Source organism: Aythya marila, assembly GCF_965140915.1.
Source record: "Aythya marila genome assembly, chromosome: 11".
Classification (NCBI taxonomy): domain Eukaryota; kingdom Metazoa; phylum Chordata; class Aves; order Anseriformes; family Anatidae; genus Aythya; species Aythya marila.
Genome location: NC_139052.1, coordinates 17815163 through 18066604, shown reverse-complemented (window position 1 = coordinate 18066604; position 251442 = coordinate 17815163). Strand labels below are relative to the sequence as shown.

The following is a 251442-nucleotide window of genomic DNA, read 5'->3' as shown; positions in this document are numbered from 1 at the left end:
CCTGTTATAGTGGAGTCAGATATAGAAATCTTCTGTTCCTGAGCCCAGTGGGAGATTTGCTTGCAGAGAGCTTGCAGGGTTTCTCCTTTTTGTGTACGCCATCCCTCTGGTTACAGCTGGTGTCTGACCTTTCTTTTTATTGAACACACTAGGAATAGTTAAATATTTGCCTGGGTCTTCCATGCATTGGGGAAGCACTCAGTAGACTGTGATCTGCTAAATGCAAAATTTTTGGTTTTCAGGAGCAAACCAGAAGAGTCAAAGAGAATGTATATTTGTTTTCATGTAGTGCCCTTTGTATCCTCTCAGAAATATTTGATGTAAATTCCTGAGTACGTTGTTAGTGAGACGTCTGACAGTCAAAATTTGAGCTAAAACAGGTAGCAGAAGTCAAGATAATGTCTATTTGGCTTGAGAAGGCTCTGAGATCATGGTCAGTAACAGTTTTACAGTAGTGACTGCTAAGCACATGAATATTGGTAAAAATCCTGACAGAATACTAGCTACCAGCTCCCATTTTCCCCAGTGTAAGAGGTGTTTGGGAGAGTAGGGTATTTTGTCTGGGACCATCTCTGCTTCCAGGAAACTCTTCTAAATCATGTCTGTAACAGGTTAAAATGTTCTGAATGACAAAAAAAAAAGCTAGCTCATCTCCACTCCAAATCAGAAGTGAAGACTCAGAGTACCTTTACCTGACTGTCATGAGACCCTCACATTGAAACTCATTCTCATTTTTTTATTTTTATTTTTTACCAGTGGCATAGGAAAAAGAGTCATGTGCCTTTTATTTTCTTGCAGGGATTAATAACCCATAATCCTGCAACACTTTAGTTCTGTTAAAGCCTTTTAGTGACCTAGTGCTTTTAGAATTGAAGTCAGGCTCAGTTAGTTCAAGTTTCTTGAAAACACAATGATATGCTTATCCTTGAACTTCACCCAGTTATCTTTAGTGAGTGATCACACCTTTAAACAATAATCCATAGATATGTAGAGCTATGAATTAGATCCAGCCATACCAACAGAGCTTACAAAAGAAGTCCAGTGGCAACTGTATTATAATCCTTGAATTAATATCTGCTTCTTTATAAAATGGAAGCCAGCCAACAACCACACACAAAACATTTACAAAATTTGGCTGCTGGAGAGTACACGCCTGTCACTGCTGCAGTCCTTTTGTGCAACTGAAAAGGAATTTTCATAGCTGGGCTTTTGTTTCTGTTGCATTTTATTCTGCTTTGAATTGGTGGCTTGGTAAACAAGTGTCTCCCCTGTGAAATGCTGAGGGTCTCTTGGAACAACAGAAAAGAAAATTAATTAGAAATATGCTTTGTCATTCCTATTTTTTTGTTTGTTTGTTTTCTTCAAGAATATAATGCGAATTTAATCAGGACTACAAATTGTAAAGTTAAAAGCGTTTTTCCTTTTATTGCATCAGAGGAAAAAAACAAAAAAAAAAAAAAGAAACTAAATAAGGATCTGAGTATTTACAACCACAATACATTTGTGGTTGTAAATATTTTAGAGCATATACTGTTCCTGTGCATGTTTCTGTCATCGTCATCAAACATGTGCTGAAAATCTCTAAAAGATTTTTAGTCCTTGCATTAAGCAGATAACCTTTTTTGTACTCAGTACCACAAACACACAGGTATTCAATATTCTGTTTGTACATGAGCACGACTGTGCCCTACTTTAAAGGCTAATCACACTAGTAAATATTTTTTTAAGAATTGAGATGTAAATAGAGGCACAGTTTGGACTGAAATCTAACTTGAGGAATTTGTTGGGTGGACAAAATAAAGGCTGCACATAGACACTGCCTAAACAGTCATAGTATACCCCATAACATACCCTTCAACAAGTGGGGAAAGACAGGAAACTGATAAGGTGTTGTGATATTATGAAATGGAGAGGCACACTTCCACGGAAGATTTATGTGGTTTAGTATGCCAGCATTTAGCTGCATACGTCAAATTTGTATGGGTTGATGACAGCGTAGGTTTTATTTTCCTGAAGAAGAGGTCAGGTCTCAATGATGTGGCCATCCCACTTACAGAGAAAACCGTGCCAGTGAAGCAAATATTTTTTTCTTCCATTTGCAGGTGTTCCCTCCCTGACCTCTTTACCACATGAGTCGTTTTCAAAGTGGTAGAGGGTGAATGGCAAACCCTTTATGTTTGAAAAATCTCCAAACCTTTTCCTTCAGTTCCTTGGGGGAAGGACTTCACTGAAAGAACATGAAATAACTTCTAAAGATATTTCTCCTTGCAGAGAGACAGAGTTAAGGATCAATGCACAACAGCAATATTGAAAGATAAGAGTAAAAAGGGAAAGGAGCAAAGTTTAGTAGATAAAAATAACACAGGGTAAGTGCTTAGATGAGTCTCAGTGTTCTGATTTCAGTGTTTGAGTTTGTTCTGCACCTGATGGAAGAGTTCAAAAACCACAAAAGGTGTAGCAAATAAAGGAAATTTTCCTCTTCCAGTAAGAACAGGTGTTATGCCCTGAGAGACAGGGCTTTTTAGCCAAAAGCTCCATCTTTCAGAGAACTAGCAACAAACATTTGCTGTAAGGCTTTCTGTTAGATTTAGTTTTGTTGCTCTACATGTTAAGATGCGTAAGTACATTCCTTCCCCATCATCAAGGAGATATTTTTTATTTTCCAGTCTTTGTCGTGAATTCTAACACAGTAATCTTGAGCCCTGCTGAACTGCTTGGTTTCCATAAAGGAACAAGAGTACTTTTGCATAGTTTGTATACTAATTTAAAAGTAATTTTGAATCTGGCAGATTTAGAAGATCTGTAACAAGTTATCACTGCTATTCATCTTGCTGATTTAAGGTTTTCAAACTACTGCCAAGTTTTGTTGTTGTTGTTGCAATATATACACTTTCTCTTCAATGGCTCAGTAAGTAAGAAGGAATTGGCTGGTTTTAGTTCAATAACCTTGTTTAAGGGGCAGCACCATCGTATTTCACCATCTTAACTAATATCTGTTTAGGATTCTTCCATAATGAGCATATTGTCTTACTCTGTTTTTTATTATTTTCTTGAGATTTTTCAGTTTTATCTTCCAATGTTGAATTCTCTCTGTGGTACTCAGTAATCAGCAGTATGCAAATATTGCAAGCCAAAGGTTGCAATATTACTCCAAGGCTAGTAGTATTTCTCTATGCTTTTACTCATGCAAAGCTAGAAAAGGGTAGGATTTTTTTTTATTTTATTTTTTTCCAAAAAGACATTACTCAGTAAAACTGAAATTCAGCTCAATGAAGAGATCTATTCCACTCCAAATTATAGCTCTAAGTGCAATAATATGAAATGACCAGGGGGTTGTACAGACTTTCATCTCTGAAAGTTCAATGAGAGGAAATTCCAGCGAATGTTAGTGCAAGGAAGAAACTATGCTTATTTACTAGCAGTAGGAATCAAGGAGGAACCAAGATAAAATAAGGATTTTGCAGGGCTGAGTCAATTATTTAAAAATATTTCTAAAAACTTTTGTTGCAGACAGAGGGTCACTCAACAATACAGATAGACCCACGTCCTTAACTTTGCTACACGGACTAGCTATTTGGTTTAAGCAGATCAATTAGATGCAATGTGTGGGAAGGAGATAATATTTCCACAGAATAATTTATGCTCAGTATTTCATTGTTTTATAAAAATGCTGCTAGCAAAGTATTTTCATGCATATTTTAAAAGGGTATTTCTAGTGACCAGAGACAGGAAGGCAATGAAAGATTTGTGGACAGCAAGTTTATAAAAGGAAAGGAAAATAAAACCCCCTTTTCAGCAGTATTTGACTTGCCCAACCCACCATGTGACAGGCATTAGCAGACTTAGAGCATTTTGCTCATAACGATTAGGTGTTCAGGTTTCAGATCCCTTGGAGTCTTCTTCTTTCCCACCCCTTAATGAAGAAGTAAGTTACCTTCAAAAGGCTTAGGTATTAAGCCCAATGAAATTACAAAAGTAGAAATACACACTAATCAGAAAAGCAAACTTGCTGTTAATCTAAGTTTACATGAGTCCTATCAGTGTTTTTGCCAAGGAAACATATTCCTTGTGCTTTTCTCTGTGCTTGCTCTCTTGTTTTCACCTAACAGTTGGAATATTTGTTTTGCTTTCTTGCTTCAATAACTTGGGAAGGAACCACGGCAATATCTTCTTCCTAAGCAAAAAATGTTTCAAATTTTGCTCAGGATTGCATCAGAGAAAAGAGCTTTGATTATGTCAGGATGCTACAGCCTTGATTTAGCCCCAAGTCCACTGTGAATGGAAAGCAATATCTGTCTCTGGTTTGTCACACCTGACCTGCTGATGCAGACTAGAGTTTTCCTGTATTTTTTGTTTGTTTGTTTGTTTGTTTTCCAGCTGGGGCTGTCCCTTCATCAGGTAGCACCTTTCAACTCCTTCAACTCCTGTTCCATTCCAGCAAACCTGCAGCTTTGGGGAGATCTACCATGGGCTCTGTCTGGATTATTCTGAGAAGAGAGCTCATGCTGACTGCTCTGTACAGCTCTAGCTATTGGCATCTACACAACCCTTGTGTACAGAGCTTGGGTACAAGTCCTCCTCTGTGTCTAACCCTCCCAGGAGGGGCAGAATATACACATATATAGCCATTGTGCTGCTCTGAGTGTGGGCTTCAGGCAAATACATCAATATAGATAAGCCTTGGGTTAGGACTGTAACATTACTGGGACTCCACAGCTACACTGAGTCTCCAGTGAAAGAAGAATGATAAACATTTGAAAATGATGCACAATCCCAAGCCAAATTCACCAGTGCAACCGATAAGGTTAGCAATATTTGATGACTGCACTGCCATATAAATTCAAGCGACAGATTTCTAGTCAGCTCCTTTCCCAGTAAACTGCAAGTGATCATTTGATTTATCCACTTGAGATTTTTAAGTGCTTTAATTTCCTGGAGCTATTTACAAATCTTAAAGAACACAGAGAGAACTTCCTTAAAAGGGGAAGAAAAGCCACTGCTCTTGTTGCAGCCAGAAAAGCTTCTGCAGTCAGACTGTCCTATTGTTAGGTTGACTGAAGAAAGAGGGTGAAAATAATAATAATAAAAAAAGCTTGGGAACACATCCTACAGCACAGAAGTCCCATGAACAATCATTCCCAGAGGTGGGAACTTTCTGCAAAGACTTTTATTTTCAATTGCAAAAGACAGTCAGATGTAGATGACATTGAAAGGACCGTCCTGGCTTTCACAATAAACACTGCTGTTGGGAAGGGATCACACAGGTAAGCCAGCTCTCACACCATTCAGGGCTTATACCATTTTGATTGAACTGCACCAAGAGCAAATTGATAGTGCACATTAGGTAGGATATGCTGGCAAGTTTACCCCTCCTAAGTTTCTGTTCATTTCAAAGCAAGCTGTAATGCTTATATATGCGTGTAGTGACAGGTCAGCACGCAGGGCATAGATGCCCATTCTGGGGTCACTTATCAAGGTTCTCGTGTTTTCCTGTGACTATTTGTAGTACACTTGTTAATACCCCAAGGACATACAGATCCCAAATAATCATCTTCCCTAAGCATCTCAAACCTGAGTACATTTCTTCACAATTCCAAGTTTTACAGGCTGCTTTGGGTAACTGCTCCATACAGGTATGGATTGCTGAAACATCTATATCAGACAAATTTAGATCTTTTTTTCCAGTACAGCTCTTTTGGATGCAGTCAGTTTGAAGAGAGGCAATCAAAGGAGAACAATCTTGTAGTTCTCATATGCTGGCCTGAAAAATGGTGATAACCTGAGCCAGACTGGTCTTACCAGGGTGGCCAGCATCAGCTGGTGTCAGACTTTTATAATAACACTTCTCCCCAGCACTGAGAAGCATTCAAGACATGTGCTTTTTGTTTATAGCTATTCCCATAAATGATATTCATCTGAATTAGCTTGTGAGACAAAGAGTACTTCAGTGTAAACCTTCAAAGGGTGATACCAGAAACAGAGCTGCACACAGGCAGCCTTGTTTGGAATTGTTTCCTTCTTTGCTTTTCAATGCTTGAGCCCCTTCCAGACAGTGCTCTTTAAAGAGCATTTGAATACAGTCTGCACAACACAGCAGGCACCAGAGAAAAGGACATGTCTTCAACTCTGCTGTTCTTCCCCAGGTTGCAGTTGTCACAGTTCAGTACAAGGATAACTGTACTGAATTTCAGCAGTTCACAGTTATTTTGGAATCAGTGCTATTTGCTGTAAACTTTCTGAATTTATATTTCATGCTTATATATTGTCCCTTATGCTATGTAAGACACACTAGCATTTTCCCTATTAATTATATAAATCATAATGTTACAATTTAATGGCACCTTTGATAGGACAATCTCAAAACACATCAGAACCTGTTTAACCTCATTAACCTATTATTGTGTGTTTAAACTCATTTGAGAGATGATTAAACTGGAATTCAAAATGCTCATGTCATTTTGCTCAAAATGCTTATACAAAATAAGCCAGGATTTGGTAATAGAACCCAAGTTCTTGCTCACAGCCTACTTTTTCACACCTCTGTCCAGAAATATCACTGTGCAATACCAGTCTGAGGCAACGATCAGAGTTTTAACAAGAATCATGTTTAATGCCATCAGTTTTCAACATCTAATCTCTACCATCAGAAGTCAAGCATGAAAAATACAAGTTCTCTTTCACAAGAGAACCAACTGTAATGAATTTCTTATTTGTCACTCAATAAAGTACATGAGTATTTAGATCAACAAGACTTTAGTGTTTTCATAGTGCTTATATCATCTTCAAATTAAAACAGCTCAAGGCAATGCTATAGCTGTTTCACTGCATTTATCTACCATGTTAATTTAATAAAATGTTACCCAGTCTTCAAGTTCTGTATCTGCATTAATAATTAAATTATATGGCCATCTTAATTTAAAAGGAAAAAAAATGTAGATGTACACATTGTGCATTGCTGAAGAGCTAAATAATGTCATTTGAGCACAGACCCACTGTCTATTGCTAGGATTTTAGTTCTGAGACGTTCAATGTCCAAATCAGTCAAACTGAATTTAATTTAGACATCTAACTCCCTCAGGCCTGGTTTGAAAATGTCAGCCTAAAATAGCATGTGCTTGAGTACAACGAAGCAGGAAGGCACTCCTGATACATGTATTTGTACATACAAACAAATATCACAGAGTATTTTGGAACAGCAGCTACGCCCTTCTTCGCTGAGCTGAGTTCCCAGAAGTCAGGTAAGAGTAAGCAGCTGCAGCAGTGCTGCTGCCTTCCCCTCGCATAGCACCTGAGTGAAATGAGAGTTCCTTGAATTAACCAGGTAGTGAATAACTGATCATAGGAAAGATTAAAATAGCTGCCACTGAGGTACCAGTTACAGACCGGCCCAAATGCCAAGGGTTTAGAAAGTGAGCTAATGCTCTAAACAGGACTATATATATTAGGAAGCTCTCATGAGTCAAGAAGAGAATTTAGTGCTACTCAGTAACAGGAACACAGAAAGCAGCAACACTTCGATTGCTTACTTTTGGACAGGACCAAGTTAAAATTTTTTGCTTCATTTTCAGTTAGAAAAAAGGGGATATCAGCTGTAGATGCACAAATAATTTAGTTATGTTTGTAATTCAGTTGTAGTATCAAAGTAGATTTTTTTGTTATAGTCTCTCCCTAGAAATACTATAATTTTCCACTCAGTTTACCATGACTAGTGATAAAGAAAGAAAACAACAAAGGGGAATATATGTCATAATTTGGTCTTCTTTCTTCAGCATAGTTAATTGTGTAGCTTTTACTAACACCACTTACTAGTTTGCTCATAAATTGATGCTGTGAGTAACTTGCAAGTCGAAGGCAGTTGGCTACCTCAGGCACACCGTGCTATTGCCATGGGCAAGAGCAGGGTATTGAATACATTGTGCAGATTTTCAATGTGCTAGGAGAGCATTTCCTCAGTGGAAAATTTTCAGAGTGATATGTTTGCTTTGTTAGCCACAATTTCCCTCGTTTATCGTTACAAATAGATGCTTTGATTACATTTTTCCAAACGTTGGAGGTTGCAGATATTAACACAGTGAATCAAAAGGCATTACAGGCAAAAACTCAGATGAATACATTTGGATTATATTTAAGGATAATAATTGCAATACCAAGTTGAAGCTCGTGGAAGACAATGGCAGGCTCTGCACTGTATTCAGAAGGCTTTGGATGAGACAGTTTGCAAAAACAACTTGTCAGAAACACAGGAAACTCTTACCTACCTTGGTAAATTCCAGAAAGTAATTTTTTTGTGGTGGTGGTGTTTGTTTGTTTTAATGGCTCCCTAGTGATAAAAAATAAAGAAATTCAGGTGGGAACACCTGATGTTACTTTGCACTTATAATTAAGACAGGTTTTAATTGAGGGCATTTTGGCATTAGCCTACATACAGAGAAGACTTTTTATTATTATTTAGTAAGTAGGATTTAATTTCATCTTATTTCGTAACAAAAATTGAGGTTACTTAGCTCATGTAGGGCTTGATAGTTTTTCCTCCTCTTCCCTGACCACAAGTTTTTAAATGTTTTTACCATTATTTCTCTAACAAAAATCAACTCTGTTGCCCAAAGGAGGGCCAGGAATGAAAACAGCTACGCACAGGGATCTCAACCCAGAGAGGTGCCTTGAAGTGACAGAATGGGTAAAAGGACACAGAAATACAACACAAATGAAACCAAAGCAGGTAAAACCATTAACTTAAGGGTTGGCAATGCTATAAAGATGCTTTTCAGATAGGTAAGTTATGCCCTGGCAGATCTTACTCTGGCTGGCTTTTTCTTCATCTGAGTAACAGAAATTTGGCTCATCCGAACCATCTGCAGAACTAGGGCAGCACGAAAGCAAGCAGAGAAGCTAAATCCCATATTAGTAGTTGCTGCTGACTGATCCTCTTGGAGGATCTGACGCTGGCATCTGCATTCCAACTCTCATGGAAAAAGTTACGCTTTTCAGTTCTGCCAACTAATATCAACCTGTGTTATTAACCATCTTATTCTGTCAGCATTTCCAGAACTTGGCTGGGGTTGGAGCCAGGTATTCTTCTCCATCAGGGCACTGGGCTTTGTTATGAACTCTAACTTGCGTGCTCTCTATATAGTTTAAAGAGATGGTTTATGGTTTATATCCAGCTATATGGTTTAAAAAGAAATTCAACCATTACCTATTTCAGTCTGCACTGAAACTCGGGTCTGTGAACTGGAGAAGCTGAAGAACTTGGACATATCCCCTTCTGTTGTCCTTGATAAAGTGTCACTTAATTGCTGGCAGATAACTGGGGGCAAAAACCTCCTCAAATGACAGAGTCCAATTGCCAGAGCCCTCCTACAATCTTGGGAATTTGGCTGGTGGTTCACAAGCACTGATAATAGGAGATTCCTCCCCTCTGCTTGTGCCGGCAGGAAGTGTTTTATTTATGATATCATAAAATATTTGCTCTGCTTCAAGACAAAAGAGGAGGGTTTGTTGCTGCTTGCCTTCCAAAAATAATAATTTAAATCTTATTCCTTTGAAAACAAGTCCTAAAAGGGAGTCACCAGATTACATTGCTGAGGGTTTGATCATCTCTTGCATTAAATTAATATTCAGCTCACCATTTACTTTAATGATGTAGAATCGGGGACCAACTATTAGCCAGTCTTTGCAAATGGTAATATATTCAAATAATTGATAACAAACATGCTTTTACTTTCTTATTCTATTTTTATTTTCCTTCTTCCTTAAGCTGGAAAATATATGTGTCAGTATAAAGAGAGGGATCAGTAAGTCATCAATATATTGAACAGCCCACCAGCAACTGATGAAGCAATTTTACTTTAATATAACTCAGTAGGGTGATTTTAATAATGAGCATGTTCTTTGTAAGTTTCCAGAAAAAAAATAAAATTATTACATTTATTACAGAACACTCTGTTTTACCTTTTGTTCTGACATAAAATTATATTCACTTAGGAATGCTAGCAAAACAAGTTTTCCTTATCTTTCTGTTTTTCCCTAGTACAGTGAATTCCCATGCTTCAAATGAAGTTTAATCTATTTTCAACTGCAAGCAAGCAAAACCGTATATGGTGTCATATAAAATAAATATCTCCAAATTAGATTTCATAGCACCAGTTTAACCCATTGTTATGCTGTTCACTCTTATCTGAACCATGGTACAAAATAAGATGTAAAGCTAGTTCCTAAAGAAAAAATGGGCAGTGTTACCTATCCCTTAACAGAATTAGTATAATAATTTGTATATGTGTATATATCTAATTCTTCTTTAAAAGAAAGCAAGAAAGTAGCCTGCTAGTTACTCCCTTCCCCTCCTCCTCCCTTTGATAAATTTAGTATTTCAAGTTCCAATCACTTGTTACAAACATTTCCTAGCAAAAATGAAAGTAGCTTTTTGATTTTATAAAAGCACAGCTATTGACTTTAAGAGTCTCTACAGCAGTCTAAGAAATATTATGGCTTGCTTCATTTTAAAAAGCAAATACAGAACACTAGAATTTATTTTTTCATGCTACATTGCTCAGAAGCTGATCTCCTGCAGGCAAATTCAAGTAATGTGCTGTTATTGGTCTAATTGGATGAAATTTGTTAACTTTTACCAATTCGCAGAGAAAAATTTTTCAGCAAGAATTGTGCAAACTGTTCTTTTGTAACAACTGATCTGAAGCTGAGTCGCAACATCGAACAGAAAGATGAAACCTGTAGAGCTGAATACACGCCACAAAAGTTGCCTGATTCAGAATTCAAAAAATGAGACCAGAAGTCTCTTAGCAAAGGCTGGTTTTGTAGGCTGTTTTAATTTCCATTCTGCATTACAGCAGCAGCTGCAGGGGTCATTTCCAGCATAGCTGTATGGAATCCCTTTGAATAGAAGTTTTTCCAGATGTGGCTTTGAGTCTATGAAATGGTCTGCCTCTTCAATATAAAAGGCAAATTGGAAGTCGAGACTGCATTTGAACAATTGATCTCTGAAAACTCAGAAGTATATATCTTACTGGTAACAGTGAAATTAAAGGTTAATAATTTATAGTATTGCATTGAAAGTCAACCATAAAACTAGTTATTAAAAATCAATATGCTGTACTATTTTCTTAACATGTTTATGAAGCAGGCTCTGGAAATACAGTTCCATATTATCTACTGATACAGCACCCAGCACATGGTACATGCAACAGGAAAGTATTGTTTAAGTGAGAATGAATAACCTCATCAGTAAACCAAGAATAGGTCATTTGAAACAGGGGAAAAACAGGCACCTGAAAACATTTGTTTTATTTCTAACTTCATCAGTTGATCTGGAAAGGTATATTTTCCTACCATCTTTACTTTAACATTTAGTAAATTCAGTCTTTGCTCAAGAACATTGAAACTTGAAACACTTTGTCCCCTCTAATATTGTGACCCCAGACTAATATTGTGACCCCAGGTTATTCAGCCCATCTAAGCACTCCTTGGCTTGCATAAAATCACCACGATAAAGGAGGGAAAAGAAAAATATTAACTCAGAGGTTCATAGCAAAAATAAAAACATGGTACTAAGTAATATATTTACTCATTTTCAGGGTATTCTGTTGTTACTTTGGTTGGTAACCTAAGGATTTTAGAGTAATCCTAATGCAAATTTCTAACATTGTGCTGTAAGAGCAATTCCCTTTGCCTAAAACAAAATACCATAGAAGAGTTCTGTTAAGCTCTCATTAAAAACCCTTGCTAAAGAGAACCCGATCTACCTTATCAATGTTTACTCCAGTGATAGTCTGAGAAACATTATTGTTGAATTATATGGTGCGGTACCTTCAGTTATAAATCTCATTTTGCATCCACAATGAAAAAAAGATGGAGAGCAATTCAAGGAACTGCTGACTTATATTCAGAGTGAGTTTTTAATTAGATCTCTTCTCAGCTGAGCATCTTTTTGCATCTTATTAGAATCTATTCCTTTGCACTTCTCAGAGATATTTAGGCACAAGAGTCACAAAATGCCTGCAGGAAAAGACAGATGAGTCAAACTGTTGGAAGGTTCCCAGGGCAGCAGTTCAGATAGCAAACTCTTCAGACTTTTTCCTCAGCTAAATGTCAGACATGTCACTGGTCTAACAGTCGTTGTCTGAAAAGATTTGATCATGTGCCACCATCACCGCTTCCTGATTAATCAAAGCAGCAAGTGCAAAATCAGAAGCAAATATCTTCACCTTCAGCTTTATTCCTAACTCATATGAAGAAAGTCAGTAACTCTTTTGGCTAACTCCTCTGCTTTAGTGATAATAGCAAATAGTGACAGAGTTGGTCATGCAGCAGCTCATTGTTTTGACAGGATGAAGCAACACCCTTAAGTAAAAATAAAGGCAAAATTATGGCTTTTTTTTTAAAAAAAAAAAAAAAAAAAGGCAAAAGCAGAAGTTTCCAGTTACACAGAGAATGTGCTTTTTTTTTTTTTTTCCGAGTTGTGTGAAATGTATGAGTATCTTGCAAGCATACCCTCTGTGCAGCATTTGTAAATATTACAAAATTAAAATAGCAACAACGTGAGCCTGATAATTAACTATAATCTACCTCATTTTCAGAGTCACAAAAATACTGACAAAACAGAGGTTGAATCAGACAGACCAACCCACACTGACAGCACCAACCCACCATGAATCTCCTTCCGACTATTGTCCCTAGGCACAACATTAATACTCGGAAACAAGGCCAGTACAAGATAGGCTTTTCTTTCTTAACAAAGATGACTGTATTTGTTCCAATTCTCTTATCCATCACAAAGACCCAATGTCCTTTCTTTGTGTGAAATACTGAATAAAAATAAATTTCTTTGAGGAAAGATTGCTTGCATAGGTAAGTAAAGGAAAAATTAACGCAGATAAGCATATGTCTTACACTCTTCGTCTTTTCAACATATTAGTTACTGTCTTTCTATCTCCTTTTGTAAAAAAACAAACAAACAAAAAACCAAAACCACTGAAGTTCAGTACAGAAGAAGTAAAATCAAAGTAAAATTCAGGGGCAGGCATAGCTGGAGTATGAATAAATACCTATTTTTTTTTTTCCTTGTTTAATTTGAAGTACTCCTTTCTAGAATTTAACACCCGATCTTCATTGCATCTTTGAAGTGTCATCACAACTGACAAGTGTGTCAAAAACAGGAAACTGAAAAGAAATCTTAACTAGTGTATCAACACCAACCCACCATGAGAGCCGTTCCTTGCTATTCAGAGCCACGCTTCAAGTTTCAGGGAAATCAGATCTTCCTAACTGACTGTTTAAGCAGCAAAACCTCTTAACTTTGTAGATGAAGGCTGAAAACATGTATTTCTGATGGTGGCCAGTTTCAGTGGAAATTATGCTGTTGATCATTTAACCATCCTCAGAAAATGCTGTGTTTTGTCACTAACTTCAGATACTTTTTTAATGTTTTGGGATAAATGGAGAACCATGGAAATTTTCTCAATGTGATAAAACTAGCTGATCTCGTAAGAATATCTCACTTTCAGACACACACAAAATTCATTACGACCCATTTCTTCTATCAACATAAAACTGGGTTAAAGGCCTGATAATTCTACTTCATTACAAATAAAGTATGTGGTTGAAGAGAAAAATAAGCTTTAGAGCATACAGAGTGGTACTGTAAAACAAACACACACACTTCTCCATTACAAGTCTAAGCATTCATAAAAAGATTTTATTTTGCTGAAAAAGAGTAAAAGTTAGTACTTGGTCAAGTTATAATACTGGAAACTACCTTCTGTTCCACCTTCTGTGTTGTTTTAGCCTCTTCCTCTCCTGCTACCTGTTGTTGAATTCAAGAACTGCTGCTTGTCCTGCCATGTTAAATGTAGTTGCTATAAAGAAGATGCTATCTTTTGCTATCATTTCTATTAGCGATGTGAAAGAGGAATGCCTTTGCTGGAAATAAAAATTATGTTCATTCTTTGGACTGAAATGAACTCATCAGTCTGAGAGGCCTTAGAACAAGATATTTATAAATGCAAATTCCCCCTCCCCCCCCCTTTTTTTTTTCGCATCACAGCCTTAAAAATATCAGACAGGAAGAAAGAGAAACATCTGCATTGATTTTGATGGTTTAATACTCAAGAGTGAAAAAGTGTAAAATCACAAAGCTTATACCACCACAAAAATGCAGTTTCATTGCAAATAACCAAAACACAAGCTGCCTGCAGTCTCATACAGCTGACATCAACAACCCAGTTTCAACATTCTTACCGTCTTTTTAAACACCTGCTATTCACAAACAGTCAATACAGAGTTCTGGATCTCTCACACATCTTTCTAGATTTGATTCCTAGACCAGTGGTTTACACATTTAGAAAGGAGTGCCCCACTTCTGATCTATTTCAGCATATAAATACATAGTTTTTACCCCCCAAATTAGTAATTATTATTTTAAAAGCTTTTTTTTTCCTAATCCAAACAGCATAAAAATTATTTTTATTTTGTATTTAATGAAAAGCACAGCTTATATAAGCAAGCTTCAGAAGCGCATGCTGACTGAGGTGATATCACCAATCCTTTCAGCCACGTTCTAATACTTATGCAGAAAGTGACTATATAGGGTGAGTTAGTACATTACACAGTAAGTAAGGTATATTTGCACTTACTAGTAACATATGTACTTATGGCCCTCATTCTGCAAATGTGACTATTAGGCTTGCAGGATGTGATTGTCCACCTAACTACGTTTTGTTGCCTGGAGGTAGTGTTATCCAAAAGCTGTCATTATGCCAAAATGTCTCAGGTTAATGAGAGCTAAATGGAAAATTGGCTGCTTATATAAAAGTTTTTAAAACTTATACCATCCATACACATTTATTCATAGGTATAAGATTTCTTTGTTTTCACGGCCTGAAAGTATTCTTCCAAAGGAACTGTGCATATATTTAAATGTTATGCTAATGCACATTGACAATTCCCTAGACTAAACTAACTTTCCAACAGCTCACTAAAATCCTGATCTTAAATGGAACTACAGAAAGTACACTAAAGAAATTTGTCTCTCCAGGCAATCAAACCAGTACTGTATTTTGGTATAATCTACTATACCTGTCAGTGATGTTAACAGGAATTTTTAAAGAGGTGTTCTTGCCTCAGTGGAAACAATACTGTTTATTTTATTTTATTTTTTTCTCCTGCAATTCTAAGGACACCTGTGTTTTGTGATTCACATGCTCCTTAGTGGTTTATTCCTTCAGTTGACATAATCTGCTGAGCACGTGAAGATAAACACAACGGAGTGTTGGTAGAGTTTTTCCTAAGGAGAATGTCTGTCAAAGCTTCCACAAATTATCAATAAATAGGATTGACCTTGTAAGTTGCTTTTTGTTGACTACAAAATACATTCTCTGCAGTATTCTTAGATTTATTTTACAGAAAATGTTTAAGTTATAGGTTAGAATCAAACTTTGAGAATAATAACACTTTTTTTATTATTATTATTTTTTTATTTTTTAACTCTGTTGCTTATTATAGACCCAACTCCTTTCTTTATTTAGTTATTTACTACCTGAAGTACAGAATTTGCTTGCTTACAGTTAGGCATCTATCTGGAAAATTCTGGTTTATATGCAGTTATTAAAATAAACGTTACCATTTTTAAAAAGTAGATGGTCGGCTAATGAAACAAAACTATAGGATGATATTAGAAGTATGACAATTAATAACATCCTATTTATAAATGGAAGCATGGGATCTTTCATAAGCATGTATGAATAATTAAAAAAAATATTATTATTATTACACAGTGAACGGTATAAATAAGCTCAGCATACATGCCTTTAGTGCTTCTACACACCTCAGTTTCCTATTCATTTTCCAGCTGCATGTTACACAGCCAATTTCAACAAATGAATTCATAGTATATAACTGAAAAAATATCCAATCCTGATCAACACTGGCACTTGTGCAGTTGCATTTATATAAAGTCAGGAAAATATACAGAAAATTTTGTAATGCAGACAAACCTCCTAAGTTTGTCTTTGGAACACTGATAATAGCTTAAATATACTTTATACAGCTTTAAATTTAGTTACTAAGGCACACAATGATTAATCTGTCCCATATCTGAAACAGAATGATATGTCAGTCAGCATGTAGCTTCTCCTTAGCTTTGCATTTACATTCATATTATAAAGTCGCAGTCAGTTTTGAAAAATCTAGCTTCTGTTAATATTAAATAATCTGAAAAGTGAATATCCACGCCAGACTACGATAGTTTCACTAGATTCTGATCTGGGTTAGCACACACAGAACTATGCTTACAGAACCACAGGAAAATAATTCTGAGACTACCAGACTGGCACACCAGAGCCATCCGGATACAGCTGTGTGTGCTCTGCAGAGAAAGTGTGAGAGGGTGAGTGAGTGAATGTGCGTGTGTGCATGTGAATATAGCAAATATAGCAGCTTTTCATTTCTCTATGATTCATCATTCTTGTATTTGTCCAGTATCGTATCTTCTTACCCCAGTGACAAAAATATTTTTGCTGCTATTTTTGTTTCTGCTATCACTGCACAGTTCAGTGCAGCTACTGGTTCTGGCTTCCGATCTGGACTTTGAAGTCACTGAATGGCAATTGTAAAACTGAATTACATCCTTCACTTAACCCATGTGCAATCCAAGTGAATTAGCCTATTTTCAAATGGTTTAAGTAGAAACCAACTTTGGCCTGAGAAAAATGTTATAACCATAAAAAGGAAAAAAAAAAAAGTGTGTGTGGGGTTAAAATCTCAGGGTGGATTTGCAGGGCTAGGGAAAAAAGGACATCTCATTTGTAAACAAAGAAAGGATTATCTGGAAGTTACCTGACACGTGATGATCACAGACATGATCAGTATCATTTTTACATTTTTTCTTCAGAACGGAGAACGTATCAGCTAATTCCACTGTTACGAAATTATGCACTATGTAATGTTTAACACTTCACTCTTATCCTTAGCAATACCTTGTGTCAAGGTAATCAATATACTGCAAAATAACTTGTTGTTAATGTGTGTAGACACTGAAGCTGTAAAGAGTTCTCCTCCTTACATCAGCAGTAATACTATCTAGCTTATTTTTTAAATTGGATTTTTCAAAAATATAAAGTGTACTCTGCAACCATAAAATTAATATTTCTCACTAGGAATATCATGAGAAATTCTTGCTTCAGTGTTACCTCTTCTTTTTTTTTTTTTCATTACATTGTAGCTATACAAATACTACCATTTTTGTCATTGCTTGCTATGCGTATTTCCATCCTAAGGATTTTTTTAGTTGTTACGGATGTAATAATCTTATCTTAAAATTTCATTAGGTATCGCATACAAGTACACAGAAATGGAACTGAAAACCAGCTACCTACCACTTTCATGAGTCTTATGACCTCTTATATTTGTGGTTAGTAGCTTAAAAGAGAATTGTTGAGTATTTTAGTAACCAAGAAGAATACAGTATTCAGAAACTGAAAAACCCTATTCAAATACACACTTGTTAATTAACCTGCTATAAAACAAACAAAATTACAATCCTTTGAATTCCTCACTAGTAAATTTCTGTCTCTATGGGTGGAAAAATCTTAGGTCACTGGAAACACATCTGAGGAAAAACGCAATAGCATGATTTCTCCCAAAAATAAAATTTCCAGTAAAGTAAAAAGTGTGCTGAATAGGCAGAGGCTTAGATTTAATACTTCTCAGTCCACTATTAGTATCTGAACAGATTGAATGTCTCCCCATCCTTTTTTTTTTCCTGCTTAAAAAAAAAAAAAAAAAGGATAGTCAAAACCTGTATAAGCAAATTACCAAGTAGACTTCATTAAAGTGTCCTTTCAGAACCACTGTCCATCGTTCTCATCATCTTCCTCCTCTTCATGGTCCAGATAGAGAAGAGCAACTTTCTTTTCATCTGAAATAACTGACCTTTGGTCTACCATTCTTTGCAATTGTACAGTTTTATCAAAAACAGACTCCTCCACTACCTTTTCACCATGACCTTGGGAGAAACTGGAGAGAACATAACCACTTCTTTTACTTTCATTTCCTACAGTGTGGTCACTTTCAACTGTAATCTGTGACTGATTAAAAGAAGGGTCTTGCTTATTCGATATGAGCATCGTTGCTTGCTGTTCTCCACTTGCCACTGTAGATACTCCACCCATATTGGAAACATCCATTTGAAAAGTGTAAGATGTTTCTTTGGATCCTACTTTAAAATGCTTTATGGACCTACTGCTCTCAGATGACTCTCCTATTTGTGAAAGATCTTCCAGTGTTTCAGAAATGGGTCTTGTAAAAACTATTTGCTCAGTGTGAGTTTCCCCAGGACTTATTTTAACATGCCTGAAAGATGTATTGAAATCTGAGCTTCCTTCAGTCTCTGAAAGATGTCCTCCTTTATTAATAAGCTCTGGGATTTCAGAAAGGGAGCCCTGATATATGATACGCTCAGTGGTTGTAACTCCTGTCTGACCTAGTCTAAAATGCTTTACCGAGCCTTCTGAATGAGTTCCGTCTCCCACTTCACTGATTTCTATGTGCTCAGTGACGGGACCCTGGTAGACGATTTTTTCAGCTGTCATAAACTCTTTGGGACCTAATTGAATGTGTCTCACTGAACTTTCTGTCTGTGAGAAGTCTCTGTTGTCACTGACCTCCACTTTACCAGAGATTGGTCCTTCAAAGATAACTTGTTCTGTATGAATCTCTTTTGGACCTAATCTGAAGTGCCTTGCTGATCTGACATCCACAGACCCTTCTGTCTGAGAAAGATTCTCCGAGCTATTGAGCTCCAGGGAGCCTGAAACAGGCTCTCCAAAAGACATTTCTTCAGTTACTTGCCTTGATCCTACTGTAACCTGTCTTGTGGACCTACTGAAATCTGATGAAAATTTCTGCTGGGAAAGATTTCCAGAATCAATTTCTTCTATGGTTGTAGTACTGGGGCTTCTAAAAATTACTTCTTCTGTAGTTTGGATTTCTTTAGGACCCAGCTTAAAATGCCTCACAGACCGGCTCACCTCTGATGAGCCTTCTGTCTGAACAACATCTTCCGTAGCACTGAGCCCGAATGTTTCAGAACCAGGCTGTTCATATATGATCTGCTCAAATCTCTGGACTTCTGTTGGACCAACTCTAATGCGCCTGATGGATTTGCTCTCATCAGTTGATTCTGGTGAGTAGGAGACTTCTCCAAAATCTGCAGTTTCCGAAACTGAACCATCATAAGTAACTTTTTCAGTGGTATGATAGCCTGTGCCACCACTCCTCCTCACTGTGGATGAACTGTAGACTTCTTGAGCCAAAGGAGTGTAATTATCACTGCGTGAAGAAACATCTATTTCTATATCGCTTTTACCATCAACAACTCTCTCTGAGCTCTCTTTTTTCACAGAGTGCAATGTTGTCTTCTCCTTCTCACCTGCAATTACTTCACCAAGCTGAGCTACATCAAACTCATCAGCATTAAGGGTCTGAGATAGATTGACTTCAGCAACAATTGTCACCGAGCCTCCCTCATCTGTTTGGTCAACTTTTTTTATATCAAATTCTAAGCTACTAGATTCAGCTTGATTTTCTTTTGTTAATGCAGACAGCTCCTCTTTCACGCTTTCTGGGAGACTGCCTTCCAGCTGCTCCAAAGCTTCCTTCAAGTGATGTTTAGGGTCCTTAGTTTCCTTTGATAAAAGACCCTTTATTGAAGTCTGAAATTCTTGGGGTATTTTTATTTCTTTTTCAATAACAACTGATTCAACATGGGATGTTCCAGCTTTGGGATGCTCTGCTTTTAAAATATGGGCACTTGCTTCCTCTCCTACCACGCGATACGTTTCCTCTGCAGAGCTTACACCTTCATCCCTCTTACTTTGTGTGCCTTGCAAGAACTCATCTTGCCAAGAATACTTAATAGATGATTCTTCTTCTATATGAATTTGTCCGTATACTGAGTCATCATCTTTTTCATTAACGATAGGATGATCATCGGGAACAGATACAAAATATTTTTGTTCAATAGGTGAGTCATCTTCCTCAGTGACTTCCTCCACATGAGTGAAGCTCTCGTGGCGTTGTTTCCTCTTTTTAATATCTTCATGTGTAAATGTTACGGTTTGTTCCTCATCGCCATAGCGCTTCTCTCTCTCAGGGAATGTATCTTCCACTTCTTCGACTTCAAAGGGTGTTGAAAAATCAGTCCTTTCATCAGTGGCGTAATCTAGTGGTTCCTCTACAATCTCGACGTTAACAGACAAATTCTTTTTGCCCTCACTTCCTTTCAGGCCCTGATGTACTATATCTTCTATCTTCTGTTTGGAGGGAGTTCCCTCAACGCCCTCTCGAACCACTTTTCTAACATCTTGGTTAGAAAGACTTCCTAGGTCAGTATCAGAAATATCTACCTTTTCCTGAACTCGAGATTGCACTGTGGTCTTAGTCTTTATTTTCCCATCGTCCGGTTGTTCTTCCTTATTAAAATAGGTGACTTTTGTGTCTGTTGATATTTGTGAACTAGAAGACTGTGTAAAACTTTTAAGAATGTCAGCAACAATATTTTCTGCAATGTTTTCTGTTGACAGAGTTCCCGTTTTATGACTTCTGTCACTAATTCTCTCTTCATCTTTCAGACTAGATTCTGTGACACGAACTTTGTGAATTTCATCAGACTTGGTTACATGGTCATCTGTGGAAGTTTTAAAAGCTTGAAACCTGATGTCTTCTTTATTCTTCTGAGATACTTTGTCAGGAGCTGTCGTTTCAAGAGTGATGGGTATCTCAATGACATCTTTGCTTCTGGATACGTCTGTATCTTTTTTGGTTGATTCGCTTTTCATAGTTCTTGCATTAGAAATATCAGCCCCTGTTACCTTCTGATTAATGACTTCCTCACGGACATATTTTCTCTGTTCTACCCCTGTTTTTGTCTCAGTCTTCCTTCCAAAATCAGCACTTCTTTCTTGTACAAAAGTCTTCTCATCTGTCTTCTTTTTCTCCTCCTTTGTTTGTTTCTCCAGCTTATCTTTTTCTTTCAGCAGAGATGTTCTTTCCTCAGTTGGTTTGCTACCTTCTCTTTTTTCTTTTACCGTGGTCCGAGTTTCAGTTATGGTTTCTTCATATGTAGATGGTTTAAAACTGGTATTCAGCTCATAAATTGGAAATTTAGTGAAGCTTGGCTTTGTTCTTATATTTTCAGTAATCTCTTGCTTTTTGTCTGCTTTGCTGTCCTTGTCTGATCTTTCAGTGTGTGCTGATTGTTTTGAAAAAGATACTGTGGATGAAGCTGTAACTTCTGTCTTCTTTCTTTCTGGAATTGTCTTTTGGTGCATCTCAGTGTTTCTCCAGCTGCTGTAGGATGGAGTAAATGCTCTTAATTCTTTGTGGTCTGTCACAATCCTTTCGTCCGTTCTAACAGTTGTCGAAGGGCGATACGTTGAACCAAGTACATCTCTTCCAAAACCTTTTCCACTCGCTGATGTCTGTGATCCAGCCTGTGTTGATTGAGCGGAATAGTGTGCAGAGCTGCTTATACTTGCTGCAGGTATTCTGTATCTTGTATCAGTGATCCTGATAGCTGGCGAAGCTTGATTTTTATTTCTTTCTTGATAAGCAGAGTAAATATCAGTGTAGTTATATGAAGTGTTTATAATATCTGCAAAAAGAGTATAGGTGACCAAACATTAAAATAATGGCTTGTATCTAAAAAGAATATAAAATAAAGAGAAGTAGGAAATGTAATATTAGAATTTTGAAAGAAACAATGCCTCTTCATTTTCAGTGAAACTTTGGCAAGGCATTCCAGTAGGTTTTGCATGATAATTAAGTCTATGCATAAAATATATTAAAGCTGAAAGCAAAGCTTTTTACTAAGTTGCAAGTGCTTGCTAATTTTATGTTTTATGATCTACTGGTTATTATATTTACTTAAGAATTACACACTTCAAATTTATATTAAGGTTCATTTACATTTAAAACTTCTTCTTAAACAATGTTTGCTAATATCCTTTTATTTTTTTTTGCTTTGTTAGCCAAAGTGGCCTGAAGCTGTTCAGTTTCTATGAAGAATGAATGCCGTATCTGCCACCGTATAATGTAAATAGTCAACACAAATACAACTCTCTGTTGCCACAAGACACAACAAACTACAACAAAAAGAGAGTAATAAAGAACCTCTTAGGCCATATTTGCACAAGCTAATAAAATGGACCAGGAAGCACTGACTGGCTCTAAGACTGACTCAAATTTCCTATTCCTAAAAAGCTAGCCACATCTGCTCTGACTTCTGTAGTGCTTCCTGGCCCACGGTAACCACTGAGCACACCTGAGCATTGTCTGCAAAAGGACCAGATAGTCCAGATCAAAACCGTGCCAGGGCAGTGCTAACAATTTAACACCACACACAAATGTATGCAAGTGTTTCGGCCTAGGCCCGACTGTTTAATTTGCTGCTACAGATACAGCCTTCAAGTCTCTTCGGGGACTACTGCCTATGATAGGTTGATGATTTTAAGACAAAACTTAAGATAAAACTCAGGCGTATTATCTAGACTAATTCATGAGAGCGGAGAGTGGCCATCACAGTCAGATGAAAGGTCCATCTCATCTAGTGTCCTGTTTTCAGTGACCAACAGTAGATACATAGGGAAGAGTATAAGAACAGGGCAAGTAAATAGTGATACTTCCCTGGTATACTCTCACAGCCTCCAGAGATTTGCAGCTCCTAAGATAGAAATGGTATCTTTATGTTTAGTAAGTATTGGATTTTTCTTTCGTTACTCTGTTTAAATCTGTCTTTAAACCCATGTAAACTTATTAACACTCACAACATCTTGTGATAATGAATGCTAAGGTTTTAACTAAGTTTTGTTAAATATCTCTTGCTCCATACTTCAAAACTCCCTTCAGAGCTATGGGCATCCAAAAGCTTTGCTTTTAGAGCTGTTTTTGCTATTAGAGCTACAAAACATCACTTCCTGCTTACCTTCTCCACCTGATTCATGATTTTATGAATTATAAATTATCTCATATAGCACAGCACTATGTTGATTTAAAATACTGAAACTCAAAATTGACTCAATATTCACTTTGCAGTACACTCGTAAAATTCAGAAACACCGTAAGGCGATAGTTTCCAGTTATATTTAACTTCATTCAATTTTCATTTTTAATAGTAATTTTTTACCTTGAGGCAATTGCCCTGCAAGCTGTTCTCTCCATGTAATAATCCACTGGTTGCTCTCCCCTTCCAACAAAGCTCTGCAAAACACATAGAAAGCATTCCATCAAGTATTGGGAAGAATAATCATAATATTTAAAATGTATAAGTCTTAGAAACTGAAATAATTATTCTGCAGGTAGGTCAGATCCTGAGAGTTTTTCACATCCTGTATTTTTATCAGTGGGAATAAGAAATCTTTAGCTCCTTCCAGATTCTTAGTTTACTGAGTCCAATTCTTCAGAACAATACAATAATCTTACAGTAGGTTATAGCAAAGAAACCATACAGTTTTATGTTAAAATTTCCAAATTAGTCAATATACTGTTTCCTGACATGGACAAGATCCACCAATTTCCACTATGGAATCACAGAAGCTAGCAAAATTTTCCAGAACGATGGTCTTATAAGAGAGTTAGGAAAAAATGAATCCAAACGAAACTTAGCAAATATTCAGTAAAGCTTTTTCTGAGAAACACATGGAAATGTTTTATAAAGAAAATGCAAAGATGAGAAAATATTAGAAAGTGAATAATCAGCAGCTTTCCTGCTGGTAATATAGTACTAACAGTGGTGCAGATGATGTATGAGGGACTGATATACCCAGGACTTCTAATTTCTATTCTTTCCAAAAGAAAGGGGAAGAAAGGTATTACTTCTGCTGTCAAATGCTGGCTAGTGCTGGAGGAAACACAGTGTTAAAGTGCATTAAATAACTATTTTTAGATCTTACTCTGTCTGAAATTAACACAACATATTTTACAGCAAAGAACTTAGGAAAAAAAAGCATTGCAATAGAAACTGCTTGGTTTCTTTTAGTGCCACCTCTCTTTGTCTCTTCCATCCTTTTTTATTCTGCAGCACCTCTCTAACAGTTCCAGAAGCTGCCACTTCCACAAGCCTTGTGATCAAGGCTTCCTCATGTTGACCAACTAAGACATCATATTAGCTCAGCAGCACTTTTTCAGAAATGGACAAGACAAACTAAGTTGTTCACCTTTACGGAAATTATATCATTACAAGCAAAAGAGCCTGGATAAAAGATCCAGCAGGGAACAACTGCTGATAATCTGCTCTGTAGGTTTGCCTATTACCTACTTTCAGTGTGCTAACTCACAGAACGGGGACTGCTAGGTTGGCTCTTCTGCAATCTATTGCTATCCTACCTTTATGCCAAACATAGTTCCCTACACAGCATGCAGGAGCAAGGACAACACCTCCCCTCAAGAACAACCTGACAGCAGCAACAGCCTCGCTCAATTCCTAAATAACTTCCTACCCTCCATTTTCTTCTTTCTACAGCAGTGGAAAATACTCCAGAGGTACCTTTCACAGAGATATTAGCAAAGCTGAGGGGCAGAACATTTTCAGAAATAACTGTTCTACATTAAGAAAATTCATACAGGCACACAACATACTTATGTACCCTTGGGGGAAAAAGGACTAAGTCCATTCTCTGTAATTATCAAACTGTTCTATAAAAATAAAATTGTTGGCTTCTTCCATTTACCAAGTACAAAAAATAGATGCCAGGGTGACATCTTATTCAGTCCTGGAATTGTTAGATATGGTGGTCCAATAAGACTGGGTGTCAGAATTCCTAGTAAATTCTCTGGAAATTTGTGTGTGCTTTCTTCTCTCTTTCTACCTGTATGCTTGTACTGTCTGACATGAAGTATGTCCAGCTGCTCTTCAAGAAAAGAAGAAAAAAAAAAGTGTCCCTTTTTCCACTTTTGCTGAGGCATGAGCTATGCAATACCCTGAAATAATGCTAAACTGCAGTGTTGCAGTGCAGCAGCCTAAAAATCCTATGGCAGGTTCTTTACTTATGCAACTAAATGCAATAATCAGCATGGTACTTTGGTGTTTTTATAGTCACTTCTACTGCTGAGGTAACTGTTTCATCATTTCCAGTTTTGGAAATGCCAGATGTTTTGTACTGATAACACAGAGCTGCAACATGAAAGTTGTCAAGAGGGAGGCTGGAGGATTGTGATAGCTGAGGCTTCAGACTCCCTGGGAGGAGCTGAAAGTGCATGAAGATTTTGGGATAAACACATTTGCTGGGCATTTCTAGAAAAATGAATAATACAGACATTTTAAGTATCACCTGTAGATCTTACATGACATGACTGATCTCTTGGACATTGCATGCTTCTTTTGGTTTCTGACTGCTCCTAGATCCAGTAGGGCAATGCAACACCAGCAAAGATCATTGGCAATTTTGTTCTTTGAAACCATGGATTTGCCTAGAGCCAGAAGAAAAGCCAGACTACAATTACCTAACATTATTTACAGGCTAGTTTCCCCCTTGAGCAGGCTCAGATGAACAGTTTTACTTGTAGTTTTTTGGTCAAATTCAATGCTAGGACATCCTTTATTAGGTAAAACCGAAGTAAAAGCAACTCATCTTTGTGCACGTTGAGAGAGGCTTGGTAGGAATTAAATCACTTCAACACTTCTAGAGAGTGTTCCCAGAGCAAACATCTTATCTGATGAAGTTAGTGGGTGCCAACAATTTTGTTCTGAAATACATGCCAGAAAAGTTGGTAGCATTACATAAGCATATCAAGGAGCTGGCAATGAAAGCGTTAAGCATGATGAAGGAAACTAGGAATGTGGGTAGTTTGACTAAGGATTTCTGGCTGCTGTTAAAACAACAGTTGTTCAGTTGCTGCAGCAACGTATGAAGTCACTAAAAATAAGTTCCAAGAGGTAACTGTATATGGCAAAGGGCAACAGCACACAGAAAAGCCGGGGCTGAAATATTACTACTGAAAATATGTTGTAATTGAAAATGAAAGGCAAAGCTTCATGAAACCTCTCTAAAACTGGACAGTGTTTTACTGTACACAGTTCATAATGCATTTCATCAAGCTTGTCAGATAAACAAGAAAATACTAAACTGACTTTAGTTTAATAAGCTAGCATAAGAAACTGTAGTGCAATGTACTGAGCACTCGTTGGGAAGCCAGCAAAGTCAGGTTCTGTTCAACACCTTCACCATCGTTTTAGTTTATGCAGGGCATTTTGCTTCTCTGTTCCTTTGCATATCTTCTTAACACCAATTATTTAAGTCATAAGCTCTTTGTGGTAAGGGCTGCTTTAAATCTTGTCTTAAACCTGAATAATAGATTAATCTTAACTGTATGAACTTCTAAGTATTTACAGTAATAACAAAAAAAAAATTCCTCCAAGCAGCACTCTACTAAAAAATAACTGCCAGCCACTTCCTCGAGGTCAGACCCCACACGAGATATATCCACACTGTGCTAAGACTTAGTTTAAATGCTGCCAGAAAATAATACAACTGCACCTTTAACTTGTCTCATTATTAATACCGTTTATCTAAGGTAAGCAGCTATATGGTGGCCAACCTGAAGCCCTACTGTGTGCTGGATGATAAAAATTAGTCCAGGAGAGCAGGAGGATGAGATAAACTGGTTGGGGTGGGAAGAAATAAGTTACCAAAAGTAAAATGATGCCACGCGAATGTTATCGTGGTCATTCACAACAGCAATAGCTTGCTCTGTCTCAGTTACAGAAACGGTTACAGAAATCTGAGATAGGGGTAGTTAGCCAGCAGGCCATAAAAATTCATCCTCTCCATCCCAGGTATTTGAGAAGGAGTTAAAACAAACAAACAAACAAACAAACAAAAGGCTTCTCTAGGAAATGGAACAGGGGAAGCATTTTTAAGGGGTAAAGGCCAATCCCACACATCTCATTTGTATCTCAGGACAAGGACTGTGTGAAGAACAGCAGGTGACTGAATGCACATGAAAATCCTTGGGCATGAAAGACTCAGAATATTCTCCAGGAAAGCAAAAGACAAATATGTGGTATTGGATGGCACAAGGTGTAAGCAGGCTGTAATGCAAGTGACTGTAGAAGCTATGGTGAAGAGCTGAGGAGGCCTTAATGTTGGTGATGATTTCGTGAGAGGTTGGATAGGAAAGGTGTTGATGGAGGAAATCACCCTAAGAAAGATTGGAAAGTAGGCCTGACAAGGAGGTCTTGACAATGACCATGACCAAAAAAACATGCTTTGTAGGCTCCACTGCTCCAAAATGCGGGGTGATAGCCGAGGATAGAACACTTGTGTGACACTAAGATTTCAAAATAAACTATTTTACCCTTCAACGACAATAAAGTTTAGGGAGATTTAGGGAGAAACCTTAAGCAGGTTTTCTATCTGCTTTTAATTTTAGAGTCTTAAACAGTGAATAGTTCACCACTTCTTTCTGGAAATAAAACTCAGGATAGTTTAAGTAGTTGTGGTTTTGCAGGTTTCCAAGAACACAGACCAAAATCAAAAGGAACTTGATAAACATTTACTAAGCACTGGAGAAAAAGGATTGGGAATGAATATTTCCATGAGGTCTAACTTTATAAAACCATACAAGACTTCACTTCCTGAGTGGGCCTCAGCGCCCAGAGCAGAAAGGCTGAGCAGAATCCTAGAGGAAGTATACTTGGTCCCTGGGGAAGGGTGTTCCTTGCAACAGGGAACCTTCTTGCCAGTTCAGAAGCAGTACTGACTAATGGAAAGAACTAGCTTTAAAAATGGACCTGTAGGAGTTGTAAAACAAAGGGAAAATATAGGTGGGAGGTACAAGGACAGCTCCAAGAAGTAGACCAGACACCACACCCTTAACCTATAATGCCAAGAAGCAAGGAACTGCCAAAGCCTTCATGGAAACTTCTCAGTGGAAAGTTCAGGATGTTGAACTGAGCCTGAATAGGTGCCTTTTGTTTCCAATATGCATAAGCAAGGGTATATGTGAAAATGAATGGAAGCTGGGTTCATGTGCCATGGGTATCACAGATTGAAAGGCCTGGCAGAAAGACTGGATTTCAAAGTATAGATGAGCAGTCCAGAATTGTCTTACTAAGCAGCTTACTAACTGGATCCATGCTTTTACCCTCTGTCAGCAGAGCGGATAGAGGCCATCCAGTAGGGAAGGCATTATTTTCTTCAGTGAGGGGAGGGGGAAAGACAAAAAAAAACAAAAAAAAGAGGTAAAACTGCATACATGTAAAACAAATAAAAAATGCTTTCCAGCTTCTGAGATTTTAGAAGAATTTTTTTTTTTTTTTGCAAGCATTAGGTTTTTTTTTTTGGTGTGTTTTTTGTTTGTTTTCTGATCTGAACTGCCCATTTCTCTGGATTCATCTCCAGATCTTTTCCAGTGGATAGATACTCATTTGTCCACTGAAGTCTGCCTTGCCAAGAGCAGTGATACCGGTTGCATTCACTACAAATGAATGAAGAAACCCTACATGTTGAGAAAGCATCTCAACTGGGCAACAACCACAGGCTGCAGATGGATTGTTCTCTGTTATCAAGGGCTGGGAATCCTTAGACAAACCAATAGTGTTCAGATAATCAGTGATAAAACTTCTGGAGAAGTTTCAGAATTTCCTAGGCTTACAAGGCAGAGCAGGAACACTGACGGTTCACTTATTAAGTAAGAATGTGTCAAAACATCTAAACATCTGGGCATTATCATTCCCAGTTCTGGCTGAATACTAATCATTGAATCAATTCTGAAACTTCTGTTAGTGTGAAAGTGCTAATCCCATTTTGCAGATGAATAAATCAGAAGGGGAAAGTTTAAGTGAAACCAGAAAAAGTCAATGTCACAGGTGGGATTAAGTTTAGAAAAATCATATTTTTGGCAAAAGTAACAGAATGCACACAGATAAGGATCACTATTGGCTAACTTTTCCAGAGTCTGCCTCTTCCACTAATGATGCCCCAGACACTACTGGCTTTCCAAGGATCACTGGGATCCCACTCCACCAACAAACATCCAGGTACCATTTCTCACCAATTTATAGCAAAGAACTTGTCCCACAGGCTGCTTGTGACTGCATCAATTCCAGGAGCCAGCCTGGGGCTGTTCATCACAGCATACAATACTCAAAGCACCTTGCATGGACTCTTTTTACTTTTTGATGGACTACAGACATCTTTTGCTCTCTAGTTTGTTACCAAGCCATTCAGAAGTTACTCTTATAAGCTTCTCAAATTTTCTGTATGTATATATATAGAGACTGTGTATATTATATATAATATATATAGTACTTATAATAATATATATATATATAGTACTTAGTATTTATTAGCTGAAAAGTTGGTTGTTGATATCTGAAATATGTCAAGAATAAAACATATTTCCCTAAGAAACCAAGGATATAGAAAGCCAGGATTTAGCAAATGCACTTTTCTGTGACCTTCCCACTATTTTGCAACTGAAACAAAACAAGAATGGGAAACTCATTACTGACATTGGTATTGCAAGTGGCCGGTAGACAACATATTTAAGTGATGAAGGTTGCTGTGTAAGTTAACAGATGGCAGCTACACTGCCTCACGTTTTACTGATTGAGATAGTGGCTTCTCAGCTCGTAATCAAATACAGCATCAACAATTCACATCAACCTGATGTCAACTTGACCAGGACTAAGGTGGTTTCTTACATACCAATATATTTGCACAAAGGTAATAGGAGGATTCCTGTGGTTTATATTGGCTTCTCTAACATGTTCTACAGACAGCAGAATAGAATGGGTTACTACTAGAGTTAGTTTTGCCCAAGGGATCAAATTCCATTCACCTCTGCCCACTGCTAATGCCTATCAGTGTTACTTATGAATAATGATATTTTACTATTCTTACAGTTTTTCCAGTGATCTCAAACAACATCACATATTAAAAGCCTCCTGAAAGGGTGTCATCTTGCTTGCACAGTCAAGCACAAAATGGCATGATAACCATGTCACAGAACAAGTCAATGGCAAACTAAAAATTGACATTAGGGGTCCACTCGCTCTGATCTAACAAAATTACAACACATACAAGGAGTCTAGATCTGAGGCTCTGAAGTTAACTACTGATATTTTAAATGGTGGAAAGATGAATGGGATTCCCACATCTGGGATTTAAATTACCCTCCGATTAGACAATTGAGTGTGACCGCAACTCTTACCTGTAAGTTTCAATCTCAAGGATGAGGCCGGCTTTCACTTGCAGTAATTCTTGATAGTCCTTCAGGTAGTCTGTGATCGACATGCTCAGGATCTGCTTTTCTTCTTCTAGGGCGTCGATTATCCGCTAAACAGAAATATTGATTCTCAGTTTTGAATGAACTTCAACATCTGTCACACTTGTATGCCTAATAACTTAAAAGCTTTAATTAAACAAAAAAATAAATAAATGAAACTCTGAGAGAGCAATAAAGTAACATATTCTATCACTTCAAAAAACAGAACAAATCAGCTCTGTGACCTCCCCATATGCATTATTATTGAAGCAAAATTTTATGCTAAGATTTCACTTTATGCCTTATGAAGCTAGTTAAATACTTAAGCAACACCCATTCAAATGCCCTGTACAAGTTATCAAGCATACTTAGCAGGGAAAATACACTGCTTTATAAATGTGACTTGAATGTGATTCATTTTATCATTTTAAGAGCTTAGGTGTAAGTGTTTGAATCATACTTCAGATTGGGAATTCTGGCAATTTCTCTTTGTTAGTATTTTGAGGTCCATAGACATGTGTGCCCAAGCCAGTCTCTGGATTCAAGTATCTGGAGATATTCATAGTGTCTAGAAGGTAAAGGATAAACCTTCAGAGGTTCCTTCCAGTCTGTTTTTCTACAGTACTTGGATGCCTGCTTCGTAAACCACCCAGTATTCTCCTAACAGCTACTCAGAAGACATAAAAGGGATTGCTTATTTTCATCTTGGTAACTCAAAATAACATTGCACCTTTATATGATGACTATAAATGATGAGAGAGTAGGACTGATGAGAAACCTGTCCACCTTTCTTTAACAAGTTTGAAAATGGAGGAAGAAGCTGATAAGCAGAGAAAGGATCCAAATTGATCTAAATTTGAACACACTCTAAAATACTAAATGGAACTTTAAATACTGGGTAACTGCACCCAACAGAAAAAGCAAAGACTTATTCGACAGAACATTAAGATTTGATTTAGACCAATGTAAGTGACTCCTCTTGAAAATACACTGCAGGACATGAGTACTCTAATCACTGGTGTTACATCTCACATGAAGGACAAATTCCCACCTCCAGAAAATAAACCCTCCTCTGATAATTGAAAGGAGCTTGTTCAGTGCAGACTCAGAACTAAAAGTATTGATGTTAGCTGCTCAGTGTGATTCTTAATGGTTTCCTTGCTACGGATATAATCTACTAACTCAAATCTGTCCTCCTCAGCCAGCAGACTGATGCTAACAGAAATGCTATAGATTACACCTAGTTCTGGGAGCTAGGAAGACAGAAAGGATATCTCAGCAAAAGCCTGGCTGCATTTGGTTCACATCACATTGCACTAGGCAGGAACACCAAAATGCTACTTACTGAACAAAATCTCATACACACGTACAGCACTGAACAGGATTTCATGACAGCATATATTAGGCACATCGTAACAAATCCTTTGCAACACAAAATGCAAAATCAAGACACGGGTAGTCTAGTTTTCAAAAATTCAAAATACTTCACTTTTATGCTTCGAGTGTTCAATTATCACAGTGTGAGCAGCAGCACAAAAACAAAGATAGAGCAGGGGACTCCCCACTCTGTTTAATGCCATGATGATAACACTCTTGGCAGAAGTGAGGTTTAAAAATTAAGAATATGAGGTGCTGGCATTGCCAACATTAATGGCCTTTTTTAAAAGTAAAAGCAAAAAGAAAGCTTTATGAAGGAAGCTGCCTGTATCTTCATAGACATGTAGGTGTATCTCTATAACACATTCAAGTACATTTGCAGGTGTTGATACACAATTACACTGATGCTTGGGTATTAAACTTAGGTGATATGACAAACCTTGCCTACAGTCCTCAGTGTATGTTAAACTCTTCTTCTTCTTTTTTTTTTTTTTTTTTTAATGTCAGAAGACAAATAATATCTGAAGCTAATAATAGCAAATAATATCTGAAACAACACCATCAACCATCCCCTGCCTCATCCAGCCTGCAGCGGAGGTAACACCCTGTGTGGTCGTGCATGATGGCAAGCAGAACCACTGACCTTCAGCAGCTCCGAGGCAGCAGGCCTATTCAAGAACTGACACAATGGAAAATCTCAAGATGAGAAGGGAAGAAAAGTGCCAGGCCCTGCTTTTAGAAGGAAAAGGCTATCAAAAAGGAATGGAGGAGATGCTGCCAGAACCAGAAGGGTCAGTGAAAGGAAGAAAAGACAAGAAAGACTGCGTCTCTATGGGACCAACTACCAAAGGTGGTAAGAGCTCTGATACAAGACGAGAAGTGATTCAGGCATTTGTTGCCTCCCCATTAAACAGAGGCTGAAGTGTACATATGCATGCATATGTTAAAAAGAGCTTCACAATGCACAGGTGTTGCCAAAGCCCCAGGAGAACCTATACAGAGAGTCTGTATGCTGGACTAAGGGTGCAATTCCAAAAGACTGGGGGTAGGCATGCCTGTGCTCAAGACATAGGAACTTCGGTTCCTCACCCCAAAGGTCTGCAGCCTGACTTTGAAAAGCCACCGAGATTCTACCCACTGGATTCAGAGAGCACATGGGATCCAAAAGTTTGTGTTAAATACAGTGTCCTAATGATTACCATAAGGGGCTACATACCTCGGCCAACTGTGCAATAGCTCCGAAGGAATTCATTCCAGCAGGAGCAGACATTGTATAGACTTGGGTGGCAGACAGCCACCGCCTGGCCTGCCCTGATGTTTAAACACAATGCAGAGGACAACTGGCCTTACGTACTGCTTCCAAGCATGCTTAAAGGTGTATGAAGTTTGGGAGGTTGCAAGCTGACCAACTTCCATTTTGCCAAAGGTAATCTGCATTGTTGCAGCCACGTTTGCTTCACGATGGAGTTTCCTCAAAGGGATTAACTTGTAAAAATTTGTTTCTCATCTACATCAACTGTCCTCCAAGTTGTGGTGAGGTCCTACTAGAACCGAACAACTGAATGTAAGTGATAGACTCATCCTTCAGATGTCCCTTTCCAGTCAGCAGTGGGAAATTTTAGAAGGGCAGTGGCAGGAAAAGAATGTACTTGGGTTGTCCAAACTGTACCTACTGAGGGAATAAAACCAGGGTTTCAGACTCCAACCCTTTCCATCTGGTACAGTTCACCAAACCCACAGCTCACTCAGTGGCTCAGTAAGGGGAAGAACTGACACCTCTCTGCTTAGCTGGCTAGAAACTGGTACACAAAAAATGCACATAAAATATTGATATGTTAATTTTACAAAATGTTTTCTTCTCTGGAACACCCAACAACAACGACACAGGAACTAATCCTAAACCCACAGAATTAGTGAAGAATTTCTGCCTCTTTCCAAAGCAGCAGGATGAGCTGTGGCCTTTTATACATCTGAAAAATACGGGGCTTCCTTCTGCTGTCACTCCATATGCGAACTGGCATGGAGATCACTGGGAGCTTTTGCATGAGTATTGTCAGAGCACACAGCTAAAATTATGGAGGTAAGACATAAGAGATACACTGACTTCATCCCTCGGCATCCAGGACGAGTGAAAACGTTCCAAACAATGCGTGATTTACTGCCTACAGGGTTCAGCTGAATTATAACTCCAAGCACATATTTCTATTTAACATTGCTGAAAGCTTTAGTGAGGATAGGGATGGGGCAGGAGACAAAGATGGACATATAAGGCGACTGGATGATATATGGAAAGTATGAATAAATCTACTTGCTATTGCAGCTGCAATGGACAGTAACCACTTGACTAAAATCTGTACATACATATCATTTCTATGTGACACTTCCCAATAAATAACCATGGGATAGATGCTCTTTAAAGAGTAATTTGAAATCCATGCTAAATATACTTCCACCAATAAAAGCAGCAATGACAGGAAAAAAAGAAAAAAAGAAAAAAAAAGAAAAAAGAAAAAAGCTTTGATCACAAGAATAAAACCTGAAAAAGCTATTTCTACACATTCTATCTTCACCAGATGTGAATGAAAGACTTTCTTTCTCATGTACAACAGACTGGCCATTGGAAGACCTTTTCCATTTGAAACCCGGCAGTTTAAATATGGAACTGTTCAGAAGATTTAAACCTTATGGTGTCATTTTCACCACAATTCAGATATTTTTTATCTATCTATATATATACAAAGATGAGACAGCTCACATGTTTTCAAGTTGGATATCAAAGCACTGTTGTTTTTTTCTTTTATTACTATTTATTACTAGCTATTGTTCCCGTAAAAACACAAAGCATGCCAGATGCTCTTGGGAGTAACACAGAAGTTTATCATCTCAGTAGCAAAATTACAATCCAGTTTTGGGTATTGAAACAGAACAACTGCAGGGCATGCATTGATTTTGATTATCTGACTTCTAAAACGTGTTGGACTGTCTCCACTTGCTCTTCTGTATAAAATTCTTTAAAATAGCAAGCAGATACAGAAACAACACACTGGTATAAAAACACCTAGCTGAGTTGAAAGAAAGAGCTAGGCATCTGAGCACACCCAAGCCCACTGGTTCTAGAAGAAAAATTTGTAGTGTCGATAATGAGCGATGCCAAACACTTTTTTTAAAGTAAGATTGTATTTAAAGGTTTTCAGTTCAAGCAATGATGATTAGAGGTCAGTGATGTTTTCATTTTAAATCCCTAATAACAAAAATAGATAGTGAAAAGGACATATTTTGAAAATCAGAATAACTGAATATTAGTAGATATATGTAAATTGATATAAACTTATGCTCCTAAAAAAGGTAAAAAAATGTTTTTTTGGTTTTTTGTTTGTTTGTTTGTTTTTTCTCATTACATTTTCATCTGGCTTTGACCAATAGACATATTTAATTGCTGAGAGATTTACATACAACTTCCACAGCTTGGGAAGAGTTTATATACATAACTGGAAGAATAAACTATCCTGTCAAAAATGAAAAAAAAAAAGTTAAAAGCCTTTCTGATTACTTCTTAGATGCCTAATTTGCCTCAGTTCACAGCAATCTGCAAGCTACACAAGTTGCAAACAAGCTAGTAGTGTACAAAAACCAGACCCACAGCAGCAGGTCCCTGTCCCTGCCCGCTGGCCAGCACCTCCATGACCTGCCATGGCTGTTCGACCCAACATGACCATGAAAACACGGGGTTCGGACAAACAAGGAGCTCCAGCAGAGTGTTAGTAAAAGGTCTAGCAATGAACAAAAGAAATGTTGCCCTCAGGAAATGGATCGATGATCTGGATGAGCTAATATGCGCTCTGTGCCCTAAATCTGATGAACTGATATTTTGTTGTCCTGGCATCTGCTGATCAGTTCACGCACACAGGGTGATTATACATGCTGCCAAGCATTTTTCTGCCAGCAAACAAATCCTCAGCTACAGATGCTACGGTAACTCTGTTTAAAACAACCAAATATCCACCTGAAACAGCTACAAGCCACTTACAATGTTGAAGTCTTATCTCCAAACAATTCCCACTCAGCTTTACGTTGTTGCACTGTAAGAAAACTCCCTGCCTTCAGAAGACTAACTTTTCTCAACTGCAGCATGGACTGTGAGCATTTCTCTACGTCCAGAAGTGAAAAAAAAATTTTTTTTGGATCTTTTCTCTGATCCCAAGAGGTCAACCTCAAGTCCCCGGGGCAGAAGGGAAGCTCCATGTCCCACCACCCAGGGACATGGCTCATCCATCCCAGCGTCAGCCTGAGCAGGGCCCTGGCAAGGCTGCAGCTCTGGGGAACTTGGCGAGGGCACATTGAGAGGGGAGCACCTGTCACCAGCGGCTGTCACAGGGTCACTGTCACCCTGCGGCCCCCCACCCTTTGCAGCAGGATCTCCCTAAAGCAGGGCAGGGGGCTCCTTGCAGCCCCCAGGGATGGGCTGGGCAGCAGCCAGCACCTGCTGGGCCACCTCCTCCTGCAGCCCGGGGGAATCCTGCTGCAGGGCTTAGGGGGCTCCAGGGCTCACATCCCACCGGGGGCCGGGACCTCGAGCAAAAAGCCAGCGGGAGAGCAGGAGGAGACCCCGGGGGAGCAGCGAAGCGGCCGGGTCCCACCACGGTACCTCGTACTCCTCCACCTCGGCGTTGTGGCGCTCCTGCCCGGCCAGCAGTTCTTCCTCCAGCCTCTCCTGCAGCCCGACCAGCTCCTGGCCCTGCCGCCGGAGCTCCTCCAGCTGCTGGCGGCACTGCCTGCCCTCCTCCCGCAGCAGCTCCAAGTTCTCCCGGCTCCTCTGCGCCTCCTGCTCCTGCAGCGCCCGGATCTGCTCCTGGTAGCGCAGCAGGGTCTCCCGGCAGCTCTGGCCGAGCACCATCTCGTAGGTCGCCTCCAGCTCCTCCAGGCTCAGCACGGACAAGGGGGGCGGCAGGGCGGCCAGGTCGAGCCGCAGCTCCCGCATCTCCACCACCTCCCGTCGCTGCCTCTCGGCCAGCTGCCCGTGCTCGACCTGCAGCTGCAGCAGCAGCTCCTCCAGGGCCACGCAGTCTCCCCGCAGCCTCTGCAGCAGCTCCCACTGCCCGGCCAGCTCCGGCTCCAGGCGACGCCTCGCCTCCAGCACCTCAGCGCCCAGCAGCCGCAGCTCGGCCAGCTCCCGCCGCAGCCCGTCCCGCTCCAGCTCCGCTTCCAACTTGGCCCGGCTCAGCTCCTCCAGCTGCACCCGCAGCCAGCCCAGCTCCTGCTCGGGCACCCGCAGCCCCACCAGCTCCTGCTGCCTCAGCTCCGCCAGCTCCCGAGCCAGGAAGCGGTTCTCCTCCTCCAGCTCCCGCACCCGGCCCACGAAGAGCCGCAGCCGGGAGTTGAGCTCCTGCAGCTCCCTCTTCTCATCCCAGCCCGCTTCCCAGCGCCGCCACATCTTGCCCGGCCTGCGGGCTCGGGGCCGCGGCGGGTCCCCGGGCTGTCCGGCGCCGTTCCCCTCCTGGCCGCCTCCCCGCGGGGCTCTGCCCGGCCCCGCCGCTCTGCCCGCTGCTCTGCCCTGCCCCGGCCCGGCTCGGCTCGGCCCTGCCCGGCCCCGCACCGCCCCCCAGGAGCCGCCCGCCCCCGCCCCCGGCCCCGCTCCGCCGCCCCGCGGCGTCCCCTGGCGGACCCGGCCCGCTCCTGCTGGGCAGCTCGGGGTGACATCGGGGGGTGACATCGGGGGGTGACACCGGTGGTAGCGGGGTGGTTGCACCAGGTATCTTGGAGGTCTCCTCCAGCCCTAACGGTTCTGTGGTTCCAGGACTCCGCGAGCTGCTCAGCAAGGAGGCAGGGAGGCATCGCTCCCTGTATGATCTACCAAATTAGAGGAAAAGTTGAGGATGACTCATTTGAACCTTTTTCATCTCCCTAGGCACTCTTTCTCTCGCTCCCTCTCGTGCACACAGTTCAATTCTCGAGCAGAGCTTTGCTGCTTCACACAAGGCAGCCAGCACCTGCACCTCTGCCACCTCTGCATTTACTCCCCAGGACAGTTCCCAGCACAAGTCACATTGGGAAGCAGCTGGAATTTGGCGCAAGCCCTGTGAAGCTGGGGACTGGGGCACAGCCATACGGCATCCACCCTCTGGGGGCACAGCATCCCCTGTTCTGCTCTGTCCCCCCCTTCCTGAAGCCCCTCACCTCTGCAGCCCACCTCTCTTTCTCTCAGAAAGGCCAAATTTTGGCTGCTGCTTGGCTCTCCACAGAGTGAGTTCCCTTTTAATCTCAATAAAGCCTCCAGGATTTGAGCCCAACCACCACAGATAAATCATTGGCTTTGGCCTAAAAGTGAGCCAATTCAGCCTTGGCAGATTTGCTCTGTCAGAGGTCACCGGGAAGCTGAGATTTACTAAAGACACTTGCTTTTTCTTGGCCTTGTGGTCAAAATCAAGTCCCTCGGTGACGCTTTAACACCTGCTGTTCTTTTATGAGGGAAACCACTGTGCTTCTGGGAGGAGGTAGGTTCCTGTGGTTTACAGGCTTTTTCTACCTCTGATGTCACTGTTAGCCTAAAAACCCCAAATAAAGAGCAGGCTGGCAAGCAGCGTGCTGCCCACAGCAATGCTGCTGCACTGACAGGAGCAGGGCGGCTGGTTGAAATGAGCTTTCTGGGGCTTGCTGTAAATGTCCTGCAAATGTCAAGCTAGCGGTCGCTTGTTCTTTCTTGCTGACAGCTTGACTGATTTCTTGCTGCAGCTGCATTCATAAATTTTTATGATTACATTGTGGAAAACCCAGGAGGTACTGAACCTCTGCCTTTATCTCTCTTGAGAAAACACCACAACTTCTCTCTAGATGCTGAACAGCTTTCCAGGCTGGGGAATCAACTTGTTGTGAAACTTGTGCCTGTTGATGTCTGCTAAATGGCCTGTAGCTTGGTCCTGGGCCTTGATGTCAGCAGCTGGGCAAGAAATTTGTGGTCTAGGATAGGGAACAACTGTCATGAGCAAAGTTTAGGCCCTTGCTGGAGCAGAATTGACACTGTCTGACCTGGATTCCAGCCCTCCATAGCCCCCAGGTGTGCAGATACCTGAAATGCAAACACATCTTTGGCATCCTTTTTCCTGAAGACTTAGTTTGTGCCTGCAAAAGAAGGAAAGGGAAAAGCAACCTGACACAATCTACCAACGATGGGCAAATGGAAAACACCCAGAGGCTTCTGCTTCCTTTATTATTTGTCTTGCCCCTGGGGAAGAGGGTGGAGGAGCCGCAGCTTCGCTATCACAGACCCTGAAGATGGCTGCAGAAGAGCCCAACAGAAGAGATCACTTTCTCAGCAGCAGATCTTTGGCACAATTGAGACAAGCAATGGCCTGGAGCCTCCCTCCTCCCCAGGTAAATCCCTGGTGCTAAGGGCCCCATCCTGCCCCTAGGAAATGAACAAACACAGTTTGTAGTAGCAAAGATCTGGGAGGGAAAGGGCAGACAAACTTCATTGCTGCTTCATTGACAGCAGATGCGAATTGGGTCTCTGTGGTCTCTTGAGCTCCAGCAAAGGTCTTGTGCTTTTCCGAGGTTCATTGTCAGCATCCTACAAATTACAAAGTGTCACCCTGGTAACTCCTAATCCTGCTTCAGCACAGATTGCTCCGCATGCTGTCTCATCTGCGAAGTTTAAAGGATGAAGCTGTCACTGGGGAAACGTTCTGGTTCTGACATTCCTGAGATAGATAGACACAAAGAAAACATATCGTTTATTAAAAAGGTTCAAGACGTTGTGATTCCAGTTTACAAGGGAGCTTCAAAACACCTGTTTGTTTACAGATAATTCCTTCTGTTAGATCCTCAGAGGAATATTCCTCTGTACTAGGTGGGAAGGAGGGTGACGTTCTCCATCTCCACCTTTTGGCTGCCATGGCCACCCTGCATTTGTAACAGTGATAATAATGCAAACACCAGTGTTTGCTACTGTAATAATACCAGGTAATTCCACAATACGGGGGAAAGATGGACTTTGGCTCTCTGCATCCCGTTTGGTGGGCTCCACCAAGCTTGTAAATCCTCAAAAACTCACTAAAATACAGAAGATAATATTTTTCCACAGGATCCCCTCTCTCCTTCCAGACCAGGGGCATCCTTTTGCACTCCCATGCTCCCTGCAGTGTCTCCACCATCTCTGCTGGATTCACGGTTTATGGATTTCTTCTGGGAGAGATACCAAAGAAAAGCGATTTCAGATATGTCACCCTGCCATATTTGGACCCCTTTGGGTAAAACTTTGCAGAGCCTTAAACTGAAAACAAGAGTTATCTGCAGGGCAATTTTGCTCTCCATATGTGCTGCAGCTCCAGAGAGCAAGCACCTTTTTTCTGTGACCTCTGGATCTTACTATTATGAGCAGTGACCTGTTTTTCTTTTCAAAGGGTCTGTGAGAACTGAAGCCTTATTTGACTTGGTACAGAAGTGCCTCTTTCAGAAAATAAATAAATAAATAAAAATTCTATAATTCTATCTATATATTTATTGCAAAGACTGAAAGCCTTAGGCTCTTTCTTTTCTTTCTTTCTTTCTTTCTTTCTTTCTTTCTTTCTTTCTTTCTTTCTTTCTTTCTTTCTTTCTTTCTTTCTTTCTTTCTTTCTTTCTTCCTTCCTTCCTTCCTTCCTTCCTTCCTTCCTTCCTTCCTTCCTTCCTTCCTTCCTTCCTTCCTTCCTTCCTTCCTTCCTTCCTTTCCTTCCTTTCTTCCTTCCTTTCTTCCTTCCTTTCTTCCTTCCTTTCTTCCTTCCTTTCTTCCTTCCTTTCTTCCTTCCTTTCTTCCTTCCTTTCTTCCTTCCTTTCTTCCTTCCTTTCTTCCTTCCTTTCTTCCTTCCTTTCTTCCTTCCTTTCTTCCTTCCTTTCTTCCTTCCTTTCTTCCTTCCTTTCTTCCTTCCTTTCCTTCCTTCCTTTCTTCCTTCCTTCCTTCTTTCTTTCTTTCTTTCTTTCTTTCTTTCTTTCTTTCTTTCTTTCTTTCTTTCTTTCTTTCTTTCTTTCTTTCTTTCTTTCTTTCTTTCTTTCTTTCTTTCTTTCTTTCTTTCTTTCTTTTAATTATTATTTTTTATTTTATTTTTTTTTTGTCTCCACAGAGGGGAGTTTTCTTTCTGTGAGCAGTTCAATCACTTCAGCCCGTGCGTTTTTTCTGAGCACTTGCAGAAGTGGTGTCCGCCTCTAGATGGTGTGTTTTACCCAGAAGAACTTCACTCCTGGGTCTTTACATAACTTTTGCTCACTTGTCTGAGACAGGTTGCTCTCTCCAGCCAAACAAACCAGATTTTAGTATTTCCTTGTTTCCTTATGGTGAGAATATGACTTCAGTATAGTGCAAAAATGATAAAAATATAGGGCTTAGATGCTTAAAAAAAGTTTTTTATACAGCACATGTAGTTGGACATGTGATGTATCTACTGCAGAATTGATAGGATTGCATGTCTTCCTGGTTCCTGCCTGTGCTATCTAAAATAAAACAAAATCTACATATTTTTTTCTAGTACAATGCCTTTGCTTTTGTACTTAAATGCAAGGAGAGAGGGAAGGGACAAAGACTGGTAATACCACAAGGCTAAGATTTTTTTTGTAATAATTAACTGCATATACAGTATTTATACCTTTTTTTTCTTTCCCCTTTAGACAACACAGGATGGAACTATGATGTTTTTGGGGAAAACATGTATTTTAGGAAGTGTGTAGCATTCCCCAAACTTCTGAAGCTCATTGAGAGCTGTAAGCTGCTGGGCAGGAGATTTCTGATTGCTGTGGCATGGTTTCTGCGGGGCATGCTGCCCCAAATGCTAAAGAACTCTCTGGATAATAATTAATTAAGACCCAGAACCTTCCTGTGAGGCAAATTAAATGATCCCAACATGATCTTCATGACCCAGGTCTTTTTCAGGACATCACAGCTGCCCTAAATGTGTAGTACAACAGTTCAGAGTTCAGGGCAGAAAATGAGGAAGAAGAACATCAGAACTATGTCATGGAGGATGATCATAACTCCCTGCAGCCTGAATCTGGATCTCAGCAGGCACAGCTCTTATGGGGATGGTGAGAGGACGGCAGGCAGGGATGTGCCTTGCAGGACATGCAATAACCAGGCAGTTCATGTTACACTTACGCAGGGTTGAAATGGGCTGTACTACATACCTGGTAGAATTCCTCTATGGAAATCTCTTAGAAGAATAAAAATCCAGTCTATCATAGGACATGTGATTCTATTTTCGTACCTCAATTTGATAGTCTGGAGAAAAAATTGTATAGAAGCGTGTGTGAGATGAGCAAGCATCACAGCTTCTGTTATCCTTCTGTTTTAGTTCTCTAACGCCTCTCAGTACCCGGGAATGCAAATAGAAGATAGACCCCGGTTAACCAAATATCCAGTATATAGTTTGTGACTTGCTTAAAATACCGAGTGGTTTCCTTCTGAATGTCAGCATTTCACTGCACTGAAGGAACACCAGGAGATAATTTAACCCCCAAGTTTTGGTCACTCCAGAAAAGAAGCAGGGAGGAGTTAGAGAAGAAAGAGCAGTTTGGTGTTAGGAAAAAAGCTGCTCAGTTGTGTGTGGAGTTTGCTGGTTTTTTTTTTTTTTTTTTTTTTTTTTTTTTTTTTTTAGAAATTGTAAGAAAGTGTGGTTGTCTTGGACATAGGAATGGTATGGTTAAATTAACTGAGAGCAGAAAAGAAACCAATCTGCTTGCACTGTCCAACTGAAAAGCACAGAAAGTAATCAAATAGAAAGAATGATGAAAAATAAATTAGATCAAAATTCTGTGAGCTTTCATAAGCTAAATGTTCTTTATAACACAGGAAGGAAATAACTCGTGTTGACTTCAATGGGTCCAGGATTTTCCCCATGATTCTTAACCTGAAATTGTTGCTTTTAGAAGTTAACAAAAAAGGCTTTGCACGCACGCAACTTCTCTAGTGCATTATGAATAATATCCACTGCTTTTATTTTACACCTCAGCTTAGCTTGTAAATAACAGCTATTTCCACTAAAAGGCTATTATGAAGTTATCTTTGATGCTGAGGCTCCAGTCGCAGTTCCCAAGCATGAAGGAACACTTGAGTGCATAAACACCCACTTAAATACCCTGCTTTCTTCCCTGGCAGCCTCGAGCGGGGCGAGGGCTGGCCCTGCACGGCTCCATGGCAGCACACGACATTTTGTGACACAGTCGCAGGGCCCTGACAAAGGCCCCTGCACAGGAATTGGGCTTTCATGTGGTTATCATGGGGTGTTACTAGATTTTTTATTTTTATTTTTTCCTAAGAGTTTGCTCCTCCTGCTTATGGAGAGCAATGCTGAGAGGCCTAGAAAGGCCTTTGTGCCAAGCCTCCCTGTGTTTGCTTGCTGGGACCGGGGCTTGTTTATTGCTGGGTCCTGAATTCATGTGATCCCACATTCTCTCCTTCCCCAGACCCCTGTCTCAGCCTCCATCTCCCTCTCTGATATCGACTACCCTGTTATCTCCAGCTCACAGTTGGCCTCCTGCACTTTTTCGACCCCCAACTTCCTCTTTTGGCCTTCACCCTCGCCCCAGCCTCTCACTCTTTTTCCACCTGCAGCTTGCTCCTTGACGTCCCTCTGAGTATTTTCTCTTTTTAGGACTAGCTTATGTGTTTTTTTTAACCTCCCGTATCTCCCCAATCACCCCTTCTTTTACAACTACCCACCAATATTCTTCCCTTCCCTCTCTGTTTTGGCCTCCCACACTTTTTTGGCCTCCCACCACTTCCTGGGTATTCAGTCCCCGAGACGTTTGGGACTACAGCAGTAAATGGGCCTTGAAACCTTGCCCCTGTTTGGACCCCTGAAGGGCAGCAATGCTGCTCTAATATTTAGATCCTAGGAAACATACCCAGGCAGACATTAATCGTGTTTTTTAACAGAAGCAGACCTGGTTGTTTGCAAGAGCTCCTGAAGGAAACTGCTGAGAGCATTTGCTTTTGGAGTTCGATCAGGCCTGAAATATTCAGAGAAACCTCAGCAACGGTACTCCTCTTCTTGTCTGTCAGCCAGGCATCTGTGCAGGCTGATGTGGGGAGAAAGCATAAATATGCTCACAGATATATCACCTCTGACAATACTTAAGCACAAGCTTTAAAAGCCTTCAAAGGGGTTGTTTCTGTAAATTCAGCATCCTTTATCAGAGCCATTTGTCCTGCTTGAAGCCTTGAGAGTTAACAACAGAAACATCTTTGAGACAGGCGTTGCAGCAATCAATTCCGAAACACAAATAACTCAATAATCTATAATAGAGCCCCACAATTAAATTACGCTGTGCTATTTTTATTGATTTTGGTGCTTATTATATGTGTTACACTAATTTCTCGTAATCTATCTGGCCTTTTCACTTACTGGTGCTTGTCAGATTCAGCTCTGGTTTGGTACCAGAAAGCCAAGCTTGCCCCTGAGGCTTGGCCTACCATCTTCGATATTATTCCAGTTCAGTGCGTGAAACAAATCTGAATTAGGAACTAACATTTAGCCTCGCCAGTGTGATGTTTTCTCCCTGTTCAGAGGAATTAACACGCACAATTATTTTGGGTTTGAGGTGTCAGAGTCCCAGTCCAACTCTTGTTTTTTGCCCTGGAACCATTTTCTCCCATGTTGAGACCACCACAGTGAGAAAGTCCCCTGGTCCCTACCTCACCTTTGTCAGTGCCTCTGAAGCAATGCTGGGGCTCACCTACATCAAGAAAAGAAATCACAACCACCAGATTTCTGCTTTGGGATCTTTTATAGTATCACAGCTTCCAAAATACTCCTTCCCTGGAGGCCAGTCTGAGCACTGTAGATGAAGGTTGCAGCTCTGAGGATGAAGGGTGCAGAACTGGAAACCCAGACCCCAGCCCTGCCTACAGCTGAGGTGAGCGAACACAGAGCAGTTGGCTCTGGACAGAGCTCTGGCAAGGGAAGAGCCACAAGGACATCATGATTTCAGGGTGTAGATGCAGTTGCTCCTACAGCCTGAGGACATCTGCATCCTTAGTCATGCAGCAAAGGTGACCTGTGCAGGGAATTCAGCTCCTCTATTTCACTGTGCTGGGACTCCCGACAGGTTTTCCTTGCTAAACAGTGTCAAAACAAGGCAGGCGTGGGGTGAAAGTCCTCAAAGAAGCGTCTGAGGTAGTGCCAGAGGTTTCACATGTGACGGAGTTGTTGTTTCTGCGCGAGAGTGGAGGTGGTGTGGGGAAGGGCGTGATGCTGCGCTGGCTCAGATGAGCTGAGAAAACCAGGTCATTAGGGATCCCGGGCTGCCTTGTGCTCGAGCAGGGCTGTGCATCTGGTGGTACAAGGAAGGTTTTAAAGCTAAGCTGCGTGCATAGCTCCACAGCATTGTCTGCACTTGTTCTCATAAATCCAGAAGCTTCATGCGAACCATCATTTCTCAGAGGAGTCTGATCAGGTGCTTGCTCAGGAGGATCCAGTGATTTGATTTTGGGGCATCTCTGAGCAGAAAGACAGAGCTGTACAAACACGTTCCTCAGCATAAAGGCCTTTTCCCAGCCAGGCTTGCTCACTCCCTCCCTGGTTCCCATCTCCCCCCAAGCGCTGTGTTCCTGCAGCATTTTGGAGGGGTGGGCTGGTTCCCACAGCTGTTAGCAGAGAGGGCTGCGCTTCAGTCCCCATGGAAACAATTTGGAGAGTTTTAAAGCTTGTGTAGCATTGCTATGCTGTGTTTCGCCTCCCTTTTCACTTCCATTAGGAGGTCTGCAAAGCTTTAATTCATTAATGTTTGAAAAGCACTTTGAGGCCCTTGAAGAAGGTGCTATAGAGGAGCAAAGTGTTATTACTCAGATTAACTGTTTCTGTTTTGCCCTGGAGTCACTGCCATACTTGTTCACTGTGCTTGGAGGAAGGCAGAATGAGGGCGCGAGGGCATCTTGTCAGCAGCGGCCTCCTGGAGAGCTTTTCTGTGCCCCAGAAAGTCACCTCAACACCAGGCAGGCTGATCGCAGCTTCTGCAAGGGCAGCCAGATGGGGTGCACATTTTGGAAAGCTCAGTGCCCTGATCCACGTGGGCAAAATGGAGGGAGCTTGCAAGAAAAGATGGCACCACAGCTGTGTGGTGCTCTGGTGCGTACCATCCCCAGTCATCGCAGCCTTTGGGACAGAGAGGGTGAGAGCCATTTCCATCTGGATCGGATCCTCGACAGCAAGGCTGCCCAAGCCAGGCAGAGCTGATGGTACACAAGCTGTCACAGAAGTCTTAGGTAAGCCTGAGCCACCCATAGGTGACCCCAAAGCATCCTCCACTGCCTGGCAATGCAAGGCCCTCACCAGCTGTGCCATGCCCTCTGCCACCTGCTGCAGGCTTCCCTTCCCTCTCCCCATGTCCTCCCCCTGCTGCGACTCATTAATGGTTTGGAGGTACCAGCCTGAATGGAAAAAACCCTCACTAACATCATGCTGTGCTGCTCTGTGCATTCTCTAGTGACTCACGAGGCTGAGCAGATAACTCAGCCGCCCTGCCAGACGGGCTTGCCCGACTCCCCACCTCACTGCTGGGTGAGCACCGCTCTTTTTTCCTTTCCCATTCCCTGCATGGCAGAGCTCAGGACCCTCACAGCCTGGTGCTGAGCTCTCCCTCGCTGACCCACCACACACAAGAGGAGCCGAGGAGCCCTGGCTGCAGCAGCCCTGCCTCTGGAGAAACCACCCAGCAGAACTGCAATTTCTTCCCCCCCCCCCCACTTCTCCGCTTCGGCTCCGCACAAATTACTTTGTCATTGTGGCGAAACAAATAAGGCTTCATTATCATTACCATCCTGATGGGAGTAAACAAGTTTATTTACACTTGAGCACTGCCGAAGAATAAAGTCATAGAGGAAAGTTCATGGTAGGTGGCCTGGCTTTGTCGTTAGGGACGGCTTTTACAAAATCACTGCCCGCTCGGCCGGACAGGCTGCTATTCAGGCAGGCCCGGGTTAATGAAAGTACGGTGTGTGCTTGTTAAAAGGAGGACTACAACACTTGTAATCATGGGTGGTCACATTTTTATTTAATGATATGTGTCTTCCCTTTCTCTGGCCTTCGCTCTTAACCCTTTGCCTCCCACTCGCCAGTCCCTTATGCAATGACTAATTAAGGCCTGCACGGTAAAACCCAGTACCAGGCCCACCACCAGCTAAAGCCACTTAACAACAGATTTCAGTTTCTAAATAATTCTTCCGTTAGCAGCCCTGAGATACCGACAAAGCAAAAAGACCTCAAAGCAGAAAGGGCCCCACGTGTGTAGTCACTGGAGCTAAAATAATAATAAAAGGACAACTGCAAACACACTTGTGGAGGAAAGGGCTGCAAAACAGAACGGCTTCCTTTCTTTCAAGGCCCTGCTTAGGCCCCAGTGATAAATCTGTTGGGACAAGGATACTTCAAAGCCAGAGGCCTAACCCTGCCCTCACTCGTGCGGGCCCTACAGCTCGTGTCAACGGAGTTATCCCCGGGCGGGAGGCTCAGCCCCACTGCTCTTATCTCACAGACACAAAGAAAGCCAAAGCAAGCCATGGAGGGGAAGAAAGGAATCTATTTATCTTTGACACGACCTTGCTGAGGTTCTGGGTGCAATCATACCATGAGGAAAAACCTCCCACCACCTCCAAGCTCCCCTGCAAATTCTTATGACTAACCAGGCCGGAGTGCTCACACCAGGATCCTTAGGAAGTTCAAGCTTGGAGGCACTTTTTGTGTCTCTCGGGATATTAAAAAGCCTCACAGGAGGATGCACACACGTGTACACTGGCACACGAAGGCACACAAACCCCCCATTGCCCACCCGGTATGTTACCCTGCCTGCCGCAGGCTGTGACCCCGTTCTGTGGTCACACACAGAAGTCTGCCTGCTCACCCATCACCTCTCCTCCTTCCCCACATCACCTCTCCTCCTTCCCCACAGCACTTTTTGAACTTCACTGCTACGTCTGAGAGCAGCAGAGACGTGACGACACTGCATCTCTGCAAGTGTTAGAAAACCCACAGCTGGGCGAAAAGCTGTGGTGTGTGAATTACCGCCTGTCACTTGGGGCTCTTAGTCACCAGCATTTTCCAGCGGTATTTAAGAATGTAAAAACCCCAATTACAAGCAGTTTGGGGATGGGGAAGATCCCCTGCTCAGCTGGACCTAGCACCAGCTGCTCACCCCTGTCCACTTGGGACAGGGAGAACAAAATGCTTACGGCAAAGCTTTGTGCAACGATGCGATGTAGCTGCAATCCCTCTCTTTGGTTTTCTTATGGGTCAGAGGAGACTTTCTGTCCACGGCTCCTGCCCACACACTCTCCCTGCCCAGGAGGGGCCAAAAACGCCCACTCCCACACCCCCACCCGAGACCTGGGGCAGCAGAGCAGGAAGAGCCCCGCTGGTACAGGGAGAGGAGCAGGAGCACCGCTAATGTCGACACGAGCACGTCCCTGCCTGCCCGGTGCTCCCAGCGCTCCCTGGCCTTTCTTTAACCTCTGTTTGAAAGCATATTTATTATTCCAGAGGAAGCAGCCTGCTGGCTGCACGAGTTATGATAAGGGGTGTAAGATGGACTTTGGGGGCAGGCAGAGCCTCCGTGCATGGCAGGGTGGGCGAGCAGAACCCAGTTAGCTAAAGGTGTAACTCAGCCAAGCACCACTGTCACACCAGCTGTGGGAATCAGCAAAGTGACAGATGGAAATGGGTTTTATGCTTTTTCTTCAAAGCTAAATCCATTCCAAAAAGCACAGAAGCATCGCAATTAGCAGCACCAAGAGGTTTGGTGGAGGGCGAGATGTTACTGTCGTGTTCCTGCTGCTCCCCGCACACCTTGTCCCCAATTTGCTTGTACAAACTGGGGCTGTGAAGGCACAGACATCAGGGGGAAAGGCGGCACGAATGGGAGCAGGTGAAGTGCCGCAGGGCACTCAGCCTCTGCTGAGGCTGTGGGCGGCAAACGGGGTAGTGTTGCCTCCGAAGCTGAGGGTACAGATGGAGTTATTAAATAACTGTGCTAAGATAATAGGCGATGCTGAGCCAATGAGCATAACTAATACTTGTTGCTTGAAAATTGTTAACCCCGCTGAGCGCTTTAAAACACCAGCAAGCAAACTGGGAGCCCCGCTGGCCTCCCCTGCAGGAGGCAAACTGAGACCAGAGAGAGCAGAGGCTCCCATTCCCAGCAGATGTCCCTCAGTTTGGGAGCCCAGACTGAGCACTTCTGAGCTAAAGGGAATACTTTGGGAAAAGGAGTTGAAAATGAGGGTTTTTTTAAATGTTAAGTGATGGAAACTCTGTCTCTGCATATACAGCAGGGAGGAACTCAGGAGGAGAAAATTCAGAGTGAGACCTGAACCTCTCACCTTGCTGCCTCCTGCTCAGAGGCAGAAACAAACCCAGGCAGGGACTCAGGAACAGGCAAGCTCTCCCCGAGTCCTGCTGTTCCTGAAGGCAGCTACTGAAGGGTTTCCCTTCCCCTTTGTCACTTTCCTTTCCATCGTTTTTCCCATCAGTTACAGAAGGCGACAGAAGGAGTCATCGGTGGGGTGAGGGTTAATGAGCGAAAGCTCGCAGCGAGGCAGCAACCTGTGAGTCTTCATGTTGTCACAAAGGTGTTGCTGAGCTTACGCTGCATGAAATATCCCAGAACTCCTGCAAACTGTGGGATTTACATTCGCAGGCTATAATTACAGAGTCTCCGGCACCCTCCCACACTGCGCAATGCTTCCACAGGCGAGAGCAGCAAAACACCTGTCCTGGGCTCCCGTGGGCTTGCAGGTCCCTGCCCGCGCCGGGCTCAGCACCTCCCTGGCAGGCATCCGGGCCTGATCCTGCAGCCCTGCTGCGTGGTGGGGTCATGGGAGGCAGCAGGATGAGGATTTCGGTACGGGATACCGAGTCCTCCCAGCCTGGGGTCACTTGGGTGCACTTAGGAAATGGTGCCAGAGCAGGGTCAGAGCGGTCACGTTTACAAACAGGTGCTCGCAGCCGGGTAAATTCGATGCCATTTGACGTGGTGACTGGCTTGGACACGAGTCCCATGGGCTCTGGGCATGGGAGTTTTGGGGCTTTTGCTGGTCTCCCCCCAGCGCCTTGTTGTGAAGCCGGTTGTGAGCTGATGTCATGGGAGGCTCTGCCCGGGCTGGCGCGGGCAGGTTTCTCCACGGAGGTGGTTCTCTGCCTCCCAGGCACTTCTGGAGAGCCCTTCCACAGCATCCTCCCCTCCCTGCCCCCACAGCCGGGGCGCTTCCTTCCTCCTCGTGTTCTTCAAGTCACGGCAATGCTAACGCCGAAGCCTGAAGAGCCAGCTGGCGGCACGGAGCCTCCCCAGCACCTCGCTGGGCAGCAGCCGGCTCGCCGCAGGGAAGGGAGAGCCCACGGCCCACACCCAGGGCCACCTTGGGAACGCGGCTTCAGCGCTTACCCAACAAAAGCCGTGTGCCAAGTGGGGCAAACGTAGAGGCTGTGGCTGTCAAGGATGTCCGCAGCCACCAGCCCCAGTGCTGCAGCACCAGGAGGTGGTGGTGCCTTAGGATGTGCAGGCAATAACACCTTGGGTATGTCACCAAGAAAGCCCTTCAGTCCCTTATGTCCTTATCCATGTGTGCTCCGTCTTTTGAATGCCCCAGGATTGATGCAAGCATCCTCCAGATGCTGGAGGAGCAGGGGTAACCTGGAGGCTCCTCGGCGTCCTCTGCCCTGGGCTCTCCCGATGGGTCACACGCTGGTTCCTGATGGCAGCCCCGCTTCATCTGTCCCCTGTGACCTGAGCTTTCCAGCCCGTGTTTGTCGTGCTGTGCTCTGCCTGGGTTTGGGCTGACGTCAAGCAGCCCAGACACGACTCTCGGCTGCTGCTACTCGTTATCGTCGTAGCTGTCACTTTATTAGCCCTCAACAGTTGGTCCTCTGGTGTTACGCTGCGAGGTGACTAACGCTGGATCCGATAAAGAGCACCTGACGTTGCTGTGAACAGCCAGTGTGGGCTTAGCAGACAGCCCTGTGACGCATCCTGCGGGCAAATTAATAACCCCCCAACAAATCCAGCTCCTGTCCTGCCATGGCTCCAGGAGATGAGATGTGTATGCAGCTTGTACTGGGAGCTCTGTGCTCACCACTGCCCGAAGAGCTCAGACTGCTCCTTGCTCGCCTCTCGTGCTCTCTTTCTTGCTTTAACTCTCTTTCTTTATGGTGCCAAAATTGAAACTGAGTTTTGGGGTCCCCACCAGGCAGTTGTGGGTCCCTGGAGCATTACTGGCCCTATAGCACCTCAGGGTCCCTGCTTGGCCCCTGTACCCCTGCAAGATCCCCCTCTCCTGCTTGCTCTTGGGTTCCTCCTTCTGCAATCACACAGCCCTCATGATCCTGCGGTGTGCACTCCATTGCTCCCCTGCATTGTTCCCCCAGCGGATATTTATTTGAAGGGTTTCATTAACTTATCGCACCGGCATCACCTGGTACACAACTACGAATTAATTCAGCCGGTTTGCATTTCGGCTGACCTAATATTCATTATATTCCAGTCAAGTGCGTGTGTTTTCTGTTTGACAGTTGGTTCCATGATAAGATATGTGGTCCAAAGTACTATACTTAGAAATAGGGGTAATATTTACAGACACTCCATGCAAATACTGCAATTGCCTGATTAATTACGCCCTTACATTTGGTGGAGATTGCGCTCTTATCCCTCCTTTCTCCCCCTGCTTTCCCTGTTGCTGTATCTGTATGTAGCAGACAGGACCAGCCTCCAGCTCCACATAAATGAGGTGAAACTGTCTCTGTGTAAGACCTAAACCTGCGTGGTTGCCAACCACTTTTTTCCTGTTTTTATTTATTTTTTGTGTGTGTGTGTGTTTTCAAGTAGAATTTGTGAGAAGGGTTCAGGCATTAACACTGGCTTTATTCTCGGTGCTGCCTTAGGCCCCTCAGCTGACAGCAGTGAGGTTATCCCTGATTTACACCCATGAAAGAGGCCTCTGGGTGCTCTCTGTTGCATCCCAAGGATGGCTGAGGTGGGACATAGCTCAGTACTATGCAGAGCATCCTCATCCTCCCCTTGTCATTCCGACCTCCCTGCCCAGGCTGTGCTGCCTGCAGCCTGCCGTGGGTGCAGCTTTTCCCCGCCACTCCTTCCCACAAGCTTCCTGCCAAGCCATGCTTCCTGCCCCCTGCCAGGAGCTTTCCTTGGGGCTTCCCTTTGTGCTTAAGCACCTTGCAGGCAGGAACCCTGCAGCAATGCAGTTTCATTGTCTGCATGCCAAATCCATCAATGAGCTGATCTCCAAGGTGAAATAAAAACATGCATTACAAATGAAATGCTCTATTGCTCTCCTTTGCCTCCTGCGATCACCGGAGATCTTTGTGGTTGGTGTGCAAGGCAGCTCTTCCCTATTAATTAACATCTCAAAGTGTTCCTCTCTCGCCTGCCACCATGATGCAGGGGCTGCTACAGCCCAGGCTGCTTCTTGAAATAATTTGTCACTTGCAAAACATCAGAGGCCTCCCTGTAGTCCCCCAGGTTTGTCCTAAAACTAGCTCCGTCCTCCTGCAGCTGATGCATCGGGCTCTGCAAAGCCTTGTTCAGGACTTCAACTAGATTTAATTCCCAGAAAACACCTTCCCAAACAGAGCATGTCTGATTTCACAGGAAGGATTTTGGTTTTCACATCAGTAAGTAGTCTGGCCAAAGAAAACACTGTGCTGTGTGCATCACCTGTGAAAAATCACTGAACATCCCTGTGTTTCCAGTCTCCTGTCAAAATCCCACCCTTTGCTTAGCTCCTAAGCAGCAGGAGACAGACATTGTCCTTCGCTGTGGGTATTTGCAGTGCTTGGTACGAGAGCCTAATTCCTCATAGTTTTTTGGTGTGTGTCCTGCAAAAGCCATAAAGCACAGTCCACATCTCAGTTCCCTGCAGAGGCTCAGGGTGACCCGGGGCACAAGGTGACCTGCACAGCTCCCTGTTGCACTGGTTCGTGCTGCAGCCGCTGGCTCATGGCATGCGTCGCGCAAGTGGCCGTGTGTCCCCGCATGCATTGACACCCTGGGCACCTTCACGTGTCCCCATCCTGGTGCCAAGCCTGCAAAATCGGGGAAATCCCACTCCCTCCAAGCCACCTTCCTTACCCTTGGGGTTTCAAACAGGACGGATGGCTCAGGGGAGCCCTGACCCACCTGTGGCTGCGGGTTGGGACCTGGAAGTGAGCACAATCATCAGGATGGAGCTGCCCGGCCCCGGGACACAGGGCAGCACCGTGCCTGGGGTGCAAAGCAGACCTCCTCCCACAGGGAAGTCCATGGGGTGCTACAAAGCTCAGCTCTGCCTGGAAGCTGCTGTGTGCATGTTTGGAAAGGGAGGACGGGGAAGAACAGTACCCTGCTTTCTGTAAAGTGAGTGAAGGCCTGGCTCTGGCTCCCTTATCCACAGTGAACACCGGTGGTTCTTTGCCTGTTTGTTTCTTGGGTGTCCATCACTTCCACATCTGCACAAGAGCAAAAATCTGGCATCTCCCATCAGGAGCTGCCTCGGTGCACTGGGGACGCAGGTTTAGCCCCTTCTAGCCACGTCTGTAAAGATCCTGCTCATGAACCAAGACGTGAGGAGCCAGGCCTTGATCATTACTTGTATCTCCGGGAGCGTGAGCCTTGGAGAAATAATCACAGTTTGGGGAGCGGATGATGACAGAGCGGTAAATTACATAATCTCCTGTAAATGGAGCCCGTTCGTAGCCCAATTACCCGTCCCAGCAGCCCCATGCAGTTGATTGCAGGATTATACAAAGGGCTTTTCATTAGTCAGCGAGCCACACAGGGAGCTCTTTCTAAGTCCTCCTTGGGGTTACTTAACCATCACTCCGGACAGGACCAGCAGAGCATCACTCGGATGGGTCAGAACAATATCCACCGGCCATTCCTCGAGCACGTCTACTCACCCCAGCCTCCGTGCGAGGAGAAGGAGGCTGCAGCTCCTGCATGAGCCCCAGCACTGAAACCTGGGATGGGACAGGTCCATCCTGCTCTGCTGGGGCCATAAACCACCATGCCAGAGTGTGCCTGCTCCAGGAATAAAAAATAAAATGACCCACGAGCACTAGTGTGCTGGTGGAAAGCCTGCAGTGCGCACAGCAGAGCAGCTGCAGCACACAGCAGCTCTCCTTCTCTCCCTCCTGCACACCAGGGATGTCCAGGCTTCTCCACTCCCCCTGACACGCTGCATATAGTGCAGACACCGAGAACTTGTGGTGGCACCACCTCAACTAACACCACCCCTGTCACAGCTGGCGGTGCGACCTCAGCCACACTCCTGCTGGTGCACTCCCTTGCGCATCACCACAGCACAGCTAATCACAGGTTATCAAACAGCCTTCAGAAAGAAGACCCTCAAAGAACAAGTTCCTATTCACTCGTCAGCTAGAAACAGCAACCTGTTTTAGGTGGCATAAGAAAAAAAAAAGCCCTGCGAGTGGCTGTTCCTTGGATTTCGCTGCCGCTCGTTTCCAACTCTCCCCCGGCCTCCTCCCCGCGGCCGCCTGGATGCAATGCTGGCCATTTCGCTGCGCACCAAATTGGTGTCTTCCCTCCCCTGGCAGGAATGACAATGCAAACAAAAATAGATAATGCATTTAAAAAATCTACAGCGGATCGTCATGGCGATAAATAATTGTAGCATGTTGCCATAGTAACTCTAGCTGTAATAAAGAGAGGCCTATCTGCAGCTCAGCTAAATTTAGTTGTTCCAAACTATTAAAAATATTTTCAAGCACTCTGGTAACTCTTTTAAAATTTTTCTAGGGTTGGAAAAAGAGAACTGAAGTCTAATCTTCATTCATGCTTTTGTGTGGTCTCCCTGTTGCAAACACGCTTCCTCACGACAGCCGTCGGTGCCATGCGGCTGAGAAGCCGTTCTGCCGGGGAAGCTGCCGAGGAGTTCCCCGTTTCCCACCTTGGATCCATCACTGTGATGCTGCCATCACACTGGCTGCAGGGGCTGGAAATCCCAAATTTCCCCTCTCCAGCCTGTGTCCTGTGTGCACTTCTGACCGACCCCAGCATCAGGAGCCTGGTTGGAGCCTGTGGAGCCAAGGCTCAGCACCACGAACTGAAAACCTCCGAGCGCCTGTCTCTTCTTCAGATTTCTGAGCTTATCTCATGCTACAACAAGAACCAGAAGCAAAGCTGCTGTGGCCTGGCTCCATCCCACATGTGGGGTGGCAGCAGCGGACCCCCTTGTCACGGTGGGACCAGGGCATCCCCCCGACCATCCCAGGGACAGAGGGGTCAGCCCCCGTTGTCTCTGCTGCTTTTGGCAGGCTGAAGGATGCGCTTTTAATAAGTTGCCACATAGTTTCCTGAAGGTTTTCTCCTAGCTAGTAACTCCGCTATCAGCCGGTGGCATGGTGCTAGTGGCTCAACGAATTGCAGCTGCTGGAGGACAGGGTGGCGCGGCAACAGCCCTCGTCCCCAAGCCAAGCCGTGTTTCCAAATGGCTCTTCTCAGCTTGTGTAACATTCTGCATCTCTCAAGAAACAACAGCAAGTCGCTTTCTTGTTTTCTCATTGAAAAGAGGCTCTCACACAGCATGGGACAGAACCAGAGCGCACCGCTCTGTTGGCAAATAGCTGCATGATCTAGGGAAAAGAACACTCTCAGAATCACAGAATCACAGAATCACAGAATTTTCTAGGTTGGAAGAGACCTCAAGGTCATCGAGTCCAACCTCCAACCTAACGCTAACAGCCCTCCACTAAACCATATCCCTAAGCTCTACGTCTAAACGTCTTTTGAAGACTTCCAGGGATGGTGACTCCACCACTTCCCTGGGCAGCCTGTTCCAGTGCCTCACAACCCTTTCAGTGAAGAAGTTCTTCCTAACATCTAGCCTAAAACTCCCCTGGCTCAACTTAAACCCATTCCCCCTCGTCCTGTCACCAGGCACGTGGGAGAACAGGCCAACCCCCACCTCGCTACAGCCTCCCTTCTGAAGAAGCCTCCTCTGCCTTCTTGCTCCAATGCAAAACCAGAGCAAAGCATTTCGAGTGCTTTTTAACACATCGGTGCCTGTAATTATGGACATTTTACTCTTTGTGCACCCTGAATATCTACTGAAGTCACCAAGAGGCCAGGAAACGCAGCCGCAAGCACCAGGTAGGAAGGGCGGCCATGCGGTTACAGCACCGAGCACAGCCCCGAGGTCTGCTCAGCCCCTGCCTGGGACTTTTAGCAGGGCCCTGGGGAAAGCCTTCTGCAGATGTTCTGCTGCTGCAGCTTCCAGACTGCCAGGTAAGGTGAGCAATCCACCTCTTGCCCTCTGATCTGGCCAGGTAGTCCTGAACAGCACAGCGCGGTCTATTGCTGCTGCATTGGAGCAGCACCTGGCTCGCCACAGTCCAGCCCTCATCTGAGACACAAACACCCTGATGAGGCACCATTAATGATACCTCCCTGATCCTTTCTGAGAAATTTGGCACTGGTAGCACTGGGTGTTGAGCCCTCTCTCCACAGCAGATGCCTCCTGTGTCCAGGTGCTCTCCCTGGCAGCAGGTGCTGTATCCTCAGCCACATCCTTTGCTGCATCCCTCCCAGCCTGGGCTCTCTGTTATCGCCCCCCGGCCATGCCTGTGTGATGCTGCCATCCCAGCCCACCACCAAACCCATGGCACCCCCAGGAGCTCACCCCAAGGGGACTGCGGGGAGCAGGGGGCAGTGGAGCCTTCTGCATGGGGCAATTTCCAATTTTAGGAAGCAGAACACATGGCAAGGAAGGAAAGAAAGGAAATTTGTTACCCTGGGAGTCATTGGGCAATGCAAAGCCCAGCATTTCGCTCCTCCAGCCTCTGCCCAGTGGGATTCCCGGTACCTTGGTTCACATTTAAAATTCTGAAGGGAGCAGGACCCTGTATCGCTCATGGTCTGTTGCAGGCTTTGGATGTAGTGACTAAATTAGGTTTTAAAAATAGACCACTGGTCTTTTTTTTTTTTTTTTTTTTCTTGTTATAAACAGAAGTTATTATCTCATGGAAACATTTAACCTCAAATGGAACCTCATCTAATTTTTGCTGTGTTTATTATAGCCTGTGAAATATGAATGAGTGCCACTGATATAACTCTATATGATTATTGAGCTGCGATGGGCCAGCTGGAAAAGATTCGGCTGTTTGGATAATGAACCAAAACTTCTGACGTTGTGCTGATCTCCACTGGCACGGTCCTAACCTCTGGGGCAGGCAGCATTGGCTCAGCAAGCTCATCCCTTCTCCGTGAGTTGGATTGGGTCTGCCCCGGTCACGGCTGCAACCAGCAAACAGGAGAGCCAATGGGAAAAACGTGTAGCAGGCTGAAATGTTACTGATTTTCTTGAAAAATAAAAAATAAATAAAAAAAAAAGTGAGCTAAAAAAAATATTAATTTCACACTTTTATTTTTATTTTGTCATGTTCTTAAAAAGGTCTGTAACACCTAATGTTAGTATTCTTATTTCCTATTTTGATGCAAATCTAAATAATATATGTGATTATCTACATGAAACTGCGATGGGAAATTTTTGCCTGATTCTAAAGAAAAGTACAATTTAATTTTCATTGCCTTTGAGCTAGTAGTTTTGCTATCACAAATTGGAAATCAAAATAATAGTTTAGGCGAATCTTACCAATCCTCCAAACAGCTCCCGAAAAGAAGTGTGTGTGTGTTATTTAGGGTAGGCAATTCCATAGGATCAGCTCCTCTGGGGGCAGCGCCAGACCCCTGCTGCCATAAGAGCCACGACAGGGCTTTAGCAACTGGCATCTTTGTTAGTCCTTGTAGCACATCTTCATAATGAGTCAGTTTTTTTTCATAACCCTGGTTACCAGTTATCCTTGTGATGGACAGTGAGGGCCAGAATTTGTGTCTTTTAAAACCCGTTCACTGTCACCGAGTTGGCTGGCAGCTTTAAAAGCAAGCAACCTGCCCATTTTTTCTTGCAAATTAAAAGTAGGGTGCAGAATATGAATTAGAAGTCCAACACCAGGAGAACATTTTACACGTACTGAAATGTGAACAAGTTCCCCAAAACAAGGTTTAGGCTGTGTTTAGCCCTCAGCCACCAGCCACCCACCTCCAGCAGGCAGCAGAATACCAGGAGAAGCACCAGCATCAGCCCAAACACCGGTGTGGGGGCAAATGGTGCATCAGGGGGCTGATGGCTGGAAATTTGGAGGTTGTACATAGTGGGAAGCTCTGGGCTTTTGAAAAAAAAAATAAATAAAATTAAAAAGTACAAGTTCAAGGCAATTAAAGATTATCAAAGAAAGTCAGTTGTACAAGTTGGATTTCAGTTAAGGAAATAGGTACCATTCCCACCGTCTACCTTTCCCCCCAGTGTATGCGTACAGACCTAACCCCATGGTGCCCAGCAGAGTTACTCCTGGTTTACTCTTGCAGCACTGAGACGGAACCAAACCCATCACAACGCAAAACCTAATGGTGCCCACTCTCAGATAAAGTCCTCTTATGCTCAATGGAAAACGCACTTTGTGAGAAGTCCAGGTGCAGGATTGTTTGCTATGAAGACTGCAGAAGTCCATTGGAAAATGTAATATGTTTAATTCTACTTGCTGGCTATTCCTTTAAAAATCCTAAATTGGAAAACCACGTTCTTTTTCAAGCGGAAACAAAGAAAACACCAAAATGTTCTTTCAGTCTGAAAAAAGAATGATCTGCACAGCTGTCTGGACAATTGACTGGTATATCATTTGTAAACTGGGGTAACTATAACAATTGATGTGTGGTCTAGATAATTTTTACATTACATCTGTGCTTAAAAACAATTTGAGCTTAAAAAGAAGAAATAGTTGCTAAGGAACCGGTTACAAACTCTGGAATGGTTCTTCGTGAAATGGACAGACAAATATTTCTATTGAACGTGGTAGAACTGTTCCAAAGAATAAATCAAACACTGCAAATAGAAGAAGAGTTGTACTGGGCTCTCTGTGTTAGAGTTTTCATACTTTCACATGAGATACTTCTGGGGCAAAAATAAGCCTTGCTTAATTTCAGCAATGCAATAAAAAAGTTTAATTTAATATGTGGGCAAGGTTTTTAAACATGAAAATAACTAAATTCTGCCTTTTTTTCAAACAATAAAATAAAATACATGGATAATCAGAAGTGCATCCAAGAGCCACACATGATGAAAACAGATAATTGTCTGTGAGACATCCTCGTTATTAGTTATTTAATAATTTTATTACTTTTTAGGACTCCCGCATTTAATTTTTGAGTGGTAGATTCTCTGCTTAGCTAGACAGAGGTTAATTTATATTCTGCAATAAAATGTTATCTAATATCTTGGGGTTTTTTATTGTCAATTCAAAAACACCCAGAAATGAGAAATGGTCTGGTGCCTTGCACTCATTTATTTACCAAAGCATGTAATTTAAAAGATATGCAGGGGCTGCATTCTCTTTGTGGGCTCCCAAATATCCAGTGCTCGCGATTACTTGAAAATAATAATAATAAAAAGTTGGCAAACAGGCCCCTTTGATGCCAGCATCTCCCTGTGAGTGAAGCGACCACAGATGCCTGTGGGATGGGGGCACCCTGGGTTCCTGGGACAGGCTCCCTGTCATTCTCCGAAGTCTGCAACTTAAGGGGCACATTTGTATGTGAAGCTTTGGTAAAATTCCATAAAAATGTACAACAAAAGTGTACAACAGCCCCTTCTGAAGTGTTTCTGCTGCCAGCTTCAGCCTCCTGTCTCCCCCCATGTCTCACAGGGCATCCCCATGTCATCCCTTTACATTTCTGAGCATCCTGAGCTGCAGTGGTGAGTGAGGGAATGCAAGGCAGAGTTATAGCAGTATCAGTGCTCAAGAAAATCTCTTTCCACCCCAAATAAATTCCATTCACACCGAAAGACAGACAGAGCAACTCTCAGCATGCACTGTGCTTCCCAGCCTCCTGGGAAGTTGCCAGCATTTGTCTTGATGTCAAAAAGTGTGAGTGCTTCGTCATAAAAATAACGTGGGAAGTGATTCAGCTGAAGCGAAATACAAAAAGAGAGAATGATTCTGAAATTCCTGCTCTCTTTCCATCAGCAGAGAACTGCAAGAAATGACCAAACTTTGCATCATCCTGAGAAATGGCTCCAGATGAAAGAAAAATCTGCTCTGTAGCAGCGTGCGGCCTCCAGCTGATGATATCTGCATGGAAGAGGTGAGAAGGAGTGAAGGGAGGCAGCTGCTGCTCTGCAGCAAGCAGAAAGTGGTTCACTGCTGATCCAGAAAAATGAATTTGGGAGGCTCCTTTGCAGGCTCAGCGTTGGTCTCAGAGGCAAAAGGAAGTGCTTGAGAGTCGTGGCTGTACTACAGTTCATAACACCCCGCTGGTCATCCACATCAATGGATGGTTTAAACTTTTAATCGATGCTCTTCTGAGCAACCAACGTGAGGAGGTTGGGGCTGCCCAGGCTCCAAGTCTCAGGCTCACCCCTCGATTTGCAAAGCACCAAAGCATTTGCTGACTCGGGGTTAAGGAAGGTGGAGGCACTGAGGGAGCCTTCTTGACTCATGATATTTTCTAGCCCGGCTTGTTTGTTTTCATTGTGAACATGAGTCCTGTTTACCCTGATCAAAGATGGCAAAATCAACAACACCACCACGCAGACAGGGACTTGCAAAATTCCTAGCGAAGGCACGACTGTGCCCAGACCTGCAGCTCCTGCTCTTCCCCCCGATCTTCTTTCTTTGTGCCATTGCACACAATCCCTCCCTCTCCCAGAGCTGTGCTGCGCCCTGGCTGCCAGGGAGCACCCCAGCCTCTGGTCACTTTTCACCAGAGCAGCAAAATGAAATCCAGATTTCCCCACGTTCACTCTTTAAGGGTCTGCCCAGCTTGTGAGGGTCAGGGAGAAGCAAAAAAAACACTGACGGTGGGCCCTGGGAGGGTTTCTGCCCGGCCCCAGAGCACAACCCCTTCTGGTCTGACGGGAACAGCACCGCCGAGATTAAGATCTTCGGTCTGCTCCAGGCTCTGGAAAGCTTCTGAGCACACACTCCTCGCAGGAGCCATTGCAGACACCCAGAGCATGCCGTAACAGCAGAATTAAAGCTGGAGAGTTATGCAAAAGCCATCTGCAGTTTACGGGCGTGATGCAATGCTCCAGCCTCGAGCAGCTCTTGCACAGGCTGCTGGAGCGGCTGCAACAGCGAGGGCCCGACCTCAGGAAGCGCGAGGGGGCCTCAAGCAGCCCTGCCAGCTCCCAGAAACAAGACAAGATGTGCTAGAAAGGCTGTTTTCTACTAGAATTTCTTAGATCCGTAGGTCCAATTTTAATTGCTTAAATGTAAAAGGCCCACTAGTCATCATGACCAGCTGATGCCCGTGGCAGGTCCTCCACCTGATCACAAGGGCAATTCTGTACATGGAAGGCACAGAGCAAAACGGTGCTCACGCCAAGAACAATTTGCCAAGGGGATGCTCACCTGCACTCTTACCCTGGTACTGCCAGCACAAAATGCCAGAGAAGCTGCCCATCCTGAGTGATCTCCATGGATATGGCCTCAGTACCAGTGCCCACCTTCCAGTTCCTCCTCCCTCTGCCCCCAGCAGCCAGGGGTGCCCAGGACCTACGGGGTTCTGCTGCTTGCAAGGGAGCAGCATTTCCCAGCCCACCCGCGCTCGCCGCTCTCGACCTGGAGGAAGAAATTGATTTCTTCCGAAGGAAACGTCCCTGAAATGACAAAAGGCTTTTTCATTTCGCCGCCCCCACAACCGCAAACCCGGCGGAATGAGCGAGGTGTCGCCGAGCACTCAGCTGCGCACACAGACGCAGATCCACATCTCTGAGTCAGATCTCTGCAGCTCCCTGCATATGGCCCGCACGCTCTGCAGCTCCTGCCTACTGACTCACTCAGCACCCAGCAAAAGGAAACGCTCCAGCCCCAGCAAGCAAACACCACGAATTTTGCCGTTGCCAGCTCCCGGGGACGAGGGAGACGTGCGCCAGGCTGACCCACTCCCACAGGGTGGATCTGCAGTGATACCACTCAAGTCCTCGTAACGCTTCCGGAAAGTGCCTTAAAATCACCTTTGGGGCTGTTTTTTTGCTGTGTTACAAAAATAATGTCTGAGATTATCAAAACTGAAAGAGATAAGGAGAACACTTCTCTCTCTTTCCAGGCTGTACACTGGGTTCATTCAATATCACTTTGCGGATGGGGTGTTCAGTTTCACTGTTTCCACTCTGCGGTCACTTCAGTAGTTTCCTTTTGTTCTTCATGTGGTGTTTTTTTTTTTTGTTTTGTTTTTTTGTTTTTTTTTCCATAATGATGCAAAGACAGCAAGAAAAAAAAAAAAAAAAAACAAAAAAAAAAACACTTTTAAAATATGATGGGTAAAGCCACAAGAATTGGCAGGTGGACTCACCCATGTCAAGTCATAGAAACCAAATTTAGCCAGCTATGCAATAACAAAAGGAGAATTTCTTTTGGAATCGATTAAATTGTCAATGGACATTATGTTAGATGAGCTCTGTCAGGTCTGTGGTGTCAAGTTTGCATGGCATTTAGTTTGTATTTTGATTTTTGAAATTTACAAATTACGAATTTGCTTAAAATGCATGCAGCAAAAATTCAGCTCTCCTTGTAGAGGAAAACAAAAAAAAAAAAAAACAAAAAAGAAAAAAACAGCTCACTGGAGGGATTCAGTTCTCCTTGCAAAGAAAAAAAAAAACAAACAACTACTCATGGTAAGGAAAGCCTCCACATTGCCCTAATTGCATCATCCAGAATTTTTCACAAAGATGGTTATCCGCAACCCCATAGATACACCACTCTGGGTTTTGTTGGCTGAGTTGGATTCCCAGCACTTTTCTTCCTGTCCATTCAGAATTCAAAGCCTGGAAATGCTTCTCCTCCGTAACTGAGCAAACAGACTCAAAAAAATAAGAAATCTCAGGAACGTCAGAATATATTCAAATAGCTCTCTTTAACCCCTGTTCTTTTTATTTAAAAAGTAATATGAAATTCAAAGCCATTTAATTAATTAGAAATTGTAACACTTAAGCATGCACAGCAGAATTATCAAAAGGGATGCTACAGCCATTAAATAATCAAATAGCAATACCATTAAGTAAGTAATTAGCATGTGCAATAAATGGCTAGACAGTGTTAATGAGATCTCTCATATATCCTAAGTAGGGTCTGATCCTCTACCGCTGACTGCACAGGAAAAATCATCTAGTGCTCTTGATTCTCTGCTGAGGAGAGAGAAAGCTTCCTTTCCTCTCTGCATGTGCTGGCTCCCAAACAGGCAGATACACCTCCAGAGCCCCAGGACCAGGAAAATAAAGTGTGAGGAATGTGAATGAGGGAAGAAATGCCTTGGCCAAGGCTGCAGTCACGAGCAAGATTCAACCCAGGTCTTGCAACTCCTTCTCTGGAGATGCTTCCTTTGACCACATGAACAACTCCACAGAGAGAGGATAAATGCCTTTTTATTTTTATTTTTTTTAATTTTAATTGAAGAACCTGACCCCTCACTCACACAGGCACAGCTGCCCTAGCATCAGGCTGAAAAACTTTTCTGCTCACCAGGATGAAACCTGCAGGAAGAGGCTCAGCAGCAGCCTGGCTCCTTTCACAAGTGATTTCCTGATCCCGACTGCACAGTCTACCACACTGGCTCTGGAGAAGTTAATCCAGGCTGTGCACATTCCTGGGAGTGGATCCCACCAGACAATGTAACACTCTAATTAGGTAGTACCAAGGCAACTGTTTACAAGTCTCTTCCAAATGCCTCCCTTGCGTTTGCACCCTCCTACTACAACGGCAATATTTAGTAGAAGTGTCTTAGGTATAATTCTCCTGGGACTTATTTAAATGTCAGTCAGCTCAACCGAAGTACACTGTGAAAAGCGATGAAAACAAAAGAGAATGAGTTTGTCTTCCTTGGGAAGCAGCACTTTTGTTGGGAGAAAGTTTTGGATGCATTGATGATTCTTCTCCAGTAGGGGCTGGCAGAAAAGGAACACGAGCCCCCCGCTCCTGAAGCCCACGGCTAGTAGGACACAGGGCTCCCCGTGCCCCTGAACATGGTGACAGAGCCACAAGCATCCTGCTATGGGATGCTTGAAGCATGATGGATGAGGTCCTGCTGGGGCTGGCTGTAATTGGGCCTTTTTTTTTTTTTTATCTGCCTCACACCACCTGCTCTTGGCAAAACAGCTTTCATATAAAGGCCTCGCCCCACTTCCACTGAAATGCAGCTGCGTGAGACTACTCAGCTGTAATCAATGAAAGGAAAATATTTGGTGCTTCTCAAGCTGGAAGGCGAGCTTTCACAGGTGTAATGAAGTTATTTAGTTTGAGTTCAGCTGGGCTACAAGCATGGAAAAAATCTTCCCCATCAAAGCAGGGAGCAGAACTTTGACCAGAAGTTTCTTTGGTTTTGGTTGTTGTTACCAGAAAACAAATGACATGAAAAAGGTTATTGGTATTTCTCGGCTGATACGGCTGGGTCTGAGTCAGGCCAGGGGAAACTACAGGATATTGTCTTGGAGTGCTCTTGAAAGTTAATAAAAAGTTTCCTGGAATGATTTACAAATCTGGATTACACAAAGGAATACAATGGTGGGAAATGGGAAAACTCAGGTTACAGAAAGCACTGTAGAGCATTTGTGAAAGTAATTTTCTAACAGTCCTGAGTAAAGGATCCAGGTCTGTGTTTCTGGGATTTTGTACCCTGCTAAGTGCTTATTTGCCCTAATATCCAGCATTTCAGTTACTGAAACAATTATTTCCTCCTTTTGATTTTTTTGAGGAAAAGCTCTGTTAATTATTCTTTCTACTGAACCAGTTTGTGCTTCGTAGTCTGTGGCTGTTTCTGCCTTTTAAAAGAGAAGAGGGCTGGCTGAAACCATGTTCCTGCCTCAAAAGTAAGTTGAGCCTTCAAACAATTATTTGGGTAAGTCAAGGAAGAGCTGAGGAGATCGTAGAGGACTGCAAACAAAAAATATTTGGTGCAGTCCTCAAGGAACAACAGAATAATGATCCCAACATCTGGCCTGTAACACTAAAGCAAATAGCATAAGGATGAAAGGTGGGGTTATGTTTGTACAGTGGGATACCAGCAAGATCATCAAACAGGTAGCTTTGGTGGACAGTGATATTTATGCCAGCTGGCCATCTCCTCTTATTTGCACCACATGGGGTCGTTATGGAAATAAGATGGGGCTGTGGATGCCAAGGGATCCACAGGTGAGCTTTAGGGTGACAAATTTTGGGCTCACAGTAAAGGTGAGGGGCCGCAGGGGCCTGAAGGAGATGCTGGCTGATGTGGAGGGGCTGAGACAGGCAGCACATGATGCAGAGCGGTGATGTCCCACAACTTGTGTCTGCCATCGGTTTGTTCTTCTCCCATGGGGCCCAACACACAGCTTGGGACCTGGCCCTTAGGAATTTGCTGCTATGCTTCGGCTGATGCCAAGGAACTTCCACCAGGGCTGAACTGGGCTCTCTGAGTTCCCTGTGCCTGTGAAGTTCTCAGAAACCCCACTACAGATCCCTATCTTTGGGAAACATGTACCAACCCCTTGCCACTTCTTGACAGAAGACCTGTTTGTATTTTCTTCTCTTTTCCTAATCACTGAAATCCAAATAATATTCAGATAATAGCTGTAAGACGTTAACCTGTTGTACAACATGTCTATAAAAGTGAGTCCTGCTATGAAGGTAATTTCTCAATGTTACATACTTGTGAGAAACACCAGGCTAAAAAAGGAGAAAAAAACAGCAAAAGAATGGAGTGATATAGCTGGATATTCTCCTTTTTATTCAGAAGCAGGCAAACTATCATTGGACTGTTCAGGATTCTGGCACTACTATAGAAAAGCCCTAATCAATATGCATGGAAGTTTTTTTCATGGGTTTGTGGTGACAAATTTATATAAGTTTATCTGGAAGATTTCTAAAACTAATAGCATTTGTCGTATGAATATTATACAATTAATGTCTAGCTGAAATACCAGCAGTCTACTATTAATTTTTACATAAGAATGGGAACATTAACATTATCTGAATTCTAATTACTGTGGGAAAGAGCAAAATACCACTGTTGAGGAAAAAAACTGTTCTTTTCTATTCCGTTTTGTCCTGTGCCTGTCGCCCAGGTGCTGGAACATGTTTGCTGCAGGAGACTTGTTTCAGGGCATTGGAAATCCAAAATGAAGGAGATTTTTTTTTTGAGCAAGATGTTCTCAATTTTAAAATGTGATGACATTTGGTGTATCACAGACTTAATTCGTGTTAGCCTTGCATATGTGACAGTTTATTACCAGGAAACCAAATTTTCTGAAGTGGCAATGCATTGTACAAACACTGCTACTGTTGTTTTCCTCTGCCATTCACACACCTCTTGCTGATGGCAAATAAGGAACGAATTGCAGTCACAAGGCTGCTTCTTGCTCAGTCATCCTTCAAAAAAAAGAAAAGAAAAAAGTCATATAAGACCCAATCTTCAGTTGTGCCTTATAAAAGTGTTTGAGTAATTCAAACTGAATTTGGTCCTGCCCTCTGTTAATGAGCTGTTTTTTGTTTGTTTGTTTGTTTAATTGATTTCAGTGAGTTCTTTTACAAGCACCTGCATGTGGTGTCTCAGAAGAGATTTCAGGATGCACAAAACCATGGTGAGCTGCGAAGGCTTGTGTAGAGCAGCAGGCTGCACTTGGTATGATGCTCCTGCAACTCCTGCAGAGAGGCGGAGGAAAGCAAAGCCCAAAGGGAAGGCAGCTTTTAATCTTCATTTCAAGCTGTTCTTAGGGAGCAGATGGGAAGATGGAGACTTGTTCTGCTCTCTGGACCCTCACTTCCAAAACTCCAGAGGCTGTAGAAGTGCAAAATGACCTAGCAGACAGGAGCATCACGCATGTCTACGTTCAGTGGGGAAAGGGCTGTTGGCTACACTGCAGCAAAGCTCCCACCATTTCTATGTGAGCCTGCACAAGCTGACTTCCAGGAGCTCTGTCCTTGGAGCAGACAGAAAAGAAGTTGTCAGAACCACTGATTATTTCTAGAGGGCCAGGTACAAAGCCCTAAGCCTCACTTGGTATGTGGGGATGTGCCAGGTCACACTAATGCTAGAGATGCTCTGTGGCCTGACTTGGGGCGAAAGAGGGGAGGAGGTCTGGTTCTCAGAGGAAAATTCCTAGGGAGGTTCCGAGTACAAAGAACCTTTATTCTGCAGTTTAAATTTTCTCTTCTACTGCAATTGAGCTAATTCCTGGGCAGCAAAAAGCCAAGTTCCCATCTCTGGTTACACCAGCAGCAGTGTTGAAAACTCCCCCTCAATCACAGAGGCACCACTGCAGTCCTGAGCTGTGCTGCCCAGGATAAGCCAAGCACACATACAGTGGAGAGGATAACATTTTTACTGGGGACTAAAAGTGCTAGAAATTACCCTCTGGTGTGCCAGAATCCAAGAGTAGCAGCAGTGCTCATTATAGGATATTAATAGCGTGATTTGGAGAGGCCACTGCTGCATTTGGGCTCTGAAGTTATATAGTGCCATAAGCTGCTAAACACATAAAAGCATATTACCCTTTAAGATCTTGATTGTCTTCAGTTTACTATGCCTACTCGAGAGCATTAGGTTTTACAAGGGACAATATTACAGTACATGTGATAAAATGACTGTATGGTGGCTGCAGCCACAGAGGCTTGTGCTGTGCTCTGTGGGGACGCAGCAGGCAGGGGAGCCGGGCTTTAGTGTTTGGATGCTGGGATTAACGTGTGGGATCCAGGAAAAAAAGGTGACTGTGCAGCTTCTTTGAGAGCGAAGATGCTCTCCTGACAGCTGATGTTTTTCCAAGCCTTTTCTTGATGTACTTCAGACCTGGTCAGATCAGAAGATGGCTCTCACCGTGATTTTTAAGATGCTCCTCTCCTCATGCCAGGCTCTGCACAGGTATTTCAAGTGAGAAAAATTTTTGCCTTGAACTGATGCAGTACGGTGTGTTGGACAATCAGTGTAAAATGACTGAAGAGAAACAGGCTCCTTTGTGGACCACATCTCCTAGCAGTGACTGCTCCTTCTTTTGACTCAGAAAATGTAAGACTTTTTTTTTTTTTCTTTTTTTTTTCTGGGCATCATGTTCATGGTTCTTCTTGTCTTTGTGTGAGAAGTTGTGAGTTTGGTGGTTTTTTTTATCAGTCAGGTGGTATTTGGAAGGTGCACAATGAAGTGAGAGGCGCTGCTGAACGACACAGCCCTGCTGGCCGGCTCCTTGTAGGAAGGCACACTGCAGAAATCTTCACACCTGCTCTAACCAACCCATCCCATGCAGTGGTTCCTCTTGGCACACCGGGCAGGGATGCAGCACCGAGGCACTTCTGTGCACGTCTTGATCCTTGACACTGCAAAGCCACTGTTACGCCAGAAACCTGCTCTGAGGAGTCCACCTACAAAAGAGCTGTTTAAGAGATCCCACAATTATGGCATGACGATGTTTGATTTGTGAGTAATAGCTGCTGCTGTGAGTGGAGCAAAGGGAAGGCCACCACCTAGAAGGAAGGGAAGGGAGGAGATGGCTTGAACGTCCCTGTGCTCTGGCTGGGCTGCTGTCCTTCCCACCAGCATGGCCTGTGCTGCCTCCTCAGGGGGAAGGCCTGCAATTTGGTGTGTTGGAAAGTGAAAACAGCACTCCAAAACCACGCACAGGTGGGCTTACACCAACCAAAAGCCCAGAAGAGGATTTGCAAAGGCAAGTTTGATGATGAGTATGGTGTGACTGAATGGTCAGAGGGGCATTTTGACAGCTCGACTTGAGCAGGTGACAGCGTGGCCCCATCTTGGTTTGGGCCTAGAACATGGGGGAAGTCGCCAGGCATCCTCATGTCTCACTCAACAGTTTTCTCAAATTTACGTGAACTAATCTACACCAAAGTCTTGTGAGAGCAGCCTTCCCCGATAAGACCCTGGCCTACGATGACGGACATTGCTCTGAGCAATCTGGTCTCACCAGATTTCAGTGACAAATTGGGATCCCATGCCTTAATGCACACATGACTTTGCCTGGAGATTATAATACTATTTAAATTCAGCTGCACTTTCTGTAGCAAATACTACAAAATGCAAATCCTCTGGTATGAAGATACAGTTATGTAAGACCTTGTTCAAAAGTGTCTGATTTAAGAATGCACTTAACATATGCTCAGCTTCAGTGACACACCCTAAAGAGTGAGGGTCGTAAAAACGTACCTAAGGGTTTTCCCTTCCGTCTGAGGGATTTCAGTATAATATTATCTAATGCAACTGTGCAAGATGACTTAGCAGAAAGAGCAGACAAAATCAGTTTCCTTTTCAGGAAGATTCTTTCTCACATTATTTGCATTAGAAGTTTTTTTCAGTGATGTTTAAAAATCATTGCATAACAAATAACCCTACCATAAAAAAAAAAAAAAAGGCGATCTCAGACAGACAATCTTGAAACAAGGGCAATTGCGAGTCCATGAGAACATTTCGGATGCTCACACTGGGGCTCAACTGCAAAGGCAGCTGTGCAAGACCAGCAGGTATTTTTTCTTTCCCTGCAATCTCTTGAAAAGACAGACGGATTCCTTTTGGAGGGACAGCGGATAAGCGTATTAAGCTTTGGTTCATTCCCCGCATTCAGTGAAGAGAGTTTTTGGGAAAGATGCCCAGATACTATGGACCAAGTTCAGCTCCAGCGTAAGCAGACAGAATTCCCACTGAAATCAATGGGAGTTGCACCTGCTGACTTTGGAGTTGAATATGGCCCAATATGTGGATACTATAAAGGTTCTGTTTCCAAAGTTTCTTCTGGCTTGTTTTATGGGAATGCAGACCTGGCGCCAGGAACGTCAGAAGACCAATAAATTCACTATGGGAACTTCCAGGCAAATGACAACTCTCTCTCACAGAACAAATCCAGAAGCTCACACGATGCTGAAGGACAAATTCTCAGTGTTCCCCCAGTTCATTGGCACAAATACTGGTTTTGGGTTAGAAACGCTCTGAGAGAAGAAAATGGGGGGAGATATTAGGGGAAATGCTTTGATTAGTTTGTCCAAAATGTTTGAGTGAATATTTTAATTGCCCAGGATACTTGTTAACTGGTAGCAATAAATGCTCTGTAGTCACTAGGGAAGGTATACTGTTTGCATACCTGCTATTTGATGCCTGGTCCCAACAGCTGCTATGCTACATTTTCCCTGTTTGGACTGAATTTTGGCTGTGGCAGTCTCCAGGGGCGGAATGGAAGCACAGACAGGGCTGGAGGAGTCCATCCAGAAAAAAGCAGTAGCTTGAATGTATCCACGTGGCGTTGAATACAGAGAAGTTAACAAAAGCATTATGTGAAGGAGACAGTTTGTCTCTGTTGGGGTCATAATCTGCTGGAAACCGGGATTTAAACAACTGAGATTCAAAGTCCTTTCTTTGAGTAATTTCTCTGTTACGGAGCCATTCTGGTCACATAACACATGTATTATTAGCGAGTTGTTTGTAGGTAGTGGAAGTACAAAAAGAGAAAACTAAGACTGCAATAAAAGAAATAATCTTGGACCTCCCACATTAAAAAACAAACAAACAAAAAACCCAAACATTTTAATTCTTTCTAAATTCTAAACAAAAAAAAAAACAGCATTAGATCTGTATCTGGTATTATGATTTGACCTAAAGTCTGAAAACATTTGAAGTTGGTATTTCTGGTTCAAGTCCACTTTGTCGGTACACAAGCCAAGGCCTTCTGTACCATTGACTCGAAGTACAGTAGTTTTCTAAACACAGTATTAAGTAGGACGTCCTCACTTTGCAATGTGGGCATCGCGCCCACTCTGACTGCTGATATGTGGTGCAAAGAATAAGGATGGAGGAATGGGACAAAGGAGGAGAGCAGCCAGGCGCCGGTGGAAAGCCGGCTCCTAAAGGAATAGTGGAGTTTCTTGTGTTTGGCATGGCCTGGAAAAGACGGGTTAGAAATTGCTTTCCCAAGCTGCTTGTGATTAACAACCTTCTTTCCTTGTCCTCCACCTTCAGACCAATATTCCTGCTGCTGCCATTGAACCTGTACGATGCACACATTTTAAAATATGTGGTGGTCGCATGGGAACTAACGCAGGGTGAGTTAGGGGAGAACTGTCAAGACCTACTGAATTTAAAGGGCCTTTTAAAACCAGCCTTCAGAATGTGCTAATATTTACACATTCCCAATCCACCTGGAAATATGTTCTGATGGCTTTAAAGCATTTTGATATTATTAAATGTATGTTGGAATGTATGTAAAATGTATGTAAAAGCACAGTTGTGCTTTATTTTACCCCAAAAGCTAATGATAATTTAATCTCTTTAGAAACAAACAAACTAAAAGAAACAAAGCAGGCACATCCTGTGTTTTACAGAAGGGCAAAATTCCTGTTCCAACCAAAAGGGCATCAGGTTTTTCTTCAGCAACTTCTGGAGACTTTTTTTACTCTTTATGCTGGAGATCCAATTTATTACTTCTAAGGCTGTGTTTTTCCCTAATCTTCTTGAATAAAAGACACAACAGAACAAAACAATTTTTCTTTCTTCTTGGAAGAGCAGGATAGTTTGGATTTCATTATGCTTGAAGGAGTTTTGATGCTTGCATGTCATTAAATTACCGGAAACCTGATTAAAAATATACATTGTTAAATGCAACATCTGCAGGTAATGTTTAGATCATTTTATTCTGCATAGGGCTCTATCAAAGATTTGGTATCAATGAATAGTGCCAGTCCACAATTTAAGCCACCATTGATTTTATTTTGGGTTCCATAACATGTTGTGTTAAACTAGATCAAATAATCTTAATTTTCTTATATCCATCTCCATCAATTGTAAACAGACAGAGAAACAAGAAGTTTATTTTGAAGCCTATTTTAAATAAATTATTGTATACCTGAGGTTAAAAACAACCTCAGGAGGATGCTCTGTTGGGGTCCTGTGCATCCAGCATGTGCAATGCGGAAACCCATTGTGCTCAGAGCTGCGAGTGTGGGATGGGACGGGGTGATCCTTTCTGCCCATTGCATCGGGGGGAGCTCTGATCCCACTCCCGATTCAGCTGGTGGCATTCTCGCCTGTAAGAAATTATTAAAATATATCTCTTAGAAAGAGTTAACCACACAAAATTAATGGCTGTTATAAGCACTTTGGGAGTTTGTGTTATGAAATGCAATAAGCACATCAACAGATGGTTGGTAGATGCTCACGAGCCACGGTTATGGGCAGGCAATTGACCCGTTGGCTCTGCAGCTACCTCCAACTCAGAGCGGCCGCCTGCTCCAACACCCCTCAGCCTCTCGTTACCTCTCTGTAAGCTTGTCATGCACACGCCATTAATGCCCACATTGCCACTGCCCGCGACGGGAGCAGGAGAGCGCCCTAATTACTCCCAACAGTTTATGAAGTCAATGCATTAACGCTTGGAGCAGGCGGCACCTACCGCTCGCTGCTGCGCTTGCTGCCGTGGTGGCTCCTTGGGCTCGTTCGTCACATTCGGAGATGCAAAAGGGGAGGCGAACGTGAGTCTGCGGACGTTTTGGTACGAAAGCGAGATTCCCATTGCGAAGGCTCGGCGTGGTTTTGTGGCCGCCTTTTGAACGCTGGCAGAAAGGCACAAACATCAGCATAATTTATCGGCGGCTATTTTAGGCAGGTGCACGGGAACTCTAAATATACGGCATCCAGCACTTGCTGCAGTTGCTATGGATATGATATCCCAGGCCTGTAACTAGGGTTATAAATGCTGTTGTGTGCTTATTGCTGTTGTTGTTATTAAAACATGAATTTTAGAGTTATTCCTGCTTGGCTGCTGCCCCTAAATCGTCTATGTAACTGCATACTTCTTTGTCTGAAGGAGGGAGGTGTATGGGAAATCAGTGATAACAGTGCCCTTCCTTCCCTTCTGCTTTTCATTTGTTCCGGGAGGGACCAATTTTGAGCTGCTGTTTACAGCTGTATCAGGGCCAGGAGAATTAAAAATCACGCAGAGCCAGAGAAGTGTGCTTCATGTGGGTCTCTCAGATCAGTGCCCTGGTATTTAAGTCTTGCACACTTCACAGATACCCAGGTTTTTCCCCCATGTGTTGAAGATGTTACTTCCTGCAGCTGCAGGGACTGCACAGCCCCCTTGCTGCTGCCATGGCATGGTGGCATCTTCCCAAATCCTGCCCCGTGTTGCAGATGTGGAAAAGAAAAGACGTCTGGTGATGAAGGGGCTCTACAGACGCCCTGGGCACTGCAGCATCCATCCCTGTGTGCGCTATGCCCCATCCTCGTGCTCAGAGGCTGGGCGTTTTCCTACAGATGGGAGCCCATGGAGGTTATTGGTGCTTGATGCAACTCCAAAGTGGAAATTAAGGAAAAAATGGGAGCTGCACGCAACACGCCTGCCCATGACAGCATCGTTCAGCCTAAAATGTAGCCCAAAGATGGTCAGTTGGCAAAACAGGGAGCCCCTGGAAAAGAGGACGTGGTGCATGTACAGACATGGGTGCAGGGGCAGTGCTCGGTGGCTGCCAAAATTTGTCCTGCAGAGACAATGCAGATGGAGAGGGTGGGAGGAGAAACATCGATGGCTCCCTTGTGCCTGTAAAACAGGACGTTGGATGCTTACAGGTTACGACAAGCTAGCGTCTGGTAAAGAGGTCAGCCTGCCCCGAAAGTGGTGCAGAAGCCAAAATAAAGTCTAGCCAGGCCTATGAGGAGTACGAGCACTGAGGCAGGGAAAATAGTGAGGCCTCTTTCTTCCCAGTGGTGGCCCCAGAAAGCAGCGGTGAGGCTGCTGTTAAAATTAAAATATGGCTGAGTATTAGGATATTTGCCTTGGGCAGATATATGTTTTGAGAGACCGGGGTCAGCGGCTGTTTTAACCGCGCTGTTTCATCCCCACTGCCACACTTCCTGAAGTTTCCACTTAAGCGGCGTTTTAAACAGCACGCAGGTATGCTGGTGGCATTCTGCATCGCTCTCCAGAGGGTAAAACATGTGTGTGCGTGTGCTCCGCTCTGTCCATCTGTCTGTCTCAAGAACCATAAACCAGCAGTGGAAAAAGGGGAGGCACGAAGCCTGGAGCAAACGGAGAGGAGGAACGAGCGCGGAGGCGATGGGACACAGGGGAAAGTCGTTTCCTACCGTCAGGGAAGGGCACGTCAGGAGAAAATAGTTTCTTCTGCTGTTGAAAATTAGAGTTTAGACTTCACACGTGAAACAAAAGGAAGAGAAGACTTTGCATGAATGTAGACGCACAATGTATGTTGAACAACATGCACCGTATTTATTTATTTATTTATTTATCATTAGTGGCCTCACGGAGGAGACACTACCAAGGATCAGGACCCCAGTGAACTGCCGAACATCTTCTTTTTGAGCCAGGTATGTTTATACCCAGGCAGATTTACTTTCTTGTGATGAAGTTCCAACAAAACATTATTAATCACCTCTTGGTCCAAAGAAAGACTCAAGCTGTTCAAACGGCATTTATGACCTCTGTGTTGCTCATTTCTGGATTCCCAGTAAATAAAAACTTCGCACCATTCCTATCAACCTCATTTGAGCAGGTCTATAGATAAAAGCGGGGGCACACAGCATTTACAAGGAAATTGATTTCATCATCAAGTACCTTTGCACATTACCATAGAAATTATCTTTATTTTGCCCAAGTTATAGCTCTTTAATTTTGCACTTTGCATGTGTAGTGCAGTTTGCTGGAGGTTTTCATCTCAAAGACATGCCCATGCTGCAGCTGGATGTGCTGAAAAATCCCGATTTTATTTCTGTTGAAAACAGCAGGACCACTTGTGGAGGAGGAGGATGGCATAGGGGAGCAGAACCTGATTCAAAGCGTGTGCCAGAGCCGAGTGTGCGTGCATGGCTGGTACCATGAGTGTGATGCTGTGGGCATCACAGATACAGGGTTTCCTCCTGTGCACCCCAAAGCACATTGGGCACAGGTGAGTTATGAATTATGAATTTTGGATGGGCAGCCTGGGAGGCTGGAGAGCACTGCGGTGCCTCCCACTCAACACTGGGCTGTTGCTGTTGCCTTTATGTTTTAAAATAATCTGTCAAATTCCAGAACCAAACTGTGTCACACCTGTAGGGCTGTGTTTGTGAGACCGTAAGCTCTTTGGGGAACAGCTCATCTTTTGTTCTGTGCTTGTACTCTGCTAGTACAACGTGCATGTCCACGACTTGCCCTATTCACCAAAATAACGAAAAAATGGCTATTTCACAGCCATAAAGGTTCTGTATGACAGCAGGATGATGGATGACAGACACCCGATTCCCACTTCAGCTCTGCCTTTATACATTTCCTTACAAACAACACAATTTACACTATGCTGATGCCCTCACAAGCACAGAAAGGGCGCTCAGCATCCAGCCCCACAGTGCTGGCGAAGATGCCCTGATGGTGAAAATACCCCAGGGATGGCAAAAACGCCCCCCAGGGGTGGCGAAGATGCCCCAGGGATGACAAAAAAGCCCCCAGGGTCGGTGACAACGCCTCAGTCAGGGTGAGGCTGCCGGGCACCCAGGCCTTGAAGCACCCGGGCGCTGCCCATGGAGGCGATGGCACATGGCCGCCTCCGAGCGGAGCCGAACGGAGCCGAATGGACCCGAACGGATCCGAGCGGACCCGAACCGCGCCGAGCGCCAGCTTCGGGGCGCACCCGCCCCGCCCCGCCCCGCCCCGCGCGCCGCCGCCGCCTGGGCGAGTGGCGCGGGCGCGCGCCCGGGGAACGGCGGGAGCGCGCTCGCCGTCCCCGCGCGGCCGCAGAGGGGAGAAGCGGCGGCGGCGGCGGAGCGGCGCCGAGGCTGTTGTTTACCAGCGCTGACTGCGGCGGGCGGAGGCGGCCAGCGAGGAGGAGGAGGAGGAGGAGGAGGAGGAGGAGGCAGAAGAGGAGGGGGGGGGCAGCCAGACAGCCAGACGCGGCGGCACAGCGCTGCGAGCGCATTAATTGGGAGGAGCAGCGGAGCCTCACCCCGGCATCCCGTTCTGTCTCCCCCTTTCCCCTCTCCTCCGTATCCCCCTCCCCAGGGCATCGCAGCCCCTCCGCACCCAGCTCCTGCGCCCTGACCTTCAGCGCAGCGCGCCGCCTCGCCCCCGTGCGCGCCCCCGCGCCTGCCTCCCCCGGCCCCCTGCCCGCGGCTGGGCAGCGTTGGGGAGGGAGGGAGGGAAGGAGGGAGGGAAGGGGGAGGTTTGCGGCGTGCGCACACCCAGAGGAGGAGGGAAAACGGGAGGGAGGAGTGGGGGGGGAGGAAAAAAAAAAAAAAAAAGGAAAAATAGAAAGGGAAAAAAAAAAGAAAAAAGGGAAAAAAAGGAAAAAATAAAGGAAAAAATAAAAGAAAAAAACAAAGAAGGGAAAAAAAAGGAAAGGGGGGAGAGAGGGGAGGAAAAAAAAGGAAATAAGGGGAAAAAAAGGGGAAAAAAAAAGGAAAAAAATCGCAGGGAGTACGCCCGGGCCGGGTGCTGTGTGTTGTTGTTGTTGTTGTCGTCGTCGCCGTCGCCGCCCGGCCCCCCCCGCCCGCCCCCCGCCCGCCCCCGGCGCGATGGCAGGGCGGCCCGCGGGGCGGCGAGCCGGAGAGCGGCGGGGGCAGGAGGCGGGGTGCTGAGCCGCTCCGCTCCGCTCGCCGCCGCTTTGTGTGCGAGGGCGGCCGGGGGCTGCCTTGCCTTAATTATTATTATATATATATATATATAATTTTTTTTTTACCTTGTGTTTTTTTTTTATTTTTTTAATTTTTTTTTCCGGGGGGAGAGCGAAGGAGCCCTGCGGCAGCGGCGCCGAGGAGAGGAAGAGGAGGAGTAGGGGGAAGCCTTTTTAATTCATTTTCCTCCCCGATTCCGCATTTCTGCAGCCAGCCGGACTTGTGTGGCGGTGCTGTTGTGTGTGTGCGCGTGTGTGCGTGTGCGGGGGGGGGGGGAGGGTGGGGGGTGGCTGCGTGTTGCTTTTTTTTTTTTTTTTTTTTAATTTTTTAATTTTTTTTCCCACCCCTCCGCCGGGCCGCGGGGATCCCACCACCAGGGCACCCCCCCCCTCACCACCACCCTTTGCGTTTCGTCGCGGAGCCCCCGGGGCCGCCGCTGTTGTTTTGTAACCGGCTTGTCTGGGGCACCCCCCCCCGCCTGTTTTCGGTGTGTGTGTGTGTGTGTGTGTGAGTGTGTGGCTGCTGCTGCTGCTGCTGCTGCTGCCTCCGTGTGCGGTGTCGGAAAATGGAGGTTGAAGATGCAGAGCGCCGGCCCCGCCGCGCCTCCCGCCCGCCGCTCCCCTGCACGACGAGCGGCCGCGGCCAGCGCTGAGGGGAACCGGCCCCGGAGCCCCCCTCACCCCCGGCCCCGGAGCCTTCAGCCTCGGAGTCCCCCTCCCCGGAGCCCCCAGCCCGGCCAGCGGCGCCCCGGGGCTCCCCCCGTGCTGCTGCCCCCTCCTCGTCGCCCTCAGCGCCCCGCGGAGCCTCCGGAAGATCAACACCACCCCGGGACCTCGCCGCCCTCCGCTCCGAGAGGGGCTCCTCGCTTCTCATTTTTTTTATTATTATTATTTTTTTTTGCCTCGTTTGTTTTCCATTTCTCGAGGCAACGTGGATTTATTTATCCTGCCCCGCTGCTCGCCCCCCTTTTGGCTCCTTCGTTATTTTTAGAGAACGAGGAGGGGGGGGGCTGAGGGTGGCGGGGTGGGGGGGTGGGGGGAAGCGAACAATTTGGGACTTTTATTTTTTATTTCTTTAAAAAAAAAAAAAAGAATTTTCGGAAAGGGGGATTTTGTCCAATTAAAAAAAGAGGAATGAAGTCTGGCGCTGGAGGAGGGTCCCTCGCCGTCTTCTGGGGGTTTCTGCTCGCCTTCGCCGCGCTTGGTCTGGGGCCGACAAATGGGGAAAGTGAGTATGGGGCTGGGGGGGGGGGGGCGTGTGGGGACCGGGGTGTGTGTGTTTGGGGTGATATAGGGGGCTATAGGGGCCGTGTGAGGGGCTATGGGGGGCGTGTGAGGGGCTGTGGGGGGGTGAAGGCGTCGCAGAGGGGCCGGGGGCTGCGTGCGAGGGGCCGCGCCGTTGTGTGAGGGGCTCTGGCTGGGGGGGGGGGGGGGGGGGCTCGGCTGCGGGGGGCTCCCGCTGCCTTCCCTCAGCCTTTTCGCCCCTACCCCTCGGGCACCGCCACCCACCCGGGGCTCGGCTTCTCCCTCCGGTCCCTGCCGCAGCAGCCCCCGGCCCGGGGGAGCCCCGGTGCCATCTCCCCCCCCTCCCCATTCTCCCCCCAAACCCGGCCCCGGCGGCGCGGTGCTGGGCCCGGCGGGGCTGCGAGCTGCGTAGTAAACACAGGCGGGCGGGGAAGGGCTGCGCCTGCCTTCCCCACATGGAAGGAGCTTGAGCTTTGTCAAGAGCCAGAGTAACCTGCCGCGGCGGGTGAGGAATTCCTGGAAGAATTCCTGGCCGTGCCTCTGCTGAGGAGGGCTCTGGCCCCTCGCTGCGGGGTTACGGCGGTCTGGAAAGTCGCAGCCCGGCTGCTTTTTGGCTCCTCGCTATTATACAGCTCCGTGCATCGCGGCTCTGGTTCCCTGTAGCCCCCTCGCTTCGTTTCCCTGCTCCCCCAAGCCGCTAAGGTTGCAGGGCGTGAAGGGACAGGGGTGCTGTGGGCCCTGAGGCTGTGAGCACCGCCGTGCGGGGCTCGTGGTGGCTTTGGGGGCTCCCCACGCACGGACTTGGCCTCCCCAAGGTTTGCTGGCCCGGCTCTCTGCAGGCAGGGAGATGGGAAGCGCGCCCTGGAGCCCAACCATTTTAAGAGCTGCTCCATCTCCTTCAGCGCCTCTCTCCGTCTGCAGAGGCAGGGTTGGTTCTTTTCCTGCGTCTGGATGCTTTAATTTCTTCCGCTGGGTGTTTTTCGGCGTGTTCCTCGAGCTGTGCTCGTGTGCCCGGCTCGCACAAAAGATAGGCGTTGATGGAAGGGAGAGATCAATTTTCTCCATTTTAAGTGTAAGGGGAAGGAATGTGGGAGCTGCAGAGGCTTTGCTAAAAGTGGTAGTTTCAGGATGAAAAGAGAAGCAAGTTCTTTGGATGCACTGACAAGGAGGCTAAAAAAACCCCAGCGTTTGAGCAAGAAGCGCATAGATGGAGCCTGTAACGTGTGTTGAGTAATATTGTGTTTCATTAGGCAGCGAATGCCAATTAACTCGTTGCAAATTAAGGCCCGGCTTAGGCTTTTGCATTGTGGTGGCAGGGCCAGCTTGGGCTGGGGAGCTGCAGTCCTGCTTCCACGCGTTGAACTTGTTGGCCAGGGCTGTTTTCAAGAGGGAAGATTAATGTTTGGGTTTGAAAACAAAACCCTAGTGCCGTTCTTCAGGGAAGGGCTTGAAAAGGATCGGGTAGCACGGAGAAGACAGGAGAGGAGGAGGAGGAGGTCTGGTGTGCCCGTAAACTGCTGGGATGTGTGCTTAGAAGGGTTTTCTTACCTGGCCCAGAACACCTTCAAATAAACCACGTTTGCCCAACTCTTGCAATAAAGTCAGGCAGGAACGGTGGGTTGGGATATCAGCTTCCAGTCCTCTCAAGTGTTTGCAGTTACCGTTTAGCTAAAACGACCCAATTAAGAGCCTCCCAAATGAAATATCTCCTTCTTCTGATCTAGGCATTTAAATACGGGGAGATATGCTGAAAAACTTGTCTTAGCTGAATACTGCCTCTAATCGATCGTCTTTGTAGTTTACAGTTTAATAGCCTTTGTTTTCACGAGTTATTGCTGAAAGAATTTTGCTGTTAGGGGGAAAAATGATCTCCAGAGCAGATGTTTTGCATCTCTTCATATTCTTCTCTCTCCCCACAATAGTGGAAGGAAGATTAATCTTAATTTTTATTTGTTTTTCATATATACTGTGTCATAGCTAAAAGGCACTTCCATTTTCGGTCAAACAAGCAAGGCATTCCTAAATAGGAATACAAAGGAGTTACAACAGGAGGGGGGAAGCCCATCTCTTTAATGCGAAATCCTATAAAATCTGCTCATGGTTCAATGACAGAAAACTCTTGAAAAGGCAGGTAGCCTCGGTGGTAAGCTACTGGTTCAAAACCGGTTGTTAAAAAGCGCTAAGAATTTGCTGAGGTTTTTGTTAGAACAGCACAAAAATAAAAACAAAAAGGCCCTTCAGCGCGGTGCAGCGTGTGCCGGTGGAGCAGGGCATTTGGTGTGCTGCTGGAGACCGCCTCTTCAGCCCACCCCTGGGATGAAGCAGCTTGGAGTTTGCTGCCTTTTGTACCTGAAGCACGATGGGGTTTGTGTCTTTTTGTCCCATGTAGCATATGTGTGTAAAGGGAATGCCTGGAAGGGCGTGGGTTAAGCGTGTAAAGTGAGCTGTTTTGGGTAATACCATGCTTCAGACCAGTAGGTTCCCTGATGGATCTGCTCATCTTAGCCATGAGCTTTTGCTTGCATATCCAGGCTGTATTTCACGCTCCTGATGTTAACAAGCAGTAGCTCGTGTTGTATGTTCAATCCCTCTCCCGGGTTGCTTAGCAAAAGCCCTCCTGACCTCCCGAGTGCCAGCATTGCACACACCTCGCTTTCCCATCAGCGTTTTCACAGACGCCTAGTGGTTAGTGAATGCTGGTAAATAGGAGTTGGTTAAGCCCTTCTGCAATTGAGGTTGCAAATTGAAATGCCAGAGCACCAAAGGAACTGGTGTCACCGGCGGGAGGAGAGCCGTCGGTGCCGTGGACAGGACGGCGGCGCTTGGCTTGTGCTGCTCGAGGCGGTGCTCTGCAGGCGTTTCGGTACCAGAACTGGAGCAAAGGCTCGTGTGACTCAGAAACCGGCGGGTTAGGAAACGGCAGGGACTTAGCCCGTGTCGGGCAAAAGGGCTGGAGAACGTGAGGAAGCGGAGGGCTGGGTGTCCAACCCCCTCGGAGGGGGAATCCAACGCGCGTTGCATCGCCAAGCCAGCCCCAGGAGAGTGATGCTCCTCGCGATGCTCCTCGCGTGTTAGAAGTGAGGGATGGAAAGGGACGTGGAGAGCAGGACGGCTCTGTTAGTTTTACTTCAGCACAACAGCAGGCATGATTTGTTGGCTTTCCTAAGGAAATTGCCCAGATTTGATAAATTGCTGTGTTAATTTCGGTTAGCATTTCCCCGGTCAGTTCTTCAAACTAAGTTCCTCATATATGAGAAGCACAACTCCAGTGACAACTCCTCTTGTCTTCATCTGGAGATGCGTGCACGAATCTAGTGGTGAGGAATTTCCGTGTAACGATTTCTGAATCTGTCTTAATTGGTAAATAATTAATCTGTGCCAGTATACGTTACCTTGGGAAAAGTTGTTTCAAATCATGTCGAGTTTTCTGCTAATCTGGCACTTGCTAGGGAAATGCTGGAGGAGATTTTCACGTGGGTGTGAATTGTGAGCTGCCGCTGACTGTGTTGTGGAGAAGTTTGGTGACGGTCCTGAACCTCCAGAGAGGAATAATGTGCACAGCAAACCTGGTGTTGGCTTTGTGATCCTGCGTAGAAAACAACTTGCCTACCACATCATCATCTGTGATGCTCGTAAAGTTCATAACTTAGAAAATGTACTGGATTAAATTACTTTAAAAAAAAAAAAAAAAAAAGTTTCCCTGGAATGGTTATAGTGAAATTAATGAATTCTATCAGCATTGTTTTTCTTTTTTTTTTTTTTTTTTTTTTTTTTTCCTGAAAAGGTGGTAACTGAAAAGCAATGGTAGCTCTCGAAAAGTGTTCTTTGAACTTTGGTTTATGAAAATGGAAAAAAAAAAACAAAAACAAACCTCTAATATTCAAATAGGGGTTTATTTACAGCTTTCACGTTTGGAAATGTGTGATGTCCTGAAGCAGCAGCTGTTTTCAAGTCTTTATGCGTGCCTGTACATAGAAATGGGTAACTTGCAGTTCTCAGGTATCACGCATGTTGCTTAAGTTCACTCAAACTGCAGTGTTTTTTAATTATCTTGAGGTTCTCGTAATTAGAGTTGTTGCAGATAGGTAGCTTCGCTTCATTTCATGTCTTTCTGGCAAAGTTGAGCTTTGAAGCTTTCTGGGCTTAGGAGGTGATGGAGCTCCTCAGAGCTCTGCCTCTGAAAAGGCTCCGAAAGGCTTTGGGAGCGCAGTGATGTGTTTGAAAGGTAGAACTACTGTTCTGGTATTTTGATATATTTGACGTATAATTTTTCTATCACTGTAAATTGTATAGACAGCTCCTTTGTGTAGGTTAGTTGGATTAGTGTTTATGATTTATGAAAACCACTTTAAAAATAATAGTTTGAAAATTGTTGTATTGTACAAAACCAGAGCTCACCAAGCAGTAGTTGATGAAGACACATTTGTGGTTGTTAGCCAGCCTGTCTTTTTTTTTTTTTCCCTCTTAGCCAAGTCATGACAGGTACAATCTGGACTGATTTCTGTAGTACTATATTTGTCTTTTTTGTGTCCAGAACTGTCTGAGGACAGGCAAGTGATTAGCAACATACAATGTTCATTCACATATTTCTGTGCTCTGCAAACTGAGCCGTACCGATCCCTCCAAGTAAAAAATAGCCTCTGCTGCCTTTGTGCAGGGCTTGCAGCTTTTGCTAACGGAGTTTGTGGCAGTTCGGCTTATCCATTAATTAAGGAGATGCATTCCTGCAAAACGGGCGTCAGCGTGGTGGTGGATTGTAAAGGTTTAACTTGCGTTTATCATTAAAAGTTTTCCATTTTAACTTTTGCAAATGCCAAGTATGCGCAGCTCCTTCAGGATTTCTTTCAAGGCAACGATTAACTTATTAAATGAGGGTACGCTGAAGAAGTGGCTGTTGTGTTTTTGAAGACAAGATGATTAAAAATTTGCTGAAAAGCAAAATTGACATAAAACATTATTACTGTATTTAACAGTTTAATTTGCATCTGACCCGTGAATTTTCACATAATACCATTTAATTTGTTTTGAAGTATCCAGACTTGCATGTTATCTACAACTTTTTTTTCCTTTCTTTGTGAACTTGGTGTGAGCAGAAGTAGGCTTCTCTCTTTCAGTGACTTCACAGATGGTTTTTCAAGGTGACTGTGCTCCTTGACCTACCCAGCTAGACAAGATCTCACCCCCAGTGAGGGAGGAAGATTGTTCTTCCAAATCCACTTTGAAATATTTTGGTAGAACAGCAAGCGTGTGCTTTTGTAGCAACACCAGGTCATTTTAATAATAATTTGGAGGGAAAAAAAAAAAAAAAAAGGATCACATTTAAAATTGACACTGAAGAGAAGCGCTAACCAGGTGGAGCTTTAAGAACTTAATCTGTGCCGTGGGCTGGGGGAAAAAAATGCGTACATCATACAAACAATAATTCTTAAGCAGGAAATTGGTGCTCTGTATGCAGTGGTATACAAACTAGGTGTGCGTCGTGCTTTTGTGGCAGATCTTGGTGATAAGTAGTTAGTCAGCGAGGGTGGTTTTTTGGGCAAGTCCAGTGATGCAAGGAGTTCATTTCCTACGCGCTGCCAGCAAAGCGCGAGTTACTGAACTAGCTCCGTGACCAGTCAGGGAGAGCGTTATCTGCAGAGCTGTTATTGGTGCCATTACACGCTGTAAAGATAGCGCTGTTTGCTTGGAAGCGTGAGCATCAGCTCTGGTCAAAACACTTTCTCCTAGCAGGTGGGCTTTTTGGGGAGCTCCTGGCTGCGCATCCCTCCTCCCCGTGGAGGGGAGCGGTGTCAAAATGGGGCAGGGAAATGCAGCAAATGTCGGAGCCCCTAATGATAGAGGCAAACTCTACATGCTGTGTGGTTTGTATGTTTCTTTTTTTTTTTTTTTTCCTGCTGCTGCAGATCGGGCGGCGGATCGCTTTCGCTGATTGTTTCTGGGAGCTTTGTCGTTTTTCCTTCGATATGAACGATTCTCGGATTAGTGCTCTGCTCACTTACGCTGGCGACTTGCACAACAGTTTTCAGATAGCAGAGGCTTTGATTGGAGGAAGGAAGGATGAATTTTGTGACGTTTGTGAAATGAATACACGCCGAAGCAGTCGGAGATGCCTTGTACTCCATCAGAGTGCAGCCTGTCTGAATGAAAGGCACTGCACCTACTGCTAAGTTTATAAACTGGGTTTATACAGATTACTCTTTAAATTATTCATGATGCTACATTACAAGTATATCTGACAGGTTTAAAATAAACGACGTGATGCTAAGAGGGAGCATGCATAAATTAGAGCTGGGATAATATGCTTTTTGAAGCATCTCCTCCATTTGTTCCTGCTGGAACAGAGCAGGTAACTGCAGCTGAGTGTGAGTCTCAAGTAAAGTGATCATCATCCTCAGCTGGCGTTGCAGTGGCTGTTCTTAAAGACAGATGAGATGAAGTGGCAGGGAGTGCCCAGGCACTCAGGGTGTGTTTAGTTGTTTACACTTTTCTCCTGAAACGTGGAGAGTATTTACGGGAGGAAGCTTTTGTAAGCACAGCTGCTCAAAGGGTCTGCTGGTGGCTGTGCAAGGTAAGGTGGAGGTAGGGTAGGGTCACATCCTGTTTTTTACCTGCTCCTTCTTGGTAGAGCTGCTGTGGTTAGCACAGGGTGCTCTGGCAGGGTGCTAGGAGGCTTTCCCTGACACCTGGTGGGATGTTGCCTCTGGTTTGCTTTGAGTCGTGGCACACGGCTTCAGGTCTCCCTAACGCTTAAGCAGAGGGGAACTTTGCAAGACCTGAAGTGATGAATTTGGAGAGGGTTGTTGGTGAGTGAAGAGGATCCCTGATCTCTTCAGATGTGAGAACAGCTTCTCCAAATGCACCTTGAAATAATGCTGGTTCTGAGTTAGCGGGCAGGCAGCTTGTTATTTTCGAGATGTGAGCTCCTGATGTTTATGGCAGTAAAATGATGGGTGATAGAGCAGCCCTCCGAAAATCATCGGAGGTATTTATGGACGTGGAGGGTATTACGGGGACTGATAGTTCACATCTTCAGCCTTGAACAGGTACAGCATTTTGGAGCAAAGCCTGGTGACAGCTGCTCCTGGAAACAAACTTGTAGGAGAATTGGCTTGGACCTGGATAGGGCGTTATTCCTGGATCTCACCGGCGTGCTTTCCTCGTTACTTGCATGGGCTCCAGCTTAGCATTTTCTCCACATTTTCAGTCGGTCCTTGTACAAATAGTACGTGTTGCTTCCCTGCCGCCCTTGTCACCTCCCCTTGGGTCCTTTTTACAAGAGGATGTGCGGGGAGAGGCGTACCAGGAGCTGCTGAGCCCGCGGTGGGGTAACGTGGGGTGGGCTGTGGTGTCGGGGCTGGCATCGTGCTGCCACCACCTTGGAGTCCACAGAGCGGCTGGGCTGGAGGGGGAGCCCGCTGGAATCGTGACGGTGCCTGGCTGCCACGACAGGGGATTTTTAGCTGCTTCTCTCCAGTTGTTCTGTGTCCCCAGCAGGTGGAAGCAGCTTGTGGCTGCGTTGGCTGTCGTTACCGGCGTCGTTCAGTTTGTTGTGGCTGCGGCGGTGGTGGGTTCGTGTGTGTGTGTTTTGGAGATGGGTGTACGTTTTATTGGTCCCCTGCAAATGCCACGTCTCCAGGGAGCAAGGAGGGGATGAACGCCCGGCTGTGCTAGGAGATGCACGTGAGGTGCTGTAAATGTGCTTGTGCTCCCTTTCCTCGCACCTGAGAGGTGCTGCGACTGGGGGAAATCAGCTTGCAAACCCAGAGACCACTCGTGTGGGGGAAGATGCCAAAGGGTCTGTCAGTCCTGTTCACATGCCTTGGACCCAGAGATTGTTTTAGCAGGTTTTGTTGGTATTCCCTTCATGCTTTCAGTGGCTGCACCCATGATGGAGCTCGTCTGTGCAGTTATCACTGTACGAAGCAGCAAAACTGGGTTTTAAGGAGAGCACTTTTTTGAGGTTTGAGCCTACCTGGGTCTGAAATCTGTGAGTGACTGAGGGATTTGCTTTTTGTTCTATTTCACGTGCTAATAAAATGTATGACTTTTTGTTAGGTTAGGGTAGGCTGCCTCTGCAGCTGAGTACTGCCATTGAAATTGTGCCTTACCAAATGGCGTGTTCTGTGTATTCAATCCTCGAAGTGGGCTGTGGGAGTCCCTTCTCAAACTTGAACTTCTACATGCCCGGATGGGTTGTGGTTCCGAAATGTGGCCGGCATTACCAGCGACCGAACAAAAATCCTTTCAAGTTGGTTCAGTTGTTATCCTACAGAAATAAGGCACAGAGACAAATGCTCTCGAGTGCGTGTGTGCGCTCAGGCAGCGATTCTGGCCTTCAGCAGAAACACATGTGAAACGGACATCTGTTTTTACGTGGTTTGTGTTTTGTGCATCTCTTTTGGTAGTTCATTGTTTAAATAAACATGTTGCATTAGCCATAAGGCTTCGGTGCCAAATGCCCACTGATGAGATGTATTAGGGTTTTGTTGTTCCCAGGCCATACTGAGAAACAACAGCTTTACAATTCAACACATTTGAAGAAGATTACAAAAAGAATTTGGGGTGGATTGCAATCAGCACTTCAAAAGCAATTGCTTTGGAGTAACTCCCCTTTAACACAGCGCAGCGCCCATGGAAAAACACTGTCATCTTAACAGATGCAGTGTTATTTTGGAGATTCCACTGTATAAATACATGGACTGTGGTTAAATTGTGATGGCAACAGATGCAATCTCTGTTCTCAATTCTTTCATCTCCTTAATATTTAAAAATACCCCACAAAGCAAAAAAACATCAAGGCTGAAAATACACTTCGTGTAAAATTGTCGGGGCTGGGCCTTTAGGGCCTTGCTTGGTTTCAGATAGGTCATTGCAAATCAGGCTCAGGCCGAGTAATGCTCACCTCTGTGAGGAGTCCTGCAAGTGCTGCTGCCGAGGGCTCGCGTAGGCTTCGTGTGGTTGGAATTCCTCAGCAGTGCTCAAGAAACGTCAGCAAGATTGAAGTCGGAGTGGGTTGACCTGGCAAAAGCGTATTCCCGATCTTTTTCCTCAAAGAAAGTGATGGGATGAGGACAGCAATCACATATTCCGTTGGCTAAGCCAAGAGCGTCTGAGGATTTTTGCGGTATTCGTGCCGTCGATATCAGTGACTTTATTTTTAAGTTTGTCCGCAGTACATCGCGCTGTCAGAGGGCGAGAGGGTTGGAATGTGGGCATCAGATGTTGTATCGTAATGCTGCACAGTTGTGTTCGCATTTGTTTTTCTTTCCGGATTTGGTTTTGTTTAAATACTGATTTGACAAGGATAAATCGGGAGTGAGGGTGTTGGTTTCTCATCCTCTGTGAGCAGCAAATAGCATAACAAGATGTTGTTATTGGTGCAGTCGCCTCTGTCCATCCACTAGTTGGGTGGAAAAGCCTTGAGCTAAATACTGTAACTGCCTTTTAGGAAGGGATTGGATGGGTTTGCGAGCAACAACCTTGGTAGTCGTTCATGTGTGCTAAAATAGGGAGCGACCACATCTCATGCCTCAGAAGCTGACGGTGTGCAAGGGAGAGGAAGAAATTGTGTTCTTCCTCCTCTAGGTGCTTGTGTTTCCCTCCCCATTTGTAAAATGTGGAGCAGTGCCGGCCCTGAGGGTGGCCAAAGGGCCATGTTGAAGAGTTTTGATGTGCCTCGGGGTGCTTGGTGCACCTCAGTAAACCCCAGGTCTTCCCAGGAGGCTGTGCAGATGACCTTGAGTCAAGCCAAGTTGTGTCAAGGGCGTGAGGCACGTGTCCATCTCCTAGCCAGGTACCGTGTGGGACTGGAGCGGCCGTGTTCCTTCCGAGGGGGCCCTTGGTATGTGGGTGGAAGTCTCTGCCTTGGTTTGGGGGTCTGGCACCACAGGACATCCTCTTGCAGGAACAGATGTGGCTGTGGGCAAAGGCAGGGGCTTTTTACCAAGGTGGGAACGTGCCCAAACGCGGGGACGGCGGTGGTGCCATCCTGCTGCGCTCAACATAGCGGAGCTACTACAGCTTTACAGAGCTGAAAGCAACTCTAATGCTTCCACCGGGCACTACAGCTCTGTAACTTCTGAACCTGGTGGGAATGTTGGCAATTTCGGTCCAATTTGTCGTTCGAAGTTTATTACTTCCTTAGTGCGAAGGCCTCAGAGCACTGCTAGTGTTATCGTGTTTGCTTTATTGAGGTGGTGTGGGTGATTTCCTAGCGACTTGAAACAGCAGGCAGGAAGAGCTTGCTTTAAATACACTGTTTTAATCTCATTTTGCGTATTTTCTAGTTGGAATTTTTCTTGACTGACAGCCGTTAGAACACCTCAATTTGCAAATATGACCTTTACGGAGAAAAAAAAGAGATTTTTTGCCAGTAAATAACATTTGTTGTTTCTGTGTGTTCATGTAAACAAGCAATTTCGATACCTTTCCTCAGATCCTTAATTTTCGCACCTTTAAATGACAGAATGGTGGATGGTGCGCTTGCTGCTAGATTACTTCTCATTTGTGTTACTTCCCTATTTGGACGGAAAATGGAATTGTAATTAAAATGGGGAAGAATTTTGAGACTTAATTAAAACTCAGTGTGGTGGACGGGCATGATTTAAAAATAAAATCAATAGAATAGTTTCTCGCTGTCCTTTGGAAGTTAAGAGCTAATAGATTTTGCCCACTGACTGCTTGACAGGTTTCTACACAGGGGTCAGCTATTTTTAAAATTTGGAATGAATTCCTTCCTTCCTTATTGAACGGAACCGTTTGAGTGAATTGAAATGAGGCACTTGCACAAATAGTTGCTGAACTTGAAAGCTCTCGTACCATTCAACGAGGGGTGGCTCCGAGAGAGCCCTGAGCAGTGAATCCACCAGTCCAAACGTTTTTGTGTAAATTACATGCTTACTATTTTTGTTTTATTTAAATTACAGTAGGCATTTGCCCTAATATATGCTGTTATAATTTCATGTTAGATTTGTAATTAAGTTTATTTTTAGAAGAATGCATTTAAGTGGTTTATATGAAATGATTTTCTATTTTTGTAAATGAAATAATTGGGTTTTATTGACTTTTAATTTCATGCAAATGGCTTTTTTGGCTTGGCGGTTATGTAAGCAGAAAGAAATCTAATGATTTGAGAGTATTCTCGTAACGGGAAGAACAGAGGACAGGGACAGGCTGTCGCAGCTAGGGCACTGGTGGGCAGAGTTAACTCCTGTTCGGGCGGGTTTAACTCGAGGGCGCAGTACAGTGGGTTCGTGCAGTAAATCTTCTTGATTGATTATTTTTTTTTTGTGGTTAGGCTCAGCAAACCAAATTGTCACTGCATTTGGGAACTGGCTGGGGGATAAGAGACACGGTCATAGCAGGGCGGTTTCTCGGGAAGCCTGGAGATGTAGCTGTGATGAGTCTGATGGACCAGGGAGTGTTAATTGTGTGCTCGCCAGCTCCGCTGTTTTAAATTTGGCCTCGCTATCACATCTCTGCACAGATGAATCTGGAGGCTAAGGGGAGTTGGATGATGAGTCACGATTGAGTTAGCAAAATCCCAATTGATCTCCGTTTCCTGTTGATTCCAAAATTACTGAAGTGTGAAAGCTGAGAGTGACTGATGACTTCTTGGAGGGGAGTTTGAGGGTGGAATGTGGAAGTGACTCTCGGCAAAGTAATTCAATGCTGCCCTGGGTGTTGGTACAAAAATGTCGGTAGCGAGAGCAGGTGTGTGTGAGATGGGAGGCTTTGAATGCAGCGGGGTGCTGCGGCCAGCCCCCTGACCTAGCAGTGGGTCAGCGAGGTGCGTGGCGGGATGGGGAGAGGTTTTGGAAGTGACTGCTGGAAGAAGCTTACAGATGAACCTTGTCGTTAGCCTTCTCCATCCTGGAGGTGCTTCTGATTGCCCCGTGTTTGCCCTGAGCTCAGGAGCTGTTGCTGTGAAATAGCTTTGCTCGCAGGTACAGGGGTTGGGCAGGTCTCCTGCTCCTTCGCAGTGTGACTGCAAAATGCACATGAGAGCACACAGCCTCAGCCAGCGGGCTCTACGGATGGCAATTTTTGGATGGAGAAAACTTTACATATCCCCGTTATCTTTTTGTGATCATCTCTTGATGAATCCTTGACCTTGTCGTTCCGCAGCATTGTTCTTTTCTTGCGGTGAAATGGGATTAATGCTATTTTGGGAGATACTAATTAGAAACGTTGTCATAGCACGTGTAGGTAAGGATTTTTATTTGTTTTATTCTCAAACTTCGTGTTAGCAAAACATTTGTTTGTTATTAACATAACTTAATAGTTCCTGGACTCTGCCTGCATTGCAAATGGGAAAGTAAATTCTGCTGAAGGGGGAAGAAATTAAAGGGAGGATTTATACAGCTCTGAGTTAGGTTTGGAAACGAGCTGCAAGGCAGCCTTGAAGTGATTCACGAGGAGGAAGCAGGTTAGTTACCTGGAGGAATAAGAGGAGACGTGAGGTAGGGCTGTCCCTTTTCTGTTTATTCCCTCACAAAATTGCAGTTTTGCAGACTTTTTCTAAACTGGTAATTTGGAAGGCAAAGGAGACGTCTGCGTTGTGTTTTGTGGCTATTCAGATGACTTCTGAGCCACTGAAGCTTGCCATTGACGTGCACTTTGATACGCTGCCTTAAAACAGGAGGAAAAACATACTTTTTCTTGGAAAGCCTGTACAAGCTTTTTCCTATGTTGTCATATCTAGGGTTGCAGAAAGCTGAGAAGGGGGGGAAGAGCGGTGGTTGCTCTGCTGTCTGAGAGCAGCTTGCTTTGCAAATGCATAAACAAAGCAGGAAAAAAAATCTCCCAGATTTTGGACCTGCGAGGTGTGTGCTTCCCACATTCAGAGCAGCTGGTTCAGGTGGTCTGGCTCCTGCCAGGGAACAGCCAGAGAACCAAATCACTCCCAGAGGGTGTCAAGAGATTCCCTCTAGAAAAAGTTGAAACACCGAGTTGGGTGCTTGAAATGCGGTGAAGCACGGAAAGGGCACTAGTTTTCAGAGCACTCTGACTCTTCAGGGTGTAGTGAATTTACAAGTAACAGCCACGCTTAGAAGGCACGTCCCGGTCTTAATGAGAGGTTTTAATGAGAGTTGTGGAGCTGCGAGGGGACTTTTATTAGCAGTGAGCACTGCAGTTCCCCAACCCGTTGCTTGCGGAGAATCTGCAAATACTTCCAGCTATACCACGTCACCTCATACCTTGTCACGTACCATCTGTGTTGCAATGTGCTGTAATAAAAGCACTTTGTTAAACCAATTAAATGCATGATATTGTCATAATACTTGTGTTTTGGGGAATTGATATGGCCATTTTTCCTTTGAAATGGCAAGAAGGCTGTTGTGCTGAGACAGCAGAGCGCTTTAGGAGGTGGTGCTTTGTATCCTCTCAAGTAATGTCTTTTTTTTTAAATCAGCAGGATGTTCCCCAGTAAGTCAGATGACTTAGTTGTTTTTGTGATCTGTACCCGAGAAGGGAGAGGATGTCAGAGGAGCAGATCGGTTTAAGTGCTTTGTAGTAGCAGAAAACCTGCAGCCCTGTCCTCCCCTGCTTTCGTGGAAGTGCTGGTAAGGGCCACCTTAGCACTGGCCATGCTGTGTTTGTTTGGTTTAGACAAACTAAATAACCAAAAGAACGCCTTGTCCCTTCGGGAGAAGGTAGAAGGTAACGCATAGCCTGCTGAAATACTCTAGAGAATCAGGGATGTAATTAACCTGTTTCTCGTTAGCTCGGCTAGGTTTCAGAAGGTAGCACAGGGTGTTTAAAACATCTGAAATTGCTTATTTACCAGTTCACTGAAGTAAGGATTTTTCAAGTGGGTTGTATGAAGATCAAACCTCTTCCTTTTTCCATTGCTTTTCTCTTCTTCCCCGTTTCCTGGTCTGCATCTTCCAGACTGGTAATAGGCCTAATGCTGATTGACGTTATGATTATTATTATTTTTAAAGCTTGAAAGCAGCCATTGAGGAGAGCAGTGTCCATTTCCTGTCACACTTGCTCAAGGCTATAGAGAGCAGATCGTGGAAGTTCAGGCACTTGTTCAGGCCTTTCAGAGGAATTATGAAAGATGCTTTGCTTTTAATGCAGTGAAGGAAGGGCAGCGACTGGAAAGGACTGATAGCACAGGCAGGACTTGGCCCATCGCACAAACAAAACCTCTTGCTGCGATCCTGAAGCATTTTGCTTCATACATGATACTTTACGTTGACTTTAGATTGCCTCTATTTCTTTTTTCATTTCTCCTTTTCCTGCACAAGTTGTTTCAGTTGGGATTTTTGGATTAATTTGGCCAGGAATGTCTAAACATGACTTGGGTTGGAAAGGAGATGGTTCAGGCTTTGGCAGCGTAACTGCAGCAGCTCCCCTCCAGCGTGTGGAAGTTCCGTTCTGATTCATCTCTGCTGCTTTTCATTTTCCTCTTTGGTTTGACTTAACTTTAGGTATCCGAACTGAGGTTAAAGCAGGACTCCTCAGTGGTGTTTACCCAATATTACCCTTTTGTGCTGTCTGTACCGAATGAAAAGTCCGTTTGCAGCTGTGCCTCGGCTGAGGTGCCTGAAAGCTGTGGGCTTTTGCAAAGATGCTGGGCGGGACTGGAGCAGCTGGGACAAAACGTGCCTGGCTTCAGTGCCATCAGCCCTCAGGCAAGGGTGCACAAGAGTGTTGTGGCCGTTTGGAGGTGAGTCCCTGTTTTGGGGGAGAAGGAGGGGAAGAAAAGGAGGAGGAAAGGGGCAAGGATGGAGACGAGCCCTCTCTTGGTACCCACAGAGGCACCAGATGCGATTCTTGCTGTGGTGCTGCCTGGCACGTCTGTCACTGCAGGACTCCCGTTTTTTGGGTGGTTGCCTTATCCAGAGCGGTCTAGAAAATTTGGCATTAGTGCCTGCATGTGACCTTTCCCAGATCTGGGGGTGGTGTGTAAATTCACGCCTGTCTGTTCCCTAAATTGCTGGTTAACTGCAGAGGAAAGAAGGGGACTAATTCCTGGTTTCTGAAGCTGAATGAAGCTGGCATATGGTAAAGCAAAGCACAGTCTGCTCAGATATGTTTTCTTAACATGGAACCAACTAGCCTTGCACAAATAGAGTGGTTTTCTTTCACAACACGAGAGGCCAGTAGAGCTGTCAGACAAGTGAGGCGAGGCCAAGGACCGTCCGTCAGCTGTGCTCTCCGAGTGATTTTGCCTTCAAGCGAGCTGTCATGGGCAGTTGGAAAAGAGTTGTTCTCTTTTCTTCCTGTGCAGATCCTTTTTACCTACACCGTGTTTTTTTTTCTTGATAGGTAGAAAACTTTTGGGGATTGCTGCAGTGATGCATCCTTGGCAGTGGGGATGAGATTCTTCCTTTACCTTGTAGGACCAGCGGCTGGTTTTGCTGTGGCATTCCTCTGTAGAATTGGTTAAAGATGTTTAGTTCTAAGTAAATACATTACTCATCGTTTGGTTTAGCAAAAGTACAAAGTGAATGTAAAAATGTAGTGACAAATCAGCATTTAGTAGTTAGCCAATCCCAGTGAGCTTACAAGCAAGAAACCCACACTGACGTGTAAGTGCAAAATGAAATAGTGAACTTCTATTTCGTGTTTGTGTGTGTACTCAGTGGTAATCATGTAGGTAAGAGCTAGTGCTCTGTTCTGTTTTTCCAGTTGTTCTTTTGTCTCCTCGACTTTATGCATCTTTTCCTTCTGGCTCACGTTTCTTTTGCTTTCTTATGTCACCTTCTTCATGACCAGAACAAATAGAGGAACGAGCAGGGAGCGAGCACAACTTGGTGTAAGGATACGTTCTCCAGCTGTATCTTTGGCCATGAGTGTGTTTTGTATGCAAGGTACAGGGTGAAAAAAATAACCATGAAGACAATCTTTGAGCCTCCAGATCTCCATCTCAAGCAAGTTTGGCCTTGATTTGCCTTCTGGAACGAGCGTGTGCAGCTGCAGATCCCGGTGGAGAGAGGCGCCTGAAGTTGGCGTGTCCAAGCCTCCAGCAGGCTTGCTGATGCTGTTCGGTTCAGCTCTAAGTCCTGTCTCCCGTGACTTCTTGCAGCCCTTTCTTCCAACACTTTCTCCTCTCACCAAGTTTTGGCTCAGAAAGGGAGCAGAATAGGGGATCGCTGGTGATGGTTTTCTGAGTGAAGCATGCCAGGGCTGTATTTCTCTAACTCACTTTGACCCTGTCTTTTCTCATGGGTGGGTTGGTCAGAAATGCATTAGGGCAAGCTTTTACTTCCTGGCTTCTGTAGCTGGGAAATCCCAGGCTCCTCCTGCCGGAGGAAGAACTATAATTCTTTTACTTCTGCCTCTATCCTCTTCTGACAATGTTTTAACATCTTTGTGATAATAAGTGCGGTTGCCAAGCAAAAGAGCTGTACAATTAGACTGATTAAATGCCTAAATCATTCTGTTAGCCAGAATTATAATGCCGTGCATTATCCACTGTGCCCATGGGCAGTGTCTAAAGCTGTGTGTAGGGCTGGAAATCCACTGTCTTGGGCTGTATAAAAATGCAAAACTGAAATATCACCTGGAATTGAAATCTGTGTGCGAACAAGTGATGGAGTACACCTCAATTGGCACTTGTTTAACAATCCCCCCAGTGTTTTACAGAGAAGATCAGCTCATTGTTGAGCAGAAGATCTGTACAGATATTGTGACAATTCTGTACGTGGGGTGGGAACTGGTTCTTTATCTTCAGAGGAATGAAAACTCGAGCTTCAGGTAGCTGACTGTCTCAGAGGGCACTGCTTTTCTGTGCTAAACCGTGTTTACTGGGTTACTTCTCACCTATGTGCATTGAGAGAGCTTTGTTTGTGGCCAGAGGCACTTCGGTATCACAGTGTTCCTGCTCTTGGGATGCCTCTGGGACAATAAATACCCTGTGTGAATGCTGCTGTTCAGTGCCCGGAGCACTTCCTGGACAGGCTCTTTGTGACGCTGAAAGCGAGTCAAAAGCACCCAGCTGTCCAGAGGAGTGAGTTCACGTGGGGACTCCTACTGGTACAGCTCCTCTGGTTTGTATTTGTCTTAAATTTTGTTCTGCTGCAGTTCCCAGTCGATAAGCCCTGAACCCGTCACCTCGCCTCTGGTGCCAACTCGCGTGTTTCACCTTGTGTTTGGAGAGGAAGGTTCTTTTTCCAACCTAGTTAGCTCATGGCTGGAAAGCCCCACAGCACTTGCATATGTGTAATTTAATACTTTTAAAGCCCTTTTTTTGGGGGTGTGAGTTGGTCATATTTTAACTGCCTGGAGAAAACAGGTTGCAGCACGACCGATGTGATCTTCAGCTGCCATGTGCAGGGAGGGGTGGGAGGGCTCCCTGTTCGGTAAATGATGTTTGGTAGCACTGTTTTTTGTTTGTTTGTTTGTTTGTTTGTTTTCTATGCAATTAGGTGCTTCTTTAAATTGTCGTAAATCTCCATTCGAGTGGAAATTTGGGATTAGCGGAAGTCTCGGTTCAGTTTGTTTTAACAAACAACTACTGTGGAAGGTCAGAAAACGCAGGATTTCTTCGTTTCATCCAGGAAAGAGAGATTGTTAGCATAGGATAGTAGTCACATCTTACATATTGTTAAGAGTAATTACATCAGCTTTCTATTTTTTTCTGTGGATTTCTGTGTAGCTATGTAAAACTTGCTGATGTTTCTTTATTAATCCTTTTGCTGACCGTTGGCAGATGAATGCAGTTACGTACCATGGTATAGTAGCATTTTGGCAATTTGCTTCTAACAAAGTCTGAATGATCCAGCCTTGCTGGCCACTCAGTTTTTAGAAAACAAAAAAACATAAGTCCCAGTAAACTTGACGGAGAAGCCACTTTCCTAGATGAGCACGGGATGGCAGCTCAGCAGGCAGCGAACAGTGGAGCAGAGTCCCTGACTGTGAGTTACTGAGCCCAGCCACATGATGATTTTTCATTCTGGGAGAATTGGCTGCTTATCCCTGCATCCTAAGCGTACATCCCATAGGTTTCTGTCAGCCAGTTGCTGAGTCACTTGGACGCGTAGACAACTGTTCCAAAAATAAATAAATAAATTCATGCACACAATTATTTTTTAAAGGTGGAGAAGAACAGTCCCCAGGAGAGACAATTTTTGTTAAGCTCTATTGTCATCACAGATTGTGAAACATAAATTCAGTGTTATAAACAGCTTGTAATTCTAGTCTTCCATTTCTGCTTTAGCAGGCATTAGGCTGAAGCTACTGGCATAGAGTTTAAACATTATTACCCCAGTAAAAAAATAAAAAAGGAAGTTTTATGCTCATAGTTATTGATCATAACGTGCCACCTACTCAGTTCTGTGTTACATTTCTTCTGTGGAATGGCATGCTTTTATTTCGTGGCACTGTCAGAAAAGCGATTCTGCAGGGCAAGAGGAGCGCAGAGGTTTGATGCCAGTCTTTCTCATGAGGATCAAGCTTGTCTTTTGTAATCTAGGCTTCACCTGCTTTCTTTTGCAGAGTTTTTCTTTGTTTGACTTGGACAATTTTCTTTCAAGCTGGCCAGCGTGACCATATTGTGAGCCTGAAGTGCCGCAGTGTAGTTCTTGGAATTACTCCGCAATTGCATTGAGCTGGTGCTTCTAACCTCCTTCACTCACCTGTAGTACACAAACACCTCACCAGGGACTGGGGTGTTAGCGCTGACCACAGTGCTCCAGCAGTGACTGTTGGTGTCTGACACATACTGGATGCTCATGAGTGAGGGACTTGCTGCAGATTTGATCTTTGTTAGCTTTTTTTTTTTTTTTTTCCTTTATTGAAAAGCAGAGTCTTGCACACTTTTGTAACCTGGGACGTACAGATTACCGAGTTCAAGATGTGATGCTTCTTGGACTTGGTTTGATGGTTGGGGATTCAAGTGCTACCCTGCAAGCTCAAGCCACTTAAATGTTTTTAGCCCTGCAATACCTTCTTCCCTTTTTGCCCTGTGAACCCGCGAGGACAAACAAAAACCCATGCCAAGTGAGCCACTTGTGGTCTGCTATTGCAGGCGCAGGAGCTAACAGATGTGGCTTCAGAGGAGCCCCTGAGGGATGTGCTGGGTCAGTGCAGTCTTGGTGAGAGAGGATTAATTTGGGGATGACTTTGTCATGAAGATGCTTTCATGTGAGCTAGGCTAAATCTAGAGCTACTTGCTCTGGTGAGCCGTGTAGAGAAGACATCAATCAATATTATTATAGGGATTCAGTTCATTCTGTTGGCTCTGTTTTTGTGGTGCTGCTGTTCCTGTTGACATTCAAAGTAAAATGTTGGCAGGGAGAAAGTCAGTGAGATGAGGGACAGAAATGTGATTTATTCTGAATTTTTTTTGTATACACTTATGGGGAAGTTGGAGGAAGTTCATGGAAAGCAGCAATGCCAGAGATATCTTTAGCCAATGACAGCTGAAATTGCAAGAGCAAAAAGGCAGAGCCAGTCTCAGTTTGTGATGTGGGTTGTAGTCCTTCTGTGTGTTGTTTTTGTCAATGTTTTGTTCTGGTCAGCTCGGTAACACAATGGCCCTTGGGTTGGGAATATATAGTTAGAGCGGTAAAAGAGAAAATTAAAATAGAACGGGTGTTCTCCAAGAGGCTATGGGAGACGACCAGAACGTGTGTGGAGAAGGGGAATCCAGTCTGTCTTGGTTACGTGGACCAAATCTGATTTGCCCCTTAAAAGACCACTTTTTCCTTCCAAACCTAGGAGAGAGGACTCTTGTAAAATAGCGTTGGGAGTGTCGAGGGACACAGGGTAAGCTAATGATCACAGACCATATTTCCCAGAAATGACAGGTTACATTGCAGTATAATCGCCAGTCCCTTGAGAGTTGAGAAGATTGTTGTGGTCTAGCTTTGTCCTCCAAAGCTTGACTTTTAATTAAATGAACAAAAAGCCGGGCCTTAGATGTGTAAACAAGAACACTCTCAAGACTTGCATTCAAATGGAAACAGTTGTTTTTTGTTTGGGTTTGAGCATTCCCTTTCATGTTTCGCAAGCCAAAGATGGCAGCGCTGCACGAGTGCTAGAAACACAGAATTTGAATTTCAGCTGTGGACTTGTTTAGCAGAAGCTAAACTGGTGGATGTTTTATGGCATGTGGAGTGCCTTTTATCTTTTTTTGTTCCACAATGCAGAGAGGAAATCAGAAAACGTTGGTAAACCTTGAGTGGTTGATGCAGTGTATTCAGCGAAGAAGTGCAGAAGTTCAGTGGCTTGGGAGATGGCTCAAATCACGGGGTAGAGGTTTAGTTCCTTCCTTGTTACCAGTTCTGACATCCCAAGAGGTAACACAGCAGCTGGCTTCCCTGGGAAGAGAGCAAGTGATTGATGTGACTCATACAGGATAGGTGAGCTTAGAGAGTACAGAAATTTTGTGGGAGGTTGTGTAAGTACATTAAAGACACTAAAATATATATTTCATTCATAGTGTCACTACGAAGGCAAAAACCAAGAGCGTAGTGGGTGGTGGAAGCCTGTGTTAATATAAAGTGTCATAAGAAATCGCTCCAACCACTGATTTCTGTGAGCTCCACGTTTAATTTCTTCTTTGCGTAGTATGCAATTAAAGAGTTCGTATGTTTCTGGAGTAATTTTTTTTCCTGCGTCTGCATATAGTACAGCTGTGCCAAAGCCTTTCAGAGGCTTGAAGGCAAATTGTGGTCGCCAACGAGATCCTTCTCAGCCTTACCTGGCCTTACAAATCCTGGAGTGAAACTACAGGGCTGAACTCCGCTTAGGACCAGACTGTGGGCTGCAGTGCTAGCCTGCTCAGAGATGGCCAAATCATATATAAACTTTTTTTGTTCTTCAGGGCTGTATGACAGTTCTGATGGCTTTCTTAAAGCAAGCATAATAGGTAGCAGTAAGAACAAAGAGAGGGGTTAAGATCAAGTTTTGTTTCGCCCTGTTTATAATCTGTATGGGCGTAATGTTTTCAGACTCTTTACTCTCCGTTTCCACTGATGTGTCCTTTTGCTTCCTTTCTGAACAATTACAGTTGTTTAGGAAAGAGGCTCCTTTTAAATCTGCTGAAGGGCCTTATTGTATGGTTAGTACCTTTTTTGTAACCTGATTCGAGTCAGTTTTTCAAGTAACCTGGAGGCCGGGATGCTGCCACCAGCTGAAGTTGTTCTTTAACCCTCAAGTGCCTGCAAGATCTTTTTTTGTCACTGCTGTTTGTTTTTTTATTTTTTCTTTTTTTCTTTTTTTCTAGTGTGCCAGACAGCCCCTCTATTGAGTTAATCCAATATATAGTAAACATGTCAATATGCAGACCATTATGCATTATGCAGATCTGAATCCATCCGGTACAATAAGCGCCTTCTTTGTTGTTATGAAAGAGACTGTAACGGGGGAGATGCGTGCCTTGAAAAGGACACTGTATGCTGTGGATCTGGGATGAGCGCTGCTGGACCACAGCCACATTCAGTAGCTGCTTTGGACACTTTTTTAATATATATTTTTTATAAAGATCTGATTAAAAAAAACACAGGGTGAAAAGGAAGTGGCTCTGTGGGGAGTAAACAACTCAGTTCGGAAGAGGTGCTGATCTCCCCGCGAGGCCCGCGGCTCTGTGCTGACATTACTGAAGGATGACGTGGTCGAGCCTGAGGAGAGGAGCTGTGGAGAGCGGCGTCGCTGCCTTCAGCCACCGCGACTCGAGCAGGAGCAGGCCGGGAAGGAGCAGGAGCAGGCCGGGAGAGCCGGCCTCGCTGCAGTGCTCCTGGGGAGCTACTGCCAGAGGAAGGCTTTCCTTTGGTGGCTGTGGTGGCAGCGAGCTGCTCTGCCCAACATCACTGACTGTTTGTTTTTTTTTCTGTTGGGCCCTGTAGGTCTCGCTTTGTGTAAGAATCGTCCAGCGGTGATGGTCATGTACTGTACCTGCTAGCGCTGTGCCGTATTTCAGGGCTGTGAGGAGCTGAGCAACTAAGTGCCCTCCATTGATAATAAATAACAATGTAAACAGACGAACAAAATAATCAAGATAAACAAAAACCACTTTTGAACCTTATGGATCACAGATAACCCTCAGGGTGGGTGTTAACACCCCTCGGGCAGGAAGAAGATAGGAAATGGGGACAATTTCTATATCTTCAGTACTTTCTTCCAGCGACCAGCATTATGAGATATGTGGTTGTTTTTCATGTTTTCCTGTTTAAGGGAAAAGCTGAAGGTATCCTTACTTAAATAAAGCTTTGCACCCCCACACTGAAATAAAGGAGGGAGTATTCACAAAGAGGCAAAACAACAGTTCGCAGCTTGCTTTGGTAGCACACCACGGGCACACAGAACAGGAGAAAGGTGAGCAGGAGCTCATCTCGGGGCCAGAAGGCAGATGTTAAGGGCAGGTGTCCCGATTCCCCTGTCAGAAGCGAGTGTGGCCATACAGGTGGGCACTGTCAGGGCCCGTCGGCTCGCTACGGGGTTGTGGTGCTGCCTCGGCTGGCCCTGGTCTGGTGATGAGCTGTGTGGGGATGGTTGTTTGTTGGGTAGTACAGGCTTCCAGCTTTGCCCTAAGAAACAGGCCCAAGGCAAGGCCTACAATGTGAAGTAAAGTGGGTTTTGTTTTTTTCTTTTTCACAAAGAAAAAGCTTTAAAAAACTTGCTTATTTAGAACTCTTAAATGGAGTAACCCGGAGCAATATCAAATCTGGAAGCAAGAGCTCGTCTTTGATTCAAAGAACTACACCATGATGAAATGTTTGTAGGTTTTTTCTAGGAAACAGACCCTTACAGCGAATGCCTGTGAGCTGGGGATCCTGCCTCTGACACGTCTGTGTCAGTAACAGATCAGTTGCTGTCAGTATATGTAGGGCTGTGACAGAAGATGCTGTAGGAGGCAGGAGTTGCAGCAGGCTTTGTGTTGATTTGTCTTTCGTAGCGTGCTGTTTTGGAAAAAAAGTGGTTCCTCCAAGCTGCTGCGGGGCAGCAGGCGAGTGCTTCCCAGAGTGGTTGATGCACAATAAGGAGCGGAGGTGTAAGAAGAGCAAAGCCATGGATGGAGCACATGGTTCTTTGGTGGTGGGTGAGGATTAAATACCACGTGTTCCTCAAGGTGATGAGGCTGTTGTCCAGGTCAAAATGTAGGTCTGATCAAAATGAATGTTAGCAAGCCGCAGCAGAGGTTGAAAAGAAACTGATAGGTTGAGCTCTTTATAGTTTATTGGCCCTCTTTGGTTTCATCATCAGGTGTAGATTTGTCCTGTGACTAGGAATGGGCTGCAGCTCCTCAGAAGGACTGTGGCTCGAAGCAGGTTTTTGTGCTACCTTTGGAAATTTCCATGCAGTTTGTCCCTGGGATGCCCTGAGAAAAAAAGGAACCCAAGTTGTATGGTAGGTGCAGGTGGGTACTTCTGGGCTAAAGCCTTATTCCAGAGAGGTATTTTTGTTCGTCTGGTAAAGGATGTATTGCTTCTCTTCATTGTTCTATTGTATTTTGGAGGTTATCTTTTAAACAAATACATAAATACTTCTTTAAAAAAGTAATCTCCCACTTAGAATTAGGTTTGGTTTAGAATAAATCTGAGACAAGGTAGGTAGTTCACGGAAAGGCTGGGAAGTCTGTAAGCAGCTGAATGAGAACAGCATAAATCTGACGCGGTCATTATCCCGGAGCTGATAACCTACCTGAGACTCACAGCAGGGTAAAAACAGATACTGCGTTTTTATTTTGCTGTTAGTGAGCAAAATAAATACATAATAGTGAATTTCCAGTTGGGAACAGAACACAAAGCAAAGACGAGTTACACTGGTCATATTTAAAAAAAACAATATAAGCAGGAATATTGAAAACTCTTAGATGGAAAATAAATACTCTAAAGAGCATTTTATGTGCTTTTCAGTCTGACAGGTCAGTTTATATTGTAAGTCTGCATACTCTTTCTCTAAAATGGGATCCAAAGAAAACACAGCACTGCCAAATGGAAATTGTAGTAGACTTTGAGCTCTGATTAATTTGTTTTTCATATAATCCCTTTCAGGGCAGGGAGAAAAACGTGAGAAAAAGATGATGCATTGTGGTATAATTAACTTTTGTGAACAGTGTAAACTTTGAAAGAATTAAAAAAAAACAAAAAACTCAACGCTGCTTTAGTTGGAACTGTTTTTTCCAAATGTCAGTATGGGCCAAGGTGCTTGTCCTACTTCACGTTTAGGTCTCTGCAGTTCTCATTATATGCATCAAGTTCTGCAAAACACAATTTGCTAGATAGACTAATAAGTTCTTAAATCACAAATGTCAGCAGCATGCTCATCTGTAAGCCATTGCTAACATTTGAGCCCCCTGGACTTCATCCTTTCAGTATTAAGGGGATGATGTTTCATAATTGAGGCAAGTGAGTGCATACTTTTTCCATAAAGTTCTAGGAATCTCATTGATTTATAAAAGCATTAAATATCTAAAATTAAGTAACTTTCAAGCTGAAACAAACATAAAGCTAAAACCAATATGCCTTAGAAAACCCAGCCTCGGAATAGATGCATGGACAGATATATAATGCTTTAGTTAACGGTTGCTGCCATTTCTCTTACAAATTGTTCTTTAGGGTATTGTAACTCAGCTGTTTTTAAACCCATCACTCTGGAACCTTGCCTGCAAAATGTCAGCGCAAGTGCAAATTTCATTTCTTTAACAAAATAAAGGGCTTGGAGCAGCTAAGCTTTCTAAAATTTTATGGCAGTAAAATAAACTTTGCTACTTTTGCTTTGGCATAACAGGAACCATTCTGTTCACCTTGTCCTGCCAACAGGTAGAGTCAGAAACCAAAACAGTTTAATTGGAGAAACGCTCTATTTTAACTTTTTTTTTTCTTTTTTCTTTTTCCCTCCTAAAGGAAGGAGAAGCCTGATGTCCAAACGTAAACTTGCTGATACTATTGTTGAGCTGTGCTTCGGCCAGAGGGCACGGTCTCTTGAGGATGGGTGGGAGGATGGGTCTTTCTGAAGAAAGTTTCAGAAGCTGAAAGCAAGGCTTGGATCCCAGCTTGCAAAAGCAATTTCATCCAGGTCATGGTTGTCTTCACTGCAGATCTGGGAGGTGGGAAGCCCACGTTGTTGCCTCATGTGACCATCTATTACCAGAGCTACTGTCTTGGGTATCTTTCACATTCCCCTCCCATCTGGCTTTTTAGAGCTGGGTATGGCCAACCCATTCACCTTGTCTTTTTTTTTAATTTGTTTCGGTGTTGTTTTCTTGAGATTAAAGCTTTGACACATCTACTCCAGGCAGTAGTATGCAATTCTGTACTCACTATATGCTAAAATGGGAACTTCTTATCTCGCTGCGCCTGAAGGCCAAGTGTTTTGCGTGGTACATTAGGATTTTTTTGTTTGTTTTTAAGGTTTAGGCAATGAATGTTCTTGGTTGTGGCTACTTCTAGTGCAGCAGTTCCCATTAAAATACATAATAGAAGGAAGACTAGGTAATAGTTGCCTAGAAAACATCTGTTTCTCAGCAAAGATCCTGTCCTATTGTGGTTAGGTTTGTTTTTTTTCATTGTCCCTCTAGCGCGGAAGTGTGGTTCTTATTTTGCCCTTAATGTGTATTATCTGCCAGTAATCATTCGGTGTCCTACCTGTTTTTTAAGTCCTTGTCGGATATTATTAAGTCCTTGTTGGATGTTAGAGTTGCTATGGTTTTAGCATGTTCACATCCTGGATCCTCTGTTAGCTTAAGTTATTAGCTTTAGATAAGAATTGTGGGACAGAAGGACTGCTTTTGATTGTCAGAGTGGTTTCTGAATCTCTAGAGAGTTTGTCAGGGTTAGAATTAATATTTTTGGCTCCAGAGTTTATGTTTGGACTTATTTCTTGTCTGAGGAAAAAAAATGTTGTTAAAATAATTAAGCCTAGCATGTGTAAGAAGAGAACCTTTCCACAAAATTTAATTGCTTGGAGTTTATTTAAGTTTTGGGTTTCTCAAATAAATTGGTATTTTACTTTGTTTGCTTACAAGCAGCTTTATTATCTACTCTGGGGAGTCTTTATTCCTTGTTTTCCACGGAAGACCAAGTCTGAGGGAGTCCAAGAACAACAGCTCTCTCCACACCATAGTTCTTTGTTTTACATCAAAGTGTGTTTTGTGTCTAATTATTGTATTATTAGTACTTTTCTTCCAGCCCCTTTAAAATTATTATTGTGGTACTTGTCTAATATGGAAAGACCTAATAAACAGATTTATTAGGGACCATTCCTCTTGGGCCATTGTTTTCTCGAGTGCATTGAGTTCAGCCTGTTGTTTCCAAGGGAAATTCCTCGCTGTGATGCAGTGTGTTCTTGTAAATAAATTGATCCCGTGTTTCTTAGAACTTGAGAAACTTTTTTTTTTGTGCCTTGGTGCCAAAATGAGTGCAGCTTGGTTCGCTGGAACATGCAAAGCGGAATTCCATGCATTAGTTACAGGTCCGAGCACTTTCTTTTCCTCCCAGTTGCAGTGCAGGAGGTGCTGAGGAGCTTTCTGTGGGCTTTGTGGGGTTGCTGATCAAGTCATCGCAAGGCAAGAGTGATTCAAAAAGTCATAAGTTGGAATCTTTTGGATAGCGTTCACCTTTATGTCCATGTATCAAGGTGGTGTAGAGGGGATGTAAATCAGTAATGTAACGACCAGGGGATTATTGTCTATGCTGATCGACTTCTTGGGAGTCGTGTGGCTGAGCCCCTGGCCTGCTTGCACGTGTGTCATGATGTAATTTGAAGCAGGGTGTGCAGATGAACGGAGTTTATGTCTCTCAAGCTAATGCAGCTCTCTTTTCAACAGCAGTAATCACACAACGTTCCTCTGTCGTCTGAAGGACGTGGCTTGCGGCCCTGTGCTGCTGCTGGTAGCGTTAATAGTGATGGGTTAAATGAAATAGATACTCAGTGTGTATGTAAAGCAGTTACTTGGTTCCTATTTTAACAGGGTAGCCTAATAAAGTTGGGAAAAAAATTATGGCTACTGGAAGAGTGAATGTGCATTACGGTTCTGCAAACCTTAAAAATGTTTTGTTTACTGACTTTCCTGTTTTCTTCTACACTTTCAGTTTGTGGGCCAAATGTTGACATTCGCAATGATATCCATGAGCTGAAACGTCTGGAGAACTGTACGGTAATTGAGGGTTTCCTTCAAATTCTGCTCATCTCTAAAGCAGAGGATTACCGCAACTTCCGCTTCCCAAAGCTCACTGTCATAACTGACTATTTGCTGCTGTTCCGTGTGGCAGGCTTGGAAAGCCTCAGCGATCTCTTCCCCAACCTCACAGTTATTCGTGGGAGGAACCTTTTCTACAACTATGCCTTGGTTATCTTTGAAATGACAAATCTTAAAGAGATTGGGCTTCACAATTTGAGGAACATAACCCGCGGGGCCATACGGATTGAGAAGAACTCTGACCTGTGTTACCTCTCCACGGTGGACTGGTCTCTCATCCTAGATGCGGTGTCCAATAACTACATTGTTGGGAATAAACCTCCAAAGGAATGTGGGGACTTGTGTCCAGGAACAATGGAAGAGAAGCCATTGTGCGAGAAGACCTCTATTAACAACGAGTACAACTACCGCTGCTGGACCACAAACCACTGCCAGAAAAGTAAGAATTGAATAGCTTGTGTTTCTGTTACCTCTTTGTGGAGCAGAGGTTTAATTTTGTGGTTTTATTTTAAGCTCATTGGTAACTTAAACTTTTCTTCTGGTATGTAGTCCACATGACGAGTTATCCAGTAACTAGACAGATAAATTCCTCCCCAGCTAGAAGAGGATCATCTCACTTGATCGAAAAAACAACAACCCAAAAGTATCAAAAACCCTCAAGCTTCCTGCATTACTTCCCCATGAAAAAGTTTCCAGGTGTTTAAGTGTAGAATTAATGCACAGCTGGGTTGAGGACTTCAGCAGGAGGTGGCTTTTGAGCTCCATGTCCTCCTGCTCGCTGAAGTGATGTTACGTATGCCCCGGTCGCTGCCGCGCTGAAGCTGTTTACTGAACTCACTTTGACTTTGTTCTTTGCCTCCCTTGGCATGTACCTTCAGAAGTTTCTGTGATGACAAATTCTGTACCTAAGATTTTTTTTTTTTTTTTTTTTACTTAAAGCATTTTTGTTACAGTACAGTGTGCAGTGTTAAAGAGTCAGTGGCTATCTTGACTCTCGGCGAAGTTATCCTTGCCTGTTTTTGTTCTTACCTGGTATGACAGTTTGTGTTTTTCTGATAGCAATCATTAGCAAAAACAAAACCTGATCTCTTCTCACTTTTTAAAAATAGAGTAAACAAATACATAGTTTACTCAGATAACATGATTACATGGCAGGCTTTTTGAGTTCATCCTGTAACTTTATGAAAGCTGAGCCCTGCAGTATCAGTGGGGCTTAATTACAAGCAGTCGTCACTGGGAGGAACAGTTCCTAAATTCCATGGGCAGTCTTGACTACCATACTAGATGGTAGGAAACACCCCTGTGTGAGAGAAAACAGAAACAGGGCTGTTCAGGTTACTGTCCTCTGGGAGAGCTGATTGTGTGTTTATGTCTTAAGTAGGTCATCAGGTGCTTGTGAAGCCCTCACGTTCAATTAGAAGTGAAATTAAAGCACCTTGTAGGGCAGTTTCAGTGAACACATGCCAAAAATGTCTCTGTGAAAAGGCATTTGTGGGGCTATGATTTTATCAATAATTCTTCCAGGAAATAAAGTCAGTATTTAAATAAAGAGAAGAAAGCCCCTCGGCCTCTTACTGGAAGACTGCGTGACTTGTCGGAGGTGAGGGAAGTGAGCTGCTCTGCTTTCTTCTTTGTGTTGCCGTGAGTCATTAGGCTTCAGCAAGCCAAATTTATGTCCTCATTAAGAGTGCAGCTTGGTTGTCTGCAGAGGGTGACCGAGGTGATTCCTGTGCCAACCTCGTTGCCTTCAGTGATTTGAATGGGTATAAGTAGTGTTTTTAATGGGATACAACAACTCGCTTTCTGCTCTGTGCTCCGGCTGTTTGGAGTAGACAAAAGTAATGTGCAAGAAAAGCCTGTTGACTTCTAGGGGAATGTTAACATAATTTGGATCCCAAATGCACATGAGAAGAGATGTGTTTAGATAAGATGAGGTCATAGTTATACTGTGATGGCAGCGCTTTTAAAGCAGAGATGTAAGTAATGTTTTTCTTTTCCTATATGCTTTCATCTTCCTTTTGTGGGAGATCATGAAGAAGAAAGAAAGTATTGAAAAAGAGCCTTAAAAGGCTTGTTAAGAGTATTACACTGTGGAAAACAATGTGGGTTTAGAGTATCTTAGGTTGCATAGCATAACAAGAATCGCCAAGTTCTATTAAATAAAGAGCGAGAAGGTTGGGCCTATTTAATCTGCTAGTCCCGATAAGCCACTGACTTCATGAGGAAGGCTTTTAATTTGCCAGCCATTTGTTTTGAAGGAAAACAAACAACAAAAAAAGACACAACACCAAAGTGTTCCCTTTCTGAAGAAAAACAAGGGAGGTGTAAATGTCCAGTGGTTGAAAAGGAAGCTTTCTGTCTGTTGTGCTAGATTGCTTGAACGCACTGGCAATGAACTCCTGGCCTGGAGAGGATACGCTGTACAAAACTACACAAGGACATGAAAAAGAATAGAAGCAAGGACTTCAAGTGACTGGGTGTTTTTAATCTGCGTTTTCCTACCAGTAAAGACAGGAGACCCATGTTATTTTCCAGGGAATATTTTTCTAGTGTAGTATCTAATTTAACCCTGACATTCTCCTTGTGCGTCACAGTAATGTTGAACTGAAAATGCTGTCACTCAGGGTTCATTTATGCCTTTTTATTTTTCTTTGTTCTGGATCTGTGGAGGAGGGTATATTAAATCTCTTTTGTCCTTGGGTAGGTTTTACGCTGAAAGATCTCAAGTTGGTGGGTAAAACGCTGTGTGGGAACACTTAGTACTTTCAAGTAGCCTGGCTTCTGTTTAGTCTTGCCATTGAATGGAAGTTGTTTTTTTCCTTCTCTTTCTTGCTCACAAACAAAGGAAAAACCTTGTGCTTCCTTCAATATAACTCGTGCAGGAACAATGTTGAGGGTGGAGGGGAGGAGAGAGGGAAGGATATGCTGTGTTTGACTTAGAATAATCCATTGACGTTTCTATAGTTGAATAAGCTACAAAGAAGCTGTAACTTTAAAATTTTTTTTTGTAAAGGTTCAGCATAAAGTGTCGGCAGTGTCTCTGCCAGTTTTGTTGCCCTGGTTTCTGTGTAGTATACATTCCTTTACCTTTGAGTGCCCCAAGGCAGCAGCCTTACTAGTTCGCTCACTTTGGAGCCACGGCATGCTCTGTTGGGCTTGGCATGCTATCATCTCTCTGACTTGCACCTACTTCTCTTCTGGCATATCGAATGTCAGCCGTGCTTCATTCAGTTTGGTTGCAGGTCCACATAAAAACCTCTTTCAAGATAAAAGGAGATTTCTGAAGTTGTTTCCATGAATGGTTGGACTTCGGGGCACAGGTAGAGATGGAAAAGGTAAAAACTTAGTGTTCAGACACACAAATAAGATGATAGCCTCTCTCTTTTTTTTTTTTTTTTTTTTTTTTTTGCCTCCTTCTGGCAGTTGTGACTGCTGGAAACACTTCTGGAAGCTGCCTGCATCTTACTCAGCGATTGATGTGAGAACCAGAAAAACCCTTCCTGCTGTGCCCCTTGAAAGAGCAGTCACTGGTGACACGCTTGCTTCGCCTGTCCATTGACCTACTGTAAAGCAGACTTCCATTGTTTTCCATATTCTTCTGTTGATGACTAAATTTGGAGGTTTGCTGCTTTGGTCGCTAGGTCTTTGCATAAACCAAGTGTAAATTACAGTTGTGAAAGCCTGCCTGGAAGTTTAGGATCCCTTGTCTACTGTAATCTTTGTGTTCGGTTTTCTGAATGAGTCCAGCTAACACCTCCTAAGGAGCTTTTTGCACTTGCAGAGGCGATGAGAAATGAAGTTGGCAAACTGTCTGTAAGAGAGCAATGGCAAAACTAGCAGAGATCCACATACACGATCTGTGGAGTACATGTGTTTGTTTTTTCTTTTTGCGCTGCATCTTAATTATTCACCCACTTTACATCCACCCCCCAATTAACTTGGAGAAACTCTCCATCAAGTATTAGCTGAAAATCATCCTTTGCTACCCTGGTAAAAGAAGAACAAGGGCTCTGGTGAGGCAGGGGAGGACAGACTGCTACCCCCTGCCGCGAAGGCGTAACGGCTTCGGCTGAAACTTCTGGGGACAGAATAAGCACGTTTTCCATAAAAACAATGAAAGTGAGTATCTGAAGCACATGAGGGATCTTTAGAATTAATTTGGCACTGGCATAAAGAAAAAAAAAAACACGTTTAAATCGATGTTGTCAAGAGAATTAGGGCCATAAGCATAAGCGCATGTTTTAAGAGGTGAATTTGACATGAAAAACAATAGCTCACGTAGGCTGCGCTGCAAAACACAATGGCCAAAAACGCGAGGCTTCCAAATGTGTGAAACCAAAGACCACAGAAAAGGCATGTGAGGATTTGGAGGCTGATAAAGAAGCAGATGGCAACTGAGCACAAAATGTTTTCAATGAAAATGTATCCTTATTCCTTTCTGAATCGGTTTGACGGTGGCCTGAAAAGCTGCAGTGTATGTGGGGAATGGGGAACAGGAGGGAGAGAATGACAGTGAGTGGGAAGAGCGGTCCATATGTACCTTCCACTAAAATGTTTAAACATATGGAGACAGTAACATGATGTATTCTCACAAATATTCGGAATCTGCTCCTGTTTGTTTACACGGAGCTCACCAGATAATGCAGTCGAGTGGTATCGTTTGACATAGCTCCATTGACTTGTGCGGTACTTACCAGTGTACGCCATCTGGGAATCTGCTCCCTGGTGATTCAGCAGAGTAGTGGCGAAACCATGTGCTGGGATTTTTTTTTCCCCTTCTCTCCTCCCTGCTCTTCCCTCTCAGGGAATCTACCCTCAGTACTCCTCCGTCTTTGAGAAACACGGATCTTACAGGAACGATATGAAGATGCGAAGGGAGGGGGCAGAGAGAGGAGAGACGAGTAGGGAGCCAGCGGTGCTCCATCAGATTGCCCTTATTTTGTTTTAAATTACATCTGCATGCTTTTTTTTTGTTTGTTTGCTGCTTCATTTAAGGGTGTGTGGTTTTGCTTTGTTTGTTTGTTTCTTTAACCCTGAGAGGTAATAGAAATTGCCTGTACCAGCAGGAGACAATAAATACGCTTTTCAAGTTTTTGTAGTAAGCAGTTTTGATGTGCTATGATGGTAAGTGAAGCTAGCGTATATAATGCTCATAGTATTCTGGTTGGGTTTGAAAAACAACAACATACAAACCTGAACAGAGTTTGAAATGGACAGGTTGTTTGTCTGGTTGGTTGGTATGCAAACTTTCCAGCAAGCAAACATCTTCTGAAAAGAATAAATAAAAGGGTAGACAAAAAAAAAAAAAATCGTAAAAGGCACAGTTGGTGTCACTGAGTTAGAAAAATCTGGAGCACGTTAAAAATTTTTTTTTAGTGTTTTCGTTCTGAATGAAGTTTTTTCCTGACTTTCGCTCCCCTCCTGAGAAGCTTGCTCCTCAGCCAAAGGTTTCCCAGAATTTTTATTATGGCTGTGAGAGCATATTTAATTAGTAAGCTGGAATGGCCGCAGAGCAGTTGAGGCCAATCTGCAGTTAATTACTGTAGCAGTGGTTTATATTCTGAGAAAAGGGCTAAAATTAAACAAACGTATGCTTGCCATTTCTCTTTGTTCCGTAGCAAAGTTCTGTTGCAAGATGCCATAACCTGGGAGGGAACATCTCGAGTCCTGCAGCCTCTGTACCAGTCACCAGAAACTAAGTGCGAGTGTTTAATATTTGTCTTGGCTCCCTATCTGCTTTCTGGCGTAAATGTGCAGTGTTTTTGGGAGGGCTTCACATTTCGAAGTTCTGTTTTCCAGTATTAAAGGCTTGACAAAATTAATTGTGTGCATCAGTGACTCTTTGCCACAGTTTTTATTTTTAATTGTTCCAAAAATTTCGAACTTTTGCACACTTTTTGGAGTAAAGAGTAAAAACTTGAAATTGTAGGGGAAGAAGTTCAGTATGTTGTCAGAGGGTTTGATTCTTGTATATTTTTTATTCACGTGTATGCATTTTTTTTTTTCTGCTGACCAAACATGCTATTTTACATCTGCTTTGACATGCTTCATCTTTCAGTCCAAAGGTGGACGCTCACCAGATGATGCGCAGTCATTTTCCAGTGAGCATCCTTCATTTCTTCTGGTGCTGTTCTTCCTAAAGGAATAGGGAAAGGAAATTCATATGTAGCGGAATGAGATCAGTGCATGCTTCCATGACTTCAGTGGAGGTACAGTACCTTACAGATAATAGTAGGATGCTTAAACGTATCTGCCTGTTCCCCAGTAACACAGACTGTTTGGCACAGGCCTTGGGCTGACCATACTGAGTGCCAAGAGATGGGGGTTACCAGTTTTGAAGTTGATACACCCCACAAAAACCTTGCTTGAGGTAGGAAGTGCAGCCAGTTTTCTGTGCATTCTGTCAAAGCCTGTTACACGTGCTGAGACTGATAGCTGGCTGGGCAGAAGACCCTTTGAGGTCTGCCCCACGCCTCTCTTTAATGGCTTGGGATCTGTCTCACAAAATTTAGAAATTTTGATTGCTATTACGGTATGGATTTACGTGAAGTATCGTAGCCAAACAACGGCTCCATTGTCAGAAAAAGAACTATATAAGTATAATTTGAGATGATTTGTGGCAAACAGTCATCCCCTGGTTTTATGGGTTGCATGTACGTTAACTCCTTGGTTGAGTTTCTCCTGATACTGTGTGGTAATGGGTGGGGAGATAAAACAATGCCAGTTCTTATGAGACGATATAAAAGCATCCTTGTGTTGTCATGGCACTAAATATGAACCTTATCTTTAGTTAACCTGCTTAGAGGGGACTTCCTGGCACCATTGGTGCTCAGTAGGCAAATGTTTGGTAACAGAGCAGACAGTTGTATTGTTAATTACATGCAGTGTAAGCCTTAAATTTTATGATAAATTAGCAAAACAACTGGGAACTGGGAATAGCTAGCAAAATGTCAGGGAAATGTCAATTGTAAAACCAGAGGAAAGCTGCTTTTTTTTGCAAATGTCGCAGGGACAAGGCAAACTGAAGCTGGCTTAGGGTTTGCTGCAGTTCTCGACGTCGGTGGCTCTTGCCATGAATGAGTCCAGCTAGCAGTGACCGAGCGGTGGCTGCCTGTCCTGGGATCTCTGTGCCGACAGGGATTGCTTGTGCAGACATCTAACGAAGTGTGAGCTTGAGCTGCAGTCTTCTGATCTTGGTGGGGGCCCTAAAAAGATCTGTGCGCCGCCCAGCTGTCCGTGTGCGTGGAATGTGTAGAGCCGGATCTTTGGCAGTGACTGATCCGGAGTTGAATTTGGCTGGAGGAGGCTTGGAGGTGGGCACGTGAGCACATTCACTGAACTCGCCAGCTGACTTCTCATAAGAAATAAAGGTGAAACTCACCTAAATTCAATCCCAGAGAGGAATCGTGCCCCATAAGTTTTGAATAGTGGGTGCCATTTTTCTTTTTTCCTTTCCCAAACACACATGAACATAAAGAATTAATTGTCCTTAAGCATTTTCATAAGCTGTTTTCATGTGGCAACCAAGTTTTCAGTCTTCAGCAGTGATGAAACAGTTGTTGTTTAGCCTTCCTTCCCGCTAATAGCGTGATTTCCTTCTCAAGTCTGTTTACGGCTCTGAGAATTAACTCGTAATAAAAGATGCTCGGATAATAGTATGTTAATACAGATTGTACAATTACCTGCTTTTTTTTTTCTCCCCCCTTTGAGGTGAACTGAGCCTGGTTCAGCTCTGGGCGCTCTCTTCCTCCCCCTCCCCGGCGACGTTTCCAGTGTTGAGAATGGAATGTGCATGTGCTATCAGCTCAGCGCTAAAAATGATTTAGCAAGTAGTTTGCCCACCATAACATCTCGGGGCTGAGGTGCCCATAATTTGAGTTTTTAAAGCTAAGAGCCTGTAAGTTCACAAACCCCATGCTGTTCCCTCTTTTTTTCTCGTTTACTGTATCTTGTGGGGCAAAATGAACTTGTAGTTACCTGCCCACAGCATAGTTCTGTATGCCCCGACTAATTATTAAGTGCATTTGTATGGCCCTTGATGATGAGGGCGAGCGTGAATTCAGCACGTGACTTGAGGATCCCTCCTAGAATGTTTGGGGGGAGTTTGGTTGCTGATTTCTGCATCCAGAGGGATTTCAGTGGCTGGTGTTTTGGGGAATCTGGTTGCTGATTTGCACATTCAGAGGGATTTCGAGGCAACTCCAAGTTCTCTTTGTTGCTCAAGTTCAGCTGACGCTCTTAGGTGGCTCCGACTTGTAGCCTGTACATCAGTGTGACCTTCGTGATGGGTTTTTTCCTTGTTGCAACACATTTGGTTTATAGGCGCTTGGCTGTCCCCTCCTACCAAACCGTGCTCTCTGGCTCTGGAGGCTCCTCGTCCCCGTTAGCCGTCCCATCGACTTTGTGCTACTGAAACCCATTTGGAGGGTCTGCTTCTCCTGTGGGGGCTGTTTCGGTGATGAGAGGGAGATGCAGGCTTGTGGATGGGGTAGAGCTTGCAGTTTTGTGAAATGATGCCATTTGGGAAGCACGTTGGAAGCGTCGAGCGTGCAGCGAAAGTCTTTTCTATCAGCGCAGGCCTCGGGAGGAGGAGATGTTTTTCTATGTATAGAAACTTCCCGTATAGGATGGCAAGGCAAGGTTGCAGGGGGGTTGCCTGTCTCTTTAAGTGGGTTTATAATTGGCTAGGAATTTTTGTCAGCTTAGTCACTGCAGCATTCAGCGGATGAGGGAAAAAAACCACAGGCCCCAACCGTTACAGCCGTGGATAGGCTCTGTCATCCCAAAGGAATGCATGTGAACAAAACACTTTGTGCGGTGCAACCGTTGGCCTAAACAGTATTGCATTCTTAAAGCAGGCTCTGAGTCACATGGAGCAGATGGATTGTTTCACTAAAATGGAAGTTATGTATCACGGAGCTGGGATGGAGCTTTTCAGCCTGGTTCAAATAGGTCACCCTACGGGTGTGGCGAAGGGGTGTAAAGGTAAAAGAGGGGAAAAAAAAAAAAAAGAAAAGAAAATCTCCTTGTTCTTTGGTTGAAGTAGTTTCCGTGGTGTTAAAAAGGCAGGGAGATCTTTTGGATTAATTGCGGTGCTGGCGTGCTGCTCTCAAGGTTTGTCCCTAGGTATCAGACAAGCACGGTGCTAATTCCCAGGCGCTCCGTGCTGCTCCGACGTGTGACACCCAGGAAGCTTCGCGCTGCACAAACGGATCCAAGCAACTGCTGTTCTGTAGGAGAGGGGAGAAAAAACACACAAACCCAACCAAACAACAAACCAGAAGTACAAAGGAGCCCCCACCAAGCCAGAACCCAAAGCTGCTGCCCCTGATCACAGTAACGCTGGCTGCTCTGCACCTCCGGCCGCCCAGCCCAGCGTCTGTCTCTTCGCCCTGCTCCTCGCTGGTGCTCACGATAATTGATCAGGGAGAGATAAGGCTCTGTCTCCAGGGCTGGTGTTACCCTTTAGTGGGTTTTATCTTTTCCTTTGGGGGATTTGAAGTAATCTAATAGGAGTGTTGCCTGCCTCCAGCCCTTAGAGCGTAGAGAGGAGGAGCTGTGACTGCTGGCTGAACAAGTCCAGAGCTGAAAAATGATGGATATATGGATATATATTTCTGCTTTGTGGGGACTCCCCTTTAAAGAGCAGCCTAGCACGTGACAGAAGCCTGAGCCACCGCTCGGTGTGGGCAGCTGCTCTCCAGGGCCAGGCTGTGGGTGCCTGGAGCAGGGCACGTTTGTGGCTCTCAAGCCAGCTATCAGCAAGGCCCGTGTTTGAGAATCACTGCCTCCCCACCTAGCATGGGTTGAATCTGAAATCATTACAACGTCAAGGGCAAACATTGACTAAGTTCCCTTCCATCTCCGGAGCTTTCCTCCTGAAGGCAGCGCGTGCATCGGAGGTAGGAGCTGTCTCCCAGGGAAGATGCTTTGCTTTAAGGCTGCTTGGCAGAATCAGAATTGACTGGTCCACGCGAAACGCTGCTCGCAGACCCGAGATTGCAGTGACTCACCGTCTGCTCCGTCTTCTGTGATCTGAGAGTCTGCGATTAAACGCTGCAGTGGGTGGTGGAGATAAAACCCAGGATGGAAATCCTCACTTCAGAGCTGGAGCCGTCTTCCTCTTCCCTCTGCAGTTGTTTGCGTGTGTTCGTTTCTCTTCTTTAGAGGAGAAATTAAAGTAATCAGTGTTGCTGTGCTCTAGAAAACTAAGAGTGGTGGCAGGGGAAACTGATACGTCTTCCAGGAAACTGAACAGAGACTTTAAAAAAAAAAAAAAAAAAATCAAAGGCTGGCTTAGGGTAAAGTTGGTTTCAGGAGAATACAAGTAATTGGGGTATGTCTTGGAGGTGGAAAAATCCATATTCTTCCTCGGACAAGCTTTTATTCTAGCCTTAGGAAGCTTCTTGAGGCTGATGGCCTTGTCAGCCCCCTGCAGACAGTCTTTGTTAGGAGATGGATGCAGTAGAGTTAGGAGAGGGCAGTGCTGGAGTGGGGGATGCAGTGGCAGTGTTGCAGCATGGCAGTGCTGCAGAAAGCGGCCAGCTGGTGAGAGTTTCTTGTGGTTTCAGAGCTGGGCTGCCTGCTCGAGCAGGAGCATCGTGAATGTGCCCCGTGAACTGACGTGGCTGGGGAATGGCTCAGTTTTACTCATAGCGGGTCATAGCCTTGTCCCTGTGCTGGCAGGGCTCTGCATGCAGCATCCAGGAGCTTCCCGGCTGGAGAAATTCACCACGGTGCGTGTAGGACCTGAAAGCTTCAAGCTGGGAAGCTTTTGTGCTTCTCTACTTGGTAAATATTAAAATGGTAGCCGGCCTGGGATGAGGGAGGAGGACGAAATGCGGAGCACTGGGCTCACCAGCCACCATAAAAGGTGCAAAGCTCCGTGCACATCTTCAGGAGACGCGCTTTGTTTGCTTTAAGCATGTTTAATAAACAAAATCCGTTCTATGGCGTGTAGCAAGAAGTGAAAATGTTTGTTTTTCTGGGTCTGCTGAGCGGCCCGCATGGCCTGACCTGTACACAAGGCTGCTGTCTGGACAAACAGTGTCGGCAGCCAGCGGGCTGCTATTTCGCCCTGTTATCCTGCTCATTATTCTAGTATCCAGGAGAGATTGGCATTGCTGTGAATAAATCTGTGTCGTGCCTGGTTAAACACGATGCCTTAAAGTGGGAAATTTATTTAAAAAAACAAAACAAAACAAATACAACATCCCCACCCCCAAATCTTAGTAGTAGAGGTTGAAAGAAAGTAGTTTCCTCCTTGCTTGTGTTCCAGGCATCACGGCAAGCGTGGCAGAAACCTGCCTGGGCTCTTGCAAGCGGTGCTTCCACGATTTTTTGGAGGCCTCTGCCTTTCCTCTATGCCCAGGAGAATCCAGGAGCCTTCCCCGTGCCTGCTGGGGCCGCATCGCCATCCCCTGGAGCAGCACGGGGACGATCTGCCTGTCTGTTCCATGCTGCTGCTGCTTGGTAAACTAATGAGCGGAGGCACTGCAGCTGCCAGGAGGAATTCCTTTCCAGCAGTTCTGCGAGAAAAGTCAGCAGGATTAGGGCCTGGTTAAAACTTGATGTTTCAGCAGATCTGCGATGCAAACCATTTGGATGAGGGGAGAGAGCAACCAGAGTGGCAACCAACGTCGCTCGAGGCGTGAGGGAACTGTGGGAACAAGCAGGAGGCTGCCTCGTTCCCAATAAGCTGTAGGGCCGCTTAGATGCAAGCGTGTCGGTGTGCGTGAATATATCTCTCTACGTTGCGTACCTTTTCTTTTATGGATCAACACCCCGTGTTGTTTTCTGTCCTGACTTAGAGGAAACAGTTTTTTCAGAGACCTCTCCTGGTGGCTGCACCCTTCTGAGCCTCTGTGATGTGCTGCTGTTGGATGTGCCTGCTGCTGCCAGATCGCGCGCCAGATCTCACGGCTCTGCAGCACCTACTTGGTGAGCTGGCTAGGGAGGGAGCGTGGGGCACCTCCCAGGTATTTAAAAATAGAAATAAACATCTCATGCTCTTTCTTCCTTCCTTGATTAAATTTATAGGGTTTGTGTGGGTGAAGGGGTGTGGCTCGGGTATGAAGAAAGTACTTGCAGGAAAGCTAGAGTCAAAGGATACGTTCATACGTTAGAAGCTGTGAGGTCTTCGGTCACCTTACTTTCTGGGTCATTTTCCTGCAAGGCTCTGCTGCCCACATTTGTAAGGTTTCATTGAACTGAATGATATGTGAGTGGTTCCCAGTGACTGGTGCGATGCAGCTGCTGCGGGAGGCTGTGGTCGCAGCAGGGAGAGCCCATCTCGCAGGAGCTTGGGCCATGGCTGGGGGACACCTGAATCACCGGAGGGAGAGCAAGCACAGCGCTGCCTCCAGGAGCGAGTACAGCAGGGGGTCTGACCTTCCTGCTGCCCAAAAGGCAGCCTGCGAGCCACAGCTTTCTGGGGTGACCCAGTTAAGTGTCATGCCCCCAGCAACCTGGAGGGGAAGAGCCCCAGATGCAGTTCCAGTCACATTCTTCAGCAAAACGCGATGTGGGGACCGAGCGTGTTTTTAATGCTCGTGTTGTCCTGAGCACTTGGTTGTACCCGTTCTTTTTTTGCTTATTTTCAGGCGTGGGTTTGCCTTCTGAAGTGCTGCGGTAACGAATGCTTCAACTGCTTTATGTCGCATGTGGACAATGATTTAGAAGTAATAAAAGCATGGGGTTGGGTTGGTGCTGCTGCAATGTGAGAGCTGACGGGACACCAGGAGGTGACCGAGCAGGGAGCAGGGCACTGGTTGAGCGAGCTGTTCCAAGGCAAGCGAGGGCTGCAAGTTGGCGAGCAAATGCAGGCTGGTTTGGCCAACCCTCTCTGAGATTCCTGGGCCAGGCTACCTTAACTAGGTGAGGGCATTGCTTCCCAGAGTGACCTCCAGACAAATCATGATCTGGACTCGAACCTTTTATTGGCTTTCCTGGTGAGCTGTGTCTTTAGGGTTTGGTCTATGCGTTTCCTTTGTGAGACCTCTGGCATGTCGTAGTCTGTTTCTCACTACCTATTGTGTAGAAACAGGAAAGAAAATGGTAATCATATAGAAAAATATTCATGAGTCACTGGGCCAGATGGTGTGTTTTATAACGTGTGTTATAGAAGGCTGTTCGGTTTGTCTTCAGCACTGGTTTTATGAATCGGAGCTGGAGAAATCCTCCAGAGTCAAGGAAGGGGCCAAAGCCTTGGAACCTCATAGTGCCAGGTAACTTCTGAATGGTGCATCACTGGGAACTCGGGGCTTTGTGTCAACACAAAAGAAATCCTGCTGCCTCCTTAGCTGATGTGGAAACCCTTCGCAGGTACGGCTCAGAAATGAGGAGTGCAAGCCGTCTGCAGAAGGGCCGCCTCTGCAGATTGCTGCCTTGTGGATGTGACCAAGGCGTCAGCTTTTGTAGGCATGAAGCTTTTCTGGCAGCCTGCACTGCTGCTACTTCAGGCTGTGCCTTGGGCGACCAAGAGTTTGGGTAGCTTGGGTCACCTGCGGGCTGATTCCCAAGTTAAGGTTTATGTGTCACAGACATTCCCCGGGGGAGAGGCTCAGCTCTTTCTGGATATGGAAATTAAAAACAAAATAGTGGTGAAACAGTAGTTTTTTTTTTCTTTCAGTGTGACATCTGGATTTATTTGTTTTTATTATGGTTTTAATTTTAAGAACTCCTCTGATCCATGGCACTCGGAGCTGACAGCTCACGTGCAAGGTGTCTGAACCCAGTAGTTCTGTTTGAAAATCTAGGCCAGAGGATTTTTCCGACTGTAAACATTGACTCCTGGCGTGAAAAACAACCAAATATTTTTGGTTGATTAATGCAGTTTACTTGAAGGCAGACAATGCACTTGACATGGCTGTTTATGCCCAGGCTTTTATGCAATTCATACATCTGATGGATTTTAAATTGGTTGGTTTAGAGCAGGCCAACCAAGAGGGACCTATTTAATCTATAATAGTAATTCCTGGCTTGTCCAATTACACTGGATTTATTGGTGTCATCCCGAGTAAAAGCAGGCACCTTAAAGCTAATCTGTCTTCCATTTGACTCGCCTGGAGTTTGATTGGGCCTTCCCGTTGCCTTTTTGAAGTCCCGAAGGCACGGAGCCTGTCCTTATTATGGCTCTTTCTACCGGGAGAAAGCTTCACGGTGGGACTGGAGCCAACCGGTGGGTGCCTGCTGCCATTAACCCACGTTTCGGGATAGAAACCCCCGAATTGGCATCAGGATCTTAAGACAACCCTCAAGGAAGATGCTGGGCTCACATTCGCAGGGCATCAGCACCCCTCTGGCTGTGTGGGTTTTGGGATCGACTTCACCCCGTATGGGACATGGGGAAGTCGTGGGGTTTGTGGGATCTCCCCGCTCCAGCGCGTTCCCTTGGGTTTGTTGTTGTCAGACCTCATTTTACCCCCCACGCCCAGCATCCTCTTTTGTTAGTCCACGAGTTTGGGGAATGTCTGAACAGTGTTTATTGCTTTTATTGTTTGAGTGGGAAAATGGCCATGGAGTTGTGATTGTTTTATGGCAGGAGAAAGGCCGCGGAGAACCCCAGGCACTTTTTTAACCCCAACAAGGAGCGCAGAAAAGTAACCAGCAATTTAATTCCAAGTGAAAAAATCTCTTGCTGGTTATAGCCTGGGGACACGTTTTACTTGACTCCAAAAATCAACCAATAAATAACCGTAATTACTCTCTAACATGTCTTGTTAAAGCGGGGACTGGGCTGTGCTGGGAGGTAGGAGCGAGAGCGAAGGATTTCGGCTGGGCTGGGAGCTGGACCACGGGGCTCAGCGCACACTGGTGGCGCTGGGCACTTCGCCCCCGAAGCAAACCCGGGGTTCGTTTTGTCATCCCTCACAGGGAACGTTTCGATTTGGGAAGGGGGAAGCTGCTGCCGCCTGCTCGAGCATCTCAAAAGCGTGGAAAGGCTGCACTGGCTCGATTCGAGGTTTCTGGAAGCAGCCGTTTATATCTTTGCTCAAAGAATAGCTTGGTTTTATCTTGTTGCATCTTTGAAAAGCTCAATTTTTAGATTGTTGGTATCATAAAAATATCAACGGATGTGAATGATGGATGGCTTGCCTTGCCGTGCCTTATTTTTTGTTCCTTTTTTTTTATATGTTGTGAAAGACATTCCCCTGCAAGACAAAGCCCTTTCTCCTGACACGTTGGACGTGTATGAAGTGTTTCAGGGCGATGCTAAGCAGCGTTTCTTATGCAGTATATTCTTGCATCTGTCCTGTGGGTAAAGTGCAAAAACATTTAATAATTTACTCTGTTCCCAGCAGCTTAAAAATAAATGTTTGTAGACACTTCGCATTCATTCCTATGTTAAGCACTGCTGATGGTGATTTGCAACATGTTGGCTTGTTTGATATTTCATGTTTTCTGTTTACAGAAATTTACATAGCTTTGGCTTTAAATTTGTAGTGAGTATCCCTGGTAAGAGAAGTAAGACAGTTGTTCCCTAGCTCAGATACCTCAAATACTCCCCAAACTGATTTCTTCTGTTCCCTTTTCAGTATTTTAATTTTATCACAGCTTTTAGATTAGTTTAATCACAACTTGATTCACGTATCTGCATGTTGCAAGCCTTTCACCTGCCTTTGGGTGGATGCCCTGCATTTCTGTTTGCTCCCTGCTGCCTCTCCCTGCTTGGAAAGGGGAGCAGTGATGTGCAGGGCTGTATTTATTCCCGTAGCTTCCTGCTTCTGGAAAACAAATTTCTTTGGGTGTGCTCGAGTTTTTTGGAGGCACATGTGAAGCCCATTGAATGAAAGAGACCTGAACTCATCATTTGAGTACAAAGATCAAAAGACAGCTTAAATGTTTTTCTTCCAGTGTGCTTTTTAAAGAGTTTGGGGTGTTGTGGAGGAAGAAGGAAGCACACACAAGATGAATACCTGCTTCTCTCATTCCTGTTTGTGTTTTTGTTGTTTTAACTCTGTTTTCTTTTGCATGTCTGCTCATACACGCTAGGCAACAACAGAGCACGCGAATGGAGCTGGGAGTAAGGGAAGGAAAGTACTCTTGGATACTATTCTGATTACCTTAATCCATATCATATTAATTCCCATTGCTTAGTTACTTTGTGCAGAAGGAACTGAAGTGAACTCAGGATGTGCTCTGGGAAGCCTCAGCAGGATTTTTTCCAAATGCGTCTCAGCAAGAGGTTGATGCTGTAGTTTAGCAGCTTGAATGAAACGCTGTGTAAATTTAGCTCTAGCTCTCCTAAAAAGTTGGAAATAAGTGAGCTAACTTATTTTATAATTAATTCAAGATCCAGTTGTGTTAGGAAATGATTTGTTTTACTTAATGCTGTCTGCATTAAAAAAACGGGACAAACTGTAGACCCTTTTCTGGTCCCCATCCCAGTTAGGCATAAAAAGCATGCAAGCAGTGTGAATCTAGACGTGAGCAGTCAAGGTGAATAGGAAGGTGAAGTCATTTATCTGCTAAATGCCAGTGCAGGTCTGTCTCTGGGACCTCAAGCTGCTGTTCTGCTCTCTGCCGAGGAGCCAGGAATGTGAATGAATCCTGACGCTGCTTTGTCCTCCTTTCAGGTACAACAGACATTCAGAAATAGCAGCCACCAGTTCCACCACAAAAACAAACCCACAACCTCACTTTTCATGCATTTGTAGTTGAAACATTTCTGTTTTTAAGTTACATTAACACAGCTGTAAAAGCTGTTTGCCCCCTTTCATGTCTTTATCCAACCCATCTCAGCTACTAGGGAGCAGGGTGTATTTCTGTACGTGTGGCCTAGGAAGCCAGGTCGGTTCTGGGGAAGCATTTCTTACGGGGTCGCGTGCGGGTTTTCCTGTAGGCAGGCAAAGGGGGCTTTGGTTTTTCATTTTGTATTTCCCGTGGGAATAACTTGTGTGCGGGCAAATACAGAAATGTTAACATTGTGGTGGGAGAGGGTTGGAAAGGGAGGTTAATTTATAACCTTCACTCCCAGAACCACACGGGTCGCTGGTGTAGGATCATTTCTTAAAAACACACGGTACAGCCTGGAAGGTAGAGGTCAAATCGACCTGAGGGAGTGAGATCTGCACATCAGGGAGAGTGCCCTGGCTCTGAGGAGCCTTTGCCAGTGGGATAATGCTGTCGGAGGGACAGGAGGACTTTTGTGCTCATGTATAGGGAAAATGAGATACAGGATACTTAGGTGACGTGATCAGACTCACACGCCTAAGACAGGAGCAGCGGAAGAGGAATCACATGCTGCTTGTCTTGGTAATCCAGCTGGAAGGTCGTGCTGTGCCAGCTTAGTAGTGGTGACAAGGACGTGGCCTTCTCTCAGATTCCCCACCACGAATTCGCTATACCCATGGATTTTTAAGCCAAAAAGCCTTTGCTGTTTGCGTAACTGCAGAGACGAACAGGAGAAGAAAGCGAGGGTTTGTTTTTCTGGCTCCTTTTTTTTTTTTTTTTTTTTGTTCGCTTATCGCACCGATTGAGGATTGGTGGTGTACCAAAGTGTGAGCGGATATTCAGCATTTCATTTGTTGAAACTAGAAAAGTAAGATGCAGTAAATCTGTAAAATTCCCAATATTTCAAATACATTTCGGGGAGAGTCATCTGCTTACTGCATTGACGGAGAACGATCGCCTTGCTCAGTCACACGTACAGAAACAAAAATGTTTTCCAAGACCGCAATTCCAATTAATAATGCTTTATTTCCAAAGGCTCTTTCCTGCCTGAGCTGGAAGTGCTCTGTTTGTCCCGTGTGGGCTCCCCATAGCTGGCTTTGTGCGGTGGTGTTGTGGGGATGGCAATCCACCGAGCATCGCCTGCTAGCTCCCTCGCAGAGGAAGCCTACGTCAGCCAGCAGCGTTCGTACTAATGCAACAGAAGTGAATCCAAACAAGTAGAAAAATAATGGTTTTTATTCTTTTTTTTTTTTTTTTTCTCTTCTTGCAGCTCACAGGTGGCAAACAGTTCTCTGGTTCGCTGTGGCTTGCAAATGAGGCAGGAGGATGGCTGCTGTGTGGTGCAGCTGGGTCTTTTTCCTCATCTGCCATGCATGGACCAAGCTCTGTGGCCTTTCATGGGTGCCCTGCTGGGGTTGGGCATAGGGAACTGTGACCTGCAGAGGTTTACTGAGTCATCTTCCTCCTCCCTGTTGTACGTGGGAGGATCTGCTGGAACTGCCTAGGGGGAAAAAGGGGAAGGGGGCAGCTGGTTGTTGAAAGGAGTTAGGTTTAGTGAAACTGGGCCAACTGAAGAATTACTGGCACAGCCTTGTGACTTTATTCATTTCATTTGGCTTGTTCTCTTTTTTCCACGTGGTTTGTATGAACGGGAAACCCTGCTGGATAGCGGTGAAGGAATGATTTTACTATTTCCATCACTCCTCCTCCAGGTCAGGTTGCGTGGCGGGAGCAACACGACGCTCCAGACTTCTTCAGGCTATGCTTGCAGAGCTGTGTGTGAGGCCACCAAATTCCCCCCATCTTCCTGCCAAAAACAGAAACCAGTGGAAATCATCCCTGCTTCAGTCAGCATTTACCAAAGGTGTTGTGCCTCTAGAATTGTAGGAGCCAAGTGTCAGTAGTTCAGAGGATGCAACTATTTGATCATTTCCTTGCTTTTTCAATTTAATACTGTCGTGGCTTCATAGACTTATCAAAGATGTACTATTAATTGCTTGCAGAACAGCTCCAGTGTTGCTTCCACAAAGTGAGTGAAAGCAGTGCTATCAACTGTGAAGCTATTGGGACGTTTTGAAAGGCAAAGCACAAACATGACTGAGGTCAGATGATCATTTCTTATGTGTTTGAGCCCTGTACGCATGCTAGAGCCCCGTACTTCGGGTTGTTGCTCTGAGACAAGACCTTAAGATGAGAAGGATAGTTTTGCAAAAGTAAGTGTTCTCCACATCACCAAAACATCACAATTTTATGTTGGAAAGGGCTTTTACCTGAAACTTGTATTAAAATTCTGAAAAACAAAAACAAAAACAACACCTTTGCATTTCAGCTAATCTGCAACGCTTTAAGTTGTATTTATGTTTTTCAAAAAACAAAAGGCATTGTAAGCTGAAGAAATTAAGCAAAAAATAGCTCTGGTTATGTGTATTTAAATAGAAAATGTGTCAAGTACTTGGATTTCAGATTTTCAAGACAACAATTAAATTCTTTTAAGCAATTAAACATTTTACAAATTATTCTTATTTAACCTCGTAATTTTTGGGAGTAACCATAAAAGCTCGCGTGGAGCTAAAAATGTTTTGCCTTGCTTCCACTGTAACCCACATTGTTTTTTCTCATTCATCTACCTGTCATTGCTTTTAAAAACTTGCCGATTTTTCAAATGCACAGATAAATTGAATTCTTATGGTTAGGGACAATTCAGGATTTACAATTTGTTTCTTCACCTTGGCTGCACCCACCCCAAGACAGAAGGCTTCATTCGGTTCTGGGTTGCCGCGCAGTCGCAGGGCCGCGTGCTCCAGCAGCTGCGTGCCTTCGGTGGCTGCTGATGGGGATTTTTGGGACTGCGTTGAAAGCAACAAGGCTTCATCTGTACATGCGTAGCTTTATTTATAACAAATATTGAAATAGTCAAAGCTGGAAATCCCTTATACCACATGTATATCTGCTTAAGCACCACAGAAGGAGATACCAGAACAGGAATAATAAAAGGTAAGGCTAAGCACCTTAAGACTGTAGAGGTAAAGATGTGTGTTCGAAGAAGAAGAGCCTAATCTTATGACTAAGTATCAAATGAAGTAGGGAAATGAGCATTTCTTGGGTGTACTTCATCAGTAACTGCAAAAAGATGACGTTTATTTCCATTATCACAAAACAAATCCTACCAAATCTACCAAAAGGGCTAATTTGTGGCAGGCAGTGGCGATGTGAGGTCGAACTGGTGTGCTTCTCTGCTGGTGTTTGCTGGAAAAAGAAACAAAAATGTATTTGGCTCATACTGAATGGTATGGAAGTGCTTTTTGTAATGGCCTGATACGTGCAACTCCCAACTTACCGGACGAGCTGGGAGAGCTCTGAAGGGCACACCTGGTTTCTGGTGAGTACGCTTGTTCTCTCACATTTTATAGTAATAATAGGTCTAGCATTTTATATTTTCAGTTCTAACAACGTATGACCTTAAATGACCACGTTTAGAGTAGTCTGTATTGGTGTAAGACTTACGTGGGCGTTACGGCAGTGGCGGTGGTCTCTACTTTTAGAAGCAGAGCTCCTTGAGAGTTTGCAAGTGGTGCGAAGAACCAAGTACTGAATTTAATTGGTATTTCATAGGCGTTAAAGGAAGATGCCCCAAAGATGGCAGCTACCAATCTGGAGCAGAGCTGTCTAGGAAATGGCTGTGCTTTTTTTACGTCCCCCCTCCTGATTGCATGGCTGCTTGCAGTGCTTCCTTGCCCTGTACCAACCGCTGTGCTGGGCCAATTGTTTATGGACTCAAGCAGTAAGTGGGAGCAGAGAACTCCATCGGGTTTAAAAATAACTTGGTCCCAAAAAGTAAACTGTATTTTTAACCCGGATCAAGTTTCCCGATCCAGAACACTGTGCAGCCCTGTGAGCGCGTGTAGCGACACCAGCGCGGAGGTGCTGCGGGGGTCCTTGGTGCTGCTGAGGCTGTTCAGGCCGGGCTTTGAGTTATCCGCCAAGTGCAGAGGGCTTGGCAAGCAGACCTGGCACCCCATTTCTGCTGCTTCCTAAGCCTGCCATAGAGGGACCTGCTTCGTGGATGTTCGGGGCCTTTTTGAGCGCTACCTGTTCTGTTGAGCAAGTAGCATGTTTTACCCAATCATGAAACCAATAAGGCAGATTTTTTGGTAATAATAATTTGAAAAACAGCCATCTCTTTCAATACCAAAGTAATTTATTGGGATGACTTGGGTAACATCCAGCGTGTATTGAGAGAGAGATGGTAAAACCCCAAAGCTCATGCAGTGTAGCTCTATTCATTGTGTTCTCCTCCGGTACATGGTGGGTCTGGGAAAAAAAGGTGGCATGGGTCACAAGGCCAGGACAGTGAGGATGGAGCCCTGTGCCTCCTGGAGGTGTCCTCTGATGAATTTGGATCTTCAATCTGGGCTTCTCCGGGGCACAGCAGCCATCTGCTTTAGGGTGTGGGGAGAGGGTGGGAGGCTGTGCCATGGGCCTGTAGGATTTTGCTCTTGTGCTCTTACAAACACGTTTACCTGAGGTAGTTGGGGCTGCCTGGGGTCTGTCTTCTGCCTTTGTCAGCCCTCTCTGCTGCCTGCAGGTGGAAAATGAAGATGCTCTTACAACCTAGCCACCAGCTCTTTGGAGACAACAGAGATGTTTATGATGTAGGGTTGGTTCGTTTGGGGGTGGTGAAGGGAGGTTGTGTTTTTTGTCTTTTTTTTTTTTCAAGTGCCATTTAGAAGTCCTAGAATTAGAAAGTGGAATGAAACGTGGTACGTTTTGTTTTCCTTGCGCTTCACCAAATCGCTTTAGTGTGGTAAGTCTACTCTCAGTTTAATGAAGGGCCTGGAAATGGCACGCCTTGGTTCCTACTATGGCAGATGCTGCGTCTGCTTCCTGTACGTTATCGGGCACGTTTTTAGGTCTGGGCTGTAATCTGCAAAGCTCTCGTGGAACCAGCCCCGGTTATTTCAGAGGCTGTTGCAGTCTGAGCCCTGCAGTAATGCAGGCAGGGGCTCCGAGTGGCTGGGGTTAAAGCAAAATTATCTGGGGGGGATGAGGAGCTTTCTTGGCAGCACTTAGCCTGCGACGCTGTTTTGCATGATACGAGCCCGAGCCTGGATTTTGCTGCTTTTAGGGTGAAACACGAGAAGGTTTGGTGTTTAAAAAAAAAAGGTTTATCTGTAGTGCTAACCAGAACAGAGTGCTCCAAGTGAAGGGTCTTGCAAAAGGCAGGTTCTTTGTGCCAATTACTGACTATAATCTGATTCTTCGTGTCTTTAGTGTTGTTTTTTTTTTTTTTTTTTTTTTTTTTTACATAATTACCTTGTTTTTCCGTGTCTAATTTGTTCATCTTATTAAGAAATGCCTCTATTCTCTTTTGTAACAGTCAAGAAGTCTTGGCTGCAGCATGGTGTTACGAGTGTATATTTAAGTAATCACTTGTAAGAAGCGCTGATTATCTTCTAGCTCGATGTCGGTGATTTTCAGAAGTATCCTGTTTTCACACTCCCTTTTGTTCCTTAGGTAAGCAGAAAGAAATTCCAGGTCCTCGGAGTTCTTCCTGTGTATAAAAATACAAAACATTTGTTTGTGCATGTCTGCTACTGGAAGAATGTGTGTTGAACATTAGTCACATGAAAATGTTTGACAGCAACCTCAGAGTGGCAGCAGGGAAGGGGAGGGCGAGAATGATGTTTGTTTGAAGATTGGTGCACCCTGGAGAATAAATTTATTATGTTAGTATCAGGATAAATAATGTCCTTCTTTAATGTAGTTTTGTTTGTCTTTAATCCCTATTTTCCTTGGGTGGCTGGTTTCTGCTCCAGTTTGACCCGTATGGATTTATGACAAAGGGTGCACAAGAATTTATTTTTCCTCTGTTCAGTTTTTTTACAGCTTATCCATTTGGTTACCAATAACAAAAGAGAATTCCTTCTTAATCATCCTCATCCTAGCGTGGGGGAGTTGTCCTGGATTTAGCATTGCATTTGCAAACTGTTCAATTCTGTTCTTTCTCAGGTTTGTTTTGAGTACCTCTGCTGTAAGGCTTGCCCGTGTTTTCATTTAGCTGGAGTGGCCTCTGCGTGCCAGTGCTGGAAGCTGCTTTCTGTGCTGTGCTCTTCGGTTCTGTGGCTGGGCTGGCAAACCTGTCCCCAGAGTCGGGACTGGTGTTGTAATGGGGGAGCTGGTAAGTTGCAGTACCAGGGCAATCGAGGGCATTTCAAAATGCTCATTTCCAAATTTTTTTTAAAAAAATACACATACTAGGCTGTTTTGCCAAATTCAAGAGGGTCTTTCCCTGAACAATTCAAAAAACAAAATAAGGTGAGGTCTCAGTTTGGGTGTGAAATGGGGGGGAGGTAGCGGCAAGCAGCAGTAGGCTGGAGTGGGGGCTGTGGAGGGAGGCTGTTCAGATCACACCACGGGTCTGGGCAGCTCCTCGGGACTGAAGGAGGTTGTAGGATGGGTTGGTGGCTGTAGCCACCGTGTTGTGTCCAAGCACTTGCCTGCAGCTGCCCTTGCACAGCCTGCTCTCTGGCTCTGACTTGGCTGCTGCTGCCCCTCTAGGAATTGCTCTGCGCTGGCTCTGTCCTTTTACTGCGGGGTTTTGAGCAGTGACTGGTCTGTAATGGGGACGTCTTGACTTCCATAAGGCAAATATGGAGTAATTCCATATTCCTGCTGGAGTGAGTTTGTGGACTTCAGTTCATGTGAGCTTCTCTCATGCTAATTATCAGTTCTGAGAAATGATTACAGCAACTGGAAGAATAGACATTCTGGAGGCTGTTGTGCCCCATTTGTTTGGGGAACGTGGTCTGAGTTTGTCCTCGAAATAAGTTCCACATCGGTGTGTAATTGTAGGGCTGTTGGGGCAGTGAAACGGCTCCTGCCCAGGCGTAGTGTTTAGGTCTGTGGGCTGGATTTAGGGTAACGTGCTACCACTATAGGACTGCGTTTGACTTGATTGTCATAAAGACGCCGCATTTCTCAGCTTACTATTTTTATTAGTGTTAAAAGGATAACAGCAACAGATACAAACTATGGTTCTGAGTTGTTTCTTCAGCTTTGTCCTGTCTCTCTCGGGTCAGCGCCAACTTGCCCTGGCCGTGGAGTGAAGTTAGGCATAGACTTCTTCACCTGTGGCCCCTTCTGCCCCTCAGCTGCTGCTTCGCCTCCCCAGCCCAGGCCTGGAGGTTTGGTCAGAGTGCTGAACTTGTACGTCTGCAGATAAAAGAGTTGGTTTTTCACACATTTCCATGAATTGCTGATTACTGGGGGCTTCTTTTTCATCTCAGACCCTGCTGCTTTCATCAAACACCGAGATAGACACATCCCTGCTGTGTGGCTTGGCCAAGGGTGGCGATGGGGAGACCCTGTTGGGTTCGGCGTTACGGCAAGCCCACAGCATAGCTAGCAGGAGCCCTGCAGCACACGATGATAGCTGAGCACTGATAATCGCCGTGTTTTGTAAATGCTCATGTGGTTAGCAGCAGATAAGCAGCAACTCCAGGTCACCGTGACATCCTTACCTTGAAGAAAGCAGTGCAGCTGGAGAGCTGTGCAGTGTGTGTAGTCTCGTGGCCCCATCCCCACGGCGTCAGGCTAGAAGATACCCAGATTACAACAGGAGAAGTTTCCCAAAGTCTGTAGTGTTTCTCGTGTACTCTCCCTGATAATGAAGGGATGTTTTTGTACAAAACCCCACTCCTGCTGCAGAGCACGTGGCATGCCCCCGTGGTGCTGCATTTTAGGGACTGTGCGGATGGAGCAGTGTTTTGGGATGCTGCTGCTGGGGTGCTACAGAAATACCCATAAGGTCACTGCCACTCCCATCCCGCCCTTGAAAGCAGGAATGTTTGTGGAGCCCTTCTCTGATTCTGTAGGTCTCGCATTCCTCAGTAAATAACAGTATTTGACTAAAATGCCATTTGGGGTTTGAGGAAGGAAACACGTGAGGGGCCCGAGTGCATCACTCGGGATGCTTTTCTTTTGTGGCCTGTGCAGGGAGGAGAGGCTGGGGCCGGCTGGGGCTGTGTGGCCGTGGGCGCCTTGCTGCAGCCCGTGTCACCCTCTCCCCTTGTCTCCTACTGGAAGAGAAACACCCTCCTTCATTCCTAATAAATCTGGGCTTTTATCAGCAGGGGGATGCTTGGAGTTCCTCTCTAGCCAACCCTTCCTCCTCTGACAGAGATGAGGGGGCTGGCTCGGGGATGGAAGCATCTTTCCATCCTTCTCTGATCATCTGCTCAGCTTGGAAAACCCCAATTGCTGTGGCCTGGCGAGGTGTGCTTACTTTACTGCCTGCCCGCAGGGAAGAGCCCCAGCACTTCTCGCCTCCAGCAGCGGGGTTTGGTGTCAGTCCCTGTCCTTTGGCCAGCAGCGAGAAGCACCCGGCTTCAGTGGTTGGAAAATCCAGCAGCAAAGAGTTAAGTTTGCTCTCCGACACACACCGGAGGCTTCTGGGGAGGGAGAAGGAAAGGAGAGAACACCCCAGTGTTGTTTTTCTCAGAAACGCCACTGTTTGAGGGCTCCGGTTACGCAAAGCCGTAATGGAGAAGGAAGCCTTGCCTGCAACTGTTGTTCCCTGTGAGCCTGAAGAGTTGTGAACAATCAGTGCCGCGTCACAGCCGAGCATGTTTGAAACCTCTCCAAGGCTCATGGCTGACGTAGGAGCCCACTTCTTCAGTAGTTTTCCACATTAGAAGGGAGCCTTCCGACTCAAACTCGGTGCCTGCATGGGACGGTTCCCTTTACAACAATAGGTGCCTGTGGCTGCCAGCCCCAGTGCCAGCCAGGTAGCAGGGAGGGAGCTGCGCCTTTCCACCTCCAGCAGCCTTGTTTTTAAGCCATTTAAGCCAGGATGGCTGCCTCGTGTCCCTTCTGCAGTTCAGTTGCACGTGTCTTGAGCACGGAGCCGTCCCTAGCTTCTCAGATGGCCTGACAAGATACCCACCGAGGATTTTTGGTATTAAAATCTCCCTGGTTGGAGGTTGGAGCCTTTTATCTGAGCAGCACGTGTCCCAAGCTTACAACTAAACCGTGGTGTTTAGCAGAAGCTGGTACGCACAGCTGCCTCATAAATGCCTTTGCTGGCCATGGGCTGCAGCTCAGGACCGTCATTAGCACGTGTCGGGGTTGTCTGAGCAGAATAAAACCTGCTCGAGCCATCCAGGAGCTGCCCTGAGTAGGAAACCTACACATAACCGAGGAAAATGTTGCTGGCTCTTGCAGGGACCTCAGTGATATCATTTTTCTCTATCTTAATGAAGCATTAAAGTTAGTTTACATAGTGATAAATATAATAATTATTGTAGCTATGGCTGTGTGCCCAAGATGCCTAGAAAGCTGAACATGAAATCTTTTTAATGGCATCGTAATGGTCTTTTGTAAGTATTACAGATTTCCTAGTGTTATGTATAATAAATAATGCACATTATTCTCCAGTGGACTCGTACAACTCAACAGCATGTGCGCACAGAAAAAAACTTCCTTTCATGCCTAGAGAAGCTATTTATTTATTTATTTAGTGACAGCTTTCTCTGGTTTAGCCAGTGTTCAGCAGTGGAAATGCCCTGCGAGATAAGTTAAGCAAGCTTTTATTACACTAGGGTTGCTGGAGAGAGAAGTTGTGTTTGTGGAAAGGGAAGAGGAGATGAAAAACACATGCTAGGTTTTGGAGAGTAAGTTGAGCGCCTTTCTCTCTTCATTAATAGGTTTCTTTGCATTATTTTGTGTTTGGTAAATAATACATTTCCCAAGAATACACACAGACTTGCCACGGTATGGCTTCCTTCCCTTCTCCCTCTTCAATCTCTCAAAGGAAACAAACTGTAGCCAGTGTGAGATGCTTGTTTGTGGATTCTGTTCACTTGGCAAACGATGACTCTTTTCACTTTGGGTCCTATTCCTGGCAAGGGTCAAACATTTAACTACAGAAATCAGCAGGAAGCTCTTGGACCACGATGCATCAGGCCAAGAGAAAAGCTGTGTGGTTTTTTTCTTCCCCTTTTTGCTTGTTCCGGCAGATTTGAACTTAAAATACATGGAAAAGTATTATGCTCTTGGATTTTTAATACTAAAATTTACTCCTTTCTTCCACATATTGTAAATTCTATGCCAGGAGTATCTGCACCAGGATAATTCATTGGAGATGAAGCCTGTATTTGTCAGAATTAGTACTGAATCCTGCATGGTCCCTTACGCTTAAAAATGCCAATTTCCAACAGCTCCTTGTTGCATGATGCATGGGTCAAGTAAGAGTTAAGTTAAACTATTAGCATCTGACCAGAATAGAATACTGCATCCATAGTAACTACAAATGAGACAATACTAAATTCAGTGATTTTTTTTTTTTTTTTAAACACCCTTTAAGCCACATTTGTAGAGTTCTGTGTAAAGTAAAAGAGGAACAACACATAAGATGAGCAAGTGCATAAATCTTAGGTGGCTTCCAGACCCATTTTTTCTTCATCACTTTGACCAATCTCAGCGATTTGGATTTTTTTTGCTTGCTAATAGCACAGAATCTCAAAAGCACCTGGGATGTTGTTGTGCAGATGACTGTTTGGTGAAACAATCTGTGTTAGGGACTTACTCTAGGGAACGAGGCGATGAGATGAGAGGAAGGGCACCTAGTACACAAAGTGCCTTTTTCTTTGGGAATCTGAGTACATGGTCTGTCCCTCCTAAGTTTAAGTTTTCATTTCTGTAAGTTCAAGCAGAAATAAGAAAAGCCTTCCAAAATTTTGCGTGCTGTGAGCTCTTTCCTCCTCCCTGCATTATTTTGAAGTTCTGCAGGCAGAGAATACAAATCAATATCCTAGAAATAAATGCAGCCCCTGAATGCCCTGTGCTGAAATGCCAAAGTGAACACAGAGAAAGGGAAGAGGTAAGGAGATGACCAGGTGCTACCGCAGCTCCCCTGAAGCCACTACTCTCTGTTGGTTCAGGCTCAGGGCCGGTGGTGTTGAGCACATCCCAAGCTCAAATTCGGGATAGACAACACGCTTCCTGTGACCTCAAGTCAGTCGCTTAATCTGAGTAATCTTACTTCGTGGTTTGCTTTCCTGTTTAAGGCAGGAGTGCCAGCATTAGCTGCTGCCGTCTCTCTCAGGTGTGTTAGGATTAGTGGGTTAAATTTAGTTAAGACATGTCAGGCACAAGTAGGAGATAAGCGTAATAAAAATGCAGCTGTTACCCAAATGCCATTGAGGAGTAATCTGCTTGATAACACCGGCTAGCACAAGCCTGCTGTAAGGAGGGAATTTCAAAGTTTGAGCCCCAGCTACTCTAACATGGCAAGTTTCTAAAGGGTGCTCAAGGAGGATGATTACTGCCACGTTGTCTCATAATCAGACAGCTCGTTAGCGAGCTGATCAGTCACTTATCAGGTGAAGCTGTCACATAAAAGCTTCCTGCAGCACCTGAAGCCAGTGATGGCACTGGGGGGGGTCTAACAGGTAGGTGGGTGAGAGGATGCAGTCCCCCAGCTGGGCTCGGGGCTGTTGGGGTGGCTCAGGTTCCCCACCAAGTTCCTGGGGAGGTTGTGCCTGGCCTGAGTTACCCCTTCACAGCCCATGCTGGCTGCCACCAGCATTGTTTTTTCTCCAAACTCTGTGGCAGCGAGGGCTAACCATCAGTGGCAACTTCAGCTGTCTAAATCAGCTGTTTCTGACACTGCTGAGCGAGATAAGGACAGGCTTCTTGATGCGATAGCTTGTGGGTTTTGTTGGCTTTTTTAGGGCTTTTAAATAAGTCCTCCTTAGGAATTGCCAACTTTTTTTTTTTTTTTTTTTTTAAATCCTCCTTCCTCTTCTTTTCTTGGAGTAACCCTAAACTTGCCTTGATGCTGTCGGGGGATTTTTGGGGTGGGTGGGAGGAGGCGGCTGCTCGGGGTGGTGCTCCTCCTTCGCCTGCAACGCCCGGGGTTGAGTAACCAGGCGCTCATCTGGCGTATGCGAGGCCAGCGCTAAGCTTACAAAAGAGCTTAAGTCATTTCAGTAAATGAATTTAGCTGTTGTCCATCCACATCCTGTGCTTGTTGAGACGTCGCTGATTCCCAGCTGTTTTCTATTGCTCCTGTGCCAGCAGTTGCTCCACCTCCTCCCGAGCTGGTGGAAAGCCTCAGCGCCAGCTCCGTCCGGGCCAGGGCAGCCAGGTCTGCCCCAGCCGTGCTGTTAAGTGGTGGGGAGAGCGGGGCTGGCCCTGCTTTTGCAGCGGGTCTGCAGTGCTCCTGTGGTTCCTCCCCACCCTTGCGCCTTCAGCAGGACAGCAGTGGTGGTGGCTGCTGTCAGTGCTGTTATCTGAGTTCGGAGAAGTGATTTTGATGGCCTTGGGAGCCTTGGTTTTCTTGTATGCACTTAATCGCAGCAGTTCTGGGGCTGTAGCAACTTGTAGTGGAGGAGGGACCCCGTAGGAATGCGTCTGCAAGGGGCTGGGATGGCCTGGAGTTGGTAAGGGACAAGAACATCATGGTGATGCTTAAACCTGTGTGCAGTAGGGCTGCTGCGTGCAGTCCGAGGAGCACTGGCCTTAGTAAAAGAGTAGAAGGTTGAACAGCTGGTTGTCCCAGAGGGTGTGAATTCCCACAGAAATGAAAAGATTAGCTAAAGTTTCTTTTCCTTGCAGTATAAGGGTTTGGCAGGCCAAGTTTAAGGCTCCCTGCACCTACTAGTGCCATATCCAAAGAGGAGAAGGATTTGTAGAGATCAGTCTGTAAGCTCGGTGGTGACTTGTGTTTTCAAGTCTGCACTGAGAGGATAGACTAAAGATCATAGTCAAACTTCTTTTTCAAAGAACAAGGAAAAAGGATGATCTACACTTCTTCCGAATTACTTGCTACAGAGTGAAAAGCCAATTTTTCATCTTTCTTCAGTTATTTTCCCCCTCAGAATATCTGATTTGGTAAAAGTCTTCTGATGGGCTCTTTTTGACGAGGAGATGCTTTCAGTAATTTGAAGGCAGTCAAAGTGCAGGGACGTAGTGCTCTGTTGTTTTAAATAAAACAAATCTATCATGGCAAACTCAAAATACTTAGAGGATTACATTAGGATTCTCCTCAAAATACAGGGAGTTGAGAGGCAGGGCTGAAATTTCCCCTGTAGCTCTGGAATGCTAGGAGGTCTTAAGCTGTGTGTATGTGCTCTTTTTGCCTGGAGCAGAGGGAGCCCTAAATCTGTGCTGTTAGCAGTGGCTGTGTGATGGGAGTTGGCATCCCAACCTAGCCATACGGCAAAGAAGTAGTGAACTGGAAAGAAGGAAAAGCTTTCTGTTGTTGTAATTGCCCTGTAGTAACTTCCTTAGAAACACAGGTGAGGAATGCATTTTTTCTGGATATATAAAGAAGTAAACTTTTGGTAAATGATATTCTCAAACTTGTATGAGTACCCATGCTCTAGATCCTTTAGCTTAAATATCAACAGGTACAGAAAGTGGCTGACAGAGTCTGCTTCTCTTTCTGCTTTAGCTAAGCAAGACAAAACTCTTAAAACTCTTGTTTTGGACTTGTTCTGATTGAAGCCTGAAAATAGTTTTAAATGGAGAAAACAATCCAGCGTTGTGCTCTCGTTACCTAAACGCATCCGTCTTCTGACACAGCGGCTCTCTGTCTGCCTGTCTGTATTACATGGACTACTGTAGGTTCTGTTGGGAAGAGAATAGTCACCAAGGTGACTAGAAGCATTCATCTTAGTCATAATTCTCTCAAAATACTGTATTTTGGGGGTTGAGTCTTGGAGGAACACTAGAGAAGAGCTGAAACTTATTAACCTCTCCTTCTCCCAGGGAAACTCCTGCCCTGTCCCCCTTATCAGCTATCAATCTATGAATGCAGGCTGGGGCCGGAGGCATTGATTTCAGCGTAGCTTCTGCCACTCTGTGGACAGAGGAGCTTGCTGTGTGTGCTCTGCCTCCGCTCCCTGCTCTCCCCTCCTTTCCCCCTCTCTCCCTGCGTGCGCTGCAGCACTGGGTTGTGCAGCGTTTCAGCTCTAGTAGCTGCTCAGTGGGAGTGTGAGAACTTGTGATGTAAAGCTCAATTCTCACTTCCATAACTCTTAGTAATTGATAGAAGAAAATAGACTGAACTGCACCAGAATGGCACTCGCTGGCTACTCGATGAGACGTGGTTGCAGAGCATCCTGCAAGAAGAGGGAAAATCCGTAAGCGGCATCGCTCGTCTCCTTCTGGCAGCCTTGTTCTTGGGGCACCCCTCAACTGTATAGGTGATTTTACTGAATAAAAAGTAATAAAAACCACCACAACAAAAGTACAACACAAAAAAAAATCACAACAATCTTAAGCTTTAGTGAAGTAGGGGAGAACTTGAACGTAACCAGAACTTACTGCAAAAAACATTTTGAACCGAAAAGGCTGCAATCATTTCTATAGGTTGATAGGCTGAGTTCTTTTAATATGAACAGAATGCCTAAAACCAGAGGGTGATTTTTTGGGTTGGTTCATGTTATAACATAAACTTTGTTCTCTGTTGTGAAGGTTGCATTTTGTGAGCAGGGCTCGGGAACGTGGAACAAGTTGTGGATGCTTCGCTTGGCAATCAAGCCAGCTTGCTCTTGGGCGACTTGCAGGGAGCGAGGTGCTCTGAGGGCAGGAGGGGAAGACGTACAGCGCTGTGGGGAAGTCATAGACAGTGTAAGATGATGCCACCAGAACAGCTTCTTGTGACTGAGCTGCTGTTGACAGCTATTGACTCGGTATCAGTGTCAATAGCGTATGGTACAGACATGATCAAACCCGAAGGGTATTAACAGACTGATGAGGTGGGTAGAGTGTTTTGTTGCTTTCAGGTGAACAGAGTTATTTTTATGCATTACGAAGGCTCGATATTAAAATCTATGTCAGTGGCTGAAATCTGCGAAGCTGTTAGAGTTTTTGGGTGTGATTCCAGTTCTCCAGGTGCAAAGAAAAGGCGTCGCTTCCAAGGTGAGTCCTTTTTGATCACAGGGACCACGGGAAGGCCTGGGGGGGTCACATCCTCCTGCCAGGAACAGCCTGGTGGGTTTGATCCAAGGGCTTTGTTTCTCAGAGTTTCTCAGTCAGAGGTGGTTTTTCTGAAAGCTTTTGGTGTCAGTTTGGGGATATTGAAGAGGGAAGAGGATTTAGGATTAAAATTACTTGCTGCCTGGTATGTGCTATAGATAGCTGTGAAATAGCGCAGTTTGTTCGGGGACAGCTTTGCTACCTGGAAATAGAAAATAATCCTGGAGCGAAGCCGTGTCCTGCCGTGTGAATTCTGTAAGTAAAGGAACCTTGTCTGGAAAGATGGATGGAGCAGAGGCTTGTTGTACTCACGGCCCTGGGCTTCAGACTCCATCCAGGGGCTTCCACCCTTCTGCGGTTAAAAACAAAAATCGTGGATAGAACGGGGGGAGGAGTGGTGTCAAAAAGAAACCACCCCAAACATTGCCTCATTGCCTCTCTGTCCGTGTGCTGAGAGATCAGAAGTGATGTTCTGTGTTTGACTGGGGTGCTGAATGATGTTTGTCCTTTATTGAAACAAAGCATTTGCTTTTGAACTTACAGATAATTATTTTTTTTTTTCCTGGAAAAGTGCCGATCGCTTTTTCTTGTGTTTTTGATAAAGATGTGAGCTCAAACCAGAACACTTTATTTAAGTTTATTTTTATAGTGAAATATTAATTTAGCTCTCCAGTGGTCTGCTGGCCAGAATCTAAACTTTGAACTGGCACCGGCCTGCAGAGCTCACGAAGTGCTGTTGTTATAACAGGGTCACTGTCAATTTGGGTTTAGCCCTATATTTAAGTCCTGTTTACTTAAAAAGTAAGAAAAGAAACAAGGCAGTGGGATTGTACACCCTCATCTGCACAAGAAAGTTTTTCTATTTTAATCAAAGCTGCTTGGTTTACATCCTCATCCCTGGAGGGACCAGCCCCAGCCCAGCGCTCATCTGGAGCGATTGCAAGAAGTGAAAGCGACGTGTGGCTCCGTGGTGGGGATGGGGAACCCTCCAACTTCCCTGAAAAGCAGAGCTGGGGGCGAGCAATTAGAAACCAGGAACAGAACCAAAATGCCAAACACAAAATGCATTTCAATGCATTCAATTCCGTTGTGGTGATTGATTAAAATAGGTGATAATTACAAACAACAGTTCTTACTGCAACACCAGCATTCAGGAATTAAATGTTTTATAGTAAGGAGCATTGCTTATCTTCCTTCCCTGAGGATAGTGTGTGAATTTGAGTTAAGAACAAAACCAAAGAAATCAGTGTGATTATTCCAGCGCTCTTCAGAATGCCCCCCTGCTTTTGAAAGGAGAATATCAACCCTGAGGCCTCACATCTTCCCTGCGTGTTAAACCTGTGAGAGGTAACATGCAGCAAGGTGAAGGCAGCAGGAGTGCAGGATGGCTGCCCAGAACACGGTCTGTGTTAAAGGGGTTGGGGGGAAGAAGTGCAGTTCTATCAGACTCTGTCAGGTTGCTTATTGTAGTACAGCAGGTTAAAAAAAAAAAAAGAAAGCTGAAAACCAAGTGAACGTAGTGTGAACAGTTAATATTTTCAATTCTTCGAATCTTGAGCTATCGAGCGGGTGTTCCTCAAATGCTTTCTGCTCTTGATGGATTACTTGGAACGATCACGGACTTTATCGAGGGTTTATTTTGGTGGCTGGCTGGCTGCACCCTGCCGGCTGGTTTTTCACACTGAGGTGTTGCAAATCTTTTTTCCTCTTTGCTGGGCCAAAACTGAAATCCTCAACTACAGAAATCATTTGCAGAATTTGGACAGAAGAAACGAAGACGTACTGACTTCTGGCAATGCAGAGATATGTTTTCCACTGACTTTTCAAGTCCTCATAGTCCTTAAAGCATCAGAGGTGCTGCTTTCAGAACGTGACTGTGTTGCTAGGAGTTAAGGTTAAAGGGTATGTTTTAGTTGCTGTATGAACAGCCTGCTACAGGGCTTGTGAAAAGCTAATGCAGGAGATGAATATAAGCTTTTTGTGTTTATTTTCTCATCCTTGTATTTTTTCTCCCCGAATGTGCAGGTTTGTGCCTTACTCTGGGAAAAGGTTGCAGTGAGATGAAAGGCTCGGAGGGATTTAGCTGTAATCGTAGAGGTCCCTAGAAATCCTGATCTGGGGCAGTTTGGTAACGGAGCACAGGGATGTCGAGTGCCCTACGTGGAGGGGCTGGGTTGGGGGCACAGCGCCGATTCCTGCGTGCCTCTGCAGCTGGGGTGAGCAGCACAGCACCAGGGTGGGCAAAGGTTTTGTCTTAGAGGTGGCAACAACTGGCTCGAATTGTCCTGGTTTTACGAAGGTTATTCCTTGATTATTTTTTTTAAAGGGATGAGAAACCCTGAACTCTGGCCTTCTAAATATCAAATGCCATTAGATGTTGTTCCCTCTTGCCTGTAGTGAGCCCAGTAGCTTGTTTAACTCGGTAGCAGTGGATCTTTATGTTCAATTCATGTGTGTTAGCAGTTTTAAGGTCTGTAGCAGTTCAGTGCTACAGGTGTTGGTTTGATTTTGGTGCTTTGCCTTTTGGGGAAAAAAAAAAAGACTTTATTTCTTATTTCTGGAAGATGGGCTGCCTAAATGCCTGTAGTTAAACCCCAAGGACAGCAGCAAGGCTGCTAGCTGAAGTCAGTGTCAGCCGGTTACTCGGTATTACCAACAGCCAAGCATGTTAATGAGAGCTGGTGTTGCTGTGTTCACACAAAGCATTTAAGGCCGAGCTTTAATGTTGAATATTTTTGTGTGTAGCCCTAACTTCAAGTCAGCCTGCAACATGACGATGGATTAGAGAAGCACGTGCTGTGTCCCATGCAGTTGGACTCGGTGTGTTCCTCAATTAGGAGGCCATATAATTAATTGAGACGGGATACCCCCGAAATTATACAATAGAGCAAATCATCATCGGATGGTATTGAAAATACTTCACTTGTCAAGCTAAACACAGCTAAGTTCTAACTCTGCCCACAGAAACTCCATTCTGGCAGATTTGCTTCTCCTTGTTGCAGCTGTAAGGTGACCACTGCACGTGTCGTACTTCATCATTTCTCGTTTTCTGATGCATACTACAGATTCTCTTACTTTTTTTTGGTAAGCTTAGCCTTTTGTTGACGATGGCTTTATACCAGAGCTGTAGGCAGCTTTGCTTAGCCTTTTTCCCCCAAAATTGTAGTTTCCCTTATGATTGTATTAGAAGCTGGGCCACATTTATTCAGCTATCTGGTAACCTCAGTGCTTGTCTTCTGCGTTTGTACACCAGCGGTCTGTTCTAATTTTGGTACGCTGTCCTTTAAATATCAAGCTGTTCAAATCCTGACACAACAAACTGTAGCGTTATATATTATGATATTCCTTTATGGCCAGATAGGCCAAAAATGGGTGGTTTATGAAAAAGAGAGTGAGTCTTTTTATTATTGATTTATTTAAGAAGCTGTTGCAAGGATCTTGCTTGCTGTGTCTGCCCACAAGGCAGCATTGGAGAGGGGACAACATCTTTTTGGCCATAACAAATCTGTTAGTGAAGTGCTGCAGTGCTCGTGCCTAGGATTTGGGCTTTGTACAAGTCCGTGAGGATGGCTGGCTTGTGAGTTGTGTGTTGGCTTGCGATATGTGTCCATCATCAGTGGAGGCTTTTAGCACGTGGCTGTGTGGGGGGCTCAGGGCACTCCGTGTGCCAGGGCCCCCGCACTGCTCCCCGGAGGCACCAGCTCCCTGCTGCTGGCCAGGGGATGCTTCCTGCCTCGGCAGCTCTGCATTGCTTCCTGGAGTGCTTCCTGACGAGTCTGTTGGGGCTCAGGAGAGAAACCCGCTCGTTTCCTCGACCGTTTCCTGATGACCGCTCCGCTGCCAAACCTTTCCTGTTCCAACGGGGACATGCAGCGGTTTGCCTTCCCCAGCTGCCCAGTTGCTGCTGTGGGGTGTGTGCTTGTCCATCCCTTTGCTGTTGCTCTTTTACCTTTTTGTTGGTGTTAGTGCGTTTTCCTCATCCACACAGCTTCAACCTGCCCAAAGCTCTGATGGCCACGGCGCTGCCCGCATGTGCTGCACTCTGGGGCTGAGCACGTTTGCAGTAAGTCCCTACTCTGCCTGCTGAGCCAGGCTGGTGCTCCTCTGCTGTGTGATGCCACGAAAAAACATTGCTATAGCAGGCAACAGTGCAGGTGGTAGTTGAAGCATTACCTGACTCCCCTGCTCTGATGGAGATGGGATATAGGTAAATCTTCTCTTCCTTCAGTGTGTGCGTTAGGAGATGCAGACGTTTAACACAACTGGCTTAGCGTAACTGGCTGCAAGAAGTAATGTAAAAATTCTGTCTTTTCCCCTTGCATAAGAGTTAAGTCCCCAAGGAAGCTTTTCCATATTAGCAGTCACATTTTATGGAAAAGCCTCGACTGTTCCTGTATTCAAAATAATTGTTTTATGGAGGGTTTTCTTTTCAGTGTGCAATTAGAAGCAACAAATTAAATTGTTAGTATTTCCATTTTTAAAACTGAAGTTTTTATCACTAGTTTGAGCACCTGAACTTCATGACCTAAACTCTCTGGACTTGGTTTTGGTAGGAACAGGTAAGGGGGCAGCGTGTTGCACTGGGCCCTTCCTAGAGAAGAGCCATACAATGTGCTTTAGGTGTCTGCGTAACTGTGTCCAGCTGTGTGCGAGTGAGAGGCTGGGGTTGGAAAACTGATGCAATGGGCACTTGTGGGTTGGTTCTGTCTTGTTTTTTCCCTTCTGTAAAGGAAGAGCAGAATTAAGTGCTGAATTTGTATGTGTTTGTGGAGAACTACTGGCTTCGGTTTGGCCTCATCTGAGTATTTTAATTTGGGCAAGTAATTTGGGGAAATTGAGGGACCTGATGTGCCAAGTTGTGATTTGCAGGACTGGAAGCCCTTGATTGCGAAGTTTCTTTGGTTTCAGTTCTGAGTGGAGTTTCACTTCATGTTGCACGCCCTCGCCTGAGCCAGAGTTCGGAATGTCATCCTTCCAGAGCCGCCAGTGGGCTCGTTTGTTCGTGTGTGTTATTGAGGGATCGGTGTTGGTACAGAACTAAAACCACACACGGGCGATGTGCGCATGATGAGATAGCAGCCCTCGTGTTCTGGGTAAGGGATCGATGTGCTTTTCCTACCTGTTGCAGAAGTCCCTGCTGCCTGTCCCTGGCAGAGGCACCTTCGGGAGCCTGAGGCATGAGCTCTGTAAACCTTCAGTGGCTTTTGAAAAGCCGGAGCTTGTACACGTGGCTGTGCATCTCGCAGCCACCAGCTGCTCAAAACTTGGAAGGCTCTGTATTGGTTCCCTTTTCCACGAACAGTTTCTTTCTGTAGCTGATATTAGCATGTTGCCTGCTCTTTTATCTTACCTGCTGATGACCCCGTTCTCTCTAGTTTCCAGTACCCCATCCACACCTTTGCTGGGAAGAACCTGGGGCAAGAGGGGAGGGAAGAGGAGGGCAGTAAATGGCAGCCTGTCAGTTAACGGAGTTTGTTTTTCCTGGTAGCGTTGTCTTCATTCAGGGGGGAACTGGAACTGAACTTCATCATCCCAACATCACCGAGTAGCAGCAAGCATCTGCTCGGTGGAGACCTGCTGCTGCCAGAGCTGGAGCTGGTAATGATGAGCAGCTCAGCAGTGTAATTAAGGGCTTATTAACTCCAACAGCTCCTCCTACCTTAAACACACAAATCCAGGAAAACCATCGTGCGTGAAAGCAGTTCCAGGGCTGTCTCCTGTTAGGTAGAGACTTCTGAATCCTTTTGTTCATAAAAGGATGTTTGATGATAAACATCCTGAAGTTTCAGGACACCTTGCACATCCCGTTACTGGAGACGATTCTCCAGAAACCCTTTCACAGCTCACATAACTCTGGGCTGTACCAGAGGATTCCCAAGAGTAATTTGCTAGGTTTTGTTGCTTCTGGAAGTGGAGCAAGGTGGTGTACAAGCTGTAATCTACTCCATGCCATGGTGGAGACTGTGAGACTTGGAGATCCAGGAGATTCCTTCCAGCCTTGGTGTGCTTTCCTGAGTTTCTGCGGTGTGATTTAGGAAACACGTTGGGAAGAAAAACAGTGTTGGTAAATGCAGACAGCATTGACCGTGTCCTTCGAAGGGAAGCAATGCTCCATTCAAAATCAGGGAGATGTTTAAGGAAGGCAGAAGTAAGTGCTTAAACGACATACAGCTAATGGGCATATTATACCGATGCCCACTTACTCATTTTTAATTCAAAAGACTTGTTCTAGGCGGTGCAACATCTTTTGAAGAGCTGTTTTCTTTTAATCTACTTCTCCAAATGTCAGGTATGGTTACTTTTTTGCATTGAGTTTGCCTTTATAATCATAAATAAATAAAATCACAAGATCAGAATAGTTTTAAGCTGTTCCAAAAGCTTCTCTTGTACATGGCTTAACTTGCATGACAGATCCTTAAACCAAGGGTTTCTGGTTGAAAACACTTCTGGGCTAGGACTATAGAGCAACATACAGCCTGAAGAAGTCCATGAAACTAAATAAAAATCTTCTTAAAGCAGGGTTCATAATGCAAATTCAAACCATAACAGTGCCAGTGCTGGTTGTTAAGTTGAAATACAGTGCTGGAAAACATCTCTGTTGATAATAGGTAAATGGACTTCTTTTAGGAATCAGCTGTTCTCCCTGTTACTGTGCTTGGGCTGAAAGAACTTAACCACATGTAAGAATCAGGATGAAAATCCTTAAGATGCTGCATTGGTGATATCATGCAACCTTGTGCTGCCGAAGTAAGTTATTTATGGTGGCTCGGGAGCTAAGTATCTGCCCAAATGGACATCTCCCTGCGACCTCGCGCAGGGTCGCATTGTCTTGCAAGGGCACGATGACAAGTTCCTGGCTACGCAAGCCCTCCTTGTGTAACCCCTGAGAAGAGGGCTGTGCTGCCTGCCCTTCTCTGTACGAGCTGAGTGTAGATGTGAGTAGTTGCAGTACATTTTTCAGCAGTTATTAAAATCCCCAAATCCGTTAAAAGAGCAGTCAAGTGGGGTTGGGCAGGATCTGCACCCCATATGGGAGCAGTACGCTTCTGCTGGATTTGTCGTGTGGGTTTTAAAGCACTGCAAAGTCAGAAGTGCTAGAAAAAGGGGATTCTAGTGACTTTGCAGAGGTATAAAAGTACTGACTGTGGGAGCAGCTGTGTCAGAAGGTGAGTTTTCAATTGAAAAGCTTCTGCGTGCAGTACACAGTGTTGCAGCAAATAAATGATCAGCTGCACCAAGGGGCAAGTCTGGTGTGAGGGGGCATCAAAGTTTTGTAAGCTACTTTTCCTGAGTCTAATCAATAATCTGAGACACCTGGAGATGTTTTCCTGTACTTGGGTCTGGTTTAATGCAGGGGGTTAAGAGTGAGGGAGGGACGAGACGCAGTCTGCAGGAACTGTTCCTCGCTGCTCCTGCTGCTTGTTTTAACAGCTTGAGAGCATGCGGTACCACGGCATGGCAGCGTTTCCACTTTCCCCTGCCTTAAAAATGGTTATCTCAGGAGTATTTTGAAGTCTAGCACAAGGAAAACACTTCCATATCCTCAGAAAAAGCTATATTGATACCCTCTTCTTTGCGATCTTAGTTCCTAGTAAGTCATACGCTGCTGACTGAAAGCCTTCTGCATAGGGGGAGAGGTTTCTGTGCTGTAGTTATTGCACGGTTTTTAGCTTTCTTGCACTTCAGAGTTCCTTTTGCAGGAAGATCTGGGAGCGTTACCCCCCAAAAGGCTTGTGATGTCTCCTGAATGCCAGGGTGGGATTCCTGCTTGGTGCTCCTGACGTGCTGGCCGTGCAGGGCCCGCTGCAGGTGACCGGCTGTTTTTTCACGCTGCAGCTCTCAGCGTGGAGGTGTTTTCCTTCCCCAGAGGTGGAGACCGCTCCTGTGCCAAGGATGTGTTTTTCAAAGAAACGCATGTATGTAGATCAGGCTGTGTTTATGCATTTCTTTCTATTTTTTTTTTTTTTTTTTTTTTAAATCCAGGGTGTGGTTATAGCAGACTGGCTCCTTCTGTACTCCAAGTCGCGAAAACAACCAGCAACAACAAAAGGGGCGAAGCAGAGCGAGCGCTGAGGAGCCGGGGAGTGCGAGCCTTTAAAAGCAGCGATCGGGGAGGGGAGCTGGGTGCCTCGCTCCCTGCCTTCGCGAGGCCCCGTGTCTGTTTTAAGCTGCTCCAGGCACTGCAACCTAGCCTCAGCGAGCATGTCAGCGTGAGGCACCTCGAAAGGGGGGAAGGAGAGGGTGGCCTGCTTCTGCCCTTTGTATGTGTGTGGGAAGAGGAATGACACGCAGTTTGGCTTTCCGTGCAGCTTTTTCAACCCGTAGCCTCCCCGTACTTGAACTGAGGATGCTTGTTTACCATTAGAGCCGAGGTTTTGTTGCTGCTTGTATCCCCGAAAGAGGTTTCTCCTGGCTCCGACTACCGAGCGAGCGCTGTTTGAGCTGGCTGTGATTGGGAGGAAGGAGGGAGGCAGCGAGCGTTGTGCCCTCTTGTTTTTCTCTTGTACAGGAAGAAAAAAGCTGAGGAGCCTGTCCTCCTCCTCTGAGTCAACTGTGGTTACGGTTTGCTGAGTAGGCGTGAGTGTTTTGAAGGGAAAAGCAGCTTCAAATTAAGTCAGCTAAATCCTGTGCCCAAATGAGTTTGGGGAAGTTTCCCCTCCCTCCCCCACACCTCCTCTCGTTGGAGCTGACGGTTTGGGGTAAAACTGGTTTGTGATAATCGCAAAAACTATTGTACGTGTAGGGCGGTGCTCAAGCCAAATAGGAAAACAGGTGGTGAGCTTTTTTTTCCTGTTGTTAGCTGTGGTTACCACAGCACACTCAGGTACTGGGCCACAGTGGGAAAGAGGGACTGGGTGTTACCCCAGCAGGGTGACCTCCTCCCTGCAGGCACCCCCAGGTCTTGCAGTGCCTGGGCGTGAGCTGTCTGCACACACACCGTGCGTGTCAGGGTGAGCATCTCCTGGTCACCATGTGAGAAGGGTCTGGATGAGAGCTTTGTCCAGGTAGGAGTTAACTGAGGAGGCAGAAGCGAGCATCTCCCCTCTGATGGGAGAGAAGAGAAAAATAAAGGGGATGGCAAGGAGTTCCTGGAGGAATCTGCAAGCATGGAAAATTGATCAGGGTTGACAGGTGAATGTGATGACGTTACGAAGTAGCTCTCTCACTGCATTAGAGAATGACATGCAGAGAGGGAACTAATTTGGCCTGTCATTGTCATACACAGGAAAATCATTTAGCTGAGAACTTCAGTCAAAAAACAAACACAGACAAAGAACCCGACACGTCAGTGTTTGTCTTGAGCAAATGCTGTAGGAACGTACGACACTTGGCGGTGTGAATAGGCCCGTTGATAGCAGCTGGGTGCTCCAGGAGAGGGGGAACTGGCTTCGCTTGGCACCGGTTCTTTCCATATGAAACAAGCGTGTGCTGTCTGCAAGGTGGCCGGCTTCTCCTTCCCAGTTTCAGCTGTGGAAAATACCGGGGCACGGTGATGAATTTTAAACTGAGCCACACGCAGGTGTTTGCAGATCGAGTGGCGATGCCTGCAGTCTCACTGGTCAGTGCAAGGCTGACATCTCCTAGAGGTGATGAGTGGACCAACAGTGAGTGAAGAGATGGGAACAGCAGTGTCCACACAGCCATCAGCTGGGTGCCCTGCTCCTGAGATGAAATGGAGTAACTCACGTTCCAGCTGTGACTCAAGAGCTCTGCTCAGGGGTTCGACATGTTAGGGCGTAGCAAGCACCAGACTCAAGCTTGATTTTTGCCTATGCTATGTCCAGTATTTTGCAGAGGAGCCCGGCTCCTCACCATACACCCCTTTGACGCTACTGTTTGTTATCAGTCTGACAGGAAAAGTTAATTCTTTGCAACTGTCTCTGCTTGCTCTATCTTTGTTAGTGGAAATAGTCTGCTCTTATTTTTGAGGGAGATGGAAACTGCCTTACTTTGCTTTTATTTTTGTATCTTTCTTTTTTTTTTTTTTCCCAGCCAAAATGAACATAATATGATTTGTAGTGGTTACTTTTTGGACAAACTCATTTGCAGTGAAACAAACCGAAATGACTGTGTTTTGCCAGGGCAACTGGAGTTTGAAGTTCCTGCCTGTCACTTTGTTTTGCCATTTTGTGAGGGCTCTGATCATTGTGGAGTTGCAGGAAAGTAACACAATGATGTTTAAGTGGAAGAGGAATGTATAAAAGCTGTTTTATTTGTCATAAGCCAGTGCTCTGCCTGTACAGTAGACTTTGAGATAACACCCACAGGGGAAAAAAAGAAAAAAAAAAGCTTTCTGTCTGGGTGCAAAATTCATGTTTTTAATGAATACTAAATGGAAGCTGTCTCCTCTAGAGTTTCTGGTTCAAGCTGAACAAGTTATTAAATGTTGTCTTTGGTCTTGGTGAATTGTTGAGATTTGAGACCGAGTTTCCTCTTGCCAGATACAATCACTGGTACTTGCCGTTTGTGGCTTCTGGTTTTTGTACTAAGCCTGAAGTTAGCTACACGCTGCTGGGGAGTGGCTTGTGGCTTGTGATGTTGGGGTACGTATGTGTGGAGATTGTTTGTAGCCTTCAGGACAAAAAGTGGATCTCTGTGCTGCTAGACACTGGAGAATTGAGATTATGACAGAAAAGGACCATTTCACATTGTCTTATTTCCCGTATTCAAAATACCTGATTTGTGAACTAGAGCAACAGCACATTTGGTTGTTTTTATAGCTTATCTAAAAAGCTTGATCTGCTTTTGATACTAAAAAGCAGGGTATTGCAAAGCTTTAAAGAGCTACCACAATCCAAATTTTTTTGTAACTTGAGCGGGCTATTTCATTTATCTCTGAGGTTGTCCAGACTTTCAGCATCTAATACCTCTGCCAGAATGCTAATTTTGAGGCGGGCACGCAGAGTTGAAGGAAAATCAAGCAACTTCCTTCATATTAGGTTGTTTCCTAAAAGGACATACTGTGCAGCAATGATCAGAGGTTTATATGCCCTACAAAGAAGCTTCAAGCCAGTGCAGTGAGGGAGATCAGTCCTCTTGGTTGTGTTTTTTCTCATAAAAGCAGCCCTTTGTAAGTTGTGACCTTGCTTTGGTCATTGAAGCTGTGCCATGATGCTTACTTATTCACGCCCATATGACGTGCATATGTACACGTATATATCGGTGTAAAAACACCCCTCAGGTACTGGCATCAGTTTATACTTCAACATGTGGTCAGCACCCAATTGCTTGGCTCAGGGCATGCAACTGTTTGGTGTCTTGGCCAAACACAAAGCCAGTTGAGATGAATTGGGCCAAACAAGCAGCTGAACAGGCACTGCCCCCAGTTTTCTCTCATTCTGTTTGAAGTAATGATATAGTTAAGATAAAGAAGAAATGTGTTCAGCCTAGCAGATTGTGCATGTTTTCTTTCTTGTTGCTGAAATGCTCCATACTGCACGAGGCACAGATGATGTACACAAGAGTTCAGTATGATGGTTCTGGTCCAAGAATTTTCTGTCCTTGCTAGCGCTGATTTAATTAAAACTGTTCCAAAAATGTGAATGGAAACCGTGCCCACAGAAAACTGGTGCTGGAGTATTCATCAGGAGGCGTTCTCCTGCAAAGCTGACGGGTCCCACCATCTCTCCTGGGGTGCCAAATCTTACCCTTGTGATCACACCTGCGGGGAGCAGCAGTTGCAAATGGCATTTGTCAAATGCCAGTGGGACTTGCTCCCACCAAATGCTCTTCAGACTTCCGTAGGCAACTCTTGAAATATTTTACAAGTTGTTATTCTGGGGAGAGGTGCCAGCTGTGGTTCATGTTTTTGGGTCTGATAGCATTATGCCTGCTCTTCAGAGGGCATGACTACAGGGGGAAAGAATTGTCTTCAGGGTTTCATGGGTGTGTGATGAGGGGGAACGGAACCTGAGAAGTGGTTTGGGGTGGGAGTGGGCACACACCTCCTGCCTTTGAGTTCCTGTTCTGTGAAGCTGTGCTGATTAAGGTGCATGCTTGGATGAACCAGTAATCTCTTAGGACTTTTACTCCTTCGTTTGGTAAGTGAATACAGCTAGGTGGGTCAAATGTGGCAGGGATTGGTTGAGAGTTTGGAAACCGCGTTGTCTTTTGAAATGCCTCTGCAATGATGATCTGTGCTAAGGATCTTGCACCATCTCACAGCATTCTGTGGACATTTGATGGACAAGCAGGGTTGTATGAAACGTCACCGAAATATCTGCACCTTTAATCCGTTTGGTTCAAGTTCAAACTTGTGTTTACTCAAGGCCTTTTTTTTTTTTCTGGTCTAGAGAGAAAATAGTTTCAGTGATAAAACATTTCTGGGATTTTGGGTTAGATCTGCAATATGCATGGATTATTTTTCCTCTAGTGTAAATGTGATCCTTCCTTTTTTCATCCACAGAGTAATCCGAATAAACTAGAGCAAGGCAGGCTTTGTGTGCTGGTCAAATGACTGCTCTCACTTGCATGCTGTTTGGGCTGTGGGCCCCTTTGGCTGTTTAGGAAAATGGAAAGTAAATGTTTTTTGTCATTTTTACATTGGAATAATTTAACAATTTTGGAATAAGGATCTGCTTTCATAAGGGTGTTACTTACCTTGGAAAGTTGGCTGTAAAGTAAGTCCTTTATTAAATCACTTTGTAAGGAGTGGGTTTAAACTTCCTGAATTATTGTTTAGCAGGAGAATTTTTGGTTATTTAGCAGGAATTCAGGTTTGTTTAACAGGAGGGTCAGAAATGAGTGACTCAAACTGATGATGACAGTTTCACTAAGCTAATTTCTTGTCTGATAATGAAACAAATCCTTGGTTAGGCCTTCGCCCATTTACTAGCTATGATTCATTACTCCATTTTTGGACAAATACACAAATTTTGGAAAAAGCTTATTCAAACAATATAAATGTTTTGGGGGGAGTTAGCATGCCTTATTTGTGCATTGCTACATCTGTGCAAGTACTGAGCATAACAGGTGGGTTCTTTTCTTTCCTATCTTTCTTGCTACTAAGCACATTTTTTAATTTCTTCCCCCCCCCCCCCCCTTTTTTTTTTTCCCCTTAACATTTTGGAAATTCCCTTTTTAAGTACAAACAGTATACTGTATTGCCTGGGATTTATTCGTACTGATATTGTTATGGCATGTTTGAGTCTCGTTCTGCCTAATTAAAACGTTCTGAAGGAAATCTGAGATGCAAATAATGTGAAAACAAATGCTAGGACCGATCGATTTACCTATGCATGCGCATAAGCTCACACATAGGTAAATCCTATTTCCTACGCAGGGAGGCGTAGGAAAACTTCATTGCTTTTAAGTTAGCAAAATTTGAGGTGGTAACTTCTCCTTGATACCTTGTGCTGTTGGATTGTTTCTCTGCACACCTAACCCCCTGGATCCTGCCCTCAGCACCACGGGGGAGGATGAAGACGCCCTTGAGGGGAGGTCTGGCAGCGCGGCAGTGCGAACCGTGGCCTGTCGAAGCCTTGGGATGGCCGCTGCCTTCAAGACGCTGCTGGTAAACAAGTCCCCAGAAGTCGTCCCACCGCCCCGAATTTCTGCTTGATCAATAGGTTTGAGGGAGAAGAGCGAGAATGGGTGGCTGCGAGAAGTCGGCAGTCCCTGTTAGGGCAGGTTTCGTCCCTCTGGCTGCGCGAGTGAGGCGCGGGCGCTGCCGCGGCTGGAGCTCCCCAGCAGCCATTTATGAGTGAGGCCCCAGAAGGGGGAGGAGGGGATGGCTGCTGCAGAAACCCTCTGCCGCGAGGCTCCTGTCACTCCTTGCCATCTCGGGGTAACTGATGCTGTGTTACAGTAATGTGGTGTCCTGTTTTTTTTGAAAACAAATTAATTTTTTTTTCTTCTTGAACCCGCTGTGTGATTTACTACTGCCCTTTCGCCTGCCCGCACCTCTCCACCTGGCTTCCCTGACACCCGCCTCACATGCGGTAAAGGACCAGGCTTCTGGTTTTGTTCACACAAAAGGGCAGCAAACCACACAGCTCCCCCATGTTTCTTGTGCCACAGCCGTGAAGCATGGGCAGAGCTGTGCACCGTGTCACCTGTCACCCAAATCCCTGTCTGTGGCCCACACCATGGCAGTGCGGGCTGGATCCTGCCTCCACAGCCCCTGGCGTGGCTCTGGTCACTGCCAGCACCCGGCCGCTCTGAGGTGAGGGCAGAGATGGATGGAGGGGGCCTGAGGCCACTGCCTGGCTCCCCCTGCTTCCTCCTTCCAGCTACTTTAGGTAGCCTATTATTTTCGACACTTCAAACCCCTTTGTTGTCACTGAATTGAAGCCGGGTGACAATGGCACCCTTGCTTCCTATTCACAGCAAAATGAAGAGACAGGCCATTGTCGCCAGCATAATTGAGCCTCTATCAAAACAAGAACACAAAGAGATGAGCAACTCAGTTAAAGCCGCTTGTTTGAGCTGTAACAGTGGAGGCTGTTTAGGACTAGAAACCTAATTACCAACAGTAAGCTTTTTAAAGCTGGTGCCACATCCCCTATTTATTCGACATGTAAGTTAAATGTTCCTGTTTGGACATCCTGGATGTTATTTACAGGTAGTGATATTGCTGATGGCAACTTACAAGCCACCTACCTCCCAAACCTGATTTAAAAAGGGGGACAAAAAAGTGAACTTTAACCCCAGTCCAGGTCCACAAGAGATCACAAGTTCTAGCCTCAAGGATATCTCCTCAAGCCAGCTAAGCCAACAATCACACAAAATTCCCCAGCAGCATGTTACCTGCTCAAGTATATATTGCCTTGTCACAGTACTGCAGTCTTCCCTTGCCCAGTAAAGCTGCAGTGTTAGTTACTGTTCTTCCTGTCTTTGTCTTAAAACATAATTGGTTATTTTTCCACTTTTACTACATAAAGCACAATTGTTCGGTGTATTTTTTTTTTTTTTTTGTAAGCAGTCTCATAAAAACTGCCATAATGTGGAAACAGACCAAAAAAGCCCACATGTAAGTTTATTTGCCTAGCCTAGATGGCAATCTTTGGAAGCCACATCCACTGTGGTGCTCATTTGTTGGCTGTAGGAGAGTGAAAGTGTTTGTGCCAGATAGTGGCAAGTTGATGATACTGATCAGCATCCTCGGAACAGCCTCAACTCCTTTCTGGTCATCCTCAAGGTAAAGGGTTGTGCACACTGCTGTAAATGAAAAAAAAACCCTGTATTTTATTTCCAAAAAAGTTGATATTTCAATCATCTGAGCAAACCCTAGGATTTCATCCCTTTAACCTTGTGCTGTGTAAATGGTAATTTCCTAGAAAACTATCAAAAAGTGTGCGTATTCTGGTGTGCCTAATACGTGTCGGGTGGCCAGATTTTTCCAGTAGAGAAAATCTCAGTAACAGTAGGGATCTCAAAGCTGGCTTGTGACTTCAGAAAAACTCTGAAAGGCTTATTTGGCCGGATATGGGAAACTGATGAAAAGGTTGGGAAGTATGGTGAGGAAAACTAATTTCCTGTTTTTTATGTGATCCTTTGAGAATTGTATCTTAACAGGAATGAATTGTCTGGGGCAAGGCAGGGGGAGCTGGTTCATCTTGCTTTTTTCTTGCTAAAAATTATTTTGGAATTGTCATATTAGATTTGGTAGGCATTTTACAATGTGGAGATCAATGCTGAACTGCTGGTTGAATGTGCTGAGTAGCTCCAAATGCTGACGGCTGTCGTCCTGGAGCAAGGCGAAGGAGGCAACGTGCACGTTTGTTTGGGCAGGTAGGGTTTGAGCAGGGCTGCCCTCCTCAGAGCAAAATCTGGCCAGACCACTCCTGATTTCTTCCAAAAGTAAGCAGTGATAATATACTTCTAAAGATACAGAACAAAGTAATCTGGTTCCCTAAGATCCAAATCCTTTTTGGAGTTGCAGTGAAGGGCCTCTTTGTGACTCATATCCACTAATGTAGACACATGTCTCTGAAGAAAAGCCTTAAGGGATGAGTAAGCTGAGATGACTTGAGAGGCTTGTGGGCTATGAAAGGCTGGCTAATAGCGACTGGAATGAGACGTCAAGTTGCTACAAAAGATTTCTGCAGATTATGTTAGTTTTTTTATGATGAGCAATGTGCAAGTAATGGAATATAGAGCAGAAATCAGTTTTCATGTGAGGAATTAAGTACTCAGGGCATAGTGTGGGCACAGAGTAGATAAGCTTGCACCTTCAAGACCCAACAGACAGAAAGCTTTCGAGTGGTAGAACCAGACAAAGACTTGGCTGTTCCTCCACCCCAGCCTGTGTATGGTTGTATTTACATCTTCTTTTTCTGAGAGTCAGCCAGATCAACACTTTGCTTCCAGAAGTGTTGCATAAGTGTAGGCTGCAGACGTGTTTAGTGTGACCCCCGAAGTGGCTCCCAGGCATCTCCTAAATCCTGCTGTAGATGTCTGAGGGAATTTTGGGCGTCCAATTTTCACTTAAGATTTCTAAAAGCATTGAAGAAATGGGAGTATATGGGCTTCTCTTCTGGAAGGGCCTCCTCAGTCTCATTCTCTTAGTGCTTCTGTATCGCTTATGTTGGTAGGATGCTCAACCAAGCATATGCTGCTTAAGTATTTTAAGAGATTGCTGGCTTATCTGGCTTAGTTGAGGAGATATCCTTGATACTGGAACTTGTGATCTGTTGTGGACCTGGCTTGGAAAAAGAAAAGCAATTTGGGAGGTAGATGTTCTGTGAGTTTTCAGCAGCGATATCACTACTTGTAAATTCTTGCCTAGCTATTTTTAATATTTGGAAACGTGCAAAGCCTTGTCAGTATGCCAGTTTCATAAAACTGTTGAAGAAAGTGTAGGAAAGAGCTCATCTTGCACCACATAAGTGAGCTCTTCCTGTCGAGGTTAAATAAGCGGACTCTGAACCGTACCGATCAAAGGCAGGCACACTTAGCCAACGCGTAACTTTAGAGGTTTAGCTCCAGGCAGTGTTCAGCGGTTGCCCTCCAATTCTGAGCCCTCTACTAATAAAACTCCTTTCTCCTTCTCTGAGATTTACCTAGTTGCACATTAGGGACTAGGATTTGGGAAGGGAAGTGGGGAGGGATGTGTTTGTGGCTTTGCAGTTTCAGGCATGTTCTTTGGGGGTTTTGTAAGCTATTCAGTGAAACTGAGCTGAAACAAAGAAGGAAAATACCTCTTAGTTTCCTCACATTAATATATTATTAAACAAACCCATAACAGTTGTTATTTTTGTTATGTGGAAAATGCATTATTTTATTTTGTGGTTATCTTTTCTTGAAATTAAATTCATTTGTTGCCCATGGTAGTCTAAATGAGTACTGAAAGGATACGGGGGAAATCCCGGATTTTCTAATCTCTCTTTATATCTAGCATGAGCTAAGCCTCTGTTCTGTGCTTGCTAGGTGATTTCCATTTGAGCAACAAGCCCGTAGGTGAAGCTCATGGACTGTTCTCCTTCTTCAGAGTAAGAAGACACGGAGAGGGCCAAGGCTGGTGGCGTGCCGAGTTCAGTGTAGATACGTGGAATTGTGACCTGGTTGCACATGGAAATTGTACATCAGCTACCAACCTGCACGCAGTTTTCAGTTCACCCATTTAGGAAAAAGATGTCCTAGTGCATCTTGACTGCATCTGCTTCTGAAATACCTCCACGTGAAATTTTTTCCTCCTGTAATGTACACATTTACCTCAATGCTTCCAGACGATATCGGTGTTTTGACCATAAAGAACGTTTTATCTGCATCTCTGCTGGTCTGACCAATTCCTTGTCTTGCACATTTTTTTTTGCATGACATGCATTTTGCCCTCATTTATGTCTGGGGCAGAAATTTTGTGTACGTGGTTCAGCAGCAGTGAGCTGATTTAGAAAAAAAAAAATAATAAAAAAAATCCTCTATGATATTATTATTGATTTTTCTTTATTTTTGTTGTTTCTAAGCTACTGCAGGAATTTTTTAATTGCGACTGACTTGAACACTTTTTTGAAAATGAATTAAAAAACAAAACAAAAACACCAAAGCAAAACATGGCCCTTCTGTGTTTTTGTATGCTGGAATCTTTGCCTTCGAGGTAATTACAAATGTGTCTGTTCTCCTTAATGGGCTTTATACACAGCTGTATTTTTTTTTTCCACCCAGCACTGCATGTCTGGGTGCAGCTGGTCAAACAGAAACATAATAAACATGAGAACTAGCTAGCGTTGTACTCAGGGGTTCATAGTTATGCATCTATCTGTGTAGATACATAGTCCATCCATCTATATATTTTGAAGAGCAGATCCTTCACAGCAGCTTGAATCATACCAACTAGCCTAGAGGGCTTTTTGAGATGACCTTGGGAAGGAGAAGTGCAATTATGGAGGGGCTGGCCTGGCTTGGTGTGGAAATGCTCCCACGTTTTCATTACTGGTCGGAAGGATAGTGTAGACCACGTTGCAGTTGCTGGTGTGGTCTGTCTGTCCTGTTTTTGTTGTTTTTGCGTTTTATGCTACTCTACCTTGCCTCTGTTGCCCCCGTGTTCTCCACAGAAGAAAAGATGAGCTTCGACATGGGTCGGGAGTGTAATTGCTCGCCATTGGGAGTGACCCGGGTTGGGTAAAAGCAGCGTAAAAGCGGCCCCACAGATGATAACCTTGCAGTTTGTCCTTCTCAAATCTTTGGAACTGTGTACCAGGCACTTGACATCTCATGGCCAGGGATGAGTCTTTTATCATAATCTGAGGACCCTGACTTCGCTGGAAGACTAAACTCTGGGAAGTAGCCTCACGGGAAAGGCAGCGCGCAATGCTTTGGCGACCTTGGGTTGCTCTGTTTACATACTTGTTCAGTACTGTTTAGGTATTTGCCCCCGTAACGTGGTCTTGAAGGAGTCCTGTTTAGAAATAACTGAATTTTGTTTTCATCAGAAGTTTATGACCGTTTTGTCTCCCTTGTACGTCTCCTTCCTGCACAATCCAAACAGAGCTAACGACTAGCAGCTCTGCCTACGTGCATGTTTGTTGGTAGCCTTGTCATTTGGATGCAAAGTGTCTTTGCCTTTCAGCTCTCCAGATGCAGGCTGAGCTGTTCCCTTGTTCTCCTGCAGCCCTGTAACCCTGGATCAAGACAAGCTCTTGGGTTTTGCCTTTGCCTGCTGTCATTTTCCAGGGTAATTACTAGTTTTCCTCCAGCTCTGGAACAAACAACTGTGGGAGCACAGAAATAAAGGATCGTGGGTGCCTGCTGGGACTGTCAAATCTTTTCCTTGGAATAGGCCAAGAAACATGGCCTGGTCAGAAATACCTGTGTAGGGCAGTAGTGCTTCTGCCAGGGCACTGAGGCTGGTACCAGGCTGTACCTTAACAGCAGCACGTTGCCTGGGAAAGTCTTCCCTGTGGCCTTTTACTATTTTTGCTTATGGAGTTTTGTATTGAAGAACCAAGCACACAAATGGTTAGACATGGAAGGTTTGCAAGCACTGGGTTGCTATTTCAGGTATTTAGCACTGAAGGCATCGCTTCTGCTTGCTCAGGTTCTGTGTGGGATGAGGAACCGGGATGGTGGCAGGGTGATGGGGAGGCTGAGCTGCTCCCTTTGTCCCTGCAGTGCCCGGTCTGCCAGGGGAGCCTCCTTCAGAAGCCAAGACTGCCGAGCTGTTCCTCACCTTACCTGCAAGTGGCTGGGCTTTTTGTGCAATGAAATAAAGGGCACTGGTAGATGTTGGCACCATTGACCAAATTGAATTAAAAAGTTTAATAGGCTGTGGCTTGATGTGCATCATCTGGCAGCGGAGAGGGGGAAATGGGAGTGGGGCTTGGAATCAGGACACCCAGCCTGCGATATCTTCAGACAACCCAGTACCAAACATCTCCTTTATGCTGGTTATTTGTCTCCGTCTCTGTTGCTTACAGTAGTACTGCTTCCAGGAGAGCTGGGGATGTTGTCTCTATAATAAATACTCAAGGTTTGGATGACAGGATCTGAATAACTCGCTTCTTGGTGCTAAAATAGAGGCCAGTAGATACAAAACTAAATATTATGTGATGAGCCCTTGATGATGCTACTGTTCATAAATTGGGAACCAAGCAACGCGCCTGTGGAAGTTGTCTCTGGCTTTCTCCTAATGTACCAGAGAACTGAATGTACTGCATCAAGTTATTATATGCTGTTTTCCTTCCATTGCCATCTGTTATCTCTCTTCTGGTCCTTATCTTTAACTCTGCAAATCCTTTTAGAATTTTCTTGAAAATACCGAAGGGGAGAAGCTGCCTCTTAGGTAATGCTTTTATTCGTGTAGCACTTGTTTGTGTTTGCACCACCCTCTGTATTTTATCATAGTATCTTTCTGTGTATTTTGGGTGCAAGAGCAGTGTGATCTAATTTGTTGGCTGCATTAACATTGCACACTTCAGAACAAAATACTGGAAATCGTACGTTCCGTAAGCTTGTCTCTTCCTCAAAATAAAAAATAGATGGTAATGGATGTGCCAGCCTTTTCCATCTGATTGACGCCTAATATATATGCAGACTGTTTTCATGCTCACAGAAACTCTTCCTTCCCAATCTTAAATTTTAGAAACAGGGAGAGTGAAGCACTGCTACTCATGATAGCTGCGAACACGCACGTGGTGGTCACCACATGATTCTTTTTAGTGTGCCTGTGGTTGAGATAATACCATGTGCTTACTGTTATGTCAGGATTTAATTTGAACTTGGAAGGGCAGTGTTTGTTTGCAGGTGTCTCCATGTATTATACTAATGCTCAATTCACGTCGTAATGTTTTTGCAGTGAAGTCTTGTGATCTAGTGAATAGGGAGGAATAAGAAGAATACAGGAAGATGCTAACAAAGTTCATGGCAGTTGGGATGAGAACAACCAGAGTTCATGTTAAGAGCATTCAGTTAGGTGCTTTGATTTGTTTTTAGGGTAAGAAGCCATCATAGAATCACAGAGTGATTAAGGTTGGAAAAGACCTTCAGGATCATCGTGAAGTGCTGCAAGTTCTTTTGGCTGCAGAGCTGCTCTCGAATTCTGATAAATTTTGAAAGGGGGTATCAGAAGGATGGTCGTGTTTGTGAGGGTGTGAAGGGGCATTTCCCCTTTCTTTTGGTAATTCAAAATGCTCTGCACTTGCAGCTCTCAAAATGAAGGCAGTCAAATGATAGCTGAATATGATACTGTTTGTTCGGTTTATATAAATTTTGCTTTGAGCTGAGTTCTGGCAGCTTTGCTGAGTGGGAAGTTGATATGTTTGGCCTCTGTAATGGTTGTGTGGGCTGTCATTAGGAGGTGTTTTGCAGAAGTTGCTGTATCTTACCTTCTCACTTCGTTATAAAGCTTAAACATGCGATCTGCCCTCTCCCAGCTGGCACTGAATTTGTGGGTCTGAAATGGTTTAAAAAACCCTGAGTTGCCAGGCTGGCTCAGCACGTAGCTTGTGTTGCAGGTTGGTTAGGAGCTGCTGCGCTGTCTTTCTGGTTTTGTACCCCAGGTATTTTTATTAGGAAGATACCTGCCTCTGACAAAGAGCACCTCATTTTGTAATTATGAAATGCTGCATTGCATTGCAAAACACTATTTCCACATTGAGATGAGCCAAAACACATGATCTTCAACTTTTTTTAGGCTAAATATTTAATCTTAGTATTGGAAACCTCTGACAGCTGGACTAGTTACTGTTAGGAAAGAAAAATGTAGTGAGTTAGGGGAGCGTCAGGAAAGATGAAGTTACCAAATAAAACAACGCTGTGTAAGGGGCTGCGCCTGATTGAGAAAGGTGGGAAGCTGTGACACGGCAATAAGTTGCTCATCTACAAGATCATGACAAAGCGTGTTCACAAATCAACTCTGAGGTGGTTGAACTAAAACACGAAGTTACAAAGGAAAATGATCTCTATTTCTGGCAATCAATTTGTGCATGCGAGTTATAGGCAAACCTCATGGTGACTGTACTGCTGGGCAGTGTTGTCAAAGGGATGCACCATGTGTACAGCAGGAAAATGTAGTTCCATGATCTTCAGAAAAAAAAAAACCAGTGGAGACTTCCCTCTAAATCAACTGTACGTGCAGAGGAATTTTAACTTGCATAGCCATGAAATTCTCTTTAGGCAAACATTTGTTGTGGAGGCTACAAAACATCAAGGCAGAAATGAATAGAAAAGCAGCTCACAGATAAGCATTGCAAATGTTCAGATAGTTATCTGAGTCTTTTTGGTTGAGAAATTGGGTTTGGGAATCTTGAGAGAGCCTGTTCTCATGATAAGATGCCTAGTAGAGCCCAGACTCCCACTAGTCAAGAAGAGCACACGTTTAGCCATTTGTTTGAAGAACTGAAGCCATGTCCTGAAAAGAGGTGGTGTAAGATGTGCCTCATATCTAAAACCTACAGTTAGGGTCTCTGACTGGCAGTTTTTAGGGATTATGAAATTTGATATTTGAAACAAAATGTTTTGTTAAAACTTCTTACTGTGCTCGTGATTTTCATAAATGTATTTTAAAGTGTAAGACCTGCAGAAAAGCTGTAGGTTTAGTTCTGAATGCAGAGATCTGCTTAGTTATTAGAGTTAATTTTTGGAGGTGTTCTTTGTCAACTATTTAAAGTGCAGTCAGTCTTATTCCAAAGCACTTTCATAAAATATATCAGGAATATATCAAAATATTTTTCTTCATGCACACCTATATCTTCTTTATTCAATTCATAGTTGGAGCCCCTAAGGTATAAAGCATTTATACTCGGTGCATTTTTCCCTGAGTGTTAACGTAATGCTGGCACTGAAACCTTCAGCTTTTAGTGACGTTTTGAGATGGAGTGGTTGGTAAATGAAGACATGACATCACTTGTAAAATAACCTTGTTTTAATCTGTGGTCATTCATGTGTTTTTTTTTTTTTTTTTTAATAAAAGGAAATGAAAAAAGAAAGACCCTGACAGATGCTGAAAGCATATGTTGAGATCAGGTTTAATTTTCTTTTTTTTTTTTTTTTCCTTTTAGAAAGTCATCTTTTACATTGGTACTGTATGGAAGTGGTAGTGTATAGGTTTTCTGAATAATGAGCAACCATTAGCAGAGGATAATTCTAACTCACAGTGTTTGTCTTTTACTCTACTGGTAACTCACATTCCTATGAACGCGAGTGTTTTTGTTGTCCAGTTTCACATCACAAGTGAGAATTTTGCCGTACATACCTTGGTTTCTTGCATGCCGTGTCATTTTTTCACTATAATGAAAAGTCTCTGAAGGTCATTCTTCCTGCTAAATGTAACGTTAATCAGAAAAGCAAACATTTCTCCATGGCTTTCTAGGAGCTTTATATCTGAACTCGTAGAAACCCAGCTCCAAGTCCAGGTGGTGGTGGTGCCAAGCGCTTCTGCCCATGCGCCTTTGGGAGATGCGACTGCACGAGCAGTGCCCACACTGCCTGCCGTGGACCCTCCCAAGAGGCCCAGGTGGGTTGCAAGGAAGATGGGCTGCTGTGACTCTTTCTAACCACACTCCTTGCTTTTATCTGAGATGTCCAAATAGCCTCCAGATCTTGGGCAATGCAAACAGCTTAGACAGTGCAAGTATGGAAAGTACCTTTTGAAGGTGCTCTTTGTTCTCGAGCTTCTGCGTTACAGCACTGTTATGTACTTTTTGATGAGTTAATGCATTGTAATCCAGGCCATTACATACTGTCAAGTTACTTTTAGTTATGATATTTAAAGGGAAGGTGATGTTGCTAAATACACATTTTTTTCTTTACATTTTAACAATTGGTTTTTTACTAAGCCTGGAGACGTGGGCAGGGGAAGCTTTCTTGGCATTTTCAGGTTGCTTTTCTGCAGCTTGGCTCCACTGATCCACGCAAGACGGCGATCTCCTGAGCCCTCAGCAAAGCAGTCAGTGATTGCGACAGTGATCTCCCAAATCCTGCGTGCTCCTCTGGGGCTGAGTGATTTTCAGAGCCCAGGCTGGAACTTGTTACAGCAGAAACTGTTTGAAGTAGTTCGTGGAATGAACTTCTAAAGCAGTTTGATGAAATTGATTATCTGCAGAGTCCATTGAGAAACCCTGTTTTTATCTAACTTTTTCACGCTGATTAATGTATACACGATGTTTTAGTATCTGTCAAATGTACGTACCAAATATCTGTCTACATATGCACCACATTCAGCCAGAACCTTTTATCACCTGAAACAAGGAAAAAGCATGGAATCGTTGTAACCCCAAACTAAGCTCTTACATATATGTATTGTGGAAACATGTTAGTACTCAGCTGATGGGTGGTGTTTTAAATCTCTTTGCAGATTATCAGTAATGAGCCTGAAGTTAAAAATAGACATTTATGTGTAGAGAGCCAAGGGGGAAATATTTCTGACCAAGAAAAAAGAAAAAACAGGAAAAAAAAAAAAAGAAAAAAGAAAAAAACTGCTGTCATGGAGAAATTCATTAATTTTTTTTTTAATAGTATGATGACGTTTAGTTGGGTCTCTGTTTGATCCCTTAGTAGGGGCACCCAGCCTTCAGACACAGGGATCAGGGAGGCAGTGCAGCTGGGGGATCCGCGGTACCCGAGCTGTCCTGGCATGTGGAGGGTGCACAGGGTGCTGCTCTGTGGCTGTCAAGTCCTTAAGGAAGTTTTCCTTTTGTGGCAAAGGAGAGTGTTTTTTGAAATACACTATAATGTCTCAAAGCATGTTTTTACAAGGATGACCGGGTAAGGTCGGTGGTAAGTGGTTTTGCTCCATTAGCTTTTCCCCATTTTCTGGATGCCTCTTTCTTTATACTTTAGACTATTTAAAGAAAAAACAAAACAAAACACCACCACCACCAAAAAAACCACAAGGCAGTGTCACCATCTGTAATGTGTCTTGAAGTTCTTTGACCTTATGTTTCTGTTCTGCATTTTATTCTACTGTTTTCCCCCTGAGTTTTAAAGCAAGCGTTTTGCATAAATTTGTCATAAACTTGGGGTTAATTGCTGTGGCTAGCACCTGTCTGTTGTTTTCTTTGTGCTTAGCGTGGTGGGTGTTTTGAAGTGTAGCTCAGATCAATTTACCCGCACTGATGCGTTTCTTGCCGTGTTTTTGATGCACTTCAGAAAACAAACAAAATAACCCGACTGATCACAATCTACTGCGTAACTACCTGTGTGTGTCCTTACAAGTGGCCACGCTTACCTGTTGCTCCTTAAATCTTCTATCATAAAGAGTATTCTAACCAGTAAATCTCACATAGCTGATTTATGATATTATATTCTTTTTAAGCAGAATAATAAAATGTGCTTTATTAAATAGTATTCTGTGCTAAACTTTTGGCTCAGGGGAGACAGTGCCAGCACAGGCTGCTGGTACCAAGCCGTGGTTGTGGGCAGAGCTGAGTGCTCGCGTTACTCCAGCTCACTCTTTTCCCAGTGTGAGTACTTCCTGGTGGATCTGACTTTATATTTCTATGTATATATAACTTCTGTCTGTCCTGCTCTCTGAGGTGGGGTAACCAGCTGGGTAGTCTGTCTGGAAGACACGTTTTGCCCAGAGCCCCGAGATGGCTAGATGTGGAGCTGGGCTTGGAGTTAGTCACTCGCTGTACACCGGCGGAGCTGTCTGCAACATGAAAGGCAGGCAGGAATGCCTTTCATGGCTGTTTGGTTACTGGGGAACACGATTATTCCTTTGATGTTGGTGGGGCGGGTTGTTTTCTAATTCCTGACATGAAGGAGGAAGGTGAATCAGTAAGTGAATTACAGCTCTCGGGTTTCTCAACTCAAACAGGCGATTGTTTCAAAACACCTCATCGGCAGAGGAGATCTTCTCATTGTTTTCCCTTCATATCTGCAGCAGCACAACCCTTCCCGGCCCACGGTGGCTGCCCTTCGACAACTTTCATCGCTGGGCCGAGCGAGGGGCTTGCAGCGGGCCCCTCGGGCCCCGTCACACGCAGCCTGCGGCCGGGCCTGTCCCGGGGCACCACAACGTGTTGCTCCGTGTGAGGTCTGCGGCGGAGCCGGAGGGGCTTCATAACAAGCTTTTGTTTGTTTGTTTTGTTGTTGTGTGGAGCAGGAGCCTCTCCGATGGATGGCCAACGCTTCAAAGTCGAGGCGGCGAGGGAGGCCGAGGCGGCGGGCAGGGAGTGATGCCCGCCGAGCCCAGCGAGAGGCCCCGGGCCCTGAAAGCGGCCTTTGTGTCCCCCGTCCCCCCCCCGGGCCTGCCTGGGGTGAAGCGTTACACAATCTCGCTATTGTTTGCTTGGAAAAGGCTACGGCATCCTATTGCAATTATTTATGAAAGAAAATATTTGGTGTTTTTGTGGAAAGTGGGTGGGGAGGCTGAATTTACCTCTCTTCTTGTTTTGGAAGTTGTATTTCTTCCTTTTGTTCTTCCTGGCCGGTAGTTGCAGGGTTTTTCTAAGCGGCACAGTGCACATGCCTTCAATCTGGGCTGCAGTGAAAGTCCTGCTATTAAAACAAACACGCAGACCTCCATTTGGTGCTGTAAATAAAGACACCCAGGAGCTGCTTCTAGGGATTTGTCTCAGGTCCTTTGTGCTTTTGTCTAGTGTGTTTTGCAGCAGTAGCATTTGGAAATGTTAGATCTTACTCAGTTTTCCCTGTGTAGGCGTAGCGAGAGAAGGAAGGAGCTAGGGAGGACCCAGGAGGGGACGATCCTGATGGAGAGGCCCAAAATAAATGCTGTGACTTGAACCAGTTTTCCTCAGCTTGAGGCCTAGGCTCTGCAGGTGACCTGGAAGGCATCAGGAGTGCACATTAAAAGCAGTAATAAAAATGAAAAATCTCTAAGCCCTTGCAAAAGTTAACTAAACTGGAAAATACTAAATACAGTGAATAAATACTGAACCTATAACAGCTTTTGCTCTGTGGCAGCACTGTGTAAAATGAATCTCAGAACCCTTTCTGCAAAGGCCAAGTGGTCCTTCTGGGCTTGTTGGTGTTGAACTTGAGGAACACCACTGTGGGTGACACGAGGGCTGCTAGGACGTGGTTTCCAAAACAAGTCTGCCCGAGACTGTCTGATGCTCATCATTATTACCTCGTTACCTGAATTGTGGGATTGTTTTGTGTGTACTTTGGGGAGATAACTTCAGATAATTCAATTTCAGCTGGTGGATTTGGGAACTTCCCTACTGTTGCTTGTCCCGTGATTCCTTGTCTGGCATGTCCTTGCCCTCTAGCATATGGTGGTGGCGTTCTCCTGCAGCAGTTACTCCTCTGCTCCTCCTCTTCGAATCATTTTTAGGTTGCTACTTCAGGGTGGTTGGGTGGGGAAGTATTTTTGAAGGCGTATCGTGAACTGTGGCGGTTAATAGGAGCAGTTTGGAAACCTTCTCAGTCTTGTGAAATGAAAATGAAGGCAAACATCATTGGGGCACCCAACTCTGTAATTCGTTGTCGATTTGTATCAGATCAGGGGATCAATCTTTTCCCTTTGCCCAAGGAGCTCAGAGGAGTGCTATCTTGCTGGAATCAGAGCGATGATTCCCCCAGACGGTTCCTGCTGCAAGGTACGCTCATCTGCCCCGCTGGATGTTGCTGGGGTTGTTCTTGGTGAGACGTTACGGGAGAAGAATGCGTGCTCTCAAGGCTGATGAAAACACATTGTTTTGCACAAAAGGCTGCTTAGAGCATTCTGGGAAGTAAATGATAAATGAAGAGTTTGTTACGTTTCAGGTCCTGCTTAACGACTGCAGCCTGTTTTGCTGAAGTCAGGAAAAGCTTGCCGAGCCAGAAGGCTCACTATGGTGCTCTAAGCATGACCTATTCCCTTGTGATAATGGCAGAGAGCCTATCTGTCTTCCAGCAGCTGTCTCATGTCTGCAGCAGAAGATCAGACAGACTAAACTGTACCTGTGTCGCCTTGATGCATTTGGGGTTTACCCTGTTAACCCCGATCGACGTGTGTTGATGAGAACAGATTCTGCTTTTTCAAGTCATTTCTCATGTGGCAGCGAGGCAGCTTTCATTGCTGAGATGATGGTTGGTGGAAAATAACCGCTGTGAAATACCAGATTCCAAACCACACGAGGTAAACAAAACAAAATCTCACTTCTGTATTTGCTTAATTTCACCAGGGTTTTTTCCCTTCCTTGTTATTGTCTAGAAGTTGAAGTGAGAGCAGTTCTACAGCATTTCTATTTCATTTGCACATAAAAGCTTTCAGTTTCCTTGTGTCTAAGGAGAGCACGGCCTGAATTGCTGTTTTGGTAAAATGCGCTGAAGTAGGAAGCAATATATATTAAAACTGAAACTATTAAGGCACGGTTTTAAATGTAGTGCTGTGGTTTTGAGGATACTTTCAAACATAAAACTAAATGTCGGCTCCGTGACTTGAAATATGCTTTTTTAAAATCTAGAAGTAGTCGTGGTATCGTAATGTGTAAGAGATGATCAGATTGGTGGGTGCTGGGTGTGAATTCAGGTGGAGCTAAAGCTGCATTGGCTTGGATTTACAGCGGCTTAAGGTACTGCCTTTTATGCAGAAAAAGCTTCTCTTTGAAGCTGTTCTTCCCATCGTGTTCAGATAGCAGTGCAGCCTGGAAGTTGCCCAGTCGCATAGCATGATGCTGGCTGGTGTTGGTACGTGGCAGTGATGGAGAGATTTGGGGTCTCTGGGATGACCGTCCTTCTGCCTGCTGCTCTTCCCATGGGACATGGTACAGGGGAGAGGCACTGAGGGTGCCTGGTGCTGGAAGTGTGCAGAAAATCCATTATGTAAATACAGGAACTGGTTTCCCGAGCAGCATTGTATTTGCTTAATTGATTTTGTGTGTAAATCGTTCCTAAAAAGATTTTTAAATCGCAGACACCGTGGGTACGTTTTGATCCATGACTAGGTGAAGTCCTGCGCGGGAGGAGTTACTCCCCGTGCCGTGTTTGTGATGTTAGCTCACGCTGAGCTCGGGTTCATGTTTTTGTACTTACTCGAAACTGATCCTCTGCCTGCCGGGTCTGTGTTTCTGTGCACACAAATAATTCATACGCCCGTGTGTGTAGGTGCATGCACACACCTCCTGGCGTGCTAAACCGAAAGCGTGTGGCTCGCTCGGCACACGGAGGCAGAGCACCCCTTTCTGTCTGCCCCTCCAAAGCCTTGTTGTAGACCAGACATGTTTTCCTACACTTGTATGCGCTCTAAGATAATATTTTTCAAGATGGGGAAAATATCAAGTTACTTTTCGTTCGGTGCTTTTAAAAAATCGCTGGAGAAATTAACATTCCTTGGGCTCAGGTTTCAGCCGGCCGAGCCGGGAAGGGGCGAGCGCGCTGGGGCGGCAGGATGTCGAGCTCCAACAAAGGCAGCCTCGCCGGCGCTCAGGGCTCTGCCCAGATGCCGCTTTGTGAGCTCTGCTGCGGACGTGGACAAAAGCCTGGGCGCTTTGGAGTGGTTTTTGAAGGGCTTTTGCCCCGCTGGTGCGCTCTTTGTATCTGTTGTGTGTCCGTGTATCATGATGCATGCGCGAATGGGTGGCGCTGAGCGAGTCTGTTGGTGCGTTGCATGTGGTTTCCATTTTCCAGCCTTCAGGTCTTCCTGCAGCAAACCTTTTGGAGCTGTGCTTTAACTCCGGCCGTGTTGCTGTCAGCCTGCCTCCTGCTTAGCCTCTGAGCTCCCACCACCCCACGGCGCAGAGACAAGAGGCCTCTCCATTCCCCACGTCCCCTCGCGTCCGGAGAGCCTGGAGGTGGGAAGGCGCAGCCTGTGCGGGGCGTGCCGCGCTCAGCCCTCTTGGCGGGTCTGTGTGAGGTCCGGAGGTCCCTGAAAGGGGAGAGCTGAAGGCAAACCCAGAGCCGAACACTAAAATGATGTCACTGCGGGCCTATCAGCAGGGTGGTGTCACGCACCGGGCAGCCCTGTGCCCGCCGAACAAGAGGAGCAGCCCCTGCTCGCCCCTGCCCCGCCGGGAACTGCTGGGCACCGAGCCCTTTGAAGTTTATTATCTGCGAGTTAAACACACATGAGACGCGATTCATCGCTCCTGCAGCTCGTGGGATTCCCAAGTTTCCCAGGGCTGTGGAACTGCGTGGGAGCTTTTACGGCTCTGTAATGAAACGCACGAAGAGCAGGCAGGCTGCTTTGCGTACTGTTCTTACAGCACTTGCTCTTCTACCCTGTGTGCTGAGCAGGATCAGTGTTGGTGTGCGACTTTTACTTCTGACATGTATTACAGACCCTTCTGATTTCCTTAGTTTTGTGCTATACATTTTTTGAATCTTATTTAACACTATTTTCATGGCTTGCAAACCCCACAGATAAGCTCTGCGTTCCCACACGGCTTCTGTTTCCTTTTAGCCAGTTAGCAGAGGGCTGAGCCCAACATCGTGGTGGTTCGAGCTGTTGGAGGCTGGAGGAGCTGTTTATTATTTCTGAGTGAAATTTAGTACCTTTTCAAACCAGCGAGCTGAGGCACCCCGTCTGACACTCCAAACAATGACTGTGTGTACAGTTGGAGGTAGATTAAAAAGAAAAGTATGAAATATTATATTGAGTGAGGACATCGTTGGCACCGGTCAGAGAAGACGGATGTGAGCAAACAGATCTAGAACAAAAACTTAGTCTTTGAGGATGGATACTAAAAGGATGCAACAGCAGGACCCTATTATTTCTAGTACTACATTTTTTCTTTTTTCTTTTTTTTTTTTCCTATCCCCCAAAGAAGATATTTCCTCACTCTTTCCCTGGCAAGTTTGTGGCGATGCTCAGGAAAAGCAGTCATGTAGAACCAGTGCCTCCTCCGGGCTGTAGTCTAGTTTCATGCTTTTGGATTAAAAAGTTCTGTGAGAACAGAAATTAGGAGGGAGGGACGCAGGAAGGTTTTGTCTGTGTTTGGGACAAGAAGTAATGCCATGACAGTGATGGTTTTAGGTTTTCAGCAGTAGGTAACTTGCTCTGGTCCAGCCATTGGAATTTCTTATGGACTTGGGTCTACGTTGGGTTTCATGTGGCACACACTAGATGTGTGTGAGCAGCTTTAAAGATAGCCCCTTTTTCCAGGCTGGGATTCCTGAAACAATCATTAGGATGAGAGTTAAGCACGAAGCAATTGCTCGGGAAGCAATTAGTGCAAAGGTTTCCTTAGGGTTGTGCGTTCGATCTCTTCCGTGTGGGGTGAAAAGGTAGGAAGAGGCGTGCTGCCCTCACAGGCAGAGAAATCGCAAACCGAAAGGCTGCGAGCAGCTGATTCCTCCTGACCTCTGGCAACTGCCCCATAAATTAGATTTGCTGCAAACAGGAAGCCGAGCAGCGAGGCAGCCTGCATATTCTCTGGTGGTTGTGGAAGCCATTCATATCGTGGCCCAAATTAAAGGTTTCTGTTTTCGTAGCGCAATATAAAAGTGATTTAATGTTTTATAATTGTTTTCTTGGAGGAACAAAAAAATAGATGTGAGCATCAGCGAGAGATGCAGCTCCTATAATTCATCTCGGAGGGAGTCAGAATGTTTTCTAAACGTATGCAACAGTTTAAGGTAGCTGTATTATTAAGAAACCACACTGGAGCTGTAAATCAAATGGCATCTTGGAATTTATTTTTTCTTCATCGCCAGGTGTATGGAGAAGCTCTGCATCATTAGGCCAAAGAGAGGAGATTGAGGTTTTCAGTCGTGCTTATAGTTTCCTTCTTCTCTTGTAAAGAATCCTGCTGTATTGGCAAGTATTTACATCAGAATGCAAGGCATTAGGAAAATAACTAAAATAACGGTACCCACTTAAATTCCTCCTGGCGGCTTAGCAGCATTGATGCTGAGGGCAGGAAGAAGGGTGCTGTATTCACAGCTGACAATGTTTCAGAGGAGCTTAGGGCACCCAAAGAGACCAGGACATGTTCCAGGCTGTGGCTGACAGACGTCTATAGGTGTGTGTGTTTGTATGACTGCACTCACACAGCACAGAGCCTGCATTTCCCATCCCTGCCCAAGCCAGGTGAGCCACAGGTACCCGAGGTGTTGCACGCGAGCTGAGTCAGGGAAGATGCTCTGAGCAATAACCGTGGTGCTGCTGTGCTCCTTCTGCTCTTGGCAAGCTCTGGTGGCTGCTTTAGGGCTTCTGTAATGAAGCTGAAGCCCAAACAGATTCGAGCCCCCCTTGAAGGGAGAAGCTGCAGCTCTCTGTACTGGACAGCTACTCTTTATAGGGCGTCGTTGAAAAATAGCAACTAATTTTTTTAAAATCCTAATTTATAGGGCATCTCTCGTATGTGGTTTCCTAGAGGAACACTTGTTAGTTGAAAGCAAAAACAGTACAGCTGAAGTGCTTCCATTTTTAGCTTATCTAATTCTGGGAAAGTCTTATATAGCTGAGTTGAAAACTGAAGACTAGACATAAAGATCTTTTTTTCTACCCGCAATTGCTACTCCAAGTTATTTCTGATGAGTTAAGCTGGCAAATTCTACGTTGAAGCACAAGTTGGAGATCTCTGTGGGGCTCAGTTTACCAACACAGGCCGTGTACTGAGCTATTCCAAAAAGTGTGATATTAAATTCACCAGCCATCGTGGCCCCAGTGCGGGTTGGAGCATCTCTGCTGTTTTACTGTGCTGGGACATCCTTGCCACTTGGGCTTGGATGCTGTGTAGTGAGTGTTCCCCTCCTTGCTTGGGTAGAGGAGTGGGGTGGCGGTGAGATTTGTCTCCTTTTAAAGCAGGAGCTGCTGTAATTGAGGTGGCCAGATACAGACCTGGGGATCCAGCTGCAGACGGATGGTTAGAAACCCCTGGCTGGTGCGGGAGGTCAAATCACACAGCCTCTCCTCTCCTCAGTTCTAGCACATTGTGCGAGCTTGAATTCTACGTGCCAGTAATGTGACCAAAGCTGCATTCTGAGGTTGGACTTTGCTTTTGGGTAAGCTGATATTAAGTTAAAATTGATAGACAGCGTTACCAAAACGGCTTGGATGGCTGTGCTTTGTGCTCGCTGCTTCCTCTGTCCCACTTCTCTGCCGCTGGCAGCTGACGGCACAGCTGGGCAGGCGCTTCCCCAAGCAGCACGGCTGATCCCAAGCTCTTCGTGTGCTGGCCACGGGCTCCAAGGCGGCTCGGCTGCTCTCCCAGCTCTGCTTTGCCTTACCCTGGGCTCTGACACTCTCGAGGTAAGCCCTGATTGCTTTAGGTCCACTGAAAGAGCAGAGCAGGACGTGTTGGTGACACAGTCCGGGGCTGGGATCTGAAGGTGATGCCAGTCTGCAAGTCCCTGAGCATGCCTCACGGTGTTGGGGCTGCCTGGTGTTGCACTGGGATCTTGTTTTGCCTTTATTTTTATAAAGTACATTGATATATTTTGGCTTTTTGTGAGATGCTGATAGTTGATTCTCTCACTCCACCCCAGTCTTTTTTAGCACCCCACCCCAATCTTTTTTTTGCCCTTTTTAGTTCTTCACGTGCTGTGCAAGTGGCTAATTGAAGCGTATCCTTCGAAGTAGATGACAAACAGGCAGTGAAATATGTAGTGTTTATTTTTCAGGGCAGGCTTCTGATAATTTTACAGTCCAGAAGCTTTTGCCCTGTCATTTCTGATCCTACCTGCAAGACAAAAGTCACAGCAGAATTTCTTCCTCTGCATCCAAAATAATTTTCCAAGTATTGAGACTAATAAAACACTACAAAACTATTAAACTGGAATCCAACCACAATGGAAACAGCTGTTTCATGAACTAAAGAAGAAAGGGACTGATGTGAACCCAGGGTTTCCTACTGCATTTATAGATGCACCTTCATCAGGAGCGGCACTTGCTGCGTGCTGGGCTCTGGGCTGTGACTCCTGCTGGTGGTTTTTAGGCACCGGAGGCTGAGTGCGGAGTGAAATCTGTTCATATATACCCAGAGCAGGAGTGTAAGCTGTTGTGGCCAGTTCTGGACTAGTGATGTCTCACTTTTACAAGACAATCCTGTGAGTATTTGGAAGAAATATGAGGGGTACAATGAGGAGTCAAGAGTTTCTTTGAGTTACTATGACCGATAGTAAAGGCTAGCCTCCAGCAAGGCACTGGTGCTCAGGGTGTACACAGCCACATTACTTGTGCAAATGGATCTTGAAAGTTGAAATATTGGGTTTTGATGCAGAATTAATAGCTTTGAGAGTTCCCAGAAATTTCACGTGCTAAATTTTAGCTCAAAATCCTTTAGATCGCCTTTAAGCTGTTGAGGGAAATGGGTTATTAATGGAAACACGAAATGCTAACACCAGTGTAGTGAGGAACAGAGATGAAATGTCTCTGAAGAGAAAATACAGGGTCTAGAGGTAGAAAAACAATTTTTTAAGCAAGCACTTTTTCAAAGGCTGAGGTTTTTTTGAAAACAATTTGGTGCCAAAAGCTTAACCTGTTTTTCATAAACATGGTTACTGGTTGGAGCCAAAACAAACAATTAAGGTCCTTAAATGAACCTAAGTGAGGAATTATAGCTCCCCTCGCCGAATGCTAAAAATTGTGAGTGTGGCCGAGCTGCTGAAAAGAAGTTCAGTGGTGGGACGGGGGGCGTGCAAGGCTTCCTGCTCACGCCTCCCTCCGTCTTGCTTTCCTTGGAGGTACGTAGCAGAGATGCTTCAGCAGTGAGGCTTTGGGGTGATTGTGCTCAAATCTGGGAACGGAGGTGGCTCTGACTTGACAGCAGTGGAAGGAAAGCCATTAGCAACTGCACTGCACGTGAGCCCAAGGCATGACCGTGTGGATGTCTTGAAGCACTGCCTCCCCTCCCTGCTTTCTGCACACACGCGGCCCACCTCGGGTTTGTAGAGGTCTTGTGGAGGGCAGCCAGGTTTGTGGAGTGGATCTGGGGGAGCAGGAAGACTTGGGTCTGCGGGGATCTTGGGCGAGTTGTGCTGCTTTGGTGCTTCGATCCACTCTGGAAGGCAGAGGGCTTCCAGTTACAAGCAAAATCTCTCCCTTGCGGACAAATATTTGGGATTTCTGAGGGACACTGTGTCCTCGTAGTGTTTCAGTCATCCGTGTGCTCCTTCCTTGGCAGGTTAGAGATGCTGGACATGAAGGTTACACGCCAGCAAGTTGCAGAGGATTGTTTTCTCATCTGTTCCTTTAGTCCCAAGTTCAGAAAGGACAGCCAGGTGGGGCTTACTCACACCCGTGAAGTGAACTGGAGTTTGAAGCTAACTCAGAATTAACCTAAATAAACAAACCAGTGGTGGTGGCTGTTTTGTGTTTTTCCTCTACTGTCTGTGAGGGAAGTGTCAGGCTACATTATTTACGAGCTACTGCAGAGATTGGACTTCTGCATGACATCTTCACCTCATAAATGCCTCGCTGCAGAAAGAGGAATAGCTGGCACTTTTTTTCTTTTCCAATCCCGCAACTCCCACAGCCGTACCCTGGTGATCTGAGTGCGCTGGGTGGCAGCCGTTGGCAGCCGGGAGATCTTCACGGGGCGACTTTGCAGGAAGTACGCTGAGACAAATCAGCTGGATGCGTGCTCGGGTAACTTATAAACAAAATATTTGCCTTTAAACATTAACCAAAAAGGAAATGAAGCAAGGAAATGTTAGTAATCCTCCTTAAGGAGTGCAAGGAACAATGTCAGTGTTGATTTTTTTTCAAAAAAACAACATCATTGCTGCCTGTTAAAATACCAGCATATTGTTTTTTAGCGGATGCAGCGCTTTCACCCACACCACAGAATTCCTATACAGTGAGTATACCTGCTGCTTGTTGATACAGCACTGCTTTGGCATCTTAAAAATGAGCCTTTTCCTCAAAATGTAGAACCTAGATCATAGCTTCAGGATCTGCGCGTGCCTGGAGAAGCCTGGCTGAAGAGGGCAGGTGAGGCGCACATGGCAGTGATACATGGAGAGACTTCTTAACTTGGGGGGCTCAGGCGGGTTTGTGAAGCTTGATGGACAGCAGCTGCACCCACGTCTCCCTCCTAAATCTTCCAGACACGTTGTCCACTACAGCAAGAGGCTGTGTTTGCCCAGAGCCTGGCAGGGTGGTGGATGCTGGAGAGCTGCGTCCCAGCTGCGCCTGTGATCTGAGCAAAAGCCAAAGGGTCTGGCCTGATCCCCCTGTGGCTCCTGGACATTCCCATGTGGGGACCTGGGCATGTCCCTCTTCAGCTGCCGGTTTCTGTTAAAACTCCAGTTTGAGCATGTTCATTAAAAAGAAGGTTACCTCTCGCTGTGCCCTCAGCTGGTGGGGGAGCCCTGCGGGCAAGGCAGGCTCCATATGTACGTGGCGAAGGCGTTTGCAGCATTGGGTTTGCTGTTCGGTGTGTGTATGTAGGCTGGCTTTTCCTTAGTGAAACAGGACCTGGTGTTGTTCATGTTCCTAGTTGCAACAGCCAAATGACAGAACTGTTTCTAATAGTTGCAGCAGGGAGAAATCAGATGGCACTATCAGTGAGAGCAGCGACTGAGCAAGTGCTTAAACCTGGAGGAGAATAAACCTCGATGAATGCAGATGAACTGCATGTATTTAGAGGCACTTCAAAGAAGCTTTTACCTAGCTGTCATAGGAGCAAATATTAATATCTGTGTGAATTTCATGTTGGGCTGCTTTGGCAGTTACAGCTTGCAGACAAACCATCATGTTCCCTGCTCCTGTCACCCCCCCACTGACAGAGGTTACCCTGGTTGCACCAGTAGGGCCCCTGCAAGGGATCCTTGGCAGAGCACAAGAAAATTTTTGAAATATTTGTCAACTTCTTTGGAAAGCAGCTTTGTCTGTTTGCTGTCACTTCGTTTTGGAAGTCGATGTTGGGCTCCTTAGTGTCCAGAGACAAATGACGAGCCGAGTGCTGGACTTGCTGCAGTTACGTGATGGTGAGTTGGGAAGGTTTTGTCTCTCCAAAGGAAGGAGGGGCTTCTCCCTCTGTTCTGGGGTTTTGGCACACGTTACCAAAATATTTGCAGTGCTGTAACATGCATTATTTCATCTGGAAAGCAGGAAGTAAGACATATTTGTTCCTATATGTAAATAGTCTTTAGGAAAAAAAGCTCACCAAGAAGTTGGCTTTGTAAACCCAGTCTGCTTTGCTCCTCCTCGCAGTGTGAGTTTCTGCCAACTCTGCTTTGGGGGAAGGCACGTGCCCTTCCAGGTCATCTCAGGGCCTAACAAAAGGGGTTTGCAGCTCTCCCCCTGTCCTTGTAGGAGTAGATGAGCCCTGGTAAATGGCGTTACCCCAGTGCAGCCGTGGCGGTGACCTTCTTAGGAAATGCCGGTCGTGCCAGAGCACATAACCTTCCTCCCGATCCGTCCCCGGCATAGGAGGGGCTGGGGGATACAAAGGAGCCTGGGAAGGGGAATGCGAATTCTTCTGTACAAAGGAAGCTCAGAGCCCCGTGGTATGGACATAGGTCGCTCTGTCTTCCCCCTTAAAAATGTTTTTCTTTGCCCTGTAATCAGAGGATTTTTGCCTTATTAATTTGACTTTGGGTGGAGAGAAAAGGGGAAGATCTATTGTTCGGATGGAAGTCGCTGCCGGGGGCTACAATCGGGCTATTGTTGGGCTGTAATTCTAGGCCGGGGCTCGAGCGGGAGGTGGGAAGGAGGAAGGGGAATACGAACAAAACTGAGTATTAACTGTGTAATCAGCTCCCTTTGTGTACCTAAACAAGGATAGCCAGAGGTTCAGTCTTTCTGTTCTCCCGGAGGCTAATGAAATGCAGCGTTACTACGAGTGGTGATGCTGCTCTTTTATGAGCATCTCAGCCAGGGGGAAGAAGGGAACATTTTTCCTCCAGCTGAGGACATGCCGTTAGTTATTTTTCTAAAGCCCAAGTCAGAACTGTCAGTGGAAGGCAGAAACAGGCCTCAGGAAATGCTGGTCCTTGCTGCAAGAGACGAGAGCCCCGTTCTTTACACCAACCTTTGGATAAGTCAGAACAATAATAACTTTTTAATGTCTGATAAAGAATAAATGCTCATTGTCGTAGCGTGTTAAGAGAGCTCTAATTAAGATTATTCTTACCCCTTTTTATTTATATACTGCCTCTCTTTGGGAGACCTTAATTGTTGAAAAAAATTGCTTTGTATTTACATTCGGTGTAAGGAGGCTTGGGGACGGTGGAAAGCTTTAAAGAAGCGTGGTTTGCTGGTCCAGTCTCATATGCAAAAATGAGAAGGAAAAAGTGAGAAAGGAATGAAAAGGTCCTGCAAATGAGCTCAGGTGTTGCTGAAGCTGCGTCCAGAAGAGGAAAGAACCGCTTCGCTACATGCTGCTGAAAAACTTCCTGCCTTCCTGGTGTGCCCGCGCCGCTCAAAATATCCCCGGGTCGCTTTGGGATCTCACACCCCTCCCGAGAGCACGCTGGCAAGCTGTTTACGCCAGACTGGTATATACGCTTCTGCTTTGAAAGAGAGCCTCTTCTGAGGTTGAATAGCTTCTTTCATTCTTCCGATTAAAATTAGAAATGTTCATTTTTCATGTGTATTTGTTGTTGGGGTTTTTTTATGACACAGTACTGATCTTGAATGCTGAGTGCTTCTAAATGCTGACGCTCCTCTGGTCCTTTGAGTCTTTTGACAGAGGAGTCACACTGCATTGAAGCCTTGGATATTCAGTTTTCCTTTAAACCGTGACTTCATCCCCAGTGAACCATCGGATTTTAGTGCTGGTTTCAGACACAGCCCTGGCAAGTGGTGGCACCAGGGAGGAACAGGGCTGGAGGCGAGACATCCAGCCCCGGCTGCCTGCCTGCCACGGAGAGGGAGCCTTGTCCCTGTGCTTTAAATTCCTGTCAAGTGTAGTGTTTAGATCTTACTTTGTGTTGTAGAGTTCCTGTTTTTAGTGTAAATACTCTTGTTGTAAATTAGTGTTTCCCAGAGGAAACTTTCCAGCTATAGTGAACAGCTTTGTCAACAGTGCTGTGCTGCTACCAGCAGAAGGGGACAGACCTGTTGTCACTGCCCAGAGCTGGGCAAAGCCCATGCTCAAGAAATTCCCATGAACAGGGCTTTCTGCTTCCTCTATTTTTTATTTTTTGCTCACAGATGGGTCTGTTTTTGATTGAATATTAATCAAAAATCAATTTATGTCTCTGTTGAAGTGGTGTTAGATAATTCTCCTTTTATCTATGGTAAATAAAAACATTGTTCGAACACGAACAAACGGCAGTCTTAGCCTGGCTCAAGTTTAAAAGTATATTGGGAGAGGAGATCATAATTAGAATTGCAGATTTCATAATTGAATGTGTTCTGATTTCGCAAGAATAGTTTAACTGTAGCAGGGTAACAAAATAAATGGAACTAAACATCTAAATGCTTCGCAGAAGAGCAACAAAATAAGACTAACAGAGATCTTTCAGTAGAATAAATCATTTTCTTTCATGAGCGGGGAGGGGATTCCCCAGGAGTTAAAGTGCAGCCTTGCAGATGATGGAAAGTTTGGACAGCCCGCAGGAGTTTGGGGTCTGAATGCTCCGATTCACTTCAAGGGCGAACCGACCATCCACCCTGTGTGCTCCAACAAACAAACAAATTCATCTCAAATACAGAGGCTGGCTTGGAGGGAGCTGAGGAGATGTTGTCATACCATCGGTCGTGGTGACGTGACGCCTTGTTGGAGCGAATTACCAAACCAGTTCGGCCAAGGGGTGCTTGCTGTGGAAGCATTGAGCCGGGGACTGCTGCACCACCCCAGCTGGAGCAGTTGGTGTAAGGCACCAGCAGCCATTCACCAGGGCACACAGGGCAGTGTCAACGATGGTGTCTGCGTTTTCCAATGTGTTTGTGCTTTGCACGCCTGGTACCTGAATCTCCTTGGTCCCTGAGGGCAGGGTTACATCACTATTTATCCGTTTTGATGTTTGGAAAAAGTCAGAGTTAAAGCTAGACTACTGCAGGTGGATAGGTGTAGCTTCTTACTTCTGAGTGTGAACCTTAGCACCTCAGGGACTGTGGCATGGACTGTAGCTGCAGCAAAAAGTAACTTCAAAAGAAAGGATACCTGATTTTGGATAAATGACTTCTGTACTGCTGTTGATACGATAACATGAGTGTTACCAAACTTCAAACCCAAGAAACGTAGAACCCAAAGCATTATAGTACGCCAGTCAGCGTAATTACCTTATCCACCTTTCTTTCACATTATTTCAAGCCCACCTCCGGGTGATCTTTGGGATCTGTGGGGCAGTGCTGCAGCTGCTGGGGGTTGTATGGGGGGACTAAAAGCAGGGCAGTAAGGATGTACCTGCCAGCGGGTGCCTCCCACTTGGATTCCTTCTTCATATGTTAGTCTGCTTCTGTAAGATGAAAGGGATTGAGATAGCCAAGTTGCCATTTTAGTTGCTTTTTATACTTTGGCATTTTGACAGCTTATAGTTATTATAAATGGCTGCATTGTTTGGAAAACGCTACTATTTAGGATTTCAGATATTACTGAGTCTGCTCTAGTCTAACAAGACAAAAAAGTTTTTATTAAATAAGTTAATTTGGGAGAATAATTTTGTCCTGTTTTTTCATGGTTCAGAGCCTTTTCCTAAATGCACGAGGGGAGACAAACGTGGTCTTGAATATAAATGTCTTCATCCCTTGCTTTTGTAGAGCCAATCAGCCCCAAAACGCCCACTCTTATAGATCGCTGTTTAGCTATTTATACTAGTTTCAATGAGAAGGGAACATTTTTATAATTATTTGGATTGAGAGGTCCATTAGACTCCAAGGCTGACACTGATAAATTCATGGCTCCAGGACTTCAGAAGTGTTGAGATGAGGTTTGCTGTACGGGTGAATGCAATCTAGGCAGAGAGGTGGCTTGAAGCTTTCTGAAAGCGTACGTTCAGGGCATTAACTGTGCCAGGAGGACTTCACTAGGAGAGCAGCTGGTGTTTCTTGTTTTCAGAGTTCGTACTTTTTTGCCCAAATGCCAGAAAAGGAAACTTTCTTGTGTGAAAATTAGCAATACGCTGTTTGTTCCACTGCAGGTAAGGGGGACCTGGTGTAATTCTTACTGCAGGACAGCTAGATAAGACTGGCATCTATCTAGCCTTCTTACTTAGGAATAACATGTGTCCATTGTAATTTTTTAGTGGGAAAGCTGATGTATTTCTTTAACTCTCCCTGTAGCTAACTGCGTGGCTGCTGTCCCAGTCCAAGCGTACCTGCGGGTTGTGTGATAATCCTGGAAGTGAACGGTGTTCCCTGAATTAGTCAAACACTGTTCACGTTTCAATAGTAATAAAGAGAGCTGGTTTATAAGAATATTGATCAATACAAATATGTTTTATTTGAAGTGAGCCATGCAACAGCTTGAAGCACTTCTCTGCTGTAAATGCTGCCCTCCAGCTCCCTTGTAGTCCCCTGGGAGCTGCGGCTGGCTCTGGTGGAGCGACGTGAAGTTACAGCGCTTGGAGATCCGGCTGATGGCCAGGAGAGCTCTTGTCTTCTCAGAATCATTTCTACTCGGAGCTGGCATAGAAAAAATACTGGACTGGAGACTGGCATGCTTTTTATTTGGTCTAGAAAATAGTAATTTTTGGAAAGGTTTCTAAAAAGCACATTTCTGTAAATGAACGGTATCTCCATGTGGTGGAAGGAGCTAAAGGGCAGCTACAGGCTGGTCACTTTGTAGGAGTGGTAGGTGCAAGCACTGTACGTGCCATTAGTTCAACAGCAATTGTGACTTTTAGTTCCTTTTTTTTCTTCAGGCTGAAGCACTGAGGAGAAGTCATCGTCTTCATGTGCACGTGACCAGCTCTAGGTCCTTGTCAGCCCTCTCTGAACCTTTTCCAGTTGAGTTTCCTTCTTTCTAGGGGTGAAGGCACCAAGTCCTCACTGGCATGGGTTTTGGTGAGGGTCTGCAGGGGAGGAGGATGCAGCTATATGGCAAGAATAAGGAGCGGTGTGCTGGTGGGCTGGGACGTTGCGGTGTGCTTTTGGGTGATAAAAAAAAAATAAAATAATAATGCTGGGCCATTTGTTGTGCACGGAAGATGGAGTATTACTGGGAGAAACTTCTTGGCCAGTTTTGACTCGTTCTGTTTGTTACTTTTGTTTGCTCCCAGAGTGCAGGGAAGAGGATTGAATTCAGCTTCAGCATCCTCTGTTATTGGGCCAAATGCCGCTACTTCTCCTGCCAGCAAAGCCCACAGATGATGTGTAGGCATGAGGAGTGTGGGAGTTTCAGAATACACAGCATCTTTTAATTGACACTGGATTTGTAAAGTGCAGCTTGTGTAACTGGTGATACCTAATCGCTCTCGTCCCTTCCAAGAGGCACGTTGATGATCCATATGCCTGATGGAGGTGTTTTTGTTTGAGAGAAGAATTGCATGGCTGATCAGAGATGTCTTACTGCTGATTTGCCTGCAGGCTTCCAAATGGAAGCCTTTTTCATGTAAATTCAGTGTATTCTCTTGCCTACACGAAGGTTTATACTTCTAATTTCAAAAATGTTTTTCTTTTTCTTTTTTTCCCTGCAAAAGCAGAGTCATCTTCCTTTGTTTCTCCCCACTCCTGTTTTTATTTTTATTTTTAAAGAAGAGAAAGAAGCGGGGGGATGAGGGAGGGGACCGCGGTGTTGGGGTGCGGTAGGGAGCGGCAGGGCACACTGAGCCAGGTGCTGGCTGCTCTTGAAACGAGGTGGATGTGCGAAATACTGCTTTTTGTTACTTGATCCGGTGTCTTTCCTCCCGAGCGACTCGGCGTGTCTAACCCTGCCTGATCCCCAGAAATCGTCCTCTGCTTTCCTCAGCTTCCCCGTGGAGGAACCTGTTTGGAGGGGGCTACAGTGGCTGCGTGATTGTGGTTGTGGCTGGAAGGAGGTCCGGCACACGGCCGCTGCTGCTGGTGTTGGAGGGGGTCTCTAGCAAGCAGGGGGCACCTCAAGTCAGGCTGAAGTGCCCCAAAGAGCAAGGTTTGAGACCTCATCACCCGGCAGAACAAAGGGCATTGGGAGGGGGAGGAGAGGAGAAGGATTTGTGTGTGTATATATATACTTTGATTTTTTTAACTAGGTATAGAAACAAGATCTGCTGACATCTGTTTTTCTCCCCCAAAGCAGTTGTTGCCGCGCGCTGCGTGTGGAATAGCTCCGGCCAGCTCGGTGGCGTGGTCCTCCCCAAAACAAAGGCAAACAAACCACCCCCAGAGCAGCGAAGGTGCAGATTCCTGCAGAATGCCAGCCTACGGACAGTAAGCGTGCTGGCATCAACTGCTAGGTTCTTAGCCCCTTGTTTTTCCCCAGGGCCTGTGCAGGGTTGATATTCCCTGCTCGGGGGGCTCAGGGAAGCAGTCGGGCTCCTGCTCAGCCAGATCCTGACACTACCCCTGAGTTTCAAGCACAAAGAGGCCCAGGAGGTTCTTGTAGAGTGCATAGCCTTGAAGTCGGGTGTTTTCATGTCTTCACTCCATCAGGAGTTTAATGGCAATGCTGTAAAGTAAGTATTCAGTTGATTTTGGTTCTTATTAAAGCAACTTCGAAGTTGCTGTACATCAGGATTTAGTTTTTCCATCTTGTAAGTCTTGCTGTTTGATTCTCAGCTCCTTGACGATCCCTTATCACTGTCTTCTACTGCGTTTCAGCAAAAGCATCGGGAGTGAGGAGCTGGGCACAATTCAGAGCTCACCTTTTCATATTGTCCTCTCTTCTACCCCCCGTTTCTTTACATAATAGATGTTAAGTTTTATGAAACATTTCAATCTGCTTATTCTTAGTTTTGAGAAGATGGAAACAAAATGTCGAGGATGATTCACTGAAATATGTTTTCTTGCTTTAATTTGGTGTTTCTTGATGTGTGTGATATGTACGCAGTGGTGGCGGTGATGTCTATATGCAGCTGTGTCAAAATTAAGAAAGGCTGTGCTCCTCTCAAGCACTTGAGGAAAAAATCCAGGCCAAATTTTGGCTCCCTTGTAATACTGTGTGTGGTGGCAGTGACTTGGGAAGATCTAGGCTGTTTTCTTTGTGTAGCTGTGCCGAGATATAAAGGGCAATGTTCTTCCCGGTGATCCGATTTTTAGCATTTTCCTCGTGCTCTGGGCTGCTGCTGGTGGGCGACCCTTTTTTTAACGTTTCCTACAACGCAGCTTGCTTTTAAAACCCGATACGGAGCCCGTCGTGGCTAGAATGCTCCAAATGTTTTCAAAGCTAGCTAGTTACAGCACAAACACACACAACTCTGTGCCTCCCAAAAATAGGCACCTGAAGTGCAGCACAGAGGACGAAATTGAGCCGCCGGCTTTGGGGCTGCCCTGCCGGGCTGTCTCCCCACACGGGCTGCGCTTGCATTCCTCCGGCCGGGGGCCCGGGCCTCTTTTGAAAGCAACCTTTCAGGCTCATGAAGCTGCATTGTGTAAACATCTTCAGCAATAATTTATTCTCTCGCAAGAGGCCAAGCTTAATCCTCCCATCCCGGTTAGAGCTGCCTTAGATGCGAGCCTGAGCGCCACATTTTGTGTCTTGCAACAGGCGTGACATCACATGAATAGCAACATAATGTGGTCAAAGACCATTTTAAACAAATTGAAAAATCCTCCCCCGTGGGGCAGCTGCGTTGGGAATGTTCGTCCTTCATCTGTATGTTATCAGGGTAAATACCAAGCCTCGGTTTTGCTCCAGTGTTTCTGTACGCGTAGAAAACACGGCTAAGTTCAGTGCATCGATAATCCTCACCCCCTCCTTGTTTTTTCTTGGGGAAAAAAGCAAACTCTGTGAAAGCAAGGAGGGAAGGACCTGTATTAAAATCGATCTGTATGGAAAATTAGTGGAATTATTTTCTGTAATTCATGAAAAGTTTGTTTTAAATATTTTTTTATGTCCTTCAGGAAAAAGATATGCCTTTTTTTTCCCCCTTTCCTTTAGGAACAGCATTCTTTGCTTCTGCCTTCTTAGGTTTTTGTAGCACAGCCTCAGAAGCTCCATGTTGTGTTTACATCCTGCATAGGCTCGCCTGAGCGAGGACATGGCACATCTTTGGGGTTTACCTCTGTCTCCAGCCCCGGGACGTTGTTTACTACTTTCTGCCTGGAATAACAGGCTGGCCCCCAGGATCCTCCCCGCGGAGCAGGGCTGGCTTCTGCCGACGGACCGCGGGGATGCTGCCGGTGGCAGGATGCTGCTGGTGGGCACGGGGTGCTGCAGGGCAGGCAGAGCCCTCGGCAGCACGAGGTCAGCCCGCATCTCCTCCCGGAGGGAATAAAACAGTGAGACCCTTTTCAGGAGCGAGGTGTGTTTAAGCCTGTGTTTGGACGCTGCACCTCGTCTAAATTTGGGTTTCTCCTCGTTAATGCGGGAGCTGTTTTAATCGTTCTCTAGGGAAAAACCTGGGGTTGCTGGAGGGTGGGTTATTTTGGTGTTTGTTTTTTTTTTTTCTCTCCACCTTTTAGAAGAGGCCAAGGTCTGTTTTGGAGGACAGGGAAGGCAGAGGAAGGGGTGGAGGGCGGCAGGGCAGGGTCTGCCCTTCTGAGCTCCTTTGTGTGGCTGCGAGCCCTTGGGAAGCCGAGTCCCCACAGCTCTTTCCCCTGCTTGTGAAGGGGCTGGGGATGCCATGGCCATGAGACACGCGTGGTGCAGTGCAGGGAGGCAAGCAGCTTACAGCTTGTTGCTCCTTGTCCCCACATGAAGCTGCCCTTGGGGTTTTCCCCCTAGGGGCAACTGTCCTGACACCTGGGGAGCACGGTGCAGGATGCAGGGCAGCGTCGGGTTCAAAGAAGTGGTCTTCCTCTTGCTGTGACCTGAACCTGGTTTCCCCTTTGCAGCAGCACAAAACGTGGTAGAGGGGTGGTGGACGTGAGTTAGTTGTGCTGAGGCTGCCGGGAACTTCAGAGAAGGTGTTGATAAAAAGGAACAACTAGGAAAAATTTAGGCCAGAAAAAAAAGGAAAAAAAAAAAAAAAAAAAAGGTAAGAACGCAAGTCCATCAGGGTATTGCAGTAAAAGCATAATGGTCTTTGGGTACTAAGCTTAAAAATCCAGACACCCTAAGGAAATCCAACGGAATTGAATTAGTTGCAGGAGTTAATTCATTTTTACTAACTCCTGCTATTAATCATTTAAATTATTTGAGGTGGAAATTATAATAGTTACTTTTTGGTGTATTTCAGGATACTCTCCCCTCCAGTAATTTGACCTAGTTTACCAGTGTTTAATTTCTACTCTCATTTTGAGCACATTCTTCCTATTACGAGCTTTGTCAAATCTTTCTGAATATTCTCCTGTCTGCTCCGTTCCAGGGTCAAATGGGATGCACATTTTCTCCGGGCTAAAGAAAAGCAGTGGTAAAAACAAGTAGTAGTTCAGTCCCTTACCAGAATGGATGCATCTGATCTGAAAAAAAAGGCTTGTATGCCCCCAACTGTACTTTTCCCTTCTCAAACAGCATCTGTTGGTCATGTTTTACTTGTTTCTCTTGTAAAAGCCCTTGCTTTGCATCCTTAGAGCATTCCAGTTACAACAGCCTACAGCTAGCTGCCTTTCTGCCTATCTGTGCTGAAACAAGATGGTTTAAATATTTTGCTTTTTCCCATTTTACACTTCTAGTACTCTTCTGTTTTGAAGAATATCTTCATAACCAGGTTTTCCCTGTCAAAAAAAAAAGTATGTTGTGAAACTTCTTGGCAACTTCTGCAGGAATTATTTGTTCTATATAAATTCCATGGGACTGTGTGAATGATGCACGTGCTCCGGGGAAGCAGAATATTCTGGAGGCGATGTGTGCGTGGAGGAACCTTGCTTTGTTGTGATAGCACACGTTTCTAGGACAGATGTACTTGACTAATTTCCCTGAATTCAATGCAAATTGGTACTCATGGATAGTGCAGGGTGGCAGCTTACCAGCGGCTTTTGTGTTTTTCCGTGAAAAATGACATGTGCTGCTTTCAGCGGCAGTCAGAACATGCAGTTACTTGGTGTGTTTATCAACGAGCAAACTGACGGGTCTTTAGATGGAAACTGAAGAACAACATCAGTGCTCATCCCTTTGACTTGTGCTCTAACGTATTTTGTTGCAGTCCTCTTCAAAATGTTCGGAGTATTGTGGATCTGATAAAATCATTGTAAGGAGTTAGGGTAAACTTGTAGAAAGTTAGGATCTGTACGGCTAGGGTAGCAATTAGCGTCTCTACTTAGTGAATTCTTAGTATTAAATCTTCGTATTTAACAACTTAATATTAAATCTTTGAGGGTAATCTAGTGACGTTACTTGTTTTGTAGAACTCTGTTTTGAGTGAAAATTACAGGTGTGTCATTTTCTTTTAAAAGGAAAAAAAAAAAAAAGGCTTTCAGGTACTGTGTGGTGCCCGTACACAAAGTGTCACATCTTTGCACTGATTGTGGAGAGAGACCAGCAGTGGTTGTCTTTGATCCTAGTTCTGGCTTCCCAAATTATCAGTAGCTGTTCTTCAGAAACTCATTCCTCCATTCTCATCCCCCCACGCTTTGTGAAGGTAGACAAAGCATTGCTACTCCGAGTGATCATCCTCCTAATCATCGTGTGCTCAGAAACTGTTTGTTTTGTTTTGTTTTTATTTTTGAGGAGTCATGAATGAAGTACTGCTTAGAAAAAAGTTTTTGGCCCTTTGGTGGGTTTTTACCATTTTAATAAGATTTACTTTGGACTTGTCCAGAATATTTGGTACTTAGATAAATGAAGCACCTAGTGGCATCCTTTTTGTTACAGGGAATCTATCTCGTACCGTGTGTGCCAGCACAGTTTTCACAGCACTCCAGAAATGGACAATGTGGATTGCTGAAAAGCCTTTAAATGCAAGTGTATCCTATTGTCTGCTCTCCTTTCAGTAAAAATATTCTCCTCCAACTGTACAACTCAAGGTTACATGATGTAAAATAGAGCACAATGCTGGTATGAAAATCTTGCCATTTGTGCTCCATGCTCCGTGTCTGGTTCCTGCACCTTCAGTTTTGTCAGTGGCTGCACTGCTGATGCTGGTGTTTTGGGCTTTCTCTCGGTGGCAGTGGCTTCTGGCCTTCCAGGTACATTCAGCTGGCTTGGGTTTTGCAAGCGGGAGTTCAGCATCCCTTTGGAAACGAGGCCTGTCTGTGAAGGATCCGGGCTGTCACCTCTGTCTTCAAGGCTGTCACTTCCTCGCTGCGTCAGAAAGGGGTAAGGTCACGGCCCTCCTGCAGTTCGTGTTTGCATTTCTCCTTGATGAGACAACCGAAGTACAACAAACACAGGCGTTGGAAGTTCTGGAACATCTTCCATCCCCGTCACCTTCGGTTTGCTAGCCCTGAGCAGGAGGCCACATGCCTGGTGCTCCGGCATCACCTGCCTGGCTCGCACCGACCTGTGCTGGCTGATGCTCTGCTCGGGTGATTTAAAGAGCAGAACAGAAGCCATAAAGTCCCTCAGTTGCAACATCAGCTGTGAAATCACTGGCATGAATTATTATTCAGCATGTTTAAAACAAGATTGCATCTAAAGCCCCCTGAATTTGCTACCTGAAGTTCTCGAGGCTGTGGATATCTCCCCGGAGGAAGAGGAGCGGCCGCTGAGCCGCGGTGCGTGTGGACGGCCTTTGCAGCAAATGCAAACAGGGTGGGGAAGCGAGGGCTGGGTAGCGTCGGATTGATCTGCAGCACTTACTGTAAGGAGCTTAAAAAAAATAGGAATAATCTTAGAGTGGCTGTAAATTGCAGGAATTCGGGATATCTCACTTGTGGCTATACCAAAATGTATTGCAGCTCTTCTTTTTATATCCTTTTGTCCTTTGAAATGCCTTGCTGTTAGGGTTGGGCTCATATTTATTTATTTCTTCCTCTCGGCAGCTGCAGTGCTCAGACTAGTGGGCTGAGATGCTAACAATGCAGTGCCTGCTGCCAAGAAAAGAAGGTATTTGAATTCATTTTCACTTTCTTATTCTGAATTAAAAAAAAAAACAAATAACCCCCCTGTGGTCCCACTGAGTCCCGCCTCCCCTGAAATGTAAATGCGTGTGCTGATCCCAGTTCTTGCTGGTGGGGTGTTAAGTACACCAGCTTACCTGGCAGATAGGAGTGTCCGCATGCTGTAGGACAAAGCAGTCTTACAGTAATGCACGACAGTCATGTGAGAATTAATAATTAAAACCAAAATACAGGCATTAGGTTAAATAGTGATTGTTTAACTGATTGTAAGCCTGATGCTTTGTGCTTTCTTTTCTGAATGTTTTTATTTGTTGCCAAGTTTGTTCATGCTGATACAATCTTTATTAGGATTTTTCACACTTTAACTCACTCTGAGGATGCAGGCAAGTCAGATGAATTAGAGGATTGCGGGAGGTAGCTGTGACTGCAGCCCTTGAGGTGCGGAGCTGCATTGGGCTGCGACCCCGCGCTGCTGCGGGGAGCCGAGGGCACACTCAGGGAGCAGAGCTGTGCGGCTCCAGCCCTGGCACCGGGAATTGCACCAAGGGAAAACAAACAGGATCGTGACCTTCCTGAACACGGAGCGTGGGATGTGCTGACCGGCTTATAAATGCAGCAGTTTAACTAAAGGGACGTTATCTGTTTGGGGAAATTTGAGAAACCCAGGCTTGGAAATGTCTTTGAAACGTCATTCCTTATTTATATTGCAATATGTTGTTTAAAGCAGATATCAGAAATAATCTTGATGCCGTGACATTTCTTTTTGTCTGCTTGGTTTTTAATAAGCCTCTCATTATGATTCAGAGCACTACACAGAAACCCACTCTGCCATCTTTTTTTAATGTATTAAACGATCAGAAATCTGTGTCTTTTGTGGTGAAACCCCGTCGTCTCAGTATGCCGAGTGCGCAGTGTGCATGTGTCTTTGTTTAATTCAGCACGCTTTCCTCTTTCAGTACTAGAAATAGGACAGTTTGGTTCTTGGGTTCCCACTGCAGCAAAGCGGTGCCTTTCGGGAAGCTCGCGGGGTGTCAGCAGCTGCAGACGAGGCACACTGAGCAACTCGCAGGTACGCATTGAGCATTTTCTGGGCACACGAAGCCTGCTGGCTTTTTACCAGCACCTCTCGCAGCCTGGTGTGCCTCGAGGAAACGATACCCGGGGCAGTGAGTATCTGCAGTGTCAAACTGGCCCTCTGTTGTGTGCGATTCGCGGTTATTTTTTCCTTCCTACTGAAACATCAGTGTAAAGAATCAGAGGGCTAAAGAAAAAAAAAAATCCACTGGTACTTGTTTAGAAGTATCAAATAACCTCCAGTGTGGGATTTTTATCTCTTTGTGGTAAGAGAGGCAGAGAAAAGACACTTGAAAGCCTACGACAGCATAGCCTGTAGGAGCTTTACAAATTGATTCAGATGTTCCATTCAGAACAGAGATTTGATACAGGGTAATGAAATCAAATGGCTTAAAATAATCTTTTATTGATTTTTATGGAGAGAAATCTATACCTGCAGAATCAAACTGAGCCTATGGTAAAAGCTGCCTTTCAATTTTGCTTCGTTTTCTTCATGCGTGCTTCTAAAAGTGCATTTTTACTGCGCTGTGAATGGCCGCCTCTGCTTCCCTTTAATTTTACCGAAGTCTGCAGTTGAGAAATGCCCGCTGAAACGTTAGCAGCATAAAAACATACCGCTAATATACTTGGGTATGTGTGTACAGTTCTGGAAAGATGACTTCTATGCTGCTCTGCCGTGCCGCCTGGCTTCTGTGTGGCAGGGGGTGGTGGCCAGGCTCCTGCCCGCGATGGAGCGGGTCCCGGGGGCCGTGGGCACAGCGGGACCAGGGGCGCAGCGGGGCCGTGCCTCGTGATGCTGCTCCAGGCTCATAAACACACGTCACGCGGCTGCGCGGCCCTGCAGAGCCAGGGATAGACAGCGAGAGCATTACCCTGATTGGATTTCCCCGCCGCGCTGGTGCTGATTTGAATGTTTGGGAGTGAGTGGTGAATGAAACGACAGAAGGCGGCTCTTTTGTTTTGTTTTGTTTTTTCTTCTTTTTTTTATTTTTTTTTCTTTTTCCTTTTTCAGCTGCTGGATTTAGGATGCACAAAGGGGCGCACAACCTATACAGAAAGTTCTTTAAACGCGTCTGCCCGCATTGCAGCCTGCTTTGCTTTCTTGGCAAAAATATGTTAACAGGAGCAAGCACTGTGCACTTACTGCCATGTAAGAGAACATAAAGGTACAGATAGAACAATGAAAGTACGTGAGATTTTATAAAACCTAGTGCTGTACTTTTTTTTTTTAAATATAGCCAGTGGAGGTTTTTAATAAAAATGGGTTTTGGGGCTTTGTTCCTTACGCCAATGCACCAATGTTGGTGCATTGTTCCTTACGCCCATAGTGTATCCCATAGAAGCCGCAGCACTCTGGATGGGAGATTGTTTGGAAGAGCCTGCCAGCCCTTTATTGTGAATGATTAGACTTCAAAAGCATTTAGCTCTAAATGTAATTATAGCTCAATTTCTCTTGTGTTGAGTCCTTTGATTTACGGTGCGCACATTATAAATGAGTAGGGTACTGCCCATAAAACGATATATGCTGCAGTAGTTCACTAAGAACATAACTTAGACCATGAGATCAGACATCCAACTGAATACTTCTTAGTTGTACTCTTCATCTTGAGATATTAGAGCTCAGCAATCCTTTAGTTTGCTGGATGTGTGTCAACACTGCTAATTTATCGCGCTAGCCATGATCTAAACCAGCAGAAGCTTGATGAGCTGCATGAACTTCAGAGCTTCTGGTTATTGGTAGGGTTGCCAGTAGGACTGCATTTGGGAGGTACCGAGCTCATGGTAATACTTTATTAGTGGTTTGCAGGGAATAACTGATGAGATAGCATTTTTTGGAGTCTGAAGGAGGAGGCTGGAGAAGTTATTTAAGAGCTACAGGCAGAGGCTGCAGAGGATAATTTGACCAACAGGGGAGCAGGAAAAAAAACCTGATGGTACAGCGAAGAGGGTGCTGTCTGCATCTGTCTGGAGAAGAGAGATACAAGCAAAGCTATATGCTGCCGTGCTGCAAGAGAGGAAATCTGAGGGAATGAGAAGCTGGCCAAGGGGCTTGTGGGCTTGTAGAGTCTCTTTTAAGTTTAGTTTGGCAGATTTCAAACTACGTTTAAACAGATTTTGGTTTCCAGAGACATTGCTATTAAGTTATTTGTGCTGAGCCTTTTTTTTTGGTTGTTGTTAACTATTGTACTGAGAACCACAAAATGCTCTAAATCATCTTTTCTCAGAGGTACTTAATGCACAGGAACACATTGACCTGGTAATGTCATTCTCTGAATGATAATTTGTAAAGCCAGATACATTTCTTAATCTTAAAAAAGACAATTTGGAGAAGTCTCCCCAGTTCGGATTCAGACAGCGTGGATCATGTCTCAGGCTGTGCAGCCATGGCAGGTCACGTCGTCTCCAGGTTCCTTGGTCGTGCCATGGGTGACGTCCTGTCGCTGCCCCAGCACGGTGTTGAGGCAGGAGGCACACAGCTCCACTGCTTAACCGCATGGCTGTCAGCAGCCACGGAAATCCAGCAGTGATTGATGCTGGTTGCATAGCAGATACTGTGATTGGTGGAGTTAGGTGAGGATCACAGGTAAAAAGCTGAGACCAAGAGATGTGTGCCTCAAAGCTGCTGGGCTAGCCCAGACCCACCACACACCTTCTCTCTTTGGCGAGCATGAAAAGCTTAATTAGATTAACCTTGCTTCTCTCAGGTGCCAGATTTGGCAGCAATATCTTGTCTTAAAATCAATTCTAGGCATGATGGAAGGATACATGTACGCAACTGGGCAAGCATTTAGGATCACCCAGGTGGCATCATCTCCATCTGTGATTGAAAAATAAGAATAAAAAGAGGACACAGCAAAGGAAACAGTAGTTGTTTTTATTTAAAAAAACAAACAAACTAAAAATTCGTAAGACCATTTGGCTTACTACTTTTTTGAGGGTTGTTTGTTTGTTTTAAAACAAGGAGCCCTTGAGTCAAAATACCAAAGATAGAAACTTTTGGAAAAGCTTCCTTGTCTGTGTTTTCCTAAAGGAATCTTCAAACTGTTTGACATCCTTTGCACTAACACAGTTTATAATACTCCTGCCAGGCTAAATCTTGCAGGTAAGTGACCCAGTGCTGACAGGTACTCATCTATCATGTACCTTGGTTAGGTCATTGGGTCAGTACTGTTTGGTCTGAGAAGCCTTGCTTACTTCCATGTGAAGTTTCATATTACAGAGATATTTCAGACTAGGTCCGTTGTTAGAGTGGAAATATTTATTTCTTTGTGGTTACTGATATATCCACTGATTTTTTTCTTTCTTTTTTTTTTTTTTTTTTTTTTTTTTTCTTTTTCCTTTTGCAATTATCCCCAAGAAGGCTGATTTCTATACATTCACTTTTTAAAAAGATATCTGGCTTCTGCCTTGTCTTTTCTCTGTTACGTGCTAACAGCCGGGCAAGTAAATGTTTGAATGCCAGGTCATCTGAATAGCCTTGTGTAATCCTGTACTGAAGTCTGTGTTTCAGGGCTTGTTACATTTTTAAAGCAAGTCATTGTGGTCGTGTAGGGTCAGGGGCTTTTGTATATCAAGACAATCAGTTTCTTCTATTTCTAAATCTTTTGCTGTAACCTTGAGTAACTCTCCTTCTTCTACTACATCTATTTTTTCCCACTTAAAATGGACATAAAAACGACCACTCGATTAGATGACATGCTTTGTAAAGCGTTCTGAGAACTGCTGGTTAAAAAGCACTGTATGAACGTGAAGTATATATTTTTCTGTTATTAAGCCTTCATGAAGTTTAATTTGTAGGAACCAAGGCCAAGAAGCTGATGGGAGTAGGAGCAAGCTCTTTAAAACCTGTAAAAGGGAGGCAGAAGGTTTGTCAAATGAACTCTTGGTTCAAAAGAACTTCCCAGGAAAGGTCTGAATGGATTAAAAGTTTTCTTTGTGGAGAGGGACATGATGTGGGGAGTAGGGAGGAACTAGTCATTTTGGAGATACTCCTATAGCAGCTAATCCTCCAGCGCCAGTGTGGCCACCAGCAGATACTGCATCCTTAGAGATGATCCCTGAGGAGCTGCTTTACTTTCTGTCATACTTTAACAAGCCATGGTGAGTAAATAAAGTGCATCAAATGAATCTGAGACATATTTAAGCTGAAGTACATATTAAGGGTAGTAGCTAAGCCAACCCTTTTACTTTTTCCCCATGTCATTTCTAATTCTTAAAAACAAACCATAAAAAACCCTTGAACTTTGTGCAAAAATCTGGTGCTCTGTAATTTGCAATTTAAATGATACTTCTCCGTACTTGACTGCAGACAAAATGAGCTTTTCTGTTCCCATCCAATTTAATGCTTTTAGTTTTGAAGGGGGGACAAATCCTAGAATAATGATTGTTTTTCCTCTTCTCTGTTTCTTTTTTCTTAGCCATCAACAAGCAGGATCTGCCATAATTTGGTGGTTCCCTTTTGTTGTTTTTCATTGAAGGCTCAGACCTGCTAATTTGAATTTGCGTGTTTTTTAATCAGTGTGTTTTCAAATAATATTTGGAGGCTAACGTTTGCATAATTATAGCAAACTTTTTTTATTAATGCATATGGAAGTTTATGTTCGCATAACTGCAGAGGAGGCAAGGCCTTCAATGGCTGGAATAGAGACAGATCCATTTGTTGCTTCATTTTGCAGTCATACACATGGGGAGAGCACTGTCATTTCTAATGATGGAATTGGAAAGCATTTCTCAAATTGAGCCTGCTCTGATGGCAGCGTTACATGGTCCCAGTATGGCTGGCCAAAACCAGTCCCTGAGCTCCTTTTATAGTCATAAGTATCTGGAACCGAGGTGACAGATAACTCTTTGTCACAGCATTTCTCAGCGTCAACACTAGATGCTGCTGGGGATGACACGATATTGATAACTCTGGAATAGCCAGAAACATTTTTTTCTCAGTCTACTTTGCATTTTGTAAGTGTACATCTGGAGAACTTGGTGACCTGCATGGCTGACAGGTTCAAAACATCAGTAAGTAGAAGGAAAACGATGCACTTCCGAATAGTATAAAGACAGCACACCATGTGGGCTCCTGAAAATGAAAACAGCAGTGCTTTTACCCATTTAACCTCTACGACCAGATGTAACTGCAGTTACTGCAGTTACGATTTAATTTAATAAGTTACTGTGTAGATGGTGAGAAGTTACGATGACCCATAGCTGGAAGAAAATGTAATTGTAGTCTTGTCTACTGCAGCATCCCTGAGAAATTAAACTTAGAATTCATGAAATTAGCTTTTTCTCTATAGGTGTTTGTAGGTGTCCTATAAACCTAATACTTTCTAGGGCAAATAGAGTTGTGTGAAGTCTTCACAGCCTGTCTGAAATATCTGCATGAAATTATAAATTATGTTGTTGCTGAATTGCAAGTTTGTTTTGGGAAGGGTAAAATATTGCTGCTTCTATACCTCATACTAATCCTATGCAAAATAAATGAAATGCATGGTGGAACTTAAAAGAGTTTTAAAAACTCTAGTAAGGGGTCAGTTAAATTGTAGAAGGATTTGTATTTTAGTTACTGCAACATAACCCTTTTTAATGGAGTGTGTATGTAGAACCTGTGTTTAAAAGAAAAAAAAAAAAAAAACAACAAAAAAAACCAACAAAAGATAAGCTTTGCTGTATTTAGTTTTTCAGACCTTTTTTTCCTTAAAAAAAAAAAAAGTTTCTCCATAATTATGATTAAAAAAAAAATACATATTTAAATCACTCACTCTAAGTGAGGTGAACTTCAGCTTCTTGTGATGAATTTAGATTGCTTTTCTTCTTGAAATGTATGAAGAATTTTTAATAGCTTTTTGGAGGTTTGTCTTATGTTACAGACACGCACAGTCATGGAAAAGAAACCAGCAGCATTACTGTGTAGATGGTGAGAAGCACAGATTGCCTTTACCTTTTGAATGTCTGACTCACCAGAGTTGTCTGTCAATCTTCACTGCTTTATTGCAGGGGAAAAAAAAAAAGAAAGTTGAATAAACTGGAAATAATTACTAAAGTACTGCTGATTGCGGGTGCGCAGAGCAGCTTTGCAGTCTACCTACAGCAGCGACAGTGATGCTGGGATGAAAGGGCAGGAGGGAAGAGGGGTGCTGCCCCTGGCTGCCTGTGCTGAGCTCCGGCTCAGGCAGCTCAGCGAGCCTGGGCCCTCCTCAGGCTGATGACTTCAGCCCCAGCGCTTGGTTTCAGGTTGGCTTAATTGTTTGCAAAACACGTTTGGGGGTTCTCCCCGTGCTGGTACTTGTTCTGAGCACATAGAAAATGCAAACAAACCAGACACTGAGCTCTGTGTGGGTTTATGGTGATGTTTCTTTACGAGTTCCTGTGTCTGGAAGTGTGATGTGTTAGGCTGCTCTGCTCAGCTATTAAAACAGCACTTGTTTGCACTTAACCAAAATACATCTTTGTTGACTTACGCCGTTTTTTGTTTTTGAAATCTAGCTCTGCCTTATACGATGATTTTGGTGATTTCTCTCTTGGCTAGAACAAATACCAAGGAAAAATGTATTTTGCTGGAGGAAAATTTTCACAGTTCAGTTAGACATATTTGACCACACTGGCCACTGCTTTCCTGGTGATACTTTTGGTTAGTAGGAATGGAGGCTTAATCTTTTTAAGCACAGTCCAGATCTTACCACATTTTGGTGTGTGGAAAATGTAGATTCCCAGATAAATTATCCTGAACTTGAATATGGTCTGACTGCTCAACACTTTGGGGTTTTTGTGGAAATCACCTCAGTCTCCACGTGGAGGCTAGGACATGAAACGATTGCACAGAAAGATAAATATTTCTTTGCTTCCTTTCTCCTTCGGTGCTGGGCACGTAGTCTGTCTGCCTGCCTGCTCTTAGTGCTTGGTGTGGTGGCTACTGTTGGGAGCTCTCTTCTGACTGCAAAGCTGAATCGAAAGAGCTGTGGGTTTGTTGATTTTTGTGTTTTATTATAGCTCAAATAACCATAATGAATCTAACTCCTTGAGAGCTGAACCCAAACTCAGCCACCAGAACCTATTTTGAATTTGAAAAATCTTATCCTCCGTCTTTTGTCTGTCAGTAGTGGGGGTTCCTCACAGCAGAGCGGGCCGAGGGGAGGCCTCATGGCGGCCTGCAGCTCCCTCACGACGGGGGCGGAGGGGCAGGCGCTGAGCTCTGCTCTCTGGGGACAGTGACAGGACCTGAGGGGACGGCATGGAGCTGGGACAGGGGAGGGTCAGGAAAAGGTTTTGCACCCAGCAGGCCCTGGAACAGGCGCTCAGGGAAGTGGTCGTGGCCCCAAGCCTGCTTGAGTTGAAGAGGTGTTTGGCCAACGTTCTCTGACAGGGTTTGATTTTTGGGTGGGCCTGTGTGGAGCCAGGAGTTGGACTCAGTGATCCTTGGGCATCCCTTCAAACTCGAAGTAAATCTATGATTCTATGATTTGTATGCAAATTTATTTATATCAGATATACAATATAAATGTATATAATACACAATATGGATCTGCAAATTAGAAACAATTTCTGTGCCCCACAGGTGCATGGCACGTGTTAAAAATCTGTGAATTCTGAGGTACTTTTAGCATGGTAAAGGCTGACACTCCGCTCTACGATTTCTGAACCAGTGAAGTGGTTTTGGTTAAAAGATGCTGATGATACATGATCGCATGATTCTTGGATAGATCTTGAGACTTCCGTATGGATTAGATTCCTATGGGTTGTGAGTGTCACCCAGCCTTCTTTTGTATGAAATCCTTTTGTCTTACGGTACTGCATTTCAGTACCTGATACAGTCTCTTCTCCTCCGCCCCTCTGGGTTTCAGAGTGTGCCAGTGCTACTGAGCCTAGGGTAGTCTCTGTAGGATTTTGGATCAAGTTCTAGCTTTTGTTCCTCCTACTTCTGAGAGGGCAGTGAGCAGTCTGCTGGACTTCATGTCAGTGGCGTGGATTTGCCGGGTGCTTGAGGTGTGTCTGTAATGTTGAGGGCCCCACTCAGCTGAGCGGTGAGGTGTTCCTGCTCGCAGTCAAACCAAGGCGAAAAGGTAAGTGCGCAGCTGCACGGGCCGGGCTGTGGCTGGGTCTGTGCTGCAGATGATGTATCAGTAGCATTGATACACAATCCGGTGCCAGTTAGGCATGTAATTGCACAGAAATGGCCTCTAATACCAGTTTCAAGAAGAGCTGCCAAAACCACAGAGCTCAAGGCCTCTCCCTCTGAGTTCGGCCAATACTGGAACGAAACAGCCCCCAGTTTGTTCCTCCGGGACACAGGCCTGCCTTGTTAGGAAATCGGTGAAGTTTGGGAACCCACAATACCTCACATAGCTCTGTGTACAGTAACGGAGAGTGGAAATAGGGCCATAGGCATGAGCAACCAGACGAGTTATAAATATAGACTACTCTCTCAATTCCAGTTTCGTTAGTCATGGGAGGACAGTGAGAGTTTTATAAACTTATAAGGAATATACAAACAGTTCTGAATTTAAAATAACTCTGTATAATTTTTTTAGTGTGTGAAAAGAGTATTCTTTTTTGAGACCATCCATGTAAGTATCTGCTATACGCAGTGTGTAAGGATCTGTGTATTTATATGTTCATGTGAATGTGACTTGAGACTGCAAAAAAAGGTACAAGAGTGGAAAAGTGTAGCTCAGATGTGCCAAACTCTAGCTGAAACATAGTGGGAAGCAACGTGCTTCCCACTTTTTGCCAGTATCAAAAACATGAATTGTCCTTTTTTTTTTTTTTTTTTTTTTTTTTTTTAATATATGTGTATATTTATATATCTATGCCTTCTCTGGCTTTACTGCAGCCAGGGCAGCATCGCTGAGCTGGCTTTGCTGCAGCCCAGACTCCCTGTCACATACTGCGATACAGCTCACCTTGACTGTCCTTTGTATAAATAAATAAACAAAACTGTCTGGTAGTCCCTAATCTGATCACAAATCCTTACTGCAGGAAAGGATTTAGAAAGTCAGAGGCAATGTCATTTTTTTTTTCCAGTCATATGAGCAGGAATTCCTCAAAAGCATGTGCTTGTAAGTATGCACGGACAGCTCGTGCATCCAAGTATTAACTGTACTCGCCTACATGGACAGCAGTGGCTCGTGTACCCTTTGTTGTGAGTGTTTTTACGTGTGTTTGTAGTTTCTGGGAGACAGCAGTAGAGCACAGTTTCCTTGTTCAGTTTATTTTATAGGTGTGTTGGAAGAACTGGTAACAGAGGATGTTTTTCAAGATAGTGAACTAAGTGCAGCCTGGATGAGGCGTGTCCTCTTAGGTTAGAAGAAAACACTGAGGAAGCCTGTGTGCTTCCCATCAGTGACCCAAAGGGAGGGGTGATAGTTGTTTTTTTTGTTTGTTTGTTTGTTTTTTTGAGTGTTTTTTAATTTCTAGTGTTTCAGAACTGCAGCAGTTCACTTAGGCACATCATGGCAGTGTCCAGCATCTCCTTGGATCTGGAACATCCCCACACTTCTCAAAGCAGGCACTGCTGCCAGGCTCAGCCCTTTTCTAGCAACAGGCTAGTAACCTTTGCAAAAGCAAAAAACAGCTACTATGGAATGGCAACAACAAAGTGTTGGGATTGTGTTCTGATGCATCCATCCCGATCTGTAGATGTCATGCTTAAAGATGTGGACTCCAGAATGACAGTGTGGGTTTTTTTTTGTGTTTTTGTTTGTTTGTTTGTTTCAGAAGATGTTCACACATCAGTTTTGCGGGATTTTTATCACTTCAAACAGGGAACTGAGCTTTGAGTGGAATACCAACACAAGGAGTGAATTCAGTGGGGCTCAGCGGTGCTGCTGTGAAAGCTGTGGTTCACCTGTCTTGCACACTTCAGAGTGGGTCCTCTGGCCATTTAGTGTCAGGGGTGAAAACGTTAATAACCTGAGAGGCAGCTGTTGCAGCAGTTTTCTTTGGAGATTGAACTGTGTAGGACAGAGTTAAAAGTTCACATTCGGACAATTCAGGATGACTTACAAACTGTGGAAGCGTTTTGCATCAAGTCTGAAAAGACACTCAACATTTACCCTTTTAAGGGTAAATTAAGAGACTGGTTGATGCAGGATCTCCCAGTCTGCCTTTGGGTCTTGCGAAGTCTGGAACATTGTGTATTCTGTCTGTGTTGATAATAGAGGAGAGATTTAGAATGAAAATTATTTCATGATTATTAACACCAAGAGAAGTGCTCACCCTTGGTTTGTTGTGGATCTCAAGAATATAACCTTAATTTCCTGACAGATTTGCCTACACACTCTTGTATTTCACGAAATTGCAGAGGGCAATATTTTGTCTATGATTTTAAACATAATTGGTTTTAATATTGTTTGAAGTCATGTGATCTTGGTAGAATGACTTCTCTTCCAGTGTGCAGATACCTGAAGTGATGGTGCACTCGCAGACTTACCAGTCTGTAATTTAATACAACTGTACTCAGGTGTCTTGGGGGCAACTTTCCGAATCATTGGTATTCTTGCATCTTGTTTTGCACTTTAATTGTAGTAGCTCTCTTTTCTCAGATTCCTCAGCTTTTCACAGATCTTAATCCTGTTCATATTAGGTCATCTCACTAGCAGGTGAACTGCTTGAAAACATGGCTCTCCAGCAGGCCCTAAGTGATTCAAGCGTTCTTTTTGGACTCTTTCCTTTGAGTTCTAATCATTCCCAATGAAACTGGTTTCATTATTTATTGTTAACACAGGTATCCTAGTTGTAGATGAGCAAAAACTTTCTAAATATTCTATCTGACTCTGTGTTATGAACATTAGTTTTTACTGAAGCCTTTTTTTTCTTTTTTTTTTTTTTTTTTTTTTTTTTCAAATTACAGGATAATTAGCCTTCAATTGGAGTGTTATGTGCGCATTTAAAACTAACATTATGTTTCATTGTTTATGACAGAATGGTTAAGCCTGTTGATGGGCTTAATGCATAAATGTGAAGGACATTCCTGAAACGTAGCAGGAGTTGAATCCTTTGGAACTGGTGACTTTTTCTGTCCAAGAATAAACTGCCATTATCCATCAACATTAAGAGAGCTACATAATTTAGGCCAGTGTGATAATGTTATCAAACTGTCTTCTTCCTTTAGAATAAATCTGGAATGTGAATAGGATTCTTCTCCAGCTGGGATTTTGCCAGGAGATGGCTGACCAGCACTCCTTGCTTGCAGTATATTAATTAAATCATGTAAAACTTATTGCCTTACACTTGCAGAATTTGGAAGGCAGGCAGATTAAATCTTACTTTAAGCAACAGCGGGGGGCGTAGGGGGGTAGGCATCGCTGCCAATATATTACATGTAATCTTGATTGGAAAGAAAAATAACTTGATTCAGAGCTGTACCGTGGCAGCCCTTTGCTTTACGCCTGTGCTAGGGAAGAGTTCAGGGATTTTGGTTGTCCCTCCAGAAGCATTAGCGAGTTTGTGCAGCGAGTGCTGGGTGATGGGAGCAGCCCCGCGTTCCTGCAGGCCGTGCTTCCATCCCTGGTGGCGTTGGAGTTATTGCTCCGATCTGTGTTTGCTCAGTGGGAGATTTTTTGCTCTTTGTAGAGGAAATTTCTGTTTCTAGAACAGCGCAGCACTGATAATAATTTTTTCCCCAACCAATCTGCTTACTTTGTGTCAAAGATAGAGTAAAACTGGCCCGGACGCCTAATAGCTGCTTGTGTATACGCCTCGGTTGTGTTTATGTGCTGAATTCATACTGGCGTGGAAAGGACAAAATGGACTTGTTTTTTTTCCTCTTTCGCTCAAGTGCCAGCTGCAATGATGCCAGTCTGAGTAGCGCTGGGCAACATAAACTGTTTTGAAAGAGAATGCAATTCGTGCTGCCTGTTTTTGTCAATAAGCCGTGTTTATTTGCACCTTCCTGGGCACTAGTATTACGCACTTCGGAGCAAATGGAGTAACTGTACTACATATTGGTTCCTGTTTACTGTGGTCTAAGGTAGTTGTTTTCACTCAGCGCTTCCCTTTGCTCTAATTTCTGTGAGGTGTGAGTAGCTGTAACACCACGGGAGCTTTTAACAGGGCTGACTGCTTCCCTTGCAGAAAACCCGAAGGGATGGTAGGTTTTGCAATGCCAAGCAGTGTCCCTGAGTCCTCTAGTCGCTGTAAGTAAAACAGATTTAGCACACGTTGTTATTTATCACAACTGGGAAGCCTAGAAGCTGTTTTGAGGCAACTTGTAGGGTGAAGAATGCATGATAGATAGCAGAAAGGTAGGGAGGGGGCCCTCAAACTCCGGCGTATCCAACTGAAATGTGCTTTGCATTATTTGCGCTGTTGTTTTTAATGGGCTGTTGTGTTCTTTTCAGCTGGGAAGGAGAGCAGCAGATACGTTGTGCTGGGAGGAGGTTACAAACCATGCCATGGGCCTCTGGTTCCTTGAGGGTGTGCTTTCCTGATGCCTGTGCTAGCCTAAACTGTTCTGTTTACTACAGCTGTTCCAAGGGAGGGAGAACTGTAAAGTTGATGGAAAAAAAATGACAAAACTGTCAGGCATTGAATGCTTCACCACAACAATGCGTTCTAGCAAAGCGTTCATTACAGTGAATAATCAATGTCCTCTTTTCTTTGTGCCTCGCCTCATCTGGTGGCCTCCGAGAGTTTCCAGGTGCTGGGTGGAGCTGGGCTGCCTTCTTCTCGCCTGTCCCCACTGCGTTCTTCTGCCTCCTTGCAGCTGATGTCCAGCTGGGTACTATGCAGGCTTCTAGTGTGCTGTTGGTTTTTGGCCACAAAATCCCAAGGAAGGGGATGTAAGAGTAGATTCTTCACCACAGAACAACTTCAGACTAATTTCAAGATCCACATAAAAACGGGCTGGTAGCAAGAAGGGTGTAAACAGGGAAACACGGCTCTAGTGAAATGATCTGAAGTCCGACACAGCCTGCAGGCTGTCAGCTTAATGCCATTGTCTTGCCTCTTGGTGAAAGTTTGTGTAGACCCAGCCAAACATTTTACTGATGGGCATGATTGTATGCCTACTGGAAGGTTACAGGGAAAGAAACCGATCACTTTCAATTCATAGTATCAGTGCTGTGTTAAAGTGGACCTTTAAATGGGATCTGCTGGGTAATTTCAAAATCTGCCACATCTTCTGTCTTAACTGCAGGAAAGTAAGGAAGCTTTTTGATATGGTAGAGTGGGTTTTCTGTTTTTTGTTTCCCCTTCAGGATTTTGGCCAAAGATGAGATACCAATTTTAAGACTGAAGGAGAAAACTGGGGGAAGAAATACACCATTGTTAATGTGTCTCTAATTCCTGTTTCTATAGCAGTATGAAGATTTCGCACAAGTGATCAAAATAAGCGGCTTCTTCAGTTCTTTGGAGATGACTTGTACCCATATTTCTGTGATCAGAACACGTTACTGCATGTATTTCATACGTGTTTTTCCTTATTGCAACCTTTATTCTGTAGTTATTTAATTCCAGGCCTGGCCATGAATCACTGGAACTGGATTTTCTGAGTAATGTCTCTCCGGTCTCCATTCTTACGGTATACTGGGCAAAAGAAGCCAGGTCTTGTATAGGCTGCTTGAGCATTAGAAGTCAGCTGTTCGAAAGTCCGTACCAAAGTTTAGACCATTAAAACGCAATATTTTAAAAAATCTGTCATGTAGAGGGATTAACATTCCAAAAATGACCGTTTTTTCTGTCTTTGTGGATAAATTTAGACAGCTAATTTTTTCAGTAGTTGGCTCGGAGAAAATGCTCCCTTCCTCCTCTGGTTTCTGCTCAAAGTGAGGCTTTTCTCCTTGTCTTTCAGAAATGGTATTATATATGAAAGATGCTGTAAAAAAGAAGAAAAAAATATATTAAAAAAGGAAGGATTGAATATCGTTTTACAAGGAGAGAAAGAATCTTTTTTTAAAAAAATATTTATCCCACACTTGGCAACCTTCTGCTTGCCCGCATGTGACTGGCCCGGTGCCATCCTTGGCAGAGGCGGATGCCTTGGCCTGCCAGAAGTCTTCCTCTTCTGGCTGCACTCTCCCTCCCTGTGACTGATTGTTTGTTCACCTGATTTTTCTGTTTCAGCGCTGCTGAAGTCATGGCGTCTTGGAGATAAGAGCACTTTGTCTGTCCAAACTGTACAATAGCCGTGATGTCACCGCGGAGTGCTTTCAGAGGGCTCGAGCTCTGTGCACGCTTCAAACGGCGCTGAGATATTAAATGTCAGAAAAACTTACAACCACCTCCTTAGTGTTGGAGTGTTCCAAAAGGAACTGCCGTAAATACAAAGAGATGATTTGTTCCTTGCTTTTGGAGAATTGTGTGTGAGGGTTTCTCAAGCTTGCTTCGTGTTTGCAAGTTCAGTTCAGCATCTTGGGGATTTTAATTGAGAATGATGAGTCTCTGAGTCAGATTCTCTTGGAAGTCTTCTTGCTCGTTTGTAAGATCATTGCATTTAGTTTTAAATCTCTCTCTTCTGTGTGGCAGGTCTGCATCTGAGCTGCTCAGTAAGCAGGTATCTTGAAATATTTTGCATTTGTTATGAGTGATTATAGTATCTTAATGGTATTTGGAAAATCTCCTGAATTTTGTTGACAAGGAAAACTTTCCTTGTGAAGAAATCAGAGAGGAGATGAAGCACAGAAGGTCAAAGACACTACTGCTGTTACTTTTGCTCCAGTGAATTTGATTTGTGGCTACCGGTATTCTTGTTGTGTCATTCCTTGAACTTGATGATTGTTCAGTATTTTCACTCCCAAACGTAAATAATTGGGCTCTTTGGTCTGCTCAAGCCTCCTTCATCTCTTCAGTAAGATCATGAAGCTGCGTAAGGGTCTGCTCTTCTCTAGGTCTTGCTTTGACTTCCTTCTTCCATGGCTGCACTCCAAGGTCTCTGAAATTTTCCATTATCTCGGTAGCTCCACGTGATGACAATTCAGTATTTCTTGCCCTTGTGGTTGTCAGCAAGGATTTCCGCCCCCCCTTGTATACAGTCATCAGCCTTCACGATTCAAGGCACTGTTGTACCTAGCTTATAAATTCCATCCCGAAATGTCAACCCACCCTTTGCTTATGTTTGTCTCTAATGTTCTTGCAGACTGAAGTCAACAAGTATTCAAGCATAATGCAGTTGGTTGGTTTTTTTGCAGAAGTGTTTTGGAACCTGCGTTTGAGATGTTTGGGTACAGATGCAGCAGCCCAAGGAGCACGATTTGCGTGGGTGGGGGAGAAGGCTGGATGGGGCTGGGTTGTAGGACCAGCTGCTGATATTTAGTAAGGCTTTTTAACAGGGGTAACTTGGGGAGCTGGCAGTTAAGGCAGATAAGAGTTTTTGTTGTTCATAACATATCTTACACACACAAGCTCTTGTTATGGCTCTTCAAAGAAACAGGATACCCGTATTGTCTCCAGGCTGAATGCTTTGCCAACGTTAGCAAGAACGGGACTGAGAGAAAAATGAGGTTGCTGAGCTTTTAAAAAATTATCTTTAAAATGTTTTCAAGAGTTCTTGTTAAAATGGCTGTGATTAAAATATTACTGTAGTTTGGAAAATCTAGTTCACTGATTACCTTTTTCATATGAACTTGTATATCCTTCTTTGCTTCAATTTATATTTCTGCAGACGACAGTCAGCAGATTTATGAAGAGATGCAGGGAATCCTATTTATATACCAGACTATTCATGAGTTGCAGAGGCATTAAAGCAATATGAAAGTGTTTCCCAAGAATGAAATAAACCCGCTCTTTTCCTACTACATTCATCTGAACACTTAATGCAGCAGCCTTTGTTTTTAGCAAATGTCTGTCCAGATGAAAACAAAAATCATGTAGAGCTTCTCCATAAATCTGGTAATGAACTTTGTGGAGGCATGGGGGTGTGTGTTTTTTCTTAGTAGGGCTTTGAACTGGAAATGTAGCTACCACACTAAATCTGAGTTCTGGCACCCACTCAGAACAGCAGTCCATCTGCTAGCAAGACACGCTGCTTTTTTTTTCCTCTCTTAAATCCCTTAGTAGTTGGCAATGGGAGTAGTACTGTGTACCTTAACGTGCCTGGCTGAGGTGGCAGCTGGGCATGCGTCCCTGCTTTTACACTGGTGAAAGTGACCATCAGTAAAAGATTTTACACCGGTAGCCTTACTTATTTTTGGTCAGATGTAGTAGGTATAATTTTTTCTTCTTAAAGAAGAAAAAAACAACAGCATATTTATGCTGTGCATTATTTAGCAGTAATTTCCTCCTCATTGCTGCTCTGGGTTTTACAAATAACTGGCTCTGCAGAAATCATCTCAGTTTGGCCTCTTTCAGTGCATGCAGTGTTTGTGCTGCCTGTGCTGGTGTCTGCCAGAGCATGGCTAGCAGGATGCACAGCAGCCACCTCCTTGCTCTGTTCCCTTGCTCTCACATCTCCCTTCTCCTTTTCCGCCCCAAAAAGCAAATCAGCAGCTGCGGAGCAGCGGGGGCAGCAGACATGCAGCTGGGTTGCAATGGCAGTACAAGAAAGCTGCGGGATGAAGCGGTGTCTTGCATGAATGTAATGAAACTTCCTCTAAAATGCTACTGCTTTGCTGCTTTTCAGGTTTGTGAGGGTCAGAAAAGAGAAATTGCAGTGCAGGACTTCTGTGGGATTATTCTGCTTCCTTAAAACCTTGTCTTTCCCTGCGGGCTGGGCTCTGTTGCTTCCGTGTTCGCTTTGGGACAGGGACTTCTTCAGTGGTTGTGTGCTTTTTGCTCAGATAGCTCAGTTTCAGTGTCTTGTGGTGCTTTGCTTGGATCGCGCTGGAGTTGTACTACTGAAATTTTGTTTTACGTTGTTATTATTGGTACTGTTTTTTAGCGAAGTTAGAAAGTGGAAAACAGTCACTTAATGCAAACCAGATTTCCTATCTGTGTTTGTTTACAGAGCCTCTGGCACACCACTCGGATGGCTAAAAGGCCATACAACGCTGTAATCAAAATGTTGTTGTTACATAAATATAATGCTGCCACTTCGTTTGATGCAACAATAGTGAGATTGTCTGGTGGCGACTCTGCTCTTTTTGTTCGTTTCTTCCAAGCCAAAAGGCTTTCATGTAAAATGAATGTCTCAATAAATTTGCACCCCATTTTTTTCCTCCCTTACATATTTTGTTCTCTGAACCTGGAATTTGGGGATAAGGCAGAGTTCTGTTACGCTCTTCAGGGGAAAATAGCAGCTCCCTGATTGCACAGTATTTGATGTGTACCATCTGTACTTTATTAAACCTCATTTTGCATACATAAGCAACATTGGGATGCTACATTGGGGTCAACCTAACCATGTGTGCTGCAGTATAGCAATGCTTTATTGTACAAGTGTAATTAAGTTGTTTAAAGGAAGCTTGCTTTCTTGCCAGTAAAAGACCAATTTGAAGTACAAACGGGAAAGATGAGAAATGCTTAGAAAGACAATAAGTCAGCACTTAAAAAAAACACACACACACACAAACACACACCATAATATTAGGTCTGTGGAATGGGTTACAGTACTTGGTTGTTTCCATTATCTTTATGTTGATCTTGCTTTCAAAAAAAATATTTTTTTGCATTGGTTCATGTTATAAATTTGGTTGTAGAAAAATATATTTTCAGGAAACTGAAACTGGAAAAAAACAAGTTTGTTAATTTTACAGGAATTGGTTCTTTTGCAGAGCTGCTCTGGAGCCAAGGGAATGAAAGCACAGATTTATACAGATCAGAACTTTTCTTTCATACCACTCCCTGTGTTTAACAGCTCTTACTCACGCTACCTTGCCTTCTGTCTTGCAGTGTGCCCCAGCTCATGTGGCAAGCGAGCCTGTACAGACCAAAATGAGTGTTGCCATCCCGAGTGCTTGGGGAGCTGCACAGCGCCTGACAACAACACCGCTTGCGTGGCCTGCCGCAATTACTACTATGAAGGAGTCTGCATGCCCACCTGCCCTCCCAACACCTACAAATTTGAGGGCTGGCGCTGCGTGACTAAGGAGTTTTGCTCCAAAGTCCCTGCCACCGAAACAAGTGAATATGAGAGGTTTGTGATTCACAATGATGAGTGCATGGCAGAGTGCCCCTCTGGATTCATACGCAACGGGAGCCAAAGGTAATGCAGCTTCTGGAAATCTGTTAGCATGCTTGTTTGTTTGTTTGTTTGTTTTCTCCCCTTTTTTCTGCAGCAGCCTTGTGATACAAATTGCATTCAGTAGAAGATATGATTGGGAATTGCATGGCTTCCCAGTAAAGGCTTGCTTAGACACCATTTAAAGGTCTGATTGTCCAATTGTGTGTGGTCCTGTGCATTGTCAGTTCCTACTAATTCTTCTGAAGGACTTGAGGAGATCAGATCAATACAAGTAGACAGTTAAAAAAAAAAAAAAAAAAAAAAAAAAAAAAAAAAAAAAAAGGCAAGCCAAGGAAGACAGGAGTGGTGACCAGCAGATGATCATTATCACACACAGAGCAAATGCTGGGAGTCACCTTGCATCATATATTATTTGCTTTATCTGTACTTGCATTTTAGGCACACGTGTTCCTTAGTATATTTATTTCTATTTCTCTTTTTTTTCACTGTTTCCAGAAGATAACAATGGTGTTTTAACACCTGTGGTTAAGCAAACAGCCTCAGCTGCCTGCTGACCCTTGGAAGCTATAGACCTCAATAAGTAAGGGGAAAGTCAGGGTGCTAAAATTCTTAGTGCTTCAGTACTGTGCTAAAAAGATGTCTTCAAGATCTGAGATGTTGGGCTTTTTGGAGAGTGGTTGTGATGATTCCTGCACTTGCTGTATGTCTATGCCGTTCATCCACTCAGTCAAGTACCAAGGCAGTCTCTGGTTTATGTTTGGATGTAAGCAACTTAACACCGTGTTTGCTCAAATCCCAGTACTCACCTGAGAAATCTTTCACTTGTTATCTACCTGAGTTTGCAGTACCAGCTGTTGGAAGTGCTTACACTGAAGTGCACGGCCATCCTATCTTATCTCAGTGTTGTGCTCAGCTGCAGAGATTGAAAGGAGCTGTAACCCAAGGCCAGTGAGCGTTTTGTTCCCCAGAGGTGGTGTTAACAAATAGTTGCAAATGGAAGGCATTTCCAGCATTCTTTGTACATGTAGCTGAATGCCTCTTGCTTGTGTCTGCAGCTTTTAGTGGTTTGTGGCATGTTACAGTGCAGGATTTTGAAACAGGATCTTACTACTAAGACAAGGAAGCTTCTTTCTTTTATTGTTTGTGCATGAAAAACTGTTGTTATCAATTTACATGTTTCTTTAAGCCTTAGAAGAGAGTGGTTTCAATTTCTTTTAAATATAATAGCGAGTCCATGTTCATCAGTGTTGGAATCAAAAACTTCAGAGCTGGGTTTGTTTTTTTCTTTCATTTTTTCTGTCTAAAGCAATAATATAGAGTAAGTGATAATGAAATATTTATTCCAGCACTTTGATTTGTAAGATAAAAACACGCTTGAATCAGGAAAGACATTTACCAGAAGGAGTGATCAGAGGGCAAATTTTGTCCACACATGAAGTGTTTAACTTTGAGAAGAGTATGCCAACAGTGTAACAGCCTTTAAAAAGCTGTTCTAGCCAAAGGCTAGACTAGCCCGAATTCCTGCTCCTCGAATTTGGTCTTTAAGAAGTGCTTATAAATGTCTGTGAATAAAAGAAGTGGCACAAGTAAGCCTGGCAGTTGGATTTCTTTGAGTTGGGGGCAGTACCTGTCTTCATGTTTTCTAGTCATTGGTGGACCTATTCTCTTTTAATCTGTGTAATCCATTTTGGATCTGTTTAGGCTTCTCGTCTGCCTCTCCCAATTCTTGTTGCAGTGAGTTACACAAATTAGTTTTGCCTCGCATAAAGGTGCATCCCTTTGTTTGTTTAAACTTGCAGCTTTAATACCTCTTATGTTATGAGAAATAGTGACTAACTGGCTGCTCACTTTCTCCACGTCACTCAGGACTGTATGCTCCTGCAGTTGTCTTTTCCAAGTTACAACAGCCAGGAGCATGGAATTCACTAGCACTGATCTTGGATCATTGATACACTGAGTTAAGGGCGCAAAGCCAGAAAATTTCCTAAAATCTGTAACAGTACTTGCATATCTTTGGTTTTTAGCTGGCCTGGTTTTGGAGGTAGAGCCAGAATTAGCACCAGAGTTCACTAGCACTCAGTACTGTCTGGGTGAATTCGAAGGGTGGCCTTTCTCCTTGTAATTGGAGTAAATGCAGTGGCACTGGTTTTTGTTTGTTTGTTTGTTTTTAACCTGAAGTGCCTTTTGCTCAGAAGGATAACAAAGCCTTTTAGAAACTGGCAGACAGCAGGTACGAGTCCACTTCGCTGTAAACAGGAGGTATAATGTTCCAGCCTCTCTGGAGTCCCCCAGGCGTATTACATTTATCTGCAGGCCTCTGCAGAAGTACAGTAACTTTCGTTCTAGCTTAAAGTATTTTCTTAAACTTCAGATGGAACTGTTTTTCAAAACCGAATTCAAAGCAGTCTGAGGACTCAGAGCTGCATGTACTTATTTTCAGTCTCCTTTTCTTTCCTAACAGTATGTTCTGCAGTCCCTGTGAAGGGCCATGCCCCAAAATTTGTGAGGACGGGAAAACGAAGACCATTGACTCTGTCACATCAGCACAAATGTTGCAGGGATGCACGATTCTCAAGGGGAATTTGCTGATTAACATCCGTCGTGGAAGTAAGTGATTGCCCTGTCTTTATGAACCTCTGATAAGGCTGCTTTTAATATTTTCCTTTTGTCAGCATAATGATAGGAACATTAAAAACTCTGAACTCTTTGGTTTCCATCCCATAGCAGTGCTCCTGTTTGGTTTGGCCTATTATAGCACCATTCTCCAACATGCTAATGGAATAGGCAGTCGACTACCAACTATGAAGTAGGGAAAGCTGGCATTTTTTTTATTATTATTATTATTTTTGGAAAGGCAGAGAGCTGAGATTAGGCAGGGAGATGAGCAATAGTCCCCAAGGAATAATAAAGGCCTGAGAAGGTGGAAAAGTGGAAAAGCCTTGCAGCTGGGTAAGTAAACAAGAGTTCTCTGCAAGTAGGGCATGGCCCTGTGAGACAGGGAATAGCCTCAGTTTGTAGAGCAAGGTGTGGTGTCTTGCTAAAACATGTAATCAACGGCTCTGAAAACTTGTATGGAGCCTAGCACGGCGCCTCTGGATGGTTGTTGATGGTGAGCTGGCCATCTGGGCTGCATGTCCTGAACAAGTTCAGATTGAATTTGTCAGGTGATTCATCAGCCAGGGAAGTGTTGACAGTTGATGAGTTTTAAAAACAAATGAAAAGAAAGACCAAACCAACGCAAAAAATGTGAAAAACATTGTTAGTTTTTGTTGGAAACGTATCTCCCTATGGAAGGTGCTTTTTGGTTTCATGAATATGGTTGAAAGACTCAGATACGCATGATTCCCTTCCTCTTGCTGAATAAAAACTGTGGTTTAGAAAGAGCAGTGTGTGGATTATTTCATTCACGGTCCCACTGATGCTAGTGAATTCTTCACTATGAGAGATTTTCAAGTTAGGTGGAGCAAAGTGGGAGAGTTATTTAAGTATTATCTAAGAGCGTTGAAGAGCATTTACTTTGTCCCAGCCCATTTGGTGTAGGAACCAGCCATTGGTATTTGAACTTCCCAGTGATGTGGTAAGACCTCAATTCATGATAGCAGACATACCCCACAGCAGCCTCTCCCATCCTGAGTGCTTCTTAAAAACATCCCCTTACAACTGCAGCGTAACTCAGTAGCATGATGACAGCAGGCAAGGACTACAGACCTTGAACTTGGTGAAGGATGCGGTGTTGCAGACCTAGGAAAGGACGGTACAGGTCCGAGGGAGAGGGCACTACTGCAGAGCAGAGCTTGCTCTGAAGAGGTTTTAACAACTTATTAGAGACAATCACCTTCAGTATGCTGCATGGAAAATGTTCTGTGGCATGAGGACATCCTCATGGTTTTGTGTTTGTTTCATAGAGTTCCCAGTTTTGTAGCCAAAGCTTTCTAGGTCATTGAAATAAGTGCTTTTTGCCACCCCGGAGACCAGTGGCGTACCTCTAGGTCTTTATCTTCAGTCTTACTCTCCGTTTTCCGTTGGAGCTTTCTGTCCTAGTCTTGCTCCGAAGCTGAAGAGCAATTCCAGTCGTATGGATGTACACATTTATACCAGGGTCTTTTATGCCGTGCCAGAACATTGGCTCAATACTTGGTGCTGACTTTAGAGCACAGTATCCATGGGAAAAAACAGGTATCCTGGTATGAAAAAGGTAAGAGTGGTTTTCCAGAGTTGTTCTGTCTTTCTTTTGGCTTTTCAACGGTCTGCCTGCGCAGATAACTGCTACTGTAGGATGAATACTACTACTCGTTTGCGTTTGTTGCTTTTGAAAATATTTTACTGAACTGATAGTAAAGTAGAATGCTGATAAAAGCTATGAGCTCTGGAATAATATAGCTACGTTTTTCTTAATATAGATAACATCGCTTCAGAACTGGAGAATTTTATGGGCCTGATTGAGACAGTAACAGGGTACGTGAAGATTCGCCATTCCCATGCATTAGTCTCCCTGTCTTTCTTGAAGAACCTGCGGTATATTCTGGGAGAGGAACAAGTGGATGGGTAAGTATTCAGATATTTGTAGATGCAATTTTACTTCAGCAGAAAACCACAGACTAATTCTCCTAACGAACATTCATGTACCATTTATAGAATCTTCTCTTCCACTCATAAGCAGTGTTTTTCTCCCAGTGAACACCATTGCACAGCCTTTGCTTGTTTGGATTACTATCCAAGCCAGCATATTAAATTGAGCATATTAGGAGTATTTTCATGATAACTTTGCTGTTGCTTTTCACTTTAGCAAGCACCTTTCCTAGGGAGATTCTTCACATTGATCAAGAGTTTCCTTTTTTTCTTTTTTGCTCTATTTCATTGAGAAAGGAGCAGCTTCAGAAACAATTGAATTTCTTCACAATTTGTTACGGTTGGCTTTTAGCAGAGTTTTATGGAGAATGTCAGCCGAAAAGAAATCTGAACTTCACTAACCAGGGTGTGCAATTGAAAGCGACCAGACTAGTATGAAATAGTTTGCAAGTTGCAGTTGTTTGCAATTCCTTAAAATACCAATATGAAATTAATTATCTATCAAGCAGAAAATAGCTTGTTCAGGAAGAGTAAAGTTGATCCTCTGAAATGGTCGCTGTGGGTTATTTTGCTGCTGTAATGTATATATAATGTGTGATACTTCTGGTACTTCACACTCTATATAACTCCTGTTTTCCCATGATGGTAGTTGGTAGCAGAGACAACAGTTTTTATCTCCTCAGAACTTGCGGCACTGAGGTGTGCTGATGTTCCTGCAACAAACTGCCTTGCTCGTTCTCAAGTACGAGAATCAAGTAGCAACCCAAGCTTAAAATGGTATTCTGTGGGAGAAGTAAGTCTCTGTCAGTAATGAGAGTGCTATTAAATGAAGAATTTTGGGAAACCGTATAGGAAAAGGTGGTGGGAAGGTCATGGGAAAGGTTGCTTGTGTCTGATTTATCTGCCCCGACAGGATAAAGTTACAGCATGAGGGATTCATCGCAACCTCCCTCTTTCTCTCAGGCTAGTCTTTGGTCAGCCTTGAATTCTTCAAATTCCACCATCTGACAGAGCAAGTTAAAGGGCAGCTCTTCATCCTGCACTTGAAAAGCACACTGTCTTTTTCAGTAAGAACATTGGCTCTATGGAAAAGCTTGTTTCTAATTGCAAATCCTAGAGGCTTGTCACTGCTGAGCATAAGGCTCATTCAGCCCACTTATGATGTGGTGTGCTCTAACAGATACTCCAATTACACGTTTGGCTCTTCTTCTGTACCTCTCGCTCCCTCTCTCTCTTGCGCTCCTTAAATTTGAGTTCAGCTTTGGGTTTTAAGTAGTAATTATGTTTCTGGTACCTTGTATGTTGGCAAGCAGAGCTGATAGGAAGAGAAGTGGCAGGTTTTTTAATCTGATTCCCAAACAGAAAAGGAAGTGGTGCAGCTTTGAAGAGGAAAATGGGGCTGAGTGGGATTACCTGAGCTAAATTTTGCCCGTGCTAGGAAATGACTGCAGTTACATGCCTCTTTCGCTTTCTGTGGAAGATGCCTAGCATAATTTAGGCATTACCACAACCTAAATAACATTTCCAAAAATATTTAGATGAAAGTAGATACCTGGCAAGAAGGAAGTGAGCTTGAACAAGTACTTTGGCATAGCTATGAACAACAGGGAATGGATCTTAACTTGGGAAGTACTGGTCTGCTTGAACAATAGTTGTTTATGCTAGTGTTGCCTTGGGGGGTGAGAAAGAGGTTAAATTAAGAACCATTACTGTAGTTGTTCATTACATGACTGTCCCCCGCTGCACCATCACTTTTTTATTGAACAGTACTGAAAAAAACACTGCTTCAATATTTCTTCCTTATTCAGTTACTGGTGCCTGCCTCGTTTGTCACAGAACATGAGAAGCTTAGAGGGAATTTAATTTCTTCAGTTGTTTCCAGGGTATTCATTACCTCTTTGGAACAACGCATCGGTAGTGAATGTGCTCCCACTGCAAGGAAAGAATTCCCCTTTACAGATTGGGAAGCTGAAACGGAGATGTGCTGGAAGGGTCTCGGTGTCCACTCTAGGATTTGGATTCCTGGTCTGGTGCTCGATCTGCCTGGCAGTTCTGTGCTCTGCCAAGGTGCTGCGTGCTCGTTGCCATCTCCGATGTCAGCTGCCCTGCGAGTAGATGGCACACGGGCAGCACGTCTCCCAGTGTCTCCAGGCTGGGTACCTGGAAAACAAGCAATTGTTGGGCTTCAGGAACGAGTAAGGAGATGATTGCCAAGGCATGACTGTTCCCTGCCGTGCTATTGTATACGCGTTGGCTCTGTTCTCATCAGCCCTTCATGGGTCGCACTGTGCCACAGGTGTGGAACATGTCCCAAGTTCACAGGCAGCTGCTTAGGCAGTGTTTTGTGTGTGTAAAGTGATCAGGATTTTCCTTTTTGCACGTCTCATACTGGTTGATGTTCCAGCTCTGCAGTGAGATTTCCTTCTCTCTCTTCATTGTAGCACAGAGATGGACAGCTTCTCTTCTGGATGTCCCACAGGTTGCTTGTCTTGTTCCAGGCTTGTCAGGCTCTGTCTGCTGTAAACCTGGTTTTCTGTAGCCAGCTCATCCACTGCAGTTACTAGTCCTCTGCCGGTTCTTGTTCCCTTTTGGTGCAAGTCCCTTGCCTTCACAGATCACACACTGCCACTTTTTTTTTTTTTTTAGCAGCAAACTTACTTGTTTGTTACCCCTTTCAGGAACTTTTTGTGTCATTAATGCAAGCTGTGGAGGGGGATAAAGGGTGAGTGAAAGCTTGTTTTAACACTTACTACCCCTGTCTCCTTTTGGGGTGGATGTAGTGTTCCGCATCATTGCTTTACGATGCGTGCATGTGGACAGATGGAGCATTGCGTGCAGATACGGAGCGTGGAGCAAGTTTTTAATGTATGCAGTCAATAATTAAGTAGCTGTGGGTGCTCTGCAGTTGGGAATACACGTCCTGTTGTGGGAATGCTCTCCTGTGGGTGTGCATGGGTTATGCAGGTTGCCTTGAGGCTTTTTTATGGCACAGCCTGCAAACAGCTGTGCTTCCTACTCCTGTTTGGAGATTTAGCCTGTCCTTCAGGCCATGCTCTCCAGTCATTCACGTAGGTACAGTCTCTAGGGTTTGACTGGCAGTGCTTTGTTTTCCTACACTGAATCTTCTATTCTTCCCATCCTATCTTCCTTGGCATCCCTATTTTTTCCACAGCTGCTGGAGCCAAAGTCTGATATAATCTTTATTTATAACTTTATTTATAACCTAAGCCCTAAGTGCACTCCAGTTGCCCTCTGTTCCACCTTTCGAGCCACGCAGCATTGCACATCTCCTGTGACTGGCACTGGGTATAGCATTCCAAGTGTGGTTTCCCTGGTGCTTTGATTGGTGCCAGAATAACTTCCCCTAATTTATACTTTCAGTGTATATAGGAGCTCTTAGGACTTGTTTGCCTTCCCTGACTGTTGCTCAAACTTGTGCTTTAAATGCTGTAAAGCTTTAAAAGTATGATCCACAGAAATTCCAGGCTGTGACCCACTCTGTGCAGTTGTGTGAAGCACCAGCGTGTGCTCGATTTGCCCTGTTTATTCGCCTCTCTTGAAAGCTTAGCCACATTGCTTTAATACAGGAATTATCTCTAGTGTCTAAAGCATAATTGCCACAGTTGTGAGCAGGAGACAAGCTAGGCTGTTATTAAATATTTAAGATGGTTTCTGTAGTCGTGGAGCCACACCTCTGTTTATTGCATTAAGTCCAAGTCCAGCTTTTTGGGTCTTTGCTGAAAAGCTTAGTTGCCATCGCTTAATCACACGCTAATTATAGTGAAGTGTCATCTTTTCAGCAGCACACAAAGAGCTGCAGGGATTTTAGTCATCTGTAACAAAGTAATAGGTGTCTGAAATAAACACGCTTTTTGGTGCTATCTGTTGAATCCCACATGCGGTGTAGCATCATCGTTCTCTCCTGGCAAGATGCATTTAACACCTATATCTACGTGCTCCCTTTTCAACTCTGTTAGTCACTGGAGCACATTCTTCTCAGCTTCTGAGTGCAGTGGTACCAGGTGTATCAACTTTGTTAGTAATCATGTCATGGATATTTAGGGGACACTTGGAAGTAGGATATACCTCTTCCTTCTCATGTTCTGAAAACACACTGAGCATTTTCATATGTTACAAGAAACTGCAACTGTGCAGAAACCATGTTCTGTGCAGATTGCAACCAGAATGCAGTTTTCATGGCAGGTTGTACAAGGAAGGAATTAATGCTGGATTTTATTTGAAACAGTGGAAAGAAAACAATAAATGAGTGGTCAGCTTCTTATGAACCCCATGGTTTGTCTGCCATGTTACTCTGACAAACTCTCTAGTTAAAATGATGCACAGAAAGTGTAGTTTTAACTACGCACTACAAGTGTGTTGATACGGACTTACTAGTGCAAAATAGCTTACACAGATTGCAAGTATTTATTTTACTAGTAATGGATTTTGTGTTTATAAATTGTGTTGGTAGGACTTCCAACGGAATAACAAGCGCTGCCGTGATAGGTTGTTTTGATATAGGTTCATCAGCTACACAAACCTTTAACTCATTTCCCGATTGTGCATTCCTGGTCCTGCTATCTGAAAATGTGTTTTTGCAGGTGTTGTCTTACTGCTGATGTAGAGTCTCTTCTCTTGTTTTTACTGCACCTGTTTGTTTTTTTTTATTATTATTTTATTTTGCATTCAGCACAGTGAAGTGGCACCAGGAATTCCTGTATGATAGGATTTACACGCACAACTTTGCATTTAATGTCTGTGGAAGTAAAGCATGTTCATATTCTTCTACTGCTGTGCCTAGGGAGCGGGCTCAGCACATGCTGCTGCCGCCTGTGTTGTTAGTTCTGCACTTTGAAGTGTGGCTCCTGCACTGTGCAGTCCATGCAACTGTTCACTGTCAGGTTTTGATGTATAGGCGCAACTGTACTTGGCACAACGTAGGAAATCTTTATTGGGCCAAAAGGTAAACTAAGACACAGAGGCAAGGAAGCCTCGCTATGCAAACTCTTACAGTTGCTTTTGTAAACACAAGCAAGACAGCTGTGTTCACTATTTTGTCATCAGGACTGCAGCACGCTTTTCCTCCCATAACGTATACGTGGTTACTGCTTCCCATTTGCCACAAAATGGAAAATCTATTGTAGACATCTGCTGTCCAGGGGAAGTGAATTTATATTCTTTGTAGCGGCTTCCATATTTATTCATTATTAAAACACATGTTGGAATGGGATTTACACGGTGTGGTGTCAGCTTTGGAGTCCTGTGGAAGTCATTTCCCTGCCCTCTGACCAAAGTGAGCGTTCAGGGAAAACTTGCTCCATGGGAGAGAAGAAAACATTTATTCTGCTGAATAGCAATTTAAAGTAATGAGAGGAAATAAAGTCTTTTAAAGTTTGCTTTTATTAAGGTATTCTTGGTGGGAATTGGCTATGAATTAAAACTAATATTTTTCCTTCAAAAACTTCCTTCTAGGAATTATTCTTTTTATGTGCTTGATAACCACAATCTTCAGCAGCTGTGGGACTGGAACCATCATAACTTGACGATCAAGGAGGGGAAAATGTACTTTGCATTTAATCCTAAACTGTGTGTTTCTGAGATCTACCGTATGGAGGAAGTTTCAGGAACCAAAGGGCGACAGAGCAAAGGAGATATAAATCCAAGGAACAATGGGGAGAGAGCCTCTTGTAAGTTCAAACAGCCACCCACACCGCATGGCCATGTTGCTGATGGTTACAACATGTAGAGGTTAGACACTACAGTGGGCTTTCTGTAACAAATGTTTGAAGAAAACGACTTTCAGAATCACTTTTTTTTTTTTTTTTTTGGTGACAGCAGCATCCTATAACAATAGGAACATACTTGGGATATGAGAAATAAAATCTTGTTTTTGATATAGCCAATGAAGAACATGTTTTTTTCTGTTTCCTTTGCAGATTTACATCATTGTTGGTATTTTCCTTGCTCAGATACCTATTCTTTCTTGATATTAAGGAGGCTGCTGAAATAACAACTCCACAGACTCCAAAATAAACCATTTACATTACATTGAAGCTTCTTTTCAGCTCTGGTCAAATATTGCATCATGTTGTTAGAAATGCTTGCTGTAAACTCAGTTTTCCGTGCTGTATTTTCAAATTATTTGCTTTTTATTTGAGAATTGTTTGTAGTGTTGTACAGTATGCTTAAACTTCAGTGTCTTTCCATTTAATTTTGGATTCTACAGTGGCCAAAATTATTTGAAAGTCTTCTGTAGACTTTAGTGGTCTTCACATCAGGTGTCCAGGTGTAACCAACACATTTAAAAGCAGTCTCTCATGTAGGAATTAAGAAGATGGAACACTTACAAATTGGACCTCAAACTCTTAGAACTGACAGTGCATTTTTCTTTGGTCTATTTGTGGTGTTCTTGGAGCTGAGTAAATTAAAATGTATCTTGTGTATAAGTCAAGTCCCCTTGTTCTGGATGGTGTTTACAAAACTAGGACACGTACTCTGCTGAATGTCTCTTTAGGCATGATGCAGAAATGCAGATGGCATAGATCCTTGTTGTAAGCACACTCCATTCTTTGCACATTCAATAGAGTAAAGGCTTGCAGTCCTGGAGGAGTTACAGACACACAGCCAGTCCTTACTACCACTGAGGCTAGTGCCAGCCGCTGCCTGTTTTTTTTTTAAAAAAAACATTACAGAAAGCTTTCTGACTCTGAAAAGGGGAAAAGAATCAACAAAAGCTAAACTGCCTTTGAAAAGATAGCACCAATAGTGCCAGTGTACATGAGGGTGAAACGTCCTTTATTTTTTCAGAGGCATCTATGGAACATTAGAAACTCACAGTTGACACTTAGAGCACTATTTCTTCATCCAAGAATTAAGTTTTTAAAATGCTATTTTGTTTTGGATTGGAAAACTCAGTGAGTTGGTAGTAGGAAGCTGTTCGTTTCCAAGCTGGCAGCTTTCATTCAGCTCCGTTCAGTAGAGTAGCTGGAAGCTGCTGCCATCAAATGGCTGTGCAGTATATGAACTGAGTTGTGGAGTTCTTGGTCCAGCCTGCAGTGAATAGGAATGTCAACTCCTTTATCCTTTCCATCTTGTCCATTCTCCAGAAAAACAGATTGTAATCATCAAAAATTGTCTTGGAAAGTGAGAATAGAGTGGCCAGGTACTGCCTGGACATTGGAGTTGGCTGATCAATTTAGGGCTACTAAACCAGTCCTGTGAATAAACAGGACTTACATTTCTCACCCAGGGAAAGTCTGAAGTAGTTTTCAGGAGTTTTCTGATGATGCATTAAAAGAAAACGTTCTTCGGAAAGAAAAAAGTAACAAACAGGTAGCTCTAACATACATACGCTATAATGGTTGCTGAGGACAGTGCTTACCCTTAAACACTCAAATATATATTGAATGAATATGAAATGAGGATGAAAAGCTCAGGAATAAGGAGTTGGCATATTGTGGTATCATAGGCACTACCGGAAAGGCTAATTAGCTAAAACTGACATGTAAGAAAGAGCAAAAACTATTAGGTGATGCAGTGCTAACTCTGCCCTGTGATGTCCTTCTGTCTTGCAGGCGAAAGCCACATTCTGCGTTTTGTTTCCAACACTACACTGAAGAATCGGATTAAACTAACGTGGGAACGGTATCGACCTCCGGATTACAGAGATCTCATTAGCTTCACTGTTTACTACAAAGAAGCGTGAGTAGATATTTTCAGAGACTAATGGAGACAGTAAAGGGATGGTAGACAATTTTATTCTGACTGCTGTTTTGCTGAGAACAGTTAGTTAGCTAAGTTGTTCAGGTAGTTCCTATTTCATGCAGTTTATTGATTCCATCCTGTTTACAAATTTCATTTTCAAGTCCTGCTTTCATTCGAATGCTTTTCTTGATGGAGCAAATGCCCCAGTTAAAACAAGGATTGTTTTGACTGATGACTACAAATGGGTTCCAAATCCGTGTGGTAGTTTCAAATTTGAAAAACTGAGATGGATGGCTTGGGTATTCTCAGGGCACTACTTTGGAGCTCTCTGTAAGTCATGTTGTTATAGCTAATGAGATCTTTTACTTCTCGAGTCATAGTACTAAGAGGGTGTCACAAATCAGTGGTATTACCTTGATGACTTGCCTTACTTTGGGTTTAGGGTTATTTAGGCTATCCAACCTCAGTAGTTTTCTGCATTAATACCTCTTGATCATGAAGTGGCACAGTTGCTGGAGAAAGCATAATTTCTTGGGAGGTTTATCTGCTTCTGCATATCCTTGTATGATCTCAGATTTAAAGTAGAGACAAAATACGAATGAGTCCAGCAATTGTACAAGTAGTTTGGAGGGTTTGAAAGGTAGGTTCAAAACAGTGATAATGACATACAGAGCAAGGCTGTGAGACACAGAAGCAGAACTTGTTAAGTAACTGTCAGTAAGTATTTTAAGTCACTTCTGTTTCATATATGCTTAGGTGAAGTCTAAATGTCTGAAGTTTTTCACTGTTTGTTTCTGATAACAAAAGACATCCTGGATTAGTATTTCTGTGCAGGACCTTGCCTTATTGCTAGTGACTAAAGATAAGACCTGCACCTAAAGCTGAACTTTGAGTTTTATAGTGCTTGGAAATAAAAGCAAATTTTATTTTGTTGTATTCTGCTGTTGAGAACAAGTAAGTTTTATTTGTTTCACTGAGCAGTGTAGAAGCGAGGTGCTCTCATAAATGCACGACAGTTTTAGGAGCAAGTAAATATTTTGTACAGTTTTTTTCTTTGAATATTTCAGGCCATTTAAAAATGTAACGGAGTACGATGGTCAAGATGCATGTGGCTCCAATAGCTGGAACATGGTTGATGTTGACCTGCCACCAAACAAAGAGAACAACCCTGGAATTTTACTGCAGGGATTGAAACCTTGGACTCAGTATGCCATTTATGTCAAGGCTGTTACCCTCACAATGATGGAAAACCATCATATTCATGGAGCAAAAAGTGAAATTGTTTATATACGAACCAATGCTGCAGGTAAGTTCCTGGCCTCTTAGCTAAGAGGTTGATAATACTGCAGGTATGCTCATTACATTAATGTGCAAGTTCAGAAACAGAATTTTGGGGCAGATGTATGCAATGCTAGAAGAAGTTAATAATTTTAAAAGCAGCATTAAAATTTGTATGAAGGTTTTCTGATACCTTAGGGTATCAGGCTTTGTCTCACTGGTGAAGGTAAATTTTAATGCAGTTTCAGTTTGGGCTGTACATGGCTACAGTTGAACCCTTCATAACCATTGTTAGTGGGGCATACATATAGGAAGTTTTTTCTTTAAGACAGGATGGTGGTTTTTGTTGCAGTTTATTAGGATTCACTGTGAATGCTTGCATGCAAATATACTGTGGAACATGCCAGGTTTAAAATACCTTCATTTTCTTTTTTTCCTTTTTCTTTTTTTCCCAGTGCCATCCATTCCCTTGGATGTTATTTCAGCATCCAACTCCTCTTCCCAACTGATTGTGAAATGGAATCCTCCCTCTCTTCCCAATGGCAATCTCTCATACTATATTGTACGATGGCAGCAGCAACCTCAGGACAGTTATCTTTACAGACACAATTACTGCTCCAAAGGTAGGAAAACTAAACGCAGTTGTGTTGAAATGCCTGGGACTCTTACCTGCCAGGGCACATTATTGACAAGCGCTAAAGCCTGAGCCCTGCTTCACAATGCTTTTGGGAATAGCAGCAAGTACAAAGGGATGGGTGTATTGTTGCCATATTCATAACAGGGAGAGGGAAAGAAATAAGCTGCCTCTGTTCTCTTAAGATAAAGTCCCTATTCGAAGATATGCTGATGGGACCATTGATACAGAAGAAGCTACTGAACCCACCAAGCCAGAGGGCTGTGGGGGAGAAAAAGGACCTTGTTGTGCTTGTCCCAAGACAGAGGCAGAAAAGCAAGCTGAGAAGGAGGAAGCAGAGTACCGGAAGGTCTTTGAGAACTTCCTTCACAACTCCATCTTTGTCCCCAGGTAATGAACTTTGGCTAATAATTGATTTTTTTTTTTTTTTTAAACATTTCCTGGAGCTAAGGCTTTCTGAATGCTAGAGCATATGTAGATAACACCTGGAGCATACACACATTGCCTTTCCATTTGTGTGAGACAATCAGTGGTCTTCTTACTTTGCACCTTCTCTTATTCACTAATTTTCACCCTACTCTCAATTTTAGCTATTAATAAGGTTTCTTGCCTGTATTGTTCAAGGACTTTCATGATGGTTTCTTTTCAGAGTCAAGAGTCACTTAAGCAGCTCTTTGTCTATAAGGGTCTCAGAGATGAGCAACATGTGTCAGACAAAGGTTTTCAAATGAGATCTTTCTCTAAATAGCCATTTAAGTGCTTATGTTCCTAATCAGAAGATTTATTTGCCTTTGAAGGTGCATTCACCTTGCAGAATAGAAACTGGTATACTTTCACTGCACTAATTGCAGAGGGCATATTGGTTACCTGGGCCTATCCTGAAGAGAAATAGTAAATAGACTCATTCTTCCGTGATGAATACTACTGCACACACATTAAGTGGAATAGTAACGCATCATAGAGTAGATACTACTGAATTACTTGATGATTTTGATCCTTGAGTTTCTAATTTATCCTTTATGTAAGCTGGTCTTACTTCAGATAATTGGATCCTGGGACCTAGCACACAGTGTATAGCTGCTACGTTACAGTCTGTAAGCAATCACATTTCAGTCATGCATTCTACCTCATCATCTCTGTTGGCAGGTAAAGTTTATGGTGAAGTCCTGTGTTTGAGAGCTCTGAAGTGTGCCTCTGTTGCTTATTAGAACTAGGTTATATCACTCTCAATCGTGATTTTCTGGGCCTTTATTGTCATTTATTTTCTCCAAAATTTTCTTTCATTCCCCAAAACAAAAGGAAAATCACAGAACCTTGAACTAAGTAACAAATAAACTGATCAGTTCACAAAGGATTTCCTGAAAGCTTGACAGTTTCCCCTTTTGCTTAACTTACTGTCATAAGGGTGTGTTTTGTAACAGCAAGGGCAGATAAGGTGTAATGCTCAGAAATAGCTGCATAGCTAAGCAACTTTAAAGAGACTGTATGTCAGGAAAATTAGAGATTATGAGCTAGTGAAATGTCTCTATGGGACAAATCTAAGCAGCTTGTTACTTGCTGATGTCAAATTTTTATTTTTTTTTTCCATTCCCAAGGGAGAAGTTAGTTAATGTGTTAATGCAAGCATCAATAGTAGTATTTGTTTCCAGTGTTGTACCTGTCTTCAGGATATTATGAACAAAATGCAGCATGTAATACAGCATGAAAATATTCAACTGTGTGGTTTTAAGGTTGTTTAAAATGACTGTTGATCTAATCTTGTGTGCAGTTTCTGGATGACCCCATATCTATTACTGTAGTCATGAGGTAGATTTCAAACATTACGGCTGTGGTTAGTCTTCGGCAGACACTCCTGACCACAGGAGGACAAGTTATTCTTCATGTTTGGGTCTCTAACAAGCAGGATAAGATGGGTGCTGTTTATAATGGAAAGTATATGGGAATTAATGTAAAAATTGACATTGAATTTAAGAACAGTTAGCTTTTATATTAAACGGCTTATATTTTGTTCTTCCTAATGTCAATTTGATTTTATTTTTACATGTGCATGGTGTTGTTTCCTTCAGTATCTCTTACATTTTTCTTCCTTCCTCTCTTTCAATAGAAGATGAATTTTCATATGTTTATCTGTAGACTTTTCCTTATTTTCTTAGATGCTTGCTTTTTTGTTTCTATCTGTGCCTTTCCACCAAAGCAGGAAACTGCTTGACACACAAGCAATGGTGTCAAATGTCTTGACATTTTAATCATGTTTGCCATGTGGCCTTTTCTTGTCTTCATTTATTTTTGTGCTGTGGTTTATATGCAACTGAGAATGTCAAAATGACTACTTGATGCAGTAAAAGAATTTGGAAAAAATTGTAGTGAAATCCTAAAAAATAAAAATAAAAATAAAAATTCATCCAATCTGTGCCAGAAGATTTCGAAACCAAGTCAGCCTTTTCTGGCTTGCTCTGCAACATGCTGCTTTGTGGCGGAGTGTGGTAAGGCAGTATATTTGATGGTGAATTAACTTCTCCTGTTGCATCAGCTTTTTGCTGTTGTATGTTTTGGGCAGGCCTTACTTACCTGATCTGCAACTCACTCTAGTACATGTGTATTAGATTTCACCCTTGTTGATAACCATTGCGTTGATCAGGTGCTAAATGGGCACTGGCTAAGTGATTGCAGGTGGGATAGGATTCAAGCCAAAAACGTTTTTGTGACCACTGTCACTCTTCTTTATTTTTTACTTGAATTCCCCTGGTGTGTTACTTTCCAGGTGTGAGCAGTCCAGCTGACTTTAGTGACAAGGAGAGCAGGAGGTAGAAAAGCCAGCTTGCAGTCAGTGCTTTGGTGCAAAACAGATGTGGATCTGACACACGACCAAGTGACATGTCTGTTATGTAGCAATCATGTGTTAGTTAGCTCATACCAGCCAAATGTTTATAGAGTATTTTTGTATTGATGTTTGTTCTGACGCTCAGGCCTGTCCATTATAGCAGTTTCTTAGACTTGGGACAGTAGCAGTGTTGCTGTAAATCCTCAGGTTTAATTCAGTTCTTATATGTCATACGGCTGCCTGTAAGGTAAAGCAAAGTTGCTTGGTGAAATCTTTGCTGTACAAAATGTTAGGGCTCTATTTTATAATATAGGGAGATTGTTCCTTTGTAGAGATATTGTTCAGGTGTGAGAATTAGAGATACAAATTGCTGTACATTAGTGGCTGTTAACTTTCATGGTTTGCAGCTGCCGTCCAAGGTTTCTTTTCTCAGTGCCATGCATTCAGTGTTCTACAGTTCCATTGCAGCTGCAAAGAAATAAGTTAAACCTATTGAGAGTTAGCTTTGTTAATCAAGGAAACTTCAGAGAAGTTTTTTCTCCTAACTTTTTAAACCTTTAACATCTGATTTTATTTTAATCTTCAACATTACTGTCATTAAATACAGATCCAGTTTGCTTATTAAATAACAGTGAAACTCTTCTTGCTCTTCAGTTTATTGTGCCAGCACCAGGGTGGTCAGAAGTTTGTACATTTATCTTGAGGCTTGATGTGAGCCTTGGAATTTAGATAGGTTTCCAACCAAGAAAGTGCAGTAGGATGTGCTGACGTGCTGCAGGTTCAGCTTAAGAGAAAGCTTTCTTCTTGTTTTGCAGTTTCCTTTGTTTAGCTATTTTCTTAATAGCATAGTTACCTATTCTATTGTTGTATTTTTTTTCTTCCCACACTTATTCTGGAGCTAGAGGAAAAATGAATTTCTCTTAAGAGATGCTTTTTCTATATGTGTCTGTTTGCTCCACAGACCTGATCGGAAGCGGAGGGACGTGTTCCGAATTGCAAATGCCACTTTGGCCACTCGAAACAGGAACACGACTGGGACAGATCACTTCACCAATGTTTCTGACACAGAGGAGAGTGAGGTGGAATACCCGTTCTTCGAGACCAAAGTGGATGGCAAGGAGAGAACTGTCATCTCCCACCTCCAGCCTTTTACTCTGTACCGCATTGATATTCACAGCTGCAACCATGAAGCTGACACACTTGGCTGCAGCGCTTCCAACTTTGTCTTTGCAAGAACCATGCCTTCAGGTACACTCACACAAGTATAAAGCTTTATTTTATTTTCCAGGAACAGATCAATCTCAGAAGGGACAAATCTTCCAAAAGCAGTTAGGAAAGCATTGGGGTTTAATGTAAACAGTGAATGCAAGAAGATAAATTGGAACTATATAAAGCTTTGTTACAGTAGTTTAATGGCCTTCTCTGGTCTCTCCTGTGTAAAGAGTGATCTGTATTAAGTTTTTCCTGTGATCTGGAGAAGTGCAGATGTGCCTTTAGTACCTACATGGTTATGAGAGAATCAGTTTCCTGGCTGTGTAGATGAGAGCCACAGACTTGATGGCTTTAAAGGTTTTATTCTTCAGTTCCCTGTGTGCTGAATAGGACGGGAACATTTCCCTGCTCATGTTTAGTTTTGCTATGCTCATGCTGAACTGTTTACAGATGTTAGAGGTTTGCTGGTGGGCATATTTGCCAAATGTTTCTTCTGTGACAGAATGACCAAGCATTTGTCCAGCCTGGAAACAGGAAGAGTACTGTATTGCATTGTGCCCAGTCATGGGCATCTAGAATATTTCAAATAAGAGAAATTGAATGTTCTACTCATGTTTGGGACTTACACAGATTGTACTTCATCTGAGAAGAATAGAGATGATTTTAGTGTAAGCTCATATGCATCCAGCGAAGAGCTTCTGACTCCAGCAGATGTCTGGGAATATTTGATGCAGAGTGGTAGCAATTTTGCTTTGTTTCTGTCATAATGCAGATTCAGCTGTGTCAGTAAAAAGCAAAAAGTGTTGCCTATTTCAAGGAAATAAGGAAATCTGTTAGTTGGGGGAAAAAGAAAAAAGCATTCCTAGTTTTTAGTGTATAGCTCTGAAAATTAAAAACTAAATAATTTTCTCGTAAACTCAGCCACTGTATCTTTGGAAAAGTAGCCTTTTTTTTCTTTTTTTTTTCTTTTTTTTCTCTTTGAAACTATCTTCATACTCCTGTTAGGATTTGAGTAAAAATCATGAAATCATCAGGAGTGAAAATGACTAGGGATAAAGCAATTGCTGAATTACTGATGGGACTCTGTTTTAAACTGTGACAAGTTTCATGAGATTGCCTACAGCAAAGGGATGTTAGTGGGGCAGATTTTACTGTTTTTGCAGCCGTGTGCAAACAGGCTGTTGTTTACAGCCATTTGGTGGGAATAGCTGTGTCTGCATAGTTTTGGTGTCGCAGAAAGTTTGGAGAGAACAACCAGGTGCTGATAAACTGTTCTTTGTCACACATAGAGAGCACAGTTACTAAAACAGCACCAATATACTTTGTGAAGCTGCATTATGCTGCAATTTCTGGCAATCAGCAGTTCAGGCAATACTTCTCTCCAACGAGCCCCTGGCAACTGCGTTTTCTTCTCTGGATCTTCAAATAGCACTTAACACAATGCTTTGATACCTAAAGAACAGTATGAACCTTTTGTTTTGTTTTTTATTCCCATCAATTGTTCTATAAGTTCCTGTTTAAGCAGTAGGTGTTCTTCTCACATCACTTGTAAATATTTTACAGAGGGAGCAGATAACATTCCAGGAACAGTAGCATGGGAAGCAAAAGAAGAAAACACCGTCTACCTGAGGTGGTTAGAGCCTACCAATCCAAATGGGCTGATACTAATGTATGAAATCAAATATGGGCAGCATGGAGAGGTGAGGATCTGATATTTCTCTGTTCAGAATTAATTGTAACTCTAATTTGTATTTTATACTTTGATCTTGTCACATTTGACTAGCTAAGCAAGACTGGGCTAAGTGTATTCTCAGTCTTGGAGAATCCAGGTTTGAGTACAACTGTAGTATGCTTTCATTGCTTTGACTTTGTATGCTGCAAAAGACAGTGCTATACGAAGAGATTTGGTGACTTAAAGCTAACATCATCACATTTGAGCTTGCTGAGGCTCATGTAGCACTTTGATATAGAGGGTGAATTAGCAGCTAGTCTACTGTCCAAATTATTATTGGACATATTACAAATTAAATTCTTACCCTGTTAGATTAGATGTTTGTGCTCACAGGGGTTACCTGCAGTTTCTAAACAAGAATTTGAAATAAGTTCAAGTTTGACACCTTTATTATGCTTCAAAAAACTACCAAATGTAACTCAAAACTGAGGAAGGGAAATCTAATGTTGGGGTATATTCAGTCTTTAAAATTAATAGCTGAAGGATTTTTTTGTTATTTTTTTTTTTAAGTTGCAGTACAGTGCAGGCTGTAACAAAAAGCTTGGAGATCAGCTACTACTGAGAAAGTTACCTTTCTGACTTTCACCTGCAATGTCATCTTTAAAATGTACCTGTTTCTGTATTCTTAAGTAACTTTTTGCATGGTGTTTATGGTAGTGGTCTTCATTCAGACATCTGTAGATAACTCAGACTTAAATCACTGAATAGTATTTGATTTAATCCCCTTTTACATTTGGGCCAACTAAGACACAAAATGGGATCTTTCTTAACATGTTTCTGTGGGCCTCTACATACCAGTGATAGAAACGGTGACTTCAAACACCTAGCACCAACCAACATCTCATTCCTTTGTTTCCTTTTGTCAGTTTTTGGATTCCATGCATCTCTTTAAGCTGTTGGAAGAAAAAAATTATCAGATGGGCCTTTTAATTATAAAGACAAGCTTATCTTACAGCTACATCATCTTCTCAAGGAGGAATGTGACGATACTAACTGCAAATTGCTTTTGTCTTTCAGGAGAAGCGGGAATGTGTTTCCAGACAGGAATACAAAAAGCTCGGGGGAGCTAAACTAACTCACCTGAACCCTGGAAACTATTCTGCTAGAGTTCAGGCCACTTCGTTAGCTGGAAATGGGTCATGGACCGAGCCAGTCTCTTTCTATGTACAACCCAAATGTAAGACGAATGTTTGCAGGCTATATCAAACTGGGGGACTTGGCCTTTTTAATAATTCTTAATGTTTACATTTGTAATTGGGTGTATGAACCTCTCGCCTGTGCTCTGAATACTCTTACTTGCTGATGTTTTTGGGAAATTCATCTGTTCCATTTTTTTGAGAAGTGTTGACAAGCAGGAGGTGTATTGGAGACATGGTGCTTTTTTTCATAGATTGTATGCATATAAGAGGTGCAATCAGGTGATGGGTGTGTAGAACACACTACTGTGGCTCCCTGGGGTGCCCAGCTCACAGTTGGGAATTCAGTGTTAGAAGTATCAACGTGGAGCTGGGTTGTACAAAACCCGTGGCAATTAAACAAACCTACTTTCAGTTGCAAAGTTCTATAAGAAACAGGTCATTTGTTAAGATTTTGGCTGGCAATATTTTTTTTTTTTTAAATATCAATATGCTTTTTCACATGACTTGTTCAGAATAACATTTTAACAGATAACACTGATGAAAGGGTCTTGACTACGGGAGTGATGTAGGTTTAGGAAGAATAGCACTGTGAAGGGTATACAGAGACCCTCTCAAGAACTTCTGTGTTTAGCTGAAGAGCACTTGTATCCACAGAAAACTGGAATTTTGTCTTCTTATTCATTCTTGTTTTTCTAATTCCTGGCATTTGATGAACTTGAGGTAAAGACCAGTGTGAATATGTTCTGAAGTACAAGAAATTGCAAGGTGAACAAAAGGTGGAGGAAAAGAAAGGTTAATATGCAAGCGAACAATTGCGTATTGTTCCCTGAGGAATGTAAGTCCTTAAGCATAACATGTGAAACCAAACTCCAGACAGACACTGTTCTGTACAAAATTAATGCTTTTCAGTGTCTGTTTTCTTGTTCCACTCATCTGCAGTCAGGGAGTGTTTCTGAGTACATTTTTCCACATCAGACAAGAAAATGAGTACTTTGATTTCTCTCCTGTATGGAAATACACTGAGTGGGTTTTGAATGTTTCTTTGTTAATGGAGATTTTATAGAAACCCTGATACAGTTGTTTTCTTGTTGGTTGCAGCAGCAAACTATGGAAACTTCCTGCACTTGATAATTGTGCTTCCCATTGCTTTCCTGCTCATCATTGGGGGTTTACTAATAATGCTGTACGTCTTTAACAAAAAGAGGTGAGTTGTTAATGCTTGTGGTTAATGCTGAACTGCAAAAGGGGCTTGTTTAGTTTCAAGTCTGTATCCGTGGAGCAAGTTAGAAATTAAGAAGTGAAATGGCATTCAGAGCACTTGAGAAGCTAAAGAAGATTCTGCCTTATTGGTGTGTACAAGGAGGTGGTCTAGAGTTACCAGCGAGAATCTGCCTGCTACTTGTGATATGAAGAGGCTTTTTATTACAGTATCACGTTTGAAAGGGGAAGAGGAAGGATTGTCAGGAACATATCCACTGGGACAATGATGACAGACACTGAGCCTTTATAATCAGAAGCTTTGAAATATGGGTTGCTCTATAAATCATGAAAACTTAGTTCAAGTCAGGTTAATTTGATTCCTTGCAAATTCTGAAGGTTTTTTGAAGTCTCTACATCCACTTACAAAATTATGTGTTGGACAGAGCAGTCCTGGGGGACTGCTCGATTGATTTGTTTTCCTTAGTTTTATCTCTTTATAACTAGTGCTCTTTTTTATTTAATTGAAATACATAATGAGAATTTAATAGAAGTCGGTGCAAACATTTGGGCTTGCAACTTTTTAGGTATTGAGCTTTTTTATTACTCTCATATAAATTACTCTCCTTGAATATCCCATTATTTCCATCTCTAATTCAGTTGTGTACAGACTATAGTACTAATTCTCCTCAAGCACTCCAGAAAGGGCTTTGCATCTAGTGAAGTAAAGTACCTGCCTGACCTTCCCATGAGCATTCTGGGCTTGAATGCCTGATAACTCATCCTTCTTTAAGCTGTTGTTCTAGCACACAAAACTGTTTTCTCTTTGGTTTTCTGAGGTCTGATTAATAACTTGATTTGTACAGCCTGCCTTCTGCAAGAGCTCTCACAATGCTGAATAAAAGTCTTACTCTGAAAATCACCCCAGTAAAATCGAGGGAGAAGGATGAGGGTAAAATAAAATAACAGAAGCAATTTATAAAGTAGTTGAATGGAATTCCAAATAAAAACAATCTTGTTCTTTGCCAGGTCACTTCTCTCTCGCAGTAGAGCAGGTGATTAATGCTCTCAGCCACAAGTCTCCTGGATGTATCACCATGCAGCTGCCTTTCTTAAAGGAAGTTTGCCTAGCAGCTAGAAGTGCTTTGTGTTTACACTTCTCTAGTGCTGATTTGGTATAGAGAAGACTGCAGGTTTCCTGGGAAAACTCTTCTGGGCTGTTCTTCTCATTGATTATATGTGGTAGAATAAGAACTTGATTTGTCCCCTTTCTCTGAAAAGCTCTCCACATACAGTAAACAATATTTTGTGGTTGAGCAAACAGTGGAATAGCCGTAGAAGAAGCAGTCTGAAATTTACTTAAGTTTAAAGATTAATAAGGAAAAAAATATTTCAACAGGAACAGTGACAGACTGGGCAATGGGGTACTTTATGCTTCTGTGAACCCCGAGTACTTCAGTGCTTCAGACGGTAAGTGTGGCCATGTGCTTTTGATGCGTTTACTTTTATATGCTCTGCTCATGTCAGACTTTGGAAGTGTGAAATTCTTGTAAAGGGATGTAGTAAAACCTCCTTCTCTTTTTATTTAATTAGCACATCCATAGTTAATCCATCATCAATCATATGTAAATGTTACCTGTCTATTGAAACAGAGTGGTTTCAGAAATTTCTCCTGTAGTTTATTCAGCTGAAATGAATTTGGATAGGTTAGTTTTCTTTTCAAAGTATTGTCTACTTATCCGGTGATTTTGTTACTAGAATGAAAGAAGAATTCATGAATTCATCGTCTTTCATGTTTGCCCTTTTAAGCCTTTTTCTGACCTACTGGAATAATCTCACTGCTTGTTTCTGTGTATTTCTCATGTGGAAAACAATAATGTTTACCAATTAAACAAAAAGTCTCCTCACTTCCCACCCCCATAAAACTCTTTCCAAATGTGAAAAGTTGTTGGAAAGGGAAAAGGCAATGCTGTGAACTTCCAGCCATATCACATGCAGTAATACTGTGTTAAAATGAGCAGGGATGTTTTATGTAAGCTACGCTTTTAATATCTAGAGTATGGGTATGCCAGTTGTTCTTGGACTGACAAAAAAGTTTTTTAAAGCTAGTTTCAGATTTTAATTCTTTATTTTCCTACTATTTTCTATGGAGATGCAATGTGAATAACATTCTTTGACAAGATAAAAAGAGAAGCACTTGCTGGAAGTGGCAGCTAATGGGCCCTTTTATTGCTTAGCTAGTAAATTGGAAAGTTTTGCTTAAAATAGAAGTTCTTGTTGCCTCAAAATTAGATTGTTTGCCACTTGTAGCAAAAAATGACTCCTCCTTCATCCTTTATTCCACTTCGAGCAAAGAAACAAAAAGCATCTAATGTGGCCATTGAAAGCTTGAGGGAAATAGTATAAGAAGAGATTCTTGCATAGTCTGCACCATGTTTTGAGAGTGTGGGGGTGCTGGCTGGGAGCTGGCTCGGTACTTTATTACCCAGTAGATGAGATGACAGGTTTGCATGACCGGCAACAAGACTGAGAAAATCCAACAGTGCTTAGTGATTTGGAAGATGGTGCAGATAATTTTCAGCTGGACAATGGAGAAAGTGTCCAGCGCCAAATAAAAACCAAGAGTTAAAGTTGATTTCAGGATGATTAAGTTTTATGGTTCATTAGGATTGTTTGGTTTTAATTTCTTGTTTGTATGCAAGTCTCAGTAAGTCTGCCAGGATTCTGGACCTTGGAAAAATGATATTTATTTTGCCTGATCTGGAACAAGATTAAATTCCTTAAAACCATTGGGGAAGGAAGAAAAAACAGAAAGCACCACCATCACCACCACCCCCCAAAAAAAAGAACAAAACAAACCACCACACTGTTCCTAGAACTGTGTGGGTTTTTTTGTGTGCGTTTTGCTTTCTGTATATCTGTATTATTTTCCTGCACTTCACTATTGCAGGAGAGTATTAGCAGACATATCCTACTGTAGATAATCTCCTTGCCAGTTCCCATGCTGGCTGACCCTGGCCAGTAGCAGGAGCTGAATGACCCCAGAATACCAGTATCCTTGGCTCCAGAAAGCTTATGGCTATGGGAAGGAGAGCCCTGGAATCCCAGCTTTCTGGCTAAATAAGTTGCTTGGAAAAAAAAAATAAATAAAGGCAGTTAGGTTCCCACTGGAAACCTATTTGCTAAATAATTATTTTTTGCAACATAGAGGTACGAGCATATTTAACAAGCATGTGCCCATACTGTGCAGATTATTTATTTGCGGAGCTCTTCAAGCACAGGAGGAAATCAGAACATGAGAAGAATTTGCTTGAGGCATCAGTGCTGTAGTTTATGGGTTAGTTTGGTGCTGCTGCTTTAGACGTTTTGCCAAAATGATGTTTCCAAAAGCCTCCTGGAGGCTAATGGGTTTAGCTAGAGTGGGAGCTGACTTTCTTTTACCGTTGTTTCTTGAAGCAGCACCATTAGAGTTAAAGATTTGTTGATGTTCATGCTATAATCCTCTATTTTTGCATCCTGTCATTTCACCCATCCCAAGCATGTGACACAACTGTACCCTCCTTTGGTGACTGATGGGCAGCAGCATCAGTGACTACTGAGAGCTCAGATGTCTTCTTGCCTGAGGCAGTCATCCCTCCTAGCAATCACCTTCTGAGGTCTCTCTTCTGCCTCAGATCAAAGACTTGCAGCAGCAGCGAGTTCTGCCTTTACTGGTGCAGCAGTGGGTGTGCAAGTAAGCACAATAGCTTCATGCAAAGAACCTGTTAGATCAGAGAATCTCTTTCCCTTTAGTCATAAAATCAATCAGTTAATAGAGAATACAGCAGATGCTAAACTGGTACAGATGATCGAGTACATTTGATGCTGCCTTGGAAGAACTAGAAAACTGATGGTACCGAGAAAAGCTCAAGCCTCAAGTACTGAATGAAGGTTCTTGCCACCAGGATGTTGTACATTAAAGTTCCTTATTTCTGTTCTTTTATGCTAGTACCATAGTGAGGCCCCTTGAAGTCCATCTACTCATTCCTTTAAGATTTATTTCTATGCCAGATACCTGCCTATCTCTGTATGAGAAAGATTGGAATATATGCACATCCCCTGGCAGTTCTCAGCATTACGTCTGTTGTTGCTTAGAGTAAAACTATTCGGGCTGTTGGTATTGTAAACCCACGAGTGATCCCACCACTTACAGAAATGGAACATGATGGCCTCATCTCTCTCTCCCCACAGTGTATGTTCCAGACGAGTGGGAGGTGCCTCGCGAGAAGATCACCATGTGTCGGGAGCTTGGGCAAGGCTCCTTTGGGATGGTGTATGAGGGGATAGCCAAGGGAGTGGTGAAGGATGAGCCAGAGACCAGGGTGGCCATCAAAACTGTCAATGAGTCTGCAAGCATGCGTGAGAGGATAGAGTTCTTAAATGAGGCCTCAGTAATGAAGGAGTTCAATTGTCACCATGTGGTAAGTTGTGAATATGTAATAAGGCTGTGATTTATATGGCTCTGATGGTTTACTGGCAGGAGATTGCTCAGGGCACGTCTTCACTGACTGAAGTGGGGACTTGGGATTCTAGCTTCAGTTCTGCAGCATTAGGATGTTGTTAAACAGGAGTCAGCGTGAAAACAAGTCTACTTCCAGACCTCTCCCACAGGGTCATGGGTGCTGGGGGCTCCATATCAACATGAATAAACAATTACTGCAGTTCAGTTAGCTGTATTTGTAGCTGAGCATTTGTTTTTCTCCTTGCAGGTTCGGTTGCTTGGTGTTGTTTCTCAGGGCCAGCCTACCCTAGTTATCATGGAGCTGATGACACGTGGGGACCTCAAAAGTTATCTGAGATCGTTGAGGCCAGACACAGAGGTGAGTCATGAGCTGTTGGATGTTTTTTTTCCTTCTGTTAGAATCATCCTGAGCAAATAGACATCGTGTTGGAAGCAGCAGGCAATTAGCCTTTCTTGCCCTCTCCTTAAGATCTAAGAACAAAACATGCTGCTCTGTGATCTACAACACTTTTTTTTTTTTTTTTATGAGGTAGTTACTGCAAATAGCCCAGTGTGCTGTACCCCATCTTGTGTTACAGAGTCCTGTTTTCCAGTTTTGAATTAAATCTCTTGCCTAACCTAATTCTTGTCAAGATGTTGAAGAAAAATTGGCTAGTTGAAGCATGCACGTTAGGATAATGATTTCATGTTGTACATCCTTCCTATTTCCTCTGTTGGAAAATAAATACAAATGAGGGCTTTATGATAAAAATCCAGTATCTTTGCTAATATGCATTCTTTAATATGTAGGCCATCAGTCTAACAGCTAAAATTGCCCCATGTGCTATAGGGTCTGAAAGATGACACTTGCCACTGAAATTATAGTAGACTAAGTAGAAAATGAGCCCACAGTTTTCTTTTGCCATTAGATTCATGATCCAGAACTTCTGATATAGTACGTGCAACAGAGAATGTATGCCATATAAACGGAGAACTTGAAAGTAGCAGAGGGCATGATTGGATGTGGAAAATATCCATGCTGATTAAACTATTTAATCTCCTGAGGTATAAGGTATAACATCGTTACACTGAAGTCTTTTCTTGCTTGTATTCCCTAAAATAGAATGGCCTGTTAGAAAAGAGCTATTTAGGAGTTGTTTGTAAACCAGCTTGATATGGCCGGTTTTTCCCACCAAGCAGGTGCTGCAGTTTACATAATCATGAGTTCGTTTAGCCTGGTTCAAGTCAGACTGAATTGTGATGGTGTGATTTGAAACAAAACAAAAGAAAACAACAAAAAACAAGTAGATTGCAATTTGGTTTAGAAATTATTTATTCATTTCCCCTTACTTGTTTGATCTTCTTAATCTTCCTCAGAATAATCCTGGCCAGACACCTCCAACTCTGAAGAAGATGATTCAAATGGCAGGAGAGATTGCTGACGGGATGGCATACCTCAACGCCAACAAGTTTGTTCACAGAGATCTTGCTGCGAGAAACTGCATGGTGGCAGAAGATTTCACGGTGAAAATTGGAGGTGTGCTTTTTGACTTTTACAGAAATTAAAAAAATCACCCTGAAAAATCAGTATGTTAGAAAGCATTTTAGTTTTTTTGAAAACTGTTTTTAAGATCTTTTAAAACTTAGCTGTAGTTTAAATTTCTGCAGAATGAAATATGTGCCTTATGAAGGCTAGCTGTGATTTAAGACCTGTGACCAGTCAACATTGAATTGAAACTCTTGGAATACCTCTACTTGCTGTCGTTCCAGTGAGGAAATAGAGTAGCATGTGGGCTTAGAAGGAGCTGGTGGAGCAGTGATTTGAGATGCAGATGCTGCAGACATCTGGGTGGATGGCATAGTTAACACTGGCGTGTCATTTGCTTTGCTGTTAATGCGCAAAAATAATTGTACCTTCTGTTTATTGATTCAAGAATAAGAATTGTAGGATTATTTTAAAGCATATCTGATTTGAAAGTGGAATGTAAGGCTTGATTTCAGCTGGATGCTTTCCAGCCTGAACTGGAGCTCTGCTTTCCAGCAAACAGAACCGTTTTTCCTCTGCTCTGCTGTTAGAACACCACTTCTTTTCCCCCTTCACCATCCCTCCAAAATAGTGTCAGATGAGCTTTTTCATACTTCTCTCCAGAGAGTGATTTTAAGCTTTTGGCTGTTTTTGAGTTGTGCATATTAAAATAGTATGTATGGTAACAGCCTTCTGCTCTAGGAAACTAATTCTTTTTCTCTGAGCTTAACTCAGCTATTTTGATGATTTGTGTAAGTAATCTTGTCATTTGGGAGAAAGAAAATATGATTTCATTTTGAGTCAGTTAATTAGGAAATAAGATCTTTGGGGGATTTTGTACATTTTCTGCAGGTTTGGGGAAGTCAGCCTGAATCCCTTCCATTCCACTTTTCCTAATCCAGCATGTTTTTTGTTTTTTAATTCTTTGAACTGGAGATGGTGCATTTCTTCCCTTTAACATGGTACATGGTTATCCCAAAAGCATTTCATGAAATGTGCTGTGCTGCTCTCGTTTATGTGCCTGTATTGAAAATCCCTTCACGTAGAAACAGTTTACGAACATATTGACTGGAGCACGCCAACTCAGCCTGTTTTGATCTCAAAGAAAGAGCTTTACGTTACACTGTCCTGTGCTCACTGTGTATCTGTTTCTTATTTGCATTATGTTTTAGGAGTTTTCCATGTTGTTGGGGCAAAATCTCCCTGGTGTGTGGGAGTGGTGGGATAGTTGTACAAATGGGGCTTTTAGTCATAATCGCTGAGGGTAGCAGTGTCCCTAGCAGACACTAGAATGAGAAGGATCAGCGGTCACTCTCTCCAGCCATAGATGAGTTATAATGACTGTGAGAACCCCTTAGGCTAGAGGAATTGTTAACTTGTCACTCCATTTTTGCAAGAAAAAAAAAAAAAAAGATAAAATGGATATTACCCTAGCCCTTTTGTGTCAGCAGATAGCATTTAATCTTAGTAAGAGATTTGATTCCACGTGATTTGTTAGCTTTTTGTTGGTATCTGAAAATGTAGTTCCTGCTTTAAATTGGCTAGTCCAAGGCCCAACATTTTTGCTTGCATCAAGCTGATAACATAGGAAAAAACAAACCTGGAATGAGTCCGAGTAACAGGAGATGGGCCTTGTTAGGCACAGGTCTTGCAAATGCTTACGTCTTTACAGCTAAGGACACATGTATAGCCAGAAGTGTGGCTTTAATATTGATCTGTATTAGTCATAAATGAATAGCCTCATCCTGTATAGCATTTGAGATAGAAAATTACATCAGAAAAGAGAATTAACTTTCGAGAGAGAAGAAGAGTAAAAGAATCATTTCCCTCAAAATGTAAGGTTCTTTAATTAAAGACAATTTAGGTACTAACGGACATATTTGCACTCCTTAATCTAAAAGAAAAGATAATCATAGAATTTAGAGAATAGAGAAGTGAATGATATGAACTTCAGAAGACTTAGTTTGCTGCAAGGCTTGAACATAGGTCCTGGAACTTTTATTAATATATTTAAATCATTGAGACTTGATCTGGATCCAGTTCTGACCCACTGAAATCAGTGGTAAAAATACTTGTTAGTTTCATTGGGAGAGAGCTAACCAGCCCTACGAAGGCAAGTAAAGGCTCTGCAAAGCAAAATCCTGTGGTAACAGATTGAAGGCTCTTTGCACCAAACTATGATTGTCTGCTGGCTACAGGGGCTTGTAGTAAGGGGAAATGTTCGGTATTTCATTATTTGAGCTCACAAAACTTGTACCTTCTAGATTTTGGCATGACAAGAGATATCTACGAGACAGATTATTACCGTAAAGGAGGGAAAGGTTTGCTGCCAGTCCGCTGGATGTCCCCAGAATCACTGAAAGATGGAGTCTTCACAACGCACTCCGATGTCTGGTAACAAAAAAGGGGCTTTGAAAAACTGTTTTCCCCTTCCTGTTTCTAGCCTCTTCTCTTGTTTTATAGACCTAACTAAGTATACAGCTTCTCCTGTCCCTTCGCAGGTAGCTCTCATTATCCACTGTGAATCATTCTGCTTTATATTGTTTCCGTTGCAAAAATCAAGGGCTCGTGAGTTTAAATTCTGCTCTCAGAGACAGTCTTAAATGGATTTCCAAAGCTGGAGGTGGTGGCGTGTTTCCTGCTGTGGGTTGTAAAATCACTTGTGCAGTGAAAAACATTACCTTCACCTGGAAGAGCAAGTTGTCATTTTCCAAATTGCCCTTCCTCAAGAAAAGCATTAAAAGTTGCCAATATGGAAAGGTTCATAGTGTTGACCTGCTTTTCTATCAAAATCTTCTGTGTAAATAACTCTACTTTGCTGCAGACAGTTTGTGTACACTAGCAGTTTTATTTTTTTCCTTCGGAGTTCTCCCTTGTGTATATCCTTCTCCATTTGGGGCTTTGTTTGCTTGCTTTATATACCGCAAGATGCAGAAATAGTTTTTTCTGTAAAAGCACATTGCTTAGTGGTTGTATCTGTGAAGTTATTAATAGAGGCATTCAGGAAATTTCAAAATAAACTTCTTAGTAGAAATAATACTCTGGAACATTCCCCTCTCCCTCCCTCCCCCAAACTTTTGCAGAAAGATAGGGAGGACTTGGCAAAAGATGATTATGTACTGGCAAAAGCTCTACTCCGTCTTTTATGGTTTCTCTGCCTTCCTAACAAGATGTTTTTACTGCTGATCTGTTACAGAATTGGCAGCTGATTGCCTCCAAATGCCTAAAAGTCAGTAGGAATGGTATTTTAGTAGTAAACTGCATTTTCTCTAAACAGCTTGAAGATTTTGGAGGAGTCAGTGGACTGCAGTCCACAGCATCCACTTTGAGTTAAAGGTTCCTAAGAGAAATTAAGTAACAAGTGAAAAAGCAAAGCATCAGAATGTTACTTACATCTTTTGCATGTGGCTAATAACTTATTTATGTACCCTGTAATCTTCAAACTTGGAAGGCAATGAAAATAGCCACTTTGAGTTGAAGGGGAAGCCCTGTATCAGCCATTTATCTAACAGCCATGCAAGCATGCTTTCAGCCTTCCCTTTGGGGTAAAAGAATTCTGGAACTAGTAATGGCTTCACAAAGCAGACAAATAGGAAATATATGACTAGAAAAATCCCCAGATATAAGCCTGAACTAAAGTGAGGAGCAGGCAGGCCTGCCCATGAGCACCAAACAGTAACATTTAAGTCTAGCCATCCCTTCCAGCCTTTGTTTCAGGACTGTAGTAGGTCTGGTCTTCACCTTCATTGATGTATGGCTGCTGTTCATGCAAGTTCTTCTTTCCACCTGTACCTCTTAAGTGACATTGTTGTTTAAACCTAGCTCAGATTCTAAATGCACACACACAGGAAAAAAAAGAGGTGCTAAATCAAGCATCAGTATTAAATTCATACTTGAATTGCTGCAGCAGTTATGCATGTTCTCCCTTCAACAGGATGTGGCACTCATCGGTCATTTAGTCCAAAGCAAGACTGATGAAACAATATTGCAGTTTATTAGTGGGATAGTCCAACAATCTCTGAGCAAAATATCTTAGCCAGGCTGCAGAAGTCACATAAAGGGAAGTAGCTTTACTAATGATGAGGTTGGAAAACTTACAAAAGAGTTGAATTTTACAATTTTTTACTTTAAAGCATCGAGAGACGAAAAAATGCCTTTTGGACCACAGGCCCATGGATCTCATCAGTATTTAAATTTCTCATTGGAATGGTTTGTGGTCTTGTTAGAAGTGATTTTTATTTTTTTTTTTTTTTTTTTAATTTCAGTTCACGTAGGTATGCTACCTTGAGGTACAAAACAACTGGTTCAACTTGAGGAACATGCAAATGTATAGGTGTTCTAAACAGACACCGTGTGCCGTGTATCCACAGCTAGAGATGCAGAAATTTGGATCTGAATTTGAAATGTATCTGAGCTCAGTTTATCACTGTCACGAAATTGTGTCTAGTTACTTGATCAGCTTATGGCTAAGAGGATCATTCTGGTTTACTTCTCAATACTTCTGAAGCAGCCACTGTACACTGGAATTGTCTTGAAGGACGGGAAGAATCACCTGAGTCCTTGTATTAGTTCAGGTTTTGAAGTTACTTCGTGAAAACTGTTGTTTGGCTGTTTCAAGGGCCATTTATTTTCTTCAATTTAAAAAAGAAAAAAAAGTAGAGATTGCTTTTCTGTCCTTTTTGCTAGGATATTTTGACATCTGGTTCCGTGTTCTTAGAGATCTGCTTTAGAAGCCAAAACGTCAAAAAGACAAAACTGTGCAAGTGATCAGAGCCCAAGATTTACAAGCTGTAAGGTGAAATGGCAAACTGCAAAAGAGTGTCTGGAGGTTTTTAAGGGTGGAGCTTTATTTTAGCAATTCATTCTTCTATTGCTCTTCAGGCTGAAGAATGAGGTAATTAGATAAGACTGTTGTTGTTGTTGTAGTTAGGGAAGGAGAACATTTTAAAATGAAAGTAATACAGTTCAGGATGAGGGTGTATTTCTATTAATAAGTCTTCAGCATCTTGCATTCTTTCAGAGATAGTATTTGCCTTGAAGGAGCAGCATAAGTGCATGCGTTATGATCTGCCTAGGAGGTGCACAGAACTTGTTCTCCTTATTCCTGCAGTGATCAAAGTAGCTTCAGAGGCACCAAAACGTTGAGCAGACCCTCCGTCCCTCCCTGTCCTGAAAGGCAAACAATTGCAAGTCTGTTTGTGGCTTCTGGCTTCAGCTGTGAGCCGTTTCAGATACAGTGGATAACTGAAGGATAAAAACCACTCTGCCATAACCAGCTAATAATACCGGGCTCCTGGTTTCACAACAGTACCCTACTGAAACTACATTTCTGTCTCTGAACTTGACTCAGCACTTCAGCCGCAGAAGGCAAGATAGCATCTAGGTTTTTGTTCACACCAGCTCTAAGAGTAGATGCCTGGTCAATGAGGGCAGACAATTGGAGCTGTCTGCTCAATAAACTAATTTTAAATTGAAATATTTTTAGAAAGTGTCAATACTCCCATCCAAACTATCCAATTAGATAACTATGCTTATTTTTATTCATGAGTAATCAATTCCTATTATTAGACCAACTTCTTCTTTCAATCCTGCTGTCCTTTGTAGTTAGTTGGAAAGAGCGAGGAGCTCTGTTTCAAGATGATGGTTGCATACATGTTGCAAAAGGAGTAACTGAGTTTCTCCTTGGGGCTTGAATGTTTTATTGCTGAAGCAGCAAAGGAGGGTCTTTGTACGAGAAGCTGGAGAACATTTGCACTTCTTCTACGTCTTTTTCACAAATTGCTTTCATTGCTTGCTCCTGTATGTTAAATGCCTTGATCCTTACTTTGCACCTTTGACTCAGAATGTGGAAGAAACCAGAGCGAAGTGATAGATGGAAAGTATTACTCAGAGTGTTTTTGTGCCTGGGGGATGGAGGTTGTTTGGTTTGTTTGCTTTTAACGGTGAGGCAGATGAGATACACAGGTGTGGTGGTGTGCATTTGCTGTCTAGCTCTCAGCTGGCTGGAGTGGTAGGGGAAAATGCAGCTTTTAAATCAGATTTGTGTGACTCAAGTATTTCTGATGAAAAGCAGCTTGCAGTGGAATGAAAGCTTAGAGCTCTGCGTTATTGCCTTCTCAGCTGCTGTCAGGAGTACCTGAGAGAGACGTTACATGAAGATTTGGGGTTTAGTTTTTTAAATGTATGGTGTTTTTTTTTTTTCTTGCTATCACTATGGGGGGCTTGTTGAGCTCTCTCTAAACAACTAGCCTCTGCCACTTCTCAACCTGCTTAGAAGGTTGGTAGGACGGTCTCCCTCCCTCCCCTTCCTCCCATCCCTGCATCTTGCCTTTTCCCCTCTCCAGTGTTCTTCCCACCTCCTGAGGTACCCTTAGTCTGAACAAGGCTGTAGTGGCTTTTTTTAACCAATTACTTGCTTATGCTTGTTCTGTGTAGGTCACCGTTGTACCACTGAATGATCGTGATCACAACCAGCTCTGACTTGTAGATTATGTTGTGAAAAACAGAGGTGTAGCATTCCTGGTCTTTACTTCCAGAGTCAGTAGGGAGAGGCCATTCTGAAGAGCATTCAGAACTGGGACCCTGTTTCTCTCCATCGATGAGAGGTGTTTACAGTGAACAGTCTCTGATGTTAGGTCATATGGATATCACTGTAGCTGCGTACTCTTTAGCAACTGGATTTTTTTTGTGAAGGAAAACCCATGGACACCTCTCTGTTCAGTATCATTTAACAGAAATATTTTTGTAAAGTTCTGATTTGTTTTCCAGGTCTTTTGGTGTTGTACTTTGGGAGATCGCAACGTTAGCGGAGCAGCCGTACCAAGGCATGACCAATGAACAAGTGCTCCGCTTTGTGATGGAAGGAGGTCTGCTGGAAAAACCCGACAACTGTCCCGATATGCTGTAAGTGTCGGCACTTCTCTCTGCTCTCAGTCCACAGCTCATTCTTCGTGATCCCTTCAATGTCTGCTTCTGCCCCACCTGCGAGAGGGGCTATGAGGATGTGTCTCTTCTTGTCTCTTCTGCTTCAAGTGAGGTTGTTGAGTATTAAGAGAAAAAAAGAGCTTAGGATAAGCTGAAGTGTACCGTGCAGCGACTCTGTGGAATTCAACTTTTCAGTTCAGCGTACAGATACGCGAATCCATCGTTCCTTTGTCTGAAGCAGCTTTGGATCTGCCTTTTCAGTCATAGTGTTCATTGCGTTTAGATAAACAAATCTCCCCTGCTAACAGTTTCCTTCCCTGTAAGCAGAGAAAGAGGCACGCAGAAAAACCTTTGTCTACCCCTAGACCCAGTACAAAGCCTTACAGCAGAGGAGTCTGCGGTGCAGCAGGCTTCGGTTTTTAGCTTTACATTGTTGAAATACTTCTGCTGGCTTTTGTGTACAGCAGTTTCAGTTGTTCAGACTTTATTACTTTGATATACTTCCCAAACTGGCTTTTGGGAAGGAAATACTGTGTCTTGCAGTTATTGAAATTTGTTGGAGGCCCACAGAAGGGATACAATCACTTAAGGGCCTCAGCTGCTTGGGATTCTTAGGAAAAGAGCTTTTTTGGCTGGACCGCTGGCTTTGGTTTCAGATGACAGGCAGTGTTGTTTTGTTGTTTGAGGTGGGTGGGTGGTATATGCAGGGGGAGGTGTAGTGCCATGTGATTCCTCAATTTCACATTCTTTCCCTTCCACGATGCTGTGGAGAATTTCTGGCAGTCGGATTGACTGGAGATTGTTTAACATGGTCAGAGCTATGTAATGGAGGAGGGGGAGAAGCAGGCAGAAAAGGGGGAAAGAACAGGGTGCGGGAAGGGGGCTAGGTAAAGCTGGTCTGCTCCCCGAGCCAGTAGGGAAAAAACTATCTCTACAGTGAGAACAAACTTGGCAAGAGATTGAGCGTTAGAAATTCCCCATTAACCTGGGGCATGTGTGGTATGAACAGGGGGAAGGGAGGGGAGGCACAGTTAGCTTTCAGCAAGGAGCTCCTGCCGCAGCCTGCCCAGCCCGTTCTCCTTCCTCCTCCTCCAAGATAATCCTGTGTGTGCTGGGTGTTACTACAGGATCAGTCCGCTTTGGGGGTAACTGGCTTGAAAACGGGCAGAATTTGGTGAATGTGTGACAGAACGAATCTTTGCACTAGTGTAGAACAGCAAAAGCCTTCATTTTAAATAAAGAAGCTGTTCACATATTATTTAGTGCCACCAAAACTTTAGTCCGATGTTGCAGAGGGGCAGAATGAAAATACCTGCCTTGGATTTTAGCTGCTTCTCTCCATCAGAACAAGAAGTAGGGTTCAACTATCCAGTTTAGTGATGTCTCTTGTTAATGCAATTGTGAAAAACATATCTTGACTTTGTCCAAATGCAGAAAAAAGAAAGAAAAAAGAATTGACTCTAGAAGCCAACCATGACTTGCTTTAGCTCCCGTTCAGCCTTTTTTGCCTTCCTATTAGGACAGACACCCAAGTCTGCTGGAGTTCACATAGGCTGCTGTACGAATAGCAGAAGGGAGCTCCAGGAATGATCTTTACCTTTGCTCCACGCACATGCGTTTGGCATTCAAAGAACATACTTTACATGATTGTAGTGCTTTCTTTTCCCATGGTCTGTCCTGTTGGCCCAAGATGCTGTAAAGATGCCGTAGCAACCTGAGAGCTGGTGCCAGTCTCGAACCTCACACGTGTTGCTGCTGGCAGGCAGAGACCTGCTCCGTAGGCAGAGTTCCTTCTCCCCTCCCCAGCTGTCTGATAACCTGCTCCTCACCGTGGGACATAGCAAGAATATTACCAAATCTATTGAAAGGTGCAAAGAGCCCTGAAACTGCATTTGGATTTTACCATACATTCCCAGCTTGTTTCAGGCAACTACTTTTTACTAGTGCTTTACAAAACCTTTTGTAAATGGAAGGGGTCTGTTTTTCTGGAGGTTGCTACAAAGATTCTGTTTAAAGACAAGTTTCTTGCCATGTCTGTGCCAGTGGAAGTTCTTTTTTTTTCAGATATTGTGTGTTCTCAGTGCTGGAGACTGGCTGGTCTGCGATACTTTGACATTAACTCTCAATATTAACTCAAGATGCCCAGAAAGCCATCTGCCTGCTGCAGGAAGCTCTGTGTGCTTATTGTGCTCAGTATAGCATGAGTGGCAAGCAAGAAGTGGAGCTAGTAACTGCACTCATAAATCTCATGTGGTAGGATACAAATGCAGAGGTACTTTTATTTAAATTAGCCTGACATGCAAACAAGTAAATTGTAATCATGGGCAGATGGTATCTAATGCAAAGACAAATTTACCTTTCTGAAGAGAGAGGGGAATACACTGACATATCAAACTCTCCAGAACAGGTGGAGTAGGTAGACTGCTGTGGGGAAGCAGAGATGAGAATAGAGAGAAGAATCTTTTTGCAACTGACACCAAATCAACTATTTTTAACCGTGCAGATTATGAGAGTGTTGACACAGCCATGCACACTCCAGCCACCGTACAGTAGCTCTTGTAAGGGCCTCTCATTGCCCCCCCTGCGTGACTGCTACGTGGTGCAAGCGGTCTTGGCCGTTCCATCTCTGCTAGGACTGCAATGCTAATAATGCTCGTTAGTGGCTGTGCTTTGCTAACCCCTGCTAGCAGAGTCGTTAGGTGGATCAGAGACCAAGGACACTTGAAGAACTGGAGGGGTTCTGTTCTACAGCTTGGCTGTCCCGGCTGCTCGTGCAGAGGTGGATCGTACGGCACGGCCATCTTGTGGTTCGCAGAAGTGGTAAATCACTGCACAGGGGCCAAGCACAAAGAGGACGGTATTTTGAGAGGCTTTTTACTCTTGCACAGGGTGAAACAAGACTCAGTTCTGTTTATGCTACACCCTCTTGGCATAGCTTGCGTGATTTTACAGACAGAACCATGCAATAAGACAGATGGTTCAATAAGACGGTGCCAGGAGAAGCTTTGCTGTTTTTCTCCTCTTCCCCTGTATGAGGTTGTTTTTGTGTACTGCCATTGTTACATCAGGTGATGGCTGCGTGGCGAGGAGGTTCCAGCTGAAGCTCGCAGACAGTGTGCTCCCATGGGGCTTTTAAAAGTTGTGGAGGCTGGAATTCCTCTCTGGTTTTGAAGTAAAAATTGCTTCCCCCACATGTAGCTGACTAGACTATTTACGTATTGCCGATTTTTCCTTTGTTCCTGGCGCTCGCTTGGTTTGAAACCAGGGTCTGCTATCCAGAGGTAATCCTGGCGTGCAGCAGCAACAGAACAGGGGCCCTTTCTCTGTTCTCCATCAAATCAAGCCTGATGCAAAGCACAAGTGCATGCTCAAATGGAATGCAACTGATACAGTATCTGATACAGGAATCTGCCATTTTCATTTTGTAATGTCTCAGTGCAAAAAGGAGCTCTGTTTCTGCAGCATTCCTTGAGTGCATTAGAGCAGCACTGGTTATCGCCCTGCTCGGGATAAAGCCTGCAACTTCCTTGGGCTTGCTTGCCACCAGCCAGAAACACGCTTTATAGAATACACAGATTATATTAGCAGCCTGTAAATTCTTCCATTGTCTGCTGGAACGTGTTGGTTTTTTTGTTGGTGTTTTTGTTTAGTTTAGTTTTGTTTTTGTTGTTTAAGATAATGTAAACAAGGTCTTCAAGCCCACAGAGTTAATAAGGGAAAGAAAAATCCTTTTATGGGAACTCTGTAGGGTTTTTAAATCTGGAATGGCTTAAAAGAAACATCACATGTCCTTGTTTGTGCTGATGTCACATGCATTACTCCACTGCTTGTGGTATCTCCTTAGCATTGCCCTTAGGCCTCAGGGCGTGGTGCCAGCGAATATCCAGTGTTCTTGGCTCCAGCCGAGGCTTCTATTCAGGGACGCAGCAGTCAGCTGGAAAGGAAACAGCAATGAAGTAACAGAAATGGATTTTATGTATTTATGTCTCAAGCTTTCCTTCTCGTTTGTGGGTGAGGGTATAACGCAGTTTTATAGTTTGACTTCACTTTCGCTATGAAAGACTCCTGAAGGCTCCAAACCAGGCACGATCTGGGCGCTGTTGGTGCATCTACGTGCCTGCTACAGTGCGGCTTTGAGGACCGGGGCACTTCTCACAGCACAGACGGGTTCCACCAGCTTCTTTTTGGGTGTCACAAGGCTGTGCTCAGGTGGCTGGCTTCTGTTCATGCAAAGTTGTGCCAGCCAAGCACTAAAAGGAATATTTGTGGCTTCAAATGCTTGACTTAAGATTGCTTTTAGTTTGGTGAGGCGCTCTCAGCAGTGCTTGCATCCCAGTCACAGCAGCTTTCCACCTCTGTGCTGGTCCGTGTCAGCTGAGAACACAGTGCACCCGATGAGGAAATGGAACAGAATTTCCCCAGGAGCAAGTTTCTGGGGGAGGGGATTTCTTTGCTTTGGTTTGTTTCAGGCCAGGGTTCCCAGGCTCTCCAAGCCCTGCTGTGTGCATTGGTGCACAGCAACAGGCATCACAGCCCAGGGCTTTCCAGCACGGTGACAGTCATGTTGCAAGGTTTGTCCTAGAGCAGGGACCCTGGAGAAATTAGGGCCTTAGTCTATGAAGGCCTTAGGTGCTATCAAGAAAAAAAAAAAGTGTTGTTTTTTTAATTAAAAAAATAAAAATTGCACACACTAGTGCGGAGATCCAGTAAACTGCTGCCAGGGCGTAAGGCAGTGAGAGCTGATTAAAGTGAAGAACTGCAATGCCTTGCTTACTTTCTGAACATCTGTGGAAGTTAGGAAAATGGTGGTGCTCTGTAAAATCTAGAAGTTTAGGTGAGTTGGCTCACCTGGCACAGGAGGGCTGGCAGAGGCGGGCACCAGGTGCCCCGGCTTGGCTGCTGGCTAGAGATGGGGTCTTACTGGGACTGCAGATTGCATGGCTGGGAGGTAAAACAGAAACATGAAGTATTCTCTAGTGTGTTACTTGGTATGAAAGATTTTTCTCGTTCCCTCCAGATTCATTCTTATTCCACCACTGAAAGCAGTAGCTGGGGCCAGCGGTGCCATCCTACACACAGCACGCTTCTCTGAGTGCTGTGCACACAGAGGGAGGACTCAGAGAATTAATCTTCCTTTTCATATTGAAATTTGCCATATTTCTTGTGCTGCCTTAACAGAAGGCATCCCAATTCCACCTTCACACAGTGAAATCCTTTCTTGGTGTTGTGTTTAAAGCTCAGGGCGATCTCAGGAATATCCAATTCTGCTGTGTCATGAAAATGCTGTTTTCATTATGAACATATTACTATTTCGTTTTGTGGTTTTGTTTTTACCAGCATGGGACATAGTACAGATCTAATCGTGGATGTGCTTAAACAGATGATCTCACACTCCATAAAATATTATGCATCCCTGGCCATAAATGAAAACAACATAATTTTAAAATAAAAGATTAGAGAATGTTGTTGAGATTTGTAAATGCCTTTTGGGTATTGCAATTAATTTTAATGTTACTTTCTTCTTTCAGGAAAAAGGGACTTTTTTACATTTTGTATTTTCTATTTTAATTTCCTTTCTAGACAGTGTTGATAGAGTAGGGACTGGTTCTTTGAAAAAGATGCTCTGAGAGGCGCTATCAATTTGCTGTGCGATTGGGTAAGTACAGGACGTTTTGGAGGAAAACCAGGGAAACACCAAACTGGGATGAACATCTGCAGTGCTTCTGGATACCAGCTATCCACAAGATGGCTTTATAGGCAAGTGTGTGTGGAAGGGAGTTGAGAAGGTTTAGATAGGAGCTGGAGAAGTAAATCAGTGCTCAGAAAGGTCAGCACGTGTCACAGGGATCTCGGCCTGTAAAACTTGTGTCGCTTCATCTTCCACCAGAACTGAGTGATTTCTTGAGCGCGTGGTCTCGTTCAGTCACGGCTGGTTGCTCCCCAGTCAGGGCTCGTAAAACACCTCAGTAAATGGTTGTGCTCTGTGTTTCCTGTCCAGGTTTGAACTGATGCGCATGTGCTGGCAGTACAACCCGAAAATGAGGCCCTCCTTCCTGGAAATAATCGGGAGCATCAAAGACGAGCTGGATCCAGCGTTCAAAGAGGTCTCCTTCTTCTACAGTGAAGAGAACAAGCCTCCGGATACAGAGGAGCTTGACCTGGAGACTGAAAACATGGAGAGCATTCCTTTAGATCCCTCCTCCACCCTCCAACCCACTGACAAGCACTCAGGACACAAAGCCGAGAACGGCCCAGGCGTGGTGGTCCTTCGGGCCAGCTTCGAGGAGAGACAGCCGTACGCACACATGAACGGGGGACGCAAGAACGAGAGGGCCTTACCGTTGCCCCAGTCTTCGGCCTGCTGATCCTTAGAACCAGAATCTCACAGAAACAAAACACAGAAAAAACACACGTATTGGGGGAAGAAAGAAAGAAAATTACAATATATTCAAAGCCTACTGTACCTCAGTGGATCTTCAGAACTGCCATAGCTGCACTTGGGAGAACCCTTTTTTCAGTAAACAAGTTATCGTTTTTTCTTTTTTCAATATGCAAGCAGATGTTTGTTTCAGTAAAGGACTCCATTCATGGGGCACACAGTTGGCCTTTTAAAACTCTAATGTTAACACTTAATAGCAACAGAAAACTTGAGATCTGATGTCTCTCTCTCTCTTTCTTCTCTCTCTCTCTCTTTCTGTCTCTGTCTTTGCTTCATAATGGGAAACATATCTGCGTGCAAGTTCAACCGTACAGCACTTTTATCAGATCAAAGATATCGCAGGCCAGGTGGCTCCCCAGTACCTTTGCAAGCACCTGCCTAACACTGTAGGTCTTTATTAAAAAACAAAAAAACAAAACAAAAAAACACATACAAAAAAAAAAAAAGAAACAAAAAAATAACAAAAACACACAAAAAAAAAAAAATTTAAAAAGACTGGATTTTTAATGTTGCTCTTTAATCTTTTTAGGAACACGTAAAAGAATAAAAAAGGGCCATCATTCGTCCAAGGTTGTTACCATTTTCAACGCTGCCAAATTTTGCCAAAAAACTGAACTCTGTTTTTTGTTTTTGTTTTTTTTTGTAGGCATGGAAGGAGCACAGTAATCAACTGCTCTGTTTAAAGGAGATCCTGACCAATAAATTCTATTCAATCATACACTGGTATTTAAAATAAAAACAAAAATCAAATTGTCTAGACCTTTTTTCAAAACTGGACAAAATGTGATTTTTTTCTTGCGATGGAGAAGATAAAAGGGATGGGGTAAAGAAACAGCCCTTTCTCCACTCCTGTCCCCATCCCTATGAATTCTGGACAAAACTGGCAGTGGTGAGCTAAACAAACATGTGCATTTTGTACAAAAAAAAAAATTCAACTGCACGCCAAAAATGAAACATGAAAAACATGAAAAAACCGGCAGAGATCTCCATCGTTGCAGCCTGCCTTCCTTCACAGGCTTGCAAGGAAAAAACACCTATAAAACAAAAATTGGAGAAGACAAAAAAAAGCAGTAACGGGATTCAAGTATATAATGCTTTGTTGACCTTTTCTCTTTATTATTAAGACTTCTCGAAGGGTCTTGCAGTTCTATGTTAGACCATGGATCATTTGCATACACATTGTCTTTTGTGTCACTTTTATAACTTTTTTACGGTTCAGATACTCATCTATATGTCTGTACAGAAAAAAGCTGCTATTTTTTTTGTTCTTTATCTTTGTGGATTTAATCTATGAAAACCTTCAGGTCTGCCCTCCTTCCCTTCCCTTCCTTCCCACTTCAACAGATTTTCTTATGCTTTGTACTATAGTGTGTAACTTTTACTTCTTCCTTCCCAGTAACTGATACCTTTCATATGATTTGCCATGAACTGTTTAATGCCTTTTTATAAATACATTTCCTCCTTTTTTTTTTTTTTTTTTTTTTCCCATTGGTTGTTTTACAACATCTTGGCTGTGTGGGTTACAGGGCTTTTGAGGAGGACATGGAGAAAGAAGGGACACCCTGCGTGGAAACACTCTGGCAGCGGTGTGGTGTTTTTAAAACCCGGTTTTCCTTCCTTCCCACTAACCTCTGCCCAGGCAGCATGCGAGTCTGTTACAGTGCAAGGCATGATACAAACTCAGGTCAGAAAAAAGGTTAAATATTTAGTACATTCTTGTTCAGTGTTTATATTCATTGTTGTACAAGGGTCCTCCCCCTCCTTCCCTCCCTGCTTGTTTTGGTTGTGGCACACATCCACCCACCCATCCCCACACACACTCCCCACACAGACAGACAGACACACACCTTTTTTATTTGTTGGGTACAACAGCAGACGCCAGGCTTTTGGGTCACTGATTTTTAAAATGACTCTTTTAACTCTTCCACCCCACGAGCAAGAGCTGTACCAATTGCAGCTGGCGGTGCCGGGTGTTCTTAGGGTGGCCGTTCACCACCTGGCCCCAGCTCTTCGCCTTCCTGCTGAGGAAGCCCTCGTGGAGGATGCCTTGGGCTGCACTTTGCACCCCTGGTCAAAACAAAATAATGCAACAAAACAGCATGCCATTTCCATGGGGCAGGGTGGAAGCACATAGCTGAGGCCAGTGGCTCGGCTAGCAAACAGCTACGTGTTGGCAGCTATGGAAACCTGTACAAGTCCAAGCCTGTTGCTTAAATCATAGACCAAACCTCAGAACAAAAGAAAATGAGTAAGCTTGTTTGTTCAGTTGCAGAAGCCTTGGTGAAAAGGGAAGGAGGGGGCCATCATCAAGTCTATAACCAAGGAGTCGTACCAGTTGCTCATCTTAGTTACAGCATCTAAGCCTTTGTTTAGCACTGATCCAACCAAATGATGGCAGTGAAGAGGTGGTTCTGGGATGGAAATGTTTAAATCTTTTGAGTAAGAACAAAGAATTAAAATATACTGATTGCTAGTTTTGACTGGAGATTTTAAAAAGTTTGTAGTGCTTTTTGCTTGTGTAGTTTAGGTCCCATTATCTTCTCTTGCCTCTGTCCCATAGTTATTTTTCCCTTTTAAAAATGAAAAAGACAAAAAAGTTAATTAAGAAGGTATTCTATGTAGGATTTTTTATTTATTTTTGTGATATCAGTTTAAATCACTGTAGAGATGCCCCATAATAAATTTAAATACTGAGATAAGGGTTTTTGAGTATGACAGGGGGACAGTTTTTGATTTTTTTCAAACATTTATCTACCTCACTCTTATTTTTTTATATGTGTGTATATAAAAAAAATACATCTCACATTTCTCAGCAGCCAATAAATGCCGTTGATACTGGTAACCTCTCACTCCATAAACCACATGCTCTAGGTTCTGGAGGGGAACAGTCACTGCTCATCACAAAGGGTCACTTCAGAATATTTGCCTCAATTCCAAGGAGCTTGGCCTTTTTGGTCCCAATTTGTTACTATGAGAGAAAACCAAGAGGTGGCTGACTTAAGGTTATTCTAAGGAAACACAAAGCCATTTTAATGTGTTGTCATGGCATGTTTAAATGAGTGGACAAATAGGTGACCTGATATAAGAACTTTAAATTATGAGTATTTGATCAAATTTGTTATAGAAATGATTTGTTTACAATGTTTGCAGGTCCAGAAGAGTTTCTAGAATAAAGGAATGGACTTTCTATTTGTCCTAAGTCATTCCTGCCAGTCTTTCCTCAGATACCACAAGCACCAAGAAGATACTTGGTTGAATCAGCATTCATTTGGCTCATACAGCAAGCATTGCTTTTTTTTTTTCTTTTCTTTTTGACCAAAACAGTGAAAAAACCTGCCCTGGGCTGCCTGATGATATTACTACATCAAGTTTACAGCTTTGGATCTTTGCTGCTTCTGTTTAATGAAAGCACTGATTTTTTTTTTTTTTCTTCAAAACTAACATTGAATTGATTTTATTTTTTTTTAATGTGCCAGTAAAACTTCAGTTCCCTTTTCATCCCCCGTTTATATGCTTCGTAACTGTGGATTCTGATGGACCAGCCATCAAATTTTAACTGCCCTCTGACAGCGTGTAACTGGTTTACAGGCACACAGGACTAACACGAGCTTGCCATCAACATGATGTATAATGTTTCTCTTTTTCCAGCTCTGGCAGCTGTTCGTGCAGGTGTTGGTTGTGGTATCTGAATAATGTGGTGCTTGGCTACTTGGAGCTGTACATGGCCTCTTGAATATACAGTCCTGTGGTTAAGTACTACAGGGTTTGTCTTTGGAGGGAGCATTTTTCAAACCCTGAAAAAAAAAAAATAAGGTTTTACTATGCTGTTTTTGTTTTCCCCCTTTTTTTGAGGTTCTTGTGACCTTCTGGTGTAGTGACTGTTCCCCTCTCTTGCACATATTGATTACCACAACTGGAGATCCTCAGATCTTTCAGCTGGCTAGGAGGGTTTTGTTAAAACTGTCCAAGTTACTGGTTTTTATAATTTTATGTAGGTGGTTTAAAAATGCATTAGGAAGAAACACTAATGACGTAGCACCCATCATGATAAACATTTCAAAAAGCACTTCAATAGAAGACAGTCATGGGACTAAAAGTACGCATGTGTGATGACAGTCAGCTCTCCTGGACCAAACCACCTTCATGATACCATTGTGTTCTGTGTTTGCAATTCAAGCTTAATTACTTTTTTGTTCTGTTTGTTTCCATAGCTTTTTTTTTTTGTTGTGTTTTGTGCATTTTGAATAGCTTTATTCACATGGGTTTTTCATGCAGACTTCCCTTGGACAGTAAATCAAGTTGTTTATGCATGTGAACAACTGAGAATTAATGTTGGCTTGATAGAGTCATAATATGGTTTGTAATGTTGTTCTTCCCTGAGACCACTGGCTTGTCTGGTATGGAAAATTTATTTAGAACTTGAGCTATGTTTGAATAAAGTTAAAGTAATCCAATTTGTTTATAAATTAAAAGCAAAAGCCCACCCAGTCCTGAAAACCAGCATTTTGACAAATGGTACCAAGATGTTCTAATTGCAGTAGGCTAACAAATTGTCATCGCTGTGGGGGAGGCTTTGATTTAGCACTCGGGCCGTTGTTCTCACCTGACTGACATTGCAAAGCTTCGCAGTGGCACAGAAGGTGGTTTGGTTGCAAAGGAAGGTGGCTCCTATGTAAGCACAGAAGCGTCAGCTGCTCGGTGCTGAGATGCGCTTTCAGGGGAGCGATAAAGTAGACGCAGAAGCCAAGCGTGATGGGAAGTTTGAGGCCAGCCTGTGTCCGCCAAGTCTTTCTCAGCACGATGCCTCTGCTCTGTAAAGCTGGTTCTAAGTGATGTATGATTCCAGGGATGCTCGCACTGATGCTCCTGTTGGTGTTTAGAAACAAGTGAAGCCCGGTTTGCCCAGGACGACTGGTCACCAGACGGAACTGCTCTCAGGTCCTCTGGGAACTGCCGAGGGGTGTTCAGTACAATCTGAGTCTAAGTGAACGACACTCCTGTTGTTGGTATAACTCCATACATATATATCTATATATGCATATAGATATCTGCATATGTATATCTATAATATAGATATATATATTTAAACCCTGTTCATTCCATTAGTGCAAGTAACACTTGTTTCCTGTTGTTCTTATTTTGTTTGTCAACAGCGTGTTCAATCACTGGGCTAAACAACAGTGGAGGAAGGTGCAAGGGATCCACTCCTTACTAACCAGTGATAAAAGCCAGATATTGCAACTTAACCCATGAGTAGTTGTGCAGACAAGACTTTAAGAATGATGTGTAGAAAAAACACAGTGGCCAGGGGTGCTGAAGATACAGAACTGCAAATAGGCAGGAGGGCTTCAAAGGATGCCTCAGTTCAGAGAACTGGTTGCTCAGAGGTGAAAAGCAGCCTCCGATATTGAGTGCAGCCAGGTAAATCAGAATTGAGAAGTATTTGTATGGAGACGTATGAAAACAAAGGATATGGAAATGCGTATTTACAAAGACACAGGGCTTGGCAGAAGTTTGAAGTTGTTTCCTGAGCTTGGTGTGTGGGACAGCAGCAGAGCTCAGATTCTGATCATTGGTACTTGTAAATAAACCTTTTGACTTTCCAGCTGAAGTAGTAAACTCGTTAACAGGAGTTTGATGGTTTTTATTATCGATCTGTATGAATCAGTCTCAACCTACACTTGGTCTGTTTTGCAAGT

General features: G+C 43.9%; 2 protein-coding genes across 3 annotated transcripts; one reads left to right on the top strand and one right to left on the bottom strand.

Annotated features, from left to right (window-relative positions):
* Window positions 1–14099: 14099 nt before the first annotated feature.
* Window positions 14100–37195, bottom strand: SYNM (synemin). The gene is made up of 4 exons (XM_082769463.1): window positions 36299–37195; window positions 30223–30347; window positions 23195–23268; window positions 14100–21664 (listed from the first exon to the last, which is right to left on the bottom strand). Exons 1-4 carry the CDS (start codon window positions 37082–37084, stop codon window positions 17853–17855), a joined length of 4797 nt encoding a protein of 1598 aa, XP_082625589.1. The 5' UTR covers window positions 37085–37195; the 3' UTR covers window positions 14100–17852.
* Window positions 37196–77380: 40185 nt separating this feature from the next.
* Window positions 77381–246236, top strand: IGF1R (insulin like growth factor 1 receptor). Of its 2 annotated transcripts, none has more exons than XM_082769459.1 (21): window positions 77381–77514; window positions 104522–105067; window positions 203798–204110; window positions 206551–206696; window positions 208490–208634; window positions 214131–214345; window positions 216233–216359; window positions 217430–217668; window positions 218096–218263; window positions 218460–218664; window positions 222057–222343; window positions 223871–224007; window positions 225057–225216; window positions 226280–226382; window positions 227775–227845; window positions 230606–230835; window positions 231124–231234; window positions 232233–232392; window positions 234645–234774; window positions 239149–239283; window positions 245303–246236. In XM_082769459.1, exons 1-21 carry the CDS (start codon window positions 77421–77423, stop codon window positions 245667–245669), a joined length of 4089 nt encoding a protein of 1362 aa, XP_082625585.1. In that variant the 5' UTR covers window positions 77381–77420; the 3' UTR covers window positions 245670–246236. The 2 variants fall into 2 exon arrangements, with proteins under 2 accessions (XP_082625585.1, XP_082625584.1); XM_082769458.1 differs by having other exon boundaries at window positions 226277–226382.
* The last annotated feature ends 5206 nt before the right edge of the window (window positions 246237–251442 follow it).

Coding starts and splice junctions, on each gene's coding strand:
- SYNM (XM_082769463.1), bottom strand. CDS start 37,084: ATGTGGCGGCGCTGGGAAGCGGGCTGGGATGAGAAGAGGGAGCTGCAG. Junction 30,348..36,298: donor CCGAGGTGGAGGAGTACGAG/GTACCGTGGTGG, acceptor ATTTCTGTTTAG/CGGATAATCGACGCCCTAGA. Junction 21,665..23,194: donor TGCAGGGCAATTGCCTCAAG/GTAAAAAATTAC, acceptor CTCTTTTTGCAG/ATATTATAAACACTTCATAT.
- IGF1R (XM_082769458.1), top strand. CDS start 77,421: ATGAAGTCTGGCGCTGGAGGAGGGTCCCTCGCCGTCTTCTGGGGGTTT. Junction 225,217..226,276: donor TTTCTATGTACAACCCAAAT/GTAAGACGAATG, acceptor TGTTGGTTGCAG/CAGCAAACTATGGAAACTTC. Junction 239,284..245,302: donor GACAACTGTCCCGATATGCT/GTAAGTGTCGGC, acceptor TTTCCTGTCCAG/GTTTGAACTGATGCGCATGT.